Source organism: Hippoglossus stenolepis, chromosome 22 (genome assembly GCF_022539355.2).
Source record: "Hippoglossus stenolepis isolate QCI-W04-F060 chromosome 22, HSTE1.2, whole genome shotgun sequence".
Classification (NCBI taxonomy): Eukaryota; Metazoa; Chordata; class Actinopteri; order Pleuronectiformes; family Pleuronectidae; genus Hippoglossus; species Hippoglossus stenolepis.
The window spans coordinates 7,115,506-7,403,863 of record NC_061504.1 but is presented as its reverse complement, the minus strand read 5'-3'; the positions used below and the strand labels follow the sequence as shown (position 1 = coordinate 7,403,863).

General features: G+C 41.8%; 2 protein-coding genes across 3 annotated transcripts; one reads left to right on the top strand and one right to left on the bottom strand.

Annotated features, from left to right (window-relative positions):
- Positions 1–121,305: 121,305 nt before the first annotated feature.
- tbc1d22a (TBC1 domain family, member 22a) lies at positions 121,306–245,617 on the bottom strand. Of its 2 annotated transcripts, none has more exons than XM_035147124.2 (14): positions 245,391–245,617; positions 244,884–244,940; positions 242,849–243,032; positions 241,874–242,141; positions 238,089–238,271; positions 220,522–220,592; positions 211,349–211,477; positions 209,378–209,440; positions 203,520–203,634; positions 182,934–183,040; positions 169,787–169,862; positions 160,051–160,178; positions 147,121–147,216; positions 121,306–125,821 (listed from the first exon to the last, which is right to left on the bottom strand). In XM_035147124.2, exons 1-14 carry the CDS (start codon positions 245,450–245,452, stop codon positions 125,693–125,695), a joined length of 1,668 nt encoding a protein of 555 aa, XP_035003015.2. In that variant the 5' UTR covers positions 245,453–245,617; the 3' UTR covers positions 121,306–125,692. The 2 variants fall into 2 exon arrangements, with proteins under 2 accessions (XP_035003015.2, XP_035003014.2); XM_035147123.2 differs by lacking the exon at positions 209,378–209,440 and adding an exon at positions 208,829–208,894.
- A 2,465-nt stretch (positions 245,618–248,082) lies between these two features.
- On the top strand, positions 248,083–287,575 carry cerk (ceramide kinase). The gene is made up of 13 exons (XM_035148057.2): positions 248,083–248,376; positions 262,366–262,476; positions 264,270–264,392; positions 266,596–266,721; positions 267,318–267,384; positions 268,456–268,601; positions 272,611–272,685; positions 272,888–273,040; positions 274,258–274,363; positions 274,927–275,006; positions 278,155–278,360; positions 281,865–282,079; positions 285,297–287,575. The coding sequence occupies exons 1-13, from the start codon at positions 248,229–248,231 to the stop codon at positions 285,403–285,405; spliced, it is 1,665 nt and encodes a 554-aa protein (XP_035003948.2). The 5' UTR covers positions 248,083–248,228; the 3' UTR covers positions 285,406–287,575.
- The last annotated feature ends 783 nt before the right edge of the window (positions 287,576–288,358 follow it).

Sequence of the window (288,358 nt, the reverse complement as noted above, 5' to 3'; positions counted from 1 at the left end):
ATGAATTTCTTTGGAGGTTGTATCCAATTATTCCGAAACAAACTCAATTTTGAGCTTCTGCACAATTTAAAGAGCACAAGAAAATCTGAAGGCTGCACTATGGCTTTAACCAAACTAGCAATCTAACAGAGTTTATGACAGAGGCTCACATACAAAAACATGAATTACCCAAATGTCACGTACAACGATAGAAAGGGGGGAGGTGAAGAGGGAGACACACCGTTATAAGGAGGACTCCCCCAAAGGTGGACACTGGGATACTTTAAACCTTTTTATAAACAGTCTAAAGTGCAGAGTGAAGTTAGAAAACTTTGTGTTCATCCTACCTGCTTTATCTGAAGTGACGATTTTATACTAAATTCATTAAATGAAACTGACTTTGCTTTATTACTGTTCACATGTGGGGTTTTATATAAGTTTGAATGATTTACCGAACTTGTTTATATTTTTTTGTACTTTGCATGTCGGCTATTTCAGAGGTCTTTTAAACAATGGAGGCAATCGTGTTTCCTCCTGCATGCTGTTGTTTCAGTGACTGTGGCACGGACTGTACCACGAGGCCAAAGTCCCACTGGCACCCAAACAAATACACAATAAACACAAACCTAAACACATACACACCGACTAAGACGCACGTGTTTTAAATGTAAATAAAGCAATGGAGCACATATGCTCCCACTTGGATAGAATACATAAACTGTGCCCTACATGTGTTTAACTTTTACATAACATTTCTAAAACTCCGAACAGAACAAAGCACACGAGGCATGAAACCGCTGAGTCAGACATTGCTATTTTAGAGGATGTAACCCTCCCTTCAAAGGTTTCAGAGTCGCACAGAAAGATACTGGCTGATGCAAAGTTTTTATTTTGGTTGTGAACCATAATAATATAACATCTTATTCTTTCTCAACATGAAACAACACTGTGGCAGGAGTTCTGATGACTCGCTGTGTTCACTGGTGCATATAGAGCTCAGGTCTGGCCTGTGTTGGAGTTCAAATGGAATCGACAAATATCTGAGGAGTTTAAATGGCGTTTAAAAATGTGGATGAGGGTTTCAGATGAAATATCTGCGTGTGTCTTCCGAGTGCAACAGCTTTGAGACATTACATAAAACACGTCTGGGGTAGAAATACGATCCCCAGTCTTAGCAGCGCCTCTCTGTAGATGAGACTGGTAAAGGCATCAGCTGTAGAGAAAGCAGTGAATGATATCTGGAAGTGATGAAGCACAGACAAACCAGGCAACGAAGACTGTTCTGTTGTTCTGTCTTGCTTACTTGATGCTTAATGATGCTTTTAAAAGAGAGACGGTTTACAAAGGTAATATCCAAGCTTGAATTGAATGTGTAAACACAGCAAATTGAATCTACAGATGGCAAATCAAAGTAATAAAGTGATGCAAGAGAAAAACAGAAACAGCTTCAATATTTCAGAAATAATCTATGCTCCTCAACTCGCTGAAGACTGTGACTTCTGGGAACTGGAATTACTGTGAAACACAAATGCCAGACACAGCAAAAAGTCCCTTGAGGCGTGGCTGTCACACTGTACCTCCAGATAAATAGATTTATGTCCAGACGGCACATGTACGAAAGTTAAAAACCTGTTGAATTTGACGTTTTGTGCTTAAACAAACTCGACATTGTGAAGCAAAATACGCAGTAAAAGAAACAAAGAGTAAGAACCATTGACTGCTTCCAAATCGAACATAACAGGATAATAAAAAAGGAAGCAATTAAGTTTTTTCAAACTTGTAATTCAGGCTAGGACCTGCGGGTCATTATTCAAAAGTTGATTCTTGAAACGGACTTCAGTGTAAATATTTCATGCAGGGACCTTTAATCATTTGCCTCTTTGGTGAAGTTTCTGAAATGCTCCTTTGTGTCCTGCAAGTAATGATTTGTGATTTCCTTTTGTTTTTAGTGATTACGTCCACCAAGGAGGTTATGTTTTCACCCCGTTCCGGTTGTTGGTTGGTTTGGTTGGTTGTTTGAAAGCTTACGCAAAAACTGGATTACCACAAAACATGGTGGAAGCATATGGTATGGTTCAGGGAAGAACCCATTCAATTCAAATGGATTGTATATAGATCGGGGGTGGATCCGGGACTTTTTTAAATCGCTTTCTTAATATATAGGGTTAGGTTATAATTTGTTGAATTTTTTACATTTTCACATTTATAATACATAATGAAAAATACTAATTAATACTGTATTAATTAATGATAAATACATAATATATAAAGAAAATATTTAATGAAATATAAAGGGTACTTTTGAAATAGGACAATGAAACAAAATTAATACCGTTCACTATATACAGTAAAACTGTTTATTTAAATGTAGGAATAATGGAATAGCATTTGACTGTAATGAGGTTGCGTTTTAATTATTTCTTAAATCATTTCATGGTTCATTTACATGACACTATTCATATAATTGCTTCTTTTCATAATGAAGGACACAATTACACACACATTGAGCCCGTCGGGACTCCATGTTAATGCTGTACTTCTGTTCTCACCTCTGTTTTCACGCCTCTCTTATTGATAAGCCTCCCGCTGCAGCTCTGAACTGATTATTGGTACCAGTCAATACCACGTCTCATTGATTTTGCAAGGACTTAACAAGTCGGTGAAACCTTAAAGGCAAAGGGCAGGAGGAAGGCGAGTGTTAATAGTGTGCCATGATGAATCCAAAGCAGGAAACTGACTTGTTATAGGTAACAACCTTCAATGTAGGGATACAGCACGTATTCCCTTAACAATGCTTGTAGTAGAGGCAAGTTTATCCAAGACCCTGGGTTGGTGTAAATGATTTATACGGAGAAGCGGCCTTGTAACACTTTGCCTGGTGGGGGGTCTCACAGCATGTCAGGTGGTCACTGTATTCGCTGTGAGCCTAACAAGCTGTGTCCCACTAACTGATCACTATTGCGAGACTTCAGAGATGTTGCTCACATACTGCAGCTCCTAATTAAAGTGGTGGATGACAATGAGCAGCGGGGGGGGGGTTAACAGTCAGGGTGTCCAGCATTTACAAGGTCACATTTACAAGGTGAATCTGAGCTGTAAGACTACATCCATACTGCTACATTTTATTTTGAAAATGTATTATTTATTTTTTTAAACTAAGACAATCTCCGTCCACACACACTGGTAGCCGAGGCTTGTTTTGTTTTGTTCCGGAAGGGCGTCATGTGATAGGAGCCTGACCAACCACTGAAGGAGACATTGATGTAACTGAAAAGACCCAATCAGCAAGCGGTGTCTACATCATCGTTTCCAAACATCCTCACCACAGGATGTGCATTTTTTATTAATCCCCCTCGCTCGCCCAGATTGGAAGTGAACGAGAGACGAAGGTTCAACATGGAAACATCTGCGTTTTGCACATTTCGACACAAAGCTACAAAAAATTGGCACATGTGAAGAATCAACAGGCAGTTGGAAAGTGTTGTTTTTCTTTTCTTATTTGTCCAGTGATGAACATGTACAGTAACATGTATCATATGAGCCTAGCAGCAGCAGCAGCCTGCAGTAGTAGAAAACCTGGTGGGGAGCTTCTCCCTCTCTCTGCGCTTCACCGAGCGCCTCAGTGTCGAAGCATCTGAGACCTGACCTTTCTCTTCTTCTCCCCCTCTTCCTTCCCTTTGATCCGTCCAGACACCAGCTACTTCCTCTTTATTGGGCCACCAAGGAGGGCTTTGAACTTAGCTTGCCACTCAGTGATTTAAGCGTACAAAGTCTTCTCCACAGCAGGCCCTCTCTCACTGTCATGGATTAAGAGAAAGGAGGGGGTTACCAAGAAGCCTTTTCAACTCTGGGAATATCTGAGGGATAGTGGTTCACCAGGCAGAGCTAGGAAGAAAGAGAGCGTGGACATAATGCTGGAGCTGAGGAGCTTCGTAGAGGCAGCCAGTTAATTGCTGCGCTGATAACACGTCAGCATGATGGGAGCATATTTCATTTCGGCCTCCAGCAACAACATCTTCTCATTTTGGCTTTCAATGAAAACAATATTAGTCTGACATAAAAAGCTTTGGAATACAGATAAGAACATAGATAAATATTAAATAAATGTAAAGGTATTATGTCATTGTCTTTTCAGTCAGCGAGCTGACGTTGTGGTTTTAATAATAAAGGAAATGAAAACATTTATTACAAAAATGCCAAGAAAGACAATTCGATGCTTTCCCTTTGCTCACGATCTGTTTCCTCCGCAGAGAAGCCACCATTCAACTACCACCTGGCTTTTAAAAGGGACTTGGAGCAGACGCTTATTCTACGTCAGTTAAACTTACGAAACTTACGTGCTCACAGATCATTAAATTAGAGACCTAAGAGTCCTGTGTTGTACTGAGAGACATCAATGCTTTGAACAACATTTTAAGTGTCAAATAGGCATGATGTTTAGCGTTTATGGCTTTTGTGTTTTGTATTTTTGCTTTATTTCTAAATGATGGTGGTTGTCAATATTCTGTTTATACCTAAGGACTAAATGTATTTAGTTGCCTGATCTGAGGCGTTGACACAGGAAATGAAAACATATTAAATCATTGATGGACTCTCCCATTACAATACAGTATTTCCCATCAGTCTCCTCCTCTGATATACGACTTAAACAACCCGGTGTCATATATTTGTACAATTTATTACCGTGTTGCTGTTTGATGCCTTAAGATGAACCATGAGGCCAATGCCATCATTTAAGACCACTACTCGATATCCTGTTTCAATCTGGGTCCTGGCAGGTAATGCGTCACTGTGTTCATGATGTGGAATTGGCACATAACTTCTCCGCTCTTCAAGCTGCCACAGCAGCAGTGACAGAACATCCAGCGATGAGATGATATGATGATGCACTGTTATTACCCCCTCTCCTAATGGAGACGGGTGACTACAATCAAAGCACATTCCATTCCAGCACCTTTCTGCTGACATCTGTGATTACCTCGGATCCCACAGGGAGCGGACGCAGACGACCAATGTGGGCGCGCGTGCACGTTCGCGTCTTCTCCCACATGTGGAGCCTTATCCAATCCTGACATTGCAGATGATGTCATTGATAGCGATGATCACATGCACGAAATAAATGGCTTGACCCCCTCATCGCCAGCCCATCTCGCATCGCAGGTGTCCAGTTGACCAGTGTGCATCTGCCAGTGAACTCCTCTCAGGCTCTGTTCTCCGCTCCCCGGCGAATTACCATTTCAGCACAGCCAACTTGACTAGTGGAAACAGAGCTAAGGGATAATGTGCCTTCCAACAGCAGGGACGAGTGTTGATCCTAAGTACACAACATGGTGGGAACAGAGTGACCCACCTGTTCCAAACACCCATGTCTTTGTTGTCATTTACAAATGGATAACAGGTGCATCTGCTTGTGTCGCCTCTTGCCTTGGCACTTTGCCGAAAGCGGGCCGAAAAATTAAATAGAGTGGAGAGTTAGTTACAAAACAACACACGCAAATGAGACAACAATATGGAAGCAGTATTCTTTCCTTAATGCAGGGCTGCGTGTGAAGATGCAAAAAGTTACAACATAGATATAAGATTGTCGTGGTTCATTCCATTTCCTGGTTTCCTTTCTGATCTGTTTTTTTTTATGTTTAAGGCTTAATAACGATAAAACAACTGCAAACTCTACTGTGACGTCTTTTGTTCTTCTGTCGTCCCCCGGGAGAAGGATCCGGCCATTACGAGTCCCTCATGTTTTATTTTTTTGTTTATCCTCACTCTACAGGGTTAAGGGCAGATGATGTCGCACCTTGTTAAGCCCTGTGAGGCAGAATTTTGATTTGTGAATATAGGCTGTACAAATAAAGTTAGATTTAAATGAGATTAGTAAATGAGAGTTTGTGTTTTACAAATTCTATTCATAGATGCTTAAAACAGCTTTGACAAATCATCTTCTCGTATTGTTAATTGTTAGAGGTATTGGAAAATAAACCAATGTTTTATTCTAATATTAGCATTTTGATATTTTGATGATTGATACGACTCTCCTGTCTGAAGCTAGAGAAATTGTTAGCTAAGCTTAGTTTAGCTTAGTGCAAATACTGGAAACAACGGCTAAATCTCAGTTACTCTTTTAACTTTTATCTAATTGTATTAGTTTGATCTGTACAAATACGAAAAGCAAACCATTCTTTTATCTTCGGACATAGCTAGGCTAGCTGCAGGTAGAGTTATTGGGAGGTTGCCTGGTGAAAAACTGCTGCTGGAAATGAAGCAACAAAGTAATGAGCTTCGAGTGTGGTGATAATTCTCTTGGCATTTGTCTCTACAGTGTGAGCAGTCATATTTGAACAGAAACTAAATCAAACTGTAAAGCTTTCCATCTTAGATCCGAAGTGAACAACGTCATTCAACAGAGGCAACTCCCCAACCCGTGGTTCAGAAACATCACAGCTCGGGTGCTGGTCGCCCTCCGTGGCAGAGATATGCTGAGCTTCAGCATCACAACATGCATCCAAGGACTTTATCTCTATTTGCTCTGGGCTGTTTGTCTGTCACCTGCCTCTGACCCCCCATCCCGCTCCATCATAGATTATAACCATAGTGATGAACCAGGTGCTCAAGATTTGAGTGTTTCCTTCTCTGCTGCCTCCTCAAGGTTTGACCTTGCGCACGTATTTTACAAGACGTAAACAGGCTGTATCTGTGCATCTTCCTTTCCCAGTAAAATCTTTCAATGCATTTGAAATCCTCTCCGTGAATTACTTCCCTCCGCCAATTGCATACGTCTCCTACGTGTCCCTCCCTCCGCCTCAGTATTTCTCCTCCCAGATCCCGGCTAAGTAGGATTTCACAGGGCGTCCATCGCAGCTGGGGCGCTGCAGGTAGCCCATTTGCATAGATTGTTGGAGAATGGTAATTGAATGGGGGTGGGGGTGCTCTCAGAAATCATGTCGGAAATCATCTTTGTAGTGAATATCGCTGCAGTCATGGCAGATGAAAGAGGTTTTATTATCCCATTAAGGCGCCTATGTTGCGGCGACGCGTCGGCGACCGCTTCCTCTCGACGCCGTGTTTTACTGGGGGGAGGAACGTTTTTTAATAGGATCCCAACAATGACAATTATCTGCAGGCGATTCCCCTTTCTTCCGAACAAGTCCCATTAATTGCATTTACAGACTCTGAAATGAAGTATGGAGAATGCTTTAAGTCAACGACTCCCAAACTAATTTGCATGGTAATGAATATATATTTCTCTGGGAATGTGAAACGATCCCACATGAGCTTTTTGGAAGCAGTGTTATGAGATACTTGGAAATAGAAGTCTGGGAATAGGTGGTGAGCATGAAACAAGGCTCTAATCAAAGCCATTGTGCGTAAATTTCCCCGTTTAAATACGCCAGGCGCGGTCTGAAGCCTGTAAAAGGGGCCGTTTACAGAAGGGGAACTGTGCCTCCTTACGGAAGCTTTACTGACGGATATTGTTCTTGCTGTAATAAGACCGAGTCTCTGCGAAAAAAACAAATCCCTTCCTGAAAACATGATTGATTCCTAAATGGGTTTGGAACTTTCTCAATTAGATCACAAACAAATACACGGCTAAGGAGGCTTCACATGTGGAGCAGAGGAGGAGGAAGTGCTTTTTCTATTTCATTTTCCTAACATGCTTTGGGCTGTTTGGCAATCTGCTCGCTAATCATCCATATTCGATCAGGAGCAGCCACCTTGTTGTGTATTAGATCAATCCCAGAGCAGGAGGCAGCGGGCTAATCTCTTCCTAAGCCTTTCCTCCAGTCGTCGCTCTCGCCCCTGCCTTCATCTCCAATCGGAGCTAACTTTTTAACACCCCTGACCAGCATGCTTACTCATTCTTTCACTCCCTTTTCCATCCCGCTTTTCAAACTCTGATGGCTCCCCGCTCTATCTCAACTCTTTCCCTCCACCACCACTCGCTCCCTTCAGACTCTTTCCATTCGGTTGCTTACAGCTCTCCCCTCCCACATTTTAATATCCGAACTTCAGTGTCCGCTCCCAGCAACCCCCCGGCCCCTCCCCGGCCTCTACTTTCGCGCCCTTTCATTTTTTTTAATTTTTTTTGTCAAACCACAGGCCCAGTCTCTCGGCCAGACTCTCTCCTCCAGTCTCTCTGGGGGTCTTTATAACTCAAGGACTCCAGTCTCCTCAGCTTGGCTTTCTCTTTTTCTTCTCCTTCTACTTTCTCTCTGTGTCTTTTTCATCTGTCCTCCCCCCCTCAACCTTATGACTAAGGAATAGAGGAGAAGCATGAAGGGCAGAAATCAGTATTCTCTATGAAAAAAACACACACACACACACACAAATTGACAGGCTCCAATCCTCTCGGCGACTTTATGGATTCTCGGCGCAGCGTTGAGCAAGAGGCTCGTGCAGCCATGCGAGACCAGCCACTAGAAGGCTAAATATGAAATAACCCTGAAAGAGATCCAGGGATATGGGATATGTGTCTGCGCTATCTAACAATCTCAGTTGGCTAGAATGGCAATATACAATACACTCAGGGGATGAAAGCACGCAGGGGGAATTGGTGGTTTGCTCGATATTCCTTGTTTATGTGTACAACGTGGCAAAGATTGGACTGTGGGAACATTTACTGGTGATTTCCTCTTGTAGTGCAGTAAAACCGAGCGTTGCCAAGGCCCAACCTGTTCGTATATATTATGAAAATTGGTTGACGGAGAAAAAAAAAGGGGAATTCATGGCGAAGCGGTCGGCGCAGCCATACTGTGGAGTGAGGCGTGAATTGGCCGTCTCCCACATGACCAAACAAAAATGTGGTTTGATCCAGGGGACGAGCGGTGCCGCGTCGGAGCCGGTGTGTGTCTGTATTAGCAGTGTGATGTGAAGAGGCGGACGGGGGAGCACAAGGGAATCGCTCCATAATCTTATCCACCGCTCACAATACCTTTCTCGCTCAGTCCATAATACCCCCAGATGGGTTTTACTGTCCAGACTCCATGCTAGCCAGCAAGCTCAAAGACACAAAGTCCCATTCCGATGAAAAATGCCCAACTGCAAGCAATGCCGCAGTGACGCGCGCGCGCACACACAAAAACCACACAAAAGTAAACAACAAAGTGTCTATGTCTGGCTGGGGAGTAATTAGAGAGGGTTGAGTTGGTGAGCAGCGCTGTTGGCATATCAGTGCATAGAACAGAGGTGCCGTTTTCTCTCAAATTACCTGCCAATGCCTCTTTCTCTCAACCACACACACACAATGCACCCACAAATGCAGACAATGGATGGGAGTAAATGAGTGAAAGGGGAAGATTGCGTCTGGAGATCACAGCTAAAGCAAGAAGGACACGCAAAGTCAAAACTTGTGTGTGTGATATTCAAAGGGATGACAAGAGATTAAGCGGATGGCGGAAAGAGAGAAAGCGCACGGAGTAGCCGCGCGGCCCCGCTGTTTATTTTCTGTCTCGTAATTACTGGAATGATTAATGGCTTCTATCAGGAGTTCTCATGGCACGAGAGCCGATCGCACAAAAGCCGTGAAGTTTGTTGGAGACGCAGTTAACTTTTGTCATGCCTGGATTATTTGACATTCCTGTTGCGTCCCTCCAGAATTCACAGCGCTGCCTTAACTGTGAGCACCTTGTGCCCATGCAGGGAGGATATGCTCTGCCTAATAGCCGGATGTTTCAGCGATGCACACGGAGAATTAGGTTGTTAAATGGGCTAATTTTAGTATGGGAACAGTCTGATGTTGGCGTTTGTCTCCGTAATGCCAGCACAGGCAGTGTGCTTCCTGTGAAATTGGTTAAAGTGAGTGTTGTGGTGAGTCACCAAGCTAAAATGTACTGTATGTTCCCCCAAAGCTGCGCATTCACCTTTTACTTATAGTCACCCTGTCATCCATTTCTCTCATGCAAATGTCATCTTACATCAAAGAACATGGGGACAAAACGAAAGACAAGAATTTATAATTATTCAAATCATGGTATTTTTGAAAATAGCATTTTTGCCTTTTGCCTGAAGATTGAATGCAAATGTTGAAACCACATGTCTTTTTATACATCTTCCATTTCAGTTTTACAGATAATTTTTTAGTATTGCCACCAACTGGCCCAAAATACGGGCATTTTAATGGAATATGAGGAATTGTGATCAGTGTACTGTTGTCAGTAAGAATTTAATAGAAATCATTCGGCTAAAGTTTTGCCATCATTTTTATTACAGTGCAATAAACATTAAGCAGATACTTGCGCATTTTATGAATATCTCAATAACAATAAACTCCCCTTAACCATTCATAATGTACAGTGAAGGAGAGAGAGAGAGAGACACTGTGGCTGCAGTCTCCTACGCTCAGTTAATGCCTCTTCAACTCCACCAAGTGCTGTGTAGCTCGTCTCCACACCAGACCAGGGGGTGTGAGATCTGATCACTACATGTCGTTACTAAAGAAAAACTTAACTAAAAGTCTAAATCAGTATCAAATTAAGTCACTGATCGGTTTCAGTGTATAGTACACTGCCAGACAATTAGCCAGCTCAGTCTCTCTCTGATGGAAACTGGTTCTTTGTGACGCGACTTCAACAACTCCAGTGCGGAAAGTTTCTCTGTCTTTTCCGTGGTAGTGAAGTTTATTTCTTTAACATTGGACAGCTTGCATTGCATCACCATAAACATCAACGCTTTAGCCAAAAATGTAGTATTGTCAAATTGAATAGGTAGAAACGTGTTGGTTGTCATCGCTGTGTCGATCGCAGCAGCGGTGTCAGTGTGAGTTCTCATGGAAACCCACTGTGCCGATTAGGTTTTCCTCATTCAAAAACAGAAAGTGCAACATGGATCCAGATCCGTGAGACGGCAGCAGCTTATTTACGCAGGTTCAGTCTGTGCACGACGGTAAACACTGTCAAGTATGATCAGTGCCCAGAGAATCTGTCAGTCCTGCTCAGTACTGCAGCCTTGCACATGGTACACAATGCTGAAGAAGATACAGCTTGCATGTCATTAGTTTTCCTTCAAGGCCTTTCTGACCACTGACGATTGTCTGCTTCTAACTCCAAGCCAACACAAGAGCTTGCCACACTTTTTCTGTTTCATTTATTTCTCCCCGCCCGTCACTCTGCTCCTATCTGCTTTTAAATCTAATTACTACCTTATTTGTTTTCCTCCCTGGAAACATCCTTAAATTTGTCAGTCTCCTAATTGCTCTGTCCTCTTTTTTAATTTTTTTTTATATCGAACAGATGTTGGAGTGGACGGCACAGAGAAGGAAACAGTCCATCAGTGCACAGAATCGACACCTGTACATGAAAGGAGAGGATTGCATTAATAACACATCGCACAATTTGGCTGAACCGCAAAACGCATTGTCACGGATTAGTCACGGTGTTCATTATTTATTTTCAGACGCCACCGAATCCACCAGAGTGGGTTGATTCAAACACAATTACTGAAACAGATTCTCATCCTTCCTGCACATTCATTGTTTTCATTAGATACAACGATGCCAGACAGATTCATGGTCTCAGGTTCATTTCGGTTTAAGACGTTTAATTTGGTTACAGTCGGTCCCTTCAGCAGCAACAGCTAATTTTTCTTGAGTATGCATGCATGGGATTACTACGTGGACTTACCGGGCACAGGCCCAGGGGGCGAGATGAATCAGGGCTTCACGTGCAAGATGGGAGATCCAAATGACCATAAAGAGACGCTAAGCAGCTGGAAAGATGAACACTACGACGACGAAAAGATGCAAAACGACCACAAAGAGACTCAAAACAGCCACCAATGATCGGGAAGTGATTTTATGTCTCATTCAGTCTGGGTGTCATTGATCTATTAAGGGGTCGTGGAGGGCCACTGGTCATAAAGTGTCCATTTGGTTTGGAGTTTGTGACTCAGTTGGGGTATTTTTTTTAAAAAATATTTTAAGCTGAACAAATGCATTCCTGTGGTGCCAACTGTGCCATATTTGTTTTAAAGTATTTGTGCGAGCCACTTTGACTTCACATCCAGATAAGCCAGAGCTCACTGGGCCATATTTCCTTTGCCAAAACTGGCCCAGAAATGGTGAACGTTAACCAGGCCACATTTGTTACATCATCTGTGGACCACTTCAGCCTCATACAGATGAACCAGTGCTGCTATGACATATTTATATATCCAATACAGTTCTATATTTGCCAGTTTTTTTTATAACCGGGCCACCTTTGCTGTATCATATACACCAATTAGCCTTCGTTGACTTTGCCACATCCCAGCGGCCATTTCAGGCCCAACTTTGTTTTGTGCTATTTGGCCCATATCCCCCATTTACCACATTAGCCACTTCCACTTCACATCCAGATTACTCCTTGCCTAGAGCACTGCATGGTGGCCAAAAAAGGCCCACATTTGTTTGGGATATTTGGGCCCCAGTTGCCATTTTACTTGTAGGCTCACATCCATTTTTGTTCGGGCCACAAGGAGGCCAGAGTGGCCCACATCCGTAAAATAGCTGGCTGCGGCAAAGTCAGAATTCCCATCCGTCTGGCGGCGCCAATTTTTAAGGTACAGCAAGAACGTGATTGATTTGTTCATTCAACATTGCTGTCATATATCTAATGAACCAACTAGTTCAATCATGGGGCCGGTAGCCTACATTGCCACTGGGTATATACCACTTCTCATTTCCTTTCTTCCGTTAGTTGCTGCATTTCAATACCGATTCCCAAAGGCAGGCTTTTGTCTCAACACTGTCACCTCGCTTGTTTGTTTACACATCGATTGCACAGAACCCGAGTTGAGGACTGTCGTGCACGTTTCACCATCACATGCAAGCTTCAGCAGGTTAGCACAGTTAATGTGACAGGCTTGTATATGAGTGTGTGTCCCCAGGTGAGGCTCGAGCCTTTCTGAATCTATAGGTGGACAGTTGATAGCTGATTCGTCTTGGCCTTATGATTGAGGGTGCCTGAGGTTTTTCTTACTTGCGTGCAGTGCACCCATCACTGGATGTGTGTGTGTACCTGACAGCAAACCTGTGTACTGTCTTTTTTGTGGCTGTGTATATCTGACTGTGTGGTTTTGTGCATGCCTGTCATCCTGAGGACGGCTCTGGGTGTGAAGAGGGACAGTCTCGAGGCTGACAGCCCACGGAGGGAGCCGCTTGGAGGGCAAATATTCCAAAGGTGTAAAGCTTCCTGCTGGCAATGTGGAGTGAAGGGCTGGAGCTGTCAGGGGTTTCTCTTTTGGCCTATCTGTCTTTTTCCGCCCTTCACTGCTCCCTCTCTAATTTTGTCTCCACATCTCCGTCTCTTTCTGCTCGTCACCTTGCGTGTCTCAAATCGGCGATGAGTGCTGCCTCTCCAATTCTGTCCGTTCCCCGAGAAGTAATCGCACATGAAGAATTTCTGACAAGTAAAAAAAAAGGGAAACCTGATAACTCGTCACACTCCTAATCTTTTGAAATTCTTTTAAACACAGTGTAATAACCGGGTGATGTGGAATCAAGCTTTTCCACCAATATGTTAGAAAAATATCCTGAAATTAAAGTTGGCAGTCAGCAGCGACGATGTCATTTCACATCCAAAATAATAAAAAAAAGTGTGTCACTGTCGAAATACTTGAAGAGCTTACTCTGCAAAGCCTTTCCTCAGCCAAGAACCCAAAGTGGCAGGAAAAATGTAATGTCATTACTCTCCTGGGCAGAGCTCAAAGGGAGGAAAGCTCATTTCTTCAGCTTTCCCCTATTCTCTGGACTGATATTTGAATTCTCTTCACATTGTAACTTATTAAAACTAAAGCTTTGGTACTCATTGCCAAGTCTTTATTAGCCATATCTGTGGAAGCAATTTCATTTGATATTTGTGCAGATGATGAGCTGTTAAGCCTGCAGTTCACCCATAAAGTGCGAGTTTTGGGTATTTTAAACACCTGCAGAGTTATTAGCAGCAGCGACACATTTGACCTTAGCAAGGTATTATGGTAAACAACAAAGTAGGACATCCATTTTTATATGAACCGGAAAACTCAACAAGCTAATGTGCTGTGAAAACATAGATTTTTTTTTAAATTAGGTCAAGGAACACTGTTTTGGAAAGATTTGATGTTGATGAAGGATGTTTATCCCAAACACAACACAATACGTTTATTTTCAGTATTATTACATGATATTTTACATGGTTTAATTAGGCTAGCATACTGTGAATGTGAGCTCCCTCAATGTGTACCTTATGTGCCAACAAAATTCTTTAGGTAGTTTTTTTCGCAACTAACGAACCATAAGAAAGAATATGTTACTAGTTCTTTTTATCTGACAAACAACATTTTGTTAACACAACTCTCCTGGTTAAATATATATACATATATATTGTTTTTAAAGAAAACTAACAGAGGTGATGCATGGAGGTAGACAACTTGTCTCTATTGTCAGAGGAAATGAACTGATAATACTTTAGGAGCCACGTAGGCCACAATGTAGGAGATTAGAAAAATAATTTGACTTAAATTGCTTCTTTTTTGGGTAATTACAATTTTGACCCAATGAGCACACATATATAGTACTGCCTTATTCCTTAACAATACTTGGACTTTTAATTAATCTTCTGAAGCCATTTTTTTCTCCCACAATCCAATAATCCATTGTGATTCATGTTCAAGTCGCCAAAGGAATTCATGTTTTCTTCAGGAGACGTTGTCCTACAGGTGCAGCTACTTTAATTGGATTGATAAAGAGGATTGTGATTAGCGATTGGTTCATTCGTGGGTATACGTGAGAGGAGTGGTAGCTTTAGGCCCGCTCCATTAGAAGAAATTACACTTGTTCCTCTTAGATTCGAGCTGATTTGATATTGAATGGAAGCAGGGAAATATTTGAATGGACTGGAGCTGGGAGGCCGAGAGGGAGCGATGCATGAAAGTCGAGTGAAGTAAGACAGGCTCCCCATCAGGTTATCGTGGATTATCTCACGTTTATGAGATGTTGTCAGAGCCAAAGTGTACTTGTATGAGCTAAATATGATTTCAATGGCGAGGAGGGGCGACGGAAAGAGAAAAAAGCTGGCCTGGCCTCAGAGGCAGTGGCTGTTTTCTGGCAGAGCAGAACCACCAGCAGCCATCATTGCTGAGAATGAGCTGCCAGAAGATGACTGGTCCAGTGGAGTGCCAATGCTAATAGACAACCACTCACTGTGCTGATGGGATTTTTTTTTTGTCTGTGTTCAATTTTATTATGTCCCATGCATGTCAGATTTTATGGCAATGCTTAAAATAGAGGCAGAGTGGGCCGGCCCAAATGTGTGCAGAGCCCAAAGGTTCTTTGTCAAAGGATGCAGGTGGGCACAAGAAAGTTGTGGTGAAAGAAGCAAAAAAAGCAAAAAGAATAACAGGCGATGCGTTTCTCTCAGACATTTCTAGGGATCTGTGTTCGAGCCTTTCAATAAGTGTTCACACCGGATTTCGTGACATGTGATGGGAATTGGTGCAGAATGGAGGCTGGTGGGAGGATTTGGAACAAGGGGCTGAGCAGAGAGAGAGAGAGAGTGAGAAAGAGGAGAACATTCTATCTGTGTGGTGAAGAATCAAAGAGAGGAGATGTGTGCAGTCTTCAGAAACAGACCTGTGTATGAGACACGAACTGGAAGAAACAAAGCCACAGCAGGATGCTCTAAATGCCCATCTATGTAATAACCATCCACATATGCTAATGATCACTTGTTGGCACCGCTATAGTCACAATATTCTGGGGCTGCACATGAAAGCATACAGAAACTACACATTTCCCCATAGGTAAATAATTAGTCTCCGATATCTCATAGAGTTGTTGGTTTTGCAGTGTTAATGCATTCATAGTCTCCATTTTCATACAAATACAAAATGTATGCTCAAACACTATATTTGCTATTGATATGCTTGTGCAGCCTCTTTTCTCTACAACGGAACCCTCACCCATTCACGTCTCTACCCGTTTTCAAGCTTAATCCTGAACTCAAATTCTGAACTGAACCGAACCTTATACCTGCCATAATATTCTTCATACAAACAAACAATAAAATGACTGTGTGTAATTGTAAGGCTCATTTATGCTCAACATTAGATATGTATACGAATATAGATGGAGCCAGTCTTCTGAAAGCTTATGGGAAATGGTCGAAACAGGTGGAATGGAACAGTACCCGCAAAAACCTTGGGGTGCCGAGAAGCCAATAGTTGAAGCGATGAGACCAAAGGACATGAGGAGGAAATAAAAACAATGGCTGACAACTTTTTGAGGAGAGACTTTGTGGGTTGGTAAGAAACTGCCGGCATCTAAACCACATTACTTCGGTTGGCCACAGGGGACAAACCCTATCTCTACAGGTACATTATCACAACCTCCTCCACTGTCACCACCTTTGTTGTTTGCTAGAAACTCTCAGCTCTGCCCCAAAAATTACAATCACAGTGTGTTCTGCTGCCCTAAGTGGTCCAAAAATCTAAATCTAAGATGAATCATTATCCCAATTTCTCTCATCTGGTTCTGTCCCGGAGAACGTTTGGATCTCTTTGCTATAGGAATAAAAAGCGTCTGCATACACACACACTCAAACACTCCACAATCCACTCTCACGCACTGGGGTGGACCACAGGCAAACAGCGGGGAAGTCACAGAGTAATGGGACAATCCATCACCCGTGGCTGCGTGCTGCTGCATGGTTTTAGTCAGAGAGACCCACCCATGGAGACACTGAGGCAGCAGGCTGGGAGGAAGCCACCAGAAGGTACTGATTTAGGGACCAAAAGGTGAGAGCTGGTGGGTGGGGGAGAAGGAGCTGCTGCCGTCACCATTACTGTGTCTTTGTATTCAATTATTTGTACAGTGTAAAGTGCAATGTCAAGAATATGAATTGATCCACATGTACATTTGATTAGAAGGAAATGTGTTAACATTTAAAAATATTTACTTTGAGTATTTCTATTATTTTGTGCTCTCTAAATTATTTACATCAACCCAAATGAGACCGTCTCGTCAATGTCACCCATTTCTAAATAGAGGTTTTAATAAATAACTGAAAAGCAATCTACAAAGGAATCAAATTATATAATGAACCCTTTCTCGAACAGTAAATCAAAAGAAGTGCCACAAAAAAAAAACAAGTATTATTTATTTCCGCTTCAACAGACCATGACGACTTGATTTGGGGTTTTGTTCTTGGTTTTTCAAACTTTTTAAAAGCCCATTTGATTTAGACCGACGTCATCTGGAAACTAACACCCGATTGTGATCGTCGAGTGTGACCTGTTTTCCACGAAGATCTGACAAGACAAATAATAAAATGTTAACAACATCACTCTGAGATGACTCTGTAAATACAGAAGATGGTGAAACACAAAAACATGTCTGAGGAAAATATAATAATAAATCGATTTTTTTGGTCAGCCAGTACAATTAGTTGGATGTTAGCACTTCTTGGTCGTTTACTTTCTGTTGGACTTCGCTCTCTTCTCCCTGCGACCTTTCATTGTTGTTATGCCTCCGGACAGTTGCTATTGCATTCTTCAGATTTGGTAGAAACATTCAGTTTGACTCAAGGATGAACTGATGAGGTGGTCAATGTCCCTGTGACCTCACAGAAGCCTTTTTCTGCCTCAAGTTACCTGAAGTTTGTCCTTTCAAATTTGGCCCAAACATCTCATGTCTGCCTTGAGGGAATTGCTATAAATTGTGACCAGTTGTCACTTGCACTTAAAGATTAATTGAATAGATTTCAGTGGCCAAAACCAAAAGTCACAATGACCTCACATGTATGTAGACTGAAACTGCCCTGGTTGGCAGCGGCATACAACTGGAGTTTTCTAATTTTGGAGTATTTATAGATAGTTTTATCTCTTTTGATTTCAAATCTGGTTTTGCAATTGGTCATAAAAAACAGCAAAGAGTGCAGTTAAAACAGAAATATTGCATTTAGTCCCGCGGTAAAAACACAAACATACAAACAACCCCCAACCTCAATCAAATCAAACACACACACATGCCGCCATGGAAAGGTAAATCTGATCTTTTCGGAAGCTGATATGACCTCATGCAATTCAATCTAAAGCTCGCCGAGACCTGCGTGATGGAGACGTGGTCAAATCACAGAGGAAAATGAAATTAAACTAGATTTAATGGCGCTGTATCAGGCCATGAAGAGACCTATCATGGAATCAGCCCCCCATCCATCGACCAAATGGAGACAGGTGATCAGCAAAGACATGGCCCACAGATACAATTAAAGGGAATCAAGGAGAGAAGACTAGAATCTGTATAAACACACGCACGCGCACGCGCACACGCACACGCACACACACACACACACATCAAAACAGAGCAGGACAAGCGCAGTTTAAAGGTCACGACAAATTGGGAGGAGCACACTGCACCAGCACATACAGTACATGCACATTCGTGCAGCGCACACACGGCTCTCGGCCCCGATCCCACCTCCTTACACATTCATGCCACGAACAGACGGATCGATTCCTAACCCTGGGGATTCAATAGTAACCACATTAATCCACCACTGGGCACAGTCGGTGTGTCTACCAGACAGGCACTCAGTCAGCCACTCTGCTGCTCCAGATCACCGTTGGTTTACAGAGGGAGGCTGGGGGAGAGCGGACGCGAGGTGGGGATGAATGAACGACTGGGAGGCTCGCTGAAATGTCACTATGCTCCCTCTGCCTGCCCTTTGCCTAGATGCCTGGTAGCGTGCACCAAATCAAACTACTGCACGAGGCAAAGTTCAGGCAATTGGTGCACCGTGCGTTTTCCGTGTGCGACCGTCCCACGAAGGGGAAACAGCAGCATCACTCATTTTAAATGGACACAAATATGCTCGAGCAGCCTCGGCAACTGTGACTTCTGTCAACAAAACCTTGTTTAGCGAGATAACTTTTTCCCATGAAAACAAACATTAATCATGAAGTGGTGCCTGGGCGGAGACAGGTTTCATTTTTGAGTTTGGAGGACTGGGTTACTGTATATGCTGTGCAAAGCGTTGTTAGCAATGCTAAATAGGATTAGATTTGATTGTTACCTGAGAACTTCCTTACATTCTATGATCATCTATGACAGGAGACTACGAGGACACCATGGTCAGAAACCACTTAACGACCCAATAAGTCAATGCTACAGGTTTTAGAGGTTTGGTTGAAGGCCAGAATTTCAGAAGCCGTTTTCAGACAAGACCTGCGGGTGAAGTCTGAAGAATTGGACACGGGGTTTACCCGCAGTTTGCTTTCCACACATGCACAACGCAGCGGGAGGTTCTCTGCACAGACGCGTTCGTAACAACAACAAATCCTCTGCATTATTCAGGCGAGAGGCGGAGCAGCCGGGTGCAGCGGGCAGAGGCAGGAAGTGACGTATTTACTCCGCCGTGGAGATCAGGTGATTTTCTTGACAACACACAGTGACCGGTGTCGGCTCTTATCACCTCAAACTCTCTTGACATCTTTGCCAGTGTCTTCTGTGCGTGTGTCACCGCTTTTTCACCAGTCGATACATCGAATTCTACTAACTTTCTACGGACTTTATACTTGGGGGCCAGGAGGAGAAAATCTGCAGATGATCCAGATCCTCTCACTCTGACTTTTGCGTTTACACATGCACTTTCCCCGGAGAAAATACGGAGGATCTGCAGAGTTCATTGCATGTCTGAAAGCAGCTATTGTGTGTGTGCGTGTCCCTTTGGTCTTAAGTTTGGTAGTTTTGGGATTATTAAAAATACAAAATGGTTCCTGGCTTGAATAAATCCTGACAACCCTGCACATTTTTCAAAGTGCTATTTATTGCAGGGTTTTCTTCTTTTTTTCTCCCCCTGTAGACTTGAGGGTTGATTTATACAACAGCAACTCAACATGATGGCAATGATTTACTCCTATTGCAAGAGTTGATTTCATTGCATTTGCTAATGTTGTTGCATCCATCCAGACTTCATTGTTTTATTCTCTTTCATGTCTGGATGTATTGCCTTAAATTAATAACGTCAGACCAGACATCCTCTCTGCAAAGCTGCGTTCTAAATCACACAACCTGTCATTGTGTGTGTGTGTGTGTGTGTGTGTTTGTTTTTTATTCTTTCCTATTTTTTTCCTCCTAAAGTTGGTTAAAATATCAATTCAAAGCTGTTTGACTTAAATGCTCTTTGCTGGTCATGACTTCAACTAAAATAAAATGTTTAGTAAAGCATATGTAACATGAGTGATGATAACAGTATTTTCTGTATCCCCTGCCTTTATCTAGATTGGCTCCAGCTCCCCCCACAACCCTCAAAGGATGAATAGATGGATGGATAGAGAGATAGAGAGATAGATGGATAGATGGATAGATGGATAGATGGATAGATGGATGGATAGATGTTTTCTCTGACTATGACACGTGTAACATTTCCACAATTTGAGTTGAATAAAACTTGACTGAACATAAAAAGGATGAGGATGACTAAACCTGACAGAAACTAAAGTCAGTTGACTTTAAAAAGGTTCTTGAGTTGTGGAGACACCAAATAATAGACAGGATTTTATTTTTTTTTACCCTGAAACTGTTTTTCATAAAGAGCAGAATTGTGCCATTAAGTTACAAGGACTCCAGTTTTTCACCCATTTGTACCTGAGAAGTGCTCAACTGTCCTGGACAGCTTTTTCATCTGCTCCTCCGCTGTAATGCAATCATGCAGCTAATCCTTCGGAGGGGCTTGTGTGTGTGTGTGTGTGTGTGTGTGTGTGTGTGTGTGTGTGTGGGGCTGTGTGTGTGTGTGTGTGTGTGTGTGTGTGTGTGTGTCTGTGGAGTTCACTCAAAGAAGAACAGTTTTAGCAACCATGCCAGCGTGCAGGCTGCTGGCAACCTCCTTAATGAACCCATTACAGCCAGCACTCATTTCCCTCACTGAACTCAAAGAAAGCCCACACTCCTGGAGAGCTGCTCCACTCTCTCAGCACTCATTTAGATCAAGTATATTTTCCCTGCTTGGCCCGGTGGCTGCTCAATCGCCTATACACAATGGAAGGTGTGAAGCCGATGCACGAGCCGGACACAAACGGACTTAATGACTTTGGCTGGGATTGTGCCTTTAATTCAATATACCATTCAAATATAAACGTGTAATTATATAGAGTGTAACTAAGCGTATCTAGAGGCTACATGAGGATTGCAAACATGGCGTGAATGAGTGAGATTAAAGTAGATTAAAGAAAATGCATTTGATATTCAAAGGCGTTTCCTCAGATAAATGTGCTGCAGCATGAATTTTGTGAATGAAGTTTCATCCGATCACTTGTTTTTCCCTTATGTGAAGTATTCCCTCTGCTCTCCTCCATTGCTTTCCCCCCCCCCCTGCCTCTCTATCGCTGCCCATCTCAAGTAGCCTCTGGAGATTTTACAAGCTTTTTTTTTTGTTATTGATTCGAATTAAGGAGCTTCAAAACACAGATAAATGGATTTTGATCCCGGCATAAACCAGATGCTTGTGAAATGGGTTTGAAGACACGAGCAAAGCTGCCGTTCGGGATGGATTACACTTTAAGATCATCAGCTTTACTGATATGCATGAGTGGACCTCTACTAAGGGTGTATGATTTAGTTTGTGTGTGTGTGTGTGTGTGTGTGTGTGTGTGTGTGTGTGTGTGTGTGTGTGTGTGTGTGTGTGTGTAAGGATTTGCACTTGTGTGGATATCCGGCCTCTAGTGTCCCCCTTACTGCGAGGAGGCTTTGCCCTGTGGCTTTCCAGGAAGACTAAAGTAACCCGGAGCATGCACAAGCACAGACACACAAAAACTCACATCTGTCAGTAATCCCCCTTAGCTTTCAAAAGCTTTTTTTTTTTTTTTTTCCTCCCACCGTCCACCTGCCTGCCTCTGTCTTTCCTTGGGGATCCTCACATTCTTAATTCATGCCATATGAAACATTTAGCAGCACAACTGCTCGGTGCCGTTTTCCATCGTTAATCGATGCGAGGAAGTAAAGCAAACAAAGCATGATTCATAAATCATTTCCTTAACCGATTCAGGCAATCATATCAGCAGACAAAGCCACAGTCACGACAACACTACTAATATGGAACTCCCTCCAAGGTAAGTAGCAGCTTTGCAGGTGTTTGTTGAGATTAGAATTCAGCTTTCATACTCGCGATGCCTTCCAACCACTTTAAAATTGGAATGAGTTATATGCCTGATGTATTCTATGCACTGTTTTTTTTTTTTTAAATAATACGTAATAAACAAAGGCTGTGGGCAGACTTTGAGAGAGTTAATTTCTTGTTTTGGACTTCCAAAGAAAAGCTGATGAGTTCTGAAGGTTATTAAACCACACTACCGGCAATCCACCACTTTGGTCCAGACTGGGATGCCGCAACAACTGGAGGATGAAATGACATGAAATACGGACCCACGGACCCACTGGACAGCCACACACCGATATAGACATATATCCATGTATGGAGATCAGATACATAAAGACATTTTCTACAAACTCAATTTCGTCTGTCCATAGATATTAGCCCTCTACATATGTGTGATTTCTGCATAATTTGTTGGGGAATGCCTCAAAATGTAAAAAAATGATAGAATAACTCATGAAAAAAAGAACTCCTGGATCCAGCCCCTTATATAAATCTGCTCCAAATGTTAATGGCTTGGTTCTTGGCCTATACACCGCCCCTCCACCAAGTTTCAAGAAAATCGGTTGAGTTGTTTTTGTGTAATCTTGTGAACAAACAAACAAACGGCAATAAAAAAAACATCACCTGCTTGGTGGAGGTAATAATATCTCTGCTTTTGCTGCATCAATTTTAAATTCACCTGATAAGTTGCAATACAATGTTATGGGAGTCCAATGGTAAACTGCTGGAACAGTAACTTTTCATCTAGCACCATCACTGGATCAACATTTTTCCAGTAGTAGTAGTGGTGGTGGTTCACGGCCACATGGCAAAACTAAAGACATTCCCATCAGCCTCAGCTCTACTTCCCCCTCTAATGATAACGTTTTTCATTTTGCACTTGTAAGCATGCTGACGTTGGCATTTAGGTCAAAGCACTGCTGGGACCATGCAGCCTCACACACTGAGCAGTAGGAGTGAACACGAGTGACAAAATAATAGCACCTGAACAAATCATTGTTACGTGTGAGTGAACTTTCATGTTCAATTCAGAAATAGCAAATACAACAAACCGCCCATGCCTCATAATCATAGACTTCACAATAAAAAGCCATTTCCCAACAATCAAAGACCCAGTTGTACTCGGTGTTATTGTTTTTATTTAATTATAATTCGTTTTTTAAGTGGTGACAGCAGTAAAACAAAAATAGGTAGCGCTGTGCTATCAATTCAGAAATTACAGAATAATAAAAGGCATAAACGCATTGGCTGTGTGGATGCATTTTCATGGTAAAAATCCATTTGCTCTGTATTCTGCTAGAATGCGTATGCAGGTGGTGTTTCTTCTGTTTGACAATTTGATGACTGCTGATGTTTTAAATTGTCATATTTGGCTGATTCATGTGCATATGAAGTAAAAAAAAAGAAAAAGAGCCACATTTGAAAAGTCAAAGAATTTAGTTGATGCCGTCCCCCAGGATTCCTATCATCGCAGGTTGGTGTGATTGGTTCCAGCCCAGCGCTGCCTGGGCCCATTTAGATAATATAATGGCCCGCAGTCTCGAGACTCATACATACAGATGCAAATGCAGCGTACGCACACATGCACACACAAACAGACACACGCAGATAGGAGAAAGGGCCATATTTTCACACACACTCCACGAACCTGCCTCATCTGAACTCTAAAGGTGGATTTGAATCGATTGCCGTGAAGGAAGGAAGGAAGGCACGGGTAGCTGCCTCCTTCTGGTCTAACACTCCTACACGTGGTGAATACACTCTACTATAAGGTCCTTCAAGATTGACTTGCTACACAAATCAGGCCACGGTTTCACCTTTGAGACTGTTTTGGTGTCATAAAAGTTTAAAAATATATACTTCTTCCTCCTCCTCCGAGGGGAAGTGAGGAAGTATTCTCTGTAGGAGGGTGAAAAGTATCACCAAGGTCTCATGAATCATTTTTAATCTTGTTAGGAGTTGTATAGGATGACCTTTCTCGCTGCGTCTGTGTTTACCTGCCAGCCGCAGGGTCTATTGTGCAGTTTATAGGGCATGCAGCTTCCTACACACTGTCATCCCAGGCTAAGGTCAGACGGAGTCATTTTTCTAAACTGGCCTCATGTGCAGACGTACCGCGGCAGCATGGAGTCGTGCTCACACACACCGAGCCACTGAAGAAGCATGTGATGGAATGAGGTGCCGCACCAGAGTCTCTTGGACATTTTGCATATGATCACAAGAGGAGAAAATAATTTAATACAAGTCATAGGAGGTATCACACTCTTTGGAATATGTGGAATACGTCAATCATTGATTGTAGCTTGCTGTAGCGAGCTTGGTCTGAATTTTCCTAATAATACACTACTATATGTCAAAGCTCCATCAATGATAATGATGGTCCATACGCTGTAGGTCAGTATTCACCGGACTGTATATACAAATGGATGACATATTTCTTATTCCACCCATTGTACTAAAATTAAGCTGTAATATCCTGAATATGAGCACTGACATCATGTGGAGTCTAAACGGTAGCAATCATGGAATGGAGCCATAGTAGTGTGTGCTATTGTCGTTAAATATTGTAACCATGACGATGAAGGTCGTCTAACAGAAGTCAAACCACAACCTTTTCCAAAACCAAACTGAATAGTTTTTGTGCTCAAACCTTATCAAAACACAAACCTAAACCTGTACAAGCGAGCTGTTAAAATTTAAATACAAATGTAAATATTTATAAATAAAAATAATATATAAATAAATATAAATACAGAAATCTGATGAAAAGTTACCGACTCCCTTACTCCGACAATAAGATGACGAAAGCCTTGTAAATAATTCACAATGAAAATCGCCCAGTAAACTCTTCAGTTTCCCAGTGCATAAATAATATATAGTATCCCTCTATATAACCAGTGTGTTAAATTCTTGTCATAACAGTTCTGTACTTTAAATGCCACTTAATGAGCTATAATATACATTTTACTCGTATTTAAATGACCAGTAAGAAAAGTATCACAAAAGTGCTGACTAACATGTCATCGGACTTTAACCCAAAGCTATAAATCAATATGAAACAGAAAAATAAAACATTTCAACACAAGTTCAAATGGGAACCTCGTGCAGCGGCGAGGTATAATAGTCTTAGACAAGACAGCTCTGCAGCTGTGGGGTGAACTGGGTCATGTCTTGGTTTGAACCAAAGCTCGTTTTATTGTGCATTCAGTAGAACAGTTTTCAGGATGGAACGGGCGTCTGGAGCTGACATCTCACAATATGAGATGTGCACAGAATCCACCCCTGCAAAGTGTGGGGGTGGGATGTGGAACTTTCTGCATGGGTCAGAAGCAATCGGCGAAGACGTGTATCGTAAGACATTGCATATCCAATAGTGTAATGGCAAGGAAGGCATTAAGAGCAATTAAGGTAGATGTAAAAGGGATTTATTACACCTGTTAAGTACATGGAGGCACCATGTTCTCTAAGCGTGTGCATGATGGTGAATGCTCTCACATCTTAGAGGGATTAAGTGCAGAATGTGCGGTTGATTTCCAGTGGACCCACTCATAAAAAAAAAGAATAATCCTGCTCTATCCAGAGAGAAACAAGTTTAACAGCTTTTATAAAAATCCATACAGATTCACTGCTGTCACATACCGTATGTGTCAAACTGCCCGTCAGGACGGTATCAAGTGATCCTTTGGTGCCAAGTGGGGAGAATATGGTGCCGGAAATTCCATCCTGAGTGCTTTGATTATAACTCCAGGTGCCTATATAGAAAATAAACTAGCTAAAACTGTCAACCAAAAATCATTGAAATCGCACCTGAGAGCCATTTTCACACAAAACAGAAGATTGCCTCTTCGTAATTCTTGTGGAAAAAATGTTTGTTCTTCTGATTACTCTCGGTAGCCGAAGCTGTCGGAAAGTGGTTTGATTATAGCACTTGCACGGAGAGTTCCTTTTGGACAAAATTGGCTTTTAGCAAAATGTCAGATGTACAAATGTAGACGTTGCTAAAAATGTCAGGTCTTTGTTTATGTAATTAACGTGCTGTGTGCTCCGAGCGGCGGCAGCTACACATATATATATGAGCAAGTGGTGTTTGCATGTGTTTGCCTGCAAGACTGTGAGTCCGATTTTCTGCGAACGTCGACCTGGTGCTGCTTTTAATTTTAATAGACTGAAGTTGACTGCACGCCCACGCCCCAGGTATAAAAACATTATTGGTCCCGTTTAGATTACAAAAGTGGATTAGGGAAGTCAGACGTCATTCCAATGGCACTTAAGTTTTTAATTTAGACCAAATTCGACTCCAGTGTGAGTGTAAATGTTGTGGCCTTAAATGAAGGGGAAGAGTAAGAAGGATGAAGGAAGACGGCCACACTCTCGCCTTCACTCACCTGTATTGAATGAGGAAGAGGAGCACGATCCATCGAATGGGTCCCGAAGCATCACCAATAGATTTACCAGCAATTAATCTCCACGAGCAAGGGGCTGCAATCTACTTTCTGCATCGCTCTTTAGCATCACTGGCTGCTTACAAATGTGTTTTACAGTGATCAATACCAATTCAAACAATACTCTAATAGGCAATATAGAACCAAAACTGAAATTACACGTTGTGAACTAACATAAAATACCATTTAGCTTAAGAGCAGAGAATGGGATTAGCTTTCTGGGGGAATTACATTTTCTCTGACAATTAACTACGCGTTACCACATTCTACTTGTCACATAAATACTGTTTATCTTTTACCAGAAACCTCTCCACCCTAATAACTAAAATGAAGAATTAGATGTGACATGCTGGGATTTGTATCATCTCTCTGTACCTGTCAGCCTCATGTCCAGTGGGAATTCCTCTTTCATTGTCCGTACATTAACCAGCTTTTCTGTGAGACTATACTTTGTAGTTTGCTGTTGTGCTTGTGATGATGTGACCTGTGGTAATTGACTTCCTGTGAGCTCCATCAAGCTCCTTATGACTGACTGGTTGCACCTATTAGAGGACCCTATATATATATATATATATATATATATATATGATGAACCAGTGTATTCCTGTCTCATTCTACAGTGAGAAAAGTTCGACATGTACTGAAATCACTGTCTGTTCAGCCCTGCAATATGTGCAATATAGACATTTGAAATCCAGACCACAGACTGAATCTGTTTTTGTTCTGTGTGCGAGTCCTCCTCTGCTTTGGTGGGACTTTTTCTGACACGGCACCAGAAACAACGTCTATCATGCATACAAACAGGGATTGAGGGTTAGTGTTGTGCTGACTATTGTTTTCCTGTGTGAGTCATAGACTATGTTGGTCTATAAATAGTTACCTGATTTCCTCCTTTGCTCCCGTAATATAACTTTGGTTGCTCGAGGTCATCTAACAACGACGTTATTAATAATAATAATGATTATAATAATAATACAGCTAGAATGTCAATTCAATCAAGCTGCACTAAATTGCAAATACTCATAGAAATTGGTCCTTAATATGCATGATTTTATTTCCATCAAGATTCATAAATGATTCCCTGAGGAATTTGTTAAAATGCAACAAAAAAAAAACACCCTATCTTACAATGTTAAAGAAAGTAGGACAAAAAAATCCCTGGATCTGCCGCCTGATGTTGATCCTTATTCCCTGACCCATACTGATGATATATCCTTCCACCAAGTTTCCTGATAGGCCATCGAATAGTTGGATTGTAATCCAGCTAACTAACAGAAAAACTTCGATCAAACACAAATAAAAAATGCTTTACTTATCATCTATAACTTGGTTTGTCCCTTTGTAGGCAATGGGTGCATATTTAGCGTAATGAAGTTTCTGTAGGCTTCGAGGTAGGTGGAAGAGGAGCTAAGAGCAGCCACCAGCATGGCAGCTTCTGAGGGATGCATGTGTGAACCGCTCTGCTTCAGGATTCAATAACACCATTACGAGGGCAGTCATCTGTCCCACCTCGCTGCCAAATATCCACTGTATCTGGTCTCAAATCCACAAAACCTCCACACCAGCCACAGATAGATGCTGGTGGGAGATTTGACACCATGCCAGGAGAGACTCAGTGTTACTGCTATTTTTTCGCCAGATGAATCATTCATAGTTTGGTCTGGACGCGAGGCGAGCGGAGGACACGATGACAGATTCATCTAATATAACGGGAAACCAATATCGGTCTAACCCTAATTAATACCGTTATGTATATCTAATTCGTTTTCATGTTCTGTCAGACGTGAGCAGCTCAATAAAGCTGTCAGAGGAACGTCAAATAATGTACGGCTGTCCGTATTAAAGCTTTATAAATGAGCCTCAATGTCCAAAGTGTGTCACGCAACAATATCTTGCTGATCATAAATGAGCTTGATACAGAAAATTCACGTCCGTCTAACATTGTTAACGAAAATGAAAGATTCTGATGAAAACAAATAGGCTAAAACTACAATTAGGGGAATTACATTATATTTCTATTAGGGTAGTCACATAGTAAGGTTGTGATGTCTCATTTAGTGTGCTGTACCAATATTATATTGTGTAATGATAGGACACAAATACTGCAACACTGTAATTCCAAAACACAGTACAATGATTGCCAAAATAAAATATGGCACTCACACACACACTCTCTCTCTCTGTGTTGTTTACACACACACACACACACACTCACACCTGCTTCAAAGGCTGTGCATGCAGAGTTTCACTGTTAATGACGGAGGCAGCACAGGGACCACGCAAATACAGCAGAGGCACTTATTGGCTTGTGCCCCTTCGCAATCTCTGTCTGCTCTGCAAACACACCACAAGCCTGCTGCATCAGATCTGATGAATGTGGCCTGAATCAAAAGTATAGTGTGTGTGTGTGTATGTGTGTGTGTGTACTGTGAGTGGATTAACACAGTGCAGGTCAGAGCCCGCCCTCACATATCTAGTTTACCCTGGTCTGAAAAGGATGTTTGGATGGAGCAGCAAAGGTCTGTTTACAGGTGTATGAACAAGTGTGTGTGTTTTAGTGTGTGTGTTAATGTGTTAGTGTGTGTGTGTGTGTGTGTGTGTGTGTGTGTGTGTGTGTGTGTGTGTCCTACCCTGGTAAGGAACACTTCTGGACAACCATGGAACAAGGTACTGATGTGGAAGGAATCATCTGTGTCAGTAGGAAATAAATCATGAAATAAGATGCAAGGGGTCAGAAACACAAACACACACACCACAAACAGTTTGAGCCAATACACACAAACAGACAAACACATCAGTACAAGTCTGACCTACACTGAAATTGCCCACATTTGCTCGATACACAACAATTACTGAAGTACGTGCTACGGTGATGACATTATTTTTTCTGCAAAAACAATACTAATGTCGCGATCTTCTATAAACTCATGTCCAAGTAAAGTCATCTAAAAGCTCAGTTGCTACCTGAGCCATGATTCTGGTCTTGCTGACAAATGAGGGCAGCCCATTTGCGTCCAATTGTGTTTCAGTCTTGTGCATTGATCTGTGTTGCCATTAGTGCAGTAAAATGTGTTACTGTGCTTTTTAATGTTCTTTCTATTTCTCTCATTAGATTACACCTCGTCTGGTCACACCAAGATTTAAAATGCTGAAATTTGGTAAGCATGTGCAACAATAGAAAACCACCGCTGACTTTTGAGGTGACAAAGACCTGGACCGTCCAAACAAGGGATACACATCCCTTTTTTTCTTTACCGTAGAATGAGCCATTTATATTTAAATTCTTTATATTTACCTCGGAAGTGGGGCCTCTCTACGGAGGCTGCCATTTTTTTTTTTACAGTAGCCCGACTAGTCATGTTCCACACACTGAACCTTTAACTAAAGAGAAAAGGCGCTATGGTGAACCCAGGCTCATCAACGGGGACAGGAGGACAGTCAACCAACTGATGATCAGGGCTGTTCACCACTTTGGAGGGGAAGTGGTTCAACATCCACTCCTCAGGTTTTTCAAGAAAAACTCTATCTACCTGACAGAGTGCACTTCACCCAGGAAGGAAACCACATCGTTCTGTCAGTCCTGAGGAAGATGCTCCTCTAAAGAGACTCACTTGACTCCTCCCTGTGAGAAAGTTGATATAAATAGATATAACTAAAACAAACTTCCTGATCAGTCAGGAAGCAGTGAACTGTTGATCACTATATCCGTGATCACCATATTCGGGTTCCACTGCAGCCTACTTAGTTTTTCTTGCACGGTTCTGTCATTTGTGAGCTCAACGCCTGCTTCTCTATAGGCTGCCATTGCCCGTCGCAATATCGGAACTTGCCACAATTCATTCTTAATGTAATACTTCTACTTACTACAATTCTTTGCATGATTTGCTCTGATGATAAGTGAAGGGTTGTGCTGTAATCAACGCAGGGACATTCATTACCACAGCATGACGCCTGTATGCAGCAAATAATAAATAACTAAATAAAGGTGTTGCAGAAATAAATGGTAAGTGATCGTATATACACATCATTGTTTCTGGCCTTTCCTCTGTTTATTGTGCTAGAATAACGCGAGGTTTGAATGTGCCTTAAGGTGACGGCACATGGAGCTCACCAAGTCTCAGGCTAACTAACAGTACAACTCATTATCATTAGTCGCATGTGTTTTCTGACACTGTTTAAGTAGCTCGTCAAGATAACATCGTAATCTATGCGCCGCAGCATTGTGCCAAGTTATTGTCGACAATTGCGTGTGCGCGTTATATGTTACTGGATTTTACATGTTCCATCAAGCCTAATGAGGACACTAGAAATGGAAATGAGCAATCACTCAGGGACAGGGGAGCATCATTAACACAACACATTCATAGTCTTGGAGCATTATTAGACACTGATTTGCTTTTTAGCTGAAATTCATCGGCTCCCTCTGCCTTTCATTTTGTGACACTTCAAGAGGAAACACAATTAATTTAGAGCGCAACGTTTTTGGTAAATCAACAGTGATTTGGTTTTAAATGCATTCATTATTGTGTTTTGATTCCGGGGGTAAAAAAAAAAAAAGAATATCCCATTAATGTTTTCATTTATATGCAGTCATCCATATTATAGTAATTATCTGATTATGTCAAACACAATCTTCCCAACAGGCTCACCCACATCAATCATTTCCCTGCTGTCATAAACTGCAGCTGTATTTGTCCCGTGGCAATTCTCCTCCTGCCAGTTAGCTTTCTAATGGGAAACCCACTTGAAAAGGGAACAGGAAGCAAACATATAACACAAGTGGATGTATATTCACACATTGATATGTATTTAACAATCCTCCCCCTCTTTTTAGAAATACTGAATATCACTGTAATTATGTGGAAGTCCCTGCTGGTGCAGTATATCGTCAACTGTATCACCTCTACTTACACCATTTCTACCACAAATGTCCACGCTATTTCCCGCCAGGAGCATTTCAAGGGACTTTGAAGGCCCCAGGCAAAGGGCCTTGGGGGCGCTACAATGAACCCAACCAAACCCTCACCAAAAACATGATACATGCAAGGCGTTCTAGTCCTCAACTAAATCTCGGAAGTTTTGACTCTTTTGACCTTGTTGCGGGATCCGACCTCTAGTCTCGGGGGGGGGCAACCATCTCATATTGGGGCTATAGCCAATTGCTTGTTTCCTGCATTGCCAATGAAACTGGATAGGCACTGGATGGTAATGCCTCCATATGGACATAATTCCTAGGATATTATGTAAATGAAATCCTCCTACCAGCCCAACTAAATTGGAAGTTTTTGTAATGTCGTGCTGTTTTAGCTCAAACCTAATATTTTATCAGACACAACACCTAGCAACTAGGAGATTTCCTGTGAGGCTCAGGCTGGGATTTGACAACCATGACATCAAACTTTCACTCATCACACATCAAAAGAAAAGTTGAGGGGACACATTTGCATCCATTCACCACAAGACATAGAGTCAGCCAAGTCCGGAAAGCCCCCAGGAACAGCATTAAGCTAAGAGGAGGTTCTGTCATAAAAAAACAAAATCTGCATTTCAAACATTGGCCTTGAAAACACCAGGAGCCAAAATCAGCAGACTCAGCAAGAGAGGGTCTCAACTCTTTTGGTGTAGTGGCCCAACAACTTGGAAGCCAGAGGAACTATTTCAGCCTGGTGCAACGAGGCACCATCTAGGAAGACTGAAGATGGTCCCTCAGTCATCCACAGTCTTCACACATGGGAAATCAGGCAATGGTTCCCATCCTCATTGCTGCACTAGCAGCACCTATTGGAAGTGAACCACCCCAGCGGTAAACCACGTTACTTTCAGGTGAAAAGCAGAGACTTGTTCAGCATTTGTCATAGAGGTCTTCCTGCAGGCCTCCCCCCTGGCCAACAGGACTGCAGGGCATAAGGAATTTGGGATTTCATGCTACGAGAAACAGACAGAAATTGGTGTTGTAAAAAAGTGGTATGATAAAAAATGCATATAAAAATCCACTGCAGGGCATCATTTCTGGTGTTAGCTTCCAGCTGTCACCTGCTGGCAGGAGAACTACTACCACGCTCTGTGGGCCACTGTATGGCCCGAAGAGTTCTGCAGCACTGTGACCCTGTTTCCACTGAAACTGTTGGTCAGCTGGAACATAAATGAATATAACAAGTCGAGCCTACCTGTAAGGTCCCAGTAGCTCTTTTTTATTGTCCAGCTAGCTGCTCTGCTAGTGTCAGCTGGCCTTTAGCCAGCCAGCAGCACCATCAGCTTCAGCATGAACCGCTGAAATGTGAGGATTTTCATAATGTCCCACTGGGAAATTGTGGTTCGCAACTCAAGTAGCAGACAGAGCTTTAGTGACATCGCCGAGCATGCAGAGAGAAGACATCTCTGCCAAAATAAGGCATTAATGTCGGAACACATCATAGGACTACAGAGATAAATGCAACCACAGCTGGAAAGATACAGAAAGCACAGGGAAGTGCTAGAAATTGCAATCACTGAAAGTAATCTTAAGTACAGAAAACTCCCAGTGTTCTTATTTAATGACACCTTTATTCAAATCATACTTCATTGTGGGGGGTTTTCTGTTTGGATCAACGAGCTTTGATCTGTTTTTGTAGGGTTTTTTTTACATTGAAACTTTTCTATTCAATTTTTTCCCAGAATAAAGTAATATACATTTTTTATGCATAATAAATCACAAGCAAAACTTCCAAACAGGATCAAAATATTTTCTATAAAATAAATCCTTCAAAGCTGAATAATGTATAATGAAGGCGATTTTTCACATGTTATTTAGTTAGAGAGTAGTGATGGATTCCTTCTTTCCATGCTGCTGCTATGTCCTCCATCCTTCCCTGTGAAACTGTCACTGTGTCCACATGCATAATGATTACCTTCAACCATGCATGAAACTACATTGAAGGGGATTGGGACAGTGGTCACGCTTGTCAGTGGTAGACAAAGGATGGGTCCCATTACGGAGATGAGCTTTCCCACTGAGAGAGACACACGCATGCACACGTGCACATGCTCACTAAGTCAAGTAGTCACACAACTGCAGAATCAGAAGAATAGATACAAGCCGGCTACACTGCGGAGAAGGTCAAAAGGTCCTACTTGGCCTAACTTGACTTAGCCATTTGAGGACTGAAGGGTCATGGTGACCTTGGACAAAACCCTTAAATTAACTCCGTGTGCAGTTGTGCTTTGAGGTGCGAGGTAAGAGGAAAGGCTGTGGGAGCCGAGGCACTTCCCCATCTGTTCGTTTAAATGGCGCTTCCGAGCCCATATGTCGGGCGCCGAAGGCCTTGTGCTAAACATATTGCCACGAGGGAAGTACAAGGGAAAATGCTAATTTTATTTCAATTTTTCTCGCTGGAGAGGTGGAGTGAGTTCAAGTGCAGAAATCTGATTTACTGCATTAAGTTGAGTTTATTTGTATTTCTTTTTTGTCCCCTTCAAACTAAAAGAACGATTTAGTTAGAGGTCCCATTGTAGATTAAATGGATGTTTTCACTTGACAAGGTTGAAAGTTAAAACACAACACTTCAGTTAGTCATTCTTAAGTGGGATAATATTTGACCTTGATGCAGCGTATCAATGTTTTCATAGTATCAATGTTAAAATGTCTTTGCAAGAAAATAAAAGCCGTTTACAAAATTAATTATGGTGATTTATTATTTTGGAATCATTTGACATGTTGGGAAATATGCTCAGATGAGGGATGAGAAAATTAATATCAATTCTATCCATCTTGCCTGCTTATTTCACTGTGGAGGTTTAGCCCAGAGCTCTAGCAGAAACAGAGGAAGCCGGCTTTGAGCGCATATCCATAAACACTGCAAATGTGTATGGACACAATTTTTAGTGTTGTTGATTATGTGTTATTTAGAATTTTGAGCAATTGCTAATTGCAGCTCCGTTGTTGCAAATATTGAAATGCCTGTAGTTGTATAGAGATTCTCACTATCACAAATAACATTGTGCATCTTGACTTTTTTACTCTATTAAAATGCACAGGTGCACAGAACCTAATGACATAGTGGCTCCTCTCCAATGTGTCATGCCAGCGAGCCAGCCCGCTCGATGCCAGGACCATGAAACAGGACCAACTAAATGGAACAGAGCCAACATTTATCATACTAATTACACATGTTTTTTTATCCACACTATGACAAGCCTGAGTGCCCACAGAGAAAAAAAACACTGTTATCAACCATGCTTTAAATTAGGATTCATATCATATAAAAGATTGTTGACTGCAGGCTAAACTAAAAAATGGCAAACCAAAAACTACCACAATATTGAACTTGGAGCGTGGCACGCTGTGACGAACACTCGACCAACCAGCCAGGCATGGAATCCCCAATGGAGCAAACGTTTCCCCAATTATATGGCACAAGTTTACAGGTATTTTGAGACCTCGGGAGGAAAAGCTGCATCATCTAAACACATTTCGAGTCCGTCAGGTAGCTGGATGTATGTGGGGAAAAAGTGTAAACCAAGAAACTCTGCCCACATTGCTCTCACCATTGCGCATTTCGGTGAAGGACAATGCCAGCAAATCGCTTTTCTATCTGAAAAGGACCTTGAGGCCACAGCACTTCCCACTGGGGCCAAATAAAGTAGCATAACCAAATCTCGGGCACAATTGTTGAGTGCTGCGGTTCACACTGCCTCCAGTAAACCAAGACTCTTACAGCAGCTGCTCTCAGCCCTCCCTCCCACACCTACTCAGAGTTGTTATTCACAAACAAACCCACCACTCACACCGGGCACACGTGTAATTGTAACGGAAGCATTGTGACTTAAATTCAGTGTCAACAAACTGTTACCGTGTCACAGTATGGCCAACTTGTAGCTGAGTGGGTAGTGACATGTTCTCCGCTGTTTTTAATTTTCTTACTGTGAACATGGACAAAAAATACAAAGTCTACGTGGTCATTGTCAACAATCACAATGTGGCAGCTTTAACAAACTCTCAGCAACAGCCCAGTGTGTGCGGCTGTTTCCTGCAATTAAACAATCACATCTTATTTCTCAACATATATTTTTATGCATCCGTTCTTTTGGCTTGTCGACGCTTATTGTTGCAGACTGTGCTTCGGTAATTCATTTGCCGCTGCCCACATTCCCTTTCAGATGACTCCGGGCTCGCTTGAGAGATCGTAGGCACGTTGACAAAAAGAAATTGTGCCTTTTCTTCAGGCTTTTGTGGACTTTATAATTAAAGTGAATGACTTGAGTGATTTGTGAAAAGACCATTTGAGAGGTTCTGTGCTATAAAAAGACGGTGTTTATGATGAGCAAGTGGAAAAGAAACACACGCTGAAATCCACAGGTGCCGGGGTAACTCCCGTAGCGAGTGGGTGTGAGGGAAAATTGTGCAATGTTTTCTGTTCCGATAAACAACCTGCCCAACAAAGTATTCCCAAAGGTGTGTTTCTGTTCCCACGTAACCCCCTCCTGCTACAAGCCTAATTCTCATTTACATAAGAAAACATATCTTGTAAATTAATGAGCAGAAGGTGGCAATTAAAGACGTTATGCAGCATCTGTCCCTAAAGCTCCTAAAGCAGGAATTGGGAGTTAAGGCAAGTAAGTGGTTCTACCAGACTGCCTCCCAGTTTTTGTTGTAAATGGTGAAAGGTGTTCTGCTGAGACTATTTTTAAACTGTTTAACTCTAAATGGCAGCTGGGGATTTTTGGTTATTTTATGCAGGGGTGTTTTAGATAGAAAATGCAACTGTGCGAGTTTCATTTGAGGAAGCAAAAAATAAGCACGGCAGCAAAATCGTGTTTGAGTGTGAGCGCGTTTGGGTGCCTGTAAAAGCGAGTGAGCAGGAGATCAGCCGAGTGGGAGTGAGAGTGAAGAAGCGCGGCGTTCTGAGACAACAGGAGTGTAGAGAAACGGGGAAAGTTTATTTAAGAGATCAATAAAGCTCAGAATCAGATGTTTCCATCCCCTCTGGTATACAATTAGAAACAAGGATAAATCATTTCGGTGCATATCAAGCAAACAAAATGAGCAACAAATTATAATCATACAGCAAATGACTTTGCCGAAATTAGAATAAAATCTTTAATTAGCAAAAGAGAACATAAGTTTCTGCCGTGATTGCATCCCTTTAGTTGTAGACTGACAATGTCATTATTGGACTGTAATTGCGATTTGTTTGTAGATATGCACCATATCGTCTCAGTTACGATCACCACACAAGCTGTTAACCAGCTGGTATATTGATGTGGCTTTTGCTTCCATTCAAAAAAAGAGCCTAGCAACTTTTTTTGGCAGATCTTAAAACCTTAACACTTGAGAGCTGCCAGTATTTCCCGTGAATACTAATGTGGGAACAGCTCTTCAGACTGACTGTGATCAGTGAGGGGGGAGAGATGCGGCATGGACAGTCAACCAATCACCAGCCAGACGGAGATGTGAATGACCTGTGAATGTGTGTATCTGCTGACAAATCACTGATCCCCCTTTGACTGTCCTGGGAACTTCTTGTTGTAGTGTCCTGAGGTTACAACTCTTCCTGCTGCTAGAAATGTGAATCTGGTCATTTACCAGATTTACATTTCTTTGATGCAACTTAAATGAGACGTATAATTCTGATATTGAGGTTCATAATTTTAATTTGGGTTATTACTTAAACAGGTTAACATGCTTTAATGTGCAGAAAACACTTTCCTCATACTGTCCATTGCTGCAGCTCCTCTTTTCAGCCTCTGTCTAAAACACCCGTTTCCAGCCGCTGTCTCTTTAAGGCCCCACCCCCCTCCTGAAAAAGCCCAGTACGCTCTTATTGGTCCGCTGGAGCACTCTGTTGTGATTGGTCAAACACTTCCAACACGTGTAGGACATGTCAGCCTCCGCTCTCAATTGACTTGGCTTCGTTAGTGGGTGTGCCAGACTAGCAGCAAGGTGTGCATTATGCTGATATGGGGAAACGATGCAGAAGTATCGGTCAGACTACTGATGAGTTGGTTCAGGAGTTTCAGGAGCTGTGTTTTCTGTGGGGAGTGGTGTTTTTTGGGGCTTTCAAATATACAAGTATTACAAGTAAAGCATCCTATGTCTCATTTTAGTTTAAATAGTTAATCCACGACAGAATGTGGTCAAATAGGCTAAAGGGGGGAAATAATATCTTGTATTAGCATTCGTACGCTATAATATAGTGAGTTTAACAGAGCCTCCTTTTGGAAATCTGGCTCCCCAAAGTTAGTAAGCTACAGTAAAAGGAATGTCCAAAAGGGTTTTTTCCTCCTTTGAAAAATGTGCACAACAGTTTCAATGTCACAGTTTATATTTCCTCACAAGAAGTGAAGAGGATTCAAAATTCAGTTTGACTCTGAGTCACAGCATTTATTTTCTTCTTCTTCTTCTTCTATATTTTTCTCTGCATCTTGCCCTGACTTACCTGACTTGTACATGTGTACTGGACAGACAGTGTTTGGCTCTTCTCACTGACCTTGTACTGAAAGTACTCAGATGAAAAGGGACTCAGGCTGGTTTCAGAGCAGAATGTGAAGGAATACGTGTCTAACGCCGGTCATCTCTCAAAGACATTCTCTCAAAAGCCACCCTCTCAAACGGGCATGACCGCTCCCCTGAGTATCTTCCCTTTAAAAAAAAAGTCACAAACCCAACCTGCAACAAAATGCATTCTCCACAGTTTCTGGATATTGAATATATTTCCCCACAAGTGTGGCTTGTAACTGAGCTGACGGCCGTATTCACTGGTGACAGCTCGCCTGGTTTAATGCAAATCCCTACAGTTGTGTCTCCATGTTTTGCGTCTGTTGCAGTCGTCGTAAAGCAGGAGTGGGGGAAAATGACTCACAATTCTTCTATCATTATTACGCGTTTATGTCTGTGCAGGAACACAGCGGGGACTGGAGCCAAAGCCAGCATGCATGGAACAGAAGGCAGGGAAACACCCTGGATAGCAGAGCAGAACTGGGCCAATACTCACCAATACACAGTAATTGTACTTGCCATATGCACTGTATAAAATTAACTTTGCACAAAACACCCTGTAACTACACTTTAGCATGAGTTCCTCTGGGATTTTTACCCTTACACAGAATGTACTCAGGGTAAAGGTAAATGGATTTTGATTTTCCTATAAAGACGCATCTGATGACATTTTTCTGTCTCTGTGTTTGTGTCCTGTCCTCACTACCAAGCTGATTGGCTATTGTTCCTTTGATGAACACGTCAAAAAAAAAAAAAGATCTATTATTTATTTTCCTTTCTCCCTTCATCTCTTTTTTGGCTTATAAAAATTTGAACAATTCTGGAAGTAGGTACGGCTCCTCCCTTCGTGAGATTGTTGATGGACCAATTTTTTTGCCAAATAGTTGTAAAACATGTTGTATCCTAGTTCACTAAGTTTTAGAGCATCATGGAGATGTAAATTAATGACAGTAAAAGAAAACACAAAATTGATGTGCACATGTATCATTTTACTAAAGTGAAAGAAGTGATTCCTCAGGCTTAGATGCTTTGTCACAGGCAAAACCTCGAGATTCTAAACTAAATCAAACGTTCCCTCTTTATAATTGCACTGTCATCGTGTTATAAATCAGTGACATGACATCATTTTTAATGTTGTTGCCATTCAAAGTGGAGCTTTGAACTATTTATTACCTCCAAGGAGGTTACGTTTTCAGCTGCACCAAAACTAGGAGACGGATTACCACAAAACTCGGTGGAAGGATGGTGTGTGGGTCAGGAAAGAGCCCATTCAATTTTGGATGGGATCGGCATCAGGGGGCAGAGACAGTGTTTTTTTTTTTCGCTTTCATTGTGTAACATTGTGAAACATTGTGAAATAGGTCGTTTTTCAACATTCTTTTAAATATTAGTAAAAATGTAGATCTTTAATGTGAACTCAAATGTGATTTCATAAGGGGACTGTTGGGCCTTCATATTCACTCTCTGAGTGCCAGTCTAGATTCTCAAAAGAATTATTTATGATTATATCATTTTACTAGCTAATTTTTTTAGTCATTCAGGAGTACATTTCAGTTCTGTCTTGTTTAAAATGGATTTTAACCAATTATTAATTAAAGTAATTATTTGAATATGTGGTGGAAGGGTTTTTGCACTATGTAAGTATTACTTTCTTCTGAAATAGAGTGCAATATGAAGTATTACATAACTACTCAAAACTGTACTTCAATTTCCTTTTATCAATTGTGTCATAAGCTGCTTGATTCTATTTAGTATGCTCTATATGTGCGTGTGTGTGTGTTTGTACTATTCTTATGCAGCACATAATTAACTACCCCTATATATATTACGTGCAACTTTGAAATGGCCATAAAGGGTTAAAATTGATGACACAGCACTTTGTCTGAAACCTTTATTCAAATGCCCTCTTTGCTTTTAATTGGCTACCTGCAGCCCCCTATTGTTTTTCTCTTTAAGTTGCTGATACATTGGAACTTTGCCAAATGGCTGTTAAATGTGCTATATGGGCCCTGATGGGGATGTGTTACCAGGAGATGGTCTCCGAGTCAGTTTTTAGCTTTTGTGTAACGTCACCGTTTTGATCACAGTTGTTCTTTCATTGCCTCTATTAGAAAATGAGACATACAATATAATTAATTTCTTCTTGAACTTCCTCTGCCAATGCAGAAAGTCGGGTCAAAATGAGCTGTTCATAAACCGTGCTGCCGAAAATGGTCCAGCTTATCATTCAGTATCAATCACACAGTGTGACATGCATAATGAACACCAGCCATTTGCTGAGTCACAATATAAAAAATATTCTTTGACCTTATTTAAAAAAACTCAATTCAAATCAGTGCTGCTCTATTTAAAGGCCTGTGTTATTACGCTGTGAACACAAGGCAGCTGCCCTGATGACTTGTATGAAATTGAACACCACTGCAGACACTCATTTAATGTAGATTTAAAATGTACTCTGGCCATTTTCTTTCATTAACCTGCATTAATAATACAGTTTAAGACTAAATAATACATGCGACCATTCTTCTGTAGCACAAATTTGAATTTAATTGAGATTTTTGTTCCGCTGTTGTATCATTTATAAAGCATCAAACGGCTCATTAGGCTTCACTGATCGCTGTATTCTGATATGTAGATATTGATTGTTACAATGAAATGCTTTGTACACGTGTGGCTGACACGGAGCCAACAGATTATTTTTTCTTCAAGTCGTTCTACCATTTTTCATGACCCAGTGTCATGTGCTGCGGCTCTTTGATATCTCGTATTCTGCACAACTTAATGAAGGTTTGAGGTTGTAGACTGACGGACCTGTAGCACATGGGAATCAGTCATGAAATTCAGGGCGCATTAAATCATGTATAAATGTATATCTTCCTTTTTTCATTCGTCATGGACGCGCCACTGAAAGAAACCTGAAACGTTTTGCATTTTAGCCTAACACAGGGATCTCTGACTGACCCAGGTCGATGTGATCAATTCTCTAGACTCTGCCAAATTCATTCATGTAGGTGAAACATAACTCAGGGGCTGTTTTGTTAAGTGTTGTAGGGGGCGCTATTGAGCCATTTTGCCCCCACAGTCAAACCCATAAAATGCTCTATTTAATTTTATCAAAAGGGATAAAAATAACATTCAAACTACAACTACTACTAATAATAATAATACAAATATATAAAATCTGTTTCTCAGGTTGCTTGTTGTACCCAACAAAAGCCAAAGCTATTAAATGTATAATAATAATATAATGATGATATAAATCAGAACTCTAGCAGAGCAGCTGAATATTTAGCAATGGAATAGTCAAGTCATCGTTTCAGCACTAATTTAAATCTTCTGTCTGTGAAGCTACATGCAGTCATCATCCCTCAAAAAGGGACCCGGGGAAGTTTCACAACACTGGTGATGCTAAAAGAGGAACTCCAGCGATTTACACATCAAAGCCTATTTGCAGGTCATCGGGAGGACTATCTGAAATATGTGACATAAATAGAACGAAGCCTTTGTTGCATGTTGCTGTGCTGTTGCATTGAGGGTAACGTAGTCACAAGGAAGAAGAATGTGAGCAATAAAAAAACGGTAATGTCTCGTTGTGCTGCATTGATTTTCTTTAACCTGTCCATCGCGTGTCGACAGTATAATAGCACTGATGAGGGGATTGCTCTTTTCAAAGTGATGATGGACTGAATCAGTGAGCAAGGCAATTTATTCATTTGATTGCATCCGTGAAAGAAAATAATAAGATAAATATTGACTTTTGGGCTTCTTCCATGAGGCTGTACAAGATGTTTGCAGATAATCGATGACGATATTGTTTGTTTTCAGCCTTTTGGGAAAGAGAGCTACGGTTTGGTTTGGGGGAAGAGCTAGATAGTTTTATAGGAACTAATTTGTTATTGAAAGTGGGGATTTCATTCACATCAATGCGATTAAATCACAGCTTTCACTACAGAGTTTGTTCCCCTCAAATCCATCCACATACTTACAAAGCAATGCATATATTGAAAGAGTGCTTGGTCATTATACTGAAGCTTATATAAGAAAAAGATCCCTCAACCAAAGCTTATTTGAGGTTTCAGCATTTGCAGTAGTCAGCTTATTTGGCCACTTTTATTTTTGCTTTCATAAACGACCAGGGGCACACTGGCTGCTGGGAGAGTCAGAAAGAGTCCAGATTGGAGGGGCCATTCCAGGCCAAACGCTGGTGGTCAATTTCTGATGTCAGTTACAGTTTGTTCCAGGGCCATGGCATGGACTGGCCCACCTGCCACTGCAGCAGCAGCACGACACTGTCTGCTTCTGTCAGACCGGGCCAATCTATTACTGTCAATATTGAGGGTGGGAGTTATGAGTCAAATCTCCCTATTTGGACAGATCCTTGGCTCGATGGCGCTGATCAGAGGGAGTTTACTTTCCATCAGGGTTGTGTGGTAACAGGGACGGCTCAGAGCCTTTTTTGGCAAAAAGAAAGAAGGCAGATAAAAAAAAGAAATGGGTGGTGCAGATAAAATAAGAATTAAAAAGTAGAAAACATGTCGGCACGAGATGATTAAAGGTGGTGGAGAGGTGCAGTCACTGTGGCCACTGATGAGGCAGGACACAGCAGCAGGGACATAACAGGTGCACCATTAGTAATACATTCATTATAATTATAGCAACACTAAAATGAGCTAAATTACACCGCCAATGCATCCCTGAATACCACATTAAAACAATTTATCTCGCAAATGTTTGGTATTTATTTTTTTCAGCACATCGCCAATATGACCAGACAATTTTTCACTTTGGCGTGGCATATCAAGATATTGGACCCAAACCACAAGTGATTTGAAAACTCCCACTTTATGTTACACCACACCCACTGCAGCTCAGCAAGGAAACACTGTTCATGGAAACACGCTGCTGCAGCCTCACATGTGTTCGTTCCCCATCTCTCACATTAGAACCACATTAGGAGGAGATCTCTACACAGTGAGTATGCTAAGGGGAAGTGGTGACAGAGACCCAGGCCTCTTTCATCATACGAGTTAACTTGGGGATAGAGATAAACTTTTGTGACATTCCAGTTGCAGTGCAATGGAAAAGGAAATCAGAGCAACTTAGTGTAATTTAAATAGGAGTCAGTATCTCTACGTTGTGGCCAGAGTTGCGTGACACCTTCAGTGGTTTGTGCAGGTTGTTAAATTGGATTCAAAGTGGTTGAGCTTGAGTAATTGGTCTGTAAAGGATTCATGATGCAAAATGAGAACTAATGGAATCAGGAGCAAGATGAGCACCACTCTGTATGTACAGTTCACATTCTTTACTGTAGCTATAGGCCTCTGACATGCTGTGGGAAGATAACCACACTGATAACCTGATAAATTACCAATGGCTCTGTTAGACTAACTCTGAGCCAACATGCACCACACCAGGGCCCTGGAAATGAAGCAGCTACATGGAATTCAGCCATAATTCATTGTACCATTTACACCGGAGCTTTTCTTACTGTGTCAGCTGTGACATACATCCGTGTGTGTGTGTGTGTGTGTGTGTGTGTGTGTGTGTGTGTGTGTGTGTGTGTGTGTGTGTGTGTGTGTGTTTCCACTACAGTACTGGACCAAAGGATCAAACACTGGTCATCAGTCTCATCACATCACTGTCATGGACTTGTGCACAGCATAGTCACACGTGCACACACATGCGTGCACGTGCACACACATGCGTGCACGTGCACACACATACACACACACTGCCCTCTGCGCTCATTTTCCCTCTCTTGACTGAATGCTTAGTTGAGCTGTCTCCATGGGGACTGTCTCCTGGATACACACACGCACGCACGCACGCACGCACGCACGCACGCACGCACGCACGCACGCACGCACAGGCTTGTCCCATCCCATTTCTCCCCTGGCTAATCAAAAGCAAAGCGCCGTCAATCATACACACGCCCCTCCAATCTGGACTTTGTCCTTGGTTATAGAAAGCAGTCATCCTCTCCATTTCTTTTTCTTCCCTCCTTTCTGCCTCTCGTCAGCCTCAGCCTGACCAGCCCTCTCATATCAAAGCCAGCCAGGACAGCTTTCAGGCTGTGGATCTAAACAGCGGGTGGCTGTCATGGCGGGAGGTGGATTAATCCACCCTGGCATTTGAAACCCGCAGGACACTTCCAAACAGTTACATCTGCGAGGAACCCTGCACTGCCACTAGTTAAAGCACGCCAGGCGCTCATGTGAACAATGACACAGCTAAAGTAATCTGTCATGACTTGACGATTAATGGGAGATGGTGACACTCGGCTCGCATGTGGTTATTGGAAGGTAGCTGCTGATTGTGTATGATTTAAAGGGAGATGAGGACTGGGAGAGAGAGACAGGGATTCTTTTACAGCTGCACATGCTGGTTTCACTGTGGCCCGTTGGCTGTGTCATATAGGACGATAATCAAAAGTATTGTTCTCGTGTATCCAGCCGGATTTAAATGAAAATGATTATTCTTCACATTTTTGCAACCAACAAACCAAAAAAAACTGTTCACCGGTGATATTTTGGTGAATTCTGATTTATTTTCTGCAAAGTTTTAGAGTTATATTCTTACACTGACGTCATTACACTGACGGCATTCATTTATTTTTTAAATAAAATGTAAGAAAATACTGGAAAAAACTTCTCACAGCCTAATGTGACGAGCTTTTCTTTGCATTTTGAGAATATTTATCTGCCAAGAAGACTAATACGATCACATTTATATATGGTAAAAACACTGCTCCAAAAAGAATTAAGTGAACACTTAATCATCTACTGTTCAACACTAATTAAATTAAACTTCTCGGACAGCAAACTTTCCATTAGGCAGCGTAAGCGATTGTGAATCAATTTCACAGACAGGGGAGGAAACAGCAAGACAACCCCATAAAGGGATTGGTGTTGCAGGTGGTTAATGGTGGGCTGATTTTTTTTTTTTCTTGTTTTGCATTTTGCTTGTGCCATCCTTATTAATGGTAGCTTAATGAGACTTCAAAGTTTCACTTCGATTTTGATGTGATATTGAATCCAGCCGTCAGTGGGTTAATTTTGGATTCCATTGCCCGTTCTTGTGATATATTGCTCTTAATGGATAACACAACATATGTCCCTAATTACTTTTTTTTAATTAAATTTCAACCTGATTATTTTGTTTATTGAGACTGTGTAATTTGAGTGTTCCCTTAATTTTTTTGAGCAGTGTATCTAGGTGCAACCAGCAGCCGGTTGGCGTATCTTACTGTAGACGACACGGTGGACAATACAACCTCTCCAACTGGAAAGCCTCTCAGCAGGGTTACTTTGTTTGGGCTGGAGCTGTCTGCCAGTCCCAGTGCTGTACTGTGACCGCCTGTGACGACTTGGCTTCAATTTCAATGGAACTAAATCAGTTTAATGAAATAAATACCACTTTTTTTTTTTTTGCCAAACCACTACTATTCAGAAATTACACATTTGGAAAACAAAGCCTTGTGAATAATATCGGTCGTGCAATTATATCCACTCAAATCATATTTAAACATACAGGAATTAAAATATTTAATAATTTGGTTGAAAGGTTCATTAGATGATAACAAATCTGATATAACAGCAGTCCCACACAGGCAGGACATCATAATAGAGATAATACGCTGTGATCGTGTCTCTCGCTGCAGAAAGATACACATTTTTCTTCTGGCTGCAGTTCAGCGACTGAGGAAACTAGTGTGTCTCATCTGGCTGGTCAGATAGAAACCTGCACTACGGCTCTGACCAGTCTTCTCCATATGCAGCTATGGAGGAACATTATTCAAAGTCAGGTCCCGGGACCAGGTTCCTCTTCTCAGGCTCGCTGGTTTATCCAGGAGAAGAATGGCTCGTGCTTTTACATGAATAAAATCGAAAAAGAAGAATGTGCTTTAATTAAAAGAATGAAAGGCGGAGTTAGTGATTGACGACTGTTGATATTCACACAAACTACACGTTCAGTGACCACAAAAGTGTGTGTACCTGCCCTTGGACAAGCAGACACTGATGTACCGTCACCGCTGTGCCACCGGCGTTTGTAATTGGGTTCTAAACACCCACAGAACCAAATCTGAGAAGAAAACCTTTTTATCTCTGATGTACCTGCTCATGCTGCAATTGTCGACTCAATGGTTTGAAAATTTGATTAAATTTGATCCCAGAGTTTTGATCTATGGTTCTTGGACCTGGAAATAATTTTGTCATCACCCGTCACCTATCACAGCAGTGGATATTGTAGAAAGGATCTATATGTGAAAAGTGAAGCAGAGTGAGTGGAAGGAGACGGACACACCTTCCCGAGTGAGGCCGAGAACTGAGCCATTAGCACTTTTGTTGTAAGCCAATACGTTTTCACTGCTCAAGATTGATCAGACCCTATAGAGTTCCACTTTGAAAGCGTTGCATTAAATCTGGAAATGACAGCTTAGTGTGCTGCTCTTTTGTTTGGTGCAATCTATTGTAGCTCTGCCATTCATCAGGAACTTAATGTGCATATGGCTCGTCGCTACTTTGGCACAGGGGGAGACAAGTGTGACTTTTCCTGGCTGAAGCTGCCACAGCAGATAGAGAGCCCTATGGCTTTCTGGCTGGGGACAGTGATTGAGAAAGGCCAGCTGGCTTACTCCGGGTCTGGACGTGAACTGACAGGAGAAATATGGTCTTGGGGACTGCCAGAGGAGAAGGGGGTTCTGGGAGAGATATGTGTTGGCCAAGGTTGGCCAACAACACTCAACCATTCATGGCTTAAAAATCTAGGGGAGGTTGAAAGCTCCCAGCTACAGTTGGACAGAGTCTGACCCGGCAGGAGACCAAAACGCCAGGACAATGATCAGAAGACATTCTGATCATTCAGCGATGAAAGCGATTTGAGACCACTTGATCAAATTATAACAGTTTTTCTTGCAATTATATTAAATGCTGCAAAAACAACACATTGTAAGCTTAATTATTTTACTTTGACTTGCTGCCATGTGGAGAAAAAAAATCATTAAAACATAATAAATGTCTTATTATCGCAGGGTAAACAATTCCAAACAACAAAAACAATAATTATGATTTTGTTCTTTTGTTAATGTTAACAAATTCTGTATTTCTAAAGCAATACTTGTAAACAGAGTTACAAGGTGCTTTACAAGAGGACCCAACAACAATAAAACAATTATAACATTTAATAAAAATAAAATTATCAAAGATACCTGACTTTGATCCCATGCTTCTTTTTAAATACAGTATCATTCCTCATTATAGGTGTTGCCATGTTTCATGTATCTACTTGCTCTAAAAAAAAGAGGCAGAACTGTTATATTTAATAAATGTCATATTCAATTCAGTTAAAATACTGTGCACATTCTCAAAGAGCAACTCTGTCGACGTGAGTAAACACACAGGGGACAGGTGACAGCACCGTGTTTTTTAAAGGGTAAACATTGCATTGACTACATTAGGTCCCGTCACACTGCAGGTGAAGAGGCAGCTGTAAAAAAAAAAACAACTTGCAGCAGCGTCCACTTCCCCAAAACGTAACCGCCATGATTGACTCACTCATGTGAAATTAGGGGCACCTACGGGTGATGAATTGGTCTTCCCGCATTTTGAAATAATAATGCTCCATCTCCGTGCTAATCGCCTGTGATGCGAGTGGGTCTGACACACGCGGTTCGCCCGACCTGTCTGCTAGCAAGTTAGTCCATTAAGAAGCATTTTAGACACGTTTGGTTCCCCCCTCTGCGTTCATGTGTGCTCCACATGCACAAATCTGCAGCACAGCAAACAGTCCTGCAGTGTGGTGGTATGCACCATTTGTTTCTGTAATCAAGTGGGGTGAAAATGTTCCATCAATCGGAGGAGGCCGGCAATATTCAGGATTATCACAGACACAACCCGGCAATAAAAAGAGCATTGTCCTACCCCCCGACAGCAACCTGATGAGCCCCAAACTGGGCCATTAGTCTCTAAATACTGGTGGGCGCCGAGATCTCTACTGCGCCCTTGAGAAGTCATTGACTTGGCTTTTTATTTTACTCATTATTCTAATTATTCATTTATTCCGTCCTCTTGCTGTAAATTAAGCTCGCTCACGAGCAGCTAATTTTCCAGTTAATTGGGATTTATAAAAGGAGCTGAGGACTCGCACCTGCCGCAATGCTAGCTCCCTCTCACGGTCTCAGAGGAACGGGATCTGTGAATGGAACCCGATGTAAAAAACTTTATAAACAGCAGGAAGAAAACATGAATGCTTTTCTTGTCCCTTATTCTGTGGCCCACAGGCTCTTTTTGTACATTTTCAACATTCAAGGAATTTGCTTTTTGGTGAATAGATAAAGCAAATTAAGAAACAACTACTATCTTTCAATGAGAAGCGTAAAGACAAGAGCCTAAAATACCACAGCAATAAGTGAGAAGCTAAACAATATAATGAAATATTATAAATACATGTAAAATAGTATACAAATGTTCACAAAGGAATGAATAAATATATTTAAAAAATCATAAAAATGTGTCCTTTTTTTGATATATTAAAATATGTGCAGCGGTGAAAAAGGAAGAAGAGGTCCACATATTTTTCGAGCAATACTCGCCCGCCCATTGAAACAGGTTTTGGTTGGAGTTATTGTTTCTCTTGGCTGCGGGAAGTTACTCTCTGTCCCCTTCCTGTGTAAAACTCACACTCTATAGTTCATGTTGAGACACAGTGTGTATTGTACTGCAAGTATAACGAGTCAGCAAACTGAGTTAGGAAAAGCAAGGGTCTGAAAGTTCCACCTCCTTCAGTACAAAATTACCATTTCACCTTTGCTCAGTGTTTCCTTGCTGAGCTGCGAATAGTAACAGTGATTCTGTGTTGCACTAAAGAGACTCCAACTTAGATACCCAGTTTCATCCAATTAAATCGGACTAAACAGAAGGATTGGACATAGGAATGATCTCACAGGGATTAAATATACTTATGATGATATTGTATCAAGATAGACCTGGAAATCTGTGAATTTTCTATAATGAGTACAGCGCTCAAACAATGAGAAGCACAGCTTGTATCCACACGTAACGGACCACACACTGATCAGAGGCTAATTCGGTGTCAAATGAGATCCTTCAATGGAGGAAATGTCAAACTTTAAATGTAAAACACTATAATTGGAACCACAAATGTCAGAACCAGTCTAGGAAGGTGATGTGGGTATCGATGTGGGAGTTGCCTGCAGATGGATTAGTCATAAGATGAAGGAAAGATTCTTCCTCTTTGTGGACTGTCCACATTTTACCCAGTTCTGTGTATCACTCACTTTATTCTTCTATTTTTTAGTTCATGGAGGAAATGATTCATCATGCACAACAAATATGTAGATGCCTTTTTAACCTAAACTCAATTTGATCCACCTGTCCATTGTCTTTCACTTATTTGAGATGGGGTTGCGGAGGTAGCCGGCTAAGTAGGATATTCAGGACATCCCTCTCCCCAGCCAGGATTTCTAGCTCTTCTTTGTGGACCCTTAGGCCAGATGGAATATATTGTCCCTCTGCTCCTTCTTCACCACAACAGTCTGGACACTGCACCAACCCGCCTGTCCATCTCCCGCTCCATCTTCCTCTCACTGGTGAGCAACAACCTGAGATACTTGAACTCCTTCACTTGGGGCAGCAACTCAACCCCAACCCACAGAGAGAAATCCACACTTTTCCATCAGAGAACCATGGTCTCCGACTTGGAGGTAATCATCCTGACTGAAAAACAAGACTTGATTTGAGTTCATTTAAATCAAATCCGATCTTTTTTTCATTTTAATAAACAGTAGGTGCATTGAAACACATAACTATGTACAGATTCCAAAAATACAAATACTTTTTGACAGGAACTAAGTCAAAAATATACTGTGACTTCTTTGATCCGTCCCTTTTGAAGAAAGTTTAGTAGCTAAACTTTTCTTCTACCGTATTAAGAAAGAATAAATCTATGCGACTCCTTTATAAATATGCACAAGCCATTTCTTTCAGTCCACTTCTTTGGCAGATGTGGAGCGTATAGGAAGTGATGTACATAATTTACAGACAAACCGTACCACGGCTTTCTGCTTCGCTCCCTGGATTCCTCAGTTATCCACCCCAGCTGGTGCCAACATGCGTTAGGTTCAGAGCCAACTAACATTGTTTCAACACACACACACACACACACACACACACACACACACACACACACACACACACACACACACACACACACACACACACACACACACACACACACACACACACACACACACACACACACACACACACACACACAGTATCACACCCCTGCCACAGTTTGCATAACTCATATTTCATCCTTGATTTCCTGACAACTACAGAGCTTGTCAGTCTGCGTGATTTATTGATGGGAGGTTTGTGGGAGTACTTCACCTGCTGTGACCTAACTGCCCCTGGACGTTATGCAAATTCAATGGTCCATGCAGCCCACATAGGGAATAGGATAATCAATATTTAGATATCAATCACAATGTGTCTACACTTGGCAGTGAACGGGGTTTAATTTACATCCAATCTCATGTACTGTGTTCTGCATTACTGTACAGACAATGCAATCAATGGCTTTTTTCTTTTACTCATTACAGCAGCGCGGACGGACCTTTTGATGTAGACTAATATGGGCTCAGCGAAATTTACTGGGCATTGAGCAAATGGAGCCACTTCAAGAATCTGTCTTTGTAAAGCACACAAATGGTTGGCTGATCAACACCCTTCAACAGACTGTGTTTTATTGTACAATAACTCACAGGCTCGTGGATAAGAGGGTTTTACATAATGCCGCTCGCTATTCATCCCAAGAACAAAGTGGAGCCCCTCCTCGCGTCTCACTCCCAAATCTGCGGGTGAGCTCATGATTAATGTGTAATTGACTTGATGAATGGGTTCCCCATTCCGCGAATCCATCAAAATACTGCTTGATTAAGCATCCTCCGCGCCTCTGATTAAAAAGCGGCGAGATCGGCTTCATTTAAACACAAGCGAGGGCCCATCATGTTTCAAAACTCTGGTCACGCCCACTGATTATCTCCCAGCTTTGTGGGGTAATCAATGCGAGTAGGGGCTGGGTATACGCGACGCATAGTTGTGGTAGCGCGGGATATACTTTGCAGGCAGCGCGGCAGAGGAGCGGCCCAGTTCCAGCAATCAGTCATGCCAACAGAAGTAGAATAGGATGGATGGGGGGCGGAGGAGGAGATGGATCGTGGAGGGTGAGAGTTTGAGAGGTGAGAATGAGATGGAATGGGATTCAGACAGGGACTGAGAGATGGATACAGAAAGTAAGAAAGTTTGATGTGGGGAGTGCTGACAGAAGGGATGATGAACAGAAACATGGAGAGACGTTATGGGCTATTATGGACAGAGAGGCTGGCCAGAGACACTCCCCCTTCTTCACGTCTCTCTGTGTGAATCTATAGCTCTCGTTCCATCTCTGCTCCAAGTGTCGAAATGTAATTACAAAATGATGATGGGCAGAGTCGCACCCTTGCAGCTACCAGTGAGAAATAAAAAGACATCGCTACGATATCTGGCGGCTGTATGGAATTTACAGTTCTATAAAGTGTACTTCTGGTCGAAGACGAATTCTATAAAATCTCACCAAGAAATTGCAGCAATTGATCACGTTCTCGTTCGATGTTTTTATCGTCTCGTGAATAACGGCTTTCAGGAGCTACATCAGCCAGATGGTGTATAAGAGCCTTCATTCCCACGGGTTTCTGTCTGTGTACTCATGATGTGATGCCAAAACACAATTGTGTTAAATATTTGATCGAGGTACCATAGTATGTTGAAAATATGTTCCTTATGTTCTTTATGATTCATAGGTAAAGCGGGTCGTTCCTTCCTTTGACTGCCCTCATGCTGCTAAATGTCCTGTTGTGGGCCTTATAAAGAATTGTCTTATCTTAAGTAGTTGTTAATGACTAAATCCAAATGAAAGCTGCTGTAGTTTCTTTACAAACCCTTAAACGCTGTGCAAAGACCACATCTCAGCTACCTGCTAATGTTTTTAAACCTTCATGCTTAACTAAAATTGACCTGGGTTTTGTTCTGCTCTTGCTGCTCCATAAAATGTGACAGCCTCTAAATGAAGTAGAGCCACTAACATTGTAGAAATAATGACTAAAAACATCACTGATTATGTTTCCAACGCAGCCCTCACAGAGAGAAAGGGGGTCACTGGTTCCATTTTTTGTTTTCTTCTGTTTTCGGTGACCCTTGCTGTGACCTGTTTGTGTTTGGACTTTTGATTTATGATATGCACACAGGATTTGGACTCTCGGATTTTTCTATATTTTGGATTGTGTTTGAGTTCTTCTTAGGTCTCCTGTTTCATTCCGAAACGTCTTTCCTCATGGTTGTCTACAACTGTCCTGTGTTTCACCCGTGTTGACGTATCCCTGCCTCCCATGAGTAAAGAGTCTCTGAGCTCCCACTCCTCTGCGTGAGTTCATCTGTTCACTTTGGTTCATTTCAGTCCTTCTCTCCCTTGATGTCTCCTGTGCTGTTCTCTACCTTCAGCTGTTGGTTCTCCTGGTTCTTCTGCCTACTTGTACATTGGCGTAGGTCAGTGGTTTCCAAACTTTTGCACAGAAAGGACCCCAAAACTTACACAAATTGGACATCAGTGTGTTTAATAACGGATTCAATAACAGTGAATGTTTATGTTATGGCCACTGAAGTTATCGCCACGTAACTTCTAAGAACGTTGAGGTTTGGTGATCAGATGTGTCTCGCAGAATTCGAGGTAAAAAATGTTCCGTGCCCAAGCTTGTATTTTTCAAGATTTTATTAAAGAACCAGTTATTTAGCCACGGTTGTAAATCATTTGGACCGATGGTTGAGATGCAAGAGTTTAATGATGATCCATGGGGGCTCCTGATAAGTGCTGATCAACTAATCTATGCATCATAAAAAATATACTGTCCAACATAAAATTGACCATCATTGGATAGTGCCACACTGTTTATACTGTAGTAATTATCCCTCAACCTCTCAATAGCTTACAGATAAAAACTAAAACAATACTGCATGTACATATTTGCATATACATTTTGTTATCTCTAAAATCCTCAAACAGTGGAACCAGGGGTCTCGATCTACAAGTCTTTTCCACTGTCGACTATCTCAGATTTTCTTTATATCAAATCCTTTGCTGTCCACTCACCCAGTTTAGATTCTAGATCCTTGTAGATAATGAGCCTTTGGCCTGTCTCTGCATACAAGAGCATTCATTAACACTCAGATGGGCATTAGCAGCAGAAAAGCGTCTCTCTTCTCTGCTCTCCTCTCACCTCTGCTTTACTTAGTGGTTCTATTTTCTTGACAGCCATTAGTCCAGCTTGTGTTATCCTAGTTTTTCCATTTATTTCCCAACCCTTTAATCACACTCCCTTGCTTTGTTACGCATTTTCACCCCCTTATTTCAAATCAACATCATCCGGTCTTTACGGTTTTCTTTCTGTCGTTACGTCTCGCTCCGTGTACCCCCAGCTCTTCTCACCCTCACCCATCCTCCCTTCCCTGCCACCCACCATCGCTCCCTCCCACACATTCGGAACATCAAACAGAATCCTATTTCCCCCGGAGAGCAGTACTAGCCCCCGTGAGCCCCTCTTGATCTCTGTCCGAGCATCTCTGTTTGACAGCTTACAAATGAGCCTGACCCCTTGTAAACAGGACACACACACACACACACACACTCACACACACACACTCACAGATTTCCTACACAACCACAAGTGAGGTGCGGTTGTAACCTCTGTCATGAAACCGGACCTCTGCTGACCCCTCTGCTTTCAGAGACATCGACCGATTGTGCAGCTGCGCCCAATGATGTCTCATTTCTACCTGCGTAACCTCTCACCCTGTGGTGTGACCTGTGACCTCTGATGCTGAGATGGTGGGGGGCAGCGCGGAGGGAATGTCTGTAAAACGTGCACAAATTGTAGGGAAATCAAATATTATCTGTTCAACCCTACGTTTCACACTCTGAATCTCGTTATCTGAGCACCACACTGTCGAAACACAGGGGAATATAGACTACACAGTGCAGAGTATTACCCTCTTCACCGTAACCTTCTGTGCAATTCAATCCTCCGACACGCGTTTCCCGCCACAGCACTGCAGCGTGCGTATCACTGGAGTTATCACTGCATCTGCGACATTGGCCCACCGCACCTCCTGACATTACGTTCACACAGATGCCGGAACAGCTCCCAACGCACTTCTGCAGTTTTGCCGTGGATGAAAAATTCATAGGGTACCCTGGCAAAAATCCAGACGCAGCTTGATCCCATAAATATTTATGTCCGTTAACTATTGTGTTTGCCGTAGTGGAGAGAGAAAAAAGAGAGGAGTGCAAGGGAGGGGAAAGGAGGTCACGGCTCTTTTTCTAGGTGAGTGACCAAAACTGGCGGTTTGGGGAGCATGGGGGGGGGTTGTCAGCTACTTACTACACCATTGGTTTCATACATTTTATAAACATGAAGCACCGAGCTGGTGTTATTTAGTCAAGAGACACGAGTCTATCTCAGGATAGTGAGGTGGACCAGGGCATCTGATAACAGTGTTTCCAACGGGGGTATCTCATAGAAATTATGCAGTGTGAGTCAATTCATCATCGGGGTTAGAAGATGCTGTGGTGTGGGAATTTTACTATCGGGTAATAAACTTGTGACAACGCCGGACATTTAACCATTTCACTAGAAAAGACGTGTGTTGGCTCAGTGTCTATAAGAGCAAGACATTAAATATATAAATTTTACTCGAAGCAACCTCACTCTTTAAGTTGTGTACAGTGTTAATTCCCCCGTGTGTGGCAGTCCACTTCTCATTAAAATATCTAAGAAGCTTCGTGCTGTTGCCTCATCGTAGTGTTCAGAGTGTTCCGCGTTCTGCACCACTGGGTCTGTCAATGAGGCGGTTGACCTTTAAATCATCCAGAATGTTTTTACCATCTTTTAACACCAAATCCTCATCAACCATGTCGATAAACTCTCCTCTGGAGACGTGAGGAGACTTTGTTAGTCTGGGATGAGACTCGGAGGAGATGCTTTCACTGTATAACTGCGTGGTTGGACTAAGTATTGATAACTAGTAATGTTGGCAGGTTAAAATCGGTTTTATGTCTATAAAAAGATGAAAACAGATAGCGTGGCTGGTTATGAGTTTTGTCATCCATCTGTGCCTGAACTTGTGTTAGATAGACCGTGGCAAACCTATGGTGGACCGGAATATGTGAGACCATTTCTGCCAGCCATGGCATATGAGAGAGATCTCGCTTTTACCTTGGTATCCTCTAATTTCTATCTGTTTTTACCTTAAAAAGGTCAAGTTGACTGTTAGACTCACTTACACTGACGACACACTACTTAACTGAGTATTTGTTATAAGAGTCATATTGGCCAACTTAATAACTAATTACCATAATGCTACTGTAGCTGCTGAAGATGTATTATTATTTCTAAACAGATAAGTGGCATATTTTACAAACCTACTGTATTTGCTCGTTTAATAATTTTACAGGTAAACCATGGATCACAGCGGACATTTAGGCTAAAACAGGGTGTTAATGACGCTTTTTCGAGTTGAGGTTTGAATGTCGGGACTGATGGACAATTGGATGACACCACAGAAGCACTATGGAGGCATTTTATTTTACTGTAGTTTTTTTGCGTTTGAAGAAGTGGTCGCCATTTACTTAGATTGTATTGGATTTGGCTGCAACATTGTTTACCCCTGAAACTCCAAAAGTGTTTTGTGGACTCAAACATTTCACCCACCCCTCCATCGGCATAGTGGTGAGTAGATAACGAGTGAAGTTTCATTTTTGGGTGAACTATCCCTTTATAGCAATGGGGAGAGGGTAAAATTGTCTTGTAAAAATTTAGAAAGGGCAACAAATTCCGTCATAACAAGATTCCAAAGTCAGTACGAACTGCAGAAACGATCTTGACTCTTTCATACAACTTCCTGCTTTATCAAGTTAACTATTAGGAAGATGACCAAGCAGCAGGGCGCGTGTTAGAGAAAAAAATGAAATCATGTTAAAACATTGAAAGCATGACATCAAGTATGTGGCCTGATGAAAGAAAAGATTGACCTTCAGCCGGTGTTATGTCTGGCGGAGACCCGGCACAGCGCAGTTCATCATTCATCCATCACCATCCTGCTGTGAAGCATGCAGGTGGAAGAATCAGGCGGAGACTTGTGATGCCCGAGAACGAATAAATTGAGACAAATACAGGAACATTCATAAAAAAGAAAAGACTGGAGATGTAGAGATGATTTGATTCAAACGGGAGTATAATACAGAACAGCGATGTTGAGCTGCAGGAGTTTTCCACCAGAAACCCAGACTTTATTAATGTTTTGAGTCGGCATTGAAATAGCTGCTCTCAGATCCTCCTTAATTCTGTTCGGAACATTTAGGGAATATTTGACAGAGTACAGATCAACTATGCAACTTTAAATGTAATTACAATAAACATTGTTAGGTGCATTCTCACCTTTGTTATTCACTGATATCTTCCGTGCATCTTATTAAAAGATATGTGTTGTGATCATGCAGGACTTGCAGCGTCATACACAAGTCACAGACAGGATTACAGCACTTGAAAGTTTGGTGCAATTAGCGGAGCTACTGAAGACAACAGTTACAAGGATTTTCACAAGCAGCAGCAGCAGAAGCAGCAGTGTGTCGTATTTGTTAGATCCAAAGAATCTGATTGCATTCACCAACACACTGATCTATTTCATGGAGTTGATTTCAGGGCTTCATGCAGATAATGAATGGTATTATTTACTGAGGGGAGGCCACTGTGGAGCGGCTGAGAGACAGGCAGGTGTGTGTGTGTGTAGAAACTGTGGCCCTGAGCTAAACTAGCCTGTCCTGCTTTTGCTACGCAGGCTCCCTCCTCCCTCCCACACACACACACAACACACACACACACACAATCCTACGCAGCATCTGTCCTCTGCTGGCTGAAGCAGCCCATGAGGTGCTGTAGTGATGAGTGGTTCCAGCAGCAATTTGGCTACAGTGACAGCGGCAACAAAGCAGTGTGTCTGTGTATGTGCAACTCAGTGAGTGTGTGTGTGTGTGTGTGTGTGTGTGTGTGTGTGTGTGTACCCCCAATCGCATTCCATTAAGTGTGTTGCTATATGTCTGCTCTTGTCGTGTATAAAGTCTGTGTCATCACAGCATACCTAGCTGCAGTATGTATAAATGTGTACTTAGCTATAGCAAAAAAACACATATATACTTCATATATATATATAAAATGTGGAACACCTCCTTAGATTTCCACTCTGTCCTCTACTTAGTAATGTGTCCATGTGGCTGCACACTTCCTCTTTTCACTGACCCTCACGCTCACGCTCCGTTCAGAACGCCATTAGCATTCGTCCCGGGTCAGTTTTAACTACGTCAGTTCACAGCTGTCATTAGAATGCAACACGTGTCTCCTGTGACCACTTGAGAGCAGATCTCACTTCGCCACTCTATATGCAAATACACACATATTTAATGTCTGTTTGCAAAGAACAAATCTGTTGTTTTTAGTCGGCCTGACAGTAGAGATGGGTACGCTGTCAATGTGGTCGTGTGTGAGAGAATCAGTGAGGTGCCTACAGCTCTCCGTTGAAACAAGGTTTTACTCATTTAAAAAAAGAAAATGACATTCTGGTCAGTCTTATTATCGTGGGCTCAGATAGATCAATGCCGGCAGTAATGGGTCATAAATCCCGTCTCCTCCATGTTAGTGGATGGAGCATAATTACAATTATTTAAAGTGTACAGAGGACACGTTTGGATAACTTTTTCTCGAAGATGGTTTCTGTCATTTTAGGTAGTTCTTCTTCTGACGTCTGCTCAAGTCTGAAGTAATAATTAAGTTATTTGATCCTTTAAACTGGGTCAATTCTGCAGCTCCAACTCCTGATCGCTACCATGCAGACTCCGGTGCTGTAGTGTTCGTATTTGGGATATTTTGGCTTCATTTCTGGATAGCGGGAGGAGGTGGAGATGCTTCCTCCACCTTTATAGACTATAAAGCACACAGCTTGTACTCTGAGCTGTCTGCTCTGCTGTTATTGGATCACCTAAATGGATAAAAAAAAACACATCCCTTTCTTCCAGGCATTAGGTTTTAGGGTGCAAACACTGCGTTATCACATCTAATGCGTAAGCAGATTACCGCTAAAAGGAAAGTGCTGCTCTTACCTGCTCAAACCTTTGGGAAAATGGAGGTCTTTATGCAAGAGTGTCAAACAGATACTTCCTGTTAACCTTGTGTTCTGTTCCCAGTAATTGTCAGACATGGGAGAACGTAATGCATGACGATTGATATTTCTGACAAAGCACCTTGGATGTGAACAGCATGTAATAGCAGAGTGGACACTCAGGTATTTTTAGAAACCTCTCTTCTCTGGTGAGACTTTTCTGATTGCAGCAAAGTTGCCAATTTCCCTCTCTAAATTTCACCCTCTGTCTAAATTATCAGTGATTTTATTCCCACCCTCTCTGCTATCTCCATTTTTGTCTGACTTTTTCTGTCACCACCATCCCCTCATATCTTTGTCTCCTATATTCTCCCTGTCATTTTGACTAAAATCACCTTTGCTGTCCCTCCCCCTCCTGTATTTATCAAATCCCCAACCGTTCCTCTGCGCGTTGACCCCTCCCTACCTGTGTTGTCTCCCAAAGTCATCCTAATTAGTGTTTAAAGCCCCCGCTCCCCCACGGCGAGGTCGTCTGTGTCCGTAAGCCACCGCTGCCTTGTCTTCGCCGTGCCAACTCTAATGAAAGAGCCCTATCTACTGCCATCAGAGAGTGTGTGTGTGTGTGTGTGTGTGTGTGTGTGTGTGTGTGTGTGTGTGTGTGTGTGTGTGTGTGTGTGTGTGTGTGTGTGGAGAGACAACTCACACATCGTTAACAGCATTACCTCAATTACACAGTCTGACAATGAGAGCGAGCAGAGAGAGATGGGGAGCGCGTGAGAAGGTGAGTGTGGGGAGGGAGGGATTGACAGGGGGTGAGGAGAGGGACGAAGAGGTCTCACTCACCAGGAAGGGAAATATTCAGCAATATGGAAAAATTTGAAAAAAGACTTAAATGTGTTTGATCACTATATTAAATGACTGTTCTTTGAAGAAATAAATTAATACAGGTTTTCTGTCTCAGTTTCCTCAGACACACAGTTTGAACCTCCGACTGAGACAAACGTCTGTGCCAGTTGTCCGACGGATGGCCGTGGTCTTGGCCGTTTGGAAACTCCAGAGACGAGAAGACTTCACTTCAGATGACACCTCTGCCACAAAAGAGTGTGTGCCGCTGCTGGAGTTGTCTAGACAATGTAGATAACACATTTATTCATATCAACACACATTCAGGTTTGAATCCACAGCGACACGTCACTGTGACAGAGAGACAGCAGCACATGGAAGTGAGCATTTCGGTTAAAGGCCCTGATGCAATCACCAGCCTCATTCTTTTCTCTCAACTACTATTTGCATGACAGCACTTTCCACTCCCTCCCTGAAAACAGTAACTAGATTTAACTCTCGTCGTGATGTTCTGCCCCTTGTTCCTCCTCCACGGCTGCTTTAGTTTCTCAAAAATAGGAAGAAAAAAAGAAAAGAAAAGAGGAGCCGATGCCTGTCTTTTAGTTATCACTGAAATTTCCTCTGGGAACAACCAAACAAAACAACTATGGTCGGATAGAAAAGAAGCAAAAGGGGACATGATGGAGGTGGAGAAGACGCTGGCGGAGGAAGAAATGGCTCGAATCAATATCATGAATCTACAGGGATTTGAAACGGTGCCCAGGGACAGTTTAGGAGCAGCACATCCGCTGCCGACTGTGTGTCTCACCCAAGGAGCAATGCCATTCAGGGCTGCTTGACCACAGTGCTCAACAAATCAATAGTCCTGCATTGTGTGTGTGTGTGTGTGTGTGTGTGTGTGTGTGTGTGTGTACTTTCTGTACTATCTGCCCAGCAGCCCTACATTCATTTACAGAGAAGGCCAGGTGAAGTGTTGACTGTGGAAACTGTGCAAAGAAGGAAGTTGTTTTGGGGGCAAAGGTCAAATAAATGCTGCAGTAAATGTCCTGAGACTGATAAAGTAAAGTTGAGATATTTTAAAGTGAATTTCCAAAAGTACTTAAGCCAAATTTTGTAAATTTAGCTACATTTTTTTTTTAAAATTTGATTTCAGAAACATCGGACACCACAGACATACAGTAAAGACGTTACCAATTTTTTATATTTTAAATCGAAAGAATGCGCGAGAGACAGCTGAGACACAGGAGCACACAATTTAAACAGCTGCGACTCATTTCCGATTGCAGAGACTTGGGAACTTACTGAAACTTATACGATCAAATGTGACTTCAGAAAATAAACAAAACATGGGAGCGGACTGCCGGCATCGTCAGCTGGTTGTGGTTGTTTGTGTAAAGTTTTGCTCAAACAACAGGACGCGTCAAACAAAGACATATTGTTGTCACAAGTTTGTCCTTGTTTTCTCCTTTCCACATGGAACGAGAAACAAAAGTTTGACTGACGTGTTTTGTTTGTAGACACATGTTCACGACATCCAGTCGGTGACGCCTGCCAGCTCACTCTCCTTGGCTATTGCGGGTTTCTGCTCACTCAACCATTGTCTGTTCCTTTATTACTAGTTCACTCGATCGTAGTCGCCTAGATTTCGAAATCGGGGATTCTCAAAAGACAGACTCCGAAAGAAGACATAAGGATTATGTCCGTAAACCTCACACACACCAAACGATCATTTGGCCAGAGAATCTGTTCAGATCAGCCTTGAACGCCCCTGCGATCATCCCGGCTACCCTCCAGTGTGGGGTCAGCATGGGTGAGACATTTTACAGTTCCTAATTGTATCATATGCATTTCTGTACTGTAATTTCTTGTTAGTTGTCGCTGCCGTGTATAGATACAGACAATAAGCTAATATCAGCCCAGGTTTTAGCCTGACCACTAATCTAAATGATGTTCAGAGTTGTGCACAGTGTCACTCTTATGATATACCACATATATGCATGTAGACTTTCGTGCTGACAAACAGTTGCAATCAGTATTGTATTGCTAATTCATGATATCATTCATACAGTATTTCATGTTTAATAAAACAATGCAATGTGTGTTATCAAGTGATGTCAAGAGAGTGTGTTTGATTCGGCTGACTGCACTGAACCTCCACACACTCCTGGTCTCATTAACCTCCTCAGAGCAGGGATGGGGAACCTTTTTCCTATCAAGGGTCATTTCAATTATTAGAACATCCTTCGTGGGCCACACTGAATTATTGAACACATTTATCACACTAATCTCTTCAGTGCGAGGCGGATTTTATAGGTTTGGGTCAGTCAGTCTTGAGCGAACCGAGTCTTTGCCAGTTTCTAAGAGAGAATTGCTTTGTCCTTGCAGCATGTAATGGCACTTTTTCATCCCCATGAATGTGTCCCCACAAACCAGACACAATAGGTTGTCTTTGACGTCAACAAAGAAACAGTTGTTTGTCCTTCTTAGTTTCTTGACAGCCACCATGATGCTTGTCAGAGATGACACATGACATGACAGTGACGTGTGCCTTTCATTCACCTACATCCAGAAGGGACCACCCTGAAGGACATTTTAGTCTGCTATTATATTTTCCTACAATGAGACTTTTTTTGTATTTTAGCCTTTCGTTCAAATAGTCTGGCAGGCTGTAAAAAGCATGGAGGCTGGAGGGGTCCCCACCTCTGTCCTACAGGTCCCAGACCTGTTGATGGTCCCCTACTGACCTCCACTCTACATTCATTATCCATTCATTATTTCTCCTGAAGCTCAAAAATCTACCAGCACTCTAAACATGATTAGTTGATTGACAGAGAATTAAAATCATTTCGACAATCCATTACTTGTTTACATAATTTTTAAGCAAAAATGAATAAAAAACACTTTCCCACAGAATTTTTAAAACTGAAATGGTAATTGGCTTATTTTTGCATTCATAAGGATAAACTGTATCGACTCTTTGATGTTATTTCTAGATTTTAGGTGCTAAAATGACAAGGTGACAGTTTAGGCTTAATTTTGACAAGGCATATTTATATCGTAGCCATTTTTTTGTAGGAGGGGTCACCACAGTGTTCCTACACTGCTGACTTCAAGGCATCTGGGTGGTCGACAATGTTAAACCTGTTTGACAGCAGACGGGATCGCTCGATCATGATGGGACTAAAATAGTAATTTCACACATGAAGACAATAAAATAATGTATAATGTGTAAAATAACTACACATGGATGTTCGTGCAGAATGAAATGAAATTCCCTCCAGACAGATCATTTCCAATGCCGATCTAAATCCAAATAGATAAGGCAAAAAAAAACACTTTATGATTTCAGCCCGCCTTTAAAAATGATTTTGTGGCCACTCCACGCTACATCTCACGGGCTGAGGCGATGCTGTTTGGTCTTATGCATATCTACTCTTTCAAAACTCCGGTAATTAGCATACAGTACTTCAGGCAACAGCTGGTGCTCCATACTTGAGTGCATTATCTTGGGAGAAAACACATGTATCCAGCTTTGTTTTGCAAGTCAGAATCATTCTTATTGCAAAAACGAAACAGGAATCCAAAAATTCAGGCTGGGACAGCTGAAGGCGCAACAAGGGAAACCATTTGCATGTGCAGTCACTTCCATCAGAGGAATATTCTATTATTCTGTTATGTGAATTGGAAACAATTCATTGGTTTCAGAGCATCAGCCATGTGGCAGAGGTCACTCGGTAAAGTGGGTAATTATACAGTTATCTATCCTCAAGCCACTGTGCGTGTCACAGGGTGACGGATGACGTCTCAGTGTGTGTGCAGTGTCTTCAGTAATGGTGGAGGCTATGGCTCATGTGCTGTATATAATATACACTCAGTCACAGTTGTCAGTTTACTAGGAACACTGAGCCCTGCAATAAACCCTCCTTTATGAAGGTGTCTTAGCCCACCCTCATTGATTTGACTGGAGTGGTCAACAAACAGTGTATAAATAGTGTGTGTGTGTGTGTGTGTGTGTGTGTGTGTGTGTGTGTGTGTGTGTGTGTGTGTGTGTGTGTGTGTGTGTGTGTGTGGGAGAGGAGGTGCTTCTCGAAGGGATGAGTTTTCAAGAGGTTCTTGATGATAGAGAGGAGTGCCCCAGCTTTGATAGCTTTGATTTCTCAAATTCTGCCGAATTGTGGATCATCTTTACAGAGTAGAGAGTATGGCCTGATTTGTCTTCGTACATCATGTAAAGTAGCATCACGACAGACTGTCAATGAAGATGATCTTCTTCCCCTTGAATAAAAATTAAGCTAAAATGTCACGATAGGGCTGCTGCCCTGTTGCGGTTTTGATGTTATGAGGAGCGAGATCTTGTGCTGTAGTAATCCTGGTTTGGAGATATCGTGGTCCTGCTGATACCTGACCAACTGCAAATGTATCTCAGCTGTGAATCATGACATTTGACACCTTTTAATAGCATCAAATAACTAGTTAAAATCAGTGTGTTAAGAACCACTTAAAACAACTGAAACCATCTCTGAGAAGAAATTATTTCACATGTACTTTCTAGTTCGGTGCACATGCCCATCCACTTCCTTCTAGCCTACAGCCAGCCACCAGGGGGCGATCAGGATGATTCGGCTTCACTTTTGGGAAGCAGTCATGTCGTCCATCTTTATATACTCTCTCAGAGCATGACAGGTGGACAGATGTGGCACGGTCAGAAAACATCAAACATGACACCTTGAGTTCAGGTGAGAACTTCTTTAAAATTTGACACAAACACACACACACACATGGATTCAGGGATGAAGTGATTAGATCACGGTGGTCAAAGGTCAACATCATGTTGACCTCTCATCCGTCCCTCTTGTGAATGTGATTTATCAGGAACGCCTGGAGGGAAGCTCATTTTGTTCTTGCACAAACATCCAATTGGCCTCAAGGTTAAACTGATCAGAATGTAGTGGTCAAAGGTCACTATGACCTCAAGACACATTGTTGGCCGTTACTCAAGAATTATGATTGTTATATATTGTTGCATATAATACTCAAGTCTGGAAAGACATGGATTTACACTGCAACTTGACTGGTGGGTGGATTCACACGACTGCTGGGTGATCATCCCAGAATAACCTTACCACTTCCGTTGACGCATTTCACATGGATTTACCACCCAAAGACTGACTGTGAGATAACCATTAAGTTCATCTGCTAGTTGGTTGCAACAGCGGGAAACAAGGCGCTTGATATGCCTGGTGAATTTCCCCGTTTAGTTAATTTAGCTGCGTCATGCAGAATAGATTCAGGTAGAATTGATGCGTCATCCATTTGAAATGACTTTTTGATGCCTCTCGGATCTCTTCCATTTAAAGAAATAGCCTCGGTGATATTGACCTGAAACACAGGCATTCAGTGAAAACTCCATCTGAATTTAATCTACATGGGAGGTAAAGTAATACAGTACATCAGAGCCAGTTGATGTAATTCATCCACCGTGAGACAATACGACATCTTTTTAATGGGATTGATTGTGAGTTTTACCAAAGCAGGTAATAGAGAGACATATTAATCTTTTCCTCACATGGTTATTAGAGTAGTGAAAACGCAGTTAAGCATTTTTAGTGGCGAGTGCGGCTCATATCGTCGGCTCATGAGCTCCTACAACCAGGCAGAGAGGAATAACTGCTCTGTCTCTCAGTCTGTCCTTGTGTCATAACATTTCCACAAAGAGGTGAGATAATGGAGCTTTTATGTAACTTTATATCTCCATTTCTACCCATCTCGCCATTTTCATCCACATCTTTGCGACGCTCTGCCTCCATCTATCCTGATTCAGTCACTGCCTGGCACTTTATTCTGCTGCTTTACTCGTCATTTGCTGTTCCTCTCTCGCCTAAAATTACTTTGCCTTTTGCAGCGCTGTTATTATAACCCTGTCGCTTTGCAAATGAAATCAGTAATGATGTGACGCTGCTGTGCTGAGAAATCAATGAAAAGCTCAGAGCTTCTTGCCGGCAGGGGCACAGCAGTGGTTAGAGCCACATGCTAAAACTCCGTCAACTAACATGTTCAAAATAACAATGCTAAAATGCTAGATATTATGTTTTCCTCAGTATTTTTGAGAACATATGCAAACTATAATGGCTCTAGAGGGCATACCTCCACCAAGGTCCAACAGTCCTCTTATAAAACCATATAAATTCACCACATATGGATTTCTTTTAAAGATTTACACCAAATTGCACTTACTCATGAATATCAATCCCCTAAACATAGCTGAAAAATCTATGAAAACGTTGATAAATGTCCTACATCACAATGTGAAAGAAGGTGAGAAGGAAAAAGTCCTGGTTCTCTGCATCTGCACCAAAATCCAGTGGGTTCTTATCTGACCCATAAACACATCCTTCCATCAAGTTTGTGTAATCGTTCTAACTAACAGACAAACAAACAAAACAAATGTGGACCAAAACACAACCTCATTTGGTGCTAGTAATTCAGAACTAAATAAAAGTTCATAATTGTTGTTAATTGCATCACTTAAATTATTTGGCTTCATTCACTGGGGACCATTTATTTCTGTGCTAGGCGCTACGGCTAATTGCGTAAATTGTGTAACTTATGATGATGGTAATAATAATTCTCTTTATTTGTAGAGCACATTTCACAACCCAAACAAAGTGCTTCACCAGGCAGCGGGCAGATTAAGATGAACAATTAAAGGACATTTGTTATAAAAGTTTTAAGACATATGTAAGAAAAATGTAAATTCCAGTAAAAGCAGAAAAAGGCTCTCCAAAGTCCATCTTTAGAAGGGACTTAAAAGAAAGTACTGAGTCAGCCAACCTGATTTCCTCGGGCAGATCGTTCCAGAGCCTCGGGGCCCTGACTGCAAATGCGATGTTCCCTTTAGTTTTTCGGCCAGGTCTCTGGGACAGACAGCAGCTGCCTGAGAATCTCAAGGTACGAGCAAGTGCAGCCATTTACAAATCATTGCTTCTTACTGCTCGTGTTACCTGGCATACAACCACCTTCCTAAAGCCGCTCTAACTCTTGAGTGAATCCCTCTTCAATCGCCAGATCCTGGAGACTGAAATGTCTTTCTGTTTTCATCTTCTTGGGTTTAGAGGCCTTTGTTGACACAATATTTTAAATGACTTAAACAGATATGGTTTCCTCCTCCTCTTGTTTCATTCATTGATGCGCCTAAAGGATCATTTTAAAGTTAGCCAATAAGCAGCACCGCTAGAGTATTGCGGAGGTAATGTGTCTCCCTCAAGGGCATCCTAAATGTTGCAGGAAATGTTATCAGGCCCTGCGATGAAAAAAGCCCCATCCTTATTAGGAACAGTTAACGTCGTCTTGTGTAATTGCTGACGATGGTACTGAGAGACCAATGCCAAAGGCCTGACCTCAGGGAGAGCACTCTTCTATGCGGGTTGAACAGAGACTGTCACTCACTGTTCACCGTCTGAGGCCGTGGAACACACGCACTCACAATCCATTAACCCCTGCCCTCCCATATACCTCTGTATAATTACATTCCGCAGGTAATCTGTAGGTAAATGCAGGGAATAACCCGTAGCCGCCCTGATAATCACTCACTGTGCAGTAACAGAAAAGAGGTCACACACAATGATAAGGGTCTCAATGAAGAAATGACACGCGCATGCAGAGAGCATTGTTGCGTCCCTTGACTTTATGTGTGGCAAAGTGGCGAGGTGTGTTCAACCTTTGACCTTTCCATCACTCTGATGCTACAGTTATTAGACCACAGGGCCTCGGGGTACACATTCTGAGATGAGGGTTTGAAACCTTTATAGATTCATTCCTCTAATTGAGCCTACCACAGGATATATGGATGATCTGGGGTCGACTTAATGAAGGGTCAGACAGTTTCCTCCACGGAAAGAGTTAGCATGTAATAACATCTTAGAAAAAGGAGGAGAGGTGATTGTGTGGAATATGCCGACACATACACTACTTCAATATATTCCATAACTGTTGTGGGCATGTTTCAGTCTTATTCTTGTTTAGATTAGGTAGAAATTTTGAATCCGGGGGCAACACTTGCGATTGATTATCCACGTTAATGATAATTGTTTTCTTCAGAAAGGGGGTCATGTGATAGGAGCCTGACGAATCAGCAAAGGCTACGTCTGGTCCGAAAACAACCAATCAGCAAGTGGGTTGTGAGTGTCCATGTCATCGTTTCCAAACTAAAACGTTTTGCTGGAGTTTCAAACTAAAACAAGGCAAGATGCTTTTTTAAAAAACTTTTAGCGGCTCTTAAACTATCCAGTGTGGACTCCAGGTGTATCCGTAGCACAATTTGATGCATTTTCAAACAAAAATGTTGTAGTTTGAGTGTAGCCCAAGTTTGTGACCAACACTGAGAATGAAGTCTGCCCAGTGTGAGAGACGGTGCGTTCAAGTAACCGGGAATTGAACTGGCAACCCATATATATGAGGACTCTTATTGTGGGTTTCAACACATGAGTGAATATACATGAAGTTTTTTCTTCACCACGTAAGCGGTGTAGCTCTGGGAAATATATTCTGATACAATAATTTAATCCACTGACAGACACTGAAAGTAGCGATACAGCTATTACGCATTTCTGTGAACTAGATAACCTGCTTTCTGAGTGGAACCCAGACAGACAATGACAGGAACAGAGAAGCGAAATAAAGGCAGATGATAACTGGTCAAAGCAGAGATGTTCAATAGCGCTAAAATGTTTCAGACTAGATAAAAAGACAGACTCGATCATTATTTTCTCTGCGCTGCTTTTGAAACTCCGACTGCTTTGACGTGTTTTCTCAAGCACGTGCATGTAAACACAGGAGGTAGAAAACAGCCCAGCAGGAGTTTCAAATTACAAGAAAGTAAAGGGACAAAAATGGCTCAGACTTGTAATAACGTAAGAAGGAATGTTGTGGGATGAGTGTGTTGGGAATACAGGCAGATAATTTGGTGTTTGAAGTGAGTACTTATGAACGACCTGGTTACTGGACTTAATATGAACAGTGATGTTAACACAGCAATAATGGGAAAACAAATGGGCTGCATCCTCTTGAATACAGCCAATAATAGCTAGAGTTAAATTGCAGGCACAGAGGCCAAGGATATGTAGTGATGCTGGGAGCAGTGGGATGCTGTGTGTGCGTGACAGAAAGAAAGAAAGAGAGGCTGGGACGCCTGTACCGAGATTCAAATCCGCTTGGAAAGTTTGACTGTTTGCCTTAGCCTGCCTCACTTGCCAGATGGCCGAGGTTTGTGGTGTGGGACCGCTGTGGCACAGTCCATAAGGCAGCCGTCTCTCAAACCCATGTAAGAATCCCCGCATGAGGAGTTGTTGTTTTTTTGTCTTCCGCAAATTCTCATTGTCTGTTACAGGCTCCGCTGTCTCACCGCCTGAATTATAGAGGAGATGCACAGGAGCCTGGATGTTGGGCAACTTGTTCCATTACTGTCGTTATTAATAGTCTGTTCTTACATCACTGCGGGGTAGTGAGGTGGTCAAGTGAGACGAGATCCTTACTGTATTGAACTGACAATCACAGAGTACGCAGACAAAGTTGGAGAGCTCTTCACGGATGATGTGAGAGCGGTGACACAAAGGTTGGATCTACGACACAAAGATGAGCAAGACTTTGAAGATTGTGAAAAATGCATCTGAGAGACATGAGCAAGGTTAATGGAAACCATTGCTATTGTTCAAGTTATTATTTACCATTCAGTTTTTGTCAAATCAGTAAATATATTTTTATCCGCCAAGGAGGTTATCCTTTCACCCTCTGTCCACTTGTTCATTGGTTGGTTGATTGTCAGTAGGCAATCAACCAACACAAAAACTACTGAATGGACAAGGCCAAGAAAGAAGCCATCGATTTTGGTTCTTAGCCACACAAAGGTTCCAGCTATTTTTTTCCCCACATTTGAAACACAGTGGACTGGGAGAACAGAGACTCAGGGGAAAGACACAGACAACCACAAGGGCAGGAAACAGGAAATAAGCAGGTGAGACACACAAGGAAAATGGCTTCAAAATAAAACAGGGAGCAAAGAACTCAAAGTGCAAACAAAGACAAAATCAAAAAACCAAAACAGTCCAAGCACAAGGACATTTGGAGTCCAAACTAAAAAACTAAGAGAATCATGATGATCCTGGAAATGTTGGTAGAGTTTTATGTAAATTTCACGAGCATTGTTGTTTTGCTTTTGGTTAAATTTAAGTCAAGCAGTTGGTGACTGATGCTCATTTGATACATCCTCAAGTCGATACAGCAGTGGATGCCATTAGGGGAACGATACAAGCTATTTATCACTCATTGAACAAGCACGACAGCTTTGAGCTTAGTCGGTATATTTTACCGCGACCTATGGAGCTCACTGGACTCCCGGCTAAATGTTCTGCACAAGCTTAAGACAAATTGTATGCAACCTAATTAGCAATGAATCTTACAACTAGTCAGTTTGGAGATTGCAGGCTGGAAACGAGACCTCCTCCCTCGACCAGCTCAGCAGTGAAACCCGTCACATCTATACAGTAACTCAGTTTGTTCTGTTAATTAAAAGGAACTGATAAGCAGAACTGCTACAACATCAGCCCAACACGCAGGATCGATGAGGGTATTGAGAAAACCTTAGCGATAACATTCCTGGATGCTGCATGCAACTTTCATTTTGTTGTTTATTTAAAAGTTAGATTTTTAAAATGAGAGTATAAAAAGAGGCAAAGCAGTAAAAAATGTATCCAAAAGAAGTAGTGTTATATGGCCCATCAATTCTCAGATTCCACTGAGTATCCCATGAATGTCTTACAGATGGAGAATTACATTTTCAACCTTATCTATCCCGCTGTAATGGAAAAAAGTTCTCTCCTTTTTTTCTGAGCCGCTGACTCGTGAGGTAAAAATCAGACGATAAATTAATATTGAGCTTAACTACAGAGCGAAATATGACGCATTGTGACCTTTATGCCAAAATTCTGAATTCACCGCTCATTTCTTTACACTCTGAATCAACTGCGACCAACTTGTATCAGAAAGTAGTTAAAAGCAGAACACCGCAGATTACTTTACACCTCATGAAGCAGGAAAATAATTGTTATTGACCTCCTGGTTAGACCTGGCTCCTTCTCATTTTACCTCTTTTACTCACACCTCCCTCCCTCTCTTTCCTACATTCATCAGTGTGTTTACCTCCTGTGTGTTTGTCTTCTAATCCGAAGCTTACGTCACTGTTTTGTTTTCATAGTACCCTCTCTGTCGGTCCACCCCACCTATTACCATTAATCTCTTCCCTTGCCACATCCTCCCGTCCTCTCTATCCATCCATCCCTTTCTCCTTCCCATGTGGACAGGCCGCTCTGACCTGTATCTGTCTGGCCTGGACGAGTCCCAGGTTTGGTTTAAATGTCCCAATTATTCTCCTGAATTATGATGTCTCGCCCTGGGCTGTGTTACACTGTGGCTCTCATATGAAAGCTGGCACGACACAACAGAACCATTTACAGGGGAAGATTAAGGGCGCGTTCAACATGAGCTGTTCTCCACATGCAGCAAACCATGGACGGATGACGGTCGGTGTGGAAAAGGTTAGATATGATGAAGAAGATCTCAATATCAATGATTAATATTGTGTTTTAAGAGTGTTTGAAATGGCATGAAAATACTGTGATGAAATATTTTACTGAGCTTGAAGGTCAAGAAAGCCAAACTGACCGGCTGCTGGGTGTAGCGAGAGAGCAAATAAGTGTATTCCTCAATATGTTGAACTATTCCTTTAAGTTCTGTCCAACTTGCACCGAGGCAGCATCTAGCAGCCTCTTTGTGAGTCGGTCCAGTGCCTCAAGGAGTATTCATTCTCGAAAGTAAAAGACTTGGTATGAAACTGAAAACCAAGGCAGGTGAAGTGATGCAACCCACATTGTAGGTTACCTTAGTTGTACTCACATGTGGTGCGCTCGTACGACTCTCCCTGCTGGAGAGTGAGGAACACATTCAGTTCACACTCGGTTGAGCCCAGTGAAGTCTAACCCTCCCATCTTTTCAAACCAACTGTGTAATCCAGCCTCCATGGTTATATTCCTCATTTTTACCACCACTGTAATCCTACATTACGACTGAACCCACTAAACCTCGGGTGACATATGTTTCACACTCTGAAAGGTAGTCTAATCATCCAGCTCTTTTTCCTCACCCTATAATTGATCATATCGCATGTGGCCTTGATTAAACACCCACTCGCACTTCAGAATTAATCATGCATTGCATGAACTTAGCATTAATCACGGTATAACCCCCGCTCCATCTCCATTCCTCAGTCGGACTGTAATGGGATATTCATCTCTTCAACAATTAATAACATCGGCATGGGGGCTTCTGCACACGAGCCCCATTCTTTCAGTTCCCACAGTGTTATTTTAAGCTAGTCGCAGGCAATGATTGAGGGGTCGCAACAAGAGCTTAAATAGGATTTATTAGTGGAGAGAGGTGAAGAGGGGAAAGAAGTGAAGAAGCAGCGGGGTGACAGTGAGATTGTAAGAAGCAGTGAGAGGGGGATAGAGAGCAGGGAGAGCGAGGAGGAGAGAGGACCTAAAGGTGACAGAGTCATTGGCATGTTTTCACACGTGTGCGCCCCGGAGAGATATCAATCTGCTTTATCTCTTTTAGAAATTTTGGGTCGCTGCGTTTTTTTCTCTCCGTAATAACCCCCTGCCACCAACCAGGTGATTCATCTGAAACGCTGCCGCAGAGCTCCTCCGGGGTTCACAGAATACCTGCCACTACGATCCATAACAGTACATAACGACACGCGCGCACAAAAGGAACACGGGAGCTGGAAAATAGATTATTAAGCTCTCCTCAAAAGTTCACTTGACCGGAACAGAATGAGAATAGCCTATCTTACACTGCCGCTGCTGTAGAGCGTAAAAGGCAGCAAAGAAATGATTGACGAGAACAGAAGCTGCCACCTAGAACTCACTGTTCAGCGTTGAGGTCATGTGCGTTGGATGAAATGATGAAAGCAAGTCATAGAACTTTTAAACTTCTTACTTCCAAAGACTTTGGCCTGCAGCTCATGATTGAAAAGCCACACACTGACTCATCCTGAGGCCAGAAAGAAACACAGTTACCATAGGTGTCCAGAAAAGAGAGCTGGGAACAATCTGTTCTACATTTCTCTACCATGAAATAAAAGTGCTTTTCAATGTCAATCAAAAGGAGTCATTGGATATTGGAGGGTTAAATCTGAAGACTGTGTAATGCAACTGTTGAGCCAGCAAAATGGATCCATGTTTAATACAGGGTGTAATGATTATACAGCTTTACATCATCCACAAGTGGCTAATGTAAGCTAATGCTACATGGCCAATGGCCTCAAGAAAGAAATTCAGGAACTCTACCTTGGTCAGAGGCATTTGCTGTTTTTCGGTTTTTAGTCCTGTTCCAGCCGCGGTCAGTTAGTGGTTCTTCTGTCCTCCACGGTGTTAAAATGTCTTAATGGTGAAATACAAGAGATAATGTGGTTTGGCCCATTTCCTGCTGTCCATGCTGTCAGAGCTCTGTCAAGTCCATGAATGATGACATCTGCTTTAGAGACGGTGAACAGAATCCTGGGAAATGTAGGAACATTCAATGTGCCCACAGTCTGCAGTTACCATGTTGGCCACAGTGGTTGCTGCTCAACAACAGCTCATTTCCTTTTACTGGAGACAATGCAACTAGATAAAAATAATTTGCACTAGATATAGCTGAATAAAGCACAAGTAACTTCTAATACAGTTGTTTTGATAAGGAGGTTGATGCAATACAAGACATTAACATCACCATTTGTGAATTAAAACACTGCACCTTTAAATCACAGTAAAACAACGATGTAACTGTAAGAGTAACAGGACACAGTAGCTCTTAACTAGACAGTTTAGTGTCAAAAGAGAATTTTCCAAACAGTCAGAAGCATCAATGCTGATCAACATTGTGAGTGTATCTTTGCTTGACTGTCCTTCATCCATTCCCTCCAACTGAAAGTGTGAGTTGAGGCAACAGGGGCCACATTCCAGTTCAAAATGTGTTGCATAAACAGGGTGACTCACACTCCTTTGGGCTTCCTACGTATTTACCACACACTTCTGGAAAGTTTGCATTTTATTACAAATGCCCTTTGTGTAAGTTTACGCTTCAGAAAATGTTTTGCCTTGTGAGAAAATGTAAAACAAAGGCAATTGTCAGCGGAAAAACCGCCGCAAACGCGACAAGGTCAGTTGTACAATTTCATTCACTGTCTTACTACTTTAGCATTTGAAAGGAATGACACAAATACAACACATTGTACGAGTGGGAGCGTGGCAGGGCAAGTGTATTTTTGTACCACGTTTCAACAATGCAATTCCAAGTGCTTTATATTCAATCTCAAAGGCCTCATGACAAATTGTAAAAGTAACACAAGAACATAACATAAACAAGACAATGGAGAAGCACTTAGAAAGAAATCAGAAAGACTTCAATTGTGATGATGCTTCATGCTTTAGCTTTATTTGAAGCTAGCATGTAAAGTCTGAATTATGAACACATGTATTTTGGCCACAAACCAGTGGCATCGCTCTCTTGCTTTTGGGAGCAACTCTCTCATCTTCCCAGCTGTGCATGTCTGCTGTGGCACCTGATGCCAAAAACAGGACCTTCCTGGTGGGTAGAGACAATGTGCTCGAGCATCAAAGGATGCCAGTTTCTTTGAAGCTCCTTGGCAACGGTCAGCCACTCCAGATGTGCCCCACAGCGCCCCCGGTGGACATTGTTGTGAGACCAATCGGACAGATGTTTTGCCTCTTGCCGCGGCATGAGGGGGAAAGATCCAGGACGACCAGAGGCACACATGGTTGTAGACATTGTACTGATGGCTAATATCAAGTTGGCATAATACAAACTACACAGTGGTAATGACAAAATGATAATAAATTCTCTTTTATTGATCCCTAAAGTGCAAAGAGAAAAACGCTCTCGTGAGGATTTAGAATCTTTCTCAAGGATGCTTCAGGTGAATTCAGATTAAGGTTTACTTTCCTCCATCTCTTTGTATCTACGTTTCAACAGTAACTACATTGGAGATTGATTCATTTGTCCCCTTTGTTGCAGACCTGATGTGCACTTAAGGTGCAGTCCTCGACTGAACAAGGCTCAACTTGAATAGAGGCATAAATACAGTACACTGTTAAATAATTACAGACTTGAAAGGAAATGGTGCAAAGCTGAATTACTGTACACTTGACAATGTCACTGCCAGGAGCTGAGGAGCTGCTCACAGTAAATTGAACAAATCTGTAATTTATGCCCATTAGGCGAGAACAGCAAGAAAGACATTTTATGGACTTGTAGTTTGTCACCAAAACCACCGCACGTTACTCCCCCCCCCCCCACACACTTTCTGTAATTTACAATAGTAATAGTTAGACATTAAACGTGCACTCCCAGTTTAGCAGGGCTGTATAATGATTCCATTGGGCTCACATTCAGGGCTCTCCATATGAGCACATTATTTTTACTATTTGATATTCCAAGGAAGAAATGTGACCTAATCCCAACTCAGGGCTCAGTATAAGTCACTCCTTTACAGAAATAAGATGATTTTAAAATAATGTGACAAAACTGATTATGACTTTGGCCTCTGCCTTAAACTGGAAGACAAACAGGTATATCAATTTAGTATAAATTTAGTATTTACCATTTTACCGTCTGGATTTTGACTATGTAAGAGTATCCACTATATTGTAATTTCTAAATTTCACCAAAAAATTTTTACATATGGGATTACTACACTACATCAAAACAATCCCACAATGCAGTGCTTGGCATTTTGCAAGTTACAGTTTACAAAAATCAAAGCAAAAGTTATCGTTATGCGACTCTTCAGCTGACTAAGTTCACTGTTTCCTGCTGATCAAACTACCGAGTGTTATTTATGCAGGGAGTGTAGAGAATGAGTGAATGATGCGTATACTCTGTAGCCAATAATGTCCCACAATCCCTTGTGTCCCGGGTCAGTTGTTTAATGGTGCATTTACACCATTATTGTCAACTCGTAAAATCAGGAAACATCATAAAACCACCTGTGAAGACACCGGAGTATAAGAAAATCATTTTACTCCACTGTTTTAATAGCTATCTCTCTTTTCTTTGAAAGTAGACTCTGGCTCATCATCAGAACTTAGCCGTTGGAAGGCATGAAAGACAAAACAATTCCTCATCATCCGACCACTGCTTTTTTAAATTGCTGTTACAAGACGAGACCAGAAGCTGGAGGCTCCCTAGTGTTTTCGTTCCAGTTAATTGAGAATATCCTGAGTGAAACAACAGACTCGACTCGACTTGATCATACAGGTTTGTATTGTGGCCACCAGTTAGTTATTTCAACCTAGTCTCTGAGGTCTGTCCATCATGAGGCATCACAGATGGGTCCCCAGCACCATTAACCCTGAGGTGCTGCTGGAGAAGGAGCCAGTTTGAGGTGTGACATTTGATACTTTGATGTCGGGACCCAGGAATGAACTTTTCCCTTTAAAAATGTAACACATACAAGCTTGTGCCTTATATATTTTTTATGAAAGATTCTGTAATTCATCATTAGGACTGAGATGAATTAATTGGAAGAGTTTCATGCTGATCCATTCTGTAGAAGAGCCAACCTTGAGTCATGTAACATTATCTATGGGAAATTAAATCGGACTTTCCAGAACCAGAAACTCCTTTTAATAGTCAGGGAATAATGGAGAAGTTCACGGCTGATTTTCAGTTCAGCTACTGCATTTCTCAGTTCACAATATGTTGCGCATTTACACTTTGAGCGCAACATCTCGGTGTGAGATGTTTTCCAGCCTCCAACATCCTCGAGCACTCCACAAAGTGAATGCTCGGTAACCTGATCCCTCTGAGCAACAATCACCTACATTCAGTGCGAGTGTGTCTCGTGCGTGACACACACGAGCGCGGCTGTCTCCAGCTTTTCTTACCTGCGTTGTGTCTCTGCTATATGCATTATATATGATTCTCAAAGCCTTTTGTTCCGCCGGCTTCTCGTGTCTCCGTGAGTGGCACAGGAGAGAGAAACGCAGTCAAAGGTATGATAAACCCACAAATGCCTCTCGGTATTCTCTGTCGGCTGTTTGGCTGTGTGTAAGACAGAGCTCCCATTGCTCTTCACCGGCACTCAGAACAGCAGTCGACAGCGATAGCACTCTGCACTTCTTTTCTTCCCCGCTATTATGCCACAGGGGGGGGGGGAAAGAGAGATTCGGTTTCCACAGACATGAATTCAACAGATATTTAAATGGCTTGAGGTATTTAAATTCGACTTACGTGTCTGCGGAAAGCAGCGCAGCAGTCAGACTTTCTGTGCCATAAACCCACACTGCCTTTGACTGTGATTGCAGCCTTTCAACATATCCATTGAGTTGTCATGCCTGCGCTTTAGTATATCATCCCCCTTTATAATCTTTCTCTATAATACAAGTCTGACTTTTAAACTTCAATACGCGACTCAGTGTCTCATCTTCAATGCAGGATTCTGTCTTCCCACGTCAGTATTATCCCACTAGACACCAGAGTATTACAGCAATTATAAAAGAGAAGATGTTCCTTGCTTTGATTATCGGCACAGCAGTGATGCGACAGTGGAGTGTGTATGTACGCCCTTGTACCAAAGTGCTGATTATATAACACTCGTGCCACAGCAGAATGCTAAGGAGGTCTGAGTAACCAAGTTATAATGGATTTAAAGGCTCTGGTGTCATGAGAGAACCACTTATTTTGTTTTATTTTGTCCATTCTACAAATTATGATCAAACACTGATGTTTAACCAGTTCCAATATTGATTTGACGATTTTAAAGTCTCTTTTTTATAGTAGCTTATTTTTTTAAAGTATCTAATGTCTTAAATATTTTGCAAAACCCTCTTTCACCCACATATACTTTAACGAGTTGTGGGCAATTTGATACGTATGTAGAGTTATTTTGAAGTCTCTACCTAAATATAATAAAAATGTCACAACATTAGACAATACAAAGTAGACATGCAAAAAATAATATGATTACCCGTGAAAGTCAACAAATTAACTGTGTGAGTGTGTGTTGGGGGGATTTTATACACATGCATTGACTCCTGAGCATTTATAATCAATAGTTAAAACAAATATCTCCAAACTTTCACTGCTGACTTGGATACAACGTAACAACCTTAGATAAATGGAAAATATCCACAGTACAGCCACAAGGATAAGTGCATCAGCCTTAGAAAAGACAACTGTCCACTGTGCACATGGTCTAAAACGAGCCGGCTATCATAAGAGTCCTGAAGATTATCTTCATGGAAAAATACTTCAACACTTCAAGGCCAAACCAGCGCGACTGAATCATACTCCCACCATCGGACAGGCACGCTCTGTCAATAAATAAAAGGCCTTTCAGATGCACATTCAGAATAGAAGAGGCCACGAAACAAAAAAAGACTCTACATGCTGTTCAAAATTGCCCATCTTCATTTCCGATATTAATATCCAATGATATATTTATAACAGGCTACAAAGCAGTTACTCACCAAGTAGGGTTTGTTGAAGGACAATGCGTCTGTAGTCATGATTCAGCATAAATGAGTCTATAATCCTCTGGACATCCAGGGCCTTGGTTCTTTCTGTGTGTGTGTGGACTAAGATTGCTGGGCCGAGGGTTTGCCATCCTGCTTCTCAGTTAGGTTTTAAGGCGCCGCATACTGGGAAAACTACGCTCAGGTTACTGGCAGGGTAACAACTATGCGTACAAATGTAATAATGTCCATGAAAGGGTCTTCGTAAAGGTTTCAGCATTGACAGAAACTCTAGCGTGCAGCTAACTGTTTCACCCTGTTCTCTCTTTATTTCCAAGAGCCGGCGCACTTGGTTCACCTCTCTGATTCCACAGAGCTGTGCCATGGGCATTGTAGAACAAAGTAACTCAGCGTCCAGTCCATCAGCTGGAGTGAGATGAAGAAATTCCTCCACGCTATTTGACACAGTGCACCACCACTGACACTTGCTGATGTTCTTACTCTCTACTACCAGCAATGCAAATAGTTGAGCAGCTTATCTGATCCCATTATCTCCAGTATTTCATTCTGAAAATCATTAATGTCATTCTCTGAGTGTCCTTTCGGTGAAAGTCCTGAAAGAATCAGTGAAACCCAATGATTCCACTACTGCTCTCATGTACTCTCCGTTCTACTGGACTATTTTGGAATGTCCATCACTCAGAGCATTGCATAGTGTAGAGCCAGACTTTTCCTGAGTAGTCCACTCATTCCACGCTGTCATTGCATATTTATGCTCCACACTAGCATTGTCATGATAGCCATCTTGGGTAAATGCTGACTTCTCTCCATGCTTCCCTGGACGTGGAAAGTGGCGGCATGCAAAGCAGAAAGCACGGCCCTTTGAAATAGAATATTCCAGCCATCTGTAAACCTTGTACCATCTCCGACTGAAGCAGGGATCCTGCAAGAGCCGGCCGCAGCCTGAGGTCGGGTCGGGAGCGAGTCGCTTTGTGGTTAATCACTTTTAAGTAGTCTTTGTTATCATTATATGTGTCATTCAAAGTAGAAATTTAGATTACTAAAGGGCCCAAGGGGGCTTGACTGGATTTGTGGCCCGACCTAGCTCCGGTGTAGAGCCGTGCTTGGGTTCAGATCTGTTGTTCTATATTAGATTTACAGCTTCATCAGTATCATATTGGTAGAATATTTTTTTCCCTCTGCAAGATGAATGACAGATAATGCCAAAATTCCCTTAATGCACCATAATATTAGGAGTTATAATAAAGAGTACAGTAAAAAGAAAATGGATCCTACCTCTGTGTTCACGCACATGTTGTCAATGTGATGATGGATGTGAATGTCTCATCTCTCCAGCCAATCAATGTTGGCACACTGGTGCAGCATGTTTGTTGTTTTTTCCATGTGGCTTGATTTGTAGGTGCTGTCAAATACGCGTTCTTCTAAATATTGGCTGCGTTTTACGAAAGTATTTACACGTATTTGTTTTCTTGGATGGCTCTGGTACAATCCTTGAACATTTCCCATCTGGCAACGCTGGGCTTCACACTTTCAGAGGCGGAAGCTGCCGAGCACAGTGCTGGTGGCCTCGGAGCCGCTCGACTGGAACTGGAGTCGGGTTAAATCCATGTTCAAGGGCAATGCAATTTTTGGTTATCAGATCACACGCACTGTTATGAGATTACAGTAATCTTTCATTCCCTCCAACCCCTCAAATTATTGGCCATGAGGTTCTGTTCCTGGTGTCAGCTCCGTTGTCAGCCAGCTCTCAGTAAGTAGGTCTGATAATGTCTGTTGCAGATAACAACCGACGGATTCCCTGAGCTTGTGTCTCTCTCACGCCTCCCCGCTCCATTAGCCAGCGTACGGCCTGTGTGGCCGACGAATGACTGAACGAGATCTGAGCGTCATCTGATGAGGGGGGGGGCACATGGGTCCTTGACACATGTGCTCTCTTCCCCTCTCGTGTCTGAGCTGCTCACTCCCTCCCTGTGATGTTTCCCTTTTCTCAGGAGCCCAGTTCTTCCTCACGTCTCTTGTTTCGCTCGCTCTCGCTCAAACGTTTCCTCACTTCTTATCACATGACGCCAGACTGTTCATTCCACTTGTCTCTTCCATTTGGAATTGCATCTCCTGCTTTGCTTGTTTTTCTTCAGTTGGCAGATGTTGGGCCAACAATGAAAAAATGATGGGGCTCACTGACAATATGGTTGTATATTTACCTAGTTCTTTAAATTTAATCCTCGTTCCAAATGTGAACTAACAGAGGTCATAATGTGGACCAAGATATCCGCTGCTGCCAAACTTTTAAATTCTCACATAATTAATATCTACACACTGTATGTTTGAGTTAGAATTAAATGCACAAACTGTGAATTCACATCCAACTGCTAATTCCAGCTTTTTTTAAACGGTACAAAGCAATTAGAGGAAAACAGCTTTTTTTTTCATTTGATGAAAAATGAGGGTGATGAATAAAAAGAAAATACACAAGTATTTTAGGTCTGGTTTATTCAACAGGACATCCACCCATTATTTATACTGCTTATACTTTGAGGCTCTCAGGGGGGCTGGACATACAGAGACTAACAACCATATAGAAGCAAACCACTATTCACACCTATTTTAGAGTCTTCAATTAACCAAAGACACAGGGAGAACATGCAAACTCCACGTAGAAAGGCAGTTCAGGTTCAAACCCATCAACGTCTTGCGTATAAACTTCTGATCCATTGTCTACATTTTATTTCTCTCCAAAGACCATAAATCTTTTGCTGTAAAAACCGTTTAGTTCAGGAGTTTGTTGCTGTAAAATAAGAAATGCGCTTGTAGGTTGTATTTTTATCCTTTCGATACATTTTTTCAGACGTTTTTACTGAAAGATAAATTAGAACAAACGAACAGGAGCTTGTTGAGGATGTAAACATAAGTATACAATTAAACATTTTCATTGAGATGTGAAAACGACTTGAGATCAGTCGTCGTTGTCACACGAGGGACAAAAACTGACAAATTAAACAATGACCGTGCTGATTGTCTCTGCAGTCTGACTAGAAAACGAGGGAAAACGCTACATTTAGATGTGAGCTGTTAGAGAGTTGAAGATAACAGGGGTTGTAAACTCTCCTGAGAAGTGGAGCGGAGTAACTTTCTCTGGGCGAGGCAAGTGAACTCTAGCGCTGCACTGGACTATTTGCAACCTCAGCACGCTGCGTCTCCAGGATTTGGTCTCACGTAGTTCAGACAAAAGGTCACACTGTATTTTTCTTCTACCTGTTATCTGGCGGAGCGGTTACGTCCTCAGAGGAATTCATGTGATCTCACAGAAGTCTGCTGTCCAGAATGATCACACAGAATTTACCATGGAGTTCATTCAATCTGTGGGGGTAGCGGGGATACACGTGCACGGACATTGCTCTCATGCTCTCTTTCCGGGGGAGAGGCACTCACTCAGACTTAAAGACAAGTTCTCGTGTTAGAGAGAGAACTGCATTGCGAGCCACTTGTAAAGATGTGCACAACTGCAGCTGAAACTCCAACATAAGGTCCGACTGTCTGCGTGGTTGGTAAAAACGTTAACTAAAGCTTAATGAGCATGTGAGTGAGCAGGTGGCAAACAGTGTTAACATTTCCTTTGGCTCGTTATGAAACTGTGGTGAGACAAATTAGAATATGTTGGGCCGCCACAGTCGAGAATATAAACGGGAAACACGAGATGACACGTTTGCCGGAGATGAAACCAACAGGTAACACAACAGCTGAGCGGAATGTCAACGCACAATTACCAACAAACAAACGTCTGTCAAGTTGCAGTTTCCAAGGTCAATAATGATCCTTCGAGGTCGTTGTTTGGAGTTTTCTTAATGAGACTAACAGGCAGCGACGGCTCAGAGGACAAACCGACTGGAACAGGACGCAGTCCAGCTTAGTCCAATTAGTCGCCACCTACGTCCCCGCCGCTCTCTGAGGTTTTTCACACTTGTCTCCTGCTTGAGACAAAAGGTATTCACAAAGCCACCTCTCCTGTCTAAACTTCTTTTTGGTGCCACTCTGTGTATCCCAAACTTTTAATTATATTTGACGAGCTGCCATAAAAATCCAATTTCCCCCTCAGTGTCTGCAGGCCCTTTTATTATTGCTCCGTTGCAGGAGACCTTGCATTCCGACTACAAACACTCACCTCACAGAGCTGCATGCACTCGCTCAACATCTCTTCATCTTTGTGTCTTTCTCGCTGCTCTGCTCTCTCCCCCCCCACAAGTTATTTTTGTCTCCCTCTCTCTCTCTCTCTTTCCTGGCTCAGAAGCAAATATAGTTCATTACATTTTTAATGTTGTTTGTAATTGCTCTGCACTCACAACATGTCGAGCGCAAATCATTTTTTCCAGGGCGTTTGCTTCTGTTTGGTGTGCATCCATCTCGATGAGCAAGTGTTGCACTAAACACGTTTTTGATCCGCGCTGACTGTTATCGTCTCGTCACTCGAGGAGCAGAGGTTTGAATGCAGGATGCCGGATTGCAGCTCGAGCGTACTGCATTCACAGGAACGGGATATGTTCTGTTTGTGGATCCTATTCATTTTGGGTATTTCACAATGCTACATACTGCAGGTTTGGATGTTAGGCAAGGAAAGACACCTCAGGTATAAAAAGATATGTCTCATTCACTCAGCCTTATTCCGAAGCATTTCTTGAGTGATGGTGAAGCTAATTTATTCTCGCGTACAGTTTCCATATCCGCTATCGACTTCTCCTCCCTCTGCCAACGAGTCGCCCACGCAGCTTGTCATTGTCAGAATTACTTTGCATATTATCTCAATATAACTTTGCTACAGGGAAATTTGAAAAAAAAAATGCTAAATATTGGCAAGCATCTGTTAGAGCTTGTTATCCTGTTGTCAGCCAACAACTCCAAATGATGCGGCGGCTCAGTCTGATGCAAACACGGAAATTTATTCAATTTGCTCAGTTGTCCAGGTTGATATTTTAGATCCTAACTCCAAATGTTTTTCTTTGGATTGAAAAAGCACACGTACCAAATTAGCATCGAGCATATGTAAGTCAACTGGGAAACTGGGAAACAGCTCGTCTCCATCCAAAAGTAACAAAGGGGGGACTTTCTACATTAGACAGGAATCAATGTGTTTAATGACAAATTCATGGCTCCAGGAAATCACTGTCAAGGAATTTGTCCAATTTACTTCCCAGTGGATTTTTATGCCTCTGCACTGGATGGAGCCATTCTTTTTTCCAGGTTGTTCATCCCTCCGCCTTGAGGGAGTTTCTTCAGATGTGTTACAGATGTTCAGCCGGACTCACACATGAACTGATTGGATTTTGGTGGTTAATGATCAAAGGTGGCTGTGGCCTTATTAAACATGTTTTTTGGTCTTGTGAACATCTCGTGATGTGAGTATCTTAGCAGCACTGGGAGATTTCTTCAAATTTGGCCAAAGCTTTCACTTGGAATTTTTGATTTTGTGGGTTAAGGTCAAAGTTCAAAGGTTCTGGTATCGACATGTTCTTGTGAATTTGATGTGTCAGGAACACCCAGAGTGTGAAAGCATTTTCTTAAGAGTGCCACACGAGAATCTTATTCAATTTGGCACGAAAGTTGAAATGACACGCGTATTAACTGATTAGATTGGGGAGGTCAAAGGTCAAGACCAGGACGGACTCACAAAACATGTTTTTGTCAACATGATATCTCAAGTCTCCTATTGGAGAATGTCTTCGAATTCTGACCAGTTTTCACATGGACTCAAGGATAATGTGATACAGTTGTCGAAGGCTAGAGGCCACAGTAACCTCACATGAGTAGGAGGCATAAAACCGCAGGACAGCAATTCTAGTTTTGTATTGTTTCGTGAACAAATATTCTTACTATAATAGCGTATTTTCCTAAAAGCTTTCACTTTCAAAGTAAAAAGAACAAAATGAAGGGAAGTGAAGAGGGAGAGAGAGAGAGTGAGCGACCACTGCGTGAAACTAACATCCCAACAAAACAAATCGTTGTGTCACTCCTATCTTACAACCTGCCCAGACCGGGCGCCTCAGCAAAACACAGCTCCTCCTCCCTGTCAAAACACCGAGCTGCTCAGTGAGCCCTCCAGATTTCAGACAGGAGCAGGGCTTTCTCTGCTTTGTAGTGGGCAAACTCTGCCTTTCTTCTGACTTCTGCGAGAGCTTTGAAAACACAAAGTACCCAGCCCCAAACAGATGAGATCCAGGAAGAGGAGGAATAAGACAACTGGAGCAAATCAGCAGAGAGGAACAGAAAGAACAGGGGGGAGAAAAGGTGGAGGGAAAATACAAAAAGTGTAAATCGAAAGTAATCGGAAATTAACTGTGTGTGTGTGTGTGTGTGTGTGTGTGTGTGCGTCATCTCAAAAATCTGACAGCTGTCATGTCACCCCCCCCACCACACAAACACACACTTTCTTACCTGCGAGGACCCTCGTTGATGTTCTTACAAATGTCCTCGCTCAACATTCGCAACTCTAATTGGTCCTCACAAAGACAGACATACGTGAACACACACACACACACCTCGTCTGTGCACTGTGTGAATAATGTAAAAGTTTTCCAATTAAATATTGAAAAAACAAGACGCGCGGGGTAAGAGGAATCATGAAGTGGAAGGAAAAAGAGAGATAAAGAATAATAAAGGAGACCTGAAACCCTTTTGCAAAGCTGTCATCATTACGCATGGCAAAAAAAACAGGTTGCAGTTGTGGTCACTTGACTGTATTATGCAGAAAGGGTTTGGGTGATTGTAATGTATGTGCAGGTTCATGTGGTTTATAGCTAAACTAACAAGTCTGAAAGGGACGAGGAGGGAATTTAAAAGTCCAAACAGGAGCGTTGTGTTTGGTACCAGTCAATTAACTCTGTGGGCCACAGGCTGCGCTGGTCTCACCAGGAGACATGTCCACAGCGGCCAGGTGCACACCGCTGCACTCTGGCCCTGCTTCCTCTCCGCTGAGCCCAGTCACTCGTGCCCTCCTCTCCCATGGTGGACTGTCCCCTGTGTCCCTCGGTCCCGTTCTGCTGCCCTTTCTCCAACTCGCTGATGTGCCGTCTTCCTGGCTACGTCCGTCCGCTTTCTCACGTGTCTCCGTCTCCAGCGTCTCCCAGTGCCTCGTGCTCTCCGTCTCCTCTTCTGTTCTGCACCTGTAGGGCCTCTTCCTTGATGCCTTATTGGTGGACAGGTAAATGGCTGCAAATGATCACATCATGAGGGGGTGCCCTGGCAGGAATTAAACAATGAAGCATAAAACAGTGTATTTCAAACTAAAAGTACGCTATAAAAACACCACGACCTAAAAGTACCACAGTATATAAAAGAAAATAATATATGGACAGAAAAAAATAAAGCTTCTGCCGTGCAACAATCGCAGTGGCGTTGTTACCAAACACAAACTGAGGAGGGGTCATTTCGTGTCAAATCATCACACTACTCACAAAAATGTCAAACGTCGTCATCCAAACTCGCCCATAGTTCTTGGTTCTCTGTCTCCAAAAATAGTCAGTGGGGGTTTTCAAGAGGAAAATCCTGTGCCTCCACAGGAAGCTGCAGGACGTAGGTTTGACCTTGCAGGACACAGTCCTGCTGCAACTAAAAGTGCTCACATTAGATAAAAAATAGATTTTCCGTTTCGCCTGCCTATTCCAGCCCGTCCGTATCGCAAGTGCACGAGCCCAGGTCGTGTCCCTTCCGCTGCATTACACATGCACACGTCCTCAACATAACAGTGGGACGCAACGGCCCAGAGGGAGTGTGGACGCCAGAGCAGGGAGCCATCTTATTACAGCGCTCATGTTCTTGTAAAACAAGGCTCACAGGTTGGCTAAAGAACTTCTACAGACGTACAGATGTATTGTACATATGCGATGCGTCTGCAAAGCTTTGTTTTGCCACAATGCTGTAATCTACAGTTGTTTGTGTGTCTGTCAATCACCTTGAGGAGCTATGACAGCTTTTCACCCACTCCGGCATTGCGGCTCATATACTAACAGGGAGATGATAACAGTAACGCACAAAGCCAATCTTCCATGTGTTAGTTTGGCTCCCTGTGTGAGAGGCAGAGTGACGGAGAGACGGAGGAAGAAGAGAGACGGGGGTCACAAGGCCCCAAGAATATCCACTTAAGTCTGCTGAAAATTGTTTAAAGCACTCAAAGAAGCCACCTCATGCATCCGTCACTGTTCTGCCTTTCCAGCGCTGGCTGTGACTCAGACGCGCATTGCCTTTGTTTTTTTTTTTATTTCACCCTCAGCTGAGCAGAATTCCAGACTTCAGAGGCAGTCGCTTGATGATTGCTGACATTGAGAGAGCCCTGCTCAGCGACCCCTGTGACCCAGAGCCCTAAATCTCTGAACAAGAAAAAAGGAGAGGCAGTTTATGATATCGCACTTCAGTGAGCACCGGAGAAGAAAAAAATAAGTATCAATTTTACGACGGGCTCTAAATCAGGATGGGTTTGCAGAGACGACTTTATTGTTCAATCTGGCCGCCTGTTCTGGAGGTGTTAGCGAGGTTAGACAAGCGAGCGATGAGCGCGCCCGCCTCGCCATAACAATAATCATCGAGCCCGCAGCTCACGACCTGTAAATTGATTAAGGAGGGGATGATGACAGAAAAGATTCTCTGCGAACTTCTCCGAGGCGCTGTGCGGTGGATTCGCAGGCCTTCATTAGACGGACTGTCTGTCCAGGCGTGCTGAATCCAGAGAGGAGATGATGAGAGGGTGTGAGGGGGTAATGGGAAAACTCCAAACTCATTGGCGGTGTTTATACGAGCTGTCTACCATGAAGAGAAGGGCCACGGCCCGCTCTGTCCTGAGATGAATAAAAAAATCATCTCCTCTGTCTGTTTCATTACGGGAAATCATTTCTCCCAAATCAGAGCAGATAAATCACTTAGAGGAAAAATGTGGGAAGGTGCATGAGTGTATGAGCGTGTTGAAAACCGTTTTGTGGGTGTCTAATAAGGCCTGTGTGTGTGTGGCCTCTGTGTGTGTGCCCGTGTTTGTGCATGCGTCTGTTTGTGTGACTGTCAGCCCGAGAGTCAACAGAAGCTCTGAAGCAGCGGATGGTTATTTCGGTATCGTGGGGTCTCGCCCGAGGAAGCATGATTAAGACGCTGAATCAGACTCCCCGGTCAAACGCTGCAGCAGAATCATGCAACTTTAACTTCCTCCGACCCGTTGACACAAACAAGTTAGACATGACTCCATCCAACATTAATCAGCCCCTCAAGGAAACTCCAGGATGCAGAGGAGAGGGGTTTTTTTTATGCGAGATAAACAGTTTCCATGCAAATATTGCAAGGTCTTGCAATTTCTTTACAACATAAGTCATCATTTTAATAGTGACGAAGGCGGTAATATTTTTAGGAATCATTAATTAATCACAGTAACCCATTTATAGAATGCATGGTTATAATTCGGCCCAACAATATTCAATCCACTCAACACAATCCAAGCTGTATGAAGTGTTTGACTACAACACAATTGTACATACTAGTGCAGTGCCCATTCTATGTTCTCTGTGTTCGCTCAATGAGTTATTATATATAAACTTGTTATTGAGTTATTTTATGTTTCTGCCCATATTTAACAGAATTTATCAGCTTATTATTGTTAGCAGTTAGAGGTTAGGGGCTATTCTTCCAATACAAAAAAACTGGATAATATTTATGATATATTTTTACTTAAACTGCTTAAAATTTGACCCAAACACTATAGGAAGGTTAATGTTTGTTAATATATTGAAATTGAACTGAGGAATATAGGTCGATGTGAACATGTAGTGCAGACTCGCTCGGCAGTGGAAGTGGAATGAAAGGTCACAAGGTTTTACTAAAGGTCGGAATTTAAAACAAATAGGCCGGAATTAAATGAATATCTTTGGAGATACACTTATTCACTCTCTTGGTGTGAGTTAGCAGAGGAAATCAATACTGATTTAATGTCTGCGTGCTAAAGTTGTGGTCAAGAGAGGGTTAAATTAACAGCCTGGGATTGTCCACCTACCAGCACCTCCACTGCCCCTCATCCACACTTCATTGTGTTGGGTTTGTGTGCCTGATATACTGTATGTAGCCGATATATAAACAAGTTTTGCATTAGTGATTTTCAATCCAAAGCAAAGCGTTTTGAGTTATGATCTGATATGAACCTGGACAAATGAGAAATCTGATGTGTGTCCTGAGGTAATGAATTGAAAGTCTTGATTTTTACGAGTGAACATTAAAGGTGCAGATCTCATTCTTTAGACAGATCCAAGGTAGAAGTCTCCCTACATGTCCAGTCTTAATGCTAAGCTACGCTACCAGGGGATTAGCTTCACATTTAAAACACATGAGTGTTATTTAATAAAATATCTATAATAGATATCACCCCTTTTGCAGAGGAAAACACCAGAACCAGGGATAAAATTGGGGGAGTGAAGAACAGGCTTACAAAGCAGAGACGGAGGTTGGGGCAACCATGAATCAACAGCCAGAGAGGTGGTTGCCTTGGTGACTAAATAGAGATAAATGAATGTACAATTAGACCCTTCTCCTGCTGTCAATTCTCCTACTCATCCACATCCTTCACTCATTTGCTACCTTCACCGAGGAGGTTACGTTTTCATCTGCATCTGTTGAATAGCAGGATTTCAGCACAACTTGATGGAAGGTCTCTGTATGCATCAGGGAAGAACCCGTTCAATTCAGGTGTGGATCCCGATCAGGGGGTAGAACTAGACGTGTTTTACAGCTTTTTGTGGAATAGGGTGTTTTGTGACATTTTACTCAATTTCCCAGAGAATATTTCATGGCTCTAGGTGGAAAACAGGCATTTTCATTAAGGGAATGGATATCTGTGAGTGTTCACAATTTGGTTCTGCTTGAATGAGTCTTAATGGAGTGTTGGGCTATGGAGAAGCTATTGGCTATTCTAGTTTAACTTATTTTCTTGTTTTTCACTATTCAAAAAGAGTTCATCCCATCGATCCATTCAACTGGAACTTTTCCTCACACACACACACACACACACACACACACACAGTAGCCAATCAGTCGGTTGTATCCTCTAACCTGAGCTGCACTCGAGCATAACGCCTCCTTCTGCTGACTGACGCCAACATCTGAATGAACCCCCCGCCCCGTCCTCTTATTCCTTAAAGCTACACTTGTGAGCACAGACGTTAAGATCATTCAGTACGCACACTCCACTGCATTAACATTCCTTTCCTCTTTCATTAAGCACTCTGAAACCTAACATATTACTCTCATTGAACTCATGTGAAGTACTCACACACAGTCCTTCAAAGCTGCATTAACTGGGGCCATCGATGAAGTTTCAAAACAACAGTTGTGACATTCTTTAAACTGTCGCCACAGGCTAATCTCACCTCGGGCGTTGAACTGAGAATTCCTAATTTTATCTTTCACCTACAGATGCGTTCTTTGATTCCCTGCTATCCCTTTCACCGAAGGGCACTGCTTCTCTTTTCTAAAGCAACAGGAACAACAGGCATGGCTCCATTCCTTGTAATAACCCTGGGGATGTTGTGCTGCGCTGTAACAGTTGATTTCTAGTGACACTGAGCCACGGGAGCAGAGAAACGAGGCGGGTGGCTGAATGGGAGCGTGTTGCCATTTTTCATACGGAGTAGTTCACTCCCAAATTCGAGCAAATCTACCGCACCTGCGTCAGGGAAATATCAGTGGAGAAACAAGACGTGATGGAGTCCCTGTGGTCCCACTTCAGCCTCCGGGTTTTGGTTTTGCTCACAGATATGGAAGCTCACAGCCCACACATGTTAACATTCATTGCCAGACAACAAATCCCTAAACAGCTTGTGCAACATACTACAATTGAGTCAGGCCCAGAGTGCACAAATGTGACTTATTACGCTGTACAAGCTGGTTTGAGAAATTTGTATTTGACATTTCCTCGACAATTTCATTAGCTCAGGAAATAGCTGATGTGAAAATAAAGGGAATAACTCAGTTGTTGGTGATCTTCACGCTATTCAGAGGATTCAACATGCGACCACATACTGTGTAATAAGCAGTGGAAGAAACATGGAGATGATTTAGTTGAAATGTGTAGTTCACAGGACCCAAAGTGCAGACAACAGACGAAGCAAGTAGTGCGGAAACGAGCATTTAACCCAAAAGAAAGATTCACACGGTTGCCTTATGTTGCACAAGCTAAAAATAGGGAAAACTGCGGGATCACGGACCAACGGCGACATCAGGGAACAAGAGCAGGACTCAACAGACCAACTGACAAAGACGACACACATTAACCACACAAGGGCGTCAGTGATAATTGGGTTCAGGTAAAACACGTGAGGTCAGGAGAGACAATCGCTGTGTCTCAATTCAGGGGCCGCATCCTTCAGAGGCTGCATTTGAAGACCGATTGCGTCACAGCGGCACAAAGAAAAGATACACGAGTAAAAATACATTTGAAAAAACATCAAAACAAGTCTTAAATGAATGAATAAAAGAATGAAAACACTCACATTTAGGAATTACCGCCCAATACAAACCAGAATTAGGTAAAATCAGGGAATTGCTGTACGATAAAATTACGTTTTTTAAGATATTATTTAAAAGAAGCTACTGACTCAGCCTGTCGTATTTCATGTCAGGCTGTTCCAGAGCCTCTGAGGTCTTATTTGAAAAGCTTCTTCCCCCTTAGTCTTTAGCCGAGAATCTGGAAGAGTTAAAAGGCTCCTGCCAAAGGATCTGAAAGTGCGAGCAGGGTTGTGTGAGGATAAAAGATTTACTGAGGACTCAGACCATTAGGAGCCTGTAGTAAGTAATGAAAAGAACCTTAAAATCCAATCTAAAACGAAAATATGTGCTCTATAAATAATATGACTTCACTTGTGAATTGTTGAAACCCTCTCCCTCCTTCCCGATTTCAAAGTCTGTTCTCCAATTAAGCTGCAGCTGCTCTTGTCATGTATTGCTGCTTCTTTCCTCCTCTGCAAAGAAGAAAACACAAGGACATCAGGGATACTGCGAAAAACCTTTTAAACACACACACACACAGAACAACAACAGGCGTGAGCCCAGCTGACCCTGCGCATGCCCCCTTCTCTCCGCCCTTCCCCACCACACGGGCCAATGAAAGTGGAGGAAAACAAAAAGCGATGCAGAGCAGCCAGGCATCTCCTCCACTTAAGGACTGTATTAACCTTTCCACAGATGTCAGCATATAATAGGTGGGACGGCGTGCAGCACAATGGCATTTGTCTTGGATAAGGTGCAGGGGTCCTCCTGCTAAATGCCACCAGTAATGAAGCCGCTCCCTGTGTGTGGCCGTGCTTCCTCTAATCTGCGGTTTAATATCCCTCTGGAGTATATGTATGAAAATATGTGTGCGTGTGCATGCGCGTGTGTTCAGGAGGAAGTGGAAAGACAACTGTGTGGGATTTTGTCTTTCCTTCAGGAATTTGGATGCATAGTGTATATTAATGTGGGTAATCAGTGTGTGAGCAGGTACCGCTCTCTGGAATGTTAATATCACTCATCACCAATATGCACTGTATACTGTAATTTCCTTTAGTTAACAGCTCACTTAACGTGTTACTTTCTGGGCTTATGTGCAATTATCTATTTCTCGTACGTGAATTTTATCATATTTTCCCTTTTCAAAGGGAAACCTACTGATCCGCCTACCCCCAACAGGCCAGCACACAAAGCCACCATACTTATATGGGAGGAGCTCTATTAATATTATAAAGCACTGTTATTGTTCTTTAAAATCTACATCTATCGACATTTATCAATGAGAACTCATTTTATCAAATTCTATATGGACCCATACTTATTATTAGTCTCTATTTTAACCTGCGCAGCACAACACCTTCATATTTATTCTTTCTATATATATTAAGATGCCTTTTTCCTTTTTTCCCTTTTACTTAAAACGAGAAAAAAACATAAATTTTTATCATTATTTTATTATTAGCGTACCCTCCAGTTCAATGTGAAAACTACTAATAAACATTAACAAACAATACTATTGAATTTGACTTTCTATTTTTCAGTTTTTGACTTCATACAGACATTTAAACAACTACTAGGTCACTGAATCATAACGCATGTCAGACATTATGATGTTTCAGACCTTTGCTTGAGGACATTTTCTCTAACTGGACCTATTTGCATGGTAATGGACTACCACTGTTCTGGAGTCTGTCTACCTAATCTAACCACAGACTGTAGCAGCTCCACTTCCTCCCACCAGCTTCATCTTCAACATTCACATTATGGAAGGAGGTGAATTGATTTGCTTCTCAGTCTTCACCTCAGAATCTCAACTCGCTGGGTTCATCATTGATTCGCCCTAACACTGAGTCAGAAATGTCTGACATAAGTTTGATTCTGCTGGTTAGGTGAAAAGTTGATAGAAAAAAGGGGACAGAGCATCGAATATGGCAAAATACAGTATTATAGTAACATCGTTTCTCAGTGCAACGGTGAAAAGGGCCAACAAGCACGACATACATTCGAAAAAGATGTTATAGAATGAAGACGTTCCCTTCGTATATAATGAAAAAGAATGGAGTATGAATGTTCTTTGCAGTTTTCTCCGATCCAGCGTTTAGCAGCCATTAGACATGCTGCCATCACCACTCAGCCGTGGTGGCAGCCACTTGGGATGAACATACACTGAATGCATTTTTTATAAGCTGAGCTGTGTCAAGCATGCAGAACACCCTGGGAGGTTGGAGGGTTTGAGCACAAAATCAAAGGCGTATGATTCCGGGGTAATTTTGCGATGGCAATCACAGTTGTGTTTACACGGTTTGATATAGACGAGAGAAAGGATTTAACACAGATTCGAGATTTAACATGCAAGAACCGCCCACTTTTAACTCAGTGGCAATACATTGCATCATACTGACGGGTGTTACGTATGATATGTGACATGTGGATGAATGTTGCCTCACATTTTCGTGACGAGAGTTTCCCAGGGACCCGCAAGGATATATGTGGGGGGTCTCTCATCTCGCTGTCCTCCCTGGGCGCTAAGCTCTACTGGCCAGCCGGAGCAGAGGAGAGGACCCTGTGGGCCTGAACACCACACTGCACCAGCACAATGCTGCATCACAACAAGCAGGGTCGGCCCCAGAAATACCACATTGGAAGCGAAACACATTCTTCTACATCACAGCATGGTTTCATAACATCTCATAAAGGGTGAAAAGGCAGTATAAAATGTAGAGATAATATGGAAGAGACTATTTAATTAAAATGTTTCTTTTAGTTTTCCGTACTGATGACATTTTGATTCAATGTGTAAAGTGTGTAGTACCTGAAAAGTTATGTTCGATGCTGTTGAGCTGAGGGAGCAGCTGAGGGTGGGGATTGTTTTGTAGAATCGACTAAACATCTCCTCTTCCTCCTACCGTCGAGAAATGGAGCCAGGATATTCCAGATGTAAGAAATACATGTGAAGTGTTAACTCGACTCATTGAAAGACATTGTTATTATTTTTGAGTGACAAGAGCTGTTTGTTTGCAATCAGAATGACACAAAAAAGAAAAAAAAAGCATTGTGCAATTAGTGAATACAGCATAGCATGACAACGAGAGTGTAAAGATGAGACAGGGAGAAGAAAGAACATCCTCATCAGTCTCGAGATACAAGAGTGCCGAATCATGTGATATCCCTGTACTGTCAGAGGATCTACATAGAGATCGGAGAGTTCACTGTCGGGGCAGCAAACCCTGTCAGTTCAACAGCACAGCACAGGAAGCGTGAAGAGGCCACAGACCAGCCAACGCCGACCCAGCAACCGATGTCTGCTCGGACTCCTCTTCTCCCTCAGGGGTCTCCGAGGTGGAGGAGTCTCAGTCGATCTCGATCTGCCTTTCAGCAACATCATTATTTTTTTTGGCTCTGTGTAGTTTACTTCACACAATACCCCAGCTGCTCTTTCATATTTGACAGCACTCTGTTGTATCTTCTTCTTGTTGTAGCTTCACTGTCAGGCTTGTAATGATGATAAATACAGATGAAATGGATCCGTCAACCAATGGATCAAATTGGATCCAAATCATTTGATGGTAAATACCTTTTTTGAAGTGGGGGTTTAATCATTTACAACTCTGCTCTGATTGGCTGAAGGCTTCAGAAACATGACATTTCTTATGTTTTCATATTAAGAATCCAGATGCGTTTTCTGCTCAATGTGTGGTGTTGAAAGCCAAACCCTCTTTTTGTACCTGAGAAATGAACGTGTGTGTGAATGGGTGAATGGCAAAGTGCCCTGCAAAGCCCTTTGAGTGGTCAGAAAAGCTCTATATGAATACAGACCATTTTCCATTTTTTCTCCGTGTAATGCATGTGGTTCACCGCGAAATAGATAATGAAAATGATCTTTCACAGCAGTTTCAATGTTGAATATGTCAAAAACATTTAATATTTGCTTCCTCGACCCATTTTAAAGTCAAAGCACTCATGCGTTTTCTTTGACTGAAAAAAGGTAAACTGTTTTTTATTGGTATTTCAGGAGAGGAAGATGCACGGCTTCATAGTGTACAGTCCTGGCATTTAGTTGAGTACATAGGCCGACTTTATTCAAGGAAATACAGTAATCATATCAGAAACCCATGTTGCAGCTCTGCAGCAGACACACTCCCTGTGTGAACACCAGACACCTGCGAGATGCGGCAGATCAGCAATGCAGCCGCAACACGTTTTGCACGCTACCTGTGCTGCCCGCAGGTGTGAGGGCTGTTCCACTATTCAGTCAGTGCACGATCTCTGACCTTGAGGTAAACCAGCCCGGTAAAGTCCCGACACGCCCTTCGGTATATGCTGCGGGTGTGATATCAACCGGGGAGCAGAGGCCTCACCAGCTCAAACGCAGTGAAATCCTGACAGGGAAAGACATGAATCCTGGCTCCAGTCTCTCAGCAGCTTCTATCAAGGTGAGAAAGGCAACAATCTCCCTCAGCAGCTCCGTGGCCAGCAGCGCAGGACCGGTGCTGCACGGGGGCAGATCACAGCTGTGCATGTGTGGAACAGCATTTTGCAAACTGCTGCTGCTGCTGCTGCTGGGGAAGAGAAACTGCGCTCACACAAACTAATATTAGGCAGGAAGAAGCACAAGGAAAACAAGTTGATTCTCCCTCAACTGCAGCGCTGTCCATTATCCCTGTCCTGTGGCAACGGACGGGAAAGCCAGCTGGCTAGAGACCTCAACAATAAACAAACACAACGTTGTCTGGTTTGAACACACAACCTGTAGTTCCCCCAGAGCCAGCCTTTTCCTCCCCAGCGATGAAGAATATTCTCTGTCTCCCACCGTCATATTTTTTCTGTTGGCTGTGGTGAGCTTTTTTGGCTTCGGGGCCGGATATTGATAAAGCTGGAACAGGATTTTCTGCTCTGTATAATGTGGCTATCGCTCAGCGGTGTGTGAGGAATGCTCTGTGCCACAGTGGATATAGATATCCAACCTCCCGCTTTGACACACGCGGGGCGACCGAGGTTTATGAGTAAACAGTGGAGCGAGAGGAGTGCGTCAGTCAGTAATCACGAATCTCACGCTGCCTCTGACCTCTGCGCCTCTGACCTGCGTAGACACACACACACACAGACACGTGTTGACCGCATTCACACACTGCAAACACGGCGCACGCACAACAATGACAGACACCACCTCACACTGTTCTATTTGAGCTATTTACCCATTTAATCCCAGTGTGTGTGCTGCACTCCATTTCAACCGGCAGTAATGAGCTGTGGCTAGACCCTGCTGTGTGTGTGTGTGTGTGTGTGTGTGTGTGTGTGTGTGTGTGTGTGTGTGTGTGTGTGTGTGTGTGTGTGTGTGTGTGTGTGTCTAAATGCATCCTGCAGTGAGGTCTTTAGTGCAAAGCATGTCGAGTCACCCAGCACAGCTCAACATAGTGGCACCTCACTGTGGTGTGTGTGTTTGTATAGTAAGAGCCCCACTTTTTTTTAGCACTCCTCCTGTGTCCATAAAAATCATATGCAGACACACACATACGTCTGTGCACAACACAAGAACATGGACACACTCGTAGTAAATGCGGGCAATGTTCCGCCTTTATTATTTCAGTAGCACTGGGTTACCCATAATGCCGAAAGAACATTGGTTTCACTGCTGGAGGTTATGTAACAGTAAATAAATATAATTACTGCAATAAGTTGCAATTTCACAAAAAAAAACCAAGCTTGTGCATTATAGCGCTAATGTTCATGTTTTTTTCTCCTTTTTATTAAGTCTCTAAATATAAATGTCGCCCTTCAACGGGTCTGAAACTGAAAGCTGCACTACAGGACGCAAAGTTTAATATTTAAACGCTGTTTTAAATCAAAATAAATGGTGGTTAGCTTTGGACAAATGCACTTTATGGATTTTAATAGGAATGTATAATAAGTATAGCTCAACGGCCTTGGAACTACACAAAGATGGCCAGGTAGCCAGAAAGGTGAAGAACAAGAGGGGAAGTAACACAACATTTTAACGTTTAACTTTCCTATTTCTTTAATCATGTGAACTATTATATTGAGTACTGTGGCACTGCAGTGGTTTAAGTCTGAGATTAGGTGCAGTGCAGCAAACGTGATCAATATATTGCTTTGAAATAACCAGCAGTAAGCTTCCAGCTTCTACCATGGGGGTAATTGTCCTGTAGAGGAATGTGTTGTTCATCAGGTAACACTAATCCTTTATCAGGAAACGATGTGTCTGCTGTAGCACACGCTCTCTGTGTGGCCCAGTTTGTTGGCTGAAAGAAGACAGCAGCAATAATGGCTCTGCAAAAATTCTTGAAGACAGGAAAGTTCAGTGCGAATCCCAGGAGCTCTCTCAGGAGCTGCAGCAGGATAAGACCAGGTTCATGGGGGACTTAATTCAAAAGGCGAGCAAACCTAGATACACACTCCTACTATCATCCAGCTCTTATACCTCAATTTTACAACAGAGTGTTTAGGACTGTCTGGGGGAGAGGGCAGGAAATTCATAAACCAACAAAAACGGATTCAACTGCAAACAGAAATATTGTCCAAACGGAGAGAGGAAATAACCACAACTGGAACTTCATTAACACGACAATAACACCATAGAAATCATCATTCTTAATCTTAGTTCAGGAAGGGTTTACCACTGGTGAGCTGGCTTCCTGTCTATACTCAGAGGCTCCTCCCACACAGAAAGTACCCGTTCAATAGTGCATTGAGACATTACACTTCAAATCAAAATAGTTGGCCTCATGGTGGCGCTAGAAGGTCAGGAGGACCATCATCCTCCATGATCATGACCATGAATGTGCAATTTTACGGTGATCCATCCATTCATTTCAATTTGTGACCCAGTCCGGGGACTCGATCCTTCGGGGGCTGCATTTGGAGATCAACAACATCAGATGAAAGAGCAGTTATGGTGTCTGGTAAAGAACTTGGACTCAGGCGTTTCAGCAGCGAGGAACACAAGAAGTGCCATTTATGAAAGACCACCCGTCATCTCCAGGACAATAGTCGTCACTGGCAGTGAAGCAGCAGGTGATTGGGTGTCAGCCGCCCAACTCCAACATGCCCTCTGCGCTTCACATCTTGCGTTCATAATGCAGCCGATGTCCTCTAATGACAAACATGGAGATGTAATGTAGCACAGCAGTGGCCTTGGACCAAATAAATATTTAATAACATATAAGACTTAATGGCTGACGAGCCGCTCACTGATGAGCCGCTGGAACGCGCCGCATAACGAGCTCTTTGCCGAGCTCTCACTTCTCCTCTGTTCTGATCATTCAGACGAAAACCATTACATTATGCATGAAAGGGAGCAATGAGCTGCAAATTGCTTACAAAAGGGAGAAAAACAGACATGTTGCTTTCCTAATGGCCGGATTTATGACACTTAATAGACCTCATGCTATCTGCAGCCACTGCTGGAAAGGGTAATATGTAAAAATAGAATTGCCGGAATAATGAAAAATATATAGAATCATACAAAAGTACTTTGTGTTCTTTACATTCTGGGTGAGAAGATACCATCTAAAAAAATACAGCTGGAACTGAGGACTTAAATAATTGACACCTATTTGATTAGATTACAACTTGAATGAATGTTTTAAATAAAAACAGATTTTACATTCTGTGAAAGAGCCTTGAACATTAATGACTCAAAATGGTTTACGTTTTTTTTACCTTTTTCACTCGTACTTTAGAGACATTACATCATGAAAGGGAAGTCGATATATTTTCCCTCCTCGTACTCAAGCACTTCATAAATGAATTATAGTTAATTAGAGGTCATGATTTGCTTAGATGAGTGAAGTACAGTCATGTTATGTAGTAAATGTTTCAAGTGTGCTGTCATTACTATTTAGCTGTAGCTTGACTCACGGGCCTCAATGCTGAATACCATGGCTCGCAAAATTAGAGCCAAAACATATTGATCGCCCCCTTGTGGCCGGCTGCAGGATAGATCATGAATCCTGCCTCATCCAGGTTAGTGGGTGGGACATAGACCACACTAAAAAGTCATTTTAGACAGTTACATTTGATGCTACAAAAACTGGGTGAAATGTCGTCATTGACAGCTGACTCTGACTCGCAGTTGGTCAAGTGTGCAGCCCCTCAGGTGAGACACAGCTAGTTTGTCCTGTTTGAACAATACAAAAACTGAAGTGTAAATATACGTTGTGGTTTTTGGGTGGTGTATAATTGTTAGCTGGCTGCAGTAACGTCCTGCAGTTTTGTCATTAGCGTATTAAAACAACCATATTAGGTGATGTGTTCATGATTAGTGAGCTTTACAAGTGAGGAAATGTGTATTTCATTAGCTTTAGATGGGAGTTAGGCAGTTTCCCCCTCCACTTACAGTCTCTGAGTTAAGCTAATAACCAATCTGGCTGAGTTTTATGTGTTCTGTACAGGCTGATCACAGTTTTCTCATCTAATAGGAAGAAAGCAAATAACCTGATTTATGTCAAAGTTTCTTTTGTAATAATCAATAAGGTCAAGTGAGTAAGGTCAAACAAATTACCATTTGTTGACATGAAACACAAAAGCACGACATGAAACATAATAGCTTTACCCTGTATAAACTGGGGAGCTTTGCATAAACTATTACAGGACATGTTCAGTATATTCCCCATGTAATATGATTACTAGTTATAACCATTGCACCTCACTCTCTTCAGAAATAACAACAGGTAACAGCAACAACAAATGAAAACTAAAAGGACAGATGAAATACTGACACTATTTATAAACAACATGGACTTCTTCCAGGGGCAGAGGGACAAACCTGATCACGGACTCCAACCGGAGGTGGCGTGCGTATAAATACAGACTGAAGTAACTGAATCAGGATCCGGCAACAGTCCGCTAGTGAAACCAGATTTTGATTTGTAAATATAGCTCCCATACACATGCCTGATTATTTTCATCAAGATCCATGAATTACTCAGAGGAATCAAAGAAAGTGTTGAAAAATGCCTTATCTCACAATGTTAAAGAAAGTGGAAACAAAGATTCCTGGATCCGCCTACAGATCCATGGATGATGCCCCACCCCTCCACAAAATGTCATAGAAATCGGTTGTGTACTTTTTGTTTAATCCTACTAACGAATAAAACAGAACCTTCTTGGCGGTGATGATAAAAAAGTTTCACAGTCAGTTCGTATAATAAGCTCCTGTATATCTGACTTACACCAAACTTGACCAGGTTGAAGTCTCTCGTGTTCTCGGTGTTCACTGAGGTAGGGCTCCTCGTGGATTTGGATTTGGTTTTCAATCACTCCCACTCCTTCATGGACTGCAGCAGAAATCAAGGGAATTGGGATCAGGGCCCGGAGCATCATGCAGGCCCATGTTAGCAACAGCGCTCTTATTCAGTCAGTAGGGATTTATCCATCCCGCTACTTTCTTCTCTTCCTCACACTGAGCCGAACCTCCCAGTGTTGTGACTGCCAGCTGCTGAGCTCATGCTGAGTGGGCTTGAGTGCAGAGGCCTGTTTCTTGGCCACTCATCCCTGCTGGATGCTTGTGGATACATACTGTACATTACTCACTCGGCAAAGACGGTGCCCACTCGGAGTGAAGGATTTGAAGAAGCCACATGCGAAATCTGAATTCCAAATCAAGTGGAAGTGAGGTCTCTCTCAAATCAATAAACTAAATGGCTTAACGTGAATCATTTAAAAACGCCCTCACAACGCCCTCACAAAAACAATTTCTGGATCTGCATTAATTCACTGGGTTCTTCCCTGACCTAAACCACATCCTTCCACCAAGCTTCATTTTAATCCGTCCACTAGTTTTTGTGTGATCTCGCTGACAGACAAACAAACATGATCTCCTTGGGGGATTTAATAAAAAAAGATTAGAATTCTGTATCTATCTCTTACAAGTCCTGTGATCAAGGCGGGTGTGACATGCTGCTGAACTGTTGATCTGATCCAGTGCATCCACTGAATAATCCACGTGGAGGGGGAAGTGGAGCCTGTGAATGTCTTGCTTGTCGTTCATCCATGTGAGTCATCAGTTTATGGAAGGTTGTTAGGTCGCGTTGAACCACTCAATGCAACGGACACATTGTTTTTTCTTTTGGCAGTGTCCAGACTCAAGTACAACACCAGCACCTAGTTGACTGGGGTAGGTCAGTCTGACTTGCATGTAGTGAAGGTCCGGAAAGAAACATTTGAAATTCTATGGGGGTTCAGGTTGGGTTTGGTCAAGTTGCCTGGGCCTATAGGGGAAATAGGGGAACACATCAGGCTTGGGTTGAGTTAGGAAACAAAAAAGAGAATACCTGTTGGGTTCAGAGCCCAAGAGAAAGGTTAGTTCACTAAACCAAGATTAATGCAATGGAAAACATAACCTGGCTTAAGAACGGTTTTAAGTGTGAATAAATTCAAGCTGCATTTATTTTTGATATGAGAAAGAGTAAACCAGTCTCCTCCTGCCAGGTAAAATGGGGAATTATACAATGGGAGTACAGAACTTTATATTTCACTTGCATCAGCTTCCTCTAACTTCAGCCAATTGTCTCGGGTGCCATACGTTCACCATATTTACCACCATTACTTTGCATTTAATGGAAGTGCCTTGAGTTGAGCTGTTCAGCAAAAAGATGATTTATGTGACTGATCCAAGCCGACAGACATCCGGAGAGATTGGGAAAGAATCTCCCTGTTAGCAGCGAACAAACATCACTGACCGTGAATGGCTCAAATCAATCCTGGACCGATGCTCGTGGGATGTGTGTGTTAAAAAAGGTGAAGTTTGCCCGTCATGCACATCTCTGCACCGCAGACGGGGCAAAGGCAACAGGGAGGAGCTTACCACCCGCTCACCTGTAAAGGAACCTGAGCAGCGGCATTAAAGCTGTGCTCGCTGACTGATACTGTGCTCGGTCACAGAGACGGAGAGCGAGGGAGTCTCCATGGTTACTACGGCTGCTGTCATCTTCAATCCGGTGACCTTTTACACACTGCAGATCAATAATAGCGAGGTAAAGTCTACTAGGTAAACAAGGGAATAGTGAGACGGCTGACAGGAGTAATTGCTGACATTTTTCAGGCAAATTTCTCAGGCAGTCGGCGAAGCTCTCGGCTGGAGGACGCAGCGTCGATTTGTGTAAGAAGCAGAGAGCAAATCTCTCTATTTTCTCTATCTCCTCCGAAATCTGACAGCAGACCAGCCAGTGAACTCTTTACTGGTGCTGCTGCTCGACAAATGTGCGATAAAGTCACAAAACTGCCGTCACTTCTGACGCACAATCTTAGACTTAGCCCAGAATTAACTGTATTTTCCAAGAAACTAAGCGCACGGCGTCAGCGAAGGCAACAAATCCATAGTCAAATGAAAGGGAGATTATAAATGTAGCAATAATATCCCTCTTTATTACACCAAGCAACTTCAGATGGAGCCGGCGCTTATTAAAACTCCTCTCACGGACTGTCTCGGAGCGAGCGAGGCGAACCCTTGGCAGAAGAGTAGGGGTTGCCGTGGTGAGGCGGCGTTTGAAGTTGTGAACTCCTAATTTGTTTTCCGTCCTAGGCTGCCATGCCAAGCTTTTTCAAGATGCCTTTTTCAGCCTCCTCGTGGATGAGTCGCTTCGGCGCAGATGCTCGGCAGAAAGTAAGAGCAGAGGAATGTGGAAGGTGAGAATGGACAGAAGGAGCGAAGGTGAAGGATTGTGACAAAGAGCATCGTGACGCACAAATGGTCAATACAGGGGCTAATCTAGGGTTTTTCTAAATCAGGGGCCTAAGTCAGTCCTTGTTTATTGTGAGCTCTATAGCTTTGATTCAAAGCTATAGAGCTCACAGAATATATTTTGAAAATTGCTCCGTGTTCAAGCACATTACTTACTACTTATGCCATAGAAGACAGTGTATTAATTTTGAAAGACACACTTCTAAATATAAGATTCAATATCTATTCGCTCCACAGCTCATGCCACATATAAATTTCGGTAGACAGTTTTTGAAGTCCAATATCAAAGTCTTTATACTTCCTCATCTACTGCTGACTTCAAGACAATGCATCCAAAAATATGGATGTTGTTAGAATTGATTGTAAGTCACACAAATTACCAATCAGATGATCAGCTGGGGCCGGTGCCCCCCTGGGCCCGCCCCTGGATCCGCCCCTGTGTGGAAGACAAAGTAGAGAAAAGAGGAGAAGGCAGCTTTTTATTGTTTTTGAAAAAATGATTTCTAAAATAAATTGGCAGAACATTACATTCTCCTGCCTGTGTGAGAATAATGAAATGACAGTATAGCCCCACTGGCTAAACGAAAAGTCTAAGTTTAATCCAACGGTGCAGGGTTTGTTGGTTGGTTATTATAATTTAAATGTAAATTGATTCAGAGCTGCAGAGGAATTACAATTTTTATTTCCGATGCACGAAAACCCGGGTGTCAGCAATGTATAGTTCACACACAGAGAGACACAAAAACACGATAGGTACACTCCTGTGTTTTCAGTCAGAGCCTGTATCTAGTCCTGAGCCGCTCTCTGACAGCACCAGACTTTCAGCAAACACCGGGCTAATACTAGTACAGGACAGCATGATTTTTCTCCATCCTGACATTTCCACTCCTGTCAAACAGTATATTACTGTCAATCTCTATTATAATGGACTTAAAAATTAGGTGCTGGCATAACTCTATTGCCATGGCAACTGGTATTACATCTTTGAGCTGCCTTCACTTCGTTTTTTCTCTCCCTGTGCTTTTGTCCGTTTGTTTCTTTTTCTTTTCTGCCAATTTGCCTCACTAGGTAAAATGTGCAAATGGGCACATTAAACCACAGGTATCCTGCACGCACACGCCGGCACACATGCGCACGCACAAAGCCACGAGCGCAGCGTGAGTCCCGACGGCCGGCAGCACAAATGCAACAGAAAGAAAAGCAAATGGGAACATGGAGAGCAGGTTTATTTTAGAAAGCGAGGGGGTTCAAGGCTGGAGTAGAGTTTAATACCTAATTTCAATTTCAGAGGTGAGACGGGGACTCGGCGGGGGGCCGGAAAACCACGAGAGAGGCAGGAGCGGTGCGTCGGGTCAAGCTGCCGTTGTGTTCGACTCCTAAGCACCTTCTCAGCGAGGGGGGGGGGGCCACAGCCGCTCTGAAACTTGGCCAGAGAAACACTCACACAATTAGCGCCGGAGTCTGGAGAAAGGTCAAGTGAGTGAGGGAATGCTTTGATGAAAATATCTCAAACTAAAGTAAATGTCACACTTCATAACCTCGTATTCTGCAGCAGGACAAGAACACGAAAAACCCTTGTAGGTACGGAAATTGATTGTTTCAGCTTCAGTTACCTATAAATGCCCCAACAGCTTATTTTCTCAATCACCTTCTTATTATGAGCAACGGACTCTGACATAAACCAACAATTTTCTGCCAAAGTGAGACAGTTATTAATTTCTAGGAGAGTATGTGATTTCTTTTCACCGTGACCTCACAAAACCCGATTTTAGCCTCTTGGATGTGAGACGTCCAGAGCATCTCAAATTCATTTCCAAACATCAACAGGAAGTCAAAGAAAAAAGAAAATTCAAAGGTCACTGTGACCTTGACCGTTGTGGGTGCTGAGGGCAATAGCTCAGGAGCGCCGTGTGGGGTTTTCACTAAACGTGGCATGTTCATTTGGAATCAAAGATGACCTGATGAGATTTTTTAGGTCAAAGGTCACTGTGCCCCGAGATAAATATGTTTATGGTCTATGGTGATTTTCACTGTATTTCAGACAAATGTCCAATATTTGGCTTTGACCTGTGGGTCAAACCTGGTGAAAATAGATATATTTTCTAATATCAGCTCTATTTTGGAGAGTCACAGGATAATTGTATCTCTAAATCATACCTTCATTACTTATACCACTCGTCCTTTTTAAGTGTTGCCCAGCAGACATTGGCCAGGAGGCTGGATACCGGCTGGATACATTCAAATCTACGATTTATTAGAACCAGAATAGCTCTCAGTCGATAGTCCCCTTGCGAGACCACATTTAAATTCACCTGATCTGGATATTTATTTGTATATCAATTTCCTTTTAAATCAAGATCCATTAAATTATTCTCTGAGTAATCAACGAAAAATCTGGTAGCTTACAGACAAACAAACAGTGAAGGTAGCAAACATCAAAAATGTCCAGTAACCAGTTCTCTAAAGCATCATATTCTCATAGATTGCACGAGGAGGATGTATACCTGGAATTAATGAATTATTAATCCGTGTAAATTGGTCTTTTCTATCTGATTACATATAACTACATATCCTAGTCTCAATTATCCATCTGAACTTTGAGTTCTTCCAATGATATCAACCCCATGTGAAAGCAAACGTCCAATACGGTTTCCTCGGATACAAATCTTGCCTGAATCAGCAAATCATCCTTTCATGATCAGTCAAACAGGCGGTTGGCTGTTTCATCTGCTTGATTAAATTCCATGAAAAAGAAAAAAAAACATCGAGCTCAGCGTGTTATCTGCTATGCTCTGTGAAGTCAAGCGTGCCGAGCTCATGTTTTTTTGTGCTGGTGCGTGAGCGCCATATCAACATGTCTCCGACACAGGATACAGGATCCTAGAAACACTCAAAGTTTGACCTCTGGAACACGTTGAGGAGGAAAACAGGATCAAAGGTCTTGATAATCTGTTCATTTAGGAATCAAGTCCCTTTGAAGGAGTTGGGAGTAACTGAGGTTTTAAATATGTGGGAACGGATCTCCTGAACCCATGTGCAAGCCGCGGCCTCAGAAGTCTGGAAATCGACTAAGATAATAAATGAGTATAATAATAATAAGTTGGCTTTACTTAAAAAAAAACATTCACAAAATCAATTGCCTCAAAATGTCCAAGAAAAGTAGATCATTCATTTGAAGTTGCTTCAGCATAAAAGATCAGTGTTTAGGTAGGTAACTTGAGTAAAGGCAACTCAGAATGTTTATTTAGTTACTTTAAGTAAGTAGTGCCAAAAATAAGTTATCCTAACAAGTCTAAGTGTCACACGGCTACTAAGGGCCATTCTAGTTACAATTCCCACCAGAAATTTGTCTTACTCTATTTTAACCCAGTGAAGTCAGTCAAGTAAGTGGACGTTTTTTTACGTAAAATGATCAGTTTCATTTTCCAGTGTGATCTGGTCACAGGTTCCCAGAGAACAAACTGTGAAATCTCGTTTGTTACCCTTCCCTCTCTTACTCTCCAACACCTCCTCCTCCCTAAGTCCTCACATTATCTTCTTTACTGATCCGTCCTCCCCTCACCTCCCCACGTCTCACTGTTCCCTCTCTCCTCTCCGGCTCAGTCTGAAACCAAACAGGCAGCGTCTCGGCAGGAGGCTTGAAATCTGCCCAGCTTCCTCCCACAATCTCCTCCCTGCTCCCGACTTCTTCTCCCACCCGTCATCCACAATTTACAGCAGCGCACTGAAACGTTAACTCGTGACGCGAATCCACTGACAGCAGCGATGGGACCCCCTACCAAGAACAGAGGCGATGGCGTTCCCGCACATGACTCGATAAATACTGTATCTGCAGTTGGATGTTCTCTCTCTAGATCAGAGCCTCCTGCTAACAAGTCGTGTTTGTGTGTTCAACCATATGTCCTCGTTTGTACTGATTTATATGACCAAAGTTTCCCTGTTCATTACATCACAAGCCAGCTTCAGGACTCTTTCTCCCAGCATCACATTTATTTTACCAGGATTTTATTATTAATTCTCTTATAATAATGCAACCGGGTGGGGATACATGTTGGGATGATAGATTTCCCAACATCTAAAAAGCTGCGGTTGGATAAAAAGGATTTGGGCTGGAGGTGGAGATGCTCCGCGGTAACAGCAGGTTAAGTTCTGGAGGCGGAATCAGAGGAAATAACAAACAAAAAGGTTTTGAGAAGACGCTGGGAAACATAAAAAATAAAGATGTGATGATTGCCACACTTTATTTTGGAGGGACTCCAGAGTATAGAGCTGATATAAAGAACATTTTTCTGTTTATAGCAGCTCCAGAAAAGGTAGACGCAGGAAAGAAAATAAGTCACGCAACAGCAACAGTACTTCAGGTTTACACAGTAACTTAACACCAGGATAAAAAGCTGCGTTTTCATTGGTTACTGGCCCAGGTTTTCAATCTTAAACCCCATTGGCTCTGGGGGCGACGGCCAATAATTTGTGGCTTCTGATGTAGACTCTGTCTCCCATTCGCCGTAAATCGTGAACAGTCCAACGAGTTTCTTTTATCACATGAGCACATGAGGTTGTGACTCATAACAAGCAGCTTTACAAAAGTTTCAATATGTTTAATAATTAAGATCGACTTGGTTTCAGCTCTAAATCTTAATACCTCTGCAGTAAGAATCTTATTCAAGATTCAAGGTGCATTGCAAAAATAATTATTATTTGGACAACTTGACTCTTTGTCGTTCTTTCATTCATTCACTACTAAAAGCATTTGAACTTGTCATAGTAAAGCGTAAAGTGTCTGTTCTATTGTGTCATAGGAAGCCATGATGTGTAGCATGGAGTCGTGCATGATACCAGGAGCCTGAACCTGATGCAGCTGAGTAGAATTCAGTCATCACTGATTTCATTTACATCTTCTCCTTCTGTGACGTGACATATCTTTTTATCTCTATGAGCTGTACGTTGATGGTGAGCCAATCACGTCCCCCACCCCCACCTCAGCTACCGGCTGCGATCGTGGGCCATATGCCGCAGGGTTTTCCTCTCTGCCAAGTTCAATCCTACACTGTAAAAACTGATGTTATTTGGCCTTGAAAACATAAATAATTAGCATTTATTGTTGAATCTTGATTCGTTAAAAAAGAAAGAAAAGAAAACGCAGCAAGAAAACTCACTTCACAAACGCTTTTCACTGTGGGATGGCTGTGGATCAGGGGTTAGAGGTCGTCCTCTAACCAGAAGGTTGGCGGTCTGATTTTAGTTTTCATCAGTCCACATACCGAAGTGTCCTTGGGCAAGACACTGAACCCCATAGAGAAAGTGCTGCACATAGATGCACTGTATGAGTGTGTGTGTGGATGTAGAACTGTACTGTCAAAAGCTTTGAGTGGCCATCAGGACTAGAACAGCTCGAAATAAATACAGACCACTACTTTTATTATCCCTTTTCACCCCTAGCTCTGAATAGTGGCCTTGTGAACCTTATTATTATTATTACTATCAAAACTATTTTCAGTCCACTTCAGTCTGTCATAAAGCATCATTAAACAATAATCTGATCATTAAGTGCAATTTTTTGTTTTAAATTAAAGTCGTTTGATTATCAAATATTGTGTTTCCTTATCTTAATTTTATTTGACAGTGTATATATCCACATGAAGTAGGTTGCAGCCTCAACTAATTGCTATTAGCAAGTTTTGCTAACTAATGTCATAAGCTGTAATCATTATCTGAAGCTGACGTTGCTTCACAGTTGTTTCTCTTCATATGAGTCAGGGAACTCATTCATGTGAAATCAGCTCCGACATCCTTTCCCTCGCGTTGTGGTTGTCATGGACACACACAGCCGTATCTGTTCCTTAATGGTGGCAGCAGCGAACACTCGCTGTCTGAAAGTACCTTAAAGTACCTCTTTACCCGCTGATGACAGAGTAAAAGCACAAGGAGAAGAGGAATGTGCGACTTTACCCCATATAAACTTATCAAAGAGCTACCATGGAGTCAAAGAGCAGCGCCCTTATAATACAAATAAAACATAAACCAGAATTTCATGTCCAACAAGCTGCGGCACCCACTTCCTCCCCTCACCAGAGAGAAGGTGCTGACCAGGAATGACCCAGCAGACTTTCTGTAACTGCCCCCGTCTCTCTCTCTCTCTCTGTATTCTGAGCCAGAACCTGAATCCATCCTCCCACATAAATCAATGAACATCTTTCACTTTTTATTTTAGTCGACGTGCAAAATTGTATTTCACAGTCCGGCCAAAGACCTGCGAGCGAGCGAACCTCACCTGCCCGATACTCTGACGCTGATGAGGCCTGTGAGGTGAATTCCTCAATTGGTAAAATCTAAAGTCTGGGCTCACGCCGTGTCCGTCTTTTCTTTTCAAGTGTGGCGGAGTTGTGCGTCTTCCTGTTTTGCATTTGTCCGTCCCGACCCTGTACTTACCCTCTCCCTCCTGCTGCAGCCTGACGTGGAGGAAAACTGTGGATTAACCAGCAGGTCTCATCAGAGCCAGACCTCCACACTGTCAGACGTCCACTGACACACACAGGAGAAAAGGAAAGGATTTCATTAGCGCACTATACATTTGCTAATAAAGTAAGGATTAAAGAGGATGGAATGGGTTTATACAGAAGACAGGTTTAGGATGGAATTTTTGTTATAAATAATCTTATATCTTTCACCGTTTGAAGAATGTAAATGTGTTATTTTTTGTGTCATGTTAAATATTCTTATGCTCTGAGACCCTATCAAATACAATAAATAAATAAAAAAATCAATGTCTTTACCCAGCCACACCAACTGGGATGCCCTCTACGAGATTAAACAAAAGTTGAATTAAATCGGAACATTTGCAATAATGTTAATAGTGTTTTTAATGTGCAGGTTGAAAAAAAGGGAGGATTAGATGTAATGAGAGAATAAAAAAGGCACCTGTGACCTCAGCTCTGCAACGCGGCTGCACTGCAGCACCTTTCACTTATTTCTGCTGGACGTCTTCTATTATTAGTTTTTTTGTTGTTGAATTTCCCCAGACATTAATGGTATCTAAATCTGACCATTACTGTAAATCCATAGTTGAGGTCTGAAGCTATTGATGAATCTCACTCATGATAATTATTGGCTTTTATAACCGACGTAAATGCCCCACTACCTGCCTTGAATACCCAATATAACCGACATTAAAGGCCATTTATTGCTTTCTAAGCCTCTGAAAGCAACAGTGATGTTCAATGTAGAATATCGCGAGCACAGCTGTTGCCTTTGCCAAGAAAAGCTTCATTTAAAGATGGACGACGCTTCTCCACTTCCTCCCACTATCAACAGAAGTAGAGAAAGTACCCTGAACATAAACGCTGCCATCTTGCACATTTGGATGACAGAGTCTGTGCAGTAGTGATCGGGGGAGGGAGCCGTGGGAGAGAGGTCCCACCGATACATGTGCCCGACCAATCACGGATCAGCCTCAGCTGTCAATCATCACGTTTCACCCTGTTTCATAGCATCAAATAACTCACTTTGACCTTGTAGTTTGGTTCATGTCACATCCACAAACATGGAGGTGGTGGGGTTTATGACCTACACTGCATCCAGCCACCAGGGGGCGATTGAGACGCTCTGGCTTCACTTTTGGGGAGCTGTCATGTCGTCCATCTTCATATACAGTCGATGGTAAAAAAAAAAACTAAATAAAAAAAACTTCATGACATACCTGAGTGGTGTTATTTTTTTCTTGACTCGCTGTCACACTAAGTGCTACAAAAGAAAGAAGAAAACCCAGTTAGAGTGGCTGTGATAATATGGTTGACACGACAGCGGCTGTGAAAAGAGCACGGCCGCTATATATTACGTCCCAAGTGCTATAAGAGTGTTGAGATATCAGTGGTGCTCCATGGCAACAGGTGAATGAGTATATAACACATATAGTGCTTATAGATGGACAGATATAGACGTGTTTGTTGGGTTATATGAAGTGTGCGTGTGGATGCGGACACATCAGTGCACGTGCAGCGATCATGTGTTCCTGCATGTGCCAATGGACCGGCTGTTCTTTGATTCCTTCCGTCTCTATTATTGAATTTCCTTCCTACAGGTTAGTCTTACGCAACTTTACCAGCTGCCGCCCACTGATCTCCACCGGCAGGCGAGCGGGAGCGAGACGCGACCTCACAAACTCCGTTTGGGTTTCACTTCGGAGTTGTGCTGGATGCGGAGGAAAGCTTCAGGAGAAAGGAAAAACAAAAACACATTAGTCCTCCGCAAATTAGCCAACCATGACAGTATTCAAGCACAAGGCTTTTACGCCTCAGAAACCAATCAATTCACTCTATAAAGCTCTCATGCCATTCCATTCACCAAACGGCATACATCATTATTGAAACATTAAACTACGCGTTGGAATAAGTGCTCCTTTGTCACAGCTAATTAAGCTCGACTTCAAAACAACACGTGCACATTCGGCCGCTGACTTCAGCAGCTGCTTGTTGATTGGTGGACGCTGTACCTGGGAAATAACACAGAATGAATGTGTGACTCAGCCGACTACTGATGGATAACCGATGTGTGTCCAGGTAAAGAGAAGGGGACTGACTGTGAAGGGCATAAAGTGGCTGATGCAAAGTGTCAGAGTATCAATAAAAAAGAGGACAGTGGCCGTGCCAGCAGCTGTGAGGCTGTACCGTAGATTGTATCTGAAGATAGATGATGTGTCACCACTTCTTCCTGTTGGAAAAAAATGCAGCCAAAACATTCCGGATACGGGTGCTGCCATGAGTTGATGGGGTATTTCAGTCTGGACTAACTCTAGAAGTGAACAATAGGGAAACACAGAACAAAAACTATCGTATGAGAAAACTGAGATCACAGAGACAAGAAAGGATTTAAACAGACTCACAATAATACTTTGAAAATGAAACAGATTCCTGCCTCCTGCTCCACAGCTGTCAGATCAAGAGATTATCATTGGAAATGCAGGCTGCTGAGAAATCAAGTGTCAAGGTACTAGATGCATCACTTAGCTCAACAGTCTCAGAGTGATTGCACTACAGTCGGCGGTCAAGTAGCTGCCTCACACTCACTGCGGTTCCCCAGTGAAGCTGTTTCCATTGTAATAAAGTGGGAGAGACATACTGTACCAACAAGGTATCACTAAGGATTTACTCTGACACCGCAGCCTCCTTCTCAATCCAAATGACTTTGCCCATATTTTGAAATGAAGTCTGTTTTATATTTCAACATATTGGAGAACAGAGAATATATTTTTTATATATATATACCGTGTATCTTCACAACTATTCAGTTATATTCCTTTCTGAAATGAGAAATACAATTTTGTCAGTTTCAATTCGAGTGAGCTGGCGCTCTAAAGCATTCCCAAACTAAAGAAATAACTGAGGTGGAACAGATTTAACAAATCAAACTAAGCTCAGGCAATAGAAAATATTACTCGAGTGGTAAGTGTGCTGAAGGCAATTACAGATCGGCCGCAGTGACTCAGCTGCTTCCAGGCCTATGAATTGTTTAAGATTTTGTCTGAGCTGTTTTGCATTTTCCACAAAGTCGGCAAAGTGGGAAGAACAGGAGAACTCTCAAACACCCCACTTGTCTGCATATTCATACCAGGACTTCGCCCATTGGTGCCATATTGAAGCCTCCAGTTTGGTATTCCACGCCCGATGCATGCGATGCTTTACCGCTTATTTTACTCTAAATGGGACCATAATTTAGAAAATGAACATAAAGCTGTATTGAAGAAGACTTGAAACTCGAGCTTGAGAGCATAAACGCTGTATGAAAATGTTTACTGACATTATCAATTAAACGCAAAGTACTCATTTTCTCTTAAACTTCTTTTTACAACCAGTGGAGTTGCCCTCTGCTGGTCATTCGAGAGAAAACATGTTTCAGGCATTTCTTCACTGGCTTCCCTTTCCATACCCGACATCCATTTTTATATAAAGTCTATTCCCCCATTGCCATTGACACATATCCTAAATATCTATGCTGATATATTCAATTAGATGTTATTATTATTATTTTCCATGAGTTTTCCCACATTATCACTCACTGGGTGGAAAAGTTTCAAAAACAACATGTTGGACCAAAGAATCAAAGTCTTTCAATAAAGAGCTGAATGTGATATTTTATGAGTCTGCAGTTTATAAGTCTGCACTGTCTGCTCTGCTTTGGCAAGACCACCAAGTAAACTTTCTCTGAAAATGAGAAATATAAAACATTGCCCTTTGCAAGCAAATGAACCTCTTTGTTGTCCATCTCCTTGTAGAAGCATCTCAAGGTGAACCTTCTTTTACGTATTCCTTTTATTTGATTTCATTTTTTTTTTAAAGAACCGGCTGAAGGAAAGTGGTCAGTGACCTTGAGCTCAAAGCAGAGTTGAGTGTGTTGTCTACTGGACAGAGGAGGCGGCGGCAGCTGCAACTTTAAATAGCTGACTCCTGCACAAGGACAAACACTTCATGAACCGGGGCCAACAGGCTAATATGGCCACAGGCCACAATGATCATTTGGCTGGAACTTGTATTTCTTCTCTAATTCTTCCCTGGCCACGTCTCGCAACTTAATTCAACATATTTCATCACAATAATTCATCAGTTTTATAGACATCATTTAGATGAGCTTCAATGGAGACGTATTATGCTCATATTCAGGTTCATCATTATAACTTGGGTGGTTACTTGAACAGGTTTATGGCTCTAATGTTCAGAAAACACATCACTTTCCTCAGAGTGTCCACTGCTGCAGCTCCTCTTTTCAGCCTCCGTCTGAAACTCTTGATTTTGGCTCCTGTCTCTTTAAGACCCGCTCCTGATATAGCCCGGTCTGCTCTGATTGGCCAGCTGGTCCACTCTGTTGTGATTGGTCAACCGCTTTTCATAAGGTAAATGTCACATGACATCACAACACCCCGAAGGTATCAGCCAGACTGACAAGGTGCTTCAGGAGCAGGAGAGCAGCTCTCTTTAATGTGGACTTCTGTCTTTTTTTACTTTACACACCTTTTACAAACTTTTACAAAAAACCTGCTTAGCACACAAAAAGAAAGACAAACTGAAAGTCATGTCTTCTTTAATATGCCGTACTTTTCTTGACTGTGAACTTATACTAATGTCTATAAACAATTAGCATAATCCAAACCATATTTTCCAGGAAAGTTTGACTCTTTATCAAAGTGTTCAGATCATCTCTGCGGGAAGCTGCTGCTCTCGCTCTGTCGCATCAGGTTGAACTATCTTCCAAATCCTCACCGATCCCCTAAAAGCACCAGCTCCACGAAACACAGACGTTATCCCTCCTCTGAAATTCAAATGAAGATTAATCAGAAGTGCGAAGAAGGCAGCTCGACTAAATCGGTAGGTTGTGAGATTCATCAAGCCGCCAGAAGGAAAGGAAAAAAGAGCGGAGGGAAGGACGCAAGAGCAGTGATCAGAAGAGTCGTTTTCAGGCAGCGCGGTGTCACCAGAACAATGGGACAATGGCTGAGAGTAATTGTGATACAGGAACGTCATTGTTGGTCTAATAGGTCAAGGCTGGATAAGTGGAGGAGGACATTTCAGCGAATGTGTGAATAAAATGAGTGGGATTGTGTGCGAAAATGTAAAAAGTAATTTACATAATATGTGTCGAAACATCTAAAACAGCTACACAGATGAGGAAAGAAACATTTGTCATTTGCATTTCCTGAAAAGATTCCAGCATCGAGCCGGTGACCTAAAAATGTCTCCTGTATAGAAACGGTCTGGGGGCAGTGTTGTGTGTTAATAAGTAGCTCAGTGATGTGTAGTAAGAAAACAGAGCGTCGGTAACCGTGGAGATTACGATGATTAATTAGTAACTGATGATTAATCAAAGGAGCCGCTCTCAGTCTCCGAGCTGTGGAGAAATTACAGACACTTTGTGGAGAGGTCTGAGTGAGCACTTGAGCCAAAGGGTTTGTCTGAACTGACAGAGACACAGGAACAAAAAACAGCTCAAACACACAACGACACAGTGGTTATGTTTTCACCCCGGTCCATGTGTTTGTTCGTAAACAGAAAACTAAGAATTTCACAAAGCTTGTAAGAAGGGTGGGTCATGGGCCAAGAAAAAATTAAATAATAATTAATTAGTTTAAATAAATTAAATATTAGCACGGATAATATAGAATTGTTATAGATTATGTTTTTATATGTGGTTTCATAGGCAATATGGCACTTCTCACCTGCCGTATCGTAACAAAGTTTGGTGTAGATGTGGTTAAAGGGGCAGATCTATGAACTTTTTATCTCTTTCTTTTGGGCCCTTGATGGAATTATGTGCTCTAACCCTTTTTTAAATCATTTCTTTCTTATTTCTTTTTCGAGTTGAGTCTGAAAATGATTCACAGGTGTATTATTTGTATTTCAGGATGAACTGTGAGGTGCCTCAAAGGACGAGGGCTCTAACTACTAAATAATAAGCTTTTCACAGTTTTGTTCCCTTTTATTTTTTTTTAGGGAATGAAAAATACCAACAAGAAAAGACTTTGTATTAATATAATGAGATTAGGATTTTTTTTTTGCTGTTTTAAAGAAGTTTGATTATGAATCAGATGAAAAAGAAACGTTTATTAATGAATTTATTTCCCGCTGTTGTTAATGTAACATCAAGCTGCTCTTTTCGACGCCATCTGTGTTTGTCCACACGCTCGCTCGCCATTTTCCTCCTCCCAAGTTTTTGATAAAGAGAGGAGTTGAACAGGTGCAGCCGCAGACTGCCTGTAGTGACGTGTGGTACTGGAGTCAGTGGGATCCAGCCGAGGTAAACTCAACAACCAGTCGTCCAGGAGAAAACCAACAAAGTAGTGGAGACACACAGAGGCTGCTGTGGACCTTCGTCTTTAGCCCCTTTAAAGAGCCCTGGTGGGAGTGGACAAGGTGAGTCGGGGTTAACTCGATAACCACAAAGTGTCTCATTGCCGTCTGATGGCTCCGCTAGTCCCGCAGAAAAGTCAACTGGCAACTGACACATAGTCAAACAGACGTTGTTGGATTTCTGCTCCCAATGTTTGTCTCTGTGAACAATCCTGGTTTGCAGAGGCCAGTCGGGGGCCCCTGTGACCCCCCCCCCCCATGGGACCACCAGAGCAGTCAGCCACGTCCCGCAGCTCTGTCCTCAGCTGCCTGACTCGCTGGCAGCGCCTCAGCTTGGACCGAACTCAGTGATAATCTGAATGAATGAAGGGGTAAAAATATCATTAACCATCGAGGAGTTGAACCCATGAATGAGAACAGGCAAGGACGAGCTGGAACAAAGAGGACTGTGGTTTTCTTTTCTTTCATGTTCTCTTTGCAGCATCATCGCGCCTGCTTATCTAAAAAAAAAGGTCGAAATAAAAACATGTTTATCTCTTTGTGGTCAGTCGAGGGTTTTTCTATGTTAATTCATTTTGATCTTCATCTGTTTATAAGTTTCATTCAAGTGTTCAGCTCTTATTCTGCTGACTTGATCTGTTCCTTCGTTTCAGTTGGATTTCAGGGTTAAAGGTTACAGTTATGTTTCGGCGCAATTTTTTTTTTTATAGACACACTATGGCAACTTGCCAGGTGGCACACGATCACTGCATGAGGCTTTGTGGTGCTAAAGGAAATGCAGCCCCCCCCCACGCACGCACGCACGCACACACAAACACACACACACACACACACACACACTTCTATCTTAGTGAGGACTCTCATTGACATAATACATTCCCTAGCCCCTTACCCTAACCTCAACCATCAGAAGTAAATGCCTAACCCCAACCCCACCTAAACCTTATTCTAACCCTAACCCTAAAAACAGGTTAAAGAAGGAATAGTCATTTATCAGTTTAACCTCAAACTAATCGGAAAAAAGCCAAAAAGTGTATTTCCCATGTGTGTGTGTGAGTGAATCCACTGTCCGGCTGACAGGATTAAATGGGTTAAGCTGCCAAATGAAAAGCAGTAGTAACAGTGGCACACACACACATATACACACGCACACACAAACAGCAGTTAATTACATATCCTGTGTGTCATTGCTAACCATTCTGTCTTTATCGCTACAGAGTCACTTAGGCTTAGGCCAGCGGGGTCGGCTGCTATTTCAGCTAACACAGCAGCTTGGTGGTCCAACCGCAATGGAGGACGCACACGTCCAAACGGACACACACACACACATGCACAACGCACACACACACTCGCGTACACCGACAACGTGTGATGGTTAAGACATTCGTGTTGCAGTTTTTAAATTGATGTGGACTTGAAATGCAGCGTTTTTCTTACCCAGCCACTTCGGAAAAAACCGCCACGGCAGCACTGAGGGGATGAGGAAACTTCTGCTGTAGGTTCTGGGAATCTACAGCTTTCCCATCCATCCCATCACAAGGAGCAGCAACTATATCGGGAAGATTGCAAACTTGTGTTCTTTCCAATTAAAAAAATTAACTGATCAATCATCATCATACGTTAAAAATGACGCCTTGATGATGTCATTATGAATCTCAACATTTTTTAAATTTAGCATTTCCTGACTGGGGGCAATACAATGCATTTTATTTATTTGGGCTGCATCATAATCCTGATTTGTTCCACCATCTTTGCTCGTATCCCCTGGCAACTGTAAGGCTAACACCTCGGGTACAACCCCCCCCCCGGTTGGAGATCGCTGCTCCATACACAGATCTGTATTTTTGGAAGGCAGAGCGGCTGATATCAGTATTCAACGAATGATATTCAGTTTGGTAACAGCTTGCGTTCAGATCCTCTCAGTCTCCCCGGCTGTCAGTCGGCTCTGTGAAATACCATTTGCCGCCTGTAAAAGGCACATTTGATGGGTTCAGATTGAGAGGCATGATGTGGCACAGTTCAGCCTGTTGCTGAATGCGTTAGAGCCTTTTCTCAGCAGCTTCCTGCGATGTCAAGGCGTGACTCATCACCAGTCAGCGCACCGCTCACTGAAATTACTGTGGGGGGGAGAGAAACATGCATCATAGACATGCAGCGGTTAAGGACGCGGCTCCGGCTCCATCTGCGCGGCTGACAAATAATCCATGATGCTGCTTCCCACGGTTATTTGAGAAGATGAAATTATTTGTCAGGACTGAGGGCGAACATCTGAATCGGTTTGAGAAGGGCAGCGGCATTAGACTGAGTCATCTCTCGGTAGGCAACAGTAATTTAAGACAGCGGTGGTTCTCTCAGTGCATTGGACTCAATCGGGGACACTGGAAATGAAGAGATAAAGCAGTACACCTCAAGTGGCGAAGCAAAGCTGTGACAGAGAGACAGGTGATGTAGAATATACGATATCTTTGAGAGTACTTGAATCATTGACTTCATAAGATGAAAGTATTTTGTGTATGTGTCACACAGACGACTAACATGAGCCAGCACCTGCAAATAAGGCTGATCCAATCACATGGCAGCGGATCACACTCAACTTTCACACCTTGTTTGAATAGTTCAGACTTTCAGAACAAGAGCAGGAAGTTAACAAAATGAACCGGTTCACTTGTTTTCTCCATTCAAACTGTAAGACTGCAACTGCACTGACGTCAGACACACGGCCGACTACGAACCAATCAGTGTCAAGTACAGGTGGACGCAGCCCACGTAGGTGACGACGACAGAACATACGTATGTCGTGGAAACGTCTTCGGTGCGCCCCATGAACTACAATGTGAAACCAAAACTAACCAGATGAAATGTGAACAATATAACGTTCAGACTTTTAGGTTTGAAAACAACTTAATTTCAGAAACACCCAAGTTTCAAACATCACGGTTCCCACACGTTGCATTTGAGTTTTAAGAACCTGAAAGTTCAGACTCACATTTTCACTCATTGAACCGATAGTTTTGTCGCATGTTACAAACTAATCTACCAGAGAAAGTGTTTTAACCTGACGGATGATGATGATGAGGATAAAAAACCTTCTACAACCAGTGCAGTGGTCTGATTGAAGTGAACCTCCGCGCTGTGTTTTGTCACCACTCGACCGGAGATGGATTGACAGTGACACTTAAACATCATGACACCACGATGGCTTCAGCGGCGGTGAGGAGACGTACAGTAGATCTGATGGGGGCCCAGTCCTGAGTAAGCAGTGACTGTTAACGTGGGAAGTTGTGTTTCCTTATCAAGCTAAATCAAAAGTTTTCAAGTCACGCTCGAGTTGTGTGCAGTCGAGAATAAACATTTATTAGGATTTGAACAGACGGAGATAAATCCTCGGCTGTTAAAGGTGAAACAGACGCTGAGTTCCTGATAGTTACACTGCAAAATTATATGAGAAAACTTCTGGATTTCAGTCTCAGACAGTGAGATTTTTAAAAAATGTGACTTAAGAAGTTAAAGGACACATTAGTTCTTTGTTAGCAGAGTTGAAATGAAGGGCGTTCTTTAAATAGCCTTAGAATTTAATCTCTGAGGAACGCTCTGCCCCACATCTTAGGAGCAGGAGAGGAAACTTTTTTTCAGCTGCTAGGTGTCAGTGATAAATCCCACAGTTACTAAGCTACTTTTACTATTTTACCAGCAGAGGAAAATAAAACATCTCTTAAAGAAGTTTTAAACATGTCGCCCATGAAGTTGTTAAAGGTCTTATTTCCCACTTGTAGCAGAGGAGCAGTTCAATTCATCAGCTGCTCTCATGTTTCCTTCTCTGTTCTGAATGGTTTTATTTTGAAAATGTCCCTGAATGACTTTACCTCCCAGTTTCACCAGCCTTCACCAGCATCTACAGGCATGTTTAGCAAACCAGCGCACACGTGCAAGGTGACCGTGATAATCTCCGAGCTAAAGTGAGCTGCCTGCTGGGAGTCTCGTCACAGAGATGATCATGGTCACTGTGCAGGTGTTTGGTTTACCTTCTCAGCTGGACGAGAAATCAAAAGATTATAAAAGCACAGTTGCTGTTGCACTGTGGGAAATGTCTGGACCACGTAAAAATATATAAAAATGGAAACACATTTGGAAAGTGAAGCCATTGCTTAAGGGTCTGAAACCCGTATTCTCACTAATGACCAGCACTTGTAAAGAAGTACATTTTTTTAGAATTCAATTCGAGAATGAACCCACTTCTTACTTAATTTATAACGTCAGGGAACATTTTCATACAGAGTTTAAATTATGGTCCTGTAAAGACTAAGATAGACAATATCACTTGGGATTCATCTGGACGCTGCTAATGTGTGATTGACAGCTACTAACGTCCAATGGGTGCAGGTCCTGGAGCTCTCAGTCAGACTCACCCCCGCTCTTCAAGGCACTGGACAAAATGCCAAACTCAGCACTTCACAAACCTCTGGGGGGGCGTCATGGTGGGTTGACACTTAGAACCACCGGAAGACTGATCCTGTAGTTCTAGATTATCTGAAAAGGTGGATGTCTTTCTGCAAAGGAAATAAATACAGGTTGGAGTATAAACTGTGTGTATGTATATATATATGTATGTATGTATATATATATATATATATGTATATATATATATATATATGTATATATATATATATATATTTCCACATTTAACAGTAAATTTGCCTCTCTTGAGAAGCCAGAAATAATTTTCCGTTCACCGCCCACCATATTTGCTTCCCTCTGTTGCCTCAGCAGAAACTTTAAATTGAAACTGATTTACATCACAGTTGCCGGAGCCTCCACAGTGCATCTCAAATCCTCTCCAGAGACACCCTCAGTGTGCGTGTTATCCCTCATTGTGACAATAACACTACCGCTGTGCAGCTCCTCTCTTGTTAAAAAAAAAAAAAACATGCATCAGGAAATTGATTTCAGACACAAGCTTAAAATTCCATAGAAAGCTGCTCTTGACATGTCTGCCTTAGTGATCTCGGACTGCTGCAGCATTGGCCCTGTGAGAACCCTCTTATCAGAAGGACTCACACTTCAACTGTTTTATAGGCCTGGGGGGTTGAAATTATCAACATCATATTTGACAAAACATGCACATGAATATATATATATACATAACAAAAATCCCCTAACAAATCCATTAACGTAATGCGAACGAACACAACCAAATAACCGTAGTGGAAATACAGATAACAAAAATGTTTTAAGGCAAAACAAAAAAGTTATGCACCTTCATCACTTTTTTTTGTGTCCCCTGTAAACACACTCATTTTCGCTTCCTTTAAAGAGACACGTCAATTTCTAGTGATTTAACCATCGCTGTCCACAGACTTCCATGTGTCCCTTACGTTGGCATGGTTAAGCAATACATTCACTAGAGGGCAGTGAAGAGTCGAGAGTTTCTAACATAAACTCAAGGTGGAGGAGGTTGTACCTTTAAGAAAGAGGCCAAAGTGGCAACGTTACCAAATCCTCAAAAAGTTCCGCCATTATTGAAACGTCTTCCTCGTGTCCTGTTGATTAGGTTGAGTATTTGATGTACTTCTGACTATTTCGTTGTGTTGTGAGCATTTGCGACTGCATGTTTTTCTCAGGGCCAGCGTGCAACCAGCAGAGGATTGAACTATAACAATGTGACAATCTGAACAAATAAATTGTGAACAGCTCCAGCATGTGAGAGGACAATGGCCATGAGGACAAGGCTAAAAAAGAACAGTTGACTGTGCTAATATTTGTGCTCTATTTCTTCAGCTTCACAGTGAGTTGCAGCCGGTTCTTTGTTGGCACTTCTTCCATATTCCATTCTCTTTCAACTCAAGTGTGTGTGTGTGCGTGTGCGTGCTCGTGCACAAGCAGGCACCTTCCTGCGCCCATTGTTGGTTTTAATGTATTTTTAATTTCCCATGAAGTGACTGGAGTCCTCGGTGACCAGCACTCCATAATTGGCTGCCTGTGTGAACATCAGTCAGCTTAACGAGAGTGAGGGAGCTACTACTGCTCTAGGTGCGCGCACAAACACATGCACACGCACACACACAGGTATGCACTCACATCTGCAAGTAAATGCAGCTGGCTCTCGTTTTTTGTGTCTTCTCCATTACTTCCTGTCCTCTGCAACACACACACACACACACACACACACACACACACACACACACACACACACACACACACACACTGAGGAAGAAAGTCTCATTAATCTAGCTAATGCTGCCATTGCTTCCAGAGGGCTGAGACAAAAAGTGTTTACCTGCTGCTCCGTGTGTTTTGGAATGGTGTATGAATACAGCCGATACAATTAGCTACACCGTGCACGTTAGCGCGGCTGTTAGCTGTGGCCCGCTCGCCTCGGCAGGTAATGCATGTGTGCAGACACCTAGTTCCTCGGCTGTCTGGCAGCAGAGGCATAGGAGACATGTTGCTGTGAAAAGCATCTTACCTTGAGTTTCATTGAAAGCAATTGGATATGGAATAATTAGGGATGCAGGGAATTTTCTTTCAGCAAACGCACGCACAATCACACACAATAGTGCTCGAGACACAAATACACAACATGACGCAATATTCAAAGACATTTTTGTCATATATAGGATTTATTTACACTTTCTATTTACAGATTTTTTGTTCCAAAATCTTCTCTGTACACATTTTTAAATTCAAGAACCTCTACTCCTGTCACCCACGACACTCTAGTATTATTCGATTTTTCTGAGTATTCAAGAGGCAAAAACACAAAGGGGAGGATTCTTCCTTTCTCTCAGTTTGGTTTTCATAAACACATCTGGGCGTCTGGAGAAGTAGAGCGAGAAAAAAAAATACTCTAAAAGAACTGAAAGCAGCCGAAAATGTTGATGCTCCCAAGAATGTTTGAAGTTTGCCTCTGTGTGTGTGTGTGTTCACAAATAGAAAAAGGGCTCCAGCCAGACTGAACTTGGGCCTTCATCACCACAGAGATTCATTCATTCATCCATTTGACACTGGTAGCAGCTGAATGTGTAACGTGATTGTTTATCAAACTGAAATCTGATTTGCAGCTAATTCTTGTTAAGAGGAATCACTGCCTATGACATCACAGCAAAAACGGAGAAATTATTCTAAAGATGAAAACTGATTTGAAAAAAAAGGGGCTTGGAGTGTTTGCCTATGGCTCACACATACGCACACATACGCACACACACACATACACAGTAACTGTCCACCTCTAACATCGTTTGGGCGTCCCTGCTCACTACTGGCATCACTCCCGTCCCCACAGTGTTCAGTATTGTTGTGTGCAATAAGGCAACATAAAAGTAGAAACTTTGGATAATAAACGGGACAATACGGGACATCCGTAGTCCCTTGGTTACGGTTGCTATGCCTGTCAAGCTTTCCATTCTCGACACATGCTCAGTTGACTGTAAATAAAAGGTGGAAGACATGTCTCTCCCTCTTCCTGTTGTACAAAAATGAAGTCAAAATATCCGTGATGTGGGTGCCGCCATCTTGCACTGGTGATGTCATTACTCGACCACTTGCGCAACAATCTAAGCTGTCAATCGTGATGTTTCACTTTGTTCTATAGGGTCAAAAAAGTAATTAAAACCAAACATGAACTTGTTCCAGAATGAACACATGGACATACATCATGTCTTAGTTTGGTGCATGTCCCATCCACTTACATGGAGGAGTCAGGGTTTATGAGCTATACTGCAGCCAGCCACCAGGGGCCGATCAACACATTTTTGCTTCACTTTTGGTTAGCTGTCATGTCGTCCGTCTTTATGTTACAGTCTATGGTTTATAGTGATAATGGTTGCAGATTTAACATTAGAAAATCGGAAAAAATCGGCAGAAAAAATGCTGCCGATAGCTGAATTTTGAATGTTTCTGGGTGACTCTTACATATGTACTCAATGGCTAAATACACGAGACTGAGGAAACACTGAGGTTAAAGCAGCATGTCGAAAGGAAAAGATCTCGCCTGCCCATGTAGCGGACTGGCAACATACTCCTACTTGAAAAGAAAAGAAAGATGCTGCTTTTTGAACTGCATGTTATGTTGGAGAAAGAGCATTTGCCACAAACATAGTGAAATGTTGGCGTTTGATGATGCTGCAAATGTTAGAAAACATAGCTCGCCTAGGATATGCTTCTTGGCCTTGGAAGTAGAATTAGCATTAAAAATGCATCACAGAAACAGCCCAAACTGAATGCTAAATGCTAATGTACCATTTCAGCATGTGCAGAAATCTAAAGCTTGACAGGTCCAATATATCTAGTTCATGTTTGCTAAGTTTTAAATTGACAAGTACTGTCCGCGGGAGCAGTTACGCAAACAGTCAGTTGTAAAGTTTTTGCATTATTAATATGGTAAATGCCCAGAGTAACTAAACTGTTTATATTGGCAACTGTCACATCCCAAAAACTACATGTGCACAAAAAAATAAATTTTCTGTCTTATCACAGCAAATCGAAAAATGTCATACTATTGCTTGCAGAAATCTAAAACCAATTTTCCGAGTTAATTCCGGGTCAATTACATATCTAGGATGTTGTCTCGTGTCTTTAGTGTCAGGCACAACTTAACAGGCTTATCATGTAAACAGCATTAAAACAAATTAAAACCCCAAAAAGACGAATCTTAAAATGCTGATTGAAGAATATATCTCATACAAAAGAAAGAGAGAGAGAGGAGGAACAAAGGGCTGTAGACTTTTGAATTTAGTGCAGTTTTTCTTTGTCAGAGAGCATGGGAGATGAGAGGCTTGTGAAACTGGTGCAGAGTGTGTTAAAAAGAAAGATCCCTACGTGCGATCAGAGACTGACAGCTCTCGCAGGAAAAAAGCGCTGAAACCTCCAGAGAAACACGACTCACTTGCTCCCTCTCTCCTCCCGTCTCCCCTTCACAAACACACACACACACCTGTGCACACCGACTTTGTGGTGACAGTAATGGATCCTGGCGCAGTCGCGACAGGAGGATCCAAACGTTTACAGCTTTTTTTTACGTCATGAATGTCTGATTACATCCACCACCTCCTCCCAACATTACACCAATATGGTGCTACTGACTTTGGGTGAGACATCACATGAGCTGTAAGATATACGAAAACAAAGACGAAGATATACTGAAACGCACGAGACTCATAAGGCTGCTGTAAAGGCATCTACTGTTTCTTGTTCATTTATATGAAAAACTATCTCAAATGAATGGTTATGTTGACTATTCTTTATCTGAAATGTCTTTTCCAACTCTAGGAAAATAAACTCAAAACTGGATTTCCTACCAAAATCCAACCAGAACAAATAAAGCTATGATTCTGATACAACTCTTTTCTTAAACCAATTTAAAACATGAGCACTACATTTCCAGACCTGTTGGAAAAGAAAGCAATGGTGCACACAGCTTTTTTTTTTTTATAATATAAAAACATGGAAAGAAAATCGACGAGTTGAACCATCCTGAAGCTGAGTAACAGGACAACTCGGTTTTATTAGTGTGTCCACGACACATTGATCCTTCAATATCTCTGATGATTTTAATCAGGAAGCTTTACAGAATTATTACCTTTACTTAGCAGGATTACGTTAAAACTACGAAACCGATTTCCATGAAGTTCTGTGGAGGGGTGGGGCATGACCCGAGGAAGAACCCTTTAAAGTTTGGTGCAGATCCAGGATTTTTTATCACTTTCTCAACCATTTGCATTTGGCTTTTTTTTTTAAATGCATGGAGATTGTGCCAATTAGACAGGAGAAGACAAATGGGAGGAAAAAGAAAGAAACCATGTACCTTATTTAAGCCAAAAATCCATTTCTGAAATGAACTGCAAATAGTTTATTTTGTAAGTTAACTAATTGGTGCATGACTGTGTGTGTTTTTCTGTGTCAGAATATATGCCGCAATGGTTTTTAATGTGTGTTCTGAGGTAGTCTTAGGTTCAGAGAGGAGGAGTAATACACATGATCCTCCATATACCGGCAGGTCCGAGGGAAAAATAATGAGTGGAAATGAGTAGCTTTCTTCCTCCTGATGGCTTATTACCTTCTTAGATAACGAGTGTGTGTGAGACTCTTATGATCTGCAGGCTGTTACTATTTGTCTTAAACTCTTTTACTATCTTTCGCTGTGCGGGTGGGAGGACAGGGTGAAGCAGGTGAGCAGGTGTGCCTGGTTTGTGGAAGAGGTGAGAAATTATGCTTTTCCTCCACTTACAATCTCTCTTTCTCTCTCTCTCACTCTTTCTGTCTCTCTCTCACTCTCTGTGTATAACCCTGGTGTGTTCATGAAGGAAAACCACCCGTGTCCCTGGTGGAGAGAGAAAAAAGAAAACCCGGAGAGGTCCTGTTTCTTCAGGTGCTGTTGTGACCAAGACAGGGGCTTAGATATGTAAACCACCTCACTCAGTGCCCTTTTGCCTTCTTTCTTTGTCTTTGTGGGCTTGGGGGAAAAAAAAAAGGTCACATTTTTGCCTCAGGGAACCAAGAACAATGTATTGCCGTGGTACTGGAAACAACGGTAAGCGGAGAGGGACATTGCTCTGAGCCAGACGAGACCCCGGGGCGGTGCTGAGCAACAGCTCGTGGTCCTGCATCCAGCCCGAGGTCGTAATCTGAGGCGTCAGCTTGAGAGGATCGAATGCCAACCAAAAAAAAGTTGCGGTCTTCGGAGGAGGGCTCTGCAGGAGTGCACATTTCAGAGCTGATCAGAGAAAAATAACAATAAAAAACAAGGCTCCACATCGTCATGTTAGAATGCTACACCTCAAGTCCTCCCATTCATTGGTTGATTTAAATCTCTTAGTTGCTGAAAGGCCCATCGGGCGATTTGGGGAAAGGGGAGGTTAAGAAAAAGGGGGGAGGTCCTTCCATGTAGGAATAGAGGCCTTTGAGTTCAGTAGACGACAGCGGAGATGGATAGATGAGGAGGAGGAGGAGGAGGGGGAGCAGCTGCGGAGAGCCATGCTTATCATCTCTTGTAGTGGTTGGGCGCGTCAGCAAAGGCGAACTTCAACCGGTAGGCTTCAGCCAGCAGCACACTCACTTCCTCGTTGCCCCAGTGCATTGTGGGAAGGTTTTGCAGGAGGATCATTAGCCCCTGTTGAGAAAAACAAAGAAGAAATTTAGAAGAGGAACTGAGAGATATAATTTGTGAAAGACACAGAGGAAAATAGAAAAGACTATAACAGTTGCATAGAAAGGAAAGAACTGAAAATATTAAATAAAAGAGAAACTCATTGATGCAAGAAAACAATAAAAGCAAAGATAAATCAGCAGCTGTTCAATACAGAAGAGGGTTGAGAAGGTGATAGGGAAAGAAAGAGGGAATAACACTATATAGACTATATAGGCAGTAGCTTGTGTTTTATTGCCCTATAAAACATTATATCTGTGCTGTACACAGCTGATTTTCAAACTAGGTTTAGTCCAGGCTGTTCCACTGGCATTTTAATTCCGATTTGACGAGAACAAATTTGGGCTTTCTCAAATTAAAAAAGAAGAAAGAGGCCATAAGACACGAGAGTGGAATCGATCTGATGTAACACAAAGCAAGTGCTCCGGCTGCACAGGTAACCAATGTCCACTGGTGGGATTTCTGCAGGTTTCAACAAGTAAATATATGAATTATCTAAGATAAATTAAATTAGGTGCGATGGATATGAAAGAATATGAGAGTCGCAGAATAACTTACACTCACCCATCATTAAGATACGGCGAAGAAGAAAATAAACCTCAATATGCCACATTATCTGTAAAACTACAAGCAACGACTGACTGCGGTGCTTCAAGACACTACACGGCTGCAGTCATTCCTGTTGCTTGTGCACCTTTTCCTACCACACTTTCCCTTCGCTTCAACTTCCCATGAATATACTTCAGCGCTCTGCAAAAATAACTTTCAGTGATGACCTTCTATAGCGGAGCTTCCTTGTGGAGCGCGTCAAGTCAGCAGTCTTCCGCATTAAGACTGCTGAACAAGACCGATGAGATATACGGCATTTATACTGTATGTTTAGTAATTTACTGACACTTGAAAATTTCCCCTTTCTTAAATAACTGATGGGAAATATTGAACCTGTTCATGATATTCTAATTTTCTGAGATGCACCTGCTTACTATAATGAAATGTGAAGGTGCCCTGGAGACCGTGTCGTTAGGGTTCCTGTGTTTTTACCTGTATTTACTTTCACCAACGATCAAATTAGGCAAAAACTCCAAATACATCTAGAAAGGATGAAATCTCTGACTTCTTATCTTATCTGAATAAATAAAAATGTAATGAAATCTGCTATTGGAAGAAAACTGTGTACAAGTATCTAAATGCAACGACAGCACAAAATATTATCACAGGCAGAAGCTGCATTCGTGATCTAACAAAGTATAGCCTGAGGGGCTTGTCTGGTATGAACAAGTGTAATGTTAGTGTAGCAGACAGGCCCGGCTACACTCACTTCTTTTGTGTCTGCGCGTGTGTTTGAGTGTGACAGAGATGTTATTAACTCAGTCAAAGTGGTTTAATAACAGCTGGGAGACAGAAAGAGAGCGAAAAGGCGGTGGGTGAGGGGTTACAGGGGGGAAAGAGTAAAGAAAGGATTAAGTGTCGAGTACAATTCAGTGAGGTTCAATCCTTTCCCCGAATTCCTGTTCTGTACATTACTGCAAGTACGAAGACCGACAACAGGGAAACGAACACACACATTCACACACACAGAATCAGTTTGTCTCACTGCTAACCAGTCTCATTCCCCTTTGAGAGAGAGAGACATTAGTTGGCAAGATTGAACCTCCGTCTGCGCGCGTGTGTGTGCGTGATGGTTCGGTGTCTCTGGAGTTTTCATCATCAAGGCTGAAATCATTGCCGTGACAACAGGGTTTACGACCAATCACGATGTTGATAATCACATCGAAGGACAAATCACGTCGGCTCTTCTGGCGTCGACACTCCAGAGCAATTTGCCAACATCTGACAGGATGTGACCCCCGGTGCGAGAAGTACTGTATCACCGGCTCAAGTATGTGAATATATCTGTGATGAGTTTTAATTGTGTCCCGATATTTTTATGCACATTAAGTGTAACTGTGACTGCCCGCCTTTAGAACTGGTTTCAGAGCATGAAACATTTGATTCAGTGCAAAAAAATATTGGAATACGGGAATAAAAAGGCTAAAGTACAAGACTATGAACATTATAGTTGGGTGAAGGAACAAATGCATCCCATAAACTATTGGAAACACGACACTGCAGCACATGACCTGACTTGTAGTGATTTTCACCTCTTTGGATTTCGTTTTCCTCAACTCGAAAAAAGCACAGCACGTTTGAGAGGGAAACAGTTCTATCTGTGGGACATGTAATGTAACGCTGACATTCAAATTTAAACATTTCCATTGAAACAGCGAGCTCCACCTATCATAGACGTTTTTCTTATATGATTCGATATCTTACAAACAAGTCTACCTTGGGTGGTAAAAATATTGTGGCTGATAATTAAATTCTCTTTTTAGAAGATGAATGTGATTTATATTTCCAGAATTACACTGTTAAGCTCTAAACCATTCTTTCTATTCTTCTATTACCGCTGGAAAGTCAAACTTCACAAATTTCTAAGTGGAAATATCTACTGCAGCGAGGCACTCTGTATTATTTTACCCTCCTACAAATGAAATCAAAGGTGTTAGGCTCCAATATTTGTTTCCCTTCCTGGCTTGGTTTTAATGAGCTAGTGAGATGGCCCTGATGACTTTTCAACAAAAAAATAAAAGCATTTTTTATTCTGAGTGGGGGTGGGAAAAATTCAAGATTTCTTCAACTAATGAAGCTCAAAGCTGCTCCCGTGGCCAGATTATACAGATTAAGACTGGGTGTTTCACCTCTGTTTCCCGAATAACTAACAGGTAAACCCAGCTGAATATCACTCAGTATCAATCAGCAAATTTAGAAAAAAAAAATTCTTAGCTTAACAAAAAGAGCAGCTGGTGATTACCGCGGTGACTGACTTTCATAAAATGAAGGCTCTCAAAAATTGTGTAAAGCCTCTATGTTCAGTATTTCAAAAATTTACAAACTGTGATAGTGCTGCTAAAAATGCTAATAAAAAGCAAACCTCCTGTGTCGACAGACTTCAAAAACAACTCTTAGTTCCTGAGCAGATGATTTTTAAAATACTGCTTCATATGATTATAATCAAAACCCAGGCACTTGTTAATTCTACATTAGAAAAAAAACAAAAAAACACCATAATAGATCCTCCTTTGAAGAAGAAGACCTGGACCTTGACTTTACACAATGACTTTCCTCTTGGTTCAGAAAAATACACTATGTATGTCCACTCTGAGGGATGGAGGGATGGAGAGAGAGAAAGAGCGGAAGAAAGACAGGAAGGCAGCCTGATCAGAATTCAGCTTGCCTTCCTCTCATCTGTATTCACCAGAGCTTAACTATCAGCTCTCCTTTCATCACTCACCCTTCTCTCACATTCACACGTGCACTTTTGAATTCCACCCCATTTTTGCTCACAGATAACACACTGCAGGGTGGGTGCGTGCGTGGTGTCTTCATGTTAATGCTTATGTCTGCCGACGTTAAGACAACCAGATAGTAAAAAATAAAAAAGTAGTCTATTTACAACAGATTGGGCTGAAAACAAAACACCAATAACGGCTAGTTCCTTTACATTGGAAGAAAAAAAAAGGAAATAGCCATCACAGAAATGTTCATGCAGCATCTTAATGTGTCTGTCAGCCTTAAAGAGCGCAGCTCGTGTGTATGCATGTATTTATGTGAAAGTGTATAGACTATATGTGTTCTGTGCATCAGTGGTCGTAGATGCCTGGGGGGAGACACCATGTACCTCCACTAAGGAACTCTACTGCCCCAGGCTCTTCAGGCCCGAGGGAAGCTCTCCTTTGTAGCCAAGCTACACATGATGTAGAGTAAAATCAGCAAAATCATTTAAACCGGTTAACAGTTGAAATTACAGCCCAACTGAAAGTAGGTTTTTTGTGGTGATGCAGATTTTCATTTTACCAAAGCAATTCTCAGACATGACCAGATATAAATGTCCGGACATTTTCTGGAGTCATCATGAAGAATGCAGCAGGAGATTGAGCCAGATTGTCTGAGTCAGACATGTAAACAACAACAGGAAAAATCTCAGAAACATTCAGGCGTGAGGTGGAGTCTGGGTAGAGCATGCAGGAGGCAGGACGTGACGTATACATTCAGCTGCAGAAAGCACGTATATTTGTTTACAGCGCATCGACAACGGCATCGACCCTTATTGAAAAAGCTGTAGTCATCTAAGTCCTTTTTTGTTCAGTTTTGTATCCATCATTTGTTTGAAACGTCATCTACACAATCACTAGCTCGCTGTGAATTTCCAGGCATTGTCCTGCTGTATTCTCACATGGGCTGACTTGGACATTCTCCAGACATTTTAGGCTGGCGGGACAATGTCCACTGCTCAGTGCATCAATGAAAGCAGCTTAATTTCCCTATATATCTATATTGGGAATATATGTCTTTCGTATGTCTTTCCAATATGCATATATAATGCATATTGGAAAGACATACATCCATACCCATATATCTGCGAAAGGCCAATATTGGCTGACACTTTTAACACTCTAATTTAAATGGCTGATCGGAGGAGCATCATTATGCTAAAAGAATGTTGTTAAATGAATTCTGAATATCCAACAGGGTGGCGATTCAATAACTGAAACAGATAATTGGGCTGCTGCTGATGTTTCTTTAAATAGGATGAAAACAGTTGCCCTAATATTATTGACATGGACTGGTATGTAATAGATTTAAACGCTGCTTTCCTCCAGCAATCAAACATTTTTATTCTGCTTAGTTTACTTCACTGGGATGTTTGACCTTCACACCATGGAACCATTAATGCACAGAGGTCGAGACAAAAAGGTACCCTACATTAAAGCTGAACAAAATATACTAGTTTGGGAGAGCAATCATTACACAACAGCAGCTAACTAACAGAAGCGATGTGGGGTGGTGTGAACATTTTAAACCCCCAGTGCACATACACTTGAAAGTGGACTTCAATGTAAAGTAGGACACAGGTTGTATTTAGCATTTATACTTTCGAAAAATGTTTTAAACTGAATGGAAATGAGAAATGATAAGACTGATAGAAAAGTAGGAGAGACATTTCCCACGTGATATATCTTTATAAATCAACAATAGGCACTGATTGCTGTGCTACATGCAAGAGAGGGACCGACCACTGTCTCATCATGAGCCGCTTCGAGTGTCACAGACGTAAGGCAACACACCCAGACAAACGTACACACACTCGACACACACACGAGTGCACTCACGCATGCTCCGCCAGAAAAAGTATGCACGCACAGTGACTGAGGAGCTTCATTAAGAGCATATTTCTGCTTGGTAACCATCTGCTGGCTATCACTTCTGCTGGGCTAATGACTTTAATACGGTTTAATTGCATACATCTCACTGTCAGGGGGGGGGAACACTGCACCCACTCTACTCCGCACAGGTGGCAACACTCCACGCTGAGAGGCCACGAGTGTTTGTGTGAGTGTGTGAGTGTGTACGACTGCACGAGAGGAAAAGGGGGGGGCACCAGTACAGTCCATGAAATTCAATTTATGTTTTGGGGGTGTTGTGGAGATGTATGTAATTAGAATCAAGAGAGATGGGACAGAAGAGTGTGTGGAGATGTGTGCATGTGTGTGTGTTGTAGGAGGGAATCAGTAAAAGAGACAGAAAACAGATATCTGTGTCTGTGAGTGTGTTTAGCTAGCCCTGTTGTGTGTGTGTGTGTGTGTGTGTGTGTGTGTGTGTGTGTGTGTGTGTGTGTGTGTGTGTGTGTGTGTGTGTGTGGGTGCTAGTGGTTATTGAGGCATGAATATCCATTTATCCCACAATACTAACAAACACATTGATCCACCATTACTGTATACAGTACTCTACAAAGAAAGAAAAAAAAAACAATTAGCTCCCCATCTCCTATGCTTGGCAAGGCTTAAAGTGGTTAATGGCTATTGATACTGAGGGGAAAGCAGATTGTCAATAGAGTCAGTGCTGAGGCTCTTTGTTCAAAAAGAGAATGGAGTCATGTATTGGAAACAGAGAGAGAGCCTAGGCCACTGCCAAGTGGAATGTATTCGCTGTGTCTATAGTTATTGTTTTAACCTGGATCTGACCAGGCTGAGCTGATTTAACACAGTCACTCCTCATCTGCACTTCACATTTATAGTCACATACAAAGCAGTGATTGGCTTAATGTGTTGGATCATCATGAGCCACCAGCACATTTTCAATGCATATTGGCATCTGGCTAGGTTTCTACTAGAGGAATGAAAACCCTTATAAGTTCTTCCAAAGAAAATATTCCCTCAATTTGGTCATGGTAGTGGAGAGAGCTCTGTAACATGTTGATCCAAGATCTCCCATAAGTGTTCAACTGGGATGAGATCTGGAGACTGTGTTGGCCGTGGCATACGATTCACATCAATTTCAATCACATCAAAGTGTTCACTGACCGCTTGTGCACTAGAGATTGGGGCATTATCATCCTGTTTCTCCAATCATTCACTTTCACTTTGTCACTCGTTTGCATGTTAAGTGTGAAATCAAAAACCGAAAGTGGGAACTGAGCCACACAATAAGCTGATCCTATACAGGACTGATTGACATGAAGACTAGAGTGTGAGCCATACATTGGTTAGCCAATAAAATCAGCCGATATAAGCCTTTCACCGACGTATCGGTGTCTCTTGCTGATATGAAAACCTTAATTTTACCAAATAAAGAAAAAGATGTGCATTTATGTTTAAATTTTACATCACAAAGTTTCTTTATTTTCTTAATTCAAAGGTTAAATCTTGTACTCCCTAACATCAGTATCGACCCCCAAAAATCAGACAGGCTCTTATGATGACACAACATTAAATATATGATTCATATGTGTGTACTGAGTTGAACGAAATGCATGTGTGTGTTTGTTATAGATAACGACTGATTATAGAAGACTGAAACCTCAAATTGAGAGATGTATTCCTTCAAATACCATTAAGACACTGACTGCAGCTATCAGCAGTAATGGTGAAGTCATACGCTGAGAGAAGTGCGAACACACACAGACAAAGATAAAAACACACAATTAAAGCCCACTCTGCATGAGAACTAAACAGTCCATTTGCTGGCAGAATGAGATGGTGCAAAGTGAGGTGAGTACATCGAGTGCCCAGAGTCGCACAAGGTGCCTCGCTGTCTTTTCTCCAGTGTCAACAACATCCCCCAGCAGTGAGCAGCTAAAGCCCTGGAGAAATTAATGGGGGAGAGATGACAGGTGTGCAGTACACAAACATACCGACAGACACACTTACGGCTAAAAATGGCAATCGTCTGTAGTAGCTGTTGTGTTTCTTTGACATGTATCATTACACCTCCGATCTCATTCAAACAACACATCTACATGAACACACATAAGGAGATGCAGCACACACACGCGAGCACGCACGCACACACAGACACACACGCACTCAAACACACACACACACACAAACACACAAAGACTGTCACCTACGAGCACAAGCACTCCAGGTTGCTGGTGGTGGTAATGGTGTTTTGCAGCACCCTGAGGTGTAATGGGCCTAGGCACTGCTCTGTCGGGGCCATTAGCTTGCTGTAGTTCGTATAATTACACAAAATGGGCACTCTGGCAAACAGTGGGTGCTAATGTAGGAGTGGGGCACTGTAGCATGTGGAGGTAAGAGCTGACATAGGATAGCACAGCCCAGTCGTGTTGTAAAAAGACTGCCCGTTAAAAAAGCCCAGCAGATTAATACTGGGATGCTGGATAATGTGAGATTTCTGGTCTCAAACAAGTTTAGCATTGGTATTAGTTGTTTGTTTAATAGATTCTTTCGCAACAAATAATCTAAATACTGATGAGTTGGTGTAATTGGTTTACAGGCAGTTTAGGAAAAAACAGTGGGACTGTTTTCTTTAATGAGTTGTCCAAGGTGTACCCCGCATCACAGCGATAGGATGAGCCATATAGATGATGGATGGATGGGTGGATGGATGGATGGATGGATGGATGGGTGGGTGGGTGGGTGGGTGGGTGAGTGGATGGATGGATTAGTAATGTATTTACTTTCTTGCTGAAATTTGGTTTATACCACTCTATACTCCAATCCATTTCCCAAAATATCAATCTATTCCTTTAAAACTCTGCTTCTCTTTTAATTATAGAATCACAGAAAACAAAGCAAATGCTTTAATTTGGCCCAATTCCATACTTCTGCTGTTTGGAGGGCATGAACCCAGGAAAAACTAGAGAATTAAAGATATATGTTTGAATAAATCTGGACAATTTTCTAATTTGACATTCATGTACTTCACATATGCTTAATGTACAATAGGTCAATATCAGCCCAAGGTTGCAGAGGGTAAACTAATTCATAAAATCCTGCTATGTTCTTTACAGAGGCAACATGTGGGATGTGGGTTGAACCTTTGGTAATTTAAATACTGTGGGAGTGTGAATAAGATTAAAGCATTGGGAGAAGGCATGATAGATTGCCTGAAAGCTTTCCAAACACACGCAACCACAAGCGTGGGCGTTGGTGCTGAGGTTATCATTTGGATACTGCAACCTCTGCTGATACCTCACAGAAAGATTTGTTTTAATGGTTTTTATGAAACTAAAACATAAAACGGTAAATTGATGTGAGGGAAAAAAAGAGACTTGGATCTCCTTGCTCTCGCAGTCACCAGGCTTTAGCGCTGCGCCCTTTCTGTACCAGTCAATGCCAGCCCAATGACAAGTTCAGAACCTTTGGAAAAATACGGCCAGAAGCAATTTAAGTGCTAAAACAGTTGTCCCTGCTTCTTCTGTGTATTGGAGCATTTACGGTGATATTTCACTCTGCTTGACTAGTTTCACTTTTCAGTACGTGCAACTTCAAAGTTCAACAGCGGTCAATATTTAACCGTTTGACCCCTCAGCATCAACCATTACCACCCAAATTGTGTCAAACCTACTGCAGAAAAATATGATCCAATCCACTGATATACATTTCTGTTGTATATCTACTAGTGCCGTGCCCATTCTAAACAAGGAATACACTTTTTGTCTTGTCTGTGGTCAAACTGGTTGCAGCTTTCTTTCTGAAATTGTAAAAGTGACCTATGATCAATGACATAAAAAGAAATTGTAACAATTTTATAGACATTTTTTTTATAAAATGGAACTGAATTTGCTTTATTACTGTTCACATGTTGGGCTTATATATAAGTTTGAATGAATTACTTGACATTATTGTGTTATTTGGTTATTTTACTTTGCAGAAGTTACTTAAAGAGGAAGTGATTCCATGAATGTTGTTGTCATGACAGCGATTAGCACCCAGGACAACCCGCGGATGTCTCTGTGAGCCTGATATGGTGAAATGAAAATAATCAAAATATAACTGCAAGGCACTGTCTACCTGTTTATTCACATTTTATTTATATTGAATGTATCATGTGTCCAAATTGCACCAAAATTGACACTGCACTTCCTCGGAACATTAACAACACACATGCCAAGGGTGAAGTCGATAAGATAAATGGTTCACGAGATATGCGTTCCACATACAAACTGACATTTGTGTAATTAGTGAGTAGATGCTTGTAGAGTATCCATGTTGCCACACTAAATTCAACAAAAGACAAATAGAGCCTTTTGATACTTTAACACCAGCCCTCACCCATGGCCAAGTTCTGAAAGGTTAATGCAATAATAATCAAGAGTTCACCATCCCTGAAAACACCTTCCTCGGGGGAAGTGCCTCAGTTCTTGTTTTGACTCTCCATATATGAGCAGTTCAATTCAAAATTCAATATTTATGTCTCAGTTCATGACCCAACCCATTCCTCAAATCTCTTTTCTGCCATTTTTCTTTTAAAAACTATTTGTCCCCTTCTGCTGCTGCGGCTGCTGCAGTCTGTTTATTCCGTGTGAGTGGGTTGATATTACTGTTTATCTTAGAGGAGTGGAGCAGGGGGGCATGCAGTTGGCTTAGGGGCTGACAGAGCAACTCCTGTTATTCTGTTATCTTAGGGCAAAAAAGCCATAAAACTCTGACTCTTCCTATCTCTACTTCCCTCTCTCTTGTGGATAAACCTCAGCCAGCGATAATGTCGGTAATGACACTCAGAAGGCAAGCTAATCACCTCACACACGATTCTTTTGAGCTGATAAACGCTTTGCGGAGACTCCTGGCGATGGCAAACCTGGGCTGGCATGCATTGATCAACAAAGCAGCAACACCACTCAGTTGTGCAGCCAATATATAACTGTATGTGCACATATTTTAGCACAAGCGCACACACACACTTACTTGGTGTCAATGCCACACCATGACTGATCACTACCAGCTTTCCAAGCAGCTTTGGTCATCAAAACCGTACAGCGCAATAATTCAGCGCACAGGCCCACGCAACTTTGCCTTACAGCTAACTTCACATGTCAGTGATGGAGAGCATGTAGGAGGCAGGACAGCAATGAAAGAAGGATGTCACAGAATGAAAGACAAGATGGGTGGAGGGCTACATAATTACTTCCACCATATTAAGTCCTCCGTTTTCTTCATATATTCTCACAATTAGATTCATACACTACATCAGACGCAGCACTCAATCAACAGGGGGTGATCGTTAAAAGCTGTTTACTGGGGGTGGCCTTGTCTCACTTTAAGCCCTAATGACTACAGTGCCATCCATCAGAGAAGCTGCAAACCGCTAAGAGGGTCTGCTCGATACAAGCCGAGTTTGGGAACAAAGTTATGAGGAGAAGTTGGGGAGGTCTTGTCATGATAAATGGGTGAAAAGAGTGGAATTTATCAGAGGAGGAGCCCGGCTCTTTACTTGAAATTGCGGTGGTGGTCTTAATGCTCATGCACATACCTACTGTATGCTGGAAAAAGAAAAACCAAAGATGCACATATACGCATTGGATGAGGTTATCAAAGTCCCCTGATACCTGAACTGTTGACTATATAAAGATGGACGATGCGTCTAAACTTTTCTCTTGTTGTAGAAAAATGAAGCCAAAATATCCCAGATAAGGGGGCGGCCATCTTGTGCATCTGCTGTCTTTTGGAGCCTGAGCAGTAGTGATCAAAGTGTAGATGTGTGTTATAGAGGTCCCACCAATACATGCGCTCGACCAATCACCGCTAGTCAATCTCAGCAGTCAATCATGATATTTCATCCTGTTAACTAATTAAGACCAAACATACTGGAACAAATTACACTTGAACATAAACCAGTGTGATAAGAACTACCTAAAATAACAGAAGCCATCTTTGGGGAAATTCTATTTGACAAGCTAATAAGGTCCTTGTCCAATCTGCTTACATGGAGTAGGCAAGGTTTATGACCTATAATTAACAGCCACCAGGGGGAAATCCAGATGAATAGGCTTTACTTTAGGAGAGCTGTCATGCCATCCATCATATATTCTATGATCTATTACACCAACATAAAATAGCTCAAATTTAACAAAGGAATATTTAACTCTAAAAAGTTAACAGCTGCTGTGCAACTTTGTGTTGCCAAATATTTTTTTGTTCATGGTGGCATTGGGGACTCAATTCTAGATCAAATAAATAAATATTTCATTCAGCTCTTTTACTGAAGTAAAAAATAAATACATAAAAAGTGCTTTATTCCAGTAGAGGGCCCTGTGGACTATATTGTTTACAATGCTCTGCAGCATTTGTGTTGGCAGAATAAAACATCGAGAGTGACCAGATGTCCCGATTAAACACAGAGTTCCAATTTGTCCTGGCGTCCTGACAGGAGCACACTTTGTTCTGATAATTAGACGGAAAGGATCTGAGTTCTGTTTTTCCAAGAATAAACTTTCAAAAAGAGATCTTTGTGAAATGTGTCATTGAGTTAAATGGGGTAAACTAACCCTTTAAATAGGCTGAGGGTGGGGCTCTATTGTACGTGTAAAGAAAAATGGCACAATTATCAGGATGTGTCAACGACACAAACTGATGATCAATGTTATAAATACAATAAAAAAACAATGCTTCAAGGGAGCAGCGGAGAGGAGGAACAAAGACGAGTCAAACAACAGAAACCGATCTATCTATAGGCAGACTGGAGTTCAGACGCTGGCATACAATTGAAAGGACTTTTATTCTGTCTGCATAACATGAATATATTTTCCTTTTGACATCATGCTCAAAATGAGTTCGCCACACACCTGATTTTTTCCCTTTATATTCAGATAAACACGATGCCGTGGACGCACTTCCTCAGTTGTATCTCTATATGGTAATTCGTTCTTGTTATATTCCCATGTAGTGCAATCAGCTTTACAAACACATTGTTATTTGGGGTGTAGATGTTAAATGTGCAGATGCTGCAGTTGTTAACTCATTCAGCTGCTTATCCAGACAAAAACACACAAATTAAGCAACTTTTCTTCCTTAAAAGAAATTAAAATAACGTACATAATCACAGGCCATTTTCAGACGTGTGTTAGATAGTATATCGCCATCTTTCCAAGTTGATATCTATTTATGCATCTTCTACATGATTGGTGCCTTTTTTCATTCCGAGATACATACTCGTCATCTTTTTTTATTTTTATTTTCCATCCCTCATCAACATCCTCCTCATGAATTCATTTTCCTGCTGTATTCTCACATGGGCTAACTCAGACATTTTATGGGCTGGCAGGAAACTGACTCAAATGTTCTCACACCCCCTCAGGGAGAATGCCCAAATTTCGTGTATGTCTGAATGCAGGGTAACTGGTCAAATAAAATTTGCCAATGAGCTTTTCTATCTAGAATTGGAAGTTTTATCTTCTCCATGATATAAATCCTTAACCAAGCTATATTCTTAGTCATGGGGATTGAAATAGTGCTGACATTTCCAGATCACTCTGGTTCCTCTGCAGTGCCCTCCTTTCCTTTCATTGCCAAGGCTGCTGAACCCAAGGCGCTATCCTCACCTAAGTGATCTGAGGACCAATTCTGACATTTGCAAAGGTCCACAGTTTTTCACACACCATTAATTAAGGTGAAAACCAATCTTAGTCTCCCTCTTTCACTCATCCACCTCTGTCATGGTTCTTCTGCATATCATTGGAAAAGGAAAAAAATAAACTGTAGTGACAGTGAGATTCCATTTACACAGAACTAATAGCTTTGCAATCACACAAACACTCAGTCTCACATTAATGATCACAATGGGGATCCTCACAGTGGAGTCTATTCAGCAACGCTTACTAATGAAATCTTAAGCAAACAGTATTAAATGGTCACAATCAGGAGGTTCCAGGACGACCATGTAATCCATGCTGACAAATAATGCTGTCGGATTTGTTGTGGATGGACACAAATGAGAGTCTGTAGATTAAATTATGTGTTGCCTCATCTTTGACACACAAAATGTAATAACAGACAATAAACCATCTTAAAAATAATGAACAGTCTCTAAAATAGTCGCTGAACATGCTTGATCAAGAGAATTGTTATGTATCCGACTATAGCTGCTTAATCCTTCTGACATTTCTCTGTTATTAATAGAGAAGTGAATTAGTAAACCGAGTAGGTAGAATGTATAAAGGCGCATAAAGGAAATCATACAGATAACGACATTAATAGAGGGGATCTCACACGTAAGTGAGCACCCAGCTGTTTCTTTAATCCCCTTTAATAATACAGCAAGCATGAGATGTGAAAACATACAAATGCTGTGGGAAAACAGACCTTTTTATTCATATTACCAAGTGTAGAAGACATCACATAAATTGTATGTTCTGTTGCAAATAAATAAATGAGGACAAAACAATATCAACAGAAGATGTGGTTGGACCGATTCAGACACACAGAAGTAAGTGTCTGTACAGAGTATGTACAGTGTATGTACCTATTGATAACGAAGTGTTTCTCCTGCATGCACAATGCCAACGAAGCATTTTCAGTATGCTGATAACTCTGTGAAAAACGTACAGGCTTTGTATGAGCACATTTAAAAGCAGAGGGTAGAGATAGATCCATACTCAAGCACCAGGCAATTGTGTCTTTTAGAGCCTGTTCACCACCTGAAATAAAGTTAATTACTCCTTTATGAGGTTGTAATCTTTAAAAACAAATTGCTAAATGGCTAAATTACAAAAGCAACACTGCTTTATGGCATCCATTACAGGTTGACATTTGTGCCAACACCTGCCAAGAGCCCTAGTCTCCTCGAATGTCTGCCTGCCGGGACCGTGGTTATTGCTTGGTTTCCAAATAACATTGAAAAACATACTAATTTGCCACATGTGAGATGCGACAGGTTGTTCAGACAGGTGGAATTTCCAGGCTGCAGGGATGAGCCACAATCAAGCAGCTGCACATATATGTGGGCTGAAAACCCAGAGTGCAAACTTTTTTCACAGACATTTGTGAGGTCTGTTCTGCGGTAGCACACTTGGGGTCCCAGGTAGTAATGACTGAACGGAAATGGCACTGTCTGTTCTGGCATTTCCTAAAAACAGCAGTGCACACACATACCTGCTTGCCTATTACAATGCGCGCGTGTGTGTGTGTGTGTGTGTGTGTGTGTGTGTGTGTGTGTGTGTGTGTGTGTGTGTGTGTGTGTGTGTGTGTGTCCGGTGATGCATGAATGTGTGAAAAAAATCTATGGCGTGAGAAAGAATAGTTTATGTGCATGTTTATGTTGTCGTGCTAGGTTTTGAGTGACAGAAAGTGTGTAAAAACTGTGTGTGTGTGTGTGTGGGCACGCGCCTACTTATCCATGCAGTCCAGGCTTGCAGTTAGCAGTAGTGTGCTAGCTGAAGTGGAACGGTGAATGGCAGATTGCTTGGGGAGTGCCACACTCCTCCTGCTTTTCATTTAGCGGCTTAACCAATCCAATCCCACAACCAGGGGAGGAGATTTACGGTTACTCGGCTAACTATGTTTGATAACAATGCATGAATTATCCTTTTTAAATTACTTTCTGCATGCATGTTTTAATTAACTATTAAAAGGAAACAATCATTTGTGTTCCCCTCTCAAGACCCCAAGCATGTAACTCGCCAGCAGTTTTTCATACACCGCTGCTCCCCGCGTTCTACATTTTAAAAGGGAAGGCAATTAGCTCTCACTTTTTTCTACAGGGAATGACTGAACTGCAGTGACTGACCAGATTTAGAAGGGTATGCGTATTAAATTGACCTTGAACTTCAAACTTTTTTGTCCAATGTCTCTGTAGCTTTCAAAGGTGATCAAATATATGGTATTAAAAAAATATTATGATTTCAAAACTAAATGTAAGTTATTATTTAAATTGCAAATTAATTACAGGAGTAAACCAGTTCCAAAGTCAAAGGAAAGGAAAGGAAAAATCAACCACAGCAATAATCTACTGCTATGAAACAAGCTGTTGTAATGGGCTAACTAGCTGTTACAGGTCTAGATAGCCTCCAGGCCTGGATAAATTAGAGAAGCAATTCTGTGTAATGAGTTGATTGATGGGAATAAGTCGGAAACCTTTATTGTATTGCTGGGAGCTTGTGCTGTTTGTGCGTTCTGTGTCTATAAAATATCATAAGATAGTTAAAGATGCCTTCTGACCACATTTGAAAAACAGTTTAAATGTTTGTAAAATGACAATGATGATTAATTATCAAAATTGTTGCCAATCAATTTTCTATCTGATAAATAAATTGTTGCAACGTTATTTTTTTTACGATTATTATATACTGCCTTTATAATAATAATAATAACACCATAAATTGAATAGCTATCTGTGACAGTGAACATTGTGTTCACCGTCACAGATAGCAGTCGTGTGATGCCTACGGCGGGATTGAGTTCATCACCGCAATTTATTAATATTTTTTGCTGGTGAAAGTTACAAGAGTGCATCTTTGGTCTTTTCATACATGTTTGGACCTTAAACTGTTTTTTTTAATTTAGGTTATTAGGACAAAGAGAGAGAGAGAGAGAGAGAGAGAGAGAGAGAGAGATGGCAAGGAATTTGAAAAAATCCATACCACTATCAACACATTTCAATAGAAACCTCAAATGTTGCTAGCTACAAGAAAACTCAGTCGACCTCATCCTCTGGGGATCATGAACATTTCTAACAAAAAGCTGTTGAGATCTTAAAAGAAAAAACATAAATGCGGCTGCAAGAGAACAAGTCAATGTAATTAATCTTCTGTGGACCATGTACCGTAGCTCAGCAAAATATCGTGGCAAGCCATTTAGCAGATATTAAAATATTTCACTGGATAAGTGAAAACTCTGACCTGCTGGTAGAGCTAGAGGGAAAAGCTCAGAGAAGACTAGGAGGTCACATCCTCTGAGAAACGTTAATGCCTGTAGAAAAATCCATGGCAATGCATGAAATAGCTGATGAGATATTTCAGTCTCCAGTATGGATCAAAATGGTGAACCAACTAACAGACACACAATGCCATCAATATGGGCGAAGTGATGTGTGGGGGATAAAAGAGGAGAAAAAAAGAAAGAGATGGATAAACAGAGATCCAGAGTGAAAACAAAGAAAGAAAGAGACAGAAGAAAACAATGGAACAAGCAGAGAAATAAAAAGTGGCAAAAACAAAGCGGCTGGGAATTAGCAACATGAAACGGCGCGACAGAGCCACAGAGAAAGACAGAGAGAGAGAGAAAGGCAGACATCGGAGGAGAGGGATGCCATGAGGGTTGCTGGGTAAAGCATGTGGAGAAAAGAGCTGTTCAACAGGCCCTTAAGAACCTGGCAGGCCCACGATTGAACTCTGAGGCTCAGTGGATCACAGGCAGAAATCTCTTGGAATTAAACAACTAAAGCTGAGAGCAGAAGAAATCTTGACCCCCCCCGCTGACAATAATCTCTGTCAGGAAATTACTTAGTAAATTGTATGATATTTGGCTAATCAATTTGACAACATGAACAGTACGTTCTGAAAGATACGGTTATCTGTACCACCAGCAACTGTGCAAATATATGTGCATTTTATTTTTGAGACCCACATACAGAGAGACATCAGTCACGCAATACACACATGCAAGTGAAAACTAACTCAGACCAAGCCCGATGCAGTTAATATAGCTGTGCTGAGTTTGTTTTACTTTGTCCCTGATACACACAGTTATTGCTTGTTTTCCCCCGATTACAGACATGTGAAGTGTAAAAACAAATCAGCCCGACTCGACCCAAAACGTTGCCTGGCCCGTCGGGATGCTCAGTTAGCCACACTCTAATGCACACACACACACACAAACAAATACACGGGATATCTGTGTTACATTAGGTACAGACAGCAGACTGGAAAACATAAACAAAAAGCTGATGAGAGCTAATGTGCTGTGTCCTGGTCAGGGGGAAAATGCCAGGACGACATTCGGCTGCGTCTGTTCATGAGTGTCTGTTTTTAGAGTGAATGCTTGTGTGTGTGCGTCTCTGTGAAACAGTTTTCTTCTGTGGGGGACACAGAGAAATCCAGACTCCTGAGAGTGACAAAAGAATCAAAGTGTGTCCCTGACTGTTGCGGTACTGATGGTATTTGTGCAAAAACAAAATGCACATTATCATGGGTTAATGAAGACAACGGGTAAATCTTGATACGGCACTGAGTTTGCATTAGCAGCATACAGCATCGACACAATTCTAAAACAGGAGCTGGGAAGAAAACAGGCCAAGTTTTACTAAAATGAGACAAAATATGAAAAATGGGAGATTTTGAAATAAAAGCCTGTTGAGTGATGGCCTTGTTCTCCCTGCAGTTGAGGCCACTATTCAGTAATTCATGACATCTATACAGACTTTTAACCATAGTCCTAGAGCAGGGAGAATTTCCTAAAGTTTTCATGCAGTATCCATGAGGAGTATGCACTCTTGGGCTTTCTTGATTTTTGAGTTTGGATTCCAGAGCTACTTCTGCCAAAAGTTTGCAGAGACTGTGGGGACGTGGGCCTGAGAGCATGCTGAAGATATCCACTGTGGACGTGGTTTTAAATTATTTGTCAAACAGCAGAAAAAGACTAAAACTCCAAACCTTTGCTGACAGCTCTGTACTCACTGTGGCGCTTTGAGCTAACTGCTAATGTCAAAATGCTAACACGCTCATGCCAGTCAGGAGATTACGAAGACAGTTCATCCTGAGGGCAAAATGAATGTGTGTAGCAAATTTCATTACCAATCAGCAGTTGAGACATTTCATTGTGATCAGAAATGTGCTGCCCATGGTGGCTACAGGAATAAAAGATCATCAAAGTCATCGTCTGGGAACCATGAAGGTCTGTAGAAATGTTTTCTGAATAAGGGGCAATTTTGACCTCATGGTGGTGCTATATGAAAAGTCATGTTATCACCACAGTAATTAGGAGTCACCATTTGGGCACAGTCAAAATCTGCACCACAGACTGTATAGACAGATGGACAACGGATCTCCAATTCCTCCCACTATCCTGAAATAGAGCTAAAATATCCAAATGCCGCCATTTTGTGCAAATGGAGCCAGAGGCAGTAATGTCAACATAACGATGTCGCAAATATTGGAGGGTTTATCTTCTGGGAATTATAATTATAATGACTGTACAAATATCATCTAGAAGTTGTTGTATTTAGACCAAAGTGATCGACTAACCAATTGAACAACATTACAGTCTCTACAGCCAGGCCGTTAGCATAACAGAGGAATTTAGAAATGCAGAGATTAAAGAGTTTTTCACCCCGCAACAATATGATGTATAGTCTAAGGCCTCTCTGATAATCACGGGTTCACACATTCTGATCATGCAAAAAATGAAACTGGCCTTCGCTGTCTAAAAGTTGATGGTGTTTAGAAGCTTCCTGAATTCATTGAGTTTACAGTCTGCCGCTGTTGACCTCCCCACAAGTTTTATCTGCTCTCAGCAAACCTGTCGGGTGTTGTTCGAATGAGGAAAATTTCCATCAATGCGCAGATCTTCTATTAAGACCATTTCAAAGTGAGAGTGAACTCTCACGTTACTGCACAAAGGTTTGCAGAGATTTTCTGTGTGCATAGTTCAAAACGCTGCAGAAATCCATTAAAAAGAAAAGCAATCCTTGAGTTCAATCTGAAATGGAACTCAACAAAAAAATAATCGTATTTGAGCTTCAACTAGGTGGAAATGGTGGGAGAGGCTGAGAAGAGTATGAAAGAATGAACAGATTGACGTCTCATCTTCAAACTCTGACAGCCTCCAGTGTCTCACTCAGCGGGTGAATCCTCTTTAATCAGCTCGCCTCCTTCTAATACACAGCTTCTTTAGAGCCCTAACCCTCTGACTAGTGTTGCTTTTGAAGACGATGTCTGATTTGTTACACGGTAGGAGCCCAAAAGAAAAAATGCAGCTGTGGCTTGAATGTCAATATCAGCGACTCACATTATGCAATTTTATCAACCTTTGCATTAGCTGTTATTTTTGTATGCTTATTTTCTTGGAAACAACCACCTCAGGAATGTAACAGTAAAACTCAGATGTGCATAAATCAAAGTAAGAACAATAATACAAATACAAAGATTTGAATAAATATCATTCTGAACAATGGCAAAGATCACAGGAACTATGATCCAAGGTGTTACTAACCCTCATTACTCAGACTTTGGAAAACTATTTTGAGTATAGTTGGAACATTCTTTAAGATGTATGCTCCATTTCTGAATAAACCTAGAAAAAAAATTTATTTTACTCAACCTAAATAGAATTTTCCATTTTCTATTTAAATAAAAACCTGCTAAAGCTAAATTGTTTTTGTGTATGTGAAAAGGTCTGTTAAGTTCAAAAGTCAAAAGTCAGCGTTACAGGGAGCTCTTCTCCCCCCACACAAAACACTGCTCCTGAAGCTGCTGAAATGCCTCATCAGAAGACCGGAGCAAACTTCTGCACCACTGTGGTGTCACACGCCATCGCGGTGGACCAAATCTGCATAATGTTACACCTAGCAGCTAGTCTGGCACACACCTTAACAAAGTCAGGTAAAGCCAAAGCATGGGACACTCTCTGGAAGTGAATGACCAATCACAACAGAGTGGGCCAGCTGGCAAATCAGAGAAGACTTATCAGGAGGGGGGCCTTAAAGAGACAGGAGCGTTTCAGACAGAGGCTGAAAAGAGGAGCTGCAGCAATGGACAGTATGAGTATAACATTTTGAACATTAGAGCAAGTAAACCTTTTCAAGTAATAACCTAAATTAAAATTATACACCTGAATGTGAGCACAATATGTCTCCTTTAAGCACACACGGAATATTGACTCCTGAAAGAAAGAAAGTTTCACTATCGTTTGGTTTGGAAAACCTTGATATAGCAGCCCTTTGGTTTGTTGTGTCCTTTCAGAAGCCTTTAAGACTTCTGTGTTGTCAAACTGCAGCCCAGTGCACAGTCAGATTTACTTAATCATCTTTAACATTGCTGAAAATAAAAATTACAAAAAAGTCTGCCACAAAAAAAGATCTTTCCCTCTCTTTTGCTCTCAAGTATAATCTGTTAATCCTACCTCTCTTGCCACCCTCTCATTACCACCCTGATCGTCTTCCCTTACACCTCCTCTTTTTCTCTCATCAAACAGGGGTGGATACTTTGCCCATGGCACAACACTTGGTAGTCTGTATAGCATGTCAGCCAGAAGGTAAAACAGAGGATTGTACAGAGGAAAACACTGTAAAGTTTGTGTTTTGGGGTAAATGTTTGGGCTTGTGAGGTAATTAGGATAATCCAAAATAAAATAAGAGGGCAATCTAAATAATAATAACCAAAAAACTAACAAATGTTTGACCACCAGAATGCAAAAAACTAAGAAATGAGATGCAAAGTTGAGCAATGAAGAATAAAGTGAAAATATGTTGAAAAAGAACCCCCAAAAAACTGAAAAATTAAAAAAAATACAGAATATGACAGTGCTCAGAGAAGTAAAAAAAAAAAAGGGAGGAGGAGAAAGCAGCCAAAGAGCAGCGATTATGTTTGTATGTGATGATATTCAGCTGTGTTGCTACTGTTAAGAAGCCAGATCCCCCCAGTGAGCTGGCAACCAAAGTCACCTTCTGGCAGCTGTCTACTGCCATCTACTAATGCACTCACAACGACTTTTGAACCCCACAGTTAATGACCAGGGCGGTAATGGAGAGGGATGTAGGCCATGAACAGCCTGGTGGACTCTGTTAAAGTGGCTTTCCTCTACACGGCCAGAGCAACTGAAATTAATTTACACACATATGAAGCTGCAGTATGTAAAGTATATCACCATCAGTAGGAAAGTATGCAGTGTGTGTGTGTCTTTACTCTGTGTGAATGCCAATCTGTGTCTCACTGCCAACTAGAAAGAGAAAGGTTTAATGGCGCCCCCTGTGTCTTGTGTGCGAATTACCTGAAAATCCCTCTCCTCTAGAATCTCTTTCCTCCACCTCACCAGGAAGGCTGCACACACGTAGAGGTGGAAATGGGAGAAGCCCTCTGGTTCGGCCTGGTGAGAGACAGAGAGATGAAGACGTTAAGGACAGGGTTTAACAATACACAGCCATAAAACAACCTTCATCACAGCTCAGACATAAAGATGGATTCTCAGTATATTCAGCAGTGTATCCCATTTATTACCTAGACTGTGGCACCTGCTATATACTGAGTTTTCCCATTTCATAACAACCCCAAACATTATTTTTACACTTCTCATAACAACATAAGAGATCTCTAACTTGGTGTTTTGCTCCGTTGCTGCATTGTATATGTGTGCAGCGCTATTTGCGGCTTGCTCACGCTATCGTCCATGAAGTTGTTACTGTCTACGCAGACAGTAGGATCTCATAGTTTCAGCTGCAGTTGTGGGTGTGCCCGCATGACGCATAAAATGCATTTCTGTCTCTATCCCCATCCCTCGGAATCTGCATGAGATGAGTTTGTGCACATTTTCTGTATTGAATGAATTCTGTGGGAAACACTGTTCAGAATATCTTTAGTCAGTGTTTTCATTTCTTTTAATTTCAAGAAATATAACCTTTTTCTGCCATATACACACACATAAAAATGATTATAAAAATATATTCCCAAAAACTTTACCAAGGTTTCTGTCAAAATCCAGACATTTGCAAAGCAATATAGACGAAAAATATAGACAAATCCCCTCATCTTTGCACTGCTGTTTTTCTTTAAACACCCTATTTGGCTCTCTATTTTTATGACTCAGCAATGAATGAGGGAATTACAGAGAGGGAAAGACAAAAGATGAGATGTTCCTTTTTTCTCTCTCTCTCTCCAGAGCCATATCACAGAGCAGATAATTACCAGGGCATTCGAATGGAAGTGAATTAGAAGAACATGCTCCCATAAAGGTGGGACGCAAAATCCAAATTGCATCTTAAAACATGACATTTCCTGAATGCACTCTGGCATGCTCGTCCAGGGGTTTCACTCCCCCACATGTTACTACAACTTCAAATTCATGGAATCACTGGATGTGTCTATGTGTGCGGTCCCCAAACGTACATAAGTGGATAGAACTCACTCACAAATACACTCAGGCTCTTCAGTAATAGCGTGAATTCATGAAGTGTGCGCTCTGATATGTCTACTTTGATAGTATGCTGCATTCAAATGTTATAAGCGAGGTATTATTTAGGCTAACACACATTCATTTTATGACACACACTTTGTAGCGTCTCTGGCACAGGTGAGTTGATAAAGAGCCGGAGGCTACGCACTAGTTCTGTAAGGCAGCCATGTTCGGCACATTTGTGTGCTAATTTACACAATTACAGTTAAAGAGAGGGTGTAGTCTTACTCATGTGTGTGTCAAGTGCTGCTGTTTAACTACCATCATCATCTGAGCCATAACTCTGCAGGAATGAGCAGAAAATGCCTTTCTGCTGTGATAACTGAATTTATCTGCAGGAAGGACGGATGGAATACACACATTAATAGTGGATAGACAGATTGCAACAGAGAGATGATGTTATAAGGCATATTAATTTGTGTTAGATTAAATTAAAGTTACTAAAAACTAATTTCTTTTAAGAACAATGTGGTTTCTCGTGTGTTTGGGCTTTTAAGACAGATTGCTCCTCTCTACGCCTCTGTGTACGTCTCCTGTTGTTCGGGTTTCCTCCTACTTTGCCTCCCACTTAGTTAACACAATACAGAATCTCCCAACTGAGAGTGTGTTTATGTGCGTGTGTGAGTGAGAGGGAAATGGAAAAAAAAATTGAGAGTGTATTGAGAGAATGGGGGAAAGGAGGGTTGTTTGTGCACAGCGAAGCGTAGCGTGATGCGAGTTGTAAACTGGCAGGTGACTAGCTTGTTGGTATAACCTTGCAGCTTCAATCCAAACAACTGAAGCAAGCACGTGTGTACACACACACACACACACACACACACACACACACACACACACACACACACACACACACACACACACACACACACACACACACACACACACACACACACACACACACACACACACAGAGAGAGAGAGAGAGAGAGAGAGAGAGAGAGAGAGGGATACGAGTGGCACATGGGCACACAATGTTTATCAGTCCCCAAAGATTTGCACAGTATTCATTTCCTTTCTCCCGTGTGTGTGTGTAGGCACCGGTGAACTCTTGTGTGAAACTATTTCTCTTTCAACCTCCCTACCTCCTTCCCTCTTTCTCGATCACCCCTCCATCTCACAAACTGTCCCCTCCTTCATCTCATTGACACCCTCTTCTGTCACTTTCTCATTAATATGACTGTGAGAGGATACTTCACAAAGTACAAAGGGATTTATCTTATATTAACAACAACTTGCATTAACAAGCGCTCTTGAAATTTTGATCTGCCACCTATCATTTCCATGGCGATCCACCGTTAACTTGAAATCTATCCACTGCACTGGCTGCAGCAGGAATGGTTTCTGTTTACACCGTGTGACTCACTCTGCTGCTGGCAGCTGGAAAATGGCAGGAAAAATAAAATCTAAAAAACACACACAAAAAATGTTCACTACAACTCAATCACTTTTATGACAAAGTAGCTGAGGCACCACAGCATCAGTGGTCACGTCTCCATAGTAACGCTTCTCCTTTCGTAATGTCAGGGACATCTAAAAACAGAATAAAGGGAACATCGCATGTTGGGATTTTTATGGACATTAAAAATGTGTGTATTTATTGATGATCTAGAATGAACACACTTTATAAGCAGAATATCTGTATTAATTCACTCTGTGCTTGACTGACAGGCACTACTAAAAGATAAAAGTGTTTAAAGCTCATTAGCGCTCAAAAGATTAGCCGATTAGCTCACTAACAAAAAATAAATCGGCCACTTTGGTAATCAATTTATGCTTCACATCAATTATAAAGCAAAACAGTTCCAGCTAATATAATGTGAGAATTTGACACACTTAATTTGATTATATATATATATTTATTAACGATTTTTTGATAGAATTGATTGCTCAACCCTTATTTAAATGCATTAATATTTTATGCCCAACTTGACAGTCACATTAAGTTGTGGCAAGTTATTTGCGTGCATTATGAATAGCTACTTTGGTCGTCGTTTAATACATGCTGTAGAGTTTTTGCTTAAAAATTTATTCCTGGGTTAGGGGTAGGACTGCACAATTGTCTATTTTTCAAAAGGGGTTTTGGTCAGTTTCAAACATTTGACACAAGAAAATATCTTTTCATATGAATGAACAATACTAAACATTTAATTGGCATGTATTGTTTTTCTTTTTTGTTGCTCTGATAGCAATTGATTTTTATGTCTGTGAAAAGTTCAAAGAGCTTTTTAAATACATTCAAACAGGCTCTGATATGAACATGGTTCACTCTGCTGTAATGGAAATAAAACACACGTTTGTATATGCTACCAAAGGAGCAATTTCACACATTAGTATCCTATGCATTGCTACATATAAACAAATTGTAGATGCCGGTGCCCACAGGCCATAGAGAACTGCAGAACGAGGTTAATCTAAAAAGGTAATAGACAGATTCATCAATGACAAAAACAACCATCAGTTGCAAACTACTAATTATAAATTTCATCACAGTCATATTAAGACAATACAAATCACCATATAACGAGAACAATAGTGCTCCAAGGGTCATGTTTCAGCTGCAAATTAGAAAAAATGCTATTGGATTTTAAATTCTTTTAAGGTGTGGTTCAGCAAATTAAGAAATGTACTTGTTAGTTTCCTGTTGAAATTGAGCTGAGAAGGTTGATATCACAGTCATGTCTTCTTGATAAAGAGCTGGGACCAGAGAGAACTTAATTTGGTTTTAAAATCTGAGGAAAAAAACTAATCAACCTACTATGATGTAGCTTTAAGTTGGTAGGTGTATCTTGGAACTTTACAGTTAGCTAAACAGGCTGTATCTCCATGCTTTCTTATGCTAAGCTGAGCTTATATAAGCAAAGCTAAGTAACTCTCGTCCCAAATCAGTAAACGTACATGAAAACTAAACTCCAAGAAGGAGAGATACTGTATATTCCAATTTATTACAAACTTTTTTGTACAAAATTAGCAAACTAAAACGAATGAACATCTCTCCCATCGCACCACCCATCACTCTCTTTTTCCATTTCTCTCTGAGTCCACAATCTATCCCTCACTTCTGCCCCATTCATCCACTACAGCTGCTTCGGACATTCTCATCGTTGTGATTTACAAAATAAAGTTTGTCACAGGAGCCAAGGTGACTCTGTCAAACAAGTCTTTACCTCCTCTCCTCCTCCATTGTTATTCTATGTCCTCCTCCCCCCCCCTCCCTTGTGTCAGGGCAGCCATATTGGCCCAGACAGGTGGGACTGCGACTGACAAACGCTGCTGATCAAAGTAAGGAGAAGTTAGGAAGAACACTGGGGAAAAACGGGTGACGGGGTAAAGGGAGAGGAGTCGATAGGGAGAGGAGCAAGAAGTGAGGGGGAGTGCATGAGAGACAGACAGGATGGGAGGCTAAAGGTGAAGAAATGAGGGAAAGGGAATGTGGAATGCAGAGTGAGGAGGAAAAGAGCAATGTCACAGCATGTTAAAACTGCTGCATCTGCTGTCTGATGAGTCTCGCCTCTCCAAAACAAGCCGGCCTGATGTGGGACTAACCGACCCCAGACGAGATGAAAAGGTGATGGTGCAGCGGGGTGACGCAAGATGATAAACGAGCAGATTTAAACTGATGCAAGGATTACACGGATAGAATATGATGAGCCGCTGGCACTGGAGTGGCACTTTTAAAGCTCTTTTCATTTGATATGTACACGAACATGACTGTTGGAGTGATTGGCGAGAACTGCTACAAGTCGTACCAGTATTCTTCCATACAATCCATCCCTTAGTGCTGCAAAGGGTGTGATGGTTTAGGCGTGTGACTGCAGGATGAATTTAAATACATGGCAAGGACCAGCCAGTTTGACTTGTAAATTATTTAAGAAGAAGAGTCTGATGACTAGTAGCAAGTCATGATGCCGTCCATTTAAAACTGAAAGCAGGAGGCTTGTAGAGGGTAAAGTGTTTTAGAGGAATGGCTCTAAATCAGGGGTATTCAACTAAAATTTAAAGAGGTCCAGTTAGAGAAAATTTCTTGAAGCAAAGGTCCGGAAGATCATAATGTCTAACTATTTAGTGTGATATATATTTAAGTAGCCTAGTAGTTGTATCAACATCTGCATGTACTAAATACCTGAATGAATTCAGTACGATTCAAAAACTTTTGGACAATATTTATTGTCACGTAACAAAGAACTGAACATATATGTATGATTGCAGATATGTATAATGTTCTCTCATTAACTAAATAAAAGTAGGGCTGCATTTCAAAATAAGAGAAAATAAATAAAATGTGAAAATTGTGCATGTTCAAATAAAGGGCTTAACTTCAGAAAAATAAAATAAAAGGGAGCAAAAGCTTGAATTTCCCTTTTTCTGTTTCACATCTTGACTCAAAAGTCTCAACCAATTTTACAGATAATAAATCTCAACACATCTTAACAATTGAACAGTTTTAGAATCACTTTCTTCCCCTCTTATATCCCACTCCCCCACTTTTTTTCCGTCTGTTTCTCTCCCTTTCTCCGTCTCACTCCTGTTTCTCTCCCTTTCTCCGTCTCACTCCTGTTTCTCTCTCCTTTCAACTTTCTCCGTCTCACTCCTCTGTTTCTCTCCCTTTCTCCGTCCTCTAACTTTCTCCGTCTCACTCCTGTTTCTCTACTTTCTCCGTCTCACTCCTCTGTTTCTCTCCCTTTCTCCATCTCACTCCTGTTTCTCAACTTTCTCCGTCTCACTCCTCTGCTTCTCTCCCTTTCTCCGGCTCAGTCATCTGTATCTCTCCCTTTGTTTTCTCTACCTGTATCGCTATCTTTCTTTTTCTTTCTACCGTCTTTTCATGTGTAACTTGCCTCAAACTCTCTCATCTGTCTGCACTGTAGAGTCGCATTCGCTAAACCACTACCGTAAAGACTACAAAAGCTGCGCCGGTTACAAATAGAAGCGCCCCGTCGGGTTTTAAATCATAACCTTCTGTTTTGGCTGTAGGTCCGGGTCCGTACGGGACGGCTTCTGGGTTCGGACTCGGACCGCGGTCCGCCTGTTTGTGACCCCTGCTCTAAATACATTTAAAATCAACTTCAGCACAGTTTTTGTTGGTGTGTGCTCCTCCGATGTGGTACCTCGCTTTAGGCTATGTTTAAAATTACCAAGCACTAAGGTTAATCAGAAAGGAAAAAGCGGCAAAAGGAATACAAATCTGAAATCCCACCTTGCTAAGGGTTGAGTCGATTTGGGATGCCTGATGTTTCTGTTCAACCTCACTCAGTGTTTATGTGTATGATGAGTGAGACCAAATATTTTTTTGTGTTTGTACATCTCACGTGTATTCAACTGTAAGAAAATAAAAATAAAAAAAACACCTTTTATATAGCTACATTCACCAGGAGGTTCTTGAGATTGGCAGAGTGAGGACGATGAACTACACAGCTTCAAATAAAGAGCTGCTGGGCAGGGTAACTTATTACTGAGCCAACAGGGGATCATCGCTGTCAGAAAGACTCATGGCGGTGGGTTGTGTGTTTATATATCAACAAGGAATGGTGCACAAAAGCTGTATCCAAACACTGTTTTCCACCGGTGGAGTTTACGACTGTGAAGTGCTGGTCATACCATCAGCCAGGGGAGTTGGCTGCTTTTGTTACTGTACCAATCTACCTGCGAGCGTTCAACAGCAGCATCAGTGATCAAGAAGCAGCGCAACGTTAATCGTGCATATTTTAAGACTTGCTTTGTCAAAATTCCCTCAGCACCAGTCAAGTTTGATACAAGAGGAGAAAACATATTGAAATGCACCTTCTCCATATTCAAGTTGTTGCTGCTAATATAAAAGTGCTCCTGACACTCAACGATGTGTCGTTTTCACATTTAATTGTTTGTTGACAGTTTTTAATTTGTATCTAGTATAGCTTCACATCTAGATTTTAGCACCTATGTTCCCCCCATGCAGCATAGGGGGGTCCATGAGAAACTACATTTAGTTTCTCTGTGGCTACATCCATACTGTTTTAGTTCTGTATGAATAATCATCCCTGTCCATATTAACACACCAGCACTGTGCATGCCTGGTGTAAACAGGAAGCAGATTGTCTTATTTGCACCTGGTTGCTTAGTTCTAGAAAACAGTATGAACGAGGATGCTTCAAAACGCAGCAGAGTGAATGCATGTACAGTGGATGAATGTGTGATGTATGTAATGTATATACAGGTTACATGCACGTGTCTAGAGCCTGAATCTAAAGAAAAGCTCTGGTGTCTATATAACGTATGAGGGAGCACACACATACAGCACGTTACAGTGAAAACATACAGTGATGAGCAAATTACAAACACTATAATGCAAGCCATTACATTAACGCATGGACATTACATTACATTAACTGTGCAATTGATGCTATCTGTGCTCATGCCATGCTGCGATAGTGTCAGACAGAGACAATAAAAGAAAAAAGAAAAGAAGAAGAGAAATGCTGACGCTCATGCCAGTGGGAGTGTGACAGAGGGCCAGAGATATGAGGGCGTTTTCTGGAAGATGGTAAGACTGTGTGTGTGCGTGTGTGTGTGTTTGTGTATGGCCAGGGTCCTGCCTACTGAGGCCTGTCTTATTGTTCCAAGTGACTACAGGGACAGCCACTACAGTAGATGGACGACAGAGTGGCAGAAAAAGTGAGGAGGGCCACTTCCCTCTGGAATGGTCGCAGTCTCTCTTTTGTTCAGGTGGCAAGTAAGTGCTTTATTGATATTCATGCAAGAATACATGTAGCCCTTGAGTAGTCTGATGATTGACTTTAGCGCAACTTTGTGAGTGAGCTAAAGGATAGGAAGGTCTAAATGAAGCAATGCATTTTAGAAAGGTTACTTCACCTTGAATATATGTACTTAGTTACTTGTCACCGCTGATTAAAGCAACACTATGTCACTTTGACTGAGCAACAGCGTCCTCTGCAGCCGCATGCGGTGATTAATTCTGCTGGGCTCCATGTCTGAGTGATTAAGTTGTTTTCATGTAGAGACAAAACAAAGCGGGAGCTCTGACAGCGCAGTCCCACTCACTGAACTGAAACCGAGTTGAACAGTGGATATTACCCACGATCCCCAGCTTCCTGGACCAGAAGATCAGCTGCTGTAACTAACACATCGTACTAGGTTTAGAATTCTTCATAATTTGAAAGTTTCCTCGATGAACATTGTTTTTTTATGAGTCAGTGAATCATCAAACTAATTTTGAAGCTGATATTTTAAGTTAGTGTTGCTTACTTTTGTTGCAGTAAATTCAAAACTCCCCTGCCTGGAATTCACACATTTACACAGTACATTAACAAAACTTAACAGCTCCCTGCTCCGGGAAATTTGACCATCCATATTGAAAAAGAACCATGTTTAAGAAACTGAAAATGTCACAGTATCCCTTTAACAGTCATGCTAATGCTGCCACACTGAGCTGCTTGCTAATTTCATGCTCCATGCAACAGAGATAATTTGGTCCCTGTCTGTCGGCCCGTCTGTCTGTGTACGGGGGAAGAGAGGTGTGGATTTGTGTGTTTTGATGTGAATCATTCCTCCCTTCTGTCGCTTCCTTTTCTTAAGATAGTGATGAAATAAAAAAAAGGGAAAACGACACTAAAGGCAAAAAAGCACAAGGCAAAAAGGAAGAAGAGACTGCAGGTAGGAAGAACAGCAAGAGAGGATGACAGAGATCTAGAGAAAGAGCAAAAGCCGCCTTATGCTGGATCAGGCTACTGAACAGATGGCCACACCGCAGAGAGAGGACCACAACGGAGACATTACAACACTCAGGTTAAAATCTCCCTTGAAACACCCACACATGCACACAGACTCAGTCACAAAGGGCAAGGTCTTTCTGTTCATTATCTACATTAGTGAAAGACCGAACACTCGCTGTGCGTTGAGGACATTTGTCAAAAAGCGCAAATTAATCTGCAGGAGGGGCAAAGTCAGGTTGTTTGGACGTGAACAAATAATGCATTTTTGAGTCGTGTTGAAAAGCAGCCTGTGCAACAACAGAAACCTCTGCAAAAAGAAAGGAACATGTTCGACTCAGAGGGAAGGTCGGCATGTTGAGGACTCGAACAAACGCAGGAATACACGCTGACAAGCAAAGGAACACGCGCTTACAGAAACTTACTGGGGATAATCTACGAATCCTTGAGCGGAGAGCAAGCTGTCATAATTTAAGTGCACTGTCCCTTAAGCTGAAGATTAGAAAAGCACTCATGTGTTCACAAGGATGCTGTGGGCCCTTTTGTGCAGAAAACCCTAACCTAACAAACCTAGCTGTCTGCTGAGGAGTGAGGACAAGAGCTGTACATTAGGACAGCAAGGCTTAACGGAAGGATAGAAAACTAGAAGGATAAGTTGAGAAGAAAAATAAGAGGAGAAGAGGTGGGAGGACAGTGGAAGAATTGCCGATGAGTTGAAAAGAGACAAAGTTTTAAAAAGGGAAAATAAAAAGGAGCAGAGTAGAGCAGAAGAGAACAGCTTCTTGCCGTCAGCGCAACTGAAAGTTTCATGAGTGGAAATGGCCTAATTCCCCTACCGGGGGATGGACTGGAGGTGAGGGACTGCGACAGAGCCTGCCCAAAAAGGTGTACGTGTGTGTTTGTGTGTTGTCTGGGAGGGTGTGCATGCATGTGTGTCGAGGCTGCGATCCAAACAACATTGTAAAACATCAAATATTTAGAGGATGGATTACAAGAACAATGTGTAGCTGGGTTGCTGTCAAGTCACGACAAAGAAACAACGTTTAATCATTCATTCATTCCTTGTTTTTTTCTTTTTGACTTGAGGTGGACTGAGTGCAACTGAGTGTAGTTTGTGATGTTATCCTTTCACGCTGTATTTCATGGTTACAGTCATGTTAATATGCTCCAACCACACATCCTAAACCCTGTGTTTTGTCTCACTGTAGCAGGAAACCCATAGAGGAACATGCAAACTTCACAAAGCTTGTAAGGAAACAATGCTCTCGCCATTATGGAGTTATGTGGTATATTGATGATGGGATGATGTCATGATGTCTTGACAAGTTGCCTGTTGAAACACACATGTGCCCTGTAAACTGAGGCTGCCCTGTGGTGTAGACTCATGCATCAACATACCCACTGTTCTGACATCAAGGTGTAAATTATGTTCTGATAATGAGACATGAACTGTGACTCAATGTCAGGACAAGGTGTTGTGCATTTTTCTCTTTAGGACACAAGCAGCTTTTGATGCTGTGAATCCACTTTAAAGGCAGGACTTTCTTCATGTATTTCTTGGTGAGTTACTTGTTCATTGGACTTGAATGCTTTGCTTTCGCTCATTCTTTCTGCTTCACTTATGTCCTTCCTTCAGTAGGACGATGATTAGATTGGTCGCTAAGCTCCTGACTGATGATGCATGGTGGAAAATAACTGCTGGTTACTATGGACACCATGCAGACAGCATGTATAATAGAGACCATTATACTGTAGAGCTGGGTCAGGTACAACGCATTACTGGGTCAACTAGAATATATCCTAATAACCAGTAATGTGTTCAAAATGTGATCAATTATGATTTATTGATTTTATCCGGATAATCCAGTATATCAAATGAAGGTTATCCACTTTCTTTGTGCATGACTCAGATCCACAGACGAAACATTTGCTCACCACTTACGCTTTTCCCAATCCATTCATCGAGAATAACCTCAATACCAAGGAACCCCTCAGAGGAAATGTGTCAGACAACCTGCCAGCGTGTTAGCAGGACAGACTTGTACTGCACTGCACTATCTGAAACATAAAACACCTGCAGAGCGTCCTTATCAAGCTCTCTGCTACTCTAGATATTTTCCTCTCTGCTGCCAGCTGCCTGCGATTCAGTCACAACAACACAGAAAAGACTTTCCCAGAATAGAGAGCGCAGGAGTTTCTAGTAATGATTTAGCATCAGTCCTGTAATCGACTGAAGTCCAACGGCTATCCGTGTTTATAATGGATAACTGACCAGGAGGTTGGTTTATGGAAACATACTGCTGCTGCCGGGTCAATCAAAGTGTATTCCCTGAGAGACATAGCTTCCCCTGGCTTCCCATACACTGATGCCCACATACGTCATGCGAGTGGTAAGACACTTAGACCGGAGGACTCGTTTTTCCAGGTTCATGAGCATGGCACTGTGGCTGACCCAGCAGTTTTACGTCACTGAGAAGAAGAGAGTTTTTAGAGGCTGGGACAAGTCAGATTAGTGTCATTAAAAATATAACAGATCTTTTGGAAGCACGGACTGTTAAAAATCGGTTAGCCAGTAAAATCAGCCAATAGGCATATCAAAATCAGCATTTATGTTTGCCGATTTGCACCGATAAATTATTGTTATTATTTTTCAGAATAAAAAATGTATATCAATATTTAATGTTTAAATAAAGTTTATCATAACAAAGTATAATGATTTATAATTGTATTTTCTAAATTCAAGATTCAAGAACTTGATTGTCAATGTGCAGAATCTACGAAATTAAGATCAAATTCTTTCTGTTATAATGATTCACAAAGGAAAATATAAAAATATACAAAAAGTAAGCAACAATATAATTAGATATAAATATAAGGAAAAGAAATAGAGAATAATATTCTTCAATAGAATATGAGTAAGTACAAGTCCAGGTAAGAAATTCAGTGACATTTGTGTTTTTTTTAATATACTGTATGTAACGGCCAATCAGAGTTGATCAGGCTCTATTATAAATATTGACAGTTTTCTTTTTGGGTGCATATAATCTTTGGCCTGGTTTGACTTCAGCAAGTGATTCGAAAGATTCAAAGTTTCGTCAAAAGCTTTAAAAGCCACCTGGTGATGTGAGAACAGCTGCAGACACTGTTGTTGAGATGACAGCAGGAAGGAAACATTCTACATATGTTTGTGCAACCACCTGGCACAGTGTGCCACCAATGGAGAAGTGTATTTTAAGCCCTACCTGAAGCCCCTCTGTTCTTCCTCTCTCCGCTCTCCTCATCGAATCACACGCTTTGACGTGATCACATGTCTTACACTCTCAACCTCAGTGTCAACTGGAAAATCCATTATATGTACTCAGCTCATGGCCTGGACTACCCACACATGTCCCGGCATATAAACACACCCCGTTGAATCAATAGCAGACATTAGGCGTTATTGACAACGCCAACCGAGGTTAACTATCTGGCATAACCGTAGGTGTCGCCTATTAAGCTTTGTGTAAATGTGAAAGGGCGGGGGAATGAACAGGTCCAGATGTGTTTGAATGGGATTAAGATCCTGCTAATTTACACATCTAGGTCACCACAGTAATAGGCTTTAATTTGACACTTTCTCTCTCTCTCTCTATCTCTCTCTCTCACACACACACACACACACAAAAAAAAACAGCAGCCATGAAAGGAAAACTTAACCATACGTTACAACAGCTAAAACCTTTGTTCCATGCATGAAAGAAGATACTGACAGCTTTGTTTAATTTCAGAATGAACTAATCCTCCGCAATCCCTCAACCGTTAATCTCCAGAAATGTTTCATTCACATTTATAAAACTTTTACCTCTATATCTACACTTTTGTCCATTCTCTGTAGTGTTCCTATATATTAACAGAGGACCTTTTGACTCCATATGTGTTAACACAGAACAAATAGCAGTAGCAACTGTCTGATCTGTGTGTTCGAGTTGAGCAGGCCTCACGCAGAGCCAGACAGAAATTCAAAAATGACAAACAGCAAAATAACTGTGGCTTTGCTGCGAGTGTGTACCTGGTAGGTGTCCCACAGTCTGATGGTGCAGCGCAGTGGCAGCTCCCTCATCAGGAGGTTGTTCATCCAGCGGAAGGCAAACTGCAGGTACTCGACCTCATACTGCTGCATGTGGATGTGCACAGACTCTGCAAAAAAATTAAAAATACAACAGTTACACTCGTGAATTAAGATTTTGCATCTTGCACATGTTTTTAAAGGAAATAGTAGATTTGAGAATGTCTGCAAGGCAAGAAAACGTCCTTTAAGCTCTTGCTATAATATCAGTGACAGTAAGACGTGTGTAAATGGACAATTTCATTAGAATGCTCGTCTCTGTTAGCAATTGCTGCAGTCGTACACACACAAATAGTAGAGATGTAATTACAGAGCAATCAAAATTGTCTGGGAAAAGCTACACGCCACTTTAGGAAGTGAACAGGCAGTGCATTCACTGTTGGATAAAGCTTGAAAGCAATTGTGTGTCAGCCCACTGAGGAATGGCGAGTAGGTCAATGGCATCCAGAGTTGATGACAGAAGGCACAGTCTGTATAGGTGATGTATTGTGTGGGTTTTTATTATTTCTTTGCTTCCATTCGGAGCTGATTAAAACAGTTTTAATTTCTGACCTGTCATAAAAGGTCAGTTAGTACAAAACCCCTGTTGCTTTTAGCAAAATTATGTCTTTATCTTTTTTTGTGAGGGGAAAGTGGGCAGAGTGGAAGCCAATACAAATCACATTTATGTGTGTGATTTTTCATCTTAGTAAGTCACACAAACCTACTGTGATCTTTGCACATTCAGTGGTCCTCCATGTCAAACACACACTTTGTATTATAAAAATAAACTTCTTCAGCGTTTTATTATGAGTCATGCTACATTTCCTGCTAAGCCTCATTTGCTCTGTTTGCAGTTTGAGCTGTGAAACAATGGCAACATGATTTTCCAGCATCGGGGAAACAGATCTTATTTGGCAGTGACTAAAATGTATGTTTCTACCACAGAGATGACAAAACAATAAATTACTCACCTGGAATATTATAATTATGACCCAATGCACCTTTGTTTTGTTTATCATGTAGTCATTATCAAGTAGAGAAGGGCTTGTAAAAATATTGTTCACTATATTTGTATTTTTTAAAGGTTAACAGCTGGATATCCTTGTTTTCAGTAAATGACACTTTGTCAAAAAATACCTTAATTATTAAAATCAATGTGAATGAATTAATGATAAATATTTTCATATACACCAAACACTAGAAATAAAATGTTCTGCTAAAAGATTAAAAGGAGAGAGTGGCTCTCCGACTTTTCCAAATGGCTAGATTTGCACTTGCAAAGATAAAGTTCATTAAAAGCAGAGTTTGTCTTTTTTTCGGTGTATATTTGGCTCCAAAAATGAATAGAAAAAAAACCCTCTCCTAAACCCCCCACCCACTCCTGCAGTTGCTTCAAAGATTAGTTAGCCGGGGACAAGAAGAAGAAGATCAGGGAAATATCAAACTAATTTTCTTCAGGATGTAACAAATGTGATCATTTTTGGCTCACACGCACATTATACAGTCCTCTGCTACTGACAATCTGGTTATAAGTTTTAAAAACTCCTGTGCTGTGCATTGGGATTATTGAGGTTGGATATCTTTACAGTGCTGTGGAGAATTCGACCATTTATGATGAAGCAGCTACAGTCAGTGTTGCTAGACCTTCCCCAAAAGTTCCTCAGCCTGTAGAAAATACAACCCGTGAGAAGGGACTTTTTGAGGGATAGAACTTCCTGGAATTTATTATAGACCCTGGTCCCAGAGGAAAGGCAGGTAGGGGTCCTGAGTTCCTCAAGAGGTTTCTGTTCCCTGGGGAAAATGTCTGATTTGAATGCACCTCATGGAGGTATGCGACACAGGAGAATATGCCATCATTAGGCTTTGGCTTCACAGACAATACAGTAGAATCAATTAAAAGCTGGTTTTGGTCTTGTTGTGGCATTTGATGACAATAAGAAAAGTACAGAACATAAACAGCCCCAATATTCAAAGTAGGTGTGATGGATTTTCTGTGCACATCACTGTGATTCATCTTCTGTGGTCAACATGAGCTGGGAATACGCATAAAGAAACAGCTGAATATGACCATCAATCAAATTCAAAGGATAAACATCAGCATGCGAGGAGATTTCCACTTGTGTCTCCACATAACCATGAAATATGTTCTGTTTTTAATAATCCGTTTCGACCATACTCTGCATCAGGTGTTCTTAAAGCGACACTATTTAGGTTTCATACCTTAAAATAACAGCTTAATTTTGATGGTACACAAAATTATAAGAGGAAGAATGTACTGCACTAAGTAACTCTAGTGTACCGTGCTGGAATAACAACTGCTTTATGGCATACGTCCATCATGGCAGAGCCAACGAAGAAACCAAAGAGGAAATTCTCAGAAGAAGAGGAAAGGAGACAGTGACAGAATAAGAAACCGAACAAGAGTGAACCTCGGAGCGTATTTCACTGCCGAGAGCTTAAGGGGTCAAAAGAAGCAGCAAGATGCCGAACTGGTGTTGTTGTTATTGGACAAGTAAGTCCTAACTTTTGCTTGTTTATATCTTGTGCTCTTCTGCTTGCTTGACAATGGGCTGTTTAAGTAAAGTTGTGGACTCGATGGTTTATCATCAGAAGCAAGGTAAACCTGATGACATCATCCTCGGACATCGATAACTGCGTTGGCTGCTTGCTTGCTGTGTTAGCTTGTGAGCTTATATGCTATTATTTAGTGCCAGACACCAAGAACTGGAAGAGCATGAATGTGTAACTTAATTTAGTTCATGTTTTCAAGACATAAAATTACAATTGCTACGGCAACTCTGCTTCATACCGCAACTCATATTAACTACAGTGAATTCAGCCCCCTGCCTGTAAGGGGAGCCCGAGTATACCCGAAAGCAAATTTTGCATTGCGCCGCTTTAATTAAGCTCAAGAGTCAAAGAGCAGCGTCGATGTCAGTGTCATAGCGTGGCAGGTTGGCGTGAAGACATGTCGAGGCAGAAATGTCAGCTGAAAACTTGCAGATGGAGCTCTGACACTGAGAACGGCTGTCTTTGTTCCTTTCCCTGCTCTTGATAAATATTTGTTTTATGCTTCTTTACATGACAAAAGATTAAAAATACCACAGAGTTCACAGTCATCAAAACCCATGGCATTCATCCTCACACACACACACACACACACACACACACACACACACACACACACACACACACACACACACACACACACACACACACACACACACACACACACACACACACACACACACACACACACACCATAATAGAGCTTTAATTATAGAGCTGTCAGAGAATTTATGAGAAAAGCCAGTTAGGGAGAAACTATAGCATCCTCTTCTCTCCCACTCTGTTCTCTGACAAGCACACACATCAGCCTGCAGCTTTAATAAAGCTTTAATCGGTGAAACACTTTGCGAGGTATTTCTAGCCAAGAACACACACATCATTACTTTCCAACACACACTTCAAACACTTGAGTGACACCTGTCTTAAAGAAGCAACCATGTTAGTCGTTACAGCATATCAGCGGGGTGCGAAGTAAACACAAAGCCATTATTTCACACTCCTATCAGCAATGTAATTATCACATGCTGCTGAAAAATCATAAACAATATGAGCTCATTAACAGCGTATGCAGCATGGCGAGAGATCTTAGCTAACACCAAACAGAGAGCGGAGCAACTTTAGACAATGTTAAATGACACATTAGAGACTTCACCGAATATAGAGCGGGAGAGGTGCATGATGGGAGAGGAGAGGAAAGGAAAATAGAAAGAGATGAAGAGGATAAGGAGAAAATAGGAGAGAAGGATGAATATGAGAGGGCGAGGAGATGAGGAGATATTTTTTTAAAGCTAAAACAACGAACTGCACTGGGGCTGCGGTCCAGCTGGCAGAGTGCTCGGCATGCTGGGTAGTGTAGTTATGCAGGCTGAGGGAGGTTGAGGATGACAGCTCTCATAAACACTGATTGACCGATGAGTCTTGTCTTCCTCCCTACTGCTGGCTGAAGTTTAGGATGGAGGCCACGGCATGCTCTCCGCAGCGGCCTGAACCCTGTGGCTGGGGAAGTGCGGGCGGACAGCGGGAGGTCAGAGGTCGTACAGTGACTAGTGAGCACTTCCCAGGATTCTGCTGATGAGGCCAATCCTGCCTGACTTCATGCTCTCCTTGGTCTAAAATGTAATTACAGATACACTCCTCTCACTCTGCTCTGGCTTTCAATTTTTCTCTCACTGTCTTTTTTAAGGGAAGGGTTTCAATTGTGTACGACACTTTTCCATGAAGGAAAAATACACAAGACACATTATTAAACTTAATATGACTTGTTAAAAGTATTTGTTAGAATTCCTGCTGAGCTTGTCAGTCTCTTGGTATATGGCTTGACACTGTGTGGTCCAAGCCAAATTGAAGATTTGTTCCTTTTTACTAATATCGGCATGAAATTGGTGTCCTGGTCAAGGCTCCTGAAATCCCTCTGCACTGTAGTGAGTCTGTCCTGCTGGGCTGCTGACAACATTATCAAATGTTCTGGTGTCAAGTGTCTGCACAGATCTGCATATCTGGTCCAGGAAAGTGCGGAGCTACAGAGGAAATTATCAGTGTTCTGCTGAGGTGTGAGTATCGTAAAGGACCCAGAGAAACGAATCGCACTCCCAGCCAACCTTACTCTATTCATGCGAATGATCCCGAATCATTTTGAAAAAGCCCAACGCTCAGCCGGCCGGCCAACCCACCAGTGGTGTGTCTCTATCTTTGTCTCTCTGTTTATCTGTCAGAGTGATTATTCCTCAAGGTCACATCACAATCGTTACTGATTAGCCTGAGGGAGACTGCAGCAATTGTGGGAGAGTTTATAATTAATTGCGATACTCTCTATCATAGTATTTACAGATGGAACAAGCGTCTCTTCTTCCTCCTATTGCACAAAACTTAAGCCTAAATATCACGGACACAGGTGCTGCCATCTCTCCCCGTTGACGTCATTTAGAGTCTTTGCAGTAGTGATCGAGTTGCATCAACAAAGTCCAACTGATACATGTTCTCTATCCATCTCGAGTAAGTCTCAGCTGTCAATCATTATGTTTCACCTCATTTCTATAGCATCATGTAGTTAATTAAAACCAAACTTAGAAGAAAAATTTACACTTGGGCATCAGTGCGACAACAACCACCTAAAATGACAAACATTTATTTTACGTATGTTTAGACTTGTTCGTTTGGCCCCTGTCCCAACCACTAACATGGAGGAGGCAGAGTTAATTACCTATATTGCAACCATCCACCACTCAAGACACTTCAATCAAAAAGCTTCACTTTTGTGAGTTGCTTATAAAGTGTGTTTTTATAAATCCTACTAAAACAAGAATATATATAAAAAAAGAAGGAAAAAAAACCCTACACAACCAAAATGCTGTGGTCATTTAAAAAAACTGCTGCTGTAAAAACGCAAATTATCATGATTTTTTACCCCCAAACCCCAAAAAACAAATCGCAGCCTTTCATTATGCAACACAGCCTCAGAATCCAGCAACCAGTTTTTTAATACAAGTCAGGATGCGGAGAACACTCTGCCAGTGCGACGTCCTCTAATTTGCATAAATAAATTCACCTTTGGGCAATTTGCATGTTGATGAACTTGTAGTAATGCACTTGCATGCGACAAATACACAGAAAGAGATAAGGGAGGGATAAAGAGATCAGAGAAACATTAAACGCATGCCGACAAAGTGGCTTGTCTTTTGAGGAGGTACATGTGCTAGCGTCAAACACAGCTAATGGGAGTTAGCGTCACTTATTACAAGTAGGATTAATTACAGAGGAGGGTTGGGGGTCTGAGGGAGGGGCGAGCAGAGGGAGAAACAAAGACATTTCAAAGTAAAAACCATCCAACGATGTCACCCGCTGTTTTCAACTTAGCGAAACAAATTGCAGAAAAACATCTTTGATTATCAACATTTATAACTAATCTGCATTTTTTCTTTTCTTTTTGGTCGACTTATTTCATCTTCAAATGGCGCTCATGCCACAGGAATGAAATCACAGAAAAACTAATTAAAATGGAATATTCAAAGAACACAACACATGTGATCTTTCTAATGGGTAAAGATGCTTGATCAAGCACACACGTTTGAGCACTAACCATCCACCTCAGTCGTAACACCCAAATGAGGAGTGAGACATTTCCCAGTTGTTCCAGGATGTAAACTGGCAACATTGTGAATATTAAACCCTATCCTTATAACACTGAAAATTATTGCTGTCTTAAAACTGAAATGTTTATCCCATGTTACCTTTGTCAGATGGTGGCAGTAGATATATGTAAGCATGGCATTCAATTTACGTCTTGGTCATTTTATATTGAAGAAAACGTGGGGCTGACAATAACTTCAATGAAAACATTTGCTGAAAAATAGTACCTGATAGTTGGACAATTAGGAAACAAGAGGAAAATCAGTAGGAGATCACGCTGCAATGTTTATGGCACTTACTGCAGGAATCTATTGATTTGCATATTCTCTCAGTTATAAGAAGAAAAAGTTGGGGTTGTGAGAGGGAGAAAAAGAAAGATTATTTTTCTTTGTTTCATTTAATCTTTTGTTCGGATCGATGAGCATTTTATTTCGTCTTGTCTGTCTCGTAAAATCCACAGCCAGGTTAAGCCCAAATGGTCTAAGAGTGTTAGTGTCCTGCCGTTAATTTCAATGTCAGATGACAATATCGGCCTCTCCAGGTTGGAGGATGGTAGTACCTCCCCTGGCCTATGTTAAATCCTGGCTCTTTGATTGTTAGACAAAGGAAGGTCTTTTGGAAAGTCTGGGTGAAATGAATGCAACCCACTATGTCCATTAGTGGAGTCTAAAAGGTGAATTCAGAGACAGAGGTATAGCCTGTAATTCAACCTCTGGAGTCTGAGAATAAAGAGCCCTCTCTGCAGATTCCTCACCATCCCTCTCTATGATTGTACACTTGATGTGCTGTATGTGTTCCTCTACATCTGACAGGCACATAGAAGGAGAGACATGCAGTCATTTTAAAGACACTGTGAGAAGGTGACAGAGAAAGTGGTGCGGGACAGACACATCAGCAATGTCCTGTCCCTTCTGACCCTGTGCTGCAAACACTAATGCAATGAAACACTGAGCTGAGGTCAAAAACATCAGACTGCCTCTTTCCCACCATCCTCTTCTATCCTCCCACTGTCTTAACACATATCTCATCTACTACTAATGTTCCCATATCGCTTACCCGACCAGCGTAAGGGCTGAAAATTAATATCAAAGTCTCATAGCAAGAGCTAATCAATTTTCTTGTGCCTTTTATGGAAGGTTGCTAGCTCTCTCTAATAGAGAATAATAGATCTGCTCATTTCACAAATAGTTTTGTCTAAAATATTGAAAATAATGAGCTGCAGGATTAAGTACCATAAATTCAGGCTATGTAATGGATTGGTAAACTCAAAGGAAACATACAGAAATCTTTAACAAACACAGAGAAGCACTAAGAGATTGATTTCATTAAAAAACAGATTATACAACTTGTGATTTTAGGAAAGGATTATTTGTAAATCCAGAGTGCAACCATCTCCCTGTTGTGCAAAGACGTGGACCTGACCCTTTGTCAAAATAAACGCCATCTGATAAGCGCTGATGGGTCATTTTTAAAAAAAGATGAGAGGCCACTGTTCCCCAAAACAGATGCTATGTCGACAGCTGGGCGAAAAACAATCCTGCAACACGAGATAAAAGCTATCTGTGATCTCATTAGAGGTGGTAATGTCAAGCTACCGAGGTAGAAAATGGCTCTGCCCCAACTGTGATGACAGGGCACTTATGGAGTAAGATACAGTAAGAATGCTGAGTCATTTGTTATGGCTTTGCTGCGGCGTGCCGGAGCTCAGATGGTGGAAGGACTTTACTTTCCCCTTTTTGCCCTTCTTTTCTTTGGAAATTTCTTTCCTTTCTATAACACAGAGAAGATCCACGCACACTTATTTTGACCCACACTTGCACTTCAATGCAAACACAATCTTCTCACTGAAGTGAAAACATACACACAATATTACAGTTACACTCATACACACATGCTCTTTCCTTAGGCATGTGTCTGCTGACAATCACAAATGCCAACAGACAGGCCTGCATTTATACACAACCTATCTTTCTCTGATATTCGCACTCACACACGTACACACACTCTCGCTATCCATTTGGATGCAGCGAGTGCATCCTCCCCTGCCTCTGGCTGACAGAGCAGCTGACAGGATCGTCGAACAGCACCAAGGTTAGTCCAGAACATGACCACTGCACAGGGGCGTGCTTTGATAAAAACCTGCACAAAGCATCACGGTCCACAAGCCTTTTCAGTGACAGCTTGGATCGCTAGAAGCAATCCAGGTAGTATTAAGAGATGCAATTGTGACTAAACGGGAAATAGACTGACAAAATCAGTGTCGCTTATTAACACCCAGGCTACGAGTGAATGTGAAATGTCACCAGGCGCGAGCGTGCAAGTTCACTCTGTGTGCATACATTAACTTCCAGGGAACAGCGGGTCATTGATTTGCGCTAATAATCACCGGCACGTACACAATACCTTGACAGCCGTGTGGAATTTAAATTAGCAAGACATGTTCATGGTGTCGAGTCATTGCAAGCTGACAAAAACCTCGGAAAGAATCGAGGCGTGAAATGTTTCTTCCCGGTGTTTGTGTCGCAGAGAAAGTGTTAAACAAACTGTAACTCTAAAGTGAGGAAAGAAATCCTCATTAATTTTTGAAGTGACTTATTATTTATTAAGGTGCCTTTTATTCCTGTTGCCGGGCAGAAGATACATCACAGAGAACTTCAAGACATTTATGCAAGACAATTAAAGCCACCGTTCTCCACCCTGTGACATGCTTGTAATTAGAAGCTGAACACGGTTGTTCTCAGGCACTTCAGTAAAGAGAAGAGCTATCGAGATCACAGCAAGCCTCATACTTGAAATGGTTATATACACAGTAATGCACAAGTTGACATTCATCTCGTCTGGCTCCATAATGCTCATATAATAACACATTTTTTTACTGATATACTATGTTTTCTTTTTAATCTCTATTCAAGAGCGTGGTCTTTCCGTTTGAGAGCCGCACTTGTTGATTTGACATTCAGATTTTTTAATGCTTTCACTTAAAACCCTCCACTTGCACTTAACTACTACAATTATATACAATTTCACTTAATAACATGACATTCTATAGGAATTCTAGCTTCTTGCTGAAAAAAAAACCAAGGACAGATGTTTCATGCATCACATAAGCAGTGTGAGCTTGAAAAAGAGCGGAAGCTGGGGCGCAGGAAATTCGTCAAAGTGACAAAATATCTGGGTTGAGTGCCAGTGTCGTGTTTTGAGTGAAAGCATTACAAATCTGAACAGGACCACGCTCTTGAATAAAGCAAAAACCGCCATAATATACACAAGACCCTACACAGAAAGTGACATTGAGAAAATGCTACTCAAACAGCAACATTTTTCTTCACGTTAATCAGGTTAACCATCATCATGTCGATTGCACGACACAAAACTGCGGAGTTGTGACAGATAAGAGGGAAATAGATGGATGGTACGTGTAAAAAGGGAAAAAGGACATCAAGCTAAAGTGGCAGAGCTGTGAGTATTTTGTGGATGGATGGAGGGAAGGAGGATGACTCACCATCGATCCTGCTGACCAGCTCCTCCAGGGCCTTGACTTTCCTCTGGATCCCTGGTTGGGCAAATGTGTAGTTGTCCTGAGGAGGAGCCAAAACAGAAGGGGTCAATGCGGACCTAGCCTCCATCTAAATCCCTGGTCTGTAATACAGTGTGTATGCTGACTACCACAGTGAATTAATGAATGAATGTGTGTAATAGGCTTCAAACATGATGTAGGTATAATAAGGAAGAGTAAAGAGCACGGAGGTGGGACAAGAAAACGTATTATATCCCTGTGAACCTGGAAGAACTACACAACAAACAAAGGAGATCAAGCAGATATTTTACGAAATTAATGTTAGTTATATTTGTTTCTGTTTTTTTAGACAAGCTGTGAATTTACTATCTTGTTCAGAAAACTAACACGTTTTATTTCACCTTGACATTCTGCAGCCATTTGGCTCAGGAGTCACCGTATCAAAGCACACACTCGAAAGGGTTATACATTTCACAGTTTCTCTTGGAGGATTCATCGTCAGAAAGAAGCGCAATAGCGATTGCAAACTTGAAGTGTTTACCAGGCCTCATTTCACACCTCACACAAAAAGCCTGAGCCATCTTAAAAAGATAAAAAAAACACGTAAACAGAGAAAAGAGGTCATCTCACCAGCTCTGGCTTGACAATACGTGTGGCCTTTAAGACAAAGTGGGCTGCCTGTGAATGTGCCGCTAAGAACATAACAGGTGAGCCATGAATAAATCCTGGCGTCGTCTTTTAAAAATAAACTGCATTTTACCATTGCCCCTTTCGAGCAGCCTCTTTACCTCATCGCGTCTGGATGATGCCAGCAGGTTAGCAAAAAGTGAGACTGAGGTGATAGGAGAGATGCTTGTAAAACTCATGGTCTGCAACTGAAACTGTGAAAATTTAAATTTAGATGTATGATATGATACTGTATCTTAAGATGATTTACAAATCAATTTTTGATCTTTTTCAGGATAATGAACTGCGTGGAGAGTGTCGGTCAGTTGAACTTGCAGAATATGATACATGTGAGACTATACATAAGCATTTTGTGTGTGTATAGCCAAACACACACACACACACACACACAACGAGGATTGAGTTTCCTTGAGGGGTCATTTCAGTGTGGCTGGAGAACAGCTGATGTGGCAAACTAACCAACAGATGGGGGGAGAGGGAGGGAGAGAGGAGGAGAGAGAAAATGAGAAGATAGAGAGGAGAGAGAGAAGAGAGAGAGAGAGAAAGAGAGAGAGAGAGAGAGAGAGAGAGAGAGAGAGAGAGAGAGAGAGTGTCGTTTAGCAATAAACAGCTACAGTTGTCCTTCAGGCTCAGCAGAACCAAGGTACGCGTGTCCTCCTGAGTCCATCAGCAAAGAAACTGCATTCTCACCTGCCTTTTTCATTTCCTCCTAGCAGAGCATCTTTCCATCCCTCCATCCTCCCAAAATGCAACTTAACCTCTTCTTCCCATTTCCTCTCATTCACCCAAGTTTGTCCCTTGGTCACCATTGTCTTTACACTTCTACTTCAATTTCCCTCTCTGTGTTTTCATTACCCGAGTTACTTGAACTTCACTTCATAGTTTTTGCTTATTTTACATTTGTATATTGTTGAGTTACGTCCATAGCTTCTTTGCTTCTTTGCCTCTCTGGTTCTCGCTCTCGCTCTCTCTCTTTCTACCAGCCCCGTGTTAATGTGGTTTTGTAATTAGTGAGGGCCAGTACAAGTAATTACATTTGCATTATTGAAGCTGCTGGCTTTAATCAACTGCTCTTCCTTCTCTCCGTCTAACCCATTTGAGGCAGATTGTTAAAGGCAGGAATGTTTGTGCCTTTATTCCACCACAAAGTTCTGCATAAAAGGCACAAACACAGACTCTTGAGGGTCTGAATACCTCTGCTGCCTTCAAGCCGACACAGGAGGTTGTCACAGAGCCAGATCGATGGTTGTGTTAAAGGTAGTGCTGGAACGGCGGGACAGATGCAGACGCTGTTGTGTATCATGTCACAAATCTGATTCCGAAATACCTGCATGCTATCTAAAACTAATTATAATTATTCACTTGCTTTGTTCAGTGTAAAGAAGCAAAGGCAGCATAACAGGGCGTCTTCTAAACAACATATAGCGCAAACCCTGCATGAAAGAAGCTTCTGTTTCTCACTCACCGGCTCCTTCTAACTTATTTTCTTCAAATTCTCTTTATATCTCTTTTTAAATGCTCAGCTTCTGGCTCTTTCCACGTCAGACTCTAAATTGCTTTTCCATCACTCTTATTTTAACTTTCTTTCAGAGTTTGTCTTCATCATACTTTTGCTTATCCACCACTTTGTCTATCTCTGAGTCTGTCACAATCTCTGCCCTTTAATTTCTTAAATGATTGTTCATACAGAAAACAGGAGCTGAATAAATGGAGCTGCGTGCAGATCAACTATGAAGAAAGATTTTAGAAACTATCGGGACAAATTTGGGTGCGCTCAGCCCTGAATGTAGCCCTGACCACTTCTGATAACAATCAGGACGAATGTTAAGATCAGGTTCCTCTTGTTCCTATAATTTATTTATTCTACTTGTAATTACATTGCTCTGCATTACTAGTGATCAGAATCTGCAATGAGATCAGTCATTAATATTTCAACCTCAATGCGACCATAAGCTACTGAGCAGTTTTCTGCTTTTAGTTAAATAAAGTGAAGAAAACACGTTTCTTTCTGCTCTAGTTATTCAATCGTAAGCCAATGCATTTAGAAAGATGGAGATGAATTTAAGGGTCAAGAGGTTTTCAAACCTCCTGTGTTTCTGTACTTTCAGGAGCTTAATTTCTTTTTGCACATTTCCTTCCTTTTCCTCTCTATTTTTGCTGCATCCCTCACATTTTCCCAACTCCTTTATTTCTCCCCTTTAAACCTGGCTCAGCTTCTTCTTCGTCCACCTTCCTTACAAATCTCTATGGCTTCTCCTGTTATCAAATCCTACCTCTTCCCCTCTCAACCTTCTGTTCTCCATTTCATCGTCTATTTTTCATCAGTCTGGTGTCGCTAATGAGGCTAGACTCGACAAAGTGTTTTGAACGTGCTACAATGCCTCCTGTGCTTTGTTGTTCTCCCTGGTGTTTCATTGTGTTGCGTACTGTACTGCATTTTATTTTGTGACTAATGTTTGGATTGTTAGATCTGTTCGTGGTGAGGTATAAGGCACAACAGCAATTTTTGTTGCTTTATGTTCTTTGTCTGCATTCACATTCATCCCACTACTCAATATTTTTTTCTTTGACCATTTTCTCAGCTGCCTCTCCTCCTATTTCCTCATCCTCTCTGCTCGTTTTCTCCCCAATCCCTCTCCCTTTCTCTTCTTCGCCCTCTCACCTCCTTTATTCATTATTTTTTGTCCCATTTTCTATTTTCTGGCTTTTCATGCCCGTTCCTCTTCCACTCACTTCCTCTCTTTGTCAAATCCAATATGTCGGATCTTTGATCAGCTGAGGCAACAGGAGGAAATCAACTCTCACTCCATTATTCATACATTCCCCCTCTTCTCCCACCATCTGTCCATCCACCGCATCTGACCCAGCAACTAAGTGGAACTGCCCCGGCTTCACCCACAAGAATGAAACGACCACACAGCAGACAAAAACGTGAAGTTTGCGTTTCTTTTTCTTAGCCAGGTGTCAAGAGCCTCTCGTTCTCTCCTTCTTTGTTCTCCCCCTCTCTCCCCTCTTCTCCCTCAGTCAACTGAATCAATAGCTCCTCTTCACCTCTCACTCCGTTCTATTAGAGACAACAAAGGCTCCATGCTGCACTAAGATTGCCTCCTATTGAGGCAGTGGATGTCTATCAGTGAGTTGAACAGAAGCAACACAACAATGCTGCAAGGTTATGTGCACATGTGAAAGATAGAGAGACAGAGAGACGTAAGGACAGAGGAGAGAGAGGGAGAGAAAGAGAGAGAGATGACAGGCCAAGATAAAGGTAGACAATAATGGACAGAGTGCTGTAGAGAAGACTGAAGGACGGGGCAATGATCTGTCCGTCTCGGGCATGTTTGTGAGTGTCTGAGGGAGAAATAGAGAAAGCAGAAAGTGATTATTTGAGCGAGATGACAGGTTGTGATAAGGTGTAGACAAAGGTGTAGAAAATTACAGTTGTTCAGGAGGTACAGGAAGATTGGCCCGATTTCTTTCTGTTGCTCTGAGTTAGTGGGATCATCTCTGGCCTGAAGCTTGAGGGCAGTAAACTTTAATATATACAGGAAGCGGGAAAGGGGAGGAAGTTCACAAGTTCAAGATACAACATCATGATTTGTCCAACTGACGGTAAAGGTCTATAGGTAGCGCCCGAGACAACATGATTACGTGCTCACAGCCCGGCTAGAGACACATATAATTGCAGTATTTTGAGCACCTTATGTGAGCAAGCTAGCATGTTAACATTTACAAGTTAACACAATAGACTGTATATCAAGATAGATGATGTGACAGCTTCCCAAAAGTGAAGCCAAATCATCTGGATCACCCCCTGGTGGCTGGCAGCCAAGTTGGCAGTACCTATATATTAGCTCCAGTTTTGTACAAAGCAAGATGAGGCTTTTTGATATGTCATAATTTTTTGAAAATGTTGGCACTTTTGTGAAATGACATGTAAAAAGCTTCTGACATCACAGAACTGCTCCAGCCACCACCAGGCCAAATAAATCGTTCACCCACTGTGCTGATAGTTGGTGATGGATGGGACCTGGTTCCTTTCTTTCCCTCTCTGTGAATATACACTATATGTATGTTATTCCTACATCTGGCAGACAAACAGAAGGAGCTAGAAACCCTCATTCTTAGGCGAAAGACAAACTGGGACAGAAAAAGATTTGAAGAACAGACGTAAAAAACTGATTAGACACTACATTGGCTGGGGAAAAAATATCAGCTTTCTTTGGCTGCAGAAATCAAGTTTCTGTAATTCCTAAGCCCAATTATAGGAACCATGTTTCTCATAAATCTGACATTTAAGAAATCAGTTCACTGCTTAAAGCACAGTGTAACCTGGCTGCTGTTAACTTCACTCCATACCTTGTGAACAATTAAAACAGCAGAGAACGCCGGACCAGACTTCACTTTAAACGTCTCTTACATATCTTTCACACTTTCTAATTGACTTATTTATATTTTTTTCCTTGTGAAACTGCATATTTACCCATTTAACCACAATTCTGATTATTTAAAACCATTTTCATTATATCGCAAGGAAAAGCACGCAGTATAAGTACATTGAGACTGCCTCAGTCTTTGTGCTATATAAAGAAACCTGCTTGGACTCAGATGATCCCTAACATGATCAACACTGTTTGCCTCTGCGCTAACAAGGTTTTCATCCAGCGTAACTTATTACATAGATGTCTCCAGGGTAGCACACACTCCTAAAGTAGAGAACCCCGCTGCAGATAATGTTAAATACACATTATTTATCTCTCCATCATTCCTGCGCCTGATTTTTTTGGGCCTTGGCTTTTATCCACAGCCGCTTTTTCCGCTTCAATCTCCACTGACCTGCACGCACGTTACCTTAGCTGACACGATGCCACTTACTCTGTAAAAGAAATGGAAATGATGAGAGGAAGAACTATGTTTGTCTGACATAGAGGAAGGAAGGTGTGTTCCAGTCTAAGTTGTTATCGAACAGCGGATACATTTAGAGGCACACTAATGAGGCTTGGAAGACACAATACAAACACACATACAAACATGCTGTCAAGCATCACACTTACGCAGACACACCAGCTGGCAGATCATTCCTCCTCTGTGTGTGTGAATGAGTATGTGTGCGTTTGTGTGTGTGTGTAGGTGGTGGATTGAGTGACAGCCCAAGGTGACGGTAGGGAACCCTTGGGGAACCCAGCACAGGACATAGCGTCTGGTTTGGTCTGGCTACCGTCTGCTAGACGTCGGTCGTCGGACCCCTGTTCCCACTCAAGGGAGACCCCATCTCTTGCTGGCACAGTGGAAACAGATGGCTTCCTTGACAGTGAGCAGACACACTCCAATTGGCTTATGCTCCAAGGGAGGGGCCGGAAGCAGCTCAGACGTTGATTCGCAAGAAATGTGTGATTTCCATTACTTAAACCATGTCTATTTGTGTTATTGATGACTGAGCTACAGAGAGGTTCATGTGATACTAGTCAGTGATTAAGTCAATTTGGGTCCAAGCAACACAGCTCTCCAGTCTTAACTTTTCACATCAAAATTAACATGTTTATAGGGTTTTTAAATGTGGGTAAACCTAATAAAAAGGACATTAAAAGCATGGAGCAGTTACTTTTTTGTGTCTTTTACTTCAGTCTGTTCAAACTCAAAGCCAACTGAAATATGTTAGAGCACTGGAGGAACAGTTTGGATGAGTCAGAGGAGTTACTGATGGAGGCAACAAGCTTACATTGCCTCCATGATAGCTGCGGCTAATGGTGGGGCTCCGACCAGTAGCAGTAGTCATTTTTCTATCGAGTCTGTCGGGACACATCCACACTTGGGTACAGATCTTGAAATGATATTCAGGTTCGGTCACATCGGCAGGGCTATGGACTTGCTTTCCACCTCACATAGCTGCGTCTTGGGAAAAAAATCAGGCTCAGGTCGGGTACAGACACAAAATACAGAACGACTGTCGGGTTCGGGTCAGCCGAAGTTTTTGTCTCCGGCTCAGTCTGATTTGGATAGAGAATTGTGGCCCAAGCCGCATTCTACAGCTGTTCAGAGCGGTGGCTGTTAAACTGCTGTGACTACTGCTGAGCCATTTGACCGAGGATACCCTGGGTACGGACTGTACCCTTTCACACTGAAGAGAAATGTCAGATGTTAGTGTGGTTTTTGTCCAGCGTGGAAGATGCTTCACATTTAGAATCTGATTCAATACATAAAAAAAGTACTGAAAACCTGCCAGATAATATTCTTGGCAGCTCATCTGTTAAAAGCTTTCCAGCTAAAATGTTGTTGTTAAACTGAATGAATAGAAGTATCTTTCATATTCTCCACTCTTGGGCTATAAACAAGTCACTCTGAAGATATAGAAAAAGCTGTCGGATAACAATCAACATTTCCTTACAAGTTTCATGCCACAGACTAGTCCATTAAACCATGACATATGACCTGAAGAGGGGTCCGACACAGTCTCATGTTGGACCCCACATTTATCAAAACGACCATCGAAAGTTCAGATCCCTGGGTGAAATTAAATTCCACAAAGTAAGGTCCTGGCACTGGAAAAATACATTTAAGAGCCCCTGCTGCAAAAGGCATATCTGCAGAATTAGCATAAAAGGCAGGTTTTCATCTTCTGGATTTAAAACTGAGAGCCCTTGGGGTGCGCTGGAAGTATAATGGACTTTTTTAACTTTCTGACTTCATTTCCCACACATGGCATGGGAGGCAGGCGAGACACATGGCCCGCTGGCTGTGCGTGGAAAGCACATAGCAGCTACATAGTGGGTGAACCAGTTGTGAGCACTCTCAACCTTTTACATGGCAGAAATTTTGAAGTCACAGTAGAAAAAGCGTGTAAAGTGTAAATAATAAAATTAACTACAGGGACTCTTTAATAGAACAGTGCCATTGTTATTGTTATCAGAAACACCTGAGCCTGTCCTACTGCTACAAGTCAAAATGTCTGCTGTGTAAAAGACCTACACTGTAAAAACAAAAGTGCCTGAGCTTTAATTATTAAGGCTGTTTTTTACTGGAGATGTTAATAATATATTATGGTTTGGGAGAAACGGGACATGTTTAAATCAACAAGATAATATTTGGCAGAGATGACAAATCCACTTAAAATCATTGAAACGGCAGATATGGACCCATTTGAACAAGTTACATAAGTCACGTTAGCCACAGGCGCTGTCAGATTTAGCACGGCACAAGACTAATTGGCTGCTGGAGAGACTGAGGTAACACTGGGGTCAACTTTACAGAGCTGTGTCTTAAACGGGTAAATGCACCAATTTGTAGAAGCTCCATTTGCCTTATTTTGTCCGTTTATGTTTAGCTGTCATTCAAATTCAAATACCTTAGTTGAGGTAGGGCAGGGTTCCGCTTAAAAGCACTTGGATGTGTCGCATGAGTGGCTAATCATGGACAATAATAAACACTAGCCTATTTGAACATGACTAACGTGACCCCCTCCTCGTTTAGTGGCTCAGGTAGTTCCACCACGTTTTTTTTTGTTTTTTTTTAATCGTGTCTGGACATGTGGCAACTGGGGCCAGCCTGTTTGATGTGTAAATAGGCAGTGGAGAGCTGTGTGCTGGTACGTTGTTGATGCTGCTGTGAACTAGAATTACCGCCCTGCAGTTGTATGCCTTCACTTAGCAGTGCAGTTTCAGACTGCATACATTTTCTTTCCATACTCATACGAGGTCACTGATCTTTGACCTTTGACCAGAGAAATTCAATCCATTGAGCTTTGATTCCAATAGACGACTGGTCAAAATTTTAAGAAATTCACTTAAGGTAGACTTGAGATACCATGTTCTAGAGGCCAGTGATCTTGACCTTTTACCACCAAATTCTCATCAGTTCATTCTTGAGTTAAAGTTAATGTTTGTATCAAATTTGAAGAAATGCCTTCAAAGTGTTTTTGTAATTTTGTGTGTCTAGCCACTGGCTGTCACCAGCGTGGCATAACAAAACATTACTGCATGCACAGATCAGCACTCATACATTTACTACTGCCTTAAGGGTTGTTCATTTACTCCTGAAACTGTCACTCACTGTCGGTTTAAGCTGCAGCTTTACTTTCCATAAATAATAAATACACGAAAGATGTTGCACTAACAGTCCTCTGCCATTAAAGAGGGCATCCAAGGACTATTCCCTTCATTTTAGAGCTTTTTAAATATGTAGACGAACAAGACAAGTTGTCTGAAACTAAAAAGTTAATTCTGATAAGTCTTTCTGATTTTGTCAACATAGACATTAGCATTGCCTGGCTCTCTCTAATGCACCCTTCAACCCAGACTGCTCCTATGGAGACGGGGGCCGCAGTGTTGCCGATTTAAGCAGCTGCTCATTAGAGGATGAATTGACAGACAAAATAGCCTGTTCCGTTTTAGGTGGGAGAAAAGCATGGTGGTGAAATACTGAAACGGAGCTAATGACCAATTTACTGTATTAAAAAAATCAAAGACAAAAAACTTTCCAAAAGTATTTCCACTCTACACCAGGTAATTATTTAAAATTGCGAGAATAGCACAGTAGTTGTGGTTCATGGACGGATGACAGAAAGTAAGTTTGTCTTCACACATTTTACCAACCTTGGAGTGGTTTTCAAACCTCCCATTTCGTTTGTTTCTGCACTGTGATGCAATTAAATATTTTACACCCACTTGTCCGAGACAAGCGGTCACCAGTGTGGCTCCATTACCACACCAGGGAATGCTGGATATATAAGGTGCTTAAAAAAGGCAGTGAACAAATTAAACTGCACGGTGAGAATCTTCCTCTCTCTACCCTCCCGGACCATCATCTTCAGGCCCTTGGTTAAGTGCAACCGTGTGTACTTTATATAAGAGGGTTCGAGATGCGTTCAGAGCAAAGATCACCAGCAAATTACAGCACTGAGTCACTCAGCCTCTGTCAGATTGTTTATAAAGCATTAGGGAGGGGAAACATGCGCATCCCTGGTGCATTGCACATAATTAGTTTGAGGCCAAGGTCACAAACAAACAAGCATGGGAATAAACATACGTACACAAACAAAAGCACACACAAAGACACACTATTCACGCTTCATCTCTCAAGCTCGGCTGTCTTCCCGACTTGCTCTCTGAGGGGCAACAAGGCACAGCATCTATTAATTTCTTAAATGAATGGCCGACCAATTGATAGTTATTTATTGATGCTCACATTTTAATGCACAATACATGCCACATATAATTAATTACCTTCAGTGTAGGGCCAGGCGATCCTAAGTATATTTTAATACACTGATGTGCACAGATGATGATTTAACTAATTACATTTTTTCTCACCTAAACTTCACATCACCACCGAGATTGAGGATGTTTCTTTTACCCCTAATTTCCATACAACAATAAACATATTGCCCCATCAATACATTTAAAGACTAACTGCTGTGGCCAATCTCCTAAGTGTTATTTCAGATTAGGGTCATTGACCTGACTGCAAAGAGTTGGCACATGCCTTTTAAACTGTGCCAATAAATGATTAGAGTATAGCTGTACTAAAACATGGTCAGAGTACATAACTCATACATAAAAATATGAGTGAGTCAAAAATGTTGATGTCTTATAATGAAAAATAAAGTGCATGAGCAAGCCTCTTCTGTTGCTCAGGTTTTTCTGCTTTAATCCAGTGTTCAGTTATAGCAATAACATGTTTTATAATAAAGGTAAAATTGAGGATGTAATGCAGCAGTGACGCTGTTCAGGGCAAATCCACTGCCAGTCCAGGCAGACACGTTTAAAATTGACAGATGGCTCAACCATGACCGCTGAGAGCGAGGTCGTTTGTGAAAAAGGGTTTGGGAAGAACTGATGAAACAAAATGAAGTTTGGTGCTGCCGTCTGCGTTCAATTATCTGTTCTCCAGACACCCTGCCTTGCTTTAGAATATGCAAGACAATCATATTTCTTAAACCCACAAAGAAAAGCTCTTTCATACATAATGCTTACACCCTTAGAAAGCTCTTGCGAGAATGTCAGACCACCCAAACACTGTAGCTTTCAACCCTGTGCATACTATTAATAATCTGTATTGGTATTTCATGCTGACACGCAATACAGCAAGCAACAACACAACCTACATCGTACCTGTGCATTAAAAACTCATCAGTGGCAAAGCACAGATGTTTGGTCCAAATAATTTTAAATAAATTTCGCATTAAGGCTTTTATCTTCAACTTAGTGAATTGACATCTTCACTGACAACAGACAAAGAAACTAAGCTTCTATGTATATATATCATTTAAATCAACATCCAAATGCATGGCTCTTGATGCCCAAAAAAATCTGGCATTTTAAGGCGAGTGATATTTAAGAATGTGTGCAATTTCGTGAGACTTTTAAGTGTCATTCTAGTTAACAAGTAGTTTACACAAGCCTCTACACTCACACTGATATCATAAAGGATATCTGATGTAGTGTTTAATGCAGCACATTGAGTTCATCAACCCCTCCTTGCCCCTACTTTCACACTCTCTGTCTAAAACACTTGACAATGGACCTGTCTGACCCAGGTTTGGCGATCAGGAGCATCAGGAGAAATCCAGCTGCATCTTTGGCCCGGGGGACCATATAAAAAAAATAAATAATCAAAAACCCTTTCTTAGCAGACAGGTAGAACCTGGCTTTCCAGAACTCAACACAACACCTGGATATTTCAGCTCCCTTAAGTAGCTGCAGTGTGAGCACTACTCTCTTTCACGCTGCTTTCTGGAGTAACATCATTTCACTACATCGAGTCATCCTGTCAGCTTGGTGAAGATGTGCATGACATGTACAGGCAGCTGCAGAGCCGCACCCACGCAGAGTCTGAGGGATTAACTTAATACCATTTAGTCTCTGTCTTTTGTTTGATATCTAATGTTGGCAAGAACATGTTGTGGCCATTCTGAACCATCATTAGTGTAGCTGGCACACATTCACTCCGAGGGATAACTTGGCATAGTTATTATAGTTCATGAATGTTGCTGTTACAGTGAACGTCTAACCAAACCGTGTTCAAAAAGTAAGCTACAAAAATAAAGCATTGCTGATGTAAAAAAATGAACAAATATTGAATATTTGTATTGAACAGCCAAATCTGATTCGTCCGACAACATTTTTAAATCGGGTTCTGCCCTAATAAATGCACAGTATGCACCCAAGCACCTGGGTGTGTGGCCTTTCCAGTGCAGATGAGTTTGATTGAACAGACACAGTGCATTGGCCTGCAGGTGTTACCCTGCATTCACACTGTAAGCCACAGGATCCACAAAGTCACTTATTTACACTTATTAACATGCCAACCACCAGTTGATGTTAGCAGATGTTAGCGACCACAAGTTGGCGTTAGGGACAAATCCGAATCGCAAGGCACCCTCTTCTAAGGCGGGCCCATCTTTCCTCCTGATCCAGAGCCATTAGGTGCAGCGTTCTGACAATCCTGCATTAAATACTTGCACACTTGCCCAACCCCACCAGTTTCTAAACATTCAGAAAGTACTACTCCTGAGCAGGGACTCTTTTTCTGAGGTAATTTCCCCAGTGATCGACCCAGAACTTCATTTAGACGTTGGTTCCTCTAGTGGAGACGCAGCGGGGGAAAATAATGGGAAATAGAAAATGAGTTGGCCACCAGACATATGTATGACAGGTCCTTGTACGTATAATAGCTAATGCTTTGATTGATGAAGAAACGATTCATTTAGTTGACCATTAATTTAAGAAAGAATGAGTGTGATGGGCCAAATAGTGAATCACATGAGTTCCTGTATAGTGCTGCTGATACCACTGAGAATTAACACCCCAGAGTGCAGCTTTTAAAAGCTTCTGCTCTTCGGCAGCTTTGTGATGTTGAACATGTCTCAAAGGGAAACAAAAGCATAAAGGCAAACTCCTCTATTGGCAATGGGAAAGGAGTTCTTTATTTAGGATGGTTAACCTGCATTGAAAAAACCTTATTTACTTATTTTGGTGTAAAAGCGGTAAGAGTCAAGAAAATGTACTAAATTAGTTTTGGATTCTTTTCTGTCTTTCACTTAACTAATTAATGGCTGCAGCTCCAGCCTTCTGTAACCACAACAACCTCATACTGCATAAAGGTTTGTTGCTAGGAGTTTGTTCTGGAGACACTCCCCATCAGGACATTTGTTTAAACTGAAGTTCTTTGTGGCTGCTTCATTTCTGTGAAAGCACCTTCAAAAAGGAACATTTATGTCTGTTGAGTCCGGATTAGAAAAACCTTCATTCGTGCAGGAAGTCAAGTGAAAAAAGTGAGTAAAAGAAATGCATAGGAAAAACAGTGGGAGGACAGACTACACAAAAAAGGGAGTCGGCAGGAGACTGAGCATCTCCTGCATTTTTTAAGTATAAAACTGAATGTGCGCATCTTGATCAAAGTTCATTTGCAGACAGCCAATTTCTCATGTACACACACACACACACATGCTTACCTGGATGCCGTCCAGCAGTTTGCTCATGCACCAGAAGCTGTCAGCCTCAATGTTCCTCAGAGCCTCTTCCTGGAGACTGGACACGTCAAAGTTTTCCACTTCCTCCTCTAGGAGAAGAGAGAGGAGAACAGAGACGGTGAGAAATGAGAAGCGCAGGAGACAGACTGAAAGAAACAGCAAGACATGTGTAAGAAAATGGGAGAGGAGAAAGTTAAAGAAAGGTAAAAGGAGAGAACGAGAGAACACTTTAAGCCGTACTGGCACAGCAGGGGCTCCATCACAAACCCACTATTCAGACAGGAGAACAAGGAAGTCAGTGGTATTTAGGGGAGGACAAGTTCAATGTGGAGTGTGGAAGCTATAGGAAAGAGGTAAGGGGGAGGATTATGAAAGAGATGCATAGAGAGGAATGAAACCACTGAAATGTTGGAGCACAGTAAAAAAAGAGAGATTAAGTAATGGAAGGAGTGTAGCGGCATGTGGGGAGAAAATAAATGGCTGTCTAATAGAGCAGGCGAATTATTATCCTCTTTTGCAGTGTTTTCTTTCATGGCTGCTTCAAACATCGACAAAAAAACGTTACAAGGTCTCAGCCGGGGCTACATTCTCCCAGTCGACCGGCCAGTTTGTTGGTTGATATGCTAAAGACGTATCAGACGTTTCCTAAAAACACACTGCAGACTGCACAGAGGAAACAATCTCCAAGCAGTGAGCGCACTGAGTCCCCAGTCATCTCCAGCGGGCGACTTCAGCGGCGGGTGTCATCAGATGTCATTAATGGCAGCAGTGTGTGACTGACTGCAGGGGTTTTGACGGGCTTCTGACAAGCCACTGACAGCCAGTGGAGAGGAGATGGGACGAGACTGATAAACAATGATCTAGAGAGAGAAAGAAAAAAAAAAAAAGAGGAAACAGACAGAGAGAAAGAGAGAGATGGAGAGGAAGAGAGAAAGAGGAGCCAGATAGAAAGAGAGGAAAAGAAAGTGCGTCCACAATGAACCGAAGTCCTAATAAGGATAGCTGCGCAAACCGTTTGTGTGTGTGTGTGTGTGTGTCCTCATAAGCAAACATTCCGTGTTGTGTTTGTATGTATGCATTTGTGTGAGTTTGTGCAATTCTAATACACGTTCACATGCACACAATTGGGACCTGCCGGCGGTGCTCGGTATCCTTGACAACCCCAGCAGAATGTTGTCCAGGTTGTAATGAGCATGCTCAGTCTGACAGCCTGACAGACAGACAGACGGCACTGGACTAGGACTACAAAGCGACTAACAACTAGGCTATGTGCTTGCTTGTGTGCGTGAGTGTGTGTGTGTGTGTGCGCCCTCATCGTTGTCTTATCTCGCTTGAACTCAGGTAAGAGTGGGCAGCAACACAGAGGCTATAGTTCCTTCATTTCTGTGACACCTTCCACACTATCGCACCCGTTACTGATCAAGGTGTCCAGACGCAGAAAAATCTAATTTTGTTCACGAAGCCACCAGATGTTTAATACCAGATATGGAAGTGGTCAGGGGGTGCATTGTTATTGTTACACGTCAGTATGGTTCATTCTAACCACAAGCAGTGCGGAAAAGAAAAATGTAATAAAGCCGCAGGCTACACATAGCAGCCATTACTAGTGCAAATGTACAGCGATATAATCTGATGAAATCCAATTCTTGGAATGAGATCGAGTCTGCAAAAAGAAGTGAAAACATATTCTGGGAGGAAGCGGAGGAAGAGGTCAGCCACCAAAAATTGAAGTGAGGGACAGCTGATAGGATGAAAACTCACAGTATTTCTCCTCCTGAACTCAACTACAATTGACTGGACTAATTGTAGTGTTGGAGCAGCTGTTATAACAGTGCAGGGACAAAAGATGCCACCATCTGACCAATTTGAAGCCAGTATTTAATTTGATAGCTTCCCTACAGTGTTGCAGAAGACAATGATAGTACGTGAATGCAGGCTCGCTGTGGGAAGCAGTGGCTCTGGGCATTAAATTTGAAGTTGAAAAGATTAATTGTAAACAGACTGACTGGCAATTCGTGTGGTGTCACCACTGATTAACAAGGTGGTGAGTGTGCCATCGCTCTGGCGTTCTGGGAGACCCAGAGGATCCCAAAGTCTCAAATCAGTCTTTGTCACGGCCAAAGCCTCGCTGTCGGGCACGGTTCCAAACCTAGACCTTGTCTCGGGAACAGATTAGAAGGGACAGCTGCTTTCCTGGAGTCCAGTGGTCGTGCTGGAATTGGGCATAGCTCATCACAATAACAAGGACACACGAGAGAGGAGGGAGGGAGAAGGGGGGTAAGAGGTGGAGAGGCCATAGCGGGAGTGACTGGATCACAAGGCAACGGTGCACCCTGCGATCGCCAGTGGCCCTGACGCAAACACCGATGACCAGCCGTAAACGGATGAATGCTCAGGTTATTAGTGATTTTCATGGTCAGGTAGTCCGCTAGCTGTTCACCATTTAGAGAATGAAAGGGTCAAAAGCAGTGTGCTGAATGTCTGATGATTTAGCAAACTGACGCAACTATCCAACATAAAAACGATAAAACGAGCAGCACGAGGTCGGTCGCCTTTAAAATTCACCACACTTTGCGTCTCAGTTGACCTGCCTTCAGAAGAAGAAATTGCTAATTACTTTCATAGGATCCATGCCTCAGTAGCAATTCCTTCACAATAATTCTCTTGGTAATTACTTCTGGAGCTCTGCCTCCACTCTAAGGACCAGCTGACAATACATGTCTGGGACATGATCCGTGCAGAAATCCCTCACAAATAAGAAGCTGGGGAATTTCTGGAAGTTCAGGCTTCAGTGAGCCCTCGCATCAGAGATCCGGAGTCTCGGTGGCTTTGGCTCGGTGTGAGATGTTCCTCCAACATAATCTTTTGCCAAATAATATTCTTGGGCTGTCGAGGCAGCGGGTCAGAAGCAAAAACTCATTGTGGTAGAAGACCTTGTTTGATATGGCCAACTGTCATAAGACAGACACACACACACACAAACTCACACACAATCAAAGATGAGCAGGCTTCTGAAGATGGGCATTTTGTCCTCTAACTGGCAGAAGAGAGCAGCACACACAGACCACAGACAACTCTGCACCCACACACAGAAACAAACACACAACAGTAAGTGATTGCTAAGGAATAACTGAGAGGTTTAAAGTAATAGAATTTCTTTCATGTTTGGTCTTGATGTGACAGAAAAAAAAAAAAACCTAGAAGTGATAGATACCGTAATAGACAACAATACCGATACCTGGGTTATGGGCATTGGCCGATAGCTACAGAGAATAATTGGACATTTCAATTTGTGTTTAATTAAGAAGCTGTATGCCTCACTGGGAGAGACTGGGATCATTCTTTTATGTGTAAAGCAACATCAGGCTTAAATACTGCTTTCTTAACTTTGTGAAATCAAGAGTGTGCATACCTCGTCCAGGCCCAACAGTTCCATGAAATTGGAATCATGTTCATTTGGACATTGTTCTAAAACCCTTTGAGGATACATAGAAACTCAGCAACACATTGGTGGTAGCTACAGGTTTCTAGCCCTATTTGTTATCATGCTGAGGATGAAAAAATCCTACCCCCTATGAAACTACATTTAAATCAACTAGATCCGGATTTTTATTGGGATCCGCACCAAATCACACACTAATAGATATCTGTCCCCTAAATATGCCAGATTCTGCACCAACGTTTTTTTTCCTGCAAACAAACCACAAACAAACGGCCAGGGGTGAAAACATAACCTCCTTGACGGATGTAACAAACAAAGATATATAAATTTATGGAACCGATATTTTTCCTGAAGGTGGTTGATAAGTTAGTGGAGTTATAATTTGACTCACTCAATATTAGGGTCTTCACCAGCTTGACGCAGTAAGCACACTTAGACATGAACATAGAGTAACAGAATTGAACTGAATAGATCTGCCCTACTGTCACCACCACCAATGCAGTCAGTGTTGGACCAACATCTGTTATCAATATCGGATTGGCCCATCATTAATAGATACAGAGGGACATTTTTAATTTTTGAATCTAAACTTTCTCCAACAACCCAAGTTTGGAGCAAACTCTCATTTATTTGACACAGTTTCAGCTCTGCCACTTGTTGTCTCCTCTCCCACATCAATAAAAGTCTCCTTTCGCTTTTTACACCTCGTCTTTCCTCTGAAAGTCTCTTGATCTCTCCATTGCTACATCAATGCATTCCCCCCTCAGTTCTCCCTCCTCCCTTGTTCCCTCCACTTCTACACAGCCATTTGACATCCCCTCTGTTGCTATTCCTACCCTGCCTCTCCAACCATCCCCACCTTAGCCACCCACCCCCCACACCCGCGCCACTCTTCTTCACCTTTCGTCCTATTGGCCACGGAGCCAGCTTTCTGCCAGGCCCCAGGGTTTATTTCCTGTTTGTCCTGGCGCAGGGGGCAACTTGTCCAGAGAGACCAACTGCTTGGTCGCTGCCAGCTGTGAGCACTTGGCACAGCTTGGCATGTGGAGCCAGGTTACACCTCCTGAGACCGAGCGCGGGCACGTACACACACAGGCACGTGCACGCAGACACACACACACACACACACACTCTCGCCAGTGCTGCCATCTGCTCTTTACAACTATGGGCCACAAGGTAATGTGATGTAAGATGATAAACGAGCTGGTCCGGCCTGATGTAATCATAAAGTGTGTGTGTGTGCGCTGAGTGCGAGAGTGAGTGTGTGTCTGTGCAGACAGCAATTGGCAATAAAAAACAGTCCCATTTGACAACCTTCTGTTGGTTCAGATTAATCACAAGCAATCCTGAGTTGCCGACTGCCACAGACAGAGCGCGCGCGAATCGCTTTAACAAGATTCCACCATCAAAAGTTTATAAGATCACATGAAGTGGTGCAGTCATTACTTATCATTTACAGCAGCAGTGACGGTAAAATCTAATGAATATAATGACTTACAATTTGTGTGCTGAATCCAGACATTTCACAATCCTCTTTCCACCTTTAGGATGACACCACAGCTGAAGACTTCACCAGCGTCGGCTGCGAGTGAGACACGTGCAGTAATACTTCCACCTACCCTGCACTTCTAACAACCCCCCCCCACTCAGGCTGCAGCAAGATTTCCCCTCTGTGGCACAATTAGTGTGATAACACCGATGCTAATGAGAGCTGAACATTTTCCAGAGATGTGGCATTCAAACTGTTGGATAATTAAGAAGAGAGTCAACCTGGCATACATGGTGTCACCTACACGTCGAGAGAGCACACACACACACACACACACACACACACACACACACACACACACACACACACACACACACACACACACACACACACACACACACACACACACACACACACACACACACACACACACACACACACACACACACACACACACGCTCTGAGCCCAGGGAGAAGAGAATTAAGCAGTGTGCGAAACAGGATGTGAAGATATGGAAATAGACAGCTAGAGGTGAAGAGAGGTAGGAGTAGGTGAGTGTGTGTGGTCTAGGTATTACTCATGTGATCTTAATCTGTTCACACAGTCAAACTATGGCGAATTTTAAAGACGTTCGTCAAGTTGGGGTAATATTGGGTTAAAGTAACGGTAAGGTTAGGGTGAGGCGGCTTGGCTTGCTAGCGTCCTCCATTTACGTAGCAAAGCAACATAACATTAGTGGCTTACTTGACTGACAGGTCAAGAGGGCACGTTAGAAGTCAAGCTGATAGTGAGCGCCCTCTTCTGGTTCATGAGGCAAACTTCTTCAGACGGTCTGATGCACTTGTCGATTGAATATTTTAAATCCAAATAGGTCATTAAAGTTCAAATATGACCCCCCCCCCCCCATGTTCAAATGAATGTTTGAATTTCGAATAAAAAGTGACAGCCCAATTACAGGATATATACAATTTTAATCAAAAGGAATTAATAATTTTTTTCTCTCATTTAATCGAGAAAAAAATGTTTCCTCGACTCTTAGGGTTTCTGAGACTTATCTTAATTCTGCTTTCTAGTTTCAAAGAAAGGCAAGTCATCCTATGTATTACTTTTCTTAAAAGTTACAAGGGATGTCTCTTCAAAGTGTATTGCTAAGCCTACTCATTGAAAGCATTGAACTTCAGCCTCACAAGTGATAAGGAACGCTTTAGGCCCTAAAATTTACACAATGTTCTCATCTCCCACTATCTTCACTTTGTGCCGTATGTCCATACATCAAACAGCAGGCCCCCGCAGCAGCTGTTGGCAAGATAATGTAAGTCCTTGACATCAAATAGAATACAGCTATTAATACCATATCTGGCTATGTGCAAAACATAATGATCCACTTGCCCCAAGGTAAAGAATGTCGTGTATAAGGGAGCTTTAAGTGTTTAGTGTTGAGTAAGGCCAGCGTGTCGCATTAATAGTTGCTACCACTTCCAATAACTGTATTGGCAGTACAAAACCTCCCCATCACCACACCTCGTACTGGCCTGTGGCACAGTTGTACAGCACGGATGTGTGTGTGAAAATGCGACTCAACATGTGTGCAGCTGGCGACATGCTCTGCCATCATGTAACCATGGCAATGCCAGAGGGATGGCCTGTTTGTGTTTTCCTCTCCAGCTTTCTAATTTCACAGCGATAACATGCAGGAGGAGGAGAGGGCATTGGTGATCAATAGCACAAATCATAGAGGGAGCAACAGGATGGTTCCTGGTAGAGCTTATCATTCATAGCCACTGCAAGGGGGGAGCAATCTGAAAAGGCAGACGGTGGATTTGACAGAATCCCAAATGGCAAGTCAAATGGCTTGGAGCAGAACATAAAAACATGATGCGGCATTTTAGTCAAGTTTAGTTTATTTAACCAACCAGTTTGTTTTTACATATTTTCTTCTTTGGTAAATAAACGTGATTGACTTGCCTAAGTGGCAATTTTGGGACTCAATGTCCTAGGGCCTGTTCTTAGAATGTGCTTTAACCAATTTAAGCCAAAGTGCTGTTATCAGGCTAAAATGATCCTGTTAATTCTCACCCAGCTAATTTAGCTCTTTGTGCTCAGTTGTAGAGGAAATTGTCAAAACTATTTCGTATTTTATCATTTATCAACACCCCACCATTGTATCTATAAGAATGAAAACCATTAGTATCTGAGAGGGAAATCACAATGATCACGACCCATTGCAGGTTTGGGCTTAAAGACTTGTTGCTCTAATGACAGCGTCGGATGAATTTTAAGCTCACCTATATTCATCAGTATTTCACATTAATCAGAGATGGAGACTTTCCTGGACACCTGTTTGTATCAGACAGAAAAGCTTTTCTGCTCCTCACTTTCCATTTATGTCTTATATAAAGCTTTTTGTCTTGCCTTGTTGTTAACATGACCTCGCCTTGCCCTCTGTGCTTGCATTGTATGGGCTTTCATTGTGCATGAGAATGGTCAAAGCCGAGGGCCAAAGCACCTCAGAAAGCAAGTGGCTCATCTGAAGTGTCAAAAACCCAAAGTGTTTATAGTTGTTCTGAACAGCCACACTTCAAGGCAAAGTCATAGACGAGCGGAGATGCAATATCATTTTAATATGGGGATACTGTTGCACAATTTCTGACGTCCTCTCCTGAAAAGCACCGATTGGGTTGCACTCAGTTGAAAGGGATGGAAATTGTTCCTTTCTCAACTCTGCACGGCTGACCAATCATGGCTCGAAGTGGATTTTAATGCCACATATTCAGATCTGGCAAGTCACAGATATTGTTGCAAGTCTCATTGCAATAATGCTGTCTTTTTCAAAAGAAACAAGCGCGTCATTGTGAGCTTAAGTTCAAACCATTCCCCCACAATTTAGAAGGTGTTCCCATTGTGGGGGGACATGGTTCAGCGGTCGTCGAGTTTCTGATTGGATCCTTGGCTTCTCAAGAATGTGTCTAAATGTCTCACACGGACTAACATTTTATAAAGGGGATGACAGCCCTTCCAGGAAATTTCAGGAAACTATACAGACTTCAGTGCACGTCTGAGAGCAGCGACAGTGTCTTTCTACTTGTCTAACCAGTAGAGTGTAAGCATTAAGCAGGTTATTAATCTACATGAAAAGTCAAATCACTTGCACTCGTTCACATTCACTTTATATAGACTCTCTGCCTGCATAATCTAGGGCTTTTAGGAGCCGGGGGAATGTTTACAGATTGTAAGTGAAGGATCAGTCCATTAAGTCATTAGTCTGTGGAATCTAAAGGCTTAGGGAAAAAAAACATTAGGGGAACAGTAAAAAGCAGACATTATGAATGGCAGCAGACACATTTAAAAACACACAGACAGCCGACGTGCCGAGTGGTGAGATAGGCACCTGCTGCGTGCACAACAAAGTGTGAAAATGTGTCTGAGCGCGAGTGTGTTCGCACATACAAGACTTCATGTGTCTTGTGTGCATGAGTGATATAGTTTCAAATATGCCAACAAATCTGAGATGGGTTTATGTCTGCTAGTGTGTCTTTCTTTGTGTGTGTGTCTGCATGCATGCATGTGTGCGCATGATCATGATGCAACCCAAAACACCACACGCCACCAGCGCGGCAGCACGGTAAGATGACTGTTTCAATTGCCTCCAATTGCATCAGGTCAAGCGGAACGCGTCTCGCTGGTGACAGAATGATAAAACAGATTTTCTTTTTTCCAATCACACGGCTGACAGAGAGAACGAGAAATAGAGATTTGGAGAGATCTGAGGCTTCTCGCTGAGGAGAGTTTCAATTTATGGCTTTTTATAGTCAAGTAATTAACTTAATCTAAAAATATTCAATAACCCCAGCGATTATTCACAGAAGATAAATCATCTTTTGACAGAACTATTTCTCTGGATCATTTCAGGGCTCTATTGCTTTTTATCAGGAGCCGTGAGAGATTGTCTGGTAATACGAGGAAATAAGATCAGGTCAGATGCAGATGAAAGCACAACTATTGATTTTTATACCCTATTGTCAAGCACTGACAATGGTATGTGTGATTTCACTGGTCATTTCTACACAATGAGCCAAAACATGAGACCCTCACAAGAATTTACAGAACAACAAATGAAGCACATTGTGAGGGGGCTAGTCAGGAGAATTTACCATTAAACAGCACATTACCTTTTTGTAATAACATTTTCTGCCTCTACCCGCTCAACATTTCTTGTGTGAGTGAAAGCAATTACCACACTTGTATCCTGCTCTCTGTCACGTATTTAGATTTTGTGGAATCACTTTGATTTTAAACAGGCTAATAAATACTTTCTCACGTTCCCTCACCTCTGGGTTTGGTTGGGCTTTGTTTTGTCATAAACAACCTTCACACTTGTTCAAATATTCGCAAAATAAAGAGAGATAGAGGGAAGGGAGGAAAAAGCCTTCAATTTAAAAAAACGTGCCTTTGCGTCATTACAGACTTATGTGAAAGCGTTGATGTGCAGAATCTACAATATTGTTATTGCTATACAAATGTAGTTTATTTTTAATGAATTGTAACTTGAACTGAGTACATCCATCCATGAAATAAGAAATACTGTCTCTACAATATTCAATATGCATCAATATTAAAAAATGTATTCTAAAGCAAGGACATTTGAATCTTAAGGATGGTCTTGTGCGTCACAGTGCAGCACTGACACTGGAGCACTGACATGTGAGAGCTCATGACAGTTTCACAACTCCGCTAGCAAGATGTTGACAAAGGGAATAACTCATAACCCCAAAAAGTTGAGTGTCAGATATGTCAAAGGGAACTGGTAAATTCTCCAAGCCACCAACTGAAGAAGTAGAATTATGAGTGGTAATTCATTCTGCTGATTTATAGCCACAAATATGGTGTTCAGGACAGCTCTATAAGTTTTGAACTAACTCTTTCTAACAAAGACAGAAAAAAAGAACACTTGAAAAGCTGCTGGATACCATATCTTTAAAATATATATATTTTTTTTTTTAAAGCAACGGAGATGATAATATTTTAACATATAAATGACTTTGTAAGACCCCAGAGAAACGCTGTATTTAAGGAATACAATCCAAATCCTCATATACGTCCTTGTATACAATGGAAACCCAGTGGCCTGAACATGTACGAGAGTGAATACACAACTGAATCAATAAAGGTGCATTAAACTAGAGCTGTGAGGATACTGCCTGTAGTGTTTTAAGGAGGAATAAGTAAAAAAATAAACGTAAAGTGGCAACCATCAAAGATCTTTAAGAAAATAACATATCAGAGAGATGAACAGAGGTTTATAGAGAGAAAGGAGGAGAGAAAGAGTGAGGGTCAAAACCAAATGGCTCATTCAATTTCTGTGTGTCCAAACGCTATTACTTAAACCCAGAAACATGGTGACTTGGTTCTAAACCAAATAGAGAAGTGGAGACTGAGACAAAGCTCAAGCAAGGAGAAGGAGAAAAAGAGGCAACGCCACAGAAGACAGAAGAATGAATCTCCAACTGTCAGCCTAAAGGATGCCTACATCGAGTCAATAATCTCGCCCAGTGATTAAAGCAGGAGAAATTAGAGAAAGCAAAAGTAGATAAAGAACAAAGTAGAAAGGACAGTGTTCCTGCTGGATGTCAGCAGCTGTGCTCAGGCAACCACTAAGCAGCTCATTAGAGCTAATAACAGCCGTTAATCAGAGGGAGACTCAGAATAGAAGGCTCAACCAACAGTGGCCAGACCATGGGGAGAAAGACGCCGATATTAGTTAACCGCCTACTGGCCAAGATCCACTCCACAGACTTCTCAATCTATAGACGGACAAACGAGCCGAGGGAAATGGATACGGAAGAGGAGACTAGAGGAGGAGAGGAGAGGCGAGTAGAGGACAAAAACAAAAATACAAAAAGAAAAGGCAGAGACACTTTAATCCCAAATGAAATACAAACGAGCACAGCATGGAAGAGCACGCTGTGCTACGACTAAAGCTCTGTGCCAGTGGACAAACAACAGAGGAGAGAGATATGATGGAGAATTTGGAGGAGACAAAAGGAAAAGTGAGGATAAGACACAGTATCACGCTGAAAGGGCCACAACTGCTCAGAGTGAAGCAGACGTACCGAACATAAAACCAAACTGCAGCCTATTAAAGAATATAAACTGAACTGATGGATTCAGGCAGATTATTGATTTAACAGCTGATGACGCTCCAGTTTAAGTCTCAGAAGAGAATATACACAGATTCCAGTGTCAGTTGGATGTAAGCTTCTGTTTTCATCAAGTCAGTTCAGACTCTTCTTGTTACACACGAGATATCAGCTTCAGTCCATGTTCTTTGTATGAGTGTGTGTGTGTTTGGGGCAGCTCACCTCACCAGTCTGGGTCCTCTGTGTGTGTGTGTTGTGTAGTGTTACTCTGCTGCAGGCATTTCATCACAGCTGACTGACAGTTTACTTCCATCTTCCCTGCTCAGTCCCTGGGTGCTTCACCTAGCTCTTCCACCAGCCATCTGTAATGCTCTGCCCCCCCCTCCACACACACACACAAACACACACACAATGACAATGCAGAGGCTGTGTGTCTCCATACATGTTAAAGTGGTCCATTCTCCACACTGGCATTTTAAAGACACATTTCTGTTTCAGCAGTTCTCTCACTCTCTTCTAAGGCTCTGTACTAAATGGTTGTACACTATATAGTTATATAGGTTCTTCAACTGCCTCCTTGTGGTACATTACCAGCATTTAGGTTGTCCATCACAGTCAGTCCCTGTTCTAGTATTAGAGAAAGCTGGCTTCCTTTGCAGGTGGGGAGAAACTAGCCACTAGTATTGTGTAGAATGGATCATACAGATACACACTATCAAAATGATACTCAGAGAGAGTCTGCACGTTTAATGGATTGTATATAAATGGGGACAACGTGTCTGCTCTTTCTCCCACTATCCAGAATTAAATGCAATATATCCATAATACGAACGCTGCCATCTTGCGCATTTGGAGCAAACACCTGTGCAGTAGGGATCAAGCCGTGATAGCAAGGCCCCACCGCTACACTAGTAAACTAATCCTAAATCAGCATGAACTGTCAATAATGATGTTAAATATCTTCTTCTTTTTTTTTTTTTAAACAAACTTACAGGAAACATTAACACTTGAGCAATCAGTGTGATAGGAACTATCTAAACTGACAGAAACCATCTTTTGGAAAAATGGATTTGACTTTTTAGTTTGGTTCATGTCCCTTCCACTAACATGGAGGAGGCAGAGTTTATGACCTATACTGCAGCCAGCCACCAGGTAGAGAATGAGATGCTCCGAGCTGTTATTTGATACATTTGGGTAAGAGAGGAATATTTAACACATTTCTACCACCTGCTAGTTGTACAAAAGGTCATAATTAAGTTGTTTCACTGAGGTAGCCTGATTGGATACGTGCTCACACACATACACACGCACACTTACCCTGACAAACATGTTCAGAAAGGTTGAGAAGATAACTACAAGCTTTAAGAAAGATACTTTTCACCTGGTAGAGCAAATGAAGTGTTGAATGTACATGAAAGAAAAGTAAAACAAAAAGAGAAAGAAAAAGGGAGTTGAGAGAAAAGTTCAAATCATGTATACCTTTAGAGAGTTACAATAAAGTATTACTGTGAATGTATTTTTTAAGATATTCTCAAAAGTGTATAATACGCCTGAAATAAACCACAAAAAGATACAAACACCTGCTTCCTTTTATTCATGCACGAATAACCAAATAAACGTGTATTAAAAAGCAATGAAATCACTGAGACACAGACAACAATTTGTTACTGCCCAATCTTCAATCTGTAGCCCTAATGTGGTAAAACAGTCCCTGGTGTGTGGTTAAAAAAGCAGCTGAACAAAACGATATCCAGCATCTGCGTGTTCTGAAAGAATCACAGTCAATTAAAGTTAAACAACTACAGCGACTAAAAGAAGAAATGTTGGCAACGTGAGGCTTCTCTTTTTATTTAGAAATACACCGGTGAAGCAAAACTGAAGACAGATCTACACACACTGTCTACAGTGTCAATAACCTTTGTTTGGCTGCAGTTAGCTCTTAAATACAACATGTGGTGAGTTAATCTCTCCTTTCTCCTATTTTCTCCAATTGGTACCAATATGGCATTTTTTTTGTTGCTGTGCAGCAAATGTGATATTTCTTTTAAACTATGTAAAATTTCAATGAAAAAAAAAAACAGGTGTCAAGCTGATCTTACTAAAGCCGAGTAAAAAGTTGCGTGTGTATAATTTACAAATGTGCCCTCAGCAGACACCAGTTGCTCTGCATAAGTGATGTTGCGAGCATGTTGCGAGAGGAAGTACACATTTTCTGCATTTGCGAAAGCTGAAAGTAGCTTTCTGAGAAAAAAAAAGAGTGTGTCTAGGGATCCGAGATGTCTTCGTGTTTTAAAAAGGCCTGCGAGTCGGCGACAACACACACACACACAGACATCTTCCACAGTAGTATCAGGACCTCAAACGCACAGGCATAGTGCTCCTCTTGCTCCGTCTCTCCTAACAAGCACAACCACACATCACCACAAACTTCCTGATTTCACTGATGACTCTGGTTGCCTGGACACCTTATTTGCCCCTTTACCTCTGCTTGCCCCTCACTAAGTGGTGTAAGTGGAGTTGTGGAACTGGCTGAGGATTCTCCTTCTTCAAACCCCTTTCTTTGCTAAATCGCATTGCCGTTTGAAGATGAGCCTCCACTTCTGTTGCAATGAAATGAATTAAAATTTTAAAAACATACTTAACCTAGAACATTTCAGATTTGTCCCCATCCTTGCTTCCTCAAGGGCCCCCCCGCTCACCAAACGCATTATCCCATTTCTACAAGCATGACAACACGTGTCTGCGAAATGGTAGAAAGTGCATCAGGACTTTTAAGAACAAGGATACATTTTCTCTCGGAGAATAAATATGTAAAAATATTTTGAAAAAAATACAGACAGTGTTTGACTAGCAAGTATAGACAGCTCATACAAGCTGCTGCAGTATGTCAGCAGCCATAAATGTGAAGCCTCAAACTTTGTTAGTGAAATGAAAACTGTGCTAAACTGCTCAATTAATTAACTGTGACCTTTATATGCTGTAGGTCATCGGTAAACCTTACGTTTTCAACACAACACAATGTCACCTTTGTAGCCGACACTGTTTACTTGTGAGCTTGCTGATTTACATATGTGGCACAAACAGAGCAGGTTTAACGTCTCTTTAGAGTCGTATTTATAGCCATTCGCTGAGGACTAATGTTCACAACATGCATTTGTCTGGCTTTATTCTCCATTACCTCACAAAAAAAAACATCTGGTTCTTTAGTGGCTGAATGCTCAGCAATATTCACCAGGTCGTTGAAAACTTTTGTCCGTCTACCATTTGGTGCTGTACCGTGGGTAACTGAAGTGTTTTTAATGAAAAGAGCTGTCTGCTGAAACATGGCTTAAAAGAGCAGGGATGTTACAGAAATTGAGTCCCCAAAAACCAGCTAATAAGCTGAACGATGCTAAAAGCTCTACACTGCTGAGGTAAACTGCAAAAATGGGGATATTTCTATGTTGGGTCATAAATGTGACATCTTTCACGTTACACACAGTAATTTACTCCATTATTATAATAAAAATATAGATTTTTGCATCTTCTCTTTAATTTACATTTGGAAAAAGGCTGAGCAACAAGAGAATAACAGCAATTACTGCGGTATGATTTTCCTCCACAGACATATCACTAATGATTCATAAATGTTTGATAGGATTTATTTCCATTATTAGATAGAGTGCACAGAAAATAATCACAAGCCAATCCCAAGGAAAAGTAAGGTTATAGATTAATTGCGCAAGGTTTTATCAGAGCGTTTTATGTCTGATATTTCAAATGTTCCGATGTTTGTCAGGTTCTGACTATAAAGATTATGTTAGTACCATAAATAACTGATTTCTTTAACTTTCATAGACCTAATTCTGACCTATTTTTTCACTTACAAAAAGGAAAAAAACTTTACTGTGGCAAAGCTGAAGACACAATTTGGAACCATCATATATGTGAAGCTCATAGTTGGGTTTTTAATCAGACAAATCATTTCTATACATTAGAATCCCTGGGTTCACACATGGTCACAACCATCACAGTCCGGATCTAACTGTTGAATTCCTGGTGAAATCCTAGCAACAGAGAAACTGCTGCTCGCCACTTCCTGCCTGTTCTGACAAGTTCAGCTTCAAACTGGAGGATGGTGAAAGGGTGGAGCAGGCCATTCTTTCCTGGTTGATGTGAGAGGGAGCTGCCTTGCTCTGCTGCTTCCTGAAAGCATCAGGGCACTTTCTAAGTCGGTCATTTCCCCCTTTTTTTTAAAAAATCTTGTTTGTTTGTTCTGTTGTTTGTCACTTCTTTGTCATTCGCCATGCCCTCACTCTTTTTTACTCTTAAGCCTGCCAACAGATCCTCTGGCTGCTGTTATTTTCTACTACTTTGTCTCCATTCCGGTTCTGCATCTTTTTCATTCACGGTTGTCAAACCCTTACCGCCTCGGATTTTCAGATTCACTGCCTGCTCTCTTTCTCTTACTTGCCTGCTTGTCATCATCTTTTTTTTCCAGAGTGGATCCATACTCAGACATTGGCATGCAGATTACATTATGGATCCACTCGCTAATCAAAGGCTGTAACCAACATAAAAGGAGGACCGGCCCGCTCTCCGGCCCGTCACGGCCAATCCTGGCCTTAATTAGAGGACTTTTATAGTCGGCTACTGGGAGAGGCTCTCTGCTATGGAAGATAGGAAGAAGACAGAAGCGGAGCCATGCCCCAAAGTTGAGGAACAAAAAAAAAACGTTTGACTCTCTGAATCAATTTCTCTTTGACAAGAGGGGGGCCTGCTAGATTGCTTAACAGTCCAAGTGGATACACAACCACTTTAGAGGTATTTCTCCCTCCAAGGCCCCAGACGAGTTTATCAATAATCTACCAATTGGAGTTTTTCAATTTGGATTAACAGGCAGGCATTAATGGAATCTGGCGTCTGTGAAGATGGAGTGGTTAAGAGGTCGAGCCATCATTCCACGTTGCATGATCGAAAGGTGAAGTGTAGAGAGTATGCAAGATGAACAAGCACCGCAGTGCCACGCGAAGGATGTTATATGACTCAGAAAAAAAGAAAGAAAATCTGAGCGAGAGAATAAAGTGACTGAAAAGACTTGTTCAGGAGAAGTAAACAGCTGCAAAACAGGTCAAAGTCTTAATCAGATTCCCCTGCTCACATCCTTAGATACCGGCTGTCACTCAAACTCGCTCAGGACTTTAAACCACTTTGTCTTAACAAGCAGGAATTTGGGTCAAGGGGTTAGAAAATCAAATCTGAACACCTGCATTAGTGTGAGTGAAAAGGAAAACTAAGTTACGGTGTGCTTGCAGAGCAGATAGAGGAGTCAGTGAATGAAGTAAATGCCCTTAGAGAACTGTGCCACCTGGATAGAAATAAAGGCGGCGGCAATAAATATTGAGGTGAATGTGTGCTTCTGTAATGTAAATATAACTTTACCAGTCAAATCTGGACAAAGAAATATCACCATTCAACTAAAATAGGATCCATGCTGGTGAGCGATCCACCTAACCTGATTACACTGAGGATCATTTATTCCAAACTATGTAACTGTGACTGCCTACACACTTCCATGCTTATTTTATGTTGGCTTGGTTGTTGAGCAATACAACCACTAGCGGGCAGCGCAGAGTCGAGTTTCTGACAACAATAAACATGGCAAAAGTGCAGGAAGGAGGTCATTTTTTTTTTTAATAAAGGACAAGATGTTGAATATCCCTTGTACGTTTGAAGGTCTTCTACGCAGTTTACATTTTCACAATGTTGCTCGAAATGTAACTGTATAGAAACAATTGTGAGATGTTGCCCAATTGATGTTACCAGATAAAACTTAAGTCATACTTTCTGGCAATAGGTTGAATTGAAAATTGAATTTGTATCTCGGGCCTCAGTTGATTATCTTAATCATCGTCATTCAAAAAATTAATTCAGATATTAAGAGATTAAACTTCCTGTTTTCAACATGTCTTGTCAAGTCATATTTCCTGTATTTATATAACCTATTATAAACAACAGAAGTTGAGAAAAAGTGTTTGACAATCATGGCAAAAGAAAAACAACACAAGTATGGATAAAAGAAAGTGAAAACAGCGCAATTGGGAAATGGATTAAAAGATAAAAGTCAATGAGATAAGACATTAGCAGAATCATGAGACAGAATCAGGCTGAATTACATGCAAGATTAAAAAGGTTGTTTTTTAAATTAGATTTAACATTGTCGATAGCAGGACAAGATGTGGGCCGCTCCTGAGCTCGCAAAGGAGGGAGGGAAAGAGAGAGGAAGGGCTGGGATGCACCGTAAACGAAAAAAGAAAAACAGAATGCAAAAATAAAAGACAAGAAGTCAGAGCAAAAGAGCACAAGAGCATGACGTGGTATATCTCAAACTTTCTGCCCCTCCAAAAAGGAGCAGAATTAGGCCCACCTCATGAAAGAGCCAAAGCTCACTCCATACCAGAAAACAAGAGACAACAACAACAACAATGCGGCTCATCACATCATCATGTAAGACGCCAGCCAGGCACGTTTGAAGGTTTGTTGGCTGTGTATGTTGTTCAAGGCTCATCAGCACATGGAGATGCAGGGGAACAAAGCGCGGGGCGATGCTTTGATGATCTGACACTAAGCCCGACTCACCCACAGAGAACGGCAAAGAGAGAGGAGAAACAAATGCAGACAGAGGTAGGGATGGATAAAGAAAGGAGTAGGACGAGGGAGGGGTGAGAGAAATGGCAAACGAAACACGACACGGGAGATATGTAACGATGAGAAGGTGAAAGACGAGAGAGGATAAATGAAAAAAAGAGTCACTGCTTTATATCAGTCGATCACACAACTTGTCACGAGGGCTCAGAGACACGTAAACACTTTCTTGATGATGTATCATCCTAATAATACACTTCACACGACAAGAAATTTATCTATGCAATCTACTGTTTGTATTTTCAATTTAGCAAATGAATCATAACTAAAGATTAAGAAAAGAACCGTTACACATCATTTTCCAGAGCTAAACACGCTGTCCTCTGATGTGGTTTCGTGTAACCAAAATAGGAAATACGACAAAATACAGACTGGCACATAATCCCAAGTAATATACCATGACATTAACTAATCATTTCGTTTCTAAATCATTCCAAACTCCTTTTTGTTTGAAGTTGTTTCTTAAATTTACTGTGGAAATGTTTTGAGACATCTTAACGGGTTTTGTAAGTTAAGTTTGTAGGATCATAATGGATTTAATAGCAGTCACTGTTATGTAGAAGATGTTGATGGTTTCAAGTTGATGAAGAATCTTCTTTTAGAATATACACCAACTTTCCAGCTGGCTAAATATAATATTGTCTAATGAAACACAGCAGAGACAAACACAACTCTGAAGGGTATGGTTTGTGTTGTGGTTTGCTTGAAACCGTTATGCTGAGGTGTTGATTGAATTTTGGAGGCTGCACTTTAGTCTGTGGTGTTGTTGTGAAGTAAAACAAAGTAGAAGCAGAAAAAAATGCTTTGAAAAAACAGGCCCTCATTTTCTCTGAGCTTTACTCAGGTGTTGTGTTCCAAACAGCAGTAAATAGAAGCACTGGAGAGTCCGAGACAAACCTCTCGCATTCTTCCCAGCATCTAAAACATGTGGATCCTAATTGTGTCTCTGCGACTACAATCGGTCCGAACTAGATAAGGTGCTGTTCAGAGCATTGTGGTTTCGTAAAGCTTTTTTGGACCAAAGCATCGCACAAAAAGCTAAATAAGCAGAGAATATGTATAGAAAAACTCTTCACACAAAGAAGGCATGCAGAGGCATTGACTTCTTACATTTCCCATGAACTGTCTGCAAAAACACTGATTAAAAACAACAAACTGTTTTCTTAGTGCTGGAGAAAACTCACAAAAACTCACAAAAACTAGGAAAAAAATATGCAGATTGTGAAAAATATGGAGGTTTGATTAAATATATTTTCTTCTGCCTATTTTAATGCTCTAGACTTTTTTGTGTATCTGATGTACAAAAATAGAATTATTAATGTGGTTCAAAAAAATGGATACAAATAATCCATACAGTATATTATGATGACTGACACATAACTCAGATCATGACTGCATGTCACTATTGTCTTTTCTGTCAACCTTCTGGATGGATGATGGTTTAACGAAGACATGTTTGAGTAGCTCGTCTGTTCTGACAATTAAAATCACCCTTGAAAGACAGACTGTCTTCATTTCTCCTCCAGCTGCTAACAGATGTGGGTATACTGTCACAAGCATGAATTGTGGAAGTAAAACAAGCAATCATCTGCGTAGATGTGGCACATCCTAAACACACACAGCAGGGGGAGACTCTAGAGAGAACAGTGATGTACATGAACTGGGACGCTTGAGACTACACATGGCGCACTCTCTCTCTCTCTCTCGTATAACTTTTAGATCAAAGTTATACAGTTTAACCTTTTTTGCTACAGTTGCTGCAGCAAATATAGTGCAAAGCACATTCACACACCCGTAACAAATTCATTGATAAAACATGCACATCCACAAATCAGTGTGTCCACTTTTACAATGAGGGTTGCACACCTGCAGGATATTCACATGGATATTCTTCTTGCAAAAACACAAGTCAACAACTACAATCCCTTGACTCTGCCGCTAAGAGACACAAACGCTGTTTCATTATGCATGCTCTCCCTTTCGGAGAGCAAAAGGGATTTCGGCATTTTAAGTATTCGGCGTCGAGCCTGAGGCAGGATTTGTTCAGAGAACCCCATTGGTCAATAACATTAGTTCTTTGAGTTTTAAGGGCAGTCACACATAACGTGAATGTAGCAGTTAGCTGATGTACCAGCTTACCGTTCACTCCCAATCTGTGCGAGGGAGGAGGCACATTTAACATTCGCTTCCTGTGGTGAATCAAATCCACAGCATGGTTTGACACATGATATTCATTTCGCATCCATGTATATCTGATCATCGTGTAGGGGTGCATTACTGCCACCTATTGGACTCTAGGTTTGTCACCAAGTAACTGGGCATCAGTTTTACTTATTAAAACTGTTGTTACTTTTCCTCCTGCCATCCACAGGATTAACAAGGAACTTTGAGGTAGTTTTTTTTTATGGGCATTTTCATAAAATTGATAGGACAGCAAGTTTGAAAAGAGAAAAGAGGCAAAGATAATGTTGCTGGAAGAAAAGAGTCTACAAAGCTAAAAAACTGAAAAGACAGGAACAGAGGGTACAGAGCTGTAGGTGGAGTTCATTTGCCAAAAAGTTGTGAATAATGAAACTGTCTCAAAGGTCCAATGGTTGATTCCCTGTGACCTGTGGTGGTGAACCAGTATGTAAATCCTAAGTCTTGCCAGCAATAAAAGGCGCCACCCTGCACTGAGAACCGCAGCATTTTCAATTGAGGGCCGGCAAAAGAAATACAAAAAATGATCCTCACTTCAGATCACACAAAAGACTAGAAAAGAGAAAATGGAAAAAAGAGAGAGGGAGAGAGAAAGAGAGAGAGAGATGGCACTCACCGATGTATTCGAAGACGTAGACCACGAAGAACGGCGTGACTAGGTCGTTGATTCCTTGCACGTAGCCACTGGCGGGGTGCCGGATCGCCCAAATAAACAGGATCCGCTCGAAAATCTTACACACACGCACAGAGAGAAAGAGTCAAAACATTAGTTAATGAAAAACACATACATTTACATTACACAGACAATAAGTCAATTTAGAAAGCTACGAAATAGATGAGCAATGCATCTCTATTTTGTAGAGAATCTAAAGTAGAGAACATTGAGTAAAAAAAAATCTATTTTAACAAATAACCATCTGGCAAGTTCTTTGTCATAAGTTCCTGCCTAATCTTTCCTCAAACAAATGATCGTTGATGATGAAGCAAAACTTTCACATTCACTGAACTCTTTCAGTGAATGTGAAATTCTCTAAAAAAAAAAGAATAAATTATAACTCTAGAGCTCAAACTTAGGCAATTGGAATTACAGGTTATAATCATAAGAGCGTATATTTCTGAAAGTGTGAGATGTGTGGAAAGCAGAAATTGAGGCATGCCATGCTAATTTAGAAGAAAGCAGCTGAACTGAAGCACCTTACTTGCTGTGGGAGTCTGGCTGTACGACTACAGATGTAGAAATCAATTTTTAAGTTGATATTTATTTGTTATAAACTAATGTGGATTAAATGCAAATTCAGACACTGAATTTGAATTATCATCATCTCCTTTGTCTTTGGATGTACGTAACATTAAAGGCATCCTTTTGAGATTTTGACCACTAAGAGTGCTATAGAGCAGTTGTTCCATGAGTAGACAGTCCACAGAATGCCTGTTGGCGGCTGTAACATGGTATAAAAAGCGTAGCAATGTGCTAACAAAGAGTAAGTAAGATAGAGGGAGAGAAACTAGTCTTCATGTTATGTAGTGTTAAAAATAGGTATATGTATATTCTATAAAAATTTAACCTTTACTTCTTTAGAAGAAAGCTGAATGGCACAACAGCTCTGCACTTCGAGACTGTTTCTTAATGACAAACAAAGCATCAGAAAGACTTACTTACGTACGATATGACTGATATTTAATTTTGCAAATACCTTTTTTAAACACAAGTTTTTATACTTTTAAACTTGGCTAATCTAATGGAGACTGCTGGCCGTTATTTTGCACCATAACTCGGGAACAGAAGGGGAGATTTTGTTCATGCTGGAACTCTCGCTCTCAATATTTTTTTGCAAGGCAAACACTTCCATCTTGGTTATGGGTGGCTGTTTAATGCTGTCAGCCCCAGTGAATTAAAGGACACTTGATGTTTAGCTTGTTTTTCTGGTGCATATGCTTTCCCCCAAAATACACAGACACACACACACTCTCTCTCTCACCTTGCTGTGCCACACCCATCAAGCGCTCTCTTATTTTTTGGGGATATGTTGTGTTTCTGTCACTTTCCAAATAACCTCATAGCTCATTGTTTTATTCACAAGCACAACAATGTCGTTCTTTGGAAGCTGCGCGCGCCAAGTCTCTCATTTTTATTTGTTAAGACAGCTTGATTGGTAAGATGCAACTCTCTCTTGCTTCTCACTGCACTCTCTCCTCCAAACACCTTCACCTGCCTCGACACCCCACACCTCCTCATCCCTTATCAAAGCCCCATCCATCAAACAAAGAGAGGTGCTGGTGCTAGCATGGGGGGAGTAATGGGACTTTCTTTTCATGCAACCTCAAACGCTGACATACATATTTCACATTTGGCGCCAACACACAGAACAACTTTGAGTGAATCTGTGCACGTACACATGCTGCCCACATCCACTTTGGTATGGGCAAAGAAACCCCCCGCAGTGTTCTTGTGTGTAGTGACGTTTGTCTGTGAAAGACTAAAAACAAAGGTATAGGGAAACTTCAGATTTGAGTTCAGTCAAGCCTAGTCTTCACTACAGCAGATGGGTTTTTTTATGGATTATTTTCACCTCTGTTTATTAAACAACCTTTGTTTTACTAAATATCACAGTCTAGACAAGAACATAAAAACAGGTGAAAGTCTACATCAACAATTTATCAAATATCAGTGAACATATTGAGCATGCTCAGTGAGCTGAGGCTACATCCATACTACTACGTCATTATTTGAAAATGGCGATTTCAAACTAAAACAATCTCTGACCACACGTGCATTTTGACTGCGTGTCAGTTTTAAGCCCCGTCCATACTAACGCGAATCAAGTGACCACTCACGTACACTGGGCATGTGCATGCTTCAATAACAGCTTGTCTCTTACTCGTGTTAGCAGTTGTATCATTGTAAAATACAGAATTCCACTGCACAATAGCTGCTAGCAAAGACAACAAGGGTTAGCAACGCTAGTAATTGATAATCTATATTGCTTTCTACACTGGCAGCCAAGGCTAATGCCGGTTGTTTTCTGCAATTGTTATGATAAACACCAAGCAATAGTGGGCATGAGCGAAGTAACTGTGATGTCACTGTGTCCTAAATGCTGTTTTAAATGAGCACATGCAAACACAGAAACAGTGATGCTGTAAATCTGCACTTTGGACGGCATCTTTACAAATATTGTGAAGACAAAAGGCCCAAAGACTTTTTTTTAATATCCACAAATGTGTGGACAGGGCATCTGTCCTCCAAGGACAGCAAAACAGATTCTTGCAAATTATGTTCGCCTGATTTTAATTTCAGATTCTTGTCATAATCTCTTAGACAAGGAATCTGTTTTCCCATGTTTCCTGTGTCAAGGCGCTATGGCTCATCCCATTAGTTCCACACCACCAATACTCCAATAATAAGGGTAATCTCAAGAGGTAGACAGATACAAGAGGTGTTGTCAAGTCTAAAAGTCTTCAGACTAAAAGAAGGGCCAGAGATTTAAAATGTAAGCCCACTCTCAAATCATTAAATGTCCAACAAATGAAACAACAACCACTACACACTTTCTTTCTGCCACGATGCACCCGGTCATTCCAAATGCATCACTTTAATGATTGAAATGAAAAAAGGAAATGTTATTTGTTCTTCCTCCTTCCTTTCTGCCTATGGTCAGGATTCGGAGGCAGAAGTGTACGCTTTCTTTCCACGTCGGGAACATTGTAATTGCTGATTATCAATATCCTGTCAAGACTGTATTGTTCTCCACAACAAGAAAAACTCAAAACACTTGGATAGCACTTAGGAAATATCCCTTTCTACCCAAAAATGGAACAGGTTGTTTCGTCGCCTTCCATCTACACAAAATCTAAGCGAGCCCCGTGGGAGGGAGGGGGCAGAGGGAGAGGGGAGGTTGGCAGAGACAAACAAGTTAATGAAATGAAGCAGAGGTGATTTTCAGGTGGCGCCGCAGCAAAACCATATAAAAAAGGGGGTCTTTGGAGTCTGTTGCATACCAAAATATATGAGGAGCACGCTGCTTGAATATTTCAAAGCTCACCGGTGGCTTTCATTGGAAAAACAAAGAGGGAGGGAGAGCTGGTGTGTGGGGACAGAGAGGGAGAGAGATGTTGGTTCTGGGAGAGGGGAAAATGAGGTGACAGGCAAAACACTGTACACTACAGTGTAGTCGTACATACTGAACATGAGATACAAGAGTCGGCCTCGTCATTGTCTGATATCATTTTTTCCCCCTCCTAACCTCCCTGGTCGCAGCCCCGAGTTGCATCCAGTGCGAGACTGGGGCAATAGAAGGTGGTGTTGCCTGGGGCGCCATGTGGGACTGTGTTTGAGGGTATGAGTTAATGTGCCTGTTCATGTGTGCGCCTTAGTGCACAGATCACAGCAAGCCTCCTCATTTCCCTTTTATAATGCATGCATTTGTATATCGGTGTGTGTCTGTGTGCTTTCAGGAGTGTGTGTTCTCTCACACACCTATGTGTAGGTGTGTACACAGAGCAGTCCAGAGCATTGGCCACCTCATTAGCCTGCACCTCATTATGGGATTTTCCTATCGGTGTTTTCAGTTCTCTGCTTCTCAGGCCAGTGGTTCTATGTATGACAGGACCTCCCAGAAGCACTGCAATAATAAGATCAGCTTAACCCCATAGATATGAATGGCGTCGAGTTAATTTCCTTGTTAAGCTGTGTCGGGAGAGGAGCCCTGATAGTCCCTCAGGCCTGATGAGCCAACTTCCTACACAAAAGTATTCTTATTACAGCTGGAACATAAAACACCATATTTACATTTCAAGTATTTAAGCGACTCTGTTCTCCCAAGCAACTTAAACTGAGCGAATATATACAGATTCTAGAAATGTCTGCCTTGCTGTGTGTTTTCTTAATGTGCCCTAAATACCACTGATAGTTCCTGTTTCATCAAACGTAATGCTTAAAAGGTCTTTCAGATAATTAGTTCTTATATCCCCCGCAACACAGCACCCAACGGTAACAAGACATGCTTTGTTGTGTAGAACAAACAAAGTAGAACAAAGAGATACGAGTGCTAAGCAGAGTGAAAGTTTATGTGGATCTGATCGTGTGTAGACTCCAGGTATGATTGGATTCCTCTGTATGTGTTCTAAAGCTACATCCACACTACTGCATTCTCCTTCGAAAACGGACCTTTGAAAACTGCTGACCCTGTTTAAGTTTGAAAACATAGGAAACTTGAAAACTTTTTCGGTCTCCTATCACACTTCCGTAAGAAAACAACGGGCATTAGCCATTGGCTACTACTGTAGAATGCAACGTTGCTTACCCTGTTAAATTCTGCATATTACAATGACACAACTGTTAATATGCGTAGGACACAAGCCATTGCTCGAGCAATCTCATGTGTAGCCCAGCTCTTTCTGCAACTAACAAATGCTTCCGATGTGCGAGTGGTCCCATGATATGCGTTTTCAGGTGTGTTAGTATTGACGGGGATTAAAACTGATACGAAGCCAAAACACTCGATTTGACAGAGATCGTTTTAGTTTAGTTTTAACACTGTTTTAGTAGAATGGATGTAGCCTTAGTTTGTCTTTCTGTTTGTAAGTGTACGCATGCCAGACCATGCAGTGTGCTGAAGCAAAGGTTTTCCCGATTCAAACTCCAGAAGCAGACTGGGAACTACAAAAAACATAATTGGACATCTTCAATTTTCCTTCAGTTGTATGATTATACTAATGTGACATGCCACTGATACCATTAACACACCACATACTGTCATTTACTCTGTCTGTGTCTCCGGTGATTTTTTTGTATCGTCAATTACTTTGATTCAAGTCACTGGTTGATGCCAGTATACATCTGCCTGAAAGCAGAGGAGGGAAAACCCTGCCAGGTGAGGTGGTGTGTGTGCAGAGGAGGGATTTGGGGATTGGGGGTGGTCTCACCTCTTGGACAGAAGCTTGTTGGAAAAGAGGAATAAGAGGATTAGTTCTCGGTATGTCAATGTGAATCTGCAGAGAGAAAGAGGGAGAAAAAAAAGACAAACACTGAAGCAACGGGCAGGCTAGCACAGATCTGGCCATTACAGGCAGTGACAGAGACAGAGAGACCGCAACAGTTAGTGGATTGGTGTCCTTGATTGAAGGCAAACAGGGGGTTTTGGTGAATCTGAAATGGATAGCAGCCATGGTCTCTCGTATGTGTCTATGAATGTCAAGCTGTCTCTGTGATAGAAGGTGTTTGCAATGTGTGGTTTTGTGTGTGAGGGAGAGACCACGTTTGCACCATTTCAGAGCGTCCACCCTGCGGATGAACAGGACAACAGGAGGACAGATTCGTCAGAAGGGAGCCAGACGGATGCAGGACAGCGACTGGAGCCAAGCCAGCTGAAACAGTCGAGACTGGACGGCGGACTGTTTGTGAGGGTGTGTGGGGCTTGACAGGACTGTAGGTCGAGTTGTGTCCACAGAACCTGTCCGCACTGTCCACCTTACCTCTGTCACCTTTGGCTGCAGCACCAAAGACTCAGGACTCATCCTAGGAATGTCTATGTGGATCTAACATGGGAGAGAGATGTTAGACACACACTCACACAGACTTTCACTCACACACACAAACACACACACACACAAACACACACACACGTGTAGAAGTCCCTTCATGCACAAACTGTATATAATATATTGCTGGCTGGAGTATAAATTATAGGCAATTCATTTTTGTTGTTTCATTTGTTAGTATTGTGATAGTACATAAAATAGGTTGTTGACTGACTTGTGATTGGTTGATACCAATCATACCACAACTCTGTCCCTCGATCGCCATATCCCTATCTGGGATATATAGCAATTAATTTCTGGATAGTGGGAGGCTATAGAGACATCTGCTTCTATACATACTCTCCTCTGTGTGCATGTGTATTATGTTAATTATGGGTGGATGTATGATTCACGATAAACAAGAGTAAACAGTAAAGTGCCTTGGTTCTCCTCCCAATGCTAATCTGCATGTAAACCAGTTTTGGCCAATGATCAGCTCCCTCCGGATGTTTTAAAGAAGCGAAGGAGCATATTTACTCTTAAAGGGAAATTGAGTCTTTTTTTACAGTGGTGGTCAAATGCATTGTTTAATGGAGCTAAATTTGTCGTTTAAAACACACAGCACCAGACCAATCTTTTTCTTCTGATGGCTCAAAAAAAGAGCACAGATAGATTTAAAAAAAAAGCACTTTCTCTTGGGATGCAATGAGACTGCAGCATGACTTCAAAAGGACTACAGTGCAAGCTGGGACTTCCACAATGGAGATATCCATATGAATCCGTGCACACCCATACACACAAGCTGTTTTGGCAAATCACCAACAACATACATATATGAAAGAGACAGATGGACAGAAAAGAGAAAATAAATCGACTGTGGATACAGATGGAGACTCAGGGTGGATGATGGACCCATATTGACACAGACGTTTACAAACTGAGAATGAGACACACATATGTATGCAAATGCATCTACAGACACTTAAACGTAAAGACAGAGTACATACAAATCCGCCGCCATGTGGGATTAGAGCGCCAGAGAAACATATGAACAAACGAACATAATCACACAAACAAATAACGAAAAAATTCTCTAGAAATCCCTGTCAACCCAAACAGTGATGGTTGTGCAGAATTTACCCCAAAAAATTAAAATCATCCAGACGTGATCCAAATAATCTTCAAAACAAAGTGTGCCAGCTTTCTGCCACAGCGAAGAGGAGATCAATGGGAAATTGGACGGAGTGTGAGGAATGTGTGTTTTTGCTATCGACAGCTCACTTTGATGTTTCTTATCTGCCTGAAATGAATAGGAAGTAGTCAAGTGTTAAAAAAGAGAAAGAGTATGTGGAGGAGTGGGAGAGAGAGTGAGAGAGAGAGAGAGGGAGAGAGGGAGGGAGGGAGAGAGGGAGAGAGGGAGGGAGAGAGAGTAAACGCAGATACTGTTTTCAAAGCCAAATATAAGTGCTCATTTAAGCAGCTCTCTGAAGCTCGAGGCGGGTTGCGGTGACTCTGTGAAAAGACCGTGAACACACTTCCTCCATGAGAGACACACAGACAGACACACAGACAGACAAAAGTCCAATGAGAACATGAGGGAGAGGAAGAAAAGGACATGAAAAAAAAACACAATTTCTCGTTCTAGTTCTCGTAATCCTTTCTGCAGGGTCCAATCCTGTCAGAACACATACAAACATACACATACAAAGCTTTGTGTCCTAAGTCCGTGCTGAGGAAACACAATAGGGACAAGAAGTTTTAATGGAAATTGAATCCTTTGCCGTCTGTCGATCATTCTGTCCTTCATGCTCTTGGATTCAGAGAAGTGTTTATTAAAATGAAAAGTCAAATGTTGAAGAAATGATAAAACACACATGTGAAAAGTACTAGGAATGTGTTTGTGTGTGTGCTTGTATGCGTACGTACCTGTCTGTATGTGTCTTGATGGTGTTCGTCGTTGCGGGAGTCATAGTATTGCTGGATGAAGCCGAAGTATTCTTGTCTCTTCCTCTGTAGGACGCTCTCTCTCCTCTCCGCGTTGGCAGGAAGGTAACCCTGTGGAAGAGATGGAGAAATACGGATGAAGAGAGGGAGAGAAAGATTTCAAGGAGAAGAAGATGAAGAAAGTCAAAGAGAAGACATAAAAAAGTGTAATGAGGGGATTTTTTTTTTTTTTTATTGAACTGATTTCTGACTTTGGAACCTACAAGGAATGGGAAATATTTGAGCAGTAAGAGCTCAGTTTGAAAGTAAAAATGGAAAATAAAGCTTTGATAATATTTGCATATTTGCTGAGAGATGGATGAGAGGACTGATACCACTCTGACGATCTCTACGCTCTGTCTGCCAGTTAAAGATCTGCTGACCCCGTTCAGACCTGGTATTAACATCTCTCCTGACTGATCAGAGAACAGGTGCTCAGTACTAAGTGCAGGTCTGAACTCACCTAAATGCGTCCTGGCCAAATTCTTTTGGCAGTGTGAATGCAAGTGCATCCTGGGCACCATATGAAGGAGCACCGACTCAGTTGACATCCTCTGACTTGCTCGAGTTTCATAAAGAATCAAATTCATTTCTACACTCCCACACACTTATTTCTTTGTGGCCACATAATTTTTTTTTGGGAATAGGTTAAATCTTATTCAATAGCAGAGCAGCGCAGGACATTGATTCACTCAGTCCCTCCTGACTCCACGCGTTCTCTCTCTTTACATCTCTTGCTCTCAACGGACACACAGACACACTAACAAATCGATGGACACAGATGTAGAGACCTTTAAAACTGGGTAAATACAACATCATTCGGTCTTCAGTAACAGAAATAACGTACACGTGTTTGTGAATATGGGAGACACTTAAAGACGCATTTCATTGCCATGTGTGAACAGATGAACTTAACACTATGAACTTTTTTTTTATCTCTAGAAACACTGAGGCTTAAAAACAACAATATCTGGTTGTATGGGGAGAACAGTGCATGTAGCATTTTAAAGATGTTAACAGGCTGTAAGCTCTGGACAGAGCCAGTCAAGCTTTGTTCTGCTGTTTCAAGTCTACACAAATCTAAATGACTGCTGGGGAGGCTAGAGTTAATCTCATATAAATTGCAGCAAGCTTTTTTAAATAATTTCCCTGAAATCTTAAATTACAACTAAATGCACATATTTGTAAACTTTTGTTATGCCTTGTGGCAGCAGTATAGGAAGCAGTATAGGCTGAAATAAAAGCACCACAAAGTCACTGGTGATAGTCTCCAAACTAATAAACCTGTCTGTTTTAAAAAACACTGATATTCGAGTGGGTTCCACATGGGACTCGTTAATTGAGATCCATAAATACTCAGTCAGACCATCTTCCCAGAGACCGCACAGTGTTTCATGTCTCAAGCTTATTTATCCGTCAGTATAAACGATTTAATGAGCCTTTATTTCAAAACTCTTGTTCTAAACCCTCATCTTGTTCCGAGTCTTTTAGCCAATCAGAAACCAAACGCCACCACCGGGGACTACAAAGTCTATAAATGACACACCTCACTTTGCAAAGAAAACTTTCTGCGGCTGCTCACCCAAATGCTTTCTGCTTCTTTGGGGAGGTACCTTTCCCTCTCTGTGTGTGTGTGTGTCTTTATGTGTGTTTGTCAGACAGTTTGCAAGTATACATTTGTGAAAGTGTGTATCCTCCTTGTGCAGTCAGGCTTATGCAACGATGAGAAAGTCCTCTCCAAACTGAACAACAAATCTGAGGTCTATTAAAAGCGCGAGCTGGGACCAGGGGCTCTGAAATATTCACAAAGTTAAAATCTTCAAAAACACGACTCAAACATGACTGCTGGCCCTGAAAACTTGTCCCCGTGATAAAAAGCTGGATTGTCAAGCTCTTCCCAGAAAAATGTCCTTCATGTAGCTGTGACATGTTTTACAATGCCTTGTGCGTACGAGCCTGTGTTTTGTTGCTGGAGAGATTCACAGAGTTCATGCATCAATACTTCCTCAACATTTTGGTCATTTAAACCAATTTGTTTAAATCAGGTTACATTTAATTTAATAAATGTATAAAAAATATTGTAGACAGTTAGTCGGTTGGATTAACATAATGTCTTGATGTAAATACTGTATAAATTAGAATGAGTGACCAATTTTAGACTTTTATTTTCTCCTGCATCATTAGTTTGGAGATAAGAGCCCAGAGAGTCAATACTAAGCAATGACAACCAGGCTTTCTTCCTATTTTCGTAAATCTTTTAGACATGTGACATTTTGATGACTGTTAAAAGCATCGCAAAAACATACTAACTGGATTTTTTTCTAAACTCACTTATTTGTTGTCGTAAAAAACTTTGGACCAAAGGAAGAGCCCCAAGATGACACAGGGGCCTGATCCATTTAAAGTTCAAGATAAAATTAAAACTTGTAAGTGGCCCTTGATTTGAGATTTTATTTTGTTCATATTTTTTCGTCCAACGGTTCCAATTTGTTTTGAATAACGTCTAATAGGATGTAAATAAAGTGACACACTTGGGTCACGGGATGCAACCTGAGCCAACGCCATCCATTACAGATCATCAATAGATGCAGCTGCGACCTCCTTAAAGCTCAAAAGTAAAAGGACCTTGGAGCTAATTTTGTTACATATAGGTCAACATAGGGGTCAGGTTATAAGTGGTTCATTTGACGTCTTGTCTGACCGCGCTAATGTTTATACCTGATCCAGCCACAGTCAAGATCAGCCATGATAGAAAAGAGGGAGACCCAATGTTGAAATGGGGAAAACATTGTACATTTCCAGACAGTCTGGAAGGCCTTCTATGGTTTGAGAAAGTTACAGATTAAGTCGAAACAAGCCCCCACAAATCGGTTGTCGGGAAGATGTGCGGGGAGGGGGTTTCGGAAGCTATTGGACCATCCAATGAGAAGTGTAATTATATTTGCCCTTTAAAATTCCATTGCTCCAGGCTGCACATAGTTTTTAAGACACAGTAGAAAGGGCTCTGTTCAACAGTCTGTGTCTCTTTCTTGTGTTTGACATCACTTACAATTTAAACTGAGCATTTTTGGTTTTCTGACAGCCCATTTGGCTGCAGTTCAGACACAGCTCTGTTTTGGAATGGCTTTAGTAGAATCATCATCAAACTAAACTCCTCTACCTGCACCAACAGAGATACTTTTCCACATAAAGCGAAAACACATGAAAACATAACAGGCCTTAAAGGGTGATCAAGGGTTGTTACCTGTGTGCGTTTCTGTCTTTGTGACGACTTCACTGTCTGTTGTGTTTGGAAACAGGCTACCACTTTTTTTTTATAACACAAGCATACAGACACGCACAAACTATCAATTCTTGGGCCACTGTCAAAAAGAAAATCAATAGAAAAAGCAGCAAAAAGTTTCTGTTATCTAGATTTTTTCTTTTTCTTGGGAAAGGCCCCAGGAGAGCTCTAGAGAGTCTAATGGATTATTGGTTACACACTTTGCTTGCAGACAGAAACAGACATATACACCTGGCTGTACCAACCCTAACATTTATCGTTCTCTGGAAGGATCATCCAAATTATTTCTTATTCTCTTGATCTGCTGGTTTCACTCACTAACCCTGAGAGCAAAAAAGTAAATCCCTGCTCAACCACAACTCTCTGAAGGAGGCAGAGTCCTGACTCATCTACACTTCCTGCCCCCACCTCCCCAACTTCTGCCAGTCAGCCAAAATGTTCACATTTGTGCCGGCAGGAATCAGGATGATGCACCAACTGGGACGATTTCCACAGTCTCGCTGCCGAAAAGTCCACACATCATCACATGATGGAACTGCTCCATATGCAAACACACACGATGCATGAACACAAACACAAACACAAACACAAAACACAGCAGGGTCAGCTACAGAGCAGTGGGCACCGGTGGGGGGTACACACTGCCAAAGAGTGCGTGTGTCTGGAAGGTTAATAGACAGCTTAGTCGAGGTCAGTCATGTTGCAGCTGCATTAGTGCACACACGCAGGCACGCAGGCACACTTCACTGTCTTTATCATTACTGTTAAACGTACAGTATGTAACTTCAGCCACTAGAGGTCTCTCATTCAAAACAATAACAAAAGACATAGTTTAATGACGTTGTGAAGCAGCGCGGGAGTTGCCAAATAAAATCACACGCCTCAGGTGCAAATCAAGTTCACGGATTAGGTAAGGTAGTTAAGTTTTATTCACATTTAGTGACCAATGTGAACAGTGGAAGTAAAAAACCTGACTGGCTAACTGGCTTGCCGTGTGTTTCTACGACATCATACGACGAGCGAAGGGACGGGCAAAGTCGGGGGTGAATTTTTTTTTAATACATGTTAGCTGTAATTTTTCTGTGGTTTCTCACCCATAAATGCTTCAAAATTATTTAAATTCTTCTACATATATTTTATACAGTTTTTTAAGTTTCAAGAATAACTGGGTTGAAATAAAAGCGTGCAAAAAGCACGAGCAGCTCGCCTGTCTTTTAAAAAGCACAGCATTCAAAATAACCAAGGTCCAAGTGAATTCATCCTGGAATCTAAGTGACTCATTTTCATCTACTTTGTGGTCGACTGGTTAAAAAGGGTGAGTGGAGATTAGAAGAAAATAGATAATGAGATGGAAGGCTAAAAGCTTTGAGCTTCAGTGCAGCTTCTGTTTGTCAGCCTACAGAAAGTTCATCTCCTCATTCTCCCTCACAACATTCTACTGCTCACTCCTCCACATCAGTAAACTTTCTGTAAAAATAATATACGCTTAGGGAATCCATTTGGGGAATTTAAATGAAATAGTTTTTTTCTCCCTTTACAGTCTTAATTGACTTCTGCTTAGCAGGAGCACATCAACTTGGCAGAGCAGACGAAAAACAAACTGTCCTGCTAAAGGCCCAGCGAGAGTTGTAGAAACTAAATTTGACTTACTTTTAAAATGTGTCTCTGAGTCTATGCATGAACCATTTATACAGAAATCGGGCAAGCTTAGTTTTGGCGTGTTTGGAAACATTTTCATATGATAAAAATGACACGTATGAAACAAGAATGACACTTAGTAGAGCACAGACCTCCACCAAGGCCCAACAATCCTAACACAGTAAACAAGGTTCCTGAATCTACATCCACACAAAAAAGAACTGCAAACACACATGGGTGAAAACATAAGGAAGTAATGAAGCAAAACTCTGCAACTATGGGGCAGATTTTATTTTCCAAATGTATTCAGTAGCTTATTTTGGTGGAGAGTATTAGATAGACAACAGGTGTCCGGTGATGGGGTCTTGCTCATCAAAATCACGTGACCAGAGGAGATTTGAGGGATAAGGATAATGAGTATTCAATTTTAAAGGATGGTAAACGCGTTATGGATGTTTTTAAGGTCCAGCAGCTCACCGACAAAAGAGAAAGAGAGACAGAAGGGTGCAGCTAAAAATTAGTACTTAATTAAGTAAGAAATCATTAATGATAAAATAAGAACTGGACAGGCAAAATCTGGGTAATTAATGGGAAACACTGTGAAATCTAATGTTAAAGATCAGACTAAGTGTTCTATAGATCCAAGCCAACACATGCTTTTCGTGTTAATTGTCCAGGATAATCGGTAACACTGGTGTTATCACAGGTTTATTACCACTCACAATAGAATATGCTTGATAGTTCAAATGCAAATGAGTGAATATATACACACATACACATTTCTGGACCTGTGTTTGTCAACAGTTGAGTACAACTTCGCCTCAAATGAATGAAATCACATTGATCTTTTCTCTCAGGCGATATAATTATGCGTGCTGTTGTAAGGTAAGAGTTTAACATAATAATCGCTAAATCTGTCCCTGCTGCCGCTGCTTCTTGATACATCTCATCTAACCCTTTAGCCTTATCAATATTTCCACAGCCAGTTAGTTTTCTCCTCTCCCACTACTTCACATTTAACAGCCACACTCCATTAGCAAATGTACATATTGCCAAAGGCTGACATTCTTTCACAAAGCAGAAAATCCATTTAATTTCCTCCTTTTCTGCTCAAGGCTCGGACACCAAGTGCTCTTTAAACAAATTAAATGAAAAGGTATTATTTCTGAAATAACGGGAATTTTAACCGGATGTGTTTCTGGGGCTGGGGGCGACCTGTGCAGCCTGCTGCTCGAAAACATGGACAGAGGTAGAGGGATTAAAGTCAGGCTAAAAGTTGCCTGCTTTTAAATTTTCACTCTGCCTAATGAGAGTAGATGCTTTCTGTGATGTGGTGGTAAATGAAGGCCCTTGGGAGAGCGCTGCCGAGTGCTGACCACAGTGGGAAATCTTGTTTCTCGTCTTTGTCAGGTAAAGGAAAGGAGGGGGGCTCAAGCGTGCCTGCTGGGGAAAAAAATCAAATAAGTTGGTGCACACTGGTGAGCAGGAGAAGGGCACAAGGGACGCCACTGGAGTGAAGTTTTATTAGGTGCCTCGGACAAGGTTATGGAATACAGCATGGGCTGTGAGTCTCAATGTGTGTGTACGTGTGCGCAAGAGGGAGAATAGATTTTTTGAGCCTGATCCCCTCCTATCTATTTCTCCACTGGGTCATACCCCACACAGGACAGAAAAGGCAGTCAAGTGTTATGAAACTTCACGAGATATGATAGCTTTTGACACCGTGCCCACTTTTCACTTTAATCTGAACCTTGGATTTAACCCTGAGATAATTCATACTGCACGAGACACGAGATCTAGAAAGCAATTGAAATACTCATGAGGTGTGAAGATTACTTTATCTATGGGTCTATGGAGGTTTGCAGTGTCAAAATAACTCCAATATTTTAATCTAAATTCAGTAATGTCCCCAATGAAGATGAGTTATAGTCTGTTATATTGCATTGAAAGCTTACACATAATGCTATTTAATACCTGTTTCACAATTATACATCAGTATAAAAGTCGGATGGATAATGTCCCAATTATTTCAGGATTCCCCAGACATATATGTTACAATGATTTCTCATGACACAATTAAATAATGATGACCTGAATCTGCATAATTGGCCCAAAATGGACAGATGGAATAACTAATTAAAAAGGATTAATTACTTTAAAATGATGAACTTTTTTTTTTTTTTATTGACACTTGCCCTTTGTATAACAATGAGTGCCCACGCTACCGGAGCTAAGCTGTACGGACAAATTCAACTATTTCTATTTCAACTAAAGCTCTTTTCTGATGAGGGTAAATTGAAAACTTTAAGACCTGCATGTACTGTAATAAAACAGTGAACGAGGCTTCAGTGAACCACTCCTAAGGGTTTTAATAGACCAGTAGTGTGTCCTATTAATAATCTAGACTGTGGCGGCTGACCATATTCTAATTTGTTTCATAATGAACCAAAATAAATGTTGACACTTCTCATAATAGATCTCTAACTTGGCAATTTGCACTGTTGCTGCATTGTATAGCTGTGTGCAGTGCTATTTGGCACACTCACATCATCATCCATAAAGTTGTTACTGTCAATGCAAACAGTCAGACCTCATAGTTTCAGCTGCAACTGTGCGTGTAGCGGCAGGTGGCATTCAACGACAACTACGCCAAGCTTTCAATGCTACACAGGGTGAATATTTTACACGTTAAGACTTCGGGTGAATTATAACTTGGAAGAAACATTTTGGCAAATTCACTTTCTTAGTAAGAGTTCGATGAGAAGAATGATCCCACTCTTGCGTCTTCGAGCCAGAGCCAAGGGGCAATTGGCTTAGTTTAGCATAAAGATGGAAATCAAGAGGAGACAGTTAGTCTGGATCTCTCCAAAGTTCCACAGACCTGACCATCAGCACCACTGAAGGTCTAATTGTCGAGTTGTCTTTCCCAAAATGTCAAACTTTCCCCTTGAGGCTAAGATTTGATTAACAGTGGAGGAAGAACTTATGGAGGATATTTCTCTCTTGCCATCATTTTTTTTACTTTCTTTTTCTTCATACTACCGACTGTGGTTTTGTTCCTTAATACTTTCAAGATATTTTGTGGTTTTCTTTGCTTCTTTGCCCTCCACACAATCCTTTTCTCCGCAGCCTCCAGTTTAATTTCTCTGCAGGGAAGCAGAGGCGGTCCAACTGTAATATATACAGGCCATAGGCCATCTGTGCATTGTTACCCCAAAGTTCACTGCAGCGTTTTCTTTACATATGTATACAACACAAATAAACATATGTGATTGAAGACCTATACACGCCCACACATATATGCAACACATTCTATAGAGGCATTTACAGAAGGATGAAACACCCAGACACACACATATATACACAAATACACACAAACAGTTAAATTACCAAGGTGCCCCTACCCTCCCTTGAACCCGGCTGCCCACACTACTGCCAGTGCTTCATGTAGCCCTATGAGCCTTCGCTTCAGCCGAGCAATAAACAAAGCAGCCGTTAATGGTTAAAGCACCCAGTAGGTAACCCTCCCACCACAAGAAGAAAAAAAACACAAACACACACACACACGCACACGCACACACCTTTAATGGCATCTTTTCTGCGGCACATTAGCTATTGTGCGGTAATTAATGGAAGAGTCATGGTGCTCAAAAAGCCAGTCTTCTCTCTGCAGACTAGGAGCTGTATACCACAACAATAGCTTAATGAGTAAACACACGGCGCCTCTCATGAATAAATTATTTGTGCCTCGCAATTAATTTTCCCTATTGAAGTTTGGAAAAAAAAAGCAGGACTGTAACCAGTCTCCATAAATCAAAAAAGGGAGGGGGTACGCCAATACAACATGACAGCAACTTTGTGTGTGTGTGTGTGTGTGTGTGTGTGTGTGTGTGTGTGTGTGTGTGTGTGTGTGTGTGTGTGTGTGTGTGTGTGTGTGTGTGTGTGCCTAAGATCAGCTGTAATGTGTTCATTATTTGTGTGATTTTATCTGTGTGTGCAAGTGTGTGTACTTGATTAATCTGTGTCTTCCCCTGCGGTATGAGGTTGAACTGGTTTTTGTCTCGGCGTGCTTTTGTATCCAAGTGTGTCTACATCTTACAAAGATTAGTGATTGTCTCACTGTGTTGGAGTTTGACTGCACGGTGTATATTAACTGTATTTGCATGTGTGTTGTAAGTGTGTGCGTCAAACTTACCGAGAGGAGCTTCCACGTAATCGGTCGGACCTGTCTTGGGATTCCAGACCAGCTGAGTTTCCGTAGCTCTTCTGTAAAAGCACAACAAAAATACCAGAAGGTTCATTTTTGAGATTCAACACAGACATGGATTCCCTCTAGAACATCCTCCTTAGTATAAGGCAATATGAGTTTCTGACAGACCTACCCAGATCAGCATCTACACTATGTTGGCCACTAAGGAAAAATAATATTTCAGTATAAAAGGCTTAAAACATGTTTGAGGTTTTGAAAACACGTCTATAAATATTTGATCAACCAAAGAGCACTGAGTAGTTAATCAGTGAAATGTTCCACTTAGTACATATTAAAGCTGTAATGATCGCTCAATTAATTGATCAGTCAAACAGAAATAAAAAAAATTATCATACTGTTCAAGAAAAAATTCAAAACATTTACTGGATGCGATGATTTGCTGCTTTTTATAAATTATTATGAAAACAATCATTAGTTTGACACCTAGTACATATTTTTTATATTGAATTATACATTTCAAATTATTCAAAACCATTTGAGCGTCTTTAAAAGTTTATGCAATGTGATTATTTTAAAACCACATAAGCAGGGTTAAAATACTTTGACAGAACAACATTAATAGGAGAGTTAGAGTAAAAGAAAAATAATAAATGATGTTTAAGTAAAAAACACGTTCATCAGCTTTCTGTGTTCGTTCAATGATTTACTGTTTGTATTCACTACTACGGAGTTATTCCAGCATGTGGAGCAGGAGATAAACAATACAATTTTATTATAACATTTTGAGTTTGTATCAACATATACACACTTTTTCAGCAGCCACCCATGCTAAACTAAATTCGGACGTTTTTGTAACACATAGATTTGCTGCGATAAAAGAATTCTGTTTACATGACAAAAAAAATCCAGATAAAAACAATTTCGAACCCATTATTGGATAAGTGAGCAGCTAAATCAATCGTTCAGTTGAACAACCAGTCGTCTATCCTTAACCTCACTATCTAAACTTTCCTCCCTGTCTGTGTGTCTTTCCCTCGACTGAAATTATGTGATGGGATAGAAGTGGATTATTGACTTGGACTCCTCGGGCTGGGTGGGGGGGGAGCCGATGGGTTGCAATGTAAAATAAATCTGAGGGAGAGGAGAGGTGCAAATTGGAGTTTTAAATTGGCAGAGAGTCGTTCCCTTTGGGTCTATGAAGATCCAGAAAATATGGCTTAATGCCTAGGTGCTATCCAAACCATACCCATCTCTCTCACTAACACACACACACACACAGACGGTGGGTGTAAGGATTAACAGTGACATGGGATAATGCTTTGTGCTGAGGTACTTAGCAACCTGTGTCTTTTGTTTCAAGCTATTTTCAGTTAATCGAAAGTAACAATCAGACTACGATAGAAGTGTAGGATAATTTACCTGCAGCAGAAAGAGATCATGGTCCTAAATAGAACTTAAGCTATTGTTTGTATCAGTGCCTTCTTTTGGAGTATGATTTAATAGCTAAGTTACCAATATCAAAATGTGGGTAAAAACTGAGAAAAAGGCAATTGACTCCTTTCCCATTGCCAGTAGAGGAGTTTGCCTTTCTGTTTCCGTGTCTCTTTTCCATCACTGCCGATCAGAGCCTGAGTTGAGAAAAATCCTGTCTCGACTGCAAAATCATATGACCCTGGAGTGAATGCCAATTGTATCCATTCCCATTGCAGACAAAAGCCGGATGATAGTGTTTTTTTTTTTTGACCAGTGGAAAATGGGCTCAAGTTTACAAAGATATTGAAAAGATAACTATGTGTTTTTCAGGAGCAAGGGGTTTCTGGATGACATTAACTCATCCATTATTCACAGATAGGTCTCCCTCTTCCCGGGCCCTGCAAGTCCACAAACCCCCTATTAGCATTCAATAAGACGAGTTGCCACTGCTGAACCGAGACAAACATGAAAACACAGTAATTTTCACTTGTAATTGCGCTGCCACTGTTTTTACCTGCATTTCAAGAGTGAAGGGGAGAAGCGTGAATTGATTTCTGTGCAAATGAAATGGCACTGTCTTAAAATACTTTTCAGAGGTAGAAAAGAAATGAAAAAAAAGAAGCAAATGTACCTAATGAATAAGCCAAATTCTTCGACTCTTATTCAAAGCACTGGCTGGAAATTGATAAGCCCTTCGCACAGAGTGAATAGTATTGATTAGTGCTGCCAAATTACTCTGCCGTGCCTGTTCTTCAAGGCAAATGCAATGGAGAGTCAGTGACAGATAGCAGAATAGGAAATAGCAATCACGTAAACAGCAATGGGCTAAGTCCATTGGCTAAATTGAGTGAAACGCATTAGAGCTTGTTCAACTGATGGGAGTAGCTATTTATTCCCTATAGTTCCTGTGCATCTTCCACTTAAAAGTTCTCTCTTACCTTGTCCCCCAGTGACTTTAATTATATAGAAATTCAATACAGTGATCTAGTGCACAGCATGGCTCTGTTGGTTTGGAGGCTGACAGAGCCCCAGAGTATGGGAAGGTTTCGATTACCCCAAGGCTTAGTGTGCAGCAGTAAGATGCATTTAAAACAGAGATTTAAAAAAACTCTCTCAGACATGACACAGAGCATAAAAGTTGTACATCGAATGCGCTGCAGGTTCTCGATGGATAGTCTCTTCATCTGACAAGTGGAGGGCAGTGTATGAAAATCTGTGCATATGTTCTAATCATAGACAGTCTATAAGGAAGAACAACATGAAGTGAAGCCAAAGCATCTTGATCGCCACCTGGTGGCTGGCTGCAGTATAGGTCATAAACCCTGCCTCCTTCATGGTAGCTGATGGGACATGGACCAAATATCTCAAACATGGTTTCTGTCATTTTAGACACTCTGACGTATGGCAAGTGTGAAACAAAACGATTGACAACAAAGACCGGCTTGCAATTGGTCAAATGTGTGTATTGGCAGGACCTCAATATCAGTGCTCCAGCCATTGATCGCTACAGCACAGACTACACAAGATAGCGACGTTTGTATTCAGTGGGTGAAGTGGGTCGTCCATCTTTCTACACTAATCGATTGGTTTCAATTTGAAAAAAGTGAGCAATCGAGACCTCTGTTTGAGGAGCCCGTAGGGCCGGGCAATTAACCGAAAATGTATCTAATCCGATATTTATAACCTCTAACTGACCTAATTGTCGGGTTTCCACTACATTCCATGATGCATCACCCTGCTGCATGTCCTCCTTTCTCACTCTCCCACTGACCTGCGCTCAGATTACACGTTAACAATTAACACCAACACGAATCAGAAGTTAATAGCACACATAGGCTACCGGACCTGAAGTTTACTTTGTGTATTTTTGATTAACTCTAAAGTTTAGGAGACATGTGTTTAAACACATTGACAAAAAGTCCAACATTTTGCGCGCACGCAGTTCACACACAACACAAAATCCGTAATGTGACGCATAGCAAGGACATCAGGATTAAAGGGACGGGAATGATCAGACATCATCGATTAATAACTAAATAAATGTGATCACCAGTTGGTGTTAACGGTTCAGTGTGGAAGATTTAGGTGAAAAGGATGTATTGGCAGAAATTCAATATAAAATAATACAAGTTACGTTTTCACCAGTGTGTTTCATCTAAATTGTAAGAATTGTGGTTTTCTTTACCCTAGAATGGGCTCTTTATATTTAAATACTTTATATTAACATTGGGAGCGGGTCCTCTCTACGAAGGCTGCCGTGTTTTTTACAGTAGCCCAGACTGGACAAACTAAACACCTTTTGAGTTTTTATGACAACTGAAGGCTGCCACAGGTTCTCTTTCATGTTAGAAGGAGCGGGTGAGGTGAGGGGTATTCAGCTGCAACATGCAACTTTACCACTAGATGTCACTAAGTTCTACACACTGAACCTTTAAGCGAGACAGGGACGAGAACATGCGTGCGCTGGAGTGTGTCCCACCGTTTATCCATGAACACGTAAATATGAATTCAGCAGGGTTTTATAAAGATGGGTTGTATATGTGAGTGATTAGAAAAGAGCAGGGGAGCAGAGTCTCTTGCTGACCAACACTGAGTAATGCGCCAAGTGATGCGCCCCAATGGGGGAAAGATGTTATAAAATAATCGTTTATTAATCATAATCGAGGTAAAAGTTTGAAATAATCATGATACTGATTTGAAGTCATATCGCTTAGCCCTAGTTGTGGGTAATGTAGACACCAGATATTGACATGGAAAATGTCAAATGTATGGTGTGAGGGTGGGTATGTAATTGTATTGTACATATTTCATTTTATATATTTTGTAAAGCTTATAAGCTTATATTTCCAATCTTGCATGGAGCTATTCGAACAAACACAATTTCTCCCTGGGATCAATAAGGTATTTCTGATTCTGATTCTGATGCTGATGGTGGCGTCCAGCTGCAGGAGAGAGGTGTGCAGGCGACTCAGGAGACCAGCGCTCGGCCAGTTGATTAGGACAGCTGTCACCAGTTATCTAATCACTCCCTCTCTCAAACGCAGTAGAGTAATGGACCTGGAGGGAGTTGCCACGGACGTCGAAGGTCACACCAACGGCGTACGATATATGATTAAAGAGACTGACCCTATGCGCCACAGAAGCCAAGCAGAGCAACACGACGCTTTATGTTTATCTGAGTGTCTAACAATAAAACGCTCTTGGTTCGTCTCTGGTTTGTGTTGGGTGATCTACAGCGGCAGGAAACCTGCTACAATATGGAATAAAAGAAGAAAATATCCCAGGTTCTGTTGCATCTACTTTGATCCTTTCTTAACCTTAACATACTGAGTCTGACAATGTTATGACTTCTACGCTTAATCTTTGGAGAGATCTCTTAAAGAATTTTACTTGTCCGTTTTATCAGGGAAACTTGTTATCATGCAACACATCAGGTTACTGATGTGGTATAAAACAACACTGATACCACAGAGGACAAAACATTGTGATCCTGTCTGTGCGTTGGAATCGCTGCCGCTCCCACCGTGGTTCGTTAGGCCACATCCTGTTTTGAAGGCTCAGAGTGCACGCCAAAGGACTCGAGTATTATTTTTTTTCCAACTTTCACAGCTCCCCATTAGTGACTGCTGGATGAATTTTTACATGAATGAACCAGTAGGCCACTCGCAGTGACATCTGCCTTTTACACATCGAGTGGTGCCGCTGCAGCTGTTATACAGAATTAATTTAAGTCTTTAGGGGTGAAATCGTTACCCAACGTGCACCTCTACATTCATTACACTCTGAACAGCTAGTCATGGGTGTCTCTCCTCTTGCCTTGCACCCTTTGAACCTTCATTTGCACTGTCAGACAAAGAAATTACTCCATGAATCTTCTGGACTCTGGCTTAATTAAACTATGTTATATTTCCCCCACCTGGCATTAATCTCACCGTTGGGGGTTTGGAGAGGGGGAGTTAAGGGGCACCACTTGGTTAATGTTCCCATCCTGATGCTGCAGCGATCTGCAGAAAGCCCCATCCTCTCTGATCAAAGATTTTAACGGGAATGTTGTTTGGGAAATAAACATTGGGCCTCATGCAAGAACAAGTAACATGCTGAACTCCATCTGTGTGTATCTGAGTAGACGTGCACAAGGTTAACAAATTATCATATTTAACACCCCAATAATACCATATAAGGCTGTGCTTCCTGCCCAATGTCAGAAGTATTCATTCATGAAAATGACATCAAGGAGTAAAATGAAGAACTTAACAAGATCAGAGTTTAAGGTCCAGATTTCAGGGATGTAGAGAGGTCTAGACTTTTTAGCAGCTTCAGAAATGGAATAAGAGACGGACTAAAGCAGTGCTGTTAATGCGGTTCCAGCCATTTTCTCTCAATGCTGGAACAGACAATGCACGACCTTCATCCATTTCATTACTATACATACTATACATGTTAAAATATGACATCATGCAGTCTCTTCACAAGGTCTCCTGAATCGGTCAAAAAAGTACGAATCTGTTGAATGTATCTTGCACGAGGTCCATTGTGCATTGTAGAGGCTTGTGTGTGGGAAGGTACCGATGTGGGGAAAGATCAAGGAGCAAATATGTACTTGGCAATGTGGCCAGCAGAAGTAGTTGTGCCTGTTACACCCATACATCATACACAGAAAACCATAGACAGCTTTTGCTTCTTCGCTGTATTCCAAACTCTCTCTTGCTGCAAGCCAGACCGTCACAGAATCCAAACCACAGTGACCCCAACGTGAGCCTGGATGACTTATAGACCTACAGTTGACTGTCAAAGCACTGATGCTCTGCACCAGTCAGCACATGAAAGAACAATGGTTAACTCTACGAGGATAAATGTTTCATCACATCCTTCCCATTTCACACATTTTAATTAGTCCTGGGCTAAAAGGCTGCTTTGAGAAGAGATCTCCACATGGAAACACATAATCCATAATCCATCTGTGAAATAGATTCTGTGGTGATGCTTTATTCTAATGCAAATAGCCTCTCATAGGAAATGTGTAAACCCCCCCATTTCCCTAAATGCCCACTACACTATGTAGTAGCCACACTCATGTGAGCTCTAATTCCTGTGAAATAATTTCTGAAGAAGAAATCTCCATTTCCCACAGAGGGAGCGATGTGAGCATAGTTGACGTGCAGGCTAAATTGCAGATGTCGTTTCATTAGTGTGCGGCTAGCTCATCTCTCAGAAAACATATCTGACTCTCCGGGGCATCTCTTGTGCATTATGAATGAGACAGTCAAGCCCTCGCTCCTCTGGAATAAATTAAAGACATTCTGTGACATTTTGAAAATTAATCTGTTGTTTTTGCTCAGCGGGCACTTGTCACAATATGGGTTAGAAAAAGTTTCAGCAACTGTCCTGGAGGCGACGTGCTGCTGGCAAAGTTAACGGTGCAAACAAGCCATATTTGGCTGACAAATTTGTCACCCCACCGTTACATAGAGTCGTCTGTACTGGAATAAACTCTGCTACCAAACAATGCAGCTGTAACTCATAAAAGCAAAAAACGACCCATACACTTAATTCACCCCACAGGCAACCCTTTAAAAGTATATACATATAGAAATGCAAGCTGGTACAAGAGCAAACACAGCTTCCCTAATGGGACCAATAATAGATCACATTATTATACATGTGCATTGGAATTAGTGTGATCAGATTCATGGATGTTTAATATGCTGGTGGCACACGCCTCAGGGGGTTGGTCTGGGAGAAGCGAAAACACCTGTAACATCAGCAATGTGCAACTCAAGGGCAGCGGCCGCTAGTCTTTCCTCTGTGTGTCTACTGTATTCCATTATGCATGAACTTACAGGGGTGCACTTTGTCTTGGCTGGAGTTAAGCTGGGGACCACAGGGGGTGATTAGGACACCATGTACCTTCTGTTGAACACCCACAACAGCTGCTCTGATGTGGGACCCTCGGAGGTAATGAATGCTCAATGACTCTTGAAACATTCAGAGGGCAAAAAATAACTAAATATCATGTTTTTCATTTCATTAAAACTTATTTAATCCAGCCAAGAGAACCAGAAGGATTATACAACGGCAGCCTGAGAAGCGTAGTTTAAAAAGGAACAAAACATGGAGTTGCCCATGGTAGGCACTCATGTACTTTTGCCTACAGCAGCTCCACTGAAGCAGATGGGGAATGGGTGTCTTGATAAAGGCCACCTCAAGTGTAGTGTACTTGCTGAGGGAGGAGAGGATGTGTCTTATTCACCTTTCTGGCCCAGATTCTCTCAGTCTGCTTGGGGATTTGAAACACTCACATGTGGGTCACAGGACCAGTTCTTTAACATTTGGCTACAGAACACATTTTCAATGGCAAGGGCCTAAAGAGAGTGAAACTAGAATTTAGGGGCTTGGCTCCACATATAAAAATACCTCCGCCAAGGCCCAACAGTCGACTTATAAAACCACTATCAAATCCACTAGATGCAGATATATATTTGAATCTGCATCACTCCTAACCAATTATACACATTCATTAATAATAGTACCCCAAATATCCATTGGACATTGGTAGAAATGTTAAAGAAAGTGAAAAGAAAAAATGTTGGATCTACCCCTATGTATGGATCCATTCCCTTGGCCCATCCTTCCACCAAGTTTTGTGGAAATGCGTTGGCAGCGTTGTAAGTGCCCTTGCATGCTGTGCTGGCAAATGGTAACTGGTAACTATAGTTGTTCGATGACAAATTCATTGTTGGATGCCAGTTCGACTCAAAATGTGAAAAGTAAACAACGACGAAAGAGATGGGGAGTGGGGTTAAGGATCCATAAACAATTACATTTTGATTCTAATGTGCATGACACACACAGGGCAAGCATGAATTCAAGTGCCAGCATTAGAATCATGCACGCAATGATAATTGACTGTTTGCCTCCTGAGTGGACAGGAACAATGGAGCTTGAGGAGCATTTCTGGCCGAGTGAGGGCACTTACAATGAACAACCATGAAAAAAAATCAATAAAGAGAGTGTGTGTGTGTGATTGTAAGTGTAAAAACTGAACCTGCACACACCTTCCATGTCTGCCTGTCTCCCTGCCTGTCACTCAGTCTGCCTACCTGTGTGCATGCCTCTGTATGAAGGCCAGGAAGAAGAACAGAGGACGGCGAGGAGGGAAGAAGTGCTGTCAGTCAGTGCTGGCTGAACAGGGAACTGATGGGAGCAGGAGGGAAGACGGTTGGCGGGCCGGAGCCATGCACTATTCAGGCAGCATTCAGACGGAGCGCGACCACTGGGGCAAAACACCACAAGGTTCACGGCAGCACACACACCTGACAAAACTGGCGTTCAGATTCTGCAATGGGGGGGGGTTGCCGTGGCAAATCAGGGGTCAATGGTGTGTTTTTAACATCCAGAAGGGTCCAAAAGTCTCAATGGGAACGTGGGCTCAGACTTTTGGAGCCTACGGGTCTAAACCATAAGAAACACAACAGTCAGCGCTTGTGTCTATCACTGTAAACACAGTGGTATGTCCTCATAAACACCTGTCCTGGATAATATTACAACGGTGAAAAAAAGTGGATGAATGCCGTCCCTTCTCGCACTGGGACAATCGGTGTCACCTGAAACCATTTCGCCAGCGAGGTCAGAAAAACAATACAGTCAGGACGGACACCTTTATCATGCAGTGTATTAAAAAGTTAAGCTCCCCTCCTATAAACCTTGAATACTGTGAGAGAGTCCTGAACAGTCTAACTCATCTAGAGGACAAAGTGATGGCGCCAGGGAGCAGACGGCTCATAAACTAATGGGACTCTTGTAAAAAGATACTCCCCCCTGGATTATACCTGCTCAGGAGGCCTGATGGATGGCCCAGATGGCTGGGAGAGGACACCGAGCATAGATGAGTGAACAGGTGTGAGAATGGGTGTGTGTGCGCGCGCACTATAACGAGGACTTGTGTACTCTATTCCCTGGAGCTTTCTTTGCCTTTAACTGATTTAGATCAAACAAGCTCTAAAATATCTGACCTAGTGACTCTGTTTTTTTAAGGTGGAGACATTTTATGTGGGAATATGCAGAAATTTTGAATTTTATTTTTATTCAGATTTTAGTTTGTAGTGATTCTTTTTTGGAGGTGCAGTTTTCTACATTTGTCATTAATGTGCTTAAACCAGTGTAGATGACAAGGTTCAACTGGTAGATGTGGAATTCAGTAGACAAAAGTCTGATCATGTTCCCACATTGTGGCACAATAATGACCAAAAAGTCTGTCAAACTGCAAATGCATACAAAACAATTACTTGAATAATTAGTTAACAATCAACTGACCAGCAGAAAAAATTATAATTACTACATTAACCATTTCAGAAATATTTTAAGCTCTGGTTCCAGCCTTTAAAGGTTTACATTTTTTAATAAATTGTTTTGGACCGTTCAAACATAACAAAATGTTTGAAGATATAACCTTTGATTCTATTAATTGAAAATCAATATAATCATTGATTAATCGATGATTACTGATTATAATCATGAACTGAGGCTTGAGTCTTCAATCTAAAAATGAATAATTGGTTGTGCCTCTACAATACAGCATTGGCATTTTTTCATCTTCAAAAATAAATCTTGAAGCCTTGAAACTTATTACTTTTGAGTCATTTTGATGTGGTCGGCCACGAAATCAAATCTGGACTTTCATTTGATATATATTATATATTTCCTATATCTGGTGTTTGCATGACTTTAACATTACGTAGGTTGACTTCCAACTTTGGTGATGGGTTGAGGGAGAGGCAGGGTAAGAAAAGAAAAAACTAACACAGGACAGTATTATTAATCATGTATAAATCTACGATTTGAACAGACTTTATGTAGTTGATGAAAAACCTCTGGCTATGTTAAGTTAGTAAATCACTAAATGTACATAACTGTGGATTTAAACTAAAAATGTTGACGGGGGAAGCATAAATCTGCAGTTGCTATTTGCTGGCAGAGAGCAGATGTGAACTGTAGAGGCTGAAGTATGTTTATTGAAGCTTCGCTTTGAAAAGAAAAGATTCACATGGAAGCACGACCCGCTGTAACATATGAATAAACTAAGCCAGGCAGTCAGGGAGGCTCCTGACACAGGGGACAGCTTCTGGTTTCACCAACCTTATTAAGTCAGGTGTGTTGCCTGGGGACATGCTAGGAGGCAGCCCATGCACTGACATTCATGTGCGTATAATATACATACATCCCTGACTGTAAGCATGGTGATTGTGCAAGAAACACACCGTGGAGAACTCTTCATGAAAGCAGGGAAAGTGAAGAGAAGAGAGGGTAAAATGCTGAGAATTTGAGTTTTTCTCCCTGTATCTATCTTCTAAGAACGGGTCGCATACAGAAAACAACGTACACTGCATTTTCTCGCTTTCCTCATCAAAAGCTTACGATTGAAGTCTCAAATAAAAAGAATCCTTCCACTGAGATTTAACTACCTGGCCAATCTAATGCTGCATCATCTGTTCTTTTACACTTTCCCGGCTACTGACACACACACTCCCAAAGTTGTCACACACACATGCACAGAGGCATTAGGACTGAGTTAAATTGAATTACATCGCCACTTCCCACTTTGATGGCGGCTATTAACTTGGCAAACAGCGCTGATGGTAAGCCTATCATATGGTGGCTGCTGTGTAACAGGATTGCAGATTGTAGCACTATAGGCAACCCGTGGCAGGAGAGTAGCAGGCCTGCTAACAGTTGCTGCAGTGAGGGTGAAGCAGCGCTGTGGCGGTGGATGTGTAACAAAGAGCTGCAGCACCCCCAACAGAGAGGAGAGACACACCGACAGGCACCGAGGCATTGGAAGCAGCAATGAAAGTGTGTCTGCATGTTCTCGTGGGCAGTTATTTAATGTATTTTCTGTGTTCTTATTAGTGGTTGGCAGCTTCTTTATGTTTGCTATGTGTTATTTAGTGTTCATGACCAATAGTTGTTTGTAAATGTATGTGGGAGTTTATGTGTGAGGTGGACTCTGCCTCCGATATGACAACTATAAAAGCAAACAGAAAACAGAAAAGAAGAAGAGGAGACAAACAAGGAAAGGTACTGATGAAAAGAGGCAGTAAAAGACGGTAAGAATAAATTGCCAAGAAAGAGAAGAGAAGGACGGACCATTGCCATAGCAACAGCAGTATTTCTGTGATCCAGCTATAACTGCTTGATGTCAGATGCCAGCACTTGGTCTTAAAATCTATTAAATAAGAAAAAGATATGCAAGAAAGTCTGTTAAACCTGGCATCGTGGCTTATAACTCATCACAGAACGTTTACAAAATTGAACCCTAACACTGCTTATTCCTGAATTTGATCAGAGCTTTTTTCAAAAGCAACTGAAGAAAAATTGAATCTATAACAAGCTACAGAAAAATATGACAGACCATCTTGTCAGACACGTCATTATAGGCGGGCCCCGGGGGGCCAGGAGGGCTGTGCCCACCAAAATGAAACAGACAGTACTTTTAACTGCAAGCTATAAACTATTCAGTGTTGTTTATTTATAAAGTGGAAGGGACCGAACTGGAAGGATGGCATATTTGCTCTCTGCAGCGGGCTGCACGTGCGGCTGTTTCTCCGCACGGAAACTGGGCTGGTGGCCTGGTGTATGCTCAAAGAATGCTAAGCTTAGATAGGTGCAAAAAAAAGTACAAGAAAATGGTCTGTATTAACTCTACCAACAATAAAGTAGAAGAACTGATTTTGTTTTACATGAATAATTAATGATTTTAAATAGTATTTAGTATTTTAGATGTTACACATTTTAGTTTCAAATATCCAAGACTGCCTTAGCAATACAAATATATTTTTTTTAGATATGAACAGTCCTTATGGATTGTGTTGGACTCCACAGGAAAATCTAGTAATTGACTTAACATTCAAGTACAAACTTTCCATCTGACAACTCGTGTAATGTAAAAAATGTTCCCAGCTGAAATGACTCCCTCCTCCTCCTCACCCAGCGTTAGAGTGGTTGCTGTGTTCAGGTTCATGCGAAAGACAGGCTCGCCTCGGGACATCAGCAATAATTAGGTGAGATCAACCCCACATCAATCACCCTCCTCACGCACATGCACAGGGTCATCAACCTCTACGCGACCTTACATGCTAAACAGACCATTGTCACAACCTGTCACAAGGCTCGACAGAGAGAGAGAGAGAGAGAGAGAGAGAGAGAGAGAGAGAGAGAGAGAGAGAGAGAGAGAGAGAGAGAGAGAGAGAGAGAGAGAGAGAGACAGAGAGAAACTGACAAGGATGTTAAAGATCTGAATGCAAAGGGGATCGTGAAGACAGGTTGGACAGGTATTATGATCAAAAAGACTGAGGAGATGACACTGACAAGTGAGGAGGTGGAGGTGGGAGCAGGTGAGTGAAGGTTCGTACTCGTCTTATTTCCCCTTCAACTCTACACAGGTTTCATCTGTTGTACAGGCAAAGTTTCAAATCACTTCAGACGTGAGAAGTGCAACTTGAAGCTGCCAGCACCCGTGACAAGACTAACTCGGCTGCAGCACAAAGTCGAGGCAGCTATGATGCTTAGTTCATCCAGTTCAAAAATTCATAGAACGCCCGGCACACACAATCAAAAATGGACTGACTGGAAACCCCAGAGACCTCCAGCCCTGACATGTCGCCACGGCTTGTCCCGAGAAAAACATGGCTGCCGCTGCAATTAATGACACCATTCAACTGAGGGACCGGCCAATGTATCATCCCAGCGCCGCTTCCCCCTCCATTTCCTTTGAGCTCAAGGACAGTCGGTCGAGTTTCTCCTTTACACAAGGGGGCGTCATCCCCGCTGACAGTGTACCGATCTGTGTGGGGAATTTGTATGAGTGTGAATATGTCAAAGGCAGCATGCGGGGAAAGTGACCTACGCTTTAGCAGGGAGGAGTTTAATCCATCTTGTCGTCGCCCTCTTAACTGGACACTGCAACAATCTGCTCATGTGTAGATGGTGAAATATGAACTCAGTATTTTAAACCAACCAAGAAACATTCTCGAAAATGACTCATCATCACAAGAATATATTAATATGGTTCAGTTTTGTGCCAGAAATATATACACTAGAGCTACTTTGAGAAATGCATGGAACTCTGCGAACGGACGTTTCTAACACGCAAACATCTCAGGATTTAAAAAAAAAACTGTGCCACACATATAGAAAACACTGATGAAGATGTCAAGTACACCTCTGGTGTTAAGAGCTGACGCTGGTGATCTCTGCAGCGAAACTAAGAAGTTACGTCCCGCCTCTGCCTGCTGCGACACCTCTCACCTTAACACTCCAATTTATGTGTTGTTGTGAGCACGTCCGACAGCTGCGTTGTTCATATGTGAAAGGCAAACTCCGCAGAAACTCCAGACCCGAATGTCCATACATTTTTGTCTGAATATGGCTTAGGTTTGAATTCTTCCGCATGGTGAATATTTCATTATTTTTCCTTTTGGAGTCTCATCTATATCCCATTCTTTGCTGCTGCAATGACCCAATTTCCCCATGGGGATCATTAAAGTTTCATCTTATCTTATCTTATCTGCCCCTATCCCTCTCCCCTCCGTTATCACCCTCTCATCGGCCCCTCCCCCAACAGTCCTTCACTTAATTATGTCCCATGAATGAAGTTCATCTTTCATGCTGCCAGCAGCCGGCAGCATGGCTCACCCGTTCTGGGCTATCCAATCATGGCGCATAGACCAAACTAAATTTAGACAGCCGGCGTGTGATGCCTGGCGGGCCCTAATGGCGGCTGACGTCTCAAGACAATCTGCTGATGTACAGGATACACTCTGGCTCAGGCGGCTGCAACCAAAGTTGACTAATGCTGATGACTTGTGAACCAGTTTGTTTCGCTCAAAAAGTTTTCAAGGGGATCGCGAACACAGAGGTGAATTACTGTGCTGACTAAGGCCATTCAAACTTAATGAAATCCTGCATTTACATTTTAGGATCTTGGCCAATGCTAAGAGTAATCTACATGAGGCGAGTAAAGCAGTGGCAAAGTGCTCCGAGTGATGCAAACCTGCACACTTATTCAAACAGCAAAGCAATCAGCCACCCATGTTGACGGCACAGGATTTGTGTATGTAGGTTGCCTTCACCAAGATGTTCTAGTGGAGGCAATGCTTATATGATCATTAATAATTAAAAGTAGAAACCCACTGATTTTACACACTAATGTCCGTGTACAGGTGTTGCAGAGTATTACTATTACTATGTGGAAAACAACATTTATAAAGTCTGATGAATTGCATCAAGTGATGTCACTTGCATGAGCGCGTTTGGGGACAAGTTTGAAAATTAAAGAAAACTATGTGTGAGGTTAGAAAGAGTGGACCTCTGTGACGTGCTCCTCATCTCTGCTTGACATTAAACACAGCTGACATAGCCGCCCCCGAATCTGAGAGCAGACTGTCATTAGTCCAGCTGCTATGCAGGTAATGTAGGCGCCAGGTTTTCATGGGAGAGAAGTGTGTGTGTGATTCTACTGGATTGTCCATCATTATTGTTAAAATATTATGAAAGTGGAGTACTTTTATATCTACTTTCTAATTTCAGAAATCTCTGTCTTTGGCTTAAAGTATCTCAAGGATCATTCATCTTTCATCTTCATTCATCTCAGCTTCACAGTTGGCATGTGTATGTTTCAGGGCCCCAGTAAGTACAGTGTTGAATTTTGGACAGTTGATAGGCTCAATATTCTTAGACTTGAATAAACTGGTGACCAGCGCTCTGTAGCAGCGGTGGCTGGGACTCTTGAACTTAAGTAACGCTGTTAATCATAACAACCGCGTGTTCACAACAACTGACTGTCCAGTTCAGGTTTCTGCGTAATGAGTTGAACATTACTTAACTTTGAATAAACAGATGTTTGGGCAACAGCAGGTTCAGGGTTCTGCAGACTGAGTCCTGCAGTCGGGTCTTTACTCGCCACGACTAAATTACTTCAGGTCACTTTTGCAGAGAGAAGTGGAGGCCTTCAGTGTAAGGCACAAGACGCAAGGTAATTTTCTGCAAATAAAAGCCTGACTGATAGATCTGACAATATTTTCATATTTTTCATTAATATTTCATTATAAGGATATGTCAGCTGATAAGTCACAAGAAATATCAGTGCATAAATACTCAAGATATATTTTAGATCTGACTTGACTGCTTTTAAACTGTAAAATATCTTGGTCACAATTGTTAAACAACCAAATTTACCTGATATATGGTTATCCATTGATATTGGCATTTCAAGAATCAAGTATTGATTGGGCTATACTCTAAATATTTCATAATAACAGTTCTTACATAAATCCAGTATAAGCTTGAGTCCATCATTTTTACAATAAAGGCCTTCCTGTGCAGATATTAAGATCTCTGAAGACCACTTATTGTGAAAGAGGAGGCCAATGAGTTACTTTGCATTGGCAGCAGCAGTGACACCACATTTCTGCACTGCAGGAATCAAGGAGATGAAAACTTGCCTCTAATACTAGCCTGTCTGAAATAAATGCCTGGTAGCCTTTAGATGTGGTAAATTAGGCCCACAGCTACCACTTGAGGACGGCGGCTACGGTGTTTAAGCGGTGTCATTTCTGCAGTGAAATATCTCTGACACAGTCTTTTTCCATTTAGCATATTTAAGGTATTTAGACAGGCACATAACCCATGCTCTTGCTAACTACAGCACTTTCATAATTCTCTCCACTGGTCACACTTCAGGCTCCCCTTCTATCAGGCAGACTCAACACACACACACACACACACACACACACACACACACACACACACACACACACACACACACACACACACACACACACACACACACACACACACACACACACACACACACACACACACACACACACACACACAGTAGACGATCAGGGCATTAAAAAGTACCCAAGGACATCAGATTCATTCTTTCTCTTGACATAGACGAGATCTGAACCCAAAGGGGCTTTTAACGTAGTTCGACAGTTCCTCCTCCTCCATTCATCCACTCCCATATTTTTTATGAAACAGTCTCTGAGGTCATAGACACAAATTAAAGCAACTTCTATCAATTTCACCACATGCACTCATCCTCTGTCGGATCATTTGTTAACGAGACAAACTCACTATAATAATACAGATTTAAAAATGCTGCCTATGAATTGCATTCAAAAATGTTTACAAATATACTGATGCTAAGTTATATTTGGTCTATTAACATAACACAAATAATCTCTGACAACAGTACACTGGCAGCACTGACAAAGAAGTTGACTGGTGTGATTAAATACAATGAGATTAAGACAACAATTTTTTGCTATAAATTAGGATAACAGATAAGGTTAAGAAAACATCGTATTTTTAGGATAAAACAAATTCATATGTTCTATTATGCAGTGTACCGGTATACAAGTAAATAGAATGTTTTGATATATATACACTTCAGGGAGTCCAAGTCTATAGGTTTTTTCAGGTGCCCAACACTGCTGCACATAACTGCAGGTGTTTCTGATAAACTACAGCTTCAAGGTACATATGCAGTATTTCAGTATTTCATTCCATAACGTTATGCCAGTCAGTTGCACACTGGCCACTGGCTGGATTCTTGACATTCAAACTCTACACCCAGAGTGGCTCGATTCAAAAACTACTCTTTGATGTAGTTTTATCGACTTGAAAAAAGTCGCTGCAACAAGTTGGCACAGAGCAGACAAGTTAAGTTTCAGAGGACAAAAGGTCAGCTGTAAAGAGGGATGTCTGCGAGGATATCATGGCCACTGGGGTAGCAGTGGTTAGCAAACAGTCTCTGGGGTTGGATAAACAATAAAGGCCTGTCGTTTGGTTAGAACAAAGGCCTGTCATTTGCTTTTGTTGTTGGTGGAATTTTTCCCCTTGTAATCTGCATGTCCAGATGGCGGGACGACTTCCTCCCTTGCAGCGTCGTTAAAAGCGCAGCACAGCTGGCAGCCCGACCGAGCAAACGATGAGTGAGAAGCGAAGGAGCGCAAGGAAATGAAAGAAGATGACAGGGGAGAACATGGAGTACTTGTTGGATGAGTATCTCTTACCTAGATCTGTGTTGGGGCCGGCCAGCAACTGTTTGAACTTGTCCAGACGGGACGCTTCCCTCTCGGTCATGACTGGGGTGCCAGACGTGTTCTGGTCGGCCATGCGAGCCACTAAAGGGATGAGGGGTGGCCGGTGGGGCAGAGACCGCTGTCTGTGGAGGCCTGCACTTTCACCTGCTGCATCTGGTGGGCAGATAATGACATGAGACGGGAAGAAGGGTTACGTCACCACAAACACAACATATACAGGGATTTTATATGATGCAGCACAGGATCCTGTGGACACGATAAAGGTCCATTGTCATATTGAAGGCAACGTATTTCAGTACATGCATGACATTTTGTGTTAAGTCCCAGAAATGATCTATAGAATCTGCTCCGACGTCTGGGTTTGGTTCTCAGTCTGCACAAACTTTGTTATTTATGAATCTCATCCTCCTGATCTGACAACATGGGTGAGGGGAGGTGTGGGCGGAGGATAAAAGTATTCGACGGCTCCATATTGCTCTGTACTCACTAAACCATGGCGACCTTTGAGTGATCCAATCAAATCCCCAGGATTTGATTTAAATCTCTTCTGGAACACATCCCAGCCCACATATTCATTTTCACCTCACACTGCTGAAAATATAGATGCTCTCACTTTTATTTCACTGTAACATCAGTGAGCCCAGTTTCTTCTATACAGAAAAATCCATTAATTCTGTTTAGAGGACGTGTTTCGTCCTGTTCTATTACACTTTCAAATGTGCCCTTTTTAAAGAGAGAGAAGAAATATTCCCCCGAATTGAATCCGAGCAGCAGTGAGGTGACACTACACGACACGGATCAGTTAATCAGTAACTGCTGTGCACAGCAACTCACTTGATAGTTAGACTTTTATCAAAATCAAACTGAAGATCTGCTTATTCAGGAACACAGAGCCAATAGCTATAAAAGGTAGGGTTGTTAATTTGTTCCTGAAAGACTTTTTATCGTATTTGTTGAAAATCCTTTTCACGTCCCAACAGCCGTCAGGCCATCAATAAATAAAGAACTAAAATAACCATGGACTGATGAAATGATTGGCTGGTGTCCCTGTCTGCCTCCCATGCAGGAGAGACATACACCACTAAAGCAGAGACGAGGTTGGTGAGCGACTCACAGAAAGGTCGGCTTCTAGCAGTTTTCAGGCAATGCGCTTTCATGTGTTTTGGGGGCTTAGCTTTCATGAGAGTGCTGATAGGAGGATGTTGGGATGTATCGATTGGATATTTTCTAAGTGTAACCTGCTCTTGCTAGCTTTTCCAACTGTACCAACCCTAGCTTTTCACTACAAGTCTAATCTGTATTACTAAAAAGTAAAAGTAGGAATCAGGCCAACACATGGTCTACATAACACCACAGACACTTACACTTGGAATCCAATGGCCCTTTAACATTACTGTATGGTTCCAGCCAAGTGGGAATGAATGTAGTTACTGTTAATGGTTTGTTTAGTGAAAAGCCTCCAGGGTGGCAGCAGTTGCACATTTTCTGTGAAGCACATTAATTCAGTCTGCTGAGGGCCACATGTTCCCCCAGATGTGCAAAATGAGAAAAAGACAAGACAGTGTGCAGAGGGACGTTCCTTGTGACATGAGCACTAAACAAAAACTTCATAAAGAACCTTGTGTCCATAAAAGGGTTAGGGTTACTAACCCTGCCAACATTTTTCATACAACCACAACATGTCTACTGTGTGGATAGAGTCACATCAACTCGATAGCAATTAATAAAACTGGAACGCTGCCTTTTAATAACCCCTTTCAATTTTTACAGGAGCAAATGAAAGGCTACAAATCTGTTCCCAACTTTATTTGCTCTTTGAATAATTAAAAAAGATTATTAGAGGCGGCCGCAGTGTCTTTGTTGTGGAATCTTTTGTATGGCTGTAAAAATCTACCCCCTTTTACAGCACATTCACAATTCACAATGGTCCAGTAAAAGAAAAAGTCAGAGGAAGTTAGTTGTGTCCACTCGTCTCTCACAATACACTACATCAACTATTACAAGTGAGGAAGGACGTGTGTCTGTGTCTGTGTCTGTGTCTGTGTCTGTATGTGTGTGTGTGTGTGTCAGTACTATGACGAGTATGTAGGTAGGTAGATGGAGCCTCACTAACAAAAGCCATGCTGTGTGCCATTATCCTATTAGACTGGGCCAAGTGTGTTCACACTATTCTGAGGAAGCGGGAAAGGAAGACGAGAATAGATGAGAAAAGAAGAGACTGGAAAGAAAGGCAATGAAATAAATGACCAACCAGCCGAGTATTAAGGTTTGCATATAAGCGTCAGTGTTTTTGGGACATGCTCGTGTTGTGACAGAGCATGCAAGCCTGGGCTGCGTCTCATCTGAGGAGATAAGAGGAAGTGCCTGAAGGCAACAGACTGCTTATGTCATCTGTATCTACACACAGCAACAGGCAAAACAGCAGACACCCAGCCAGACGAGCAGATGACCTGCCAGACAGGACAACAGTCACGCAGACGTTCGACGTCTGCTGCACTCGCTGATGTTACAGTCTATGAGCCGAGCAACAGCAAAACCGTCTCTATGTTTAGAAGGAGCACGGTGCTGTCGTACCCGAGTTTACATTTAAATACATGCTTCTATTTTTTTACTTAAATGATTTGTGACTCATTTCCATGTTCTCTAACTGTACACTGTCAAATCCACAAGCAAGTTCAGCCAAAGCACAACATTGGCAGTCTATCAGTAACACAGCTCTACAGAGTGATAACATCAGTCAAATTCCCATGGCTCATTTCTCTGCTGTTTGGATGCTGGATGATTCTGTTGAATCAGGATATCAGTTGAATGTGGTGACACAAAAGGACAACAAAGCTCAGATTCTCATCTAGGGACCTCCTGATGACCCAATGGTTATTGGGCAAAGCAAATAGGCACATGCGCCTTGGGCAATGGGTTCCCAGTAAAGATCACATTAAGAGAGAGGTGAATGGGTTCTCTGCTTGTAAAAAGTGCCACAACGTATGAGCTTTTGATAGCTGCAAGCTAGGCACGTCGTCGCTATGGAAACACATTGACAGCTGCAGGAGCACAGATGCTGCGATAATTGACAGAAACTTTTCGAAGATAACAACTCAACCACAAAAACAGAAGGAGAAGGAGCCAATAACCGTGTTGGTGTGAGTTACTGTGTATGTAGCATGCGCGTTTAATCACGGGTGACAGGGCAGGTTGTTGGTCATACGATAACAGGTACACACTGGTCCGGATTTGACTTAGAGATAATAGCGGGTAACTGGTCTGTATGCAGCTTTGCGGATGCGGGTGGGTTTGCAAATATGGACTCGTGCAGGACTTTGGTCCCCAGTTCAAATCCCGACCATCTGGACAGTTTACGGTGTGCACTTCCTCAAGTCTCTCTCCCTCATTTCCTGTAAACCTGTCACTGCCACTATCAAATACAGCCATATAAAAACTCATGCAAAAGTATATGCTCATGTATTCTATTTATGGTGGATTATTAAATGTCAATATGGTGTTTTAAACTTTATTTTTGCAGGATGTGTAGCATCAAAACACACTGTTTGCAATATGATTAAAAGGAAACAAGAAGAGAATAATAAACAAACCTAAATTGAGGCTCAGAAAAAAGTTATAGGCAGTAACACAGAGGTTTCAGGGTGTCTTTTCAAAAATATTCCATGTCACTGTTGCACTACAGATAAATACAGTCCGGCGTTTAGTATGCAGGTAAGCCAGAAAACTTTGGACACTGAGCAATGGTGTTGACTCACCTTTGGGTGACCCAATTGGAGCTTCGCTGTGGGATTTAACCAGGCGACCATCAGTGTAAGGGCTGCTCTGGGAGGCAAACGACACCTCTGGGCTGGTCACATCGCCTTCCTCCACTCTCTCCTCCACCTCCTCCTCCTCCTCCTCATTCTCCTCGTCCTCCTCTTCGTCCTCCGCCGTCTCGTCCTGTGTGTCCTCGTTTCTCTGTTCCAGGTCTGTGGAGTCATCCAGCCGCTGTCGTTCCTGTTGCTTGCTGTGATTCTCAATCACCTGTAGAGTTAAGAGAAAAACCTGATGAACTCAAGCCATTGAAATCTTCAGTAAATACAGTATTAAAAATGTCCAGTGTAAAGAGACACATACTGCAAAATTGTATAAACCTAGGGAAGATCCAATTTCTACATGAATAATAACCCATTAGCATGAATCCCTCTAAAATGAACAGACAGATAAATAAACAGTACAGTAACACTCATATTATACTTCACATCTGCAAATAAGCAAAGGACCAAATGATGTAAAAATGTGGACGCCTGTGTACATTCCGATTTGTTAAGAACATGGTCGGTGTGGCCTTAACATCACAATAACACCAATTATGCATGTGTCAAAGTAGAGTCCAAGCAGACTAAACTTATAATAACAACAACTCCATATCTGTGATGTACACTGCTGCCAGTGTGTGAGTCCACAATCTTGTACACTTGAGGGCAAAGTCACCTTAAGTTCCTTTGCATCCCTTCACCACCATTAACTGCAATTTAATTTTAATGAGACAAAAGATTTTTTGTAATGTTTTGTTCTAAAATTGTCTAGAAAATTTGTTTGAAAGGTTCAGACGTTGGTGAAATCCTTCTAATAGACAGAAAAGAAGAAAGGAGAAATAGGGTGGTACAGTGAATATGGCGACTGTCCTTTGACCAAACCCTTATAACAGAAAAGTATCCATCCACAAGCCTCTGCATGAGTTTGTTCACCTTATTGGCCGTCTCCATGACCACCTCGATGTTAAGGTTCTGTGCAGCCATGGCCAGCAGCTCATCGTCATCATCCCCAACGTCCCAAGCATCACTTGTGATGCTCTCAAACTCCTGGAAGGTGGTCGCCTTCTTAGGCTTGCCTGGTGTGGCCGGAGGATGTTTGTTGGCTGCTTTAATTAGACTGGAGAACAGAGAGAGAGAGGGCCATGAAGAAAGAGACGATAAGGGGAAGAGAATGCGATTAAAAGAATTGAGAGAAAAGGGGAAAGTGTGGGCAGGAAGGGGGAGAAAGGGAAGAGAGAGATAAAGTAAATAAACACAGTGAGTAGGATAATGGAAAAAATGGGTAGGGATGAACAGTTAATCATTGTGGCATTGACAGATGGGGAAAGAAATACCAGCCCTTTGAATAAAAGAAGAGCTTACCAATTAATAAATAACATAACTACCATTTCAGCTCATGAAAATATATAAATATTTGCATATAAAAACACTGAAATCTGCCAGTAATTCACAACACTCAAAATTAAATACTCAGGTACGTGAGCCTCTTAATCTTAAACACTTGAATCAAAAGCAGGATGGAATCTAGTCATGTTCAAAAGAAAAAGTTTCACTCCGTGGCTTTCTTTGTACTGCCAAGGTGCGCTAATTTCTTACAAAGATAAAGATTACCATGATAAAGAGACTTGTCCATATTAGGTAACTTTTTATCATAACTTGGAAGAAAAAAGAAAGCTTGAACTTTCATCCTGACAAAAATACAAGCAAATTAAATTCAACCCTCTATGGAAATCTACATGATTAAACATCAGACAGAAGCAAGAAAAGGATTTTTAATGAGTAACAGGCTGCTTTTTCTATCTGTGAGTGCGTGGGGGGACTGGAACAAGATAGGTACAGTCAACAAAATAAAATAAGTCCAAAATAGCACAAAATATTTCCAAAGCAGACGTAAAAAATGAGGAAGCTTGAACAATTAATGTTTTCCACACACCTTCCACTTCAAGATTCTACAGTTTTCTGTGTTCTTAATATGTAATACTCACTGTAAAGTCCAGTATTTTCCTTATTACACTCAATACATTTTTTTACAAATCACATATACCTCTTAAATCTTCACTCCATGTAACCTAATCTGTTTGCACAGGGCATGATTTCAAGCCTTTTAAATAAGTTAACATGAGTGAAAGTATGATAGAGTCACTTGAAGCTGATCAGCTGTCAGCGAGTCCACCAACTAGAATTTCTGGTAGGTTCACTTCCTCTAAAACAAGAAGTGACAAACGCAGTTCAAACAAAAGGTTTCCAGAATTACCAACTATTTATAGTTTCATACTCTCAAGCACAGTGCCGTTATAGTCACACCTATGAAATCACAGCCCACGTCTTTATCAGCTGTCCAATAGCAAAATAATGGATTTACATTCCTAATTGGTGTGTGGCTAAAAGTATAAAATATTAATCTGTGCCACGGCAGCACTTTTCAACTTTCAATGAGCAGCAACCCTTTAAGATTTGTGCATTCTTTTGTTGCTCAAACGTCTCCTGTCAAATAGTATCTCACTGTGGGCTATCATAGAGAATAGAAATTAAATAGAACCATAGGAACTTCAGGCAGATGCAGAATCATTCAATATGAATATATTAAGATCTGCCAAATATTGATAATAACAATGATAATTCTTACAAAGGGACTTGCAGCTCAATCAAGGTCTCATGTAAAGAAGAGAACACTATTAATTAATACACACTGGTATAACCTGTTTGATTATCAAAAGAAAAAGCATCGGATGGGATTTTCCATAATGAGAAAAGATATGTTCATCCACTTTTATATCTGAACAAAGCTTTATTTAAAGGATATTTGAGGTAAATAGACAAAACAGTTGAGAATGAGAGCTATAATTAGGTTTCAGATATAGTTTTCCAAACTGAGACTCACTGTTGAGACGTGGAAACTAAGGGAAGCAAAAGTTCACACGAAAATCACAGGATGCTTGACAAATACAAAGAGGTGCATTGGACTTACTTAGCATGGAGGAGCGGGTCAAAGGGGGGGTGCTGTGCTCCGTATACATGTTGAATGCTAAGGAAGTGAGGAAGAGGAAATGTAAATGAATGAGCTCGTAGCTGTCAAGTTAGCAATGCTAGCTTGAAGTTGCCCCAAACAATTACCCATTAAAGCTGCAGTAGTGCGCATAACAGTGACGAACATTGACACCCATAGTTACCGTTAGATACTAAATGTAACTGTAGAGTTATTTACAACTCTGTGGATTGGCTGTAGGTAAATGACTTAGACGTTAGCCGCTGTTAGCAACCTAGCCGGCTAACAGCAGCTCGGTGTGACGTGTCTGTGAGGCTCTGTCAGCACAGACTTCACCGCATTATGAGGCGATGGACGTGCACACATCGCGGGGAGACAGCGGGACAGTCCGCGAAAGTTAAAGTCGCGTTTAAGGCTGAACGGGGCAGCGTCAGTGGAGCTAGGCTAGCTGCTGCTAAGCTAGCCGCCAGCAGGGAACACGTCACTCACCTGCCAGGAACCTTGGCTGCGTTTCTCTTCCAGAACTGTTTCCTGGTCCCGTCACTCGACATCTTCCCTCCGCGGCTCCGGCCGGTCCTCGGCGCAAACACCCGGGCGCTGTCGTGGTCCGCGAGACGTGGGAAATGTGTTTATTTACAGCTCACCAAAACTCAGAGAGCTGCCATGTTGCCACTGCCTGATGGGCGAGCAAGCGCGGCTGTGATTGGCCGAAGCGGGGCTTGCTCCGCGTGGGCCAATCACAAGTGAGTTCCGTGGTGAGGTGGCTCGGGCAGCAGCTGACGTCACAACCCGCCGTCTGTGCGTTTGTTGACAGAGAAACTGAAGTGGTCAATCAAAAGAGAGAGAGAGAGAGAGAGAGAGAGAGAGAGAGAGAGAGAGAGAGAGAGAGAGAGAGAGAGAGAGAGAGAGAGAGAGAGAGACCACCAGCATCAGGACCACAGAAGAAATAAATAACAGTGTTATTAACTGATGATAGTTGTACTTTATTAAAGTTTGGGTATTGCATACACGTATTTATATACTTTCCATATACTTTTATTCATACACAACTTTAAAAAGATGGTTGTCTATAGAAGAGAAGATAATGTTATGTTCTGTGTTGACAAATGTTATGATGATCATTGACTGACATCTTTTATTGCTGTCTCATCATTATGCCAGTTTATCAATGCAAGCTTTCATTAGAATCACAATCAGCTTTATTGGCCAAGCATGTGAACACATACAAATGATTTGACTCCGGTTTCACTTTACCCTCAAGCTCCACACATAGAAATAGACATTCAGCTGTAGGGACAAGGACAACAACAAAAGACGTTGAAAAATAATTCAAAGAATTGTACAACTTTAATGACAGTGGTGGATGGTCCAGAGTGTACTGTACAATAGCAGGTGAAAAGAAAGCTGGAGACTATGCAGTATATTGGATCTAAGGACCAACACCATAAGTATACACCATGAGAGTATGTACACAAGAAAACTGGTTCTGTAATGTGTGGCCAGCATGAGTAGTACAAAGAAGCAATAATGTAGTGCAATATTAATATCATGAAATATTAAATAAATGTGCAGACAGGGGGTGGATATGTGTACCCTTTTTGAAATAGTAGACCAGAGAACAGGTTAGATGGTCTGTTAATTTATTAAACTATATTCATATCTAACACAGTAAAGTACAGAGCCCCTGAAGTCCCAAAAGATGATTTTTTTTTCTCTTGTGCCCACAAGATATTTATTAAGCTGCACACAGCCACCAGATTTGTAATATAACATGGAGAAAACTCAATCCAGTTTTATGTCATACTATTAAATTCTTGTTGCTCTTGCACATTTGTTTTGCATTGTGAAGGAAAACAGCCGCAGCCGGCAAACTCTTAAAAACTATAAACGCAACTTAATGTTGTCTTTAAAGCATCGTCCAGTCATGTCTTTACAACGCAGATATTAACTCTGTGTGCACAACTTTTGTATCTTATGCGCACAACATAGTAAATTGTTCCCACAAGAAAAAAAAAATACAGTCTTTTGGGACTTCCGTATAAAGCATGGATTTGTCATGGTGGGATAAAAACATGAGACAGTAGAACACGACTTCATTCATAATTCTGAAGAAAATGTCTCCTCACCCATGGCTTCCCGAAGAAACTCCACTATAGGTCAGGGACTTAAGTTTGTGTCTGAATGTCATTTGCTGATTTGGTTCCACAGTTTAAAATCCCAACAGGTAAGATTAAAAAAAGTTTGTACTCCCTCCTGTTTTGTTTTCTCATATGAAGCAGCTTTACTAAAACCAAAACCTGTTTAAATTCCTCATGAACTGTCTTCCTCTTTGTCACTGTCACTCGCAAGGCCACACCCATGAGAACTTCTCCAGGCTATGAGTAAAAAACTGAGAAAAAGGCAGTGGATTGTCTGTTAACACATTATTTCCATTATCTTGAAATCAGCCCAGTGTCTTTCCACAGTTTGAGGTGAACACACAAACATCGGTGCCAAACAACTTCAACACAGTTTAGTCATAACTTGTGTTCACGTTGTGTTCATGTCATAATGATCAGTGTCTGAGTGTTAGGACAGGTTGAGATAAGTCCTGTACTGTGTTGACCTGCAGGGAAGCACCCAGCTTCCCTGCAGCTCTGAGTCATACAGAGTTTGCGTGTCCCTGCAGCTACAGATAGACGTGTCTGTTCACAGAGCCAGGAGCTATCACTCTGACACTATTTTCAGCTCCTGCAAACCTCACCTCTGCTATTGGCATTGACCATTGCAGGTTGTAAACTTTTTCATTCATCACTGCTTTACTTTACTTCATTTGCATTCATTTTACCTCCCAACTTATTTCTAAATCGTGATATAGATTTATCCTTTTTATTTCTACTACCTCTTTTTTAAAAATCTTTATCTTTTATTTTGCTTGAAAATGATCTTAAACTGTGGTTTCAGACTTTTTTTTAAAATTTTGTGTCTGTTGTTTTTTCTTGTCCCTGTGCAGCACTGTTTATGACAGGAGCTTTGTAAATAAAATTGCTTTGACTTGTAAAGCACATTTACTGTGTTATTATTATTATCTTGATATCATTTCTATATCGCCCAGCCCTTTAATACATATGCAGCCGGATGTGGGCCGGTTTTACTTTTTTTAACTGCTGGAGTGCTGGATCATCTCGCTCACAGACGATCTTGGTTTGTGGTCCCTTCTCCTCCTGTCAGCTCGGGCTCACTCACCGGACTCCTCACCTCACTCAACGCGCCCAGGAGCCGTGCCGTGCCGTGCCAAAGCGGACATGACAAGAGCCGGACCATAGAGCAACACGCGTGGGCGCAGTAATGGAGAAGCAGCCGCGGCTACTGTGTTCGAGGCTCCTCCGGGGACACAGGCAGGTGGAGGTGGCCCTGAACAACAGTGTTTTGGGTTGGAAGGACACTGACCGGAGCAGAAAGCGAAGCTCGGGATTCAGCAGTTTATCCGGAACCGGTGAGTGATTGAGTTTTTGTCGCGATTCCACGCGAAACAGCTTCTGTGTCGTGTCTCTAAACTTCAGGAACACGTGCTAAACAACTCGAGTGTACACAGTGTTGCACAGCATACGAATGGAACGATCCCCCTGTAAATCATTGGCTCGTGGATATAAGAGCTGTCTTTGTCAGGATCGCGTTGAAGCAGCAGCTGTCAGGTCAGGCAGTAGCAGTGGTCGGGGTCTGCTCACTGACAGCAGCAGGTCACATAGGTGCAAGGCTTCTCAGTCAGAGACAATTAGCAGACCCTGTTTCTTACAAGCGAGCACTACCAGAGGCTGACAGTCATTTGATGCAAGTCTCCCAGGATAAGAGTGGATTCACTCCCCCCCCCCACTCAGACTCATGCATGAAAGCTGCCCTCTGCCCCAGTCAGCTCTTTGAACATCTCCAATACGTGAGAACAGCAGCCCCTGGGTTCAGCTCGGTCACTAGAAGTTTGGAGTATTTATCCAGGAGAGTTGGAGAAAGACAAACTGACGTAGAACTTGGAAATGCAGGAGATAAGATTTTTCTTCTCTTAATAATGATAATAATATAATAATATACTTTATTTGTATCGCACCTTTCATACAAGAAATGCATCTCAAAGAGCTTTACATGCAATACTACATCCATTCATTCATACCTCTGGGTTTACTCTGACTTGACCTCAAAGCTGGAGTGTATTGTACCAACTCTTTACCATATATATATATATATATATATATATATATATATATATATATATATATATAAAATATACTTATTTTAACCTTTTATTATGCATTGTAACTATTTAACATCACAACTTGTTTTACATATGTGTCACACGGCCTCCTAAAGCTGTTAGTTTTTCCATTTCTGCTCCAACATGTGACGTTCTACTTACGTAGCTGATAGCTATTTGTGTTCAACAAATGTTTTAACAGGCTGAGGCGAACGTTATGTTTGAATGTCTCTACCTAATTAAATAAACCAGTTATCTGAAACCAGCTCGTAGCTACTTATAACTGAGGGGAAACTTCACACACAGACACAATGTGCTTTTCCACCAAAGGCTTCTGAAACATATAAGTTCAGGAAGTTCCCCCCAGGGTAAATGTTCCTGCAGCGCACTGTGATTTATGTTTCTACCGCGGAGCCAAAGCCCTGATGTGCAGATACAGCAAATTAGACTGTTGAACTCTGAAAAGTGCCTTCACATTATTTGTGTGAGTGACAATACACTGAGATGATGGTGCATAAATCGAGGCGTAGTTTTATTTGCACATGGTTGTCAAATGTCATTTTCCCCCCTCATAATTGTGTTTATTTTTTCCTGCATAGCCAGATTACAAACTGACAGAAGAAAAGGAAGAAAATAAAAAAGTAACACAGCACATCACGCATAACACAGTTATAACCAAAGTCGCAGTTAAAGTAGGTATATGGTGGTGATAACAAAAAGGGACACACAGCTAGGTTCTTCACATCAGATTCAACATTTTATTTCCCACCTCCAGTTAACGTCAGGGTCCCATATCGTCTTTTATCTTCATTATATAATCTCAGTCTCTCCAGGTGCAGTGACGTTGACATTTCTCCCAGCCACGCATCAGATATGGGTTCACAGTCTACAGCTTCCTCATACGGAGAATGAGCAAAACCCCAAAAAAACAGCACTTTGTTTCTTATTTATTGGCAAAAGCTAACAAGCTAGTTACTTCTAAGATTGCAGTCAGCGGGTTTCATACAGGCCCCGGCAAAAAAGTAAAAAATGCTTTCCTATGAGTTTGTACGTTAAGAATGTGCCAAGTCACAAATACCAGACCAAGATCTGAAAAAAGACTGTATCTCCTCATCATAACATCTCTGGAACTGCTGCGTCCTCATTCTTGTTTGCCACGAGAGGAATGTAATACCTCTTTTACACCCAAATGATCACGTATGCATGTTTTTAAATATGGGTAAACACAGTTTAAAAATAGGTCATTAACTCTTTTCCCATTGCCAGTGGGGAAGTTTGATCTCTGTTTTCTTTCCCTGACAGTTCATGTTCGACGTCATGAACACACAGAGACACTCCTCACCTCACTGTCGTTTAAAATTATTGCCGAAGCCGATTCAAAACCTGAGAGTCAATGCCGATTGAACCTTCAGAAAGGTTCCAAGCTCGGACATTTTTGGGGATAAAACTTTTTTTTCTGAAATTCAGAGGCTGGTTTCTCCTCAAAAATGCCCCTCTTCCTTAAGTTCTATTCTTACATTGAAGACCGACCTCACATGTTGTGTCAACAGACAGCTACGCACCGCCTTCCAAGTTCTGAACAAGCTAGACACTGGATCAACGGTATGTATCTTAAATTCTCTTTAATTTCACTGCTGTTGCAGAGCGGTGTCCCAAACTTTGGTCTTTTCCATCCTTTCTATCGGAAACCATTTAATCTGGACGTCCCTATGACCTCCCGGGGCTAATGTTTGTTCATCTAGATGAGGTCCCTGGTCTGCAATTGCTCTACCACATCCAGAGGTGTGATTACAGCTGGCACTGCACACTGGAGTTTAAACCCGGCCATTGACCTTCCTCAAAGTGGTATCAAGTGCCCCATAATAACCTGCCATAAAGACTTTCATTTGTTGAGTCTACGCTCAACGCAGCGACACCAAAGTTCCCCCAGTGAGCATTGTGACAAGAGCAGTTCAGTTCACACTTGAGTTAGGAATCAAACAAAGAATGTTTGCCAGTAATAATACACAATACATAATTTCTTCTACAATAAACATTGTTGTTAAAGAAAAGGAATGGTGTCACCTTAATTTCTGAGAAAATCAAACAACTTGAAAGCGAAAATGGCAGATTCTGGTTTCTCATTCGTGGCTGATACATTGGAGTTAATCAGTTACTGTAGTAGAGATATGGTTTCTCGCTTATTCTGGGCTCCAAGTGTTGTACATGTTGTTGACCTACGTCATCGGCTGCTGAAACACTCCACGCTTCCCTGCCTGTGTGTGGGTATTTCCCTGTCTGTGTTTACCTTAGATTTGGAACAGCCCAAATTTCACAGCTGTCGGAGTCTATCAGGTGAAATGAATGTCCTTGAGATATGTTTCTCGAGCTGGTGAATTTTTTCCCTCTCTTTTGTTTGGTGTGTTTAGACACCAGCTCCTCACTTACACGGTCACAAATTGAGCTCAAATACCGCAGATGAAGAAGTATGTCAGGAGCCGGATGGGTTAATTTTCTTTGCCGCTTACCGTCTAATTTTTCAATTAAGTTTACTGAAAAGGAAAAATAAAAAGTGTGACAAATCAGGCCAGGGCACTGGGAGAAATATAGTAGATAGGAAGAGACGTGGTGGCTGGTACAAATTTTTCTATCAAGAAACATTTAGAGAATGAATGAGTGGCGAGAGGTAAGGAAAAGTTCATCCTCGCAGAAAATCATGCAGCGTGACTCAAATTAGACAAGTCTTCCTCAGCCTGTATTTTCCATTTTTACCCAAACATCAAACTGATGTGCAAGTGCCCTACATGTCCAGATGAATTGTTTTGAGCAGTGCACATCACTCTGGCCTTGATGTTTTGACTTACACAGCATTAGTGTGTGTTACTGGTTGATATTTGAGTGGATTTGGCCCGAATCAGAGCATCCGTCAGTCAGATGTGCTGAGTGGAGCACCAGACAGGGTATCCCTAGTCACATGTTATTTGTGTACACAAAAAGACTCACTGTCACAGATACACACATCAAATCCAGCCACTGAGTAGGCATGATCTCCGAGTCTAGAGTAAATCTAGAATAAATCATGGCATATGCTGTAGAGAGCGTCTCGCCTTCCCTCCAAATCTCTTTGCTTAGCGAGGAGTACTTCCTGAGGCCCTCTGAGCCGGGCTATTTCTCCTGGCCAGGGGGGGTTTAGATATTTGCTTTTCCACGAGGTAGAGCTGGATATACATCTGATGTCTTATAACGAAGGATTCACTCCCTTACTGCGAGTCTTGGAAATCATGGTGATATAGGACAGAATTGTCTCTTTGATAAAATCCCTTCAAGTCCACATATTATTCGTAAAAACGTTTTGGTCTAAGTCTATCCAGTAGGATATTTGAGTGACATTTTTTTTATCTTTTTGTTGCTCTTGATTAGTCGATAGAACAATTAGGGTTCATCCTCAAGGGACCATAAATGTCTGTACAAAATGTCAAGGTATTTCAGCCAGTCGTCTGGAAGTGATGGATTATTTAAATGCTGTTTTATATTAGTTAATAAAGCTGCTTTCGGACACACACTGAAAGATGTCCAGAATATTTCTAGAGGGGATTTTGTGAGGACACAAATGTCTGGACATTATCCGGAACTTTTCCTGCCAACCCCAGATACAATTCACACTAAAATTCACAGCAGTGCAAAAATCCAAGAGAAGCTCACGACAATTACAGAGAATCCAGTTTAATTGGCTATAATTGACTGGTACTCGTTTTGGCATGGGTAGTGAACTGACAGTACCACTGCACCTCCAGCGGCTGTTCTCCTGTTATCCCTTCCACCTTGGCTGCCCTTTCTCCTCCATCTGTTTGCCTAAGCATTGGCTTAACAAAACCGGCGCACCTGGGGGGAAATCCACGTCTTGTCTGACAGCTCACTGCCATGTGTACCCAGGCAGATCTGTGCTTTGTAATCTAAAGCTGGTGCTCAATGCACAGCCCTGTCTGTACATTGAGAGACAGCTACAGAAGGAGGGAGAGAGATACAGGGAAATAAACGCTGCCAGAAAACGACAGCTGGAGTTTGGGTAAACTGCACTGGTTTATACCTTATTGTGTGCATTTACCCGAGACTATGTTTAATAAAAGTAAAGAATAGGATCTCTAAAGCTAATTACTCTATGCAATTACCTGAAGAACAATGTCGGAGCCCCTCAGCTATCACCTTATGATGAATTAGCCTCTGGGTGTAATATTTTGGGGCTTCTGGTACATTAGATATCTGAGTTTCAGAGACTCTTTGATCATACGAGTCGAACACAAACAAAACACAAAAAGCGTTACCTTTTCTTGCTATTTTATCCAGACGACATGTGAATACAGATAAATTACAAAGCCGATAGACTATGCCTTTCAGTTCATGTGTTCCGCCTCTTTTGTTCTCCACAGGGACTGTTTACCTGCAGGCAAACAAATCCTGGTCAAACTAGAAATGGAAACCAGATAATAGCTCACATTGTTTGGTCATACTAGAACTACTTAAATGGACCCTGCTTCCACTTACATCCAGCAAGGGGCCAAATAATCTTAAATATTAGAACATAAACAGTTTTATCACACCCTCAGTTGAGCCTTATCTCCTCGCTTCCACCTGCGTCGCATGTCACTCGGTATACAATATGTACGAGCAAAACAGGAATGACATAAACACAACAGAAACGGTGTTGGAACGCCTAAGTAAGTATTTTCTTAAGCTTGCACTGGCTTGTCCTCTAACACATTGTCAGTGCCAAACCAGAGTAACAATAAAGGGATTACATATTGATCCACTGTGTACAGGGAGGGGTGCAGAGGACAACAGCAGAATGTGAATATGATGACAGCTTCGTGTTGTCAGACGACTAAAAGATGACGAAGGGCAGGCGCCGCGCTGTCACAGATATCTTGTAAACAAACATCAACTCTTGTGGACAAACATACTTTCATAAATTAAGCTGAATTAAGATCCAATAGAGTAAAATCATTTCCAAATTTCACATGCACGTTATAATTTTCCTTTATGGTTAGGGTTGGGTCACTTCAACACCAAAAGCATCGAGGGTGTGATGAGGAATTCGCAGACGTTAGGTCGACTTTATGAGTAAGCAGTTATTTTGAGGAGAATCCTGTAAGGTGGGAGGCCATCTTGTTTTATGGAAGCAGGATGAGCAGGATCAGGAATCCAATCAAAACATTTCAGCAGGTACTCGTTGAATCAGCGTAATGATACCAAACGCGTTCCAAAATTTATACTAATTAAATCAGAACTTAAATAACTGTCGCTAAAGTCAGTTAAAGTTGGGGAAACCACTTGCGTTTTGACCCAATAAAAATTTAATCAGAGGATTTGGTCGCGGGGCAACATAAATCTGCAATTTTTTTTATGACAAATTCAACTTTGGTAAACATTGACACAGGCATATGCACCATTGACCAACAGCAACAAGCTGTCTTGACTGTGTCGTCCAAAGGAGTGGAAGCTAATCAGAGCTTATTTACTACAATGATTGCATCATAGACTGTAAATGAAAAAGGATGACATGACAGCTGCCAAAAGTGAAGCACAATCATTTTGATTACCCCCTAGTGGCTGGCTGCAGTATTGGTCATAAAACCCACCTTTAACAAATAAAAGCAAATGAAAAAAATGCAATTACACATCAAATACAATTTTTTCAAAGATGATTTCTGGCATTTGGGGTAGTTTATTAGACTAATGTATCACAATCACAGAATTCTGCACAAACTGTGGCTCCAAATGACGTCAAAAGTGCGAGGTGGAGGTACCGTGTCTCAGAAATTGAATCGTCATTTTGTTCAAAGGGAGGAAGTGGAGACCCATTGTCCTTTATGTACTGTAAATAGGTTGCACCGTCCGCTGCTCATTGACCTTCTATGTCAGGATATAAAAAGCTTCACTTAAAGGTGAACAACAGTTTAGAGACAGGAGTCGATGGTGCAACTTAGTTTTTTCAAGCACCTGTAAAAAAAATTGCTGTTAGTTTGCAAATGCATTGCTGTGAATTCTCCTGCAACGGAAGTTCAAAAACGAACCCTACAAGTCCTTACTATGCAAACAAAGCTTCTAGAACCAAATAGGTCGCCAAGAAGTGCAGATGCATGTCACCATTGGGTCCTTTGGGTCTGACTGAGCCAAGCCTTCACAGCCTTCAGCCTGTAAGGGGTCGGGGGAAATCCAAACTGAAACAAAATAGCAACAAAAAAACGTAAGAGCCATACTCCTGATATTACATGGTGGATTGTGTTTCTACCAAAACCTCATGAGCTCTGTTACATTTACACAAAGATCCTCTTTGTTCCATTGTTATCGGATAAAGTTATTACCAAGATCAGTGGCTGTCAAACGAGTCCTGCTTGACTCTCGGCCTCTTTACAGATTTTAACTTTAGGCTTAACTTCGTCCTATAATAGACATTCTTAAAAAAACACTACAATAGTTAGTGGCCTCTGTCCTACACCTGAATGAGGGGGGACGACATTATCACATATAGGATTAAGCTGGAGTGACACAACAACAGATCACAGATTGTAGTTATCAGTGAGCGGAGGTCATATTTCATCTAAATTTCCTATGCAGACTTTACCCAGACTTAATTTTACCGACAGGCCCTCTGAGAAGTAATAATCACCGCTTGGTTACACAGGTCACCACCTGTAGATTTACACAATCTGCCTCATTTTAATGAGTCACTGGTGTAAACAATCATGTGCATAACAAATTCACAGATTGTGCAAATATCTGCACACCAGTCATGGCTCTTTAACTGTGTTCACTGTGAAGCGCAGGTGTTAATCCATCTCATGTGGCTGCAGTGGAAAGCGGTCGCACCCTGGCCCCTGAGGACTCAGATGTGTCGGGCTCAGTGGAGAAAGGCACTAACAATGCCAGTGCGAGGGATTACACTCCCACTGAGGGCAGAGCGACGCCGTGCCACTGCCAGAATTTGAGGTCCAGTTTCACATGCCAGGCTTGGGGAATGAATCTCTGTTTCACTCCTTGTTCTCATTTCACGTGCCCGTCTCTGTGAACCTGGCGTCACTCCCTTGGCAGTCAACCTCTCATGTGATCAACTGAAACCTGAACTCAAAACCTGACAGGTTGTTTACACTTGTGTGCCAAGAACTCTTAGACCAACATTAAAAAGATATGTGTTACTTTGTAAACTTCTCAGGGACAAACATTAGAACCACATGGATCTGATAAGACTTACTGGAAATAAGAAAGTCATCAACGTAATCGTTCACTGATTAACAACTGAAAGCAAGAAAACGAGGCTGGAGCAATTTTGAAGGTGATGCAGCGCAGTGTCCATATTCTTTTTTTAATTTAGCTTTAGACTCATGGGTCCATATCTTTCAAACTGGAATATTTTTCTTTGTTTCCAGTCTTTGTGCTAGGCTAAGCTAACCAGCTGCTGGTTGTAGCTTTATACTTATTATACATATCTGTATGGTGAGAGTGGTATCAGTCTTCTTCTGTAACTCTACAAGCAAACCTATTTCCCTAAAGGTTATACTGTATTTGCCCCTCTGAAATTATTATTACCACCTGTACGCAACCATTTATAGAATCATATCCATAAGTCTATACATCTACGTCTGCATACCTCTATTTAAACAGCTTCTGGCACATTGTGAGATATAAGTTTAAAAGAAGTTCTTTATTTTTTCCACAACTCACAGTTAAAACTCTTTATAAGAAAACACTGATATCAATACCACCAAGAAATCTCAAGTGTTTGCAGTGGGCTCAGTCGGGAAAACGCAAACACCAAGGGTCACGCTCCAGGTCGCACTAATCACTCATGCTTTGACTGTTGTTGAAATGACAATAATATTGTTTGCTTTTAATTTTCATGCAGTGGAGGTTGCTCTCCTCGTGACTGATCGTTCTTAGTTTGTGTCCCTTAAATGTTAGAGCTCGTCCTCCTAGGCCCTGTTGTCACATTCAAATCTTTGGAGCAACTGATGGCAGCAGTAATGTCAAACTTAGATTATTTCAAAGTTATGAAAAACAAGTAAATGATTTATGCCATTCATCTTAAAAGTATTACATGACCCAAACACCAGTCTTTAATATATCTGTGTTCTCAGGTATCACCGTAGCTGCAAAGCCACAAAACAAACATTTGTTATTGAGGCGAAGTGCTATGACATTATACAAGTAGAGAGCGAGCATTTTTTGTTTTCATCTCCAATTTAACAAGGAGGCAATGCATTCCCATTCTCAGTGAACCAACCCTGCTTTAAACTTGATCACAGCAGTAAAATATCCAAAGTAGAGGGTCAAATAAGATAAATAGTGCATATGAGTTATCATGGGCTGGCAAACACCCACCCATTCACTACCCACTATCTAGGGACTTGTATGTAGAGGACCACACAGTGAGCTCATCTGCAAAAGAAAAAACAATTTCGGACAGAACTCAGCGCATTTTCTCTGTGATGGTATTTACGTCATTGCCGCAGCATTATGACGTACAGCAACATTTGATCTTAAAATAAATTAAATGTTTATTTTACGATTTCATACTTTTAGAGAAAAGATGTACAGATTGTCCCAGTTTGTGTTGTGATGCTCTGCTCTGATTACATATTTTAATGCCACAAATCTAAGTAGTAGAATCGGCTGAGATGAGCTGCCCCCTCTCCTCGGCGCCATTTGTTTTCGTGACCAGTTGAACTCTACTTTTTCAAAATGCATTGTGGGAAGCAATGAGTCCATTATATAGGGTTTTAAGTAATTTCACTAAACTTACAGACAGCTATGGACGATATAGTGATTTTGGACACAGCCACAGAGAAAAGGAAATAAATAAATTGAAATAAAGGGATGCTTACATCCAGGCAACGCCACACATGCACAGTATAAATGTGGGGGTCTGGCTGTAAGTGTTGTGCACAGGCAGCGAGGCGTGGACCTGGTGTAGAGAGGAACGAGATGAGATGCTATGGCGGCATATCGCTTGGGGGAAGGCGAGCCGCAAAGTCGATCAGCAGTCCCCATCAGGAATAGAACTTATCGGAGGGGAACTTTATTTCTATTCCAATTTCAAGAGACATAAAGTGTCATGCAGCAGATCTTTAAATCAGAGGGGCAGAGGGGAGTTCCACAAAAAGAGAGTTTTTCTACGTGCATTTACAGAGGCGAAGGCGATGACTTTTGTTTGCTGATTAGTCAATGCTTGACCTTCGACTGGAGGATGGACAGATTTTAAGTTTTAAACTAAACAATTTTTCCTTTGAGTGCAGACACTGCAGAATAAACCCCTTTCCCCTCCTGTTCCTGAAAAGCGGACTTTCTGCAGATAGCGGTCCTCTCTCCAGCTCACACTCACACACTGAGCCCTGTGGTATGAAAAGGCACTGCAGTGTACTGGGTGACTGCCAGCGCTAAGATTCTTTTCAAGCACAAAGAAAAGTATGTCAGCGCAGAGTCGAGAGGATCTGGCTTGTATGGCCGAGGGCTTAGCATGTAGCTCATAGGGACTGCACTGAGCTAAAAAGTCCTGGAAGTGTGAGTGTGTGTGTGGGGGGGGGGGTCTACGTTCTCTGTTGGTGTGTGTGTGCTGATGGGATTACTGTGTGTTTATGCCTTTGTGAGTGTGTGTGTGGCAGGGTTATTGGAGCAGTGTTAGAAAGTGGGAATGTCAGCCATTGTCTCCAGTTCCTTCCCTCGAACCCACTTCACTGGGATTATTGGCTTTGTGCTTGTCTCTGGTGTTAATTTGACCAAGTCGTTCATAGGCCCAGCCTGCACAGAGACAGAGACAGAGACAGAGAGAGAGAGAGAGAGAGAGAGAGAGAGAGAGAGAGAGAGAGAGAGAGAGAGACGCTGTATGTATTCAGTGACCCCGCAGGTTGTGAATACCAGATGAACACAGAAACATATTTCATGCATTTTTATATTTTTTGAAAGTCACCGTAAGCCAGGGAGCTTAAAACGTGTAACTGTGTAAGATACAAGATAAGATATTGATATATTCCACTCAGTGTTTTGGCACAACTCAGTTAAAAGTTTGGTGTTGAATCATCTCCACTTTGTTATAATCCTGGGCTCAGTGCGACTTTAATTGTCGCCATCGACGTGCAACGTTTCACCAAAAGATAATCTGCCTCTGTTTATCTAGTCACGCTGGCATGAAATGATTTGCGACACAGTGGAACATCCCGATCAATGCGACGCGTCTGTTTTTTTGTAGGCACACCTCGGTGATAAGTCAAAATGTCGGTTGGTACACGTTGCACGACTTTTACAGCAGCAGCAGCAGAGTCTTCCTGCTGTTTGGAAGGTGGACGGTTGTGCGTAAATCAACAGCTCAGACAGTAAAAGTGCTCACTGATGTGCCCTTCCAGTCAGACTCAGTGTAAACATGCACAGCTGTTTGGGGGGGATGTAAAAAAAACAACACATGAAAACATAACCTAAGTAAAAAACACGGGTACAGTTTGTAACTAGCATTCAGAGGTTAGAGCTCTATGCCCAATATGTACTGTTTTTTTCTCTCAGCTTAATGACATATAGGTCGTGTGATTAAAAACTCTAAATTGAATTGTATGTATTGACCTATGTGTGATACATGGACGACTCCACCAGTGATGGTTCAGTGTCCGGCCACTCGCGACCCTCAACAGGATAAACAGCTTAGAAAATGGATTGAATGTTAAAGTCTGAATAACCTTCAGTCATTCATTATATGTTTTAATACAACACCAACTATCACTTTGGCAGAGCACTAGGTGTCATTTTTCAAATAGCGGGAATAAACACCTCATTCTTCTTTTTTTTTTCTGAAATAAAGCCATTACCCACACGGCCATAACTCTTCTTCTTATTTGTCAAAGTGTGAATATCGATGGCCATAAAGTTATTCATGCCTGCATGGCGCATCATCTTTATTTGAGAAAGAAATGAAATCCTATTCCCTCAGACTCCCAGGAGGGAAATAATATGTCATGCCTCCCTCCCATCCATTTCACTATATCACCTGAATAAATTTGTAGGAGAGACTGGAATATCTGTGTGTGTGTGTGTGTGTGTGTGTGTGTGTGTGTGTGTGTGTGTGTGTGTGTGTGTGTGCGTGTGCGTGTGAGAGAGAGATGCAGTTGAGGAGGTCAGTTAAACTCTTTGCAAGTAATATCGTCCTCTCCGAGTGCAGAAGTGCTCTTGTGAATTTGTTCCGTGAGCAGCAAAGCCATCGGTTGAGCTCGAGCGCCCCGAATATCTGAATCTCGATATAGAAACTATTTACAATGGCGAGATATATTGCGAGATCTACTATAGAGCATTGAAGCGTCCCCCTCCCCCTGCAGAGTTGCTCTTTTTTTACAGTCCACGTCTTTTTTTAAAAGTGATTTCAATGCCTTCGCCTGGATTTTCTCTGGTCACTCTGTGTCATAAGCTGTTTTCAGACATGAACTTTGAAGTTTGGCTTTCACGTTTGAAGAACACAGCAGGAGATTGTCAGTGTCGGACACGTTCACAACAACAGGAAAATGCGCGGAACATTCAGGTCGAGGGGGGGCAAACGTGACATATAAATTCCTGTGTAGAAAGCCCAGTGTTTGTGTTTACAGCACATTGATGCCGGCGTCTTATCGCCAACAGCTCTCGCATCTAATTATTTCAAAGCTGACATCATCTTTGGACTCCTTCTCATCCTGACATATTTGCAGTGGTGGGATGTAACAGAGTCCATTTACTTTATTTCTGTACTTAATTGTTATGTATTAAGTAGATTTATATCCAGGTACTTTTCACTTTTACTCCACAACATATATCAGCAAATATCTGTTCTCTATACTCCACTACAGTTTTACAATGTATTTTGTTACACGTTCACATTGTCTCTGTATATTTTTAAAAGCGATCAACAACAAGGGGGTGATTGGTCCAGTGATCCAATCAGAGTGGGCAGGTAACATTAGACTCCGCCTCCTGCAGCAGCCACAATGATGTAGTATTGGAGAGGCTACATTCAGCAAGTAATTCAACTTTTAATACTTTAAGTATATTTAAATCAGGTACTTAGTTACTTCTAATCTAAGTTATTGTGGTACTTTTACTTGAGTACATTTTGTCTATTTGTACTTTGACATAAATTAAATGTATGAGTATTTCCTGCACTGCTGGATATTTGTCTTCCTCCAGTTTTGTGTCCGTCATGTGTTAGAAACGTCATCAACGTGAATTGTTCAGACCTTTTTCCTGGTTGCTGGCAGGTAAAATTCCATTAGTGTCCTCACATGGGCTGTATGGGCTCACTCTGGGTGATTTCAGCAAAGGGTCCAGACTCCCATGACTGAAAGCAGCTACATTACTGCAGAGAACAACAAAAGAAACCATTTCCCTAAATTCCCTTTAATTTCCTAATCTCTGCCTTCCCATTGAAGTAAATGAACACTTAAGTTCTTTAAGGTCTCTCAGCAGCTCCTTCAGGCAGCCGACCTGCTCTGTGCCAGAATCGACTACATCACACAAATGACAAGTAATGAACTATGATGGTCTGACCTTCCTTGCAAGGAATAAAGTATACTTAAAAGATTATTATTCTCAGATCTCTTTATTCCAGAAGTCTCACCAGGTCAAGTTTCCACCCAAATAACGAACAAACCATTCAAACTTTACCATCCCAGAATCATTTTTAATCCAGTGGCCTGAATCCCGTTTCCATGGGAAGGAAATCCAGGCACATTTTTGTTCCTCCTCAGACACCCCCACCTTCCCTCTTGGGATTCAGCCTTGTGATACCTCACGTTCATTTTATTGCTTGTTCCAACACTGACAGACTTCCAGTGAGTCTGATGAAAGCAGGACTGAGCCGAGACAGTTATGTTTTACAACGGAGATCTGAAACATGCCAAAGCACTCTGTAGCGGCGTGGAGAACAGCAGGGTCAGGGGATGACTCCTTGGATATTACACGTAGCCATGTGATTATTGTTAATGTTTAAAAGATTCAATATTATAGCAGCTGTGATCTTCACAAAGGCGATGGCGTTTTTTTATGAAAATGTCCTTTGTGCGTGCTGCTGTGAGGACTCCACAGCTGCTTTGGTTTGTCATTGTGTGTATGGGTGTGTGTAATTATACTTTCTGTGAAAAACAGACTTCTTCCTAATAACAGAGACTAACTGTGACAGCAAAGGAACATCACGGCTTGATTATTGCTTCCTCAGCTCAGTGTTAATTCATTCATACATTCTTTTGTGAATCTCCGCAGCTCACAGTCACGCTGTTCCGGTGTGTGAGATAGTCGCTGTCAGCAAGACTGAAGATGACAACACAAAGAAGAAGAAGCTCGGCTCCCAGCTGTATCCCCATGCATTCACAGGTACAACGTTTGATTAAAGCAACACTGTGTAACTTTTTACTTATCAATTCTGTTGGGCTCCAAGCGATTAAGTGTTTTTTATGTAGAAAATGAACTGAAACACAATTGAACGCTGGATATTACCCATGATCCCCAGCTCCCTGAACCAGAAGAGGTTTAAGAAATCTTCATTTTTTTTAAAGTTTCCTTTTCAAATGTTGGAAATCAACTTTTTATTAACTTCTAAGTCTTACAAATAACTTGACTTCAGACTTGACTCATGAACTTCACTCTACAGAAAATCAAAGTCCGTTACCTGAAACAAACACGGATCATGTGTCAGAGCTTCCCTTTAAATATCCAAAAGTCGGCTTTCAGGGGTTTAGCGCCTTCGTAATTCAAACCACGCATCAAGCTAATTTTGAAGCTGCCATTTGAAGGTAAAAAAGTGGCATGGTGTTGCTTTAAGGCCATTATATGTTCACTAGTGTGCATTTGACAGCTTTGCTTTTACTGCAATGATTTTCCAATTCTTTGAAAAATCTGTCCTTCATCCTCCACCTTTCTGGAAGTGCAGAGCTTAATTGCTGAAGTGCCACTTTAAGAAACAGTTGCAGGATCTTTTTTTCTTTTGTCCTTCCAACAACATTGCCTGAAGCCGGTTTTCATCAGTCGCTTTCATTTTATGTGCAGTAGGTAAATGCCATATCACAGTTTTTTTGGTGGTGAGCGTGCCAAGTGGTACCAATCACAAGCGATCTGGCAGTGGGGAATAAGCCGGTAGACAGCTCCACAGTCTTGCAAGTAATGCATTAACAAGAGAGTCAGTCACAGCTTAGCCTGACTGGGTCTAGGATGGCAGCGTGCCCCTGACTTATGAGCTCATGCTTGATTTTGGAGCCATTAGATTATATCCAAAACAAGATCGGATTTACATTATTTATCGCAGCCGAATGTTGCAAAAAAAAAAATTACCTCCCTAAAAGGAGCTTTTACTGGCATTAGAGTGCGTCGACTCTGACACGGCAGCATCCGCGGAAACTTGGCTTCAAAGACGCGTCCTGTCCTGATTATGTAACTTACTAAAAGGATGATTCAACATCTCTCCTGCCTACCTCACTGTAAGAACCGTAAGTGAGGCCTCCTGCCTGGAAAGTTAACTTCTCTATCTGATGGAGAGAGAAAAAAAAAAATGCTTATGTGATAACTTCACTTTGAAATGCTTAGCGAGTGAATCCGCTGTCAAAGTGCTTAGCGAGGGAATTTCTTTCGGTCTTTAACGTAAATATTTCAGTAATGTTCCTCGAAAGATATTTCGCGACTTCCATCTCCACATCCCACTTCCTCTTCCCTGGCTTATCTCCCTTTTTCCCCTCATGCCCTTATTTCTTACTCATTCACGTATCTGATTTTGTTTCGACCTGGCGGCTGGAGATAAAGTCGGGGTTCATTCTCAGTAGCAAGTCTGAGCCGGAGGAAAGTGAGGTAGTCGGAGCCAAAAGGACATATAGGGAAAGTATGATACGTCTGTGGTGACAAAATAAAGACCTGCACTAAAGCCCAGCAGCACTCGCAGTGATTCATAGCTGGGGAAGCACTTTTAGATGGCTGATGGCAAACATGATATGAATGGGAAAGACCTAACTAAGGGTTTCTTTAGCACGTTTGAATCAGATTAGGAATTCTCTTGTTTTCCTCTGTGTTCCTTTGACTTTCTTTCTTACGTGACCTGAAAGTACCTTTGTGAAATATAAAATACAAGCCACCCTCAAAAGCATTATTTTTTTCTCACTCGCTGTTCTTTTTTTTTACAGTTTCCTACGTGGTGAGGACGCGGCAGCACCAGTGGCGCTGTAGTGACGTCACCTTCCACTGTGCCGATCTGACGCTCTGTGAGCAGTGGGTCCAAGTTGTCAATGAGCAGCTGTCACTACTCAGTGCGTAAACTTTTTTTTTTTTGGATTCTTTAACGCATTTGATGACGTTTATTGACTAGACGCCAAAAAAGTGTCATTTACAACAGCAGAGCTGTGAAATCGTAAACCCTTCCTCCTCCACGTTAGCAGAAAGGACATAAGCCAAACTAAAAAGTCAAAATACATATCCAATACATTACATACATATGTTTCTGTCATTTTTAATAAGAGCATGCATTTTTTACTATGCACTAATGTACTTTTATTAGCATATAGGTGCATACTAGTAGGTACTTTAATGGGTCACTGCTGCTGATTATCATCCTACGGGTGCTTGTGTCTGATCTATACATTATATTTATTCAGGTTTGATGTATTTCTGATGTTTTTATTCATTTTTATTAAAATTGCTCATATTTCTATGAAGATGGGTCAAATGTAACTGTAAGTACTGTATATGCAATAGCACTTAGTCACATGAAAGTGGCAGCTAAATGACAAGGATACATTTTGAAATTTCATTGTAATAGTGGTCCATGCTGAACAGCTACACTTGTTCTGAATTATGGTTTAGAAGCTGCTACAGCTGTAATTTGCCTGTCAGGCCAAGATAAGACTAGAAGGTGTATATTGTGTTTGTAGGCACAGTGCGTGCTGTGAGAATCAGGCTATTTGACCTCTCGAGCAGTTCTAACAGCTGACAGCAGCTCTGGGCCGTGAATAAACAACACAGTGTTTTTCTCTGCTTTGTTTACGGACTTCTTCACAGGGACGCCGTACAGCATGTATGATAAGTTACTGTTGTTTCCCAACGAAAGCGACTCCCTCAGCCTCCCTCATCATTTACCGTAACGTCTGTTTGATTCATGACACTGCCTCCTGTCATGTTATGAAGAGATTAAATTATATTTGTATTGAGGGCCACATAAACAGTGTTTGAGACAGTCTGGGAAAATGAAAGAGCTTTAAGTGTACTGTTGAAAATCAAAGCTGTGCTTGCAAGTTACCTTCATAGACTGTAAATAAAGATGGACGATATGAAAGTTCATCAAAAGTGAAGCCGAAGCGTCTCGATCGCCCCCTGGTGGCTGGCTCCAGTATAGGACATAAATCCTGCCTTCTCCATGTCAAAGGATTTGACTGGGACTAAAGTCAAAAGTCAAAATATACATCAAAATATGTTTTTTTGTAATTTTAGGTAGTTCTCATTACACTGATGTATGTTTAAGTGTTCATGTTTCCGATGACTTTGGTTTAACTTTGTTATTTGATGCTATGAAAACGCGGCAAAACATCATTATATCACACACAAATATTGTTGCCAGGGAGATTGTGACCATATCTGCTGCAACTTGTCAAGTTGGTGGAAATTGTAGATGAACAAAAAAATATAATATAAAACGTCGGTGAATATCTACATCGTACAAACAACACGTCATCCATCAGAAATGTTTGGAAATAATAAGTCTACCTCTCGATGTCGTAAGTAATTTCTGTTTTCCAGTAATTTATGAGCATGTTAAATTACCATAAAAATGTTATTACACCATCAGTCAGAACATATTAAGCTTTATTACATGTTTGACTGAAGAAAACCCATTGTTCAGCACTTTGGGACTTGTATGATTTCACGATCGTTCTATTGCGCTCGAAAGGCTTCAGTGTGTATCTAGCATGTGGAGATAAGCGTTTACTTGGCCTCATTTTGCCTGGAGAGATTAGTCAATTCGAGGAAATGAACGACATTCATCGTGAATATGAAGCCTCGTTGTGCTCCAACAGTGTTCGTCTCCTCCACAGTGCACCCTTACATCACCCGGTTTTCGTTGGTGCTCATTTACCACTTGATCCCAATCCATTCGTTCTCCATCTCAGCAGCATGCTTCGTTCTCAACTATCTCGGTTTGTTGTCCCGAACGCAGTCTTCCACAGCAGCCATAAACAAACCATTTACCATGCTCCATCGTAGCACTTTGTAGGTTTATCACCAAATGATGCAGCACCTCTGAATCGCTCCCCGCTCCACCCAAAGCCAGTAGACACACCATTACTTCTCCAGCAGCGCGTTTTGGAGACCAGTCAGTTTGACGGAGCATTTTGAGAAAGGTCTCTGGTTAATGAAAACTTCATCAGGCTGCTGTCAACCACACATTTGAAGGAAAAAAAAGAAGGTAAACACTGGGTCTTTTTAATGACTATCTCAATCCCCTCCTTCACTTTGCAGCCAACCGGCCGAGGAGCCTCCTGGTGTACATCAATCCCTTTGGCGGAAAGCAGCGAGGGACGCGTATTTACGAGCAGAAGGTGGCTCCACTCTTTCGCCGCGCCTGCATCTCGGCCGATGTGATTGGTGGGTCCCTCTCAGTGGTGTTCTTCAACATTTAAATAAAAAATGAGTCCCGGTGGCGGCCATATAGATCTCTGTGGCGGCCGTGGCCTCGCGTGGGGACTGCAGAGGCTGGCGAGGATATGATGTGGCTTATGGCGCCATCAATCACATCAGCACCTTAATGGTAGCTGTGATAGTTGATAAGCTTGGGTATCCAAACACATCTATTATTCAATAAGTGCTTGCTACTGCTACACATAGTCTGGTGTGTTGATAGTCCATCAGAGTGAACGCTGCTCACTGGGCTTACTATGAATCGCAGGATTGTATCTGTGTTGACATTCTATGACCGGTGAACAGATTTACTTTTGAAATATTACTTTCCGGACTGATAGGAAACAGCTGAATTACATTGCTGGGTGCCGTTGTGCCTTTTTTGGAACATTAATCCGCACAACGGGTTCCGGGTTAATGTTTGAAAAGTGCAGCACTATTCCCTGTCTTTTATTTCAAAATGCCAGTAATAGCACACCTGCTGTACTCCTCAATCCACACAGAGTCAAGTCATTTTTGTCTGCGCGTTCCCTTTCATTGACACTTGCCATTTGTTTCTATAGTTACAGAGCGTGCCAATCATGCCAGGGACCACTTGAAAACAGAGGCCAGTCTGGATGAATATGACGGGTGAGTGCTCGAGCTTTCAGGCTTTTAACACTGGTACTTCTCTGTGGCATGAATGTTGTGGTTCATACTGTAATAAAGCCACTGAGAGGCCCGACCATGAGCTGTATGTCACTTAGTGCATATTAGAGGCTTTTTTTTATAAGGCCCTGCTGCGTTTAATGACTGGGACAAAGCCCTGCGAGTTTCTCACACTTAACCACTATCATTATGCTGATCTCAGACACTGACCTGCCTTCCCTTCTCCTAAACATCAACAAACACGTGCATGGTCAAACAGCAAACAAATACTAAATTAATTATTGATATAAAGTATTTATATCCTGCTTTTCCAGTCTTATCGATCACTCAAAAGGCTTTGTACTATAAATCATATTCACCCATTCGCACACACATTCATATAGTGCTTCTATACACAGCACTTTTTCTATCACACTCAATTCATGTACTGCTGGCACAGCCTTCAGGGGCAATTTGGGGGTACAGTGTCTTGCCCGAGGACACTCTGGCATGCAGACTTGAAAATGAAGTGGTCAACTGGAGCAGAAGCAGCAGTTTAGCTCTAAAAGCACTAAAATAGATGTCACTCAAGATATATCAGAATTACCACATTTAATATATCCAGCATGTAGAAGCACTTACAATACAGATAAGTCAAAGTCACCGTTTATGTTTTCAAATCAAACTGTACACAATGCTGCTGCTCAGGTCTGAGTGAGGGGAGAGTGTGACGTAAAGTGCAACTGATAATTGTAATTGCACATAAAAGGGTTGAAAGGGTTTTCCTGCAGAGAGCCCAACTCCAGCCTCTGTCCATCAGATATTCAGCAGCGAGGGGTTAGAGGCATTATGCTTTCACCCGGCAGTTCAGACAATTTATACGACCACTTCTCTAAGGTTTGGTGAGATGGACCTAAAAGACTGTAATGCAGGGTGGCACCGCGTGATATTCTGATTTATTAAAGGGTTTCACAGTTAAAGCTGCTGCCCAGATGTGTTAATGTCAAGGTTAGAGGTAAGAACTTTGAGCCATGTGTGCAACTTGTAAGTTGTTGATGTCATCTATCTGCCCAGGGTGGTGTGTGTGGGGGGAGATGGCATGTTCAGTGAGATCCTGCACGGGTTGGTCACCAGGACCCAGACTGACCATGGCATGGACCCGAACCAACCGGATGCTGAGCTGGTGCCGTGTTCTCTGCGCATAGGGATCATTCCTGCAGGTGAGCCTTCTCCATCATGCTCAAAGGCTGTATATGGAGATCTCGAAAAGTGAAGCCAAAGTGTCTTGATGCCCCCTGGTGGCTGGCTGCAGTATAGCATCATAAATCTCGCCTCCTGGCATAATAGGAAATGTTGGCTTCACTACTGGTTAGTGTAAGGAAATGGATACGTGTCGTCCATCTTTTTACACAGTCAATGATTATATCATGTAAAACACATATCCAGGTTTTGAAAACGTAATTAGTGGTTTTAGTGGTAATCCCCTCACTTTCACCCCCGCTGTTCCTCTCTCCACCCTCACATGAGCATAAGTCCCCCAGCGCTGAATGCAGAGTTCACGCCAGGTGTCTCGCTGTTGTCAAAATGTCCCTGGGAAATGGAGGAAATAACTTGTGACTCCATGGTGAAAGTTAAAAATAAAGATAATCGATGAAGTCCTGCAGTCACAAATTGAGCGTAGACTGTGTCAGAGGGCTGCAGTCATTCTACTGTACATGTGCAATGTATAGTGTTGGTGGTGTTGGATGGATGTCGAGTTTCTCTCTAAAATGTACAATTGAGGTGCTGGAGTTTTAAAAAATTGACTTAATCGGTCACTCCTGCATAAACATCCCATCAGGGCTGTAATTGATTCTCATTGTGAGGATCAGCTGATCCCTGAGTTACACAAGAGAATCGCTATGGCAACAGGGCAGGGGGTCCCGCCCGGGCCCCGTGGAGGGTCAGTCATTCAAAGTGCCATCAATGGGAAACGTGCTGGGTGACACTTTGAAATAATTTCGAAATTTTCATGAAGATGGGAATACAGTGCATGAGGCTATGTGACAAATGGATTGTGATAACAGAAGGGTTCATTTACAGCCATGATTTGGATGTGGGGATCAAATTATCATCATTATTAGTTTTCCATTACAAAAGCAGATGAATTACAATGTTAGCTGTGAAACGTGGTGCTGTCGAATCCTTTCAGACGACTGTACAAAGGTTTAACATCTTATCATTACACTCCTGCTCAGGTACCGTAATCTGTCAGCGGAAAAAACATCAGGGCCGCCACGATGAAAAGTCTCACTGTTCAACACCTGTTGCCAAGAGGTTTTTAAATGTCATCGCTATGGCATTTAAATACGAGCACTTCAGTAGTTGGATGTGGTATTAAAAGTGCTTTCTTTTCTTGATGGCACCGACTTAAACAACCCCTCTCGTGGCCAAGGCCGGCGTCTCTTCAGTGTTTTTTAAAAAACCTTCAAGAACATTAAATAAGCACAAACATGTTGATGAGCAGTAGCTTGATTTCTAAAGGCACCTTCAAGAGTCTCACCTCAGCTCAGTCACTCATGGAAACAACTGCTTAGGAGTTTGTGGGTGACATGTGATGCATAGACACATTCAGGATGTGTTGAAGGAAAGCGGTGGCCTGCTCTCTCATATTACCGTGCCTGTCCTCCCTCCTCACCACCCGGCGGACCTGCGCTCACTTTACATGTCACCAATAAACAAAACCACTAAACAGAAGTCATTAGGACATGAACAGGACTTTACTTTGTGTTTGTTTGATTCGCTCTTGAGTTTTAGACTCGTATTAAAACACATTGAAAAAAAGTTCAACATTTTGTGATCGAGCGGTTCACCTGCCACACTCAACACGAGACGTGACGCGCAGCCAGGACATCAGGGTTAGAGGGACCTGAACGATCCACATTCATGAAAGCGACAGAGATGAGCACACAAACAGCAAGGTTTTATAAAGATAAGTTTTACGTGTGAGTGGTTAGAAAAGAGCAGACTCGCCGAGTAATGCGCCTCATGTCCAGGGGGGGGTTGCAGTGTCAGATCACAAAGGGCGTAAAATAATCGTTCTTTAATCGTAATTGAGGTAAAAGTTTGAAGTAATCATGATATTGATTTGAAGTATTATCGCCCAGCCCTACCAACGATTCCTGCTTATACTATCACAAAGGACTGTACCTTATCCACCTGGGTGTTGTTTATGATTTAATTGATGTAGTATCAATATTACTATCGAAGTAATACTTCGTAATAACTGTGGTACCAAAGTCATGGCCTTGTCACATGAACTTCTCTAACCACCTTTGGTTTTAAAGAGAATGTCAATTAACCCTGAAACTTTAAAAGACGATTATAATTTTTTTTTAAAGGAAAAAACAAGTATAAGTTGTACAAAGATCCCCTGTCTGATTCCAAAGGGTTCACTGATGTCGTTATGTGATACTGTCACAAGTGCAGCCATAAATCCATTCATGCACTGAGGATTCCAACAGTGGGAAACATCCCGCACTAAAAAGCATCTCGACCCCATTGTTGTCCCGGAGATAAAGATGATCTCCCTGTCAAGATGATCTTACTGGCGAGACAGTTTGGGGGAGGATACGCAGATAAAAACTGGAACTTCTCCGCTGAGGATATGCCTTGTGACAGTTTTCGCTCGCTCGTCTGAATATTCCAACAGGCTCCTGTGCTTGAGCAACTTAAGGGGGAATAAAACATTGAACATCTGAGGGCTGAACACCATTGAACATCTGTGAGCGCCACTTAAATCCATTCAAAGTTGGGTGGCTTTTACTGTGTTGCTTCAGAGGAGTCAAATGGCATATGTCACCGCTTTTTTTCTACGCTCGGCAGAAAGAGCAGGCGGCGCGGGGCTTGTCAAGAGCGATCGCAAAGTGTTCGGATGTGATTACAAAGCTCGGAGGAGAAGAGGCAAAAAAGGCCAAAGTCATCTTCATACTCATCTGTTTCCCCGCCGCCGAGTGACGGGCCTGATCTGCTCCGCCACGCTTCCGTGAGCCAACTCAAAAACATCACTAGTTAGATTTCACTCACTCCTCTCCGTCTTTTATCTGCGGCAGTGGGTCAATTTCACCACTGGAAGATGATCAAAGTTGGATGGATAGGTCTGAAATTATGGCGCGAGGGGAAAAAAAGAGGGATGGAGCCTTATTACCTCTCAAGTTGAAAGATTTAATTTCAAACTCAACATTTCTCTTCAGCCAGGGTAGGGGGCGGGCCTCTTATCCTTCATTTCCTGGCTGAAGGGAGCCGATGATCGCCCAGGGGTCAGCAGCTCCCCGATTGGTCGACTTTATGACTGAAAATGTCTCCTCACTTCCGCTTAAAATAAAATCCCTCAATTTAATTTTTCTCACTTGGCAGCAGATGTGCTGTGACTCTGACTTCTTTTAAGAATGTGCTTATGATAAGAATTTCAAGTCCACTAAAAAACAGAACTCATTTTTTGATTTGTAGAATGAGCCATGCATCTGATTCCCTTCCCTTCTGCAGCACAGCTGGAAGAAACAGGTTGAAAAACATGAATGACAGTTGAACCATCCTTGCAACTATGCTGGGATGGGCCGACCAGACCAGACCTTGACATAGTCGAATGATCCATTCATTTCAAGGAAAAACACATGGGTCATCTAATGGAACATTAATGAAGGAGAGATGGGATTTTCTCTGCAGATAAGATGAGATAAGATGAGAAAATTCAAAACTGACACAGCAGCAGGGGAAAATGTGGTAAGACATAAATAAAGAATCTAGAATAAATAAGATAAAAATAGATCATTGTGGTTTTTAGTCAAGTGTCTCAACAGCTATAATGAAATGTTCCTTTTGTAAAGCTGAGACAATCCAGATGAAACTTGAGCTCCTTTCAGACGTGTAATGAAAAGGGGCGGAGTTTCTCCGGAGTGACCTGACCAATCACAACAGAGTGAGCCAACTGGCCAATCAGGGTAAAGAGCTCAAAGAGACAGTGTTTCAGACAGAGGCTGAAAAGAGGAGCTGCAGTAATGGACAATATGAGGACACATTAGAGCATGTAAACCTTTTCAAGTAATAACCCAAGTTATAATTATGAACCTGATTATGAGCATAATGTTTCCTCGAAATAGTGGATGTTTGTTTTTGTGACAATAGAGTCTATGCGTCTGACTTTCTTAAATGAAACGCTAACCATGGACCTATGTGCCTCTCGTCCACCAGGGTCCACCGATTGTATCTGCTTTGCCACAGTGGGAACCAACGATCCAGTTACTTCTGCTCTACACATCATTGTGGGTCAGTAGAAATGCTTGCAGCCCACGTGTTGTGTATCTCAGCGGGTTCAGGGTTGCATCCTGTTTCCGTCTCATAGGGTTTGTGTAAGAAGTCACAACAACCTGTGGATGATAATCACAGCAGCTTTCTGTTTGTGTTGCCTGTCGTAACAACCACAAAGCCAAGTGCTACCTCACAGCTTCCACTGGGCATGTCTCCACAGGTGATACTCAGCCGATGGACGTGTGCTCGGTTCTCCACGACGACGTCTTCCTCAGATACTCGGTCTCGTTGCTCGGCTACGGTTTCTACGGAGATCTGCTGTCAGACAGCGAGAGGCAGAGGTGGCTGGGTCCTGCCAGATACGACCTGTCAGGTACGAGGGCCGCGGTTCTCTAAACGTGACTGACTGTCCAGGCTAATCCTGCTGTGGCTCACCGGTCTCAGAGCTTTAATGACCACACGCCTGCTTATGTTTATGTCGGGTAAAAAACTGGAGCTGATCCCAGAGCTTCCTGGTCTCGCTCCAGGTCCAGGATTCGGGGGATTAAAGATATAAATAATACACACAGCCTCAGGCTCGCACTCCCGTGTAGTTCTGCAGTGAGACTCACTTACACCACCTGACTCACTAACACCACCAAGATTTCTCTCCGCACTGGGGCCACACATAAATACTCACATTCATTGTGGTGTAAAGGCATCCACCCTGTGATGCCAGTTATGGAACCAGGCTAAATTAAAGTGGGGCCGACTGTACAGAGGAGAAAAACAATCCTGGGGCCTTATTTATCAACGCATGCATAAAACAAGTCCTAAGTGTGCCTCAGCATGAACACAAAAGTTTGCATTTAACTCTGACATCTTTACACTATGATGCACTGTGCTGTAAAGCAGCAAGCCACACAGGCAACAGGCAAAAAAATCATTAGGTTTTATTTTATGTCTTTTCCCATAAGGATACCAGTGTTAAAACATAAGATTTCGCTGTGTCTTTTTTTATTTGTTCTTATACAACAACAACCTAATATAAGCAGGGGTGTTGGCCCCGAGCTGAGAGGGGGGCCCCTGAGAACGTCTCATTCTGTTAGTCCGCAGCAATGACAATTTTGTGAGAATTCTATGACTATTTTATATAAATGTTGAGTTCATTATCACATTCGTTTCTTTGTCGATATTAATAGCGTTATGAGCAATAACGTAATGCCATATTGGTCTGGTTTTTCATTGGTCCTGATATCGCGAAATTACAAAAACAGCCAAAATTACCCTTCTCTCTCCGTCTGTAAAATATATGCATTTCATGAATCTATCACCAATTCGTATATTCGTATACGAACACCGTATATGAAACGAGTGCATCAAGGACAAACTACCACACTACACACTGCATTTATGATGGAGGCCACTGGACTGCATTAAGCACAACCAGACATGACACATGTTAACTTACAGCGGCCTCGATAGAGAAAAGGACGAGTAGTGCAGTTGGTTATGCGGATGTCACATTTCTCCTCTTAATTGTCTTGTCAAATACAAAAACACATTGACATGCATTCCGTGGCTCACACTGTGTGGTTTTTTTTCTTCCAGGGGTGAAAACTTTCCTGAGCCACAAATGCTACGAAGGCACCGTCTCGTTCCTCCCCGCCGAGGACGACGTGGGGAACCCGAGGGACAAGCTGCTGTGTCGATCCGGGTAAATAAACCATCGCAGATATCTATTTCCCTGCAGCCTCCCGGCACTATTTCAAAAGGTGCTAACTTATCTGATGTGCTGTAGTTCAATAGCGGCGCTGCACCTGCCAGAGCTTAAATGGGCCAGTTTTACGTTGTCAGGAAGCCTAACTGATTAATGGCGGACCAAAACACGTTCGCTCTTTTCTGAAAAGTGCCTGACTAAGTGCTTTGTTGTTGTTTCTGTTTGAGATGCAGACATTGTTTGCATTTGTTTTACGGGGACTGAAAAGAGGGCTGAGAGCCATTAATCTGTTAAAAAAATAACGCCATGTTCCCTGACAGCTCACTTCACCATAAAAAAGTGGTTTGACTGTGCTGCACAAAGGCCGCTCTCGACTTCTGTGAGCAGCTCTGACATAAAAACCCTCTAATATTTAAAACGCAGTCACAGTGCACTTCAGTTAAAGATGGACCCAATTCATTCCCGCTTAATGAATCATTTAGGCTTGTTAGAGCGCCGCGTGTCACTGCGGGCGCTGATGGTTCGATGACTGTGAAAACAAGGTTACGCTGATGTTTCAGGTGCCACGTGTGTCAGCGCAAGGCCTCATCAAACGACAAGCGGCGGGAGATGTCAGCGGAGAAGGAAAAGTCTGATAAAGGTACGAGTCCGGGGGATGTTACTGGGAATATGTCAAATAAATCATTTCTGCCTCGTTATCGGCTTGTTTGTCTGTTTTGAAAGTTTGCTTGTGAAAATGAGCATCTCTAAACCTGTGGTAGGAGAGGAGAAAAAAACCAAAGCAGAGACGAGACAATCGCACAAAGGCTTTCTTTTCTCTTGAAGTCACACACGCACGCACGCGCGCACGCGCGCACGCGCACACACGCACACACGCACACACACACACACACACACACACCAAACCAGGGGATTTGCATTTTTCTCTTTACGGTGTAAAAATAACATCATCTTCTGACTCTCATATTTTCACTTTATCTGCATTTTCTTTCGGGGCTATTTTGTCCCTCCCTCGGCAGCACGCTGAAACTGTTGATGAGATTCTTGATGAGTTATTGACGAGAAAATATAAAACGATTTTAGTGACAGTGCACGACTCCCCCCCCGTCGGAGGCTTTTTTGGGCGCCTATCGATTTCCAAATCTCCATAATCCACCCCCTTCACCCTGCTTCAGTTTACTTGTTCCTCGATGAGGCTGGTGTGTGTGTGTGTGCTGTCGGTGTGTGTGCTGTCGGTGTGTGTGTGTGTGTGTGTGTGTGCACTCAGCTTTGGGTAGGACAACATTACCTCACCTAATCCCTCGCCTGTCCCCCCCTGACCGTGGCGCTCACACACACACACACACACACACTTCATTATCTACAATCCTCTCAACCCATCAACACGGCAGCACAAGCCTCTGGAGGCAGTTGAAATACTGACTCCTGTGGTACATGTTTGTGTGTACTTTGAGCTGCAGGATGAGCTGTGTGTGTGTGTGTGTGTGTCTGTGTGTGTGTTTGTGTGTTCTTTTCCCTCTCTAATTAGTGTCCTGATGTTTAATGTTTATCTTGGCCTGGCTATCTGGAACTGAGGCTTCCTATGGCACATGTGTGTGTGTGTGTTATCTTGTGTAAATATTCAAGCGAGCGCAACCTGTTTGTGTGTCATGTGTGACAGACTCCCACTAATCAGGATGAAATTCGGCTCTGGCGGCTCTGACGGGGGGGTTCGCCTCACGCCACCGCCGCTGTTTGCTTTGCGATCCTCTCTTTCTCCTTCCTGGCGTGGGAAATCTCCGACAACTGCTAAATCAATGAGGCACGACGCACTCACTCTCTCTGCAAATGAGCCCCAGCCTCTCCTCCGAAAGCAAATACTCATTTGGAAACATTTCCGCTAATGAAGAGCCTGCAGGCCACAGTTGGATCTGTTGTTTAGTTTTTTGGGGAGTTTTTTTTAAAAATTTCGCTTTAATCACTTCTTCCCAATTAGAATATTGTTGTTTTTATGTAGCCTCAGCGGGCTTGTTATCATCGGTTCGCGTTATCACCTCCGTCGGTTTGTTTTTGCGAAATGAGGGGGAAAGGTAATGAATCGTTTTGCTTTGCGAGATCATATAATTTTCCCTCTGAGATGCTCGTAAAAACAGTCAGATGCTAATTTGGACGTCTGTGATCACTTTTTTGCAGCTCACTCCGCTGACTATCACGCCGGTGACAGGCGCCTCCGCTCCCACGGGTGACGCCACTGTGTCTTTTGATACGCCGCCGCTTGTAAACAGTCGCTTAATCTCCGAGGAGCAGGGTGGCGATTTGTGAAGAGCAGCCATCGCGTCTGTCACTCGAAGACTCGGAGGCCACGTGTGCGTCTAATCACAACAAAACAACTTTAAGTGAACGCAGTCTGTCTTCTATCTCTACGACTTATCTCCAGATAAGGGCGAGCCCCCTCCTCACCCAAACTTAATTGCGTTTTGGCACAGAAGACATTTCAGTACAGTACATTCAGCATCAAAGTTTCTATCTGGGCTCAGTCGTCAGGGTAACGCCGCTCCCAGGCTTCCTGCCAAGACATCTGGATCTTAATGGACCCTCATCAGCAACACTGACGTACTGTGACAAGCTTGGAACTTAACCTCAGGACTCATAAAGCACTTGGAAAAAATACACAGTGGGATTTCAAAACCAAATACCTGCTGGAACACAGATGATTTGTTTCAGAAACTGGAGGCTGAGAGGAGTTTTGTGGTTTATATTTATCTCTTATCTAACACACACATATGCACGTCTAACATACACACAAACTCGAATGCTGTGCTGTAAAGTCATAATCGCAGTGCAGCGTATTCACTGCGGCACCAGCTCTCTTCATTTTGCATCGTCAGTGTCAGACGGAGGAGCTTTAATGCTGCAGGAAAAGAGAGCAGCTTAGTAAATGGTTGGTGGACGAGGCCTGACGTGTTCGGCAGGGCTTGGTTTTTTTTATTTTATTTTGGCTTCAAACCCACCGGTCTCCCAGCGTGAACGTGCCGGATTTCACTTGATTTCGAGCGAAGGGAGTTCACTTATTTGTTCTAGAGTTATTTGGAGTTTGCTGCCTGCTGAAAAAAACTCACAGGCGACTTTTTAAATATTTAAACGTGCCTACTGTGGTTTTGTGTAGCTTCTCAACAACAAATATACAAAAGAATTTTGTAAATTGAAATACTCACAAAGCACCTTAATAGGGCAGGATTCAATTGTATTATTATTTTGTTTGTTTAAGCTTTTCCTCATCCAAAAATACATTTTTCTATCTCTATGTTAGAGCATAATAATAACACTTTTGTTTGACAAAGCCATTGGCTGCCATCATTTGTCATCCCGGCTCTCTGATTGGCTGAATCAATAAGATCTTTTCTGTATTTTTTGGGGGGGGTCTGCCCCAAATTGCACAAAGTCATAAATATTATATTAAAAAAAACTTGGACCCATCCCCATAATTTAAAGGGGTCTTTTCCTTGTGTCATGGTCAACTTCTCCACAAAATTTCATGGAAATTGGTTGAATAGTTTTTGCCTAATCCTGATAACTAACAAATAAAAAAGTAAACCTCCTTAGACGAGGTAACTAACAAGTGGATATTTATTATTACTAGATTTTTAAATCAAGATCAACTTGTCAGACTTTACAGTGTAGTAGATATATTTGGATTAGTTCATTCACATTAATCTAAACTGTGAATTTAAAGGGGTTGAACAGAAGTATACCAACTGAAAACTAGTAAACATGGTCATACTGATAATAACCCTTGACTTCTGTTTCAGATGACGACAGTGGTTGGGGTGTGATCCGTGGAAAGTTCATCGCCATTAACGCCGCCAGTATGAGCTGCGCGTGTCCCCGCAGCCCACAGGGCCTGTCGCCGTTCGCCCACCTCGCCGACGGCACCACCGACCTCATCCTGGTCAGGAAGTGTTCCCGTTGGGACTTCCTCAGACACCTTCTTCGACACACCAACAAAGACGACCAGGTAGGAGGGAAGCCGCTGCTGTTAACATATGCAACCTTATTATTTTCTATCTGCAGCATGTCCCCCCCCCACCTCATATGGCAGTTTACAGCACATGAACATTGTGCATGTGTGCAACATATTTCAGAGCTGAAATAAGCCATGAGTGGGATCCAGCAGGGATAAAAGAAGCCCCGTCTTCAAAGAGCGAAGAAATCTCTCCAAAAACCACAAAACTTTTTAGACGATTTCATTTCAAAACGCCCCAACCCCCCCCCCACCAATCGCTCCCTCTGCTGCAGAGTTCAGCGCTCGACATCAAGACTTTCTCCATCTGTGCGCTGATGAATTGAGAGCGTGTTAAGTCTGTGAATGAGCCCGCTTGCTGTGCTAGCACCTCCGTTTGCTGACTCCGCTCAATTTCCCAACTATGGTTCAATTTAGTTCAAATGCCTCAGCCCTTGTGCCTTCCCACGTATCATAAATAACCTCCACCCCGGTCCGGAGAGGCGCCGGTAATCGCTGCATCAGGGATATGCTGTATACTAGAAAGCAGGCTGATACCAGACTAATGCCCTCTTAGGGTAGCGCAAGTATTACCAGGGGAAGTCTGGTGATTAGTAATTATTACCTCAGGAAAGACCTCGGGAAAGTTTATCCCATTTAGAAGAATCGTGTAGAGTAATTTGAGTTGCTGCCTTGGTACAAAAAAATGCACTGCCAAGTGTATTTTGAGCCAACACTGACATCCTGAGGTGGGTTTAAACTCCTTAAGATCCACATTTTGCCTCGTGCACGCGACATTGTGGATCAAAAGGAGGAGTTTTACCCTCGGCGTCAGGTAAAACCGAGAGATGATGTTTTTTTAAAGAAACGAGAGCAGAGGATGGTGAAATGTATTAACTGGAGGAAATTGGATGCCGCTCTGTGACATGAAGCGTGTCCTTGGATTGCTTCCATCCAGACGACATGAAATGGTGACACGCTGAATGTAATTACCAGCGTGCGTGGTTAAGGTCAAATTATCAACTTTTCCCAGGTGATACTGCTGCAGAGACGCATTAAATCAGTTTTATGACAGAAGATTACAGTAAATTTCAATAATGAGAGACACCAGCAAGATGTTACTGTATCAATATAAGACACCTCGAGCAGTGATTCTAACAAAGGGTTACCGACCCTCACAGGAGCTGCGAAATAATTTCTGGGGGTCTCAAGGTGGCTGTGGAGAAAAAATAAATCATTGTACAATAATCATTCGGACATTCTCTTTTATAGGTTCTCTGGCAAGAGAACTTCTGTGTTCACACATACAGCCGCTCAGGAGAATGTCCAGAGATTATCTGTAGCTCATGTGCACCCACCTTCGGAGAGACTCCCTTTACAATCACCTAACTCTAGATAATCTCCAGGCATGCTCCAGAGGGGCTGTATGCGTGAACACGAATGTCCAACCTCCTGACATTCTCCAGGGTTTTTACAAGGGGGCCGGTCGGAGAAACTCCGCAGTTTATCTGGAGTTCAGTGCATGTCACTCACTTTAAAATCACTTTGCAATTTGTTGACTAATAATAATCAAAGTTTTTAGGACCATTTAATTCTGCACTCATGGTGAGATTTTGAAGATCCAGTGACCTTTACTCTAGCGCCACCAGCATGTTTAACACATGGAAATAAAACGTGATTTATCGTAAACCTTTGCCTCAGGATCACAGTATATCTCAGTATCCTTGCTGTGGTGCCGGCAGTTAAAAGAGACTCCAGCTTCGGAATGTCTTGGCGGCTTTACTTGCAGCACACTAACGGTAGACAAGTGGTCGTAGGAGCGGGCGGAGCGGGACTTTGCATCAGAGTTCACTTAATATCAGCATCACTGTCCAGCCGAGCAGAGAGAAACAAGGAGTGAGAAGCCACTAAGCGTATTCATGGCCTTGTCAGAAAGCCTTTTAGGCAGACCGACCGGCATGAATGCAAAACGGCTGCAGTCATAAAGTGGGTCTGATGTGAAATAAATGGCTGTCACTCCTCTTTTCGGGACGATGGAGGAAGAGGAGGAAAGGAGAGGAAGAGAGAACAGAGGAGGAGAAAAGAGGAGAATAGAGAGAAAGTGCCACAAACGTGAAGTTGGAGAAAATAGTGCGGCGGACCGAGCTGAACCTTTCTGCGACGCAGAGTGAGATGAAAGGGGATTTTGACAAAATAATTTATTTTCGCCTCGCTCTCTCTTCTACTCTTCACTCCTCTGGCATTTACATGTTTTTTTAAAGCACCTGAACTTTATCCCGACCTCCTCTCCCCCTCCTTCCCTTTTATATTTGTTCTCCTGTTTGCTGTTTTTTGATAAATAGCGGAAAAGAAGGATAAACCCACATGTAGTTTTGCACTTCATTACAAAATCAGTAGGAGTCCTTGAAAAAGACAATAGAGGAGAAATTACATTTTTACCTCTCACCGGGAGATTGTGGTCTTAAAAAAAAGGAAATTACATACCAAGGATCGGTTTACCGTGCAATGTAATCATCATATTTCAGAGAAATGGTCCACTGCCCATTTTCAGGGTTGATTTGTGTATAAAATAAAGTAGTTTAGACGTTTAGATGTTCAAAAAGTTTATGTTGTTTTCTGAAGACGGCCTGAGCTCAGTGTGAACACTAATGGATTTAGTTTCAGTGATGATGCAATCGTTTTATTGTTCTGACTTCAAGTAGAGCCATAGACCCAAAATGGAGATTAAGGAGAAAAATTAAAAAAATAAACAATAATAATAATTATCATAGTACTAGCGCTTCTCAAAATAAAGTTGCAAAGTGCTTCACTAGCAAAAAACACAAGGAAGAATACATTAAAAAACACATAAAAACAAGTACAAACTCAGCTATGAAAGAATAAATAAAGAATAAAAACACTTAGCGTGCGACAGAAATTTAAGTATCACCTCCCAATACGAATGAAATAAGAAATGGAAGGAATGCGATACAATAAAATTACATCTTATGCTTTGATTCAGAGGAAGCTACTGAGGGCTTCATAAATGGACCAACTGTTCAATAACTCGACACAATTCTTTCAAGAAATATTTACTATACATTTAAAAGATAGAAATTATGAATAAATATTGAGCTAAACATACGAAGATTTGTTTATTCTAGTTTTCAATAGAATGTTTTTGGATAAAAAGTAATTTACCATTAAAACATTCTCGAGTTCTTAGGTAATAATTCATGCAATAGAAGACAATAACCCAAAATTAATCACAGCCTCCTGAAACAATTATTAATAATTAAATATAATAAAAGTAATATATAATTTCATTAACACTCTTTTCTTTCAGCATATGTTCCTTTATAACATTTCTGTATTATTAAAAATAATTTTGTGATTAAACTCCTTAAATCATTCAAGAGACTTGGGGTCTGTAACCTCTGCACCATCTGTAGCCACATCTGTTCCTTCATCCGTTCATCTCTCCGTCCCCCTCCTCTCTTTCATCCACTCCTGCATCTGTCTCCATCTCCCTCCCCCCAGTTTGACCACTCCTTCCTGGAGGTCTACCGCGTGAAGACGTTTCGCTTCCTGCCGGGGGACCAGGAGCCAGTTTCGCTCGAGGACCAGAGCGAGACGCAGTCAGAGAAGACTGGCTCCGCTCCCATCTGCTCCGTCCAAACAACCTCCTACAGCAAAGCCCACAGCAGCTGGAGCTGCGACGGGGAGATCCTGCCTCACGCCGCCATCCAAGTCAGGTAACCAATCAGCTGCACAGCTCCAGATAAACCATAGACTGTATTTAATGGACGACTTGACAGCTCCCTCAAAGTGAAGCCAAATCATCTGAATTGCTCCCTGGTGGCTGAGGCTGAAGTATAGGTCATTAACCCCGCCTCCTCTATGTTAGTGGATGGGACTTGGACCAAAATAAAAAAAAACTTAAAAAAAACACTTTCAGACAATACTCGGTTGATCCGTTCATATATTTCTGAGCAAATTTTCCCACATGAGTAAATGGGATATATTTACCGTCTGCTACAACCTTTCATTCTTTTCAAACTAAACTTTTCTGTTGGCTGCAGACTTCTATTGAGTTTCTTTTTATTCGGATGTGACATAATTTTGCATTCACATCATACAATACTCTCTTTTATCACCTGTCATAGCGCAATGCATGGTGGTATATATTGCTCGTTTAATGACCATCGGTTGGACACTACTTCTCACAATGCATTGTGGGATACAATGAGTTCATTGTATTGGGTATGCAGATTCTCACCAAACATTGGGACAGCGCTCCACTAAGGCGAGGTTTGGTACAATACTTACGTTCACGATTTCTTGGTAGCTTCAGTGGACTCCGAGATGACTGTGTGTTAATGAGTGTAGTCTGGTGTGTATCTCTAGCTACTTTTTAGATAGATATGTGGAAACGTCCCCTATCCAGAGGTGGGTGTACACCATAGACCTGTATGCACCACTACAGCCACGTAACCAAAGTAAAGGCAAAATATCAATAATTATAATAATTGAATTGTTAGGATTAATCTTCAGAGGAACATGAATTCAGAAATTCAGAGCAGATACTACTTATTGGGATATTTTATTCTAGACCAAAGACAAGTGTGGCTATAAATTGTACGTGTGAATTTTACTTCAGTGCATTTTGAGCCCAGAGCTCCCAGGCACATAGAACATGGTTTCTTCCTCCTTCAGTTCATGACACTCAGTAACATTTTAGGGCAATTTAAACCAACATTAAAGCCTAATACCCAAAAGTAGAGTCTTTACCGTGAATACCCAGCTATGGTGATGCAATGGGTATGAGCTCCGCGAGTGTTTCAATACTTCTTCCATTACAGCGCCTCTACAATATTATGTGCACAGATTCAAACCCATTTGCCAGTCGTCATCTAAGCAGAGAGTGATCCTGCCCGCCTGCCTGCCTGCCTCATCATTTTCGTCACAGGCTTCAAAATACAGAAAATAAGCAGGCACGGTGGGGAAATGATTGAAGTGTGCCTTTCTTTAGCAGGCAAAATGCCTCTGTGTGCCAGTGTTAAAAAGCCATGTACATGAGCAAACATTCATCACTACAAGTAACAATAACTTGTTTGTTTTCCACTGCTGGCTGCCAAGGTTCTTATTCATTCTCTACAACGGAGTTTGACTTTCTCATGTTTTCAGTTGAGCAACTTTATAGCTTATAGAAAACAGAAAAGAATGGCAGATGTCGCTTGAGATAACGTCTACTGTATGTTTGGAGCATAGACTGTGAATATAGATGGACGACTAGTCTCCGCTTCCTCCTGTTGTTCTAAAATTTGAAATAACACAATACCGTTGTCGCTATCTTGGGCTTTATTTCCACAAGAGTCTGCGAAGTAGTGATTGTGGTGTGGAGCCGTGGTATCGAGGTCCCACCCACACATGCTCGACTTGCTTGAGCCAGTCTCGGCTGTCAATCACGACATTTCATCAATTAAATAATTTAAACCAAACTTACCTCTAAAATCCTATAAAACCGTCTTTGAGAAAAATGTATATGACATGTACTTTGACTTTTCCATGTCCCATCAACTAACATGGAGGAGGTGGGTTAATGTAGCCAGTCACTAGGGGGGTATCAAGACACTTTGGCTTCACTTTTGGGGAACAGTCATGTCATCCATCTTTATGTACAATCTATGGGAAGTGTCTATACAACGAATGAGTGATTTCGTACACAACCATCGCCATTTTGGGCCTTTTAGCATTTAGCTCAAAGCAAAGTGGCATGGTTGCAGGTTCCTACTGCTGGTACAACAGTAGGTGTCTAAGAAACAGGATATGGATAAAGCAATTGATCTACAACAACAACAGGCCAAGTATTAATATGTAAAATAGTGAATATCAAGGCAAAGTCATGAAGAAGCTGTCCTACTTGGTGAGACAGCAATGAGAGCAGTCGTGCCATTAGCGCTGCAGAGACTCTTTCATTGTTCTCTGCTGGATCATCTCGGCACTGCGGTGGAACCAGCCACTCCTCATTATTCCGTCCCCGTCCGCACCTCAGCCTACCTCCCTATCAGATCTCTATACAACCAGCGGGCCGCCGCGCCACGCATCATTTATTTCATGCTCCATTGTATTTTGCCAATGATGCATGGCGCTGTAATGTTGCTAATTTAATGGCCCTCCCCGTGTTAAAAGGCTACTCCCCTTTAATTAAAGCAGAAGTCCGTCCTTTTATTGCCTCTTCCGCTCTGCTAATCGCTCTTAGAGTGAGCCAGCCAGAGTGCGGATAATTAATGGTGATGGCCCGGGCGAAATAGAAAGAAGGTAAGAAAGAAGGAGGGAAGGAGGTGAAGAGTTTTGTTTGGGAAGTTGCACATATGTTTGGAAGAGAAAGTCAAGGTGCAAACAAATGAAACGAGCTGAACCAACGCTAAATATGCTGCTGTAGTTTGATTTACGGGTTCTTCTGAGCCTTTTTGGGGGTTTTTACATGATGTATAACAGGAAATAAACCTTTCTCATTGAGCTGAAAATGATAAGTTATCATGCTACTCCATTATTCCAACCGCAGCTGAAGCCTGCAAGTAAACAACAGGTGTTCCAGTAAAAACACAGGTGCCAGACAAAGCCACAGGCGATACAGCACTACTGTACTTTGACTGTTGCTTTGACTGCTGTTTTAAATCAGTGTACTTTTACTTGTATGCATTAGGGTGTGTTATGCATGTCAATAAAGTACGTCAGGCCCATCTGTATTATAACATCTGTTCTCGCAGCTCTTTATACTGAACACACTACAAAGAGCTTCTCACTTAAAAGTTTGTGTGTCAAGTTTGCACACAGGGGCGCTGTTCCATTCCGTTTACATCCGCCACATGGACAGTGAAGTGTCATTGAAATGAGCATAGTCGTTAAGTTGATGGTTAGTTACGCTAAATGATGTGTTGTGTATGTGTGTGTGTGTTTCCTCTGTAGTGTCCAGTGCCAGCTGATCAGGCTGTTTGCCCGTGGTATGGAGGAGCAGCAGCAGTGTGTTTCTGAAGACCCCTGCACTCTGTGGGCACCGGAGCCAAACACACACTGAGTGAGTGGACTGAGAGCTGGATGGGCCACTAAAAAACACAAACTTGGCAAAAGTAAACTCAAAATGTTGGCATCCACGTCTCTCTTTCAGTGCGTTTGCCTGAGGGAAACCTGCACTATCTGCACAAGAAGTGACGGAATGATTGAAAAAAAATAGCTCCAGAAAAAAGATGGAAAACTGCCACTACCAGCCATAAGAAAATGAAAGATGGTGATCCAAAGAGACCGTGTGGATGTTCACACGGCCACATGAAACAGAGCTGAACTGGACTGAGCTGGACTCATAGCAATCAGTCAAAGTTTTCCAAGCTTCCATGAAGGAGAAGGCAAATAGGATTTCTCCCTATACACAGAGGAGGGACAGCCAAGGAAATACAGCTTTGTGAGACGGATGAATTAAAAAAAATACCTGTGAAGTATACTGATAATATGAAAAGACTTAAAATGCCTGGGCTGCACCAAAAAAGACCAACGCAGGCAATCTGCTGGTCCTTTTTGGGACAAAAAATATTTCATTTCCTTTTCACCCAGGTGAAAGCCGATACGAGCCGGGGGCACTAATGAAAAGAACTGAATACCCTGCTAATACACTAACAGGACCCCGGTGGCTTCTGGGTAATAAGGCAAAGTGGTTGCTAAGTGATTCACTGTGTCTCAGCACTGCTGCGCTGCACCTGTGGCTCCGAGCTCTGCTCCCCTCCGACTGAGAAACTACCGGCAGTTCATTCATCGCCTGGGATTAGCCAGAACTATACGTTGTTAATGTTTGTAGAGATAATCTATTGTACGGCTCTAAAATTAGCAGGTCAAGCTGGTCTTGATGTGTCTTTTATTATTCCTACTGCTGCTTCAATAAAACTACATAGAACTGCCTCTATAATCATATCTAAACGAAATGAAAGGTGTGTGTATGTGTTTGTGAGCGTCCGAATGTCTATCTATAGTGATTAGGGCCAATTTTGGTTCAATACCATATATCCTTACAAATTCAAAGGACTGTTTAAGGTTAAGGTAAGGGGCTAGGAAATGCATTATGCCAATGAGTGTCCTCACAACTATAGAGAGACAAGTGTGTGTTTGTGTGTGTGTGTCTGCAAAGGTGCCAATGTGATGAGTTAGTTTTATCACAATTAGCCTCATGACTGCTATTTTGCAGATGCTCTCTCACTGCAGCCAACACACTGCTAAAACAAGTATCTAGACAGGCGCACGGGCACACACACGCACACACACACACACACAGTTTATCTAATGCACACACACACACACGCTCTTTAACTTTTAACACCATAAAAGCTCTGTCCGCTCTTTGAATCCTCTCCAGTTTAGTTAATACTCACTCTGGATGTCTGTGATGCTTCACCTTCAGCACTGGCTTTTGACAATCTGCACTTTGAGGCTCAGATGCTTTTAAGTCCACACACACAAACATGTGCCTTCAGCGAGGATTGTTTGAGAAATTTAGCAATTAGTGACTGACAATGCAAAAGCTGGAAAAAGTCCAGATGAAAATTGGAAGTTTCTTCTCTTTTGTGTAATAAACATTAAAGGTTCGGCGTGCAGGATTTATTGCCATCTAGTGGTAAATGTGCCTATTACGACCAATTAAACCAGCCTTGCCTCATGGCCCCTTTCAGGTGTGTAGGAGAACATGTGGTGGCTACACAGGTAGTGTTTACATGTGAAAGGTCCTGTTGAGAGCCGGTGTTTGGTTTGTCCTTTCTGCCATTTTAAGCCAACAAAAACACAACAATTGCGCTCAGCTAGCTAACATTAGCACGTATTACATGTCCTTACATTATACAAATTTGGTTAACATTAGCCCAGCTCATAATAGGACGACAATCTTGTATCACAACTCAAAGTAACTAATATTTGGTTTTACTTTATGTGGACTAAAAGTCTTTGATCTCAGTGATGGTTAAACGCTAACAGCGTTTAAAATGAGGAACACCCAGGTTCACAGATCTCAAATGTCAAGAATATAATATACGCTGATTTCTTAGCAGAAGATAATTTGCATTTCAGCTTGACAAGTTTTTTTATTTAATCTTGTTGTGCTCCCCGTATTTGTGAAAACACATAAATGAAACTGTGATGTAAGCAGATACTGTGATGTAAGTAAATTTGACCTATTTTATGAAAATGCTTAATAAAGTGCCTCTGAAGTGCGTCTCTGTCCTTAGTGTGATCTCCGCGGTGTGTTGGACGCCACTGATGTTTCATTCCCTCCTTTTCTTTTTTTCTCCCACTCATGCACAGAAAGGTCAGAACACCCTTGCTCTGGCTTTCTCAATCTCACTCTTTCTCTGTCTCCCTGTATGAGTGGAATTTAATAGGGTGCTCTGATGTGAGCGAGATGTTTCATTAAAGAACATCAGACATCAAAGGTCTCTGCTGAGATGGAGTGGTATTTCAAGCTGTGCTCATTCTGCACACAGTCTGGAGCTTGTTTCTTCTTTTTGATACCGCCAGGCAATTGCAAAAGTGTCAGGCGGCAAAGGAGAAGGGAAGTCGGAATTTGGCATCCGTGTTGTTCAAAAATATCAATCCATAGTCGGAGTGATCCCGATGATGATGCAGGCTGTGGGTGATACAACTTTTGATCTGTGAGTGGAGCTCATGGAATCTGGTGCCAAAATACACCACAACAGCAAATGTCTGTTACTCACCAACTGTTCAAAGGCAGTGCCAGAGTAGCCATTCAATGTCCATAAGATCTCCTACGCTGTAAATTGTTACTGATCACTTTACTTAAAAGAAATTTTGTATACAGGGTCATATTCCTGTTGGAAACAAGTGTCTGTCTCCGTCACAGCAGAACAATCACACTTGGCTGAGTGAGTTTCGAGGCTGCAGCAAACTCAACTCAACTCTTTTATTTGTATAGCGTCAAATCACAAAATAAATTATGTGAAGGCACTTTACATAGTGAGGCTGAGACCTTAACAAAT

Excerpts from the sequence above, each read along its gene's own strand:
- tbc1d22a (XM_035147123.2), bottom strand. The coding sequence starts at position 245,452 with ATGTCGAGTGACGGGACCAGGAAACAGTTCTGGAAGAGAAACGCAGCC. Across the intron at positions 211,478-220,521 it reads TTACGTGGAAGCTCCTCTCG|GGTTACCTTCCTGCCAACGC; the intron begins GTAAGTTTGACG and ends TCTCTTCCACAG. Across the intron at positions 125,822-147,120 it reads TAGAGGAGAGGGATTTTCAG|GGGCTAATGATCCTCCTGCA; the intron begins GTAATTCGCACA and ends TTTTCTCAACAG.
- cerk (XM_035148057.2), top strand. The coding sequence starts at position 248,229 with ATGGAGAAGCAGCCGCGGCTACTGTGTTCGAGGCTCCTCCGGGGACAC. Across the intron at positions 248,377-262,365 it reads CAGCAGTTTATCCGGAACCG|CTCACAGTCACGCTGTTCCG; the intron begins GTGAGTGATTGA and ends GAATCTCCGCAG. Across the intron at positions 272,686-272,887 it reads TGCTCTACACATCATTGTGG|GTGATACTCAGCCGATGGAC; the intron begins GTCAGTAGAAAT and ends ATGTCTCCACAG.